Here is a 288,358-nt window from a genome sequence, read left to right as displayed (position 1 = left end):
AAATGATCATACCCATGTGTATGTGTATGAGTATGTGTATGTGTATGTGTATGTGTATGTGTATGTGTGAATGTGTGCATGTGCGTGTGTATATGCATCTGTGTGTGCATGTGTACATGTATGTATGTGTGTTTGCATGTGTGATTGCATGTGTGTGTTCATGTGTGCGTGTGTGAATTGTATGTGCACATATGTGTACATGTGTGCATGTTTGTGTGTTTGAGTGTGTGCACACATGGGTACATGTATGTATGTATGTGCGTGTGTACGTGTGTGTGTGTGTGTGTGTGTGTGTGTGTACACTGCTCATCTACTTTGTCCTATCCATGAGTCTGTGCCTTTATGCCAAATTGCATGACCTTTGTCACTACAGATGACAGTCATAAATCCAGTCACTCTCAACCTATGGCTTGTCACTCCTTTGGGGGTCGCATATCAGATATCCTGCATATCATATATTTACAAAATGATTCATAACAGTAGCAAAATTGCAGTTATGAAGTAGCAACAAAGCAACCAAGGCAATGCTACAGTTGGAGGTCACCACAACATGAGACGCTTTATTAAGTAAGGGCCACAGCTTTAGAAGACTGAGAAGCACTGTTTTACACTGACACGGCACAAGTCCCCTAACACAGAATCTGGGGAGGTGTCAGTAAAGTCCCTGTCTCACAAGTATGAGGACTTGAACTCAAATTCCCCAAAAGCCCACATAAAAGCCTGGCCTGGCCAATGATGTGTGTCTGTGACGGCCATGCTGCTGTGTGGTGGGGGCGTGGCAGGGGAGTGGACAGGCAGGCAACTTCCTGGAGCTCAGCATCCTCCAGGGTTGATGACCTCTGTGTTCAGTGAGAGAGTCTGTCTCGAAAATAAGACGAGCAATTGAAGAAGACACCATCAGACTCTGGCCTCCACACACAAGCATGCATATTTGCGCACGCGCGCGTGCACACACACACACACATACACACACACCATACACATACACGCTATACATATACACATTCACACATACAAATACACACACATATTCACACAGACATACACATACACGCTATACATATACACATTCACACATACACATACACACACATATTCACACAGACATACACACACACACACCATACACATACACACTATACATATACACATTCACACACATTCACACACACCATACACACACACATTCACACACACCATACACACACACATTCACACACACCATACACACACCACACACACACAATACATATACACATCCACACACACACATACACACACACATTCACACAGACACACACACCATACACACACACTATACATATACACATTCACACACATACCATACACAGACACACCATTCACACACACACACCACATACAAACACACACAAACACACACACACACACACACACACATACTACATACACAGAAAGTTAAGAATCACCCACATTCAATCCCCTTCAATCTATGGGTCAGCTTAGGACAAAGGATGCACTAATGATTTGAGTCTTTTGATCTGTGAGCTTGGTATAACTCAGTGTGTTTACAATTTTTATTTTGCTAAGTGATATTCTGTAATATTTGCTATACAAACCCACATGCTTTGCTTTATTCTATTAGGTTCACGAATTCCACATTGATGCTGTTGTAATGCTTTTAAGTTTCTCATTTCGTTGTTTCTTACTTCTGTCGAGAAGTACAACTGATTTTTGTATATTGGTGTCATACTCTGTTACCATCCTAAATGGTATGCTTAGCTTTTGAGGCTGCTTTGTAGACTCCTTTGGGTTTTTCCTTAGACTACCGTCCGTCATCTACAAATAAAGACAGTCTTCCTCTTTCCTTACAATGTCTAAGCCTTTTGTTTCCTTTTCCTGCCTTATTGCAATGGCAAGGATTTCCATTTGAGGTTACATGGAAAGCTTGTAGCCTCGCCCTGCTTCTTGATCTGTGCTCATCACAGGTTTTACATACAGGACTTTATCAGAATGAAGAAGTCTTCTTTTATCTCTTGCTTACTGACCCTGCTCTTGCTCATCAGAGTTTCAGTTTAAAACACGTGTGCAAAGTACATGTAATCCCAAGCTTGCACATAAAGGCACAGATAAGCAGAAAAAAAGCAAATGTATCAAGGTATTCACTTCGTAGTGTGCTTGACTACAATTAATAGAAACCAACATCATCACCATCGCCATCTTCACTGTCATCACTACCACCACTACCACCATCAGCAGCAGCAGCAGCACCCACTTCCTACCATCGCCACCATCATCACCACCATCCTCACCTCTCACCTCCATCATCATCAATACCACCATCACCATCAGCACCAGCACCACAGTCCCCATCACTGCCAACTGCCATCACCACAACTTAAGAGATTATGATGTTTTGTTTCTTCTCCTCTTTTTGGTAGTGTTTAATGGTTCCATATGAACACGTTGCGTTGATATCATATTAAACAGGCAGCGAGTGCCAGTTAGTGGCCAGCAGGAAGCAGCACTACACAGATACATAGATAAATGCCCTTCTCTCTTCGTGTCTACCGCAAACAGCAAGATGGCCCCAGTGCCCATGGTCTTTGCCTCGATAATGGGCAATTTGCAACTGGCCTTTCTAAAACAAAACCATGTTTTCAATTCTCAGGGCTGTGCACGTATCACAGGAGACTGGCATTTGAAGGAGGCCACCCTACGCTGTTAGTCTGCCCAGGGCCGCTTGGCGCGTCTTGGGTCTGCCTCACCCTTGTCCTTTCAGATGAAATGTGGACAAAAGGCGAATGTGTCTGTTGGCTGCTAGCTCCTCCCAGCAGGGCGGCAAGCTGGCATTGCCTTAAATTCTCTTGTCAGAAGAAATGGCTTTAGAAACAGAAGGAAAGTGGCCTCTGAAGATATCTTAATGCCTATTAACTGTTAAAAAGACAGCAAGATGAGCAGGGAGGTACGTGGGATTCTTTTCAGGTTACAGATGCCAGCTTCCAACAGCCTTTCATCGTGAGCACATCCTCCATTCACACGGTTCTCCAGGACTGAATGATGCTTCTGTTAGAACACAGGCTGCACCCTCCCGATCAGGAGGCATTTTGCCAGTTCTGTGTACAGGCTGACTGGCTTGTCTCCAACTGTTTGCTTACGGTTTACAACAGCGAGTAGACAGATACCTTCTTACCAGTGTTTCCTGTCCCTCTATTTGATTATCTGCACGACTCTGAAATGATCTAATTCAATTGCATGATGCGAAACCGTGCATTGGTCACTCTGACCCTTGGATAAGCATCTCACACCACACCCCAGGACCAGACAGCATTTTTCCATTTCCAAGGCTCAAGGTCAGTCCTGTGGAGGACAGAAATGACCTTAAGGCTGAGGAGCAGGAAATAGACTCTTTCCTTCGATAAGCCCAGGCCATGGCTGAACACTCACTATCCTGTCTCATGAGTAAACCACACTGGCTCTCTCGGCCTTATTCCCAAGAGTACATAGGAAGGGGCTCTACATCACTCTGCAGACTCCCAAGCTGCGGCTAGCCCTCCTGGGCTGCACACCATTAGCGTTCTGGACAATGCCTTCCTAAGACGGATGGGACAAGGCCTTTCATGACAACCGTCTTCTTCCAGCTCAGGCTGTCTCTCTCCCCAGTGTTCAGGAGCACACAGCCCATTCCGCTACCTTACAGATTCTTCAAGCTGTGATGTGTTTCCCAAACACAGTCACCCAGTGGGACCCCTGGCAGGGAGGGGACCCTGGCACTGGCAGAATGTGGAATGCTTGCTCAGCGGGCCCCAACTAGGACTTGTCAAACACAGATGACCAGAAAGGGAAGGAAAGAATAGGAGAATGGCTAGTATCTGTTAGGTGTCTACTGGGTTCTAGAAGGTTGCATCATGATTTCTGACTCATGGAAGGACAGCTATGAAGTGTGGAGTGTAGATGGGCTGTTCTTACACATTCAGCTACGCATGTTGACCCGTGACTTGGAAGTACTTCTCCCATTCTCTAGACTAGGAAACACTCACAGTCACCTAAAGGCCTAAGGGGCCTAGCACGCGTCTCAGGTGTAAGAAAGGGCCAAGCTGGGTCTCAAGCTTTAAGCATCCCCTGCTGCCTCTGCAGAAACGGGAGGTTACTTCTTCATGGTGGACTGAACCACACACCCATTTTACAGGTGAGGTCTACCTTGACGCCCAGGATGTGGTAGTTAGATGGTAACTGCCCACTGTGGCAGGAATGGAATTCGAAGACTTCAGGACTCCACTATTCCTATGCTGGGCATGTGAGTAAGTGTCTCAGAATTCACCCTAAGGACACAATTGGAGAGACTGGAAGGATCTCCTGGAAAGATGTTCACCCAAGCTCCATTTACAACAGCCTACAGCTGGAAGCAGCCCAGAGCCAGCACCAGACAGAGCCAGTTAACTCAGCTACAGTGAGAGTCTCAGATTCAGACATTTAAAATAACCTTTACTATAACACACTGTTACAACTGTCCCATCTTTGCAGTTGTCCTTCTGGAACCGTGCCCAGTCTGCGAACGAATGCTTGCCACAGGTATGCACACACAGTAACAATTGCAGCACACCCAGGCTTCTCTGTAACTGTGGTTTCCAGCATCCCGAGGGGAGGCTTGGAATGTTGGATGGGGGTGGGGTGCAGTGGCTGTACTTACAATGAATTCCCGATGACAGGCCAGAGGACTCTCATTCCTGAACAGATCACCGAAAGCCACTCCACAGAAAAGAGGCTACAGTGTCTGAGCAGAACAGACCCAGGGGCCTTCGCTGAACCCCGAGAGCCCGATCTCCAAGGATGCTCGATGAAGCTTGTGGGAACCTCATGAATGGATGAAGACCTGGCAGTCCTCAGATGCAGGCTGCCCTTCCACAACCTCACAGAGAAGGTGCGTCAATGAGCCAATTGCAGACTTATCCCGGGCTCGCTTTCCGAGCTCTTGTGTTCGGTTGGTTGGTTTGGTTTGGTTTTTGTTTTGCGAAACAGGGTTTCTCTGTGTAGCCCTGGCTGTCCTGGAACTCACTCTGTAGACCAGGCTGGTCTCCTTGAACTTGGAGATCTGCCTGCCTCTGCCTCTCAAGTACTGGAACTAACGGCTTGCATCACCACGGCCTGGCAGCTTCAGGAACAGTTAAAAGCCTACTTCTCATTGTGTGCATGGATGTGTGTGTGCCATGCATGCAGGTACCATAGAGCTCAGAAAGGGGCACTGGATTCCCCTGGAACTGGAGCTACAGGTGGTTGTAGCCTCATAACCTCAGTCCTGGGAACCAAACTCCAGTCCTCTGCAAAAACAGTTTATGCTCTAAACCACTGAGCCATCTCCCCAGCCCTTGCTTTATAAACTTCTAAGGCCGCAGACTGTGTTTACTGTTACTTCCTCCAAAAGGCACACAGCCCAGAGCAGCCGGTTCACACTTCACTGCCTCTGTTTTTCTGTAGCTGGAGATCTGCCTGCTTCCCAGCAGAACACCTCTGGGGTCCTGCACTCAGCTCTCAAAAGAAGTAGGGAAGAACTGTGGCCTGGGGACCTGCTACCTGCTCTGTGGGAAAACCCGAGTCCAGATATTTGAGCATCCTTTCCCCTGGTTGACACACGTGTAACCATGGATCTGGGTGTTTTCCCCGGAAGGGGAGGGCTCACAGTGGGAGGAGCCCTCTTCTTTGCTAGGCTTCATCTCAAGTTTCTTGAAGATGGGCACTGCTCAGTGAATTCTGAGCTCCTTCCTGTCCTGTGGGCATGCCATAACGTATTTAAATGCATCCCCCATGGCTAGGCATGGTGATGCATGCCTGTGATCCCAGCATGCACTGAGGCTAGCCTAGGCTACTTAAGGAGAGTCTATCTGGACAAATGACTCCTCTTGGTGAGCATGCAGGTGTTTTGAACACCTGCTCTTCCCAGAAGCACCTTGCACACACATGAATGAGAAATATAACGCACTCCAAGGGACAGAGCCTCTGGGTCAAAGGGCCCACGCATTTTAACATCGCAATAGCTACTGTTGGTTTACTGCTGTAGAGGGGCAAGATACAAGTGTCACTTCCTCAGCTGACAGTGCATGGTGTAGCCTTGGCTTCACCTTTGTGCTATCCTTATTAAAGTTTCAAATGTATAAAAATTGCAAAGGTTTTCCTTTCAGAGAACTGATTTGACCTTTGAACTTTTTATTGATTTGTGGGAACTCTTAGCATATGATACCGTATTGACCCCTTTCCTGGCATGTGGGTTTACACTTTTTTCTTGTATTGGTGACTGCCTTTACCTTCAGACAGACAGAAAAGCTCAAATAACAATTCTCTTTTACAGTTTCTGAGGTTTACGTCACACTAACAATGTCATTCCTGCCCGCCCCACCCCCACCGTGGCCTCATGATCATAAACATCTACTTCCCTTGCTTTCTTCTAGTGGTTTTGTGGTTTCATTTTTTAAGTTCACATCTTTGATCCATCAGGAATTAATCTAGTGAGAGAGGAGGGTAGACAGAAGCATCTTTGCCCCAGATGGCTTCTCCATTATCCCAGCCCAGTTCAGTGATTAATCCCTTCTCCCAAGGCCCTTGTGAAACTGCAGCCTTTATTAGGCCCTAAACTCTAACCCCTAAAGTCCCGACTTTTAAGGGGAAGGGTTATACGTCTTCCACCAACAGATGATTGGCTCACATGGAATGGGGGTACACTGCTCACCAGCCCCCCAACATGTTCTTCTCCCTAAATGCAGCCCAGGAAGGAGGACAGAGCCTTCTTTCCAGTCACCCCTGCAGCAGCTTTCTCTGCAGTAGGTAGCTTGGAATCTGAGGCATGAGGGTCACCCAAGTGTCCATCGTAAGAGAGGCACTGTAGCAAATCTAGTACTCACAGAGGTCGGGTAGGTGTGGTGACACCCACAGCACACACGGCACAAGGACACGAGTCCTCGATGCTGCCTGCAGGCCTCAGGGCTGTCATATTCAGGGAGGGCACCCAATGAGCACAGGGCCCTTGGTAGAGTGTCTGCAGGGACTGGAACAGCATCCAGGTGCTCCCTCAACAGCCACTGTGACAAATTCCTTCCTTTCTTTCTTCAGGCCATGAGCTCTGACTTTAAGAATTATAAGTGGTTTTAGCTACCTTTTCATTAATTTTCCTCTTTTCCAAGGCCATTGCAATGAGATGCATCTTTCACCACAAAGCATATATGTATATGTATTGTATATATATATATGTATTGTATGTGTATATGTATTATATATGCATATGTATTGTATATGTATATGTATTGTATGTGTATATGCATTGCATATGTATATGTACTATATATGTATATGCATTGTATGTGTATGTGTATATGTATATGCATGTGTATGTGTATATGTATTGTATGTGTATATATTGTATATGTATATGTATATGTATATGTATATGTATATGTATATGTATATGTATATGTATATGTATATGTATACGTATACGTATACGTATACGTATACGTATACGTATATGTATTATATGTGTATGTGTATATGCATTGTATATGTATATGTATATGTTTGTATGTGTATATGTATTGTATATGTATGTGTATTGTGTGTATATGTGTATATGTATATGTATGTATATGTATATGATGTATGTGTATATGTATATGTATGTATCTGATGTATATGTATATGTTTGTATGTGTATATGTATTGTATACGTATGTGTACTGTGTGTATATGTGTATATGTATGTGTATGTATATGATGTATGTGTATATGTATGTATATGATATATATGTATATGTATTGTGTATATATTATATATGTATTGTATATGTATATATCATCATTATTATTAAAGGAGGAGGAGGGAAACATATGGGGAGGCCACCCTCAGTGGGAACCTGCCTCTGCTGGCCCTATTCTCACCAGACTGACCTGGAGCCCCTGGAGACCCAACCCGAATGGGATCTACTCTTCCTCCCTCCTGGGCGGGCATGAGAACCAGAGCTGCATAGGTAGTTTAGACCTCATATGGGTAAAGCCACGGTGCTGCCGTCACCAGCTCCAGGATGCAGCTCAAATTTCAAATATCCCATGGCCCAGCCAGGACGTCACTCTTCTCCTTGGGACCGTGCCAGTCGTGTGCCGATTACAGGTGCATACAGCACACTGTGTCACACTGCAGGAAAGAGGTTCTCTTAACCACTCCTTGGCAAAGCCACACATGGTGCCTTGAACATTCCAGGTGCCCACAGAGGTGTTGCTGTGTTGAATTTCGGAGCTTAGCAGAACAGGCAGAACATTTAGTAGGTGCACAGCAGCCTCAGGAATGAAGCAGACAAGGTTCTCTTAGACTCCGGTTTGAACTTGTGGCAACAATATGGGAGCTCATCGGCAGGCTCCCACCTGAGTGGGCCCTTCCCTTGAAGAGCTGTCAGAACTGAGACCAGGAATGAGAGCAGAGACAAGGTAAAGCCACAGAGCTGTGAGGGTGAGAGTGGAGAGGCCCAGGCAGAATCCCTGCCAAAGAAGCTACTATGTCATCAACACCCATGTTTGTGTGTGACCCCTCCCCACCATAACCCCCAGGAATATAAGAGGAGCCCTACCAGTGAAGTTCCCCAGGGACGTAGGAGGGGCTCACCCATGAATCACTGAGGGATATAGGAGGGGGGTCCACAAATGGGGGCAGAGAACTCTGTGTTCCCAGCTAAGAGTCAGGAAAATTGACAGGGCAAACAGAAGCTAGCTCCTCTGATATCTACAGATGGAGGGTGTCCCTGGGCCAGTACGGAAAGGAAGGTGATGACTGGACAGGCAAGAACCAGACAGGTTAGGCTGTGAGAGCATCCGGGCACTCACTCAATCTGACACGGGCCAGGGGTAGAGCTGCTTGGAAGGGACAGTGGGATGCCAAGACTGAGTGGCTGTGGCTCTGCCCTGGCTGCAATGCCACTAGAGAAGCCAGGCCAGGAAACAACTTTATAAGTGACTGGAAAGAGATCAGACTGCCTCTGTGCCAAGGAATTTATCTGCTAGCCAAGGTATTGACCAGGCGTGAGCACTGAGGCAGAGAGAGCACCCGGCAGGGGCCTGGTGTCTTAGTCTTAGCCCCGGGAGGGAGGCTGGGAGCATGCCTGTGTCTAGAGTGCAGAGTCCTTTAACGAACTCACTTCCCACCCTCAAAGCGGTAGAGGCAGGGACTCACACAGAAAGAAGCAGCCAGAGAGAGTGAGTCACGGCAGGCAGTATTCAAATCATTGCAAAATGAGGCTAGAAGGTTTTCAGGGTGGAATGACTGATCCTGGAATCAGATGAGTTAGGTCTAAAAGCAGCATCTGGGGAAGGAACACTCTGAGAGATGGCAGGGTTAGCTGGTCAGCAGAGAACTGCAGAGAAGGGCAGAGGGCCCAGGTGAGTGTCAACCCAACCTCAGGCTGGCTCCTTGTGGGCACAGTCACCTAAAAAGTCCTTCCGGGGGCAGGATAGCGGCCACACTGTGTGAAGGGTACACAGAAATTAAGTCACAGCTTGGAGTGCTGTTCAGCTGGTGAGTGCTTGCCTAAAATGCACAAAGCCCCGAGTTCAATCCCTGGTACTGAATAAAATGGTGGCAGCATCCAGCTGTACTCGCAACACTTAGGAGGTGGAAGCAACAGGATTGGATGTTCAAGGTCACTTGAGGCTACATAGTAGTCTGAGGCTGGCCTAGGATTATAAAGAAAGCAGGTAAAAAGTACCTCGTCGCCAGGAGGAGACAAGACATGCTTAGCTATGTGCAGGGCCACAGGGCTTTCTGGAGACATCAGTCAGATTATGCCACAATGCAAATGCCCATCGCCATAGTCAGCTTCAAGTCTGCTACCTTCCTCGGCATCACTGAAAGGCCCAGGGTGGTTCAAATCACCACGGGAATTGTGATGGGAAACTCTAGGTCGGGATCTGTGTCTGAAGAGGGGACAGTACAGAAGGACCTCAAACCTTCTGACCCACCACAGATTGGTGAGGAGGTTCCTTGGCCAACCTCTAGTCCCTAGGTGTGCCTGGGCAAACACTGGGCAGCCCATCCCTGCAGATATCGGGACATCTAGCCTAATGGCCCAGCCCTACAGTGCTTAGGTTACCTTCCCAAGGCTCTTGTACCCTGCCCCAGAGTGGCATAGGCAGCGTGGGCCAGGGCTTCCCTAGGCTCCCAACACCAATTGCTACTCCAGCATGGCTATACTCTTGTTCAGCGGACACCTTGGACTTTGCAAGCTAATCCCAGGAAGGATTCACTAGGCATGCCCCATGCTGGTCCACTACGAGATACAGCAAATTCCAGACCTGTCTGGTTCTTGGTGGCCTCAACTCTGCCTCCTTAGATCCCCATCACAAGCCGATGAAGGACGGGGACATCATCCCTGGATGAGGACTCCACCCTGCACACATGAAGTAACTAAGGCACAGGCCTGAAGTCACACTGACTACCCAAGCCACACCCAATTTCAAATGGCAAGAAGCCCTGAGGTGTAATGCCACCCCGAGCCTCTAGGTGATGCCTTCTCCTCCCCCTACAGCCAGAGACCTGAGTTCCAAGTCTCACTGCCCCTCCACAGAGCTAGGCCATCTTCTGCTACTGTGTGCTGGGAACTCTGGCCCACTGGGTGACCAAAATATCTAAGATCAGAGGTATAAGCTGATCTTTCCTCAGACTCCCTTGTAGTGTCCAGGGTACACCATGGGCTCAGGTGAGTGGCCTAGACAACAAGCACCAATTACAGGACCAGAGCCCCATGGGGTACACTAGACAGCCAGGTCACCAGATGTTGTTCTCAGAGTTTTTAATTGTCTTTTCCAGAAGCTCATGGCTTAATGGTGGGCTACACCATGCTCAACTTCTCTGGCCACATTGAGCTTATCGTTAAGCTGTGCAGCTTAAGTCTTGGACCCTCTAACTGATGACTCAACCCCCACCCGGCCTATGGGGGGGGGGCAGGTCCAGCAACCCACCCACTCTTGCTATCAGCGTTTGGCTTTCCCAGAGCAGCCCCCACACTCATTTCATCAGCTGTAGACTGAGATAGAACAGGCAGTCCCTACCTGGCCATCATCCCCACTATCTGACCTTCTTTCCACTAAAATGGAAACCGTGACTCAGACTCCTAAACAAACAAACCCACAGAGCTCTTCACAGACAGATCAGACGGAGCAGAACCCGGGAACCCAGGGCTGTGTACTTCAGGAAGGCCTGGGGGCAGGAAGCTGAACCCCAGCCCCAGTGACCACACACACACACACACACACACGCACACACACACAGACATGCACACACATAAACACAGACATACACATACACATGCACATACATACACGTACACACACACTCACTCACACACACACAAGATCACTCATCCTGCCACCATCCCCTCACCCTCCCATTGGTTCCTACCACAGGGATAGAGACCCCCAACAAAAAGGGGGAAATGCCTTCTCCAGTGGAGACTAAACTGTCATCTGCCCTGAGCCTCAGCCTTCTCTACTGGCTCTGACGCCCAGCCTGAATGCCACCCCTCAGGCTGACAGTCATTCCCAGAATGCAGTTGGTGTCTTACGGGCTCAAGCTCTGCCCCTCACCAGTTGCAGGGCTTCTGTGGGTCTTGGTCTTCTCATCTGTGGAATGGGGACGTGATGGGGGTGGTGATGTCTGTAATGCCTCATGGGTCACAGGACAATATGGAGGAGTGCCATGAAATAGTTTGGCAACAGTACAGGTGTCTAAATGAACAATGATCAAAAATTAATTTCAAGTCAAATGCACCATGAATCCAAGGTTTCTCTAGCAAGTGCCCACCTATGGTGGATTGTAGACCTCACTACGACCTTGGATCCAGGCGTGGATGCGCACTACATATGCCTCAGCTCAGAGTCCAGACTTCAGCACCTTAGGGCCCCAATGCTTCGTCTGTGTGTAATGTTTCCTGCCCTTAAAGAGGCATAACGGCTTCATCACAAACAAATGACACAAGCTTTTCTTATTTCCCCACCATCATCCCTCAGGATATAGCAAATTAGCAATATCTTTGAGTTATATTACACTACAATGTCTGATTTTTCAAAAGTTGCCATTTGAGCTGCTGGTTTTGAGCATCAAAGCAAAATTATTTTGTTCACGAAAACAAAAAAAGTCATTAAGCGGATTTTGGCTTGAGATTACGGTGAAATTTCCAACAATTTATCAAATGGCCCCAAACACACCTCCGCCAACTTGTACTACACGCATTTGTGTGAAGCCGCATTCTCGGTATTGATGGTCATAAAATCAAGATATTGAGCACCTCTGGAAAACACTGAGGCCACTATACATCCGGCCGTGGCAATATTCAGCCAAGATTTAATCTTCATAGACATAAATAAATGTACCTATCTCGTTAGCATGCAAACTTGGCTCCATCTTTAGCATATGGTATAATAAGAATAGCAAAGAACTGCTTTAAAATAAACTTCCTCACACTTACCAGCAAATGTCTGGTTTGTGTGCCTGCTTTACGTATCTGTAGAGCCAGGATCACACGAAAAGAGGGCTAAAGCCCTGGTTTAGAAGACGCCATTAGGACAGTCTAGGTAGGAAAACACTTGGGTGAGTGGGAGAAGTGGGGGGAGGAGGGAGAAGGGAGGGGAGAGGAATGGGGAGGAGGAGTGGGGAGGCATGGGAAGAGGAGACTGAGAAGGAAAGAGAGGAGTAGGAAGTGGAGGGGAAGTAGGAAGAGGAAGAAGAGGGAAAGAAGAAAAAGGAGGGGTTGCAAGAAGGGGGAAGAGGGAAGCAGGAGGAGGCACCAACCTGGGGGAGTCCTTCTTGTCACTTACAGTGACCATTGGACAAACTCGCCTCTTCATGTGTGGAAGGTTCCTTCTACCTTAACCCACACAGGAGTTACCAGAGCTGGGGGAAGCTTTGGGGAATAGCAAGACCCCAGAGCCTGCTTGGAGCCCTCAGCTCCTCACGCTCCAGTCCTGAGGCTGACCCTCCTGTCCTGACCTGATTACAGGGGTCCTTCAGTCTTCCTAGGGTATAAAAAAGCAAGCAGAGAGAAGGCTTTCCCCTACGACATCCCATGTGGCCTTTCTGCCACACTGTCTGTGCCCTAGTACAGCAGCCCCTCCTGGAGCCTGAAAATCTGCCTCAGGGGCCAAGCAGCTGTTTGCAATTGGCCCAGCCCAAGCCCCAAGCAGAGGAGGTGGAGTAAGGGAGTCCACAGGCCAGACTCAATGAGTCTCAGGGCATATGAGGACAGGCAGTCCCAAAGCTAGGAGACCCAGGACTGCCCCTCCCCATGGACAAAGCCAGCAACAGTGACGAAACGGGGCGGGCCTAAAAGGGCAGGAAAGAGTTCTCTGCTTGTAGCCCATTTCCAGTCATTGCTGACGAACAGGGACCACCTCCTCAGCCCCAAGCCAGAGTTTAACAGGATGGCTTGGAGGCATTTTACAGCACCCGCCGGGTGTTGGGGTGGGCTCTTCTGTCTGCACACCACCCAAGCGAGGTGTTTGGGAATCCTGGTGGTCATCCAAGAGAGCCCTGGATGAGCCATCCCTCCATGGCCTTCCAGCCATCGGAGGCAAAGGAAGACCTTAGCGCCGGAATAGCGCCCCCGGCTGGCGGGATCAGGACTCTCTCGCTGGTTCCCTCTCCTCCTGACCTGTGATTTCAGAAATCCCCAAATCGACTGAGCGTAATTATCTGCAAGCGGCCTGAGGCTGGAGATCAGACCCCATATTCTATAAGCACTCCCTCAGCGTATCTGTCAGTTCCCTCCACAGCGGCCAGCCTGCTCTCCCACTCCTGGGCAGAAAAGCACTTTCTGTACTAACCTCTAGGTGTCAGGTGCAGGGGAAGATGGAATGGCCCCGATGTGACCCAGAGTTAGGGTTAAGGTTTGAGTTAGGGTGATGCCACCCTCATCACCACTGGGACCCCTCGGCCTAAGGAAGTGACTGTGACTGAGGCGGCACAGTACTAGACCCACACACAGCAGCTTACCCATCCCAGAAATTAAGGGGTGCTCCTTGATCCCAAACAGTAACAAAGACAAGCCCACTCACCACCGCGGGCTCGATGCCCACGGCAACCCCACTACCTCTGGTCCTACCTACTGTCAGCTCTGTTTCCAGTTAAACAATCCGGACTGCATTGATAAACTGATCAGCTCAGAGAGATTAACTGGTGTGCTCCAGGGTCCACACCAGGAGCCCAAACATGCCCTCCTGATCCATAGGACCCTCCAGGGTCCCCGAGTTCTCTTAGTGTCTGCTGAACTTTCTCCCCCAGTGACTGAAGTACACTGAGCTGGCAGTCAGGACAAGTCGGTGGGGACTGCCCGCTGTGCCCTCCACTGATCACTAGCACCAGATTTGGGGCAACTACCAGGGACTGGCTGTGAGGGAACCCACATCTACAAGGCAGGATCCCAGCCACTGAGGCTGTGGGTGCCTGGGCTCCACCTGCTGGTCTCATCCTAGGTCCCCTGCTGAGCCTCTCAGGCCCCTTTTGAAGGAAGGATCTCCTACTTTACTTTCCTCAAGCCCAGAGAACACCAGGCATATCTGGGCAGAGCCACCGGCTCTGTGCAAAGGACTAGCATTCAGCTATCTGGGGACCAGCTCTCTGGGCCAGGGCTGCCGCAGGGAGAGCCTGCTGCACTTGGACTGACAGTACAGAACATCTGGGATGCAGTTTTCCTGATACAGGGCACAGAACAGAGGGTACCCATTTTGTGTCACACGCTAGGCTGTCACTGGGATCCTTCAGCCCCAGGCTTGGCTGAGTGGAGCCTGTCCTGTGCCTACCACTCAGCTCGCCAGGCAGCAGCAGACAGAGGCTTCAGGGATACACAGTCGGACAAGCTCCAGGAAAGCACCTCAGGCCCTCGGTTTCAGTAATGTCTACTCAGGATAGAAGGGGCTGGAGGGTGCACCATCCGCCTGGGTATCTGGAAGTGGGATGGTCCCAGGCTTCCCTGCAGCTCCTTAATACGTTCCAGGCAGTGTAGTACCACGTGTGAACTCTGCAGGCTCCCTGTGTGCCCCGCGCAGGCACGTACTGATCTCATATGTATCACACAACGAGAAGAGCTACAGCAGGCTCTGCAGTCTTTGTTCAGCTTGCCTCGGTGATGAGGCAGTGTTTGTGTCCACTCTACAGATGGGAAAACCCAGGCACAGTAGGTGCCTCTGTTGTGCTAAGTCCCAGCATACAGGGAAGGGCAAAATGCTCCTAACCCCTGATTGGGAACTGGATGTCTGAGGGTGTGGGAAACAGCTGTCCTCTGCCCCTCTGGCCTGGGCCTCCAGGGCACTGACCCACTCTAAGCTCCATCCCTTCATCCTTCCCACGCAGATGTGTCACCAATAAGAAAGTTCAGTCTCAAGACCACACTAGCGTAGCCTAAGGGAGAGAGAGAGCCTGTGGGCAACAACAGGCAGAATCCAGAGAGGCAGAGGAGTTCAGCCAGAGGGCCGGCTTTTAGGGACATCTGCCCAAAGAGTCACTACAATCTCCTTAATCTAGGGTGTGGATGGAGAGGCAGAGGGTGAGGCAAGCTAGCAGCAGGCAGACCTGAGGCCTTTGCAGAATACAGGGCCTCTTTGGACCAAGTTTCTCCCACTACCCTCAGTGCTGACAGACTCCCCACCCATGCCATCTCCAGAACGTCGCAGCCGAGCCCTGATCCCTAAGACCCGCTGGGATGTATACAAGAGTCTTCCCTTTGGAGAAGACTGGATGGAGCCCGCAGACAGGAAGTGGGGAGTGTCCTGATCCTTCAGTGGAAGGAAGCATGTAAGGAAGGGGCTGGTGGGGCATCCCCAGACTTCATACTATTTCCCCAGCCAGGCCCTCCCATGCGGAAGCTCAAGCCCTGTTAGAGCTGAGAAAACACCTCCCCCAAGGCCCTTCCCACTTAGCATCCCAGGGCCAGACTAAATTCAAGGGGCTCTTCCTGTGCCCATTATGGCCGCTGTGCCACTATTGCAGGCTGTCCCATACTGGGGCAGCAGCCAGCTTTTCACACCCACACTGTCTGCCACTGCCCTCTACGAGCTCTGACAATGCAGGAAAATGAGCTGGGCTTAGCATGCATCTGGGCATAACCTGAACCACTGCCCCCAACCCAAAGGGGGATGCCTCAGGGGTCCCCAGGGTCCTGTATCAGAAAGGGAAAAGAATTGTTGTCAAGTTTCCTGAACCACCCACTTCTGTCTGAAAGGAAACAAGGGGCCAGGCCGATGCCACCTACGCTGGCTTGTAGCATGGCCATATATCAATATATGACTTAGTGAGGACCACAGAAGCAGAGAGAGACTTGCATGGTTTCCTGTGACCTAGCCTGGCAGAGCCTCCATGTCCTACCCAAAGATGTCTGAGGAGCATAAGCAATGTCCAGGCCATGCCTGGGGTGCAGGATTAAAATGAGGATGAACAGGAGCGAAAAGGAATGATGGGAAAGTGCCCTCTGCATTCACCCAGAGGTACCTACCTTCAACTGTGCAAGGGGTGGACTCTAGGCTGCTTAGCACAGGGCTTTGGAGACAGCCTGGACTCTGATTGGCCAGTCCTCCACAGGGACTGCCAAGTGCCTTCTTTTGATTCTCCAAGGCCTCTTTGGGGTTGGTAGAAACTGTTTTAGGTTGACAGATTCCCCCAGTGACTGACACAAACCCCAAAGGCTGCTGAGTATTTTCTTGCTTCCCACTTTAACTGCACATCACTTGACAGAACCATCCATATAGGCATCTGTCCCCTCATGCACCCTACTCCAGAAGGTCCTGTCAGCCAGGGAGAGCTTACCAGTCGCTCACCTATGCCCTGGAACACACATAGACAATGAGATGTAAATTCCAATTTCCTCACTGTAACACAAGGCTCCCGCCTTTCTGACTCTCACCACATAGGCTAAGATGCTCACCAATCATGTTGGGAGGTCAATGCTTTCCTAAGCTATCCCCAGCACCACACACACATAGGCACACACATATAGACATACACATGCACACACATGCACACACACACAGAAGCACACACATGTACACATGGACACACACATACATGCAGACATACACACAGGCGCACACACATTTTCATGTCATGTCTGTGCCACTCACTTCTTTCCTTTTTTCTTTTTTAAGGATGCTATTAAAATCCCTATTGCCAAGGCACTGGTAGGAAAGAAAAAGATGAGAAACCAAGTTAGCCCGCAAGAAGCCAGCACTGGATTCAGAAAGACAGGAAGACACTTACTTCCTGTCAAACCTGGCAACCTAGACTCAATCCCTGGAACCCAGATGATAAGATGAGAACCAACTCCAGCAAGTTGTCCTATGAACACACACACACACACATACACACACACATGTACACACACATGTACACATACATATACACACACACACACACACACATACACACACACACGTACACACACATGTACACATACATATATACACACACATGCACACAAACACACATACGCACATGCATACACCCATGCATATACATGCACACACACATATACACATACACACACATACATACACTTACACACAAATAGATAAATGCAATACAAAAAATGTTAAGAAACAGGTCTATAGTCAGGAAGTAACAGTATCCATGTCATGACCAGAAGCACCTCTCCCCGGCAACTCCAAGTTATTACATTTTAAGGAAAGTGGGTCAGTCTGTGGTTCATGTCTTAGGTCTGAGTCACTAAACTGGTAACATTTACCACCAATGTGGGGTCATCACTGAAGTTGGAAATATCCCAGAAAAATGACTATGTTCACAGGAGCTCAGACTACTTGACATGGTGACAGAAAGTGAGCTGGAAATGTGTCACCACCTGTTCTTTCGTCCCCTCACTCCCTCCCCAGACCCAGGAGAGGTGGCCAGGAACCATGAATGCTCTATTTGCCCCTCCTGACCCCAGATCCTTCTCGTCTGGTGGGGCAGATGCAGTGGGAGAGGCATGGAGGGCTCCGGTCCACACTGGGACAGACTTCCAAGGCAGGCAGAGCTCCGGCCTCCACACAGGGTGAACAGTCACAAATGGGCGCTGCTTCCTGTGTCTGTCCCATCTTGAAGACCCAGTGTGGCCCTCTGTGACTCCCACAGCTGACGATGTCAACTGCTAGCCTATCAAGAGCCCCAGTGATCATAACAGTGATCATTCAGCTTGTCTGTGCTTCATAGGACTGCGTATTGATCTCAACGCGATCTAGTGTCCTCATAAGCATATCCATCTGCTTAGGAGGGGGAAACTGAGGCCCAGGCCACTGAGTACCTCTCTGGGAAGAATCGAGGCCAGGATGAACATACAGGCTGCTTCAGCCAAGCCACTTTTTACCCCTCCACCAACACCAGGTCTGCAGTCAGACCATGTCCTCCAGTGACTGCAAGACGGTCTGTGAGAAGGGCCCAGGCAGGCTCTATCTGTGGCATCCTGGCACATCCAAGAGCTGGGCCAGAACTGCTACAGGCATCTGGCAAAGTGCTGACCATGTGTGCACTGATTACATAGGAGAATACAACTAAATGAGGAGCCCAGGTGTCCCACGACATGGCTTTCATCAGTAGACCAGCCCACTCTATGGCAGGACCCAGGCTCTGTGTACCACTGGGAGCTCCAGGAGTTCCAGGGCCATGAGCGTCTCTCCACTTCCCACCCTGCACAGCGTAAAGAAGCTTTTCAGGACAGCTGTGGAAACCACACATGCATCATGTGTGTGCTTTCATACTCCCACACATATGTGCACTTACACATGCAGGCATGAGCACAGACATGGGTCCCACATGGGCATGCACATTACACATGCACAGCCTGACATGCTCATACACACATGAGAACAACCCTGAAATTGACCTGTCCAGTGCCTTCTCACACACACACTCCTCAGGTGACTACAATTGGAACTGGCCAGGGTGCCACATGCATAAGAGTCAGGGCAGAAAGACAGGAGCTGCATGGCACCTCCTTGCACACATGTTCCTCTGCCCAAGCTTCTAGAATCATGACATTTGGAGAGGATTTAGGGAACACTGAAAACACAGACCACAGCTTGTGAGATGGCCCTTTGGCCCAGTGCCTATGTCACTGCCTAAGAGGCATTGACAGGGCTACCCAGTCAGTCTCAGACCCCCCTCAAAGTGGCACGTGCTAGTGTTCCCATTTTTTAGGAATGAAAACTGAGGCTCAGAGATTCATCCTAGCTAAGCTTCAACCTCAGAGGCAGAGACAGTACATGCTGCTTCTCAGCCATGCACATCCCTTGAAGGTGCAGCACCACCAAGGACTGTCCCCCACAACCATCAGAGAGTTCCCGTGGGCAAAGTTGAAGCCTGTCTGGTCTGTACTGTGTCCTGCTAACATGGTGCCTGGACATGCTCACTCCCACCCTGACCAGAAAGAGGACAGCTGAGAGTTAGCAAAGCCCTGGGAACCACTACTTCTTTGTTGGTAGCATTTTTGCTCTGCTGGTGTAAGGTTGACAAGACAGGCAAGAGTTGGGACCTGCCTACCCACTGATGAGGGCATTTCCATCAGGGGTGAACCTCCTGGGATACGTTTAGAATATTCAACAAGAGCAAGATTAAACCAGAAGGAGAGGCACAGTGAGGGATGGTGATGAAAAGCAAAAGGGTCAGACCCTCAGGGACCCCCTTGGAGATATCCTCCAAAGCTGCTTCACAGGGCCCAGCATGTCTGAGGTGGCCTAAGAACAAGAAGAAAGAGGTCTGATGCAGAGAAGGAGTGAGGAACCCCTTCACCACCACCCCCAGCACCTCCAGACCAAGTGCAAGTTAAAAGTCAGTGGTACTTGAAAGTTCTGATGACTGGGAAGAGACTAGGCGGTCCAAAAGGAGATGGGGAGTCCCTGCAGAAGGAAAGAGAAATGGAGGGAGGGAGGGGGAGGAAAGAGGAAAGAGGGGAAAGGAAGGGCACAGAGGAGGGAGGAGGGATGGCAGATGCAGGAGGAGCAGCAGAAGGAGTGTAAACATTGCACTGGTGGAACGGAATATCCCATCTGTCTGTCTCCCAGGTCCCTGCCTGGACTGTGCCCCCAAGCTGGGATTGTAGCCCAGGGTACTGTGTTTCCCAGGGGAAGGTAGGAAATGGACGTGAGATCAAAGCATAGAACGAGTGGGCCAGGGCTGGGCAGGAGGGGAGCCCGTCACTCCGTCACTTGGGGCTTTGGCCAGGTTGGTCATCTCTGCTGCTCTACTGCCCAGCTTCTGTCCAGACAGGTACCAGCACACTAGCCACCAGTATTAACTGTTTCCTGAGCACTCGATAGGCAGGCTGGACAGCCCCAGACTACAACAGTGTCCTGGGGTAGGGGAGATAACGTTTCCCTGACCCACTGTGCGACACTCACCATCCCTGCTGTGCGGTGTGGGGACCAGGTGAGATCTTTACAGTCCGGATTCCCACTCAACAACTGTAACCCTACAAGAGGGTACAGCTTGATTTTTAAAGATGGAGAAAGAGGCTTCCAGCCAGAGGCAGGGGCAGGCAGAGGGCATCAACTGCCGTCGGCTAAGGGTGTGGCTCTGAGGAGCATCCAGAAATATCTACGGGGTGGGGTGCAGAGCAGTCTCTGGCCAGCACCGCAGGGCCAGCCCCCAAGACAACATCATCAGAGAAGAGGCTGTGAGCTAGCCCCAGGAGGGCACTCATCTACCACACAGCTGGAGAGGGCCCACAGCTCCAACCCTGTGGCCAGAGTAATACGCCCTGACAGACACAGGGGACTTCTACAGACTGGACTTTGTGGGGAAAGTGAAGGAGGTATGTAGGGAAGAGAGAAGAGGGAGGAGAGGGGAGGGAGGAAGGGGGAGGGAAGGCCCAAGGATGTCCCTGTAGCCAACTCATTGAGTCACAGGAAATTTAACCATTCAGTATCTGTCAAGTCTCCCAAAACTTGGCTGGCTTTCTCTGCAAATTATTGCAAAAAAAGCAGTCATGTGACTCAAGCCCACCAATAGCACATGGAGGAGATGACCTCAATTTCCAAATATTGGGGTCACATTTCATTTCTCATCCTCCCCCCCCTTTAAGGCTTTTAGCCGCTCCCAGAGCAATCGGACTTCTCACTCCTTCACACACTTGGCCAAGACAGAGACAGAAGAGCTGTGCTCACAGAAACCTCAGAAAACATCTGGCAGATCCTGAGAGGGAGAGCAGAATAGGGCAGAGCAGGGTCTGTTTGCACTTTCTCCTGACCTGCCAACATCAAAAGTGGACTGCTGCCCCTCTGGCCACGCACTGAGGGTGACTTCAAAGTGGGTCGCACCACAGGAGCAGAGGGGAAAGCCTCCCAGAGCCCTCAATGTCTGTACGTGCTTCTAAAAGTTGATTTTGTCCAAAGCAAAACATCTAACAGCACAGCCAGGACCCAGACAGCCCCTTCCAAGTGGCCGCACCCTCAACAGCAAGGGGGGGGGGCACAAGGCACAGTGAGAGAGTGAAACAGAGAGGTGGGTGGCCACAGGACAAGGCAGGACTGGAGCCAGGAACACCCTAACTATGATAGTGGTAACCCCAGCTTCCCACGTGAGGGCTCCACTGAAGGCTTCCTTCCTGAGGTTCTGGGGGTGCCCATGGGGAGGAGCTGGGCAGGACTAAGTACCAGGGGAGCACTGCGGGGTGGAGGGCAGAGAGGCTTGCCCCATCTTGTCTCTCCGCCACACTTTCCTGAGGGACTTCATCACTCCAGGTCAGTTAGTCCAAGTTCCAGTAGAGTGGGGATCATCAGCCTAAGCTCCCCCTCTGTCCCCAAAGGCCCTGGGGCCCTTCTCATCCCCACTCTTGCTCATCCTGTACCCACTGGACACTCCTGGTGCCAGGAAGCAAAAGAAGAATATTGTAATTGGCCATGGGATGTGGAAATTGATTCTCCCGCTAGTCTCGGAAGCACCAGCTAAGCTAAGAAGAGCCCTGTCACTGGGCAAGGGCTGACCACTGTTCGCTGCAGCCAACCGGCTGTTCCGCTGCCTGAACTCCTTTCTAACCACCTTCACCTTCCCATATCAGCACATGCCTGGCGCTGTGCCACCCTGAGTTATGGTGTTTAAGGGGTCTGGGAAGATTATCCCCCAACTAACAATGATGCTGAAAGTAACATGCCTGCCCAGACCTGAGCCTGGAAGCGCTGAAATACGGACAGGGACAATCAGTACCTCCCAAGTCTTCCTTTGGAGCAGGGCTCCTTCAGAGGGCCCACGCTGGCAGGAGGAGTCTCACATGTGCAGATCATCTAAGAAGCTCCCAGCCCAGACTCCAAGGCCCTCTCCTGGCCAGGCTTCCTGTTCATCCCATCTTTGGGCAGTAAGCCCAAGAAAACTACCTCTGAGGTGTTAGGAGGTTTGAGGTCAGGCTAGGAGTAGGGCTGGCCTATCGCACAGGGCTCCCCAGTGCCCTCTGAAGACTTAGCGGGGACTACAGGGAACTCTGTCCCCTGGGAAAGCAGAAAGTTAGCTCAGACAAGCAAGAGGGTGTGTGCTGAGGGAAGTCCAAAGCTGGGATTCAAACTTCTGGGATCCCCCTCCACCCCTAGGAGTCCCCAAGGAACTGAACGGCCTTGACTCTAGGGGGCGGCCCTTCCCAGCTTTCAAAAGGAAAGTTTCTGCTGGAGGGTTGCGTGGGATGCAGCGGGTCGCCTGTGATGTGGGACAGGGAATGAGAGATTTGGGGACAAAAGTGTGACCACCTCTGCTCGGATCTAACACGAGGCAGATTTTTCCTTGACTCGACCAACAGCCCCACCCAGCTGGCCCGTTTGAGGAGGGGGCGGTACACCGCCGGGATAGAGTTGGCCCGGCTCCCTCTCCTGGGCCCCCAACGAATGGTATTCGTTGTCTTGCCCGGTGCATTCCACAGGCCAAGGGGGAAAGTTCTGCAGGCTCGGAGGAGGCCGGCAGCGAAGGCGCCCGAGATGACAGCGGCGCTACGGCTTCGCGCACCTCCTGCAGTCCCCGAGGTCCGGTCCCCGGCGCCCGGAGCGCTCTTACCTGCGCGGCTCGGAGGCGGCGCCCACAGCAGCAGCAGGAGCAGGAGCAGCGGCGAGGACAGCAGCGGGGCGCCCGGGCGCGGAGCTTTCCAGCGGGTGTGTACGTCCATGCCGGCAGGGTGCGCGGGCCGGGGAGTGGGGGACGCACACGATGCAAGAGGACCAGAGATACGGCCCGGGAGGCGGATGCTAGGGGAGCGCAACAACTTCAGGGAGTCATAGGAAGCTCTGCACCCGCCCGATCTCCCCCGCGGCGGTGGGTGTTCTGGAAGAGGCGGCAGGCGCGCTCGCCCACGGCGCGGGGATCGACTATGGCCCGGGACGGCCAGGACCCCCTCGCTGGCTGCTCGCGCGCTCCCTGTCCTCCTCCTTCTAGTCTCGTGGCCTCCTCACCGCTGCCGCCCCGCGACCCGCTCCCCGTGGGCGCTCCGCTGGAATGAGGTCCTGCGCCAGCCGCGGGGACGAGGAGTGCGGACCTCGCCTTCGGCGCCCAACACTTTTTCCCCCTTTCCCTCCCTCCCTCGATGCTGGCAGACACCGCGGAGGCTGTCGATCCCCCACCCCCACCCCCCGCCCCACACGCCCGCAGCAAATCAGAGCCCTGCGCCCGGCTCAGCAAGGCCAGCCCCCGCCTCCCACTGGGCGCCGCGGGCGAGGGGGTGGGGATAGCGGGCGAGTCGCGGCTAGGAAGGGGCTGGCCCGGGGCGGGAGCGGACGTGGGACGGGGGCGGCGCCCCCGTCCTTTCTCCCAGCTCTGGGCGGCGGCCTCTGGACCCCGATGGCCCACACGGGTCTTAGATTCTTCCCGCCTCAGGTACACCGACCTGGCCAGACTCCAAAATCAGCGTTGATGGACCCCCTAAGTTAGATCGCTCGAATTCAAAAGAGAGATTGCACTACCACGCGGAACTTTCTCTTTAAGGAGGAGTTCCGAGAGCTCCTCTTCTGGGCGGAGACTCAACTTGCAATTCAGCTAGAAGGGGCTCCCTAGACTATGATTGACAGGCCGACCCAGCGCTGGGGACCCGCCTTCCACCCCTCCACCTACCAGACTGTCAAGGATGCCCAGAGGGGCCTTACGTGAACATGGGATAACCAAGTTATTGATCAGGTCAAAGTCAGTCTCAAATCCCAGCCCACCGTCTTTCTGCTGTCCCTGGTGGCCCAACCTCTTCTAAGGAAAAGAAGGAGCCCCCTTCCAGACCTGACAGCTAGAGAAAGGAGAGGGGATCCCAGCTCCCCGTCTACAGCAGACCAGAGTTCTCCCAGACTTCTCCAAGCCCAGGAGGCCCTGCAAACGCCTGACTCACCGCCCTGCCCTTCTCCAAAGCCTTCAGGGTTTGTTTAGAAAGAATCAGAGTGAATTAAGAAGGCTTTCAGATTCAAAGTCATTACTGCCTTTGAACGCTTTGCAGCCTGTAAGGATTTTGGAGTGATGGAGGTCTGCCTGGGACTCCTCTCTCTGGTCACATCCTCAGCCCCCCTTATTTCTCATCCTTCTCTAAGCAGGAGGAGAGTGGCAGTCGGGGGTTGGGGGGACAGAGGCAGTCAGGGAGTAGAGGCAGTCAGAGGATACAGGCAGTCAGAGAACAGAGGCAGTCAGGGAATAGAGGCAGTCAGAGGAGTTGCTGGGATGGCCATGCTCTGGTTCTTGAATCTGGATAAAGGTGACTAGTACTGACTTAATTCTATCTTTGCCTAAGCGTGGGATGTGCCGTATAGGGAACATCACACCGCACACAGAAGAGAGGACAAGAGCTGGGGATACAGCTCAGAGGCTGGCCAAGAAGGTCCTAAATCCATCCATGGTACATAGGGGCGGAGGGAAACAAGCTTGAACATACAAGCAGACAGACAGACTCAGGCACAGTACAGTAAAGTTAGAAGTCAACCTGTATATTTGGTTATGGAATAATGATGTATGTGTGTAAGTTGTATGAATGATAATGAGATGTGTACATGTGTGCGTGTGTGCATGTGTGTGTGCATATGTGTGTGTAGCATGTGCTTGTGTACGTGTTGTATGTCCTACATCAAGAGTAAGAGAGTGCGATCCCATTCTGTTGGTGAGTTTCATGGGGGACGAAAACCTCAGCCACCGTGGGACTTTCACCAAGTTTGGCTGACACCTCCCCCATCCCCAACCTGCATCAGGTCCACACATCATGAGAGATCATTCTTCCCATCTGCAGATGGGGACCCTGCAAGTCAGAGAGGATAAGGGGCTTCCCCAGAGCCATCAACTCAACAACTCATGGTGGCAGTTGTGCCTGCAGCTGCTCACCTTTTCATGCTGGTCAGATTCAGAATGTCTGCCTCCCAGCCGGTACATCCTAGCCATCCTGCTCAGACTGAGCCAGCCCCATACCCAGAATCCTCCTGTGCCCATTGGCATCTCATGGCAATGGCGAGTCCTTAGAAATCTACTTATTGGTCATAGTCTGTTTGCCAGCATGACTAGGTTCTAGGGAGTCTTGAGGAAGCAAGCTGCCTGTGGGCCCCATCTACACCAGCCTGCACTGTTGCACCAGGACTCCGTGATCATGGGGGAGGTCTTGCTTGTGCATCCATGTTGTTTTTCCATCTTGCCTGTCTCTGTGCATCTGCTGGTGGCATGCCAGAGGGAAGGGTTGACCTCCATCCAGTATCCCCTGCATGGCCCCACCAACTATACATGACATTACCCTCTGTGGTAGAACACAGCCTTCCAAGCACAGCAATCGTCGTTATCATCAGGTCAGCTGTGCCTGCTTGAGGAGTCCATCCAGATTAGGGTTGTGGACCGTTACTGTTCCCTCATAGAAGTGGACAATGGGGGAGGACCTTTACCTGAGACTCCCGGAAAAGAAGAAGCAAAGAGGAAGTGCTCAGGGGTGGGAGATGCTTCTCAGACCATACGAGTATCTCGGGCAGCTGTCTCCAGGCGCATTACAGACTGGCCCTCCGACAGGTCCCGGGCCTCAGCGGCTGTGTAGTAGGTGCAGAAGGTCATGGATGAGCTGTGTCTCTGCCCTATGGCTAGAGGAATTCACACCAGCAGGGATGCCTTTGCGTTGTGCCCAGGGAAGAGCTCCATCCATGAATCCTTCAGCTGGCATTCAGAGGCCAGACCAGTGTCCCAACTTGTACATGCCACTAACTGCAAAACTTGGCGGATGCTTTCCCTCTCTGAGATGCTTGTCACCTAGGGAGTGAGATAATGAAGCTGACTCTGGGATTCCCAAAGAGTCGGATGAGAAGGAAGGTGGCCTGTTTGGGACAGAGGAGCAAGGCAGCTCTGGATTTTCCCTCTGTATGCCCAGCCACTCCCTGCACCAAGCTGTTTCCATGTCCTGTTCACTGAGACTGGCTTCTTTAACCTAAGTTGGCCAGCCTTTCCCCGCTGGTGCCAAACGAGCCTCTAAAAATGATGGGATTTCCAGGCAGAACAGCCCAGGAGACACTAGACTGACTTTTGGCACGAAAAGCAGGTTTGCAGGGAATCAGACGACAGCGTCCTGAGATTCGTTTTCCAGACGGTGGCAGCTGGTGCACGATCGGCTCCTGTAGACAGCTTCACAGAGCGGGCCTGAGACTGCAGGCCAAGGAGAGTGTCCATGGGAGAAATTCCTGTTTTGTCTCTTCAAGAACTGCCTGCAGGAGTGGAGATGGTGTTCCTACTGCAGATGACTGTTCTCAGGATGAGCGAAGTCACCAAATCACCTAAATTCCTGCTTGTCTGAGATGACAGTCCCACACAAGACTCTGATCTCATGTGTTGTGCATGTCGGCCAAGATCGTAGCAGCTCATGCAGAGCCAGCCAGCCCAGTCCTGTGGGAAGGGCTCAGCCCACTGTGGGTGGGGCCATCCCCGAGCAGGTAGTCCTCGGAGAAATAAAAAGGATAGCTGACTATGAGACTAGAAACAAGCCAATTGGTAGTGTTCCTCCATGGCCTCCGCTTCAGTCTGTCTTCAGGTTCCTGTTTGGGTCCCTTGGTGACAGACTGTGGTTAGGGCTTGTAAGTCTTAATAAACCCTTTCATCCATCCCTAAGTTGCTTTTGGTCGTGGTGTTTATCACAGCAACGGAGAAGCCAAGTAGAGCAAAAACGGATGAGACCTGAACTAGGGGGTGGAAAGGCAGAGTCACAGTGGGCAATGGGGTCCTGGAACTCCAGGGAGCAAGGGCTGCAGGACCCCACAGATAATGCACACATGGCTCCCCAGACACTGCCTGTCACAGCACGCCATCAGCCAAGTACCGTGTAGTCCTTCACTCCTGTGCCCCTCCACCATGCATAGACCACAGATGTAGGAACCAGGGTCCAAGATGACCAACATGGGAGAAAAATGGGGTCCAGTCATCTCTGCCTACAGGCACCTCCACACACACCTTCCTCTACACAGCTACCGATGAAGCACTCGAGCTCGAGCGAGCGCTCGCACGCGCGCGCGCACAGACACACACACACACACACACACACACACACACACACACGTGCAGTTACTGGTCTGGTCCTAGTAATTGAGCACTCCCTGTGAGGGACTCAAACACAGCTACTCCAATTTCAAAAATGGGCCCTTGAGGTTGATCTTGAGCAGCAGACCTGGATACCATTGCAGGTCTGTGAGAACACCTATCCTTGCTAATGGCCAGGCTCTGTGTCCTTCCTTCCCAGCATCCTCCACTACTATGTCCGCACATCCTAAGGATGCCTCAAAGCTCAGCTCTAATAAGCCTCTCAAAAATGCCTCGTCTTCAAGCCCTGGGACTCTTCTGAGCAGGGTACCACAGGGTTTTCATGGATTTCTGGTACCACCCATCTGCCCACCATCTGATCTACACAGGGACCTGAGGACCTTAGGTCGTTTGCTGATCTCACCTCATAAGGGTCTGGTAATGCTGGGATTTGGGTCTTCACAGTACAGTGAGTTCACTGTGAGCTCTACCAGAGCTGGGCAGCATCTTATGTGTGTCTTGGTTCAGAAGTCAACTAAAGAATAAGCAGGTGACTGACGCTAAGTACGAAAGTCTATGGTGATCTCATTTGATCCCAGTGCGTCCTTCACTGTGGGCATTGGGACAACCTTGCCAGGCAAGCATCCAGAGAAGGTAGATGCATCCCGACTGACTGACAGAGGCCGCTATCTTTACTCTCAGAAGTGCTGGTTCAGTGGCAACATTGAAACATCTTGGGCTGCTGCCCAGACAGACTTGCAACTAAAAGCAACAAAACCCACCCTCTCCCGCCAGGAGACTGCAAGTCAAGGTTGATATGTATCAGGACGACCTGCCTCCCAGACACGCTTGCAAGATCTGTCATACCTCCTTTGCTCCTGCTGGTGACAGGTTTCTCTGACAGGGTGCCAAAGTCCATTTGGTCTCCACACTATCTTGTCTGCTTTTGTAACTACCCTAGGTCTCTCGAGCAAGGATGTTTATGACAGATAGGTCCAGTCCAAGATGCCCTTCCTACCACCTTCACTGAATTGTAACTGATAACCCACGTGCAAATTAAGTCCCATTCACAGCTTCAGGGCTTAAGTTGCAAACAAAATTCAGTGTCACTTGTTAACCCGTTACAGCCCCAGACATGGTAAGACCAGCATCTGTGTCCTGAGATCTCTAGTCCCTCCAATCCCCTTGAGTCAAGTAGCTGCTGGACTGGGCAGGCACAGCCTGGAACGAAGGGCAAATAGGGGGCTGCGGTGCACCTGGCTGCCAGGGCAGACACCACCCAGCTTCCTGTGCCCTGAGAGCCCGTTCCAGCAGGAGGGCTCATCTGGCAAAGGGATTGGCCACTGGGCTGAAAGCAGTGTGTGATGGTGGTGCCTGCCAAACTCCAACTGGGACTGTTGGTTTTTCCAGAAGACTCTAGCTCTATTTGTTTTCATTTTGAGTATTAAACCAATGTTTTTAATGGAAATATCTGCCCTCTTAGACTTTCTTCCATAAGAGGAAATTTAAAAGGGGGATCTAGCCTTTAAAACCAGACTCTTAAAAACTGGAGTGTCACCTAGGAGCTGAATTCACTTGTTCCTCAAAGTCATTGAGCTTGGTTCATAGGGAGAGCTTGAACCGGGAGGATGATGAATAAAATTAGAGGAGGGTGGGAGGGAGTCAGGGAGAGTCAGGACAAAGAAGAGGGGGTTAATGATTTTGTGACAATCCAGTACAAGTCACTTGACCCCTTAATATAGTATGTGTATGTTTGTGTGTGTGTGTGTGTGTGTGTGTGTGTGTGTGTGTGTGTGTATGTGTGCATGTGTGTATATTGTGCTCATGTGCAAGTACTTGTGTCCAGGCACACATGTTTGTGAATGTGGGTGTATATGGGGAATTCACAGTCAGCCTTAGTATCATTCTTAGGGAAACAATCTTCCTGGGTTTGGGGGGTTGTTTGTTTGTTTGTTTGTTTGTTTGTTTGTTTTTGATGCAGGGTCTCTGGCTGAGACCTAGTACTCACCTGGGTCTTCTAGCCTGGCTGGCCACTGAGCCCCATGGATCCTTCTGCTCCCACCTCCCCAGTACTGATGAGACAAGCTCACACCACCATATTCATGTCTCTCCCTCTTCTGTTTTATAAAGGCTTAGTATTTCTATGCTGGTGTTTGAGTATGTGTCTGAGTGTTTGCATATACACAATGCAGGTGTCCTGTGCCATCAGGTCCCCTAGAGCTGAAGACACAGGGCCCTGTGAACCATCCGATGTGAGCGCTGGAAACCGCACTCAAGGATATTATGTGTCTTTAACCACTGAGCAGTCCCTCTAGCTCCATGCACAGCTATTTTTGGTATGTTCTAGAGATAAAACTCATAGCCTCATAGGCAAGTGCTTTGCTAATTGGAATATTTCCTCAGGTCCAGGTTCCCTCCTTGATCCTCTCTTGTGCCATAGCAAAAGAGCAGTCAAGACCTTCAAGTGACTTAGAGAACAGGATTTCTAGGTAGGGACTCGGGATCCCGCTGCTAACATGTTCTCTAGGACACATGCTCTTGCAGTCCACCTCTCGGTAGACCAGATGTCCGTGATACTCAGCTTGACGCACAGTGGCACAGGTTTGAAGTGAATGAAGTGTTGACAATGTGTGAACTACCTTAGGTGACTGACAATGGAGAGGGCCACAGCCACATCTAAAACCCATGACAGCAATCTTGCCTAGGAGAAATTCTGAAAAGGTGTAGCTGAGTTAGCTGGTGGGGTCCACATGCCTTCAAGAATATCCTCATAAGAGGATGATCGGCCCACTTGTGATAATGGTAGAGCCCACTGGAGTGGTGCTCACCTAAGCCACAGGATACCTGAAGACACCAGGAACTAGACATGTGGGAAGGATCTGCCATTGGAGCCTCTAGAGGGAACATGGCCCTACAGGTCTACACCTGATATTAGACTGGAAGCCTTCAGACCTGGTAGAGAATGATCTTGCTTTTTGAGCTACCCAGTCCATAGTATTTTATAACTGGAGTCCCAGAAGCCTTGGACACAATCCTTCTGGGGCCTCCTGGCCAAGAGAACAACCTAGAGTACAGGATAGCTCAGAGAAACTGAGATGCTATCAGTCAGGAGGGACTGGGTATGTAGGAAGAACCAGTGTTGGGTCTGGGCTCAGGGGCTGATGACCCACATCCTTCAGGCATTGCTCCTATCAGGAGATGGAACAAGGAAGAGGTACACAGCCTAGGCCATTCCTAAACAGGTAGAAACTGGAGGTTTGAATAGGTTTGGCCCCCATAGACTCATGGACTTGACTGCTTGGCCATAGGGACTGGCATTATTAGGAGGTGTAGCCTTGTTGAAATAGGCCTGGCATTGGAGGAAGTGTGTCACTGGCATGGGCAGTGGGGCTGTGAGATCTCCTGTACTCAAGCTATGCCCAGTGTGACACACAGTTTCCTGCTGCCTGCAAATCAAGATTTCAAGGAGCAAATCTCAGCTCCTTCTCCAGCACCATGTCTGCCCCCATGCTGCCATGCCTCCTGCCGTGGTGACAATGAACTAGACTCTGAAACTGAAAGTCATCCCCAGTGAAGCGTTTTCTTCTTTAAGAGTTTCTGTGATCATGGTGTCTCTTCATGACAGTAAAACTCAAACTAAGACAGAGACACAGCCAGGAAAGCCTGTATGCCTGCTGCCACCAGCCCAGCTGGACACAGGGAGAAGAGGGCAGGTTCAGGGGGCACAGTCTCCTCCCATTGGTGCCCAACAAGGCCATCCTCTGCTACATATCCAGCTGGAGCTGTGGGTATGTCCATGTGTACTCTTTGGATGGTGGTTTAGCCCCTGGGAGCTCTGGTTGGTTGGTATTGTTGTTCTTATGGGGTTGCAATCCCTTCAGCTCCTTCAATCCTTTCTCTAACTCCTTCAATGGGGTCCCCGTTCTCAGTTCAATGGTTGGCTGCGAGCATTCACCTCTGTTTGTGTCAGGCTCTGGCAGAGCCTCTCAGGAGACAGCTGTATCAGGCTCCTGTCAGCATGCACTTCTTGGCGTCAGCAATATTGTCTGGGTTTGGTGACTGTATATATATGGACTGGATCCCTAGGTGGGGCAGTCTCTGAATGGCCCATTCCTTCAGTCTCTGCTCCAAACTTTGTCTCTGAATTTCCTCCTATGAATATTTTTGTTTCCCCTTCTAAGAAGGTCTGAAGCATCCCACACTTTAGTCTTCCTTCTTCTTGAGCTTCATGTGATCTGTGGATTGTACCTTAGGTAATCTGAGCTTTTGGGCTAATATCCACATATCAGTAAGTGTTCTTTTGAGATTGGGTTACCTCACTTGGGATGATATTTTCTAGTTCCATCCATTTGCCTATGAATTTCATGAAGTCATTGTTTTGATTGTACTCCATTGTATAAATGTACCACATTTTGTGTATCAATTTCTCTGTTGAGGGACATCTGGGTTCTTTCCAGCTTCTGGCTATTATAAATAAGGCTGCTATGAACATAGTGGGGCATGTGTCTTTGTTATTTGTTGGAACATCTTTTGGGTATATGCCCAGAAGAGGTATAGCTGGGTCCTCAGGTAGTGGAATGTCCAATTTTCTGAGGAACCTCCAGACTGATTTCCAGAGTGGTTGTACCAGTTTGCAATGGAAGAGTGTTCCTCTTTCTCCACATCCTCGCCAGCATCCGTTGTCACCTGAGTTTTTGATCTTAGCCATTCTGACTGGTGTGAGGTGGAATCTCAGGGTTGTTTTGATTTTCATTTCCCTGATGATTAAAGATGTTGGACATTTCTTTAGGTACTTCATTCAGTATTCCTCAGCTGAGAATTCTTTGTTTAGCTCTGTACCCCATTTTTAAGAGTATTATTTGATTCTCTGGAGTCTAACTTCTTGAGTTCTTTGTATATACAGGATATTAGCCCTCTATCAGATGTAGGATTGGTAAAGATCTTTTCCCAATCTGTTGATTGCCATTTTGTCCCAATGACAGGGTCCTTTGCCTTATGGAAGCTTTGCAATTTTACGAAGTCCCATTTGTCAATTCTTGATCTTAGAGCATAAGCCATTGGTGTTCTGTTCAGGAAATTTTCTCCAGTGCCCATGTGTTCAAGACTCTTGCCCACTTTTTCTTCTATTAGTTTGAGTGTATCTGATTTTATGTGGAGGTCCTTGATTCATTGAGCTTTGTACAGGGCAATAAGAATGGATTGATCTGCATTCTTCTACATGCTGACCAACAGTTGAACCAACACCATTTGTTGAAAATGCTATCTTTTTTCCACTGGATGGTTTTAGCTCCTTTGTCAAAGATCAAGTTACCATAGGTATGTGGGTTCATTTTTGGGTCTTCAATTCTATTCCATTGATCTACTTGCCTGTCTTTATACCAATACCATACAATTTTTATCATTATTGCTCTGTAATACAGCTTGAAGTCAGGGATGGTGATTCCCCAGAAGTTCTTTTATTGTTGAGTATCATTTTCACTATCCTGGGTTTTTTGTTATTCCAAATGAATTTTCAAATTGCTCTTTCTAACTCTGTGAAGAATTGAGTTAGAATTTTAATAGGGATTGCGTTGAATCTGTAGATTGCTTTTGGCAAAATGGCCATTTTTACAATATTAATCCTGCCAGTCCATGAGCATGGGAGACCTTTCCATCTTCTGAGATCTTTGATTTCTTTCTTCAGAGACTTGAATTTCTTGTCATACAGATCTTTCAATTGCTTGGCTAGAGTCACACTGAGGTATTTTATATTATTTGTGACTATTGTGAAGGGTGTTGTTTCAATTTCTTTCTCAACCTGTTTATCCTTTGAGTAGAGGAAGGCTACTGATTTGTTTGAGTTAATTTTATATTTAGCCACTTTGCTGAAGTTGTTTATCAGGCTTAGTAGTTCTCTGGTGGAATTTTGGGGGTCAGTCAAGTATATCTACTTGGACTTCTTCCTTTCCAGTTTGCATCCCTTTGACCTCCTTTTGTTGTCTGATTGCTCTGGCTAGGACTTTGAGAACTATATTGAATAGGTAGGGAGAGAGTGGGCAGCCTTGTCTAGTCCCTGATTTTAGTGGGATTGCTTCAAGTTTCTCTCCATTTGGTTTGATGTTGGCTACTGGTTTACTGTATATGGCTTTTACTATGTTTAGGTATGGGCCTTGAATTCCTGTTCTTTCCAGGACTTTTATCATGAAGGGGTGATGAATTTTGTCAAACGCTTTCTCAGCATCTAATGAGGTGATCATGTGGTTTTTTTCTTTGAGTTTGATTGTATAGTGGATTATATTGATGGATTTCCACATATTGAACCATCCCTGCATCCCTGGGATGAAGCCTACTTGATCATGATGAGTGATTGTTTTGATGTGTTCTTGGATTTGGTTTGTGAGAATTTTCTTGAGTATTTTTGCATCAATATTCATAAGGGAAATTTGTCTGAAGTTCTCTTTCTTTGTTGGGTCTTTGTGTGGTTTAGGCATAAGTGTAATTCCTTCATAGAATCTGTTTCTATTTTGTGGAATAGTTTGGACAGTATTGGTATGAGGTCTTCTATGAAGGTCTGATAGAATTCTGTACTAAACCCATCTGGTCCTGGGCATTTTTTGGTTGGGAGAATTTTAATAACTGCTTCTATTTCTCTAGGAGTTATGGGACTGTTTAGATGGTTTATCTGATCCTGATTTAACTTTGGTACCTGGTATCTGTCTAGAAAATTGTCCATTTCATCCAGATTTTCTAGTTTTGTTAAATAAAGGTTTTTGTAGTAAGATCTGATTTTTTTTAATTTCCTCAGTTCCTGTTGTTATGTCTCCATTTTTCATTTCTGATTTTGTTAATTTGAACACACTCTCTGTGTCCTCTGGTTAGTCTGGCTAAGGGTTTATCTATCTTGTTGATTTTCTCAAAGAACCAGCTCATGCTTTTGTTGATTCTTTGTATAGTTCTTGTTTCTATTTGTTCGATTTCAGCCCTGAGTTTGATTATTTCCTGCCTTCTACTCCTCTTGGGTTTATTATCTCTTTTTGTTCTACAGCTTTTAGGTGTGCTGTCAAGCTGCATTTAATGTATGTTCTCTCCAGTTTCTTTTTGGAGGCACTCAGAGCTATGAGTTTTCCTCTTAGCACTGCTTTCATTGTGACCCATGAGTTTGGGTATGTTATGCCTTCATTTTTATTAAATTTTAAAAAGTCTTTAATTTCTTTCTTTATTTCTTCCTTGACCAAGTTATCATTGGGTAGAATATTGTTCAGCTCCCATTGTAAGTGGGTTTTCTGTCATCTTTGCTGTTATTGAAGTTAGTCTTAGTCTGTGGTGATCTGATAGGATGCATGAAATTATTTCAATCTCCTTGTATCTGTTGGGGCCTGTTTTGTGACTGATTATATGGTCAATTTTGGTACTATGAGGTGCTGAGAAGAGGGTATATTCTTTTGTTTTAGGATAAAATGTCTATAGATATTTGTTAAATCCATTGGTTTGTAACTTCTGTTAGTTTCTCCGTGTCTCTGTTAGTTTCTGTTTCCAAGATCTGTCCATTGCTGTTTCTATGATAAAACACCATAACCAAAAGCACTTAGGAGGAAAGGGTTTATGTAAGATTACAGCTTGGATTCCAGCGTGAAGGGAAGTCAGGGCAGGAATTCAAGTAGGAACCTGAAGTTAAGACAGAAGAATGCTGCTGGCTGGCTTGCTCTCTGTGGCTTGCTTGGCCTGCCTTCTTATAGAAACCAGGATGTACCACCCACAGTGATCTGGGCCCCCATATCAATCATCAATCAAGAAAATGTACCACAGGCTTGCCCACAGGCCAATCTGGTAAGAACATTTTCTCAGTTGGGGTTTCTTCTTCCAAAATGACTCTTGATTGTGTCCAGTTGACATGAAATTAGCCAGCACACGGATGCCGGAGACGCTGTCACCAGAACTTCATCCACAGAGTGAAAACACACAGCTGAGGGTGCCGGCTGCAGGACAACTTCCACCTGGGCAAGAACCAGAAGTGCAGGATGCTCCAGGTAGCATGAATACAGGGGAAGAAGTGGGAAGAAGAAGTGGGCCTCCGGGAGACCTGCCCAGCTCTAGTTCCCTTCCCAGCATCATGTGAGACCTGTCGCCCACCCACGTTCACATTAGAGAACTTGGTCCACGTTAGGCTTGGTCCAGTGTTCAGTAAGCTTCTAGGAGACACTGAACATGGCAAGTTACTAGAAGAGGTGGGCAGGGGTTGGACAAAAAGAAACCAGGACACAGTCCCCAGGGAAGCTGGGAAGGGAGCAAGCAAGGAAGAGTGTCTTGATTATCTATCATAAAGAGCTTGGGTGGGCACAAACATACAGTTGTAGCCCTGACCTTATTTGGAAGAAGGGTCATTACAGACACAGTGAAGACTCACCTGATGGTACTGGCACATATAGCTAAGGCATTAAACCCACTGATAGGTGTCCATATAGGAAGGGCACAGAGGGGAGGGGGAGAAAAGAGGGGGAGAAGGAAGGGAGAGGAGAGGAGGGGGAGGAGAAAGAAGGGGAGGGGAAGGGAGGGAAGGAAGAGAGGGAAGGGGAAGAAAGGAGAGGAGGGGGAGGGGAGAGAAGGAGGAGAGGAGGGGAGAAGAAGCCACGTAAAGATGGGATAGGCAAGAGACCCTGAGATCAGGAACTTCCAGGCAGACAGAGCTAGCCCTTCCATGCCTGCAGTTCTGACCTTCGGCCTCCAGGACCATGGGACAACACACTGGCGCTGTCTCAGTCCCCAGGTGGTGCTATTTTGTCACAACAGTTTCAAGACACAGACTCTCTGATCCAGTTGGCTCTGAAGAGTCACGACTCAGAACTGGGAGAGGCCAGCTGGATCCAACTTGGTAGATGGCGTGACGTGTATCCACTTTATGCACTGCCCACCCACGTTCTGCCAGCTTGGACTGTTCGCCTCCCTGGTACTGTCCTCTCAGACACCTGGCACCATGAGCTGACCACCCATTGGTGGCCTCTTAGGCTCAAAACTGCTGGCTCTGCAGCCCAAGCTCACCATGACATCCATTCCGCATTCCTGTCTCACCTCTGGGTTAGGAAAATTCAAGCCGTTCGCCAAGGAAAACGTACCAGAGTGTTGGATAGCGAGTGTTAATGAGACCCTGGGCTTGGGCATCTCTGGCTGCTGGCCCCTAAGGAGGCTTCTCATTTGCTAGGGCACCCAGCCAAAGCCCCTTCCCATTTAGGAACACCACCCTCTCCATACTCTTTGGTCCAGTTTGGGCTCTAGCTCTTTGCAGGAAAATGAAGGCAGCCCGCAGATGGTGCGTGCTGGCATTGATTTGGTTCTTTGTCAACAAGGAGGTTGGTTTTAATGAGACACAGCAGATCCAGGCTGCAGACTTTCCACTCCCGCAGGTCTCAACAGCAGCAGCCTGACTTCCCACCCCAGGTAGAGAGCTGCAGAGTTTGTGGCCCTTGGAAACTGAAGGAAGGAACAGAAGGGGACACTCAGCACTTGGCCCCCGGCTTCTCCCATGACTGGCCTGCTCAGTCCTCTATTGACATGTCTGTCCCCCTGTGGCTCTGCTCCCTGCAAACCTGAGATACAGCGCTGCCTTCTTCCTTCCCGTGCCTTGCTCAAGAGGGAGGAAAACAGAACACTTCCTGAGAGCCTGGCACTCCCTGGGCCAGTTTCCTAGTCTATAACATGAGAACCAATAGGATCGTCACAGGTAGGTTCCTGGGTCCGAACTGCCCAGGGTGAAGACCTAGGCAGTCTGAGGAACCCAGACACGGAGAAACCACCATCACTCTGGTGAAAGTTCCTATTCCACTCTACAAACACCAGGACCCCTGGACTGACCCTCTTCTGACCTGCTCCTGAAGATCCTGACTGACCTAATCTAACCGAAACTTAGTCAAATTCTTCCTGCTTTCATTTGTAGGGAAGCGGTGGTATTGGCTGTGGATTGCCAACGCTCTGTCACCAGCTGTGTCCCATGGTATCATTTGATGGCTTAAAATCAGGTACGGCAGGACTGTGTACAGCGGCTGGCTGTGAGCAAATGAGACAGCCAAGGCCTTTGTCCTGAATCATTAAATCTTCCAAAATTAAAAATTTTAAAAATAAAAAAAAAAATCTTCCCCAGTATGCTCCGGGTTTCTGACCTTGCTCCCCTCCCCCAGGCTGGGGAGGGACAACTCCTGGCAGGGAAAGTTTCCCCTATCTTCTTCAAAGCTGGGATTTCCTGAGAGGCAGCCATCTGTTTTCCTTAGACACTGTCTTCCTCACCAGCTGCCTGCAGATAGATATCTGGAGGGTTGACACATGGAAAAAAAGATTGCTGTGTATGGGCCAGGAGGAGACAGTGGAACGGTGAGACAGGAGATTGTTCCCCTCCACATGTGTCTGGCCCTGCAAGCCAGCCCCAGGCCCACCCCCCCCAAAAGAAAAAAAACCCAACACTCCTTATCTCAGAAATAAGGAGTTACCTTTACCTTGAATAAAGCCCGTGTTGGCCTGGCCACACATGACCTTCCCATCCAGGCCTCCCAGATGCCCTTTTGGGAACCAAAAACAGGTTCTTAGCATAGGCCCAGGGAGACTTCACAGCATGACCACATTTGTGTCAAATCAGGGATGGTAAGGCTGGCTCTGGAGGGTGAGTGGTTCAAAGCCAGTGCCTCAGGCCAGCTTTCAGACAGGTCAAAGAGGCTGCTGCTGACATCATAGCCTCTAACTCAGTCTCCCTAGGCTCGGCACCCTCTCTCCTGACCCCAGCAGAGACTGGAGCTGTATTCCCAAAGGACTATACTGTTGGCCGTCAGACCAAGGCACCAGGCATCCTAGATACAAAACACACTATTTTGTTTACTTTTTGAGCAAATTAAAGCAATCGGTAAGGCGGGGTTACAAGTCCGGTGGGCTGGAGATGTTTGGAGAGAGCAGGGATCCTGTTTGTCTGAAGATGAATACTGAATATCCCTGACAAAGGCTGAGGAGTCTTTCACCTCCGTGTTTACAGTTTATATAATACTTTCAGACACACTCTGTCTTCTATACCTCAGAATAAACATGCAAGGAGAACTCGGAAAGCTTACAGAAGTCAAGAGTCGCCCACATCATGGCTGTGTGTGTGGCTAAGGTGAGAGACCAGGTCCTGTGAATGGAGTGTGTGGCCTGTGTTGGGCCCTTGCTACGAAACACCACACTTAATTCCTAAAACAGGCCTGCATCCCTGGAGCTGTGAATGTCCTCCCTTTTGTGTGGTTCTGAGGTAGGGACCAGAGCTGGGGGAGGATAGGGAGTGTCAGGCTGGATTTGGACTTGGTCTCCACAGCTGGGCTTTGGTATGTCCCTTACCCTAACTTAGATGACTCACTGTCTCTTCCCTCACCAGACCACTGGTGGCTGCAGTCAGGATTCCATTGCTAGATTCAGGATTCGTCTGTCGCCCTACTGCTTCCTGTAAATGGAAGCATAGGGTCCTTTTCAGGGAGGACGGTGGGTATGAATTTGGGAGAATGCCTTCTCTGGGAGACAGGCTGTCCTTAGGGAGGCTGGGAGTGAGGAGGGTGAGTGATTGCCTAATCTGGATAGCTGGCCTACTTCCTCCTCCTAAGCTGAGCTTACTGTTCCATAGAGCTCATGTTCCCCTCCCTGCCAGGCTGAGGGAGTCCATCCACAGGAAAGTCTCCATCACCTCAGTGGCCATGAGCAATTGCCGGCCAGAGGGGGTCAGGAAGGATGAAGACAGCGTCTCCCTGTGCAGAGGGTGAGTCCCCAGACAGGGACTCAGAAGGAGCCAGAGGTGACTAAAGGGTGGGGAGGCACAAAGATTCTGAGGTAGGTGGAAAGGCTGGTTCAGAATGGCACAGGACACAGGCATGTGGGGTCAAACTGGGCAATGGCTGACCCCAGTGCCAGCATAAAGCAACAGTGTCCAACATGCCATGTTTTGTGGTAGCCACAGCAACAGAACCTCTGAGAGGAAACCGTTTAGCCAATAGGGTTTCTGGACCAATTCTTTCTATGGGGTTTGAAGACATTTCCCACCTCCAGTTCTGACAAAAGAAACTCAAAGAGTTAAATGTTCAAACATATAACACATCTCTCCGTTCCTGACTAGGGAGGAGGCACCTTGCACCTTCTGAGAGAGAGTGAACCAGTTCCTACAGGACCATGGGACCTGTCAGGTGACCTTGGGCAATCTCTTTTCCCCCTCTAACCTCAGCTTCTGCTCTACTGGATTCCGGCCAAGCAAGGAAGAAACATGTGCTGTGAAACTCTCCCAGCTGGGCACACACTGTGCATTCTGCAACCTCAGCTAGAAAGGGTGAGCAGGCCCTTTACTGCTACCTGAGACTGCAGGCTGAACCCACTTGTTGGCTCTGTGACCGTGCTGTGAGATGAGGTGGTGACTGAAAAATACTCTCAGCGCACAGACAGTTCTAATTCGGAGAGGAGGGGAGTCAGAGAGACAGAGAGAAGCAGAGACATAGAGACAGAGGCACAGAGACAGAAAAAAAGAAAAGAAAGTAAGGAGCCAGATCCTTGGAAATGAATCCCACAGGTAGGTAGTAGGCAGGGTGGGCTTTAGTTTGTACATGACTTTTGTCTGCTCTGGTTCATTCGAGCTCTGGAAAACTCATCAGTTAACACAGAGGAGAGCTGAGAAGGCCTATCTGTCAAACTCCAGTTCCTCCAACTGCTCGTGATTGGAGACCCTGGTCCCCCAGTCTTGTGCTCCCATCTTTGAATCCTCCCAGTTAACTCTAGAGTTTCCAGTGGACTCTAGTCTGAGGCCAGCCTTTTCCAAGTTACCATATATGGATGGCAGATGATGATGGATTAGTTGAGTCGCTGTGAAGTCACCAGCTCTCTAAAATGCACCAGCCATGGACCGTCTTGGGCACCATTGTGGCCACAACATGGCACCTGCCTCTGAGAAGTTTGAGTTTGGTGACGATGACCCTCTTTTCTGCCATGGGAAAGCAGAGAAAGGGAAGGCTATGAAGCTGTAGAGGGACCAGGTAAGGAGAAAGAGAGAAGAGAAAGAAAAAGGAGGGAGGGGGAAAAAAGGAAAGGCAGTGGCTCAGGGAGAGGCCACTGAGCTAAGTTGATGCTTGGACACAGGGATTGCAAAAAAGTTCAAATTGTGAGCAAGGTGAAGAGGGGCCTCCCCAGAGTTGCGTGGGGACCATCAGAAGACAGGAGCTTGTCTCTCAGTCACAGGGTCCTGTCTGTCATGCACCAGACAATGTGAGTTCTGTCCTTAGCTGTCTCTAAGATGCATTAACAGCAGGAGTCAGCCTCTTGGTAGCCCCCTGGCTCCTGAGGGCTGAGCGCAGGGCCTGACTGATGGGAGTTCTGAGAGAGGAAGTACAAAGGTTTGGCTCACAGGCTTGGGCAGAATCATGTGTAAGTGCAGGCAGCATATTCCAGCCTGTGCTTCTGAGACTGCAGCATGCGTGCCTGCCTCAGACCTACCCCGGTCTTCAGCCCTGTCCTGATGCACCTTCCCTATCCGATGAAGTCTGACCTAATGGATACCTGCACTTCTTTATAGTGGGGTTCCTGGCCTCAGCACTGTGAACATTTAGGGCTATCTGGCTCAGCCTGAGACATCCTGGGCTACACAGGAGGAATGGTAACTTCTCTGGCCTCTGCCCAGCCAATACTGGCACACCCCTTTCCACCTGCCAGAAGGCAGTACCTCAAGATGTTTCCATACACATCCTTGAGCAAAACTATCCCCTGTTGAGGACAACTCTACATAGAGTATCTACATAGAGTATGGACTTCAGGCCACACAATAACACGGTACGCCTTGGTCTTTGGGGGGCAGTGAGTATCACAGTCAGCATGCTTCTGGGGCCCACACCCTTAAAGGGTCTAAACCTTGTCTGGAGATTTCAGAAGTTTTAAAGGACCCAGAGACACATAGTTTTGGCTTCACGGCTGCCAGAGCTCTCTGTGGCCACTACCTGGCTTTGTGGTGTGGGGTGTGAAAAGTCAAAGTAGCAGAACTCAGCAGATAAGGGCCCTTTCAGCCAAGCCTGTGAGTCTGAGTTTGATCCCACAAGGTGGAAGGAGAGAACCAATTCCCATAAGTTGTCCTCTGACCTCTACTTGCTTGCTATGGTGTGCATGTGTATATGCCAACACAGACAGTAAATAAATGAGGGAGAAGGAAGGAAGGAAAGAAGGAAGGAAGGAAGGAAGGAAGGAAGGAAGGAAGGAAGGAAGGAAGGAAGGCAGGCAGCAGCAGTAATGAGTACCAGGCAGGATGGGTGCAGTCTTTGGACTTCATGTTCTTTCTCTGTCACATTCTTTGGTCCCCCACCCCCCCACCCCGATCATTTGAAGATAGAAACCCACTGTAAGCTCAGAAGCACCGCCAACTCAGGCCTCGGGGACTGCAGTTTGTTACCCCCAGTTTTAACCCACACTCTCTCTTTTATAGCCAAGCCAAGCAGGTGGTGAGAGGTAGCAGCCACATGTGGCCTCCTTGGGAGCTGCTTCAGAACTAGCCTTACAGCTGCGGCCTGCAGCCCTCACCCACAGGCAGGGCTGTGCACTGTGACCCTGGGGTCACCCACGTTTCAATACAGTTGAAGCTCCAGCTGTCTCCTGACCAGGGCAGCAATGTGTGGGAAGGAGGGACTGCCCTGACAGGAAGTGGCTGGGTTAATTAGTGACCGAGGTTAATCCCGCTCTGTGAGAAACACCATCCCTTTCCACAGCAGGCCCACCTCTGAGCCTGGCTTATCACTGTCTGGCCACTCCACATATCAGGCAGCAGGGAAGATAATCCCACTGCAGGCTTGGGTGGGTGACAGGGGTGGGAAGTAGGAGTTCCAGATTCATCTCCACAGCTACACCATTCTCCCCTATCACACAAACCCTTCTCAGATGCCTCACCCCAACAAGTCTGCCTTCTGGAGAACAGGCGTCCTATTTATAGCACAGCCAATCCACTCATCTCTCCTTCCAAATGGTACTTACAGTTGGAAGAGAGAGGGCCACAACCAAAATTGCTGGACTCCATCTGGGGAGATGAGGCCGAGGCACAATTAGGGTCCCCTGTCTAAAGGCGTGACACATTGGTTACACATGGGTGGAGCCTATGAAGCCATTTGTGCAAGTCGTGCACAGGCCTATGAAGGTGGCCTTCAGAGAGCTCAGCTGGTAAACAGCCATGCTGTCCCATACCAGACACCAGTCCCACGACCAAATATTCTGACCAAACCTGACTGTGGCCTTGCTAGGGAAGGCACAGCTCTTTCCCAAGATGTCAGGCTTATAGGATGCAAACTGTAGATGCACGTCCCCACCAGAGCCCTGCTCTAGATTTTCCCACTTGCTATGGTCATGCAGATGAGGAGACAGGTCTCCTTGCCAAGGGTCCCCGAGGCAAGCTGGATGTACTATGAGACATCACAGCCCCTCCTATGCGTGCAATAGAGAAAGCCTTGGTTGGGGGGTGGGGGTATAGGAAAGCCCCACAGACGCCAGGCATCAGCTCACCAGGAACCTTCCAGCAAATACCAACTGAGGGACCTGGAAGTCATCAAACAATGCTCTAGGCTCGCTTCCCTCTGCCATAAAGGAGAATTGTATCGGATGGTTCTGGTTGTAAATGTAATATGCCCAATCCTTCTCAAATCTACTCCTAGAGCTGGAAGAGTCAACTCTCAGGGTTTTCCCACCCAAAGAGACCAGAAGAGAGGCTCTGGCCTCCATTAGCTCCTGCTGTGTGGTGTGATCCTCTGAACAACGTAGCCACCACTTTCCCCCAGATTAGTGTACCTGCTTGCAAGGGCCCATCACTATTGGACCTACGGACTCCTCAGGACAAGAGAAGATGGATCATTTGATCCTCACCCGGGATTCCTGGGGCTGTTCTCTGACTTTTGTACGCAGTTCTGCCCTAGATGCACGTGGACTTAGTTGGATGTGATATGCTGGAGTGTGTATAGGTTAACTGAGGTAGACCACCATCTGTGAGGCAAGGAGGAATCCATGATCCATGTTGGGTGAAGACTTCCCAGGACAGCTGTTGAGGGGTTTTCCATGCTCTGGCCACCTGTATTCTATAAATAAGCCAACAAACTCATCATTTCCCTCAACGTGGATTTTAATGGAATTATTCTTTGCCTTATTATTGGGGCCTAAGGAGAAAGGAGTGGGCACTGTTTACATCTCTCCAGGGAGAAAATTTTCACAGTGGCTCAGGTCTAGTCCTGTCTCCTAACATTCTCTTCTATGTCTGTCAAGAGGAGACTGGTTCTCAGAAGGGGCAGTCCAGGCCCTAGTGGGCAGTGCTTGGATAGGCTTACCAAACGAGCACGCAGTAGGACCACTTTAACCCCAGCTAAGTTGGCATGGACATCTGCTGGGCTGAGGCAGACTGCTCTGGACCTTCTGTCTAGCCCTAGCCACGACCAGATCCATATCTATTCATGGAGTAGCTTCTCCTAATTCTGCCAAGCTCAGAGGTAGAAAGCCAGATTGGATAGCCTATCTCTCCCATTGATACGTTGCCCTTATAACACCTTGCCCCAACCCCTGGCCACCCTATGTAGGGTGATGTCATACAAGTGAAGGCAGGTACAATATAGAACAAGGCCTGTCATTGGACAAGAAGGAAGAATGGGTGGCAGGGGGAAAGTTTTAGAGAGAGGAGGAGATTGGAGTGAGAGAGAAGCAGTGGAGAGAATATGGAAGCCGATGTTCAGATTCCTCTCTGCACCTTTACAGGTTGTTATCAATATCCTTAAGGGGTGGATTGTACAGGACTTCGTATGTCTAGGTGGGTAATTATATCTTATCAATTGGATCAGAGGCCATTGTGTTTGTGTGTTCTTTCATGTGGCGGTTTCAATTCAAGAGAGTGTATAGTGGCTAGAGGCACTAGGCTGCCACAGAATTGGGGCGTGTATGTCTGGCATGGTGGCAACCTGCCTTGGGAACTACATGGGTAGAGAGATTGTGGCCGGGCTCAGAGAAGCCGTCAGCGGTGCGATATGGGATGGAGCAGAGCGGTGAGACGCTTTGCTGACTGAGACGCCGGATCTAACGCAGCGTAAAAGAAAGCCTTGTTTATAATTTACAGCAACAGCCCTACACACCAGAATTGCTGCAAGAGGCATCTGGGTGTGCCCTCCTCTGAGAGATACCCAAGGGAAATGGCAAACTGCAGGCAAGACAAGTGGAAAGTCGGGTGCTAGGTAGATGGCTCTGACACTAACAGAAAGCATCACCACAGGGATGTAGGGCTCGGTACAAGCCAACCTCCCACACCCCTCCATGTCTCCCCGGTCTTTCTTTGACTTCTACACCCCTGCTAGTCCTATCCTCACAGCTCTCTTTCTTCTTGGCCCTAATGCAGCCTGTGGCTGACCTTCCCTTGGTCTTCTTGACATTTATTGAGCTCTTGAAGGTTTGCAGCTCTCCCCAGGCACACCTAGGATGACGCTGCACAGCTCTCTCCCATGACGAACCTATGTGTGGCCTGGGAAGTCATAGAGAGAGACCCATAGGGACGGGGGCTTTGATTGCAGGCAGAATTGGTCTGAATCCCACGTGCCCGACAACACAGAGTAGGGAGTATGAGAATACACTGCTGTGGGTTGGGGATTTAGCTCAGTGGTAGAGCGCTTGCCTAGGAAGCACGAGGCCCTGGGTTCGGTCCCCAGCTCCGAAAAAAAAAAAAAAAAAGAACCAGAATACACTGCTGTCCATGTGAGAGCTAAATCACTGTTGGAGGGAGAGATATTGAAGCTAGCCAGTGGGAGGGCAAAGTATGGTAGTTTGTGGCTTTTAATCTCTGAGCTCTCTATGAGTTTGGGGTCAGCTTGGTCTATATAGTCCTAGGCCAGTCAGGGTTATATAGTGAGGCCCTGTCTCAGGAAATGACAACAACAACAGCAACAACACAAAAACCCTAGGTAGAGACCATTGGAGTGGGCAGCAGCCTGAAGCCCAGTTATCTGAATCACTGTTCTACACATAGTCTGTGAGTACTTCTCCTTGCCCTCAGCTTCTCCAAGAAGCTCTACTCTTAGACCCCATACCTGCCACGGACCCGGGACACCCTGCTGAACTGTCCAACCCATCCTTTTGAAGAAGGTGGGTCTTGCTCACTGGGCCTGTCATCCACCTGGACACCAGGGACAGGCTGGCAGGCTGGGAGCGTCTGAGAGTCTAGAGAAGGATGAGGAAGAGGCCTAAGAACAAAGAAATACAGATGGACTGCAGGAAGTGGGCAAACAGCAAATCCTCTCATTGGCAAGAAGAGCTAAGGCAAAGGCAGCCAAGGAGGGTTCCGGTGCTGGCCCACCATGCTCCGGAGCAAACGGCTGGTGTGTCAGGCAGAGGAACCAGCACCTGGCATGTGCCTGTGTGAGAATCCACATGTGCAGGCCCACATGAAACTCATGAAGACCAAGACAGAGCAAGAGAGTAGAGCAAGAGGCGGCCCCAGCTGTGTGGACAAATGGAGAAGGCCCCTGGAGTCTTTCACGAACACCCTCTCTGGGCTTCTGGAGCCAAGGACCAGGCACCATAGAGGAGTTCCACAGGGGAGAGCAGAGTGACCAAGACTGCCTGGAGTACAGGCCTGGGACTTCATCCTCCAGGCAAAGAAAGCTGAGGCCCTACTGGTGATATCAGCCTAGGCCTGTCTACAGCTTCAGGAGGCTGGCTGAGCTGGGGTCTCAGAGAGCTGGGTGTTCAGGGAGCTATCTATGGGACCAGCTCAGACTTATCAGCACCAGGAGGGCCAGTCCGGCAGGCTGCAGCTCCTGCATTTCTGTGCAAGAGGGAGTTGTGGCCTTCAGCCTCTGTCCTGAGGCAGAGAGCTGTAGTCTTTCTTGCCTTCTTTGAAAAACCAATTTACTCCCTCCGGCTTAGCAGAATCTGGTCCTGGGCTTCCCACGGGAATAACAGCTGCTGAGATTGCCCTGAAGAGAATCAAGAACTCTCACGGGGCTGGGTATGGATAAGGTTGCTGTGTGATGCCCAGGCCCTCTCACTTGCCGGGAGACAAATGAACCGTGGTCAGCTTCACTAGGCCTGCTTGACTTTGCCCTGCCCTGTGCACAGGTCACTTGCCTCCTGACTCCCATCGCATCCCCTGGATAAGCCAAGGCTCAGACACTCTAGAGGCAGAGGACAAGTTAAAGAGGTTAGCACCTCATGCTGACACTTGGGCTAGCAGGACTGGGAGAGTCTCCCCAATACTTAATACATCCAGCACGACTGGTCCAGAACTAGGAAGGAGTCCCCCAAGTCTGTCTCCTAGACACTTCCTGGACTCCTGAGCCTCAGGCCTGCACCATGAATTGCATCCCAAAATAAAGTACAACATACAGGCCTTCTTAGGTTGGGACACTCAATCCCTGAGCCCACAGCAGTCAATGAGAAAAAGAGGCTTGGTCGGATGAGTGGGCGTGTCTCTCATTTTAATGAACTGGAGAGTCAAGACATAGAAAGAATGGGCAGCCAATTGTCCCCCAATACTTGAGGTGTGGAAGCACAAACACCTGGGGTCACACAGCGGAAAGAGCGAGAGCCGACTCCTCAAGACAAGTTGTCTTCTGTTCTCCTCAGGTGTTCACCCAGGACCTGAGGTCAATTCCTAGCACCCCCATTAGCTTGCAACTCTAGCTCCAGGAGAGCCAACACCTTCTCCCAGCCTCTGAAGGCACTGTACGCATGTATGTATACACACATGGGCAGAGGCAGACATATACATTAATAAAAAGTAACTCTTAAGAAAGTAACAAGGAGTGTGGGCCCTCGTGGGGACTGGGGGTGATGGCGGATAATGGGGTTAGCCCTTGTAGTGAAGCCTTCCCATGGCAGGGGTGTGTGCATGCTGGGATACAGATGGTCCACGGGAAATAGCTTTATAGACGGTTCAGTGTTGCTCTTACCCAAAAATGAGATTATGTATTTATTTTGTGTATGTGTGCAGGGCATGTGCATGGGCATACTGGAAGTCAGAGGCAACTGTGGGGACTTGTTCTCTCCTTCTACCGTGTGGGTCCTAGGGAACCGAACTTTTGTTATCAGGCTTAGCAGCAAGCACCCTTAACCTGTTGAGCACTATTGCTGGCCCGTAACATTTATTGGTTGAAATAAAGTCAGTTGTAGTCTGGATGGCTCTGCTTCTCTCATGCTCCTATTCCCAGAAGGATGGTAGGGGACATGGGGCTGGTGGGGACTGAGTATGTTTCAAGGACAAAACTCTACCTACAGAGCTGCCTGGCGCTTCCTGGGAGCTAGGACACAGAGCGAAGCCATTCTCACTGAGCAAGGGACCAGCCCTCCCAGATGCTAGACCCACTGGTATCGGAACTGCACTGCGGGCTTCAGTCTCCCAGGGCAGCAAAAGGTGGGTTCCCATTGCTTAGGAGCTGTTCAGTACCTGGTGTTTTGTTAAGGCACTGCAAACAGAGGAAGACAAAACTATGGCAAGCTGTGGGGGAAACACTAAAACTAACACCTGCCGAGTGGGCAGGGCAGCTAAAGGAATGGACACCATACATGGTCTCCAAGGGCTTCAGGAAATGACCAGAGAAAGCCTGCCTTCTGTGAGTGGGTGTGGGGCAAGAGGGTGGGGCCTGGGGTGGGGGATGGGGTAGGCAGTGGGTTAGGGCAACTGCTGACAGGCAGGTGAGGAGATAGCCACATTCAGAAGAGAATATCCGGAGGAAAAGCCATGAGCTTCAAGGGGAAACCCAGAGCACATTACTGGAAGGCGGCAGGGAATCATGGCTGTGCTGTGCTGGCATTTTGGGGCTGAGGGTGTGGAAGGCAGAACTGGGGAGATGAAAGGATCTTGGGAGAGTTTCTCGGCCATGTTTTGTAGGTGCAGCTTGGTGCCTCTCAAATGCTCCTAGTGAAAATCTTATAAGGAGTGAATGACTCAAAGGCAGAGGATTTTTAATCAAAATGGAAGCAAAATTTAAAAATATGGGAAATTGGACCTAGTGTGGGGCCAGTACCTATAATTCCAACACTCAGAGATTAAGACAGCATGATTCTGGCATACACACACAGGCACACACACACGGGCACACACACACACACACAGGCACACACACACGGGCACACACACACACACAAGGGCACACACACACGGGCAGGCACACACATGGGCGGGCACACACACACGGGCAGGCACACACATGGGCGGGCACACACACACGGGCACACACACACACACACGGGCACACACACATACACACGGACACATACACACACACACGGGCACACACACAGACACGGGCACACACACAGGCACACACACATGCACACACACACAGGCACACACACATCCACACACACGGGCACACACACACACACACACACACACGGGCACACACACATACACACGGACACATACACACACACACGGGCACACACACAGACACGGGCACACACACAGGCACACACACATGCACACACACACAGGCACACACACATCCACACACACGGGCACACACACACACACACACACACGGGCACACACACATGCACATCTGAAGGGTCATCCAAAGCAAGAACTGTCTTGAAGAAGACAGTGGTGACCTCAAAGGCTTGTCAGAGATTATTCCTTACCCCTCCCAACACAGACCCATAGAGCCCGGGAGAGGGATTGACAAGAGCACAGGAATATAGTCTGCTCACACATCATGCCCACTGCCACCCCAAGCTCTGCTCCCCATCTCCGGAGCTCCCCTTCCATAACAGCACATAAGGATCCAGTGAGCCAAGCTGAGTTAGTCATGCTGGCCACCCCTCCAGAGGGCATTGACCTGGTTATTTTGAATGCTGGACCAGCTCTCACTTCTTACGCTAAGGTGTGTGTGTGTGTGGGCGTGGCGGGGGGGGGGGACTGCCTCCACATGGAATTCCAAGCTGGCAAACACCTGGAGTTTCAGGTGACTGGCTGAGGTGCAGGATTACAAGGACAGACTCATCAATGAGTCCCCACTAGAGTGAGGCCTAGGAGAGCTATGTCACACGGCTGACAGCTCCATCCTAGAGCAGCAGAGCCATAGTCTGTGACCTCCAGGCTGCTTTGTCTTCAAAGCTGGAAGTTGGTGACTCTGTCCTCTCATCTCTCACCTCAAGGCATTCGGAAGTCAGCTTGAGAATGCTTTCCCAAGAACTGGGAGATGAAATGTTGCTTTGCCCTGCCAGGTTTTAGGTTTGCCGGGGGACCAGCGACTCCTCCTGCCTCTCTTCCCGCCCCCTCTCTGGTTGGCAATTGAAGCCCAGAGCATGTTTGATCTCCCAGGTTTACAGCTGGAGGGAAAGTTGCCTAGGGATGAATCATGCCTGCAGTTGCAGCCACAACTGATTTCATAAAAGGACAGACAAATACGACGGGCTTTGAGAGCCATGCCGCTACATCCAGGGAAGGTGCCATCTGTGGTGACAGTGGGATTCACTATACAGCACCGCTGTGTGTCCGAACTCCTTCAAGAGCCAGACTTTACATAGGGGAGAGGAAGGGGGAAGGGAGGCAAGAGGAGGAGAGGAAGGGAGGAAGGGAGGAAGGGAGGAAGGGAGGAAGGGAGGAAGGGAGGAAGGGAGGAAGGGAGGAAGGGAGGAAGGGAGGAAGGGAGGAAGGGAGGAAGGGGGAAAGGAGGGAGGGAGGAAGGGAAGAAGGGGGAAGGGAGGAAGGGAGGAAGGGAGGAAGGGAGGAAGGGAGGAAGGGAGGAAGGGAGGAAGGCTATGCTCCAGAGGAAAGCTCAGTCTGAGCTGAACTGGCATGAATGGAATCTCAGCTTGGGCACACCTCAGCCTGAATTACGGCTCCTGGAGACATCCTGACCTGTGCACTAGACCCATCTTCCTCCAGAACATGGAGGCTCCTGAGCGGGGAGCAGGAAAACCCCAGATATCTGGGATGTTCCCCAAGCCTTTGGGTGTCACGGTGTTTCCGGTCCTCCCTTGTCTTCCCTAACATCTTGAAGTTTCCGCCAGCCTTGGGATGTTATTGTGTTTTCCACCCTCCCCCCATTGTCTTCTTTCTCCTTCCAGCCATCTTCAGTATATCCTAATTTCTATGTCACTATTTGGCTTCTCAAAAATGAATGAGCCGGAGAAATGAGTCGGTGGTCAAGAGCACTGGTGACTCTTCCAGAGGACCCGGGTTTGATCGCTAGCACCTGTGTGTTGCCTGGCAAGCATCCGTAACTCCAGCCCTAGGAGTCACAGATCCAATGCAGATCAAGCATGTTCTAAGCTTCCAAAGCACAAGCATTGGATAGGCCTCCATGGTCAACAGGAAAGAGGGATGAGAAGGGAGGTAGGAGGAGTGGCTGGTCCCTGACAAGCCTAAAACCTGGCAGGGCAAAGCAACATTTCATCTCCCAGCTCTGGGGAAAGCATTCTCAACACCAAAAGCTGATGTCTGGCATGCTCTGGTGCCCAGCAGTTCCTCTGGACCCTGCACTCCCGTGGTGAGCAGCATGCAAGCAAAATCACGATGTGCAAAAAAAAAATTATAATTAAAAATAAATAAAAATGAACGTGAGAGCAAAGCAGATGGCTCAATAGCTAAAGGCACTTACTGCTAAGTCTGAGGACCTGAGTTCAAATCCCAGAGCCTGTATGGTGGAAAAAGAAAACCGACACTGCAAAGTTGTCTTCAGATTCCCAGGTGCACACTAAGGCACACACACACACACACACACACACACACACACACACACACATACACTCACTCACTCACTCATGCAGAGTTAACTAAATTTTAAAAAAAATAATTATAGAGGGGGCCACAAGAGAAGAAGACACCTTGCATTGACCTGTGGCCTCTACATATATGTGCATACCCATGGGCATGTGTGCACATACAGATACACACAGTGCTCACATATTTTCTCATGCACAAAGAACATGGCTCAGTATCTAACCTCAGCACCCAGGCCGTCCATTCACTTGCACTTGGCTGACTCACTGGCCCTCTGTACATACAGAAGACTCCAGCCTCGCTCCTGTTCCCATGGGGACCTCTCTCCCCATCATATCCTATTGGGTGATGGTGCCCATTGGGCCCTCCATGTTTAGAAAAGAAAGCTGGCCCATTGTGGCCTTCACAATGGTGGCCTTGTTGCTTTCTGGTCACTTGGAGGCCAAGGGAGCTACCGACTTCCTTTGGCCCTTATCTCCCATCGAACTATGCTCAGCCAGGGTCATGGCCACTCCTGCCTCATCCAGGACCATATTGTACTCTAGATGAAAGGTCCCGGGAGACGCTATTGTCACTGTAAGAACCCAGACAATAATTAAGCAGACCAGAGATACTGATCTCTTTACTACCCCCACAGGAGCATATGGTGCTAGCATGTTCACAAGGGGCTGCCTTGCTCAGGAGACTTGGCAGTATGTATGCTTGGACTGCTCTAGGCCAGCAGCAGAGGGGTGGCAGGGACAAGGAGAGAGCCCATTGTCCCTAAGTTAGTGCTGGGTGGCAGTGCAGTCTGGAGCTGTCCTAAGGCCCAGACAGTCACAGGGTTGTCAAGCTAAGTAAATCTGAGTTGTTTAATGAGAGTGGCCGTGACGCCTGGCATCCCTTGCTGTCATCGCTGCCACCTCCAGATGAGGACAATGCTTCATGTGGGGAAAATGTGTGCGGGTTCACTCATTTCTGCTCAAGTCACACGCAAGGTAGGGGTAGGTCCTCTCGGAAGTGCAGACAGTACCTCAGCTCTCCGGTTTCAGAAATTCCACTAGCTGGGCTGGGATCTGGGCTGTGAATCATGCCCTGGGTTTGGAAAAAGTTGCAGAATTAAAGCCAAGGGAAGCTTGGGGCCCACCCAGCAGGGACACGGGCTCTCGCTCAGGATGGTGAGTTCCAGAAGCCGCTTCCCTGCCCCTGCTCCGCTGTCAGGGTGGTGCCAGGAGACTGGAGATTAGACTAGTCAGAGCTTCATGAGTCCCGGGAACCTGAGACATGTATGCAGCATGTATGTAACCTCTTGCCAGGAATGCAGCTCCCCAAGGACCCCAGACAGCTTTCCTAGTGTGCCCTATACCCACAGGATACAACTGCACACGAGAACCCTGCAGGTTATTGTACAAGACACCAAGAAAGTCCAGAAACAGAACAACAGAGGAGGCCCTTACACAGCTCCTGTCATTTAGCAGCAGGTTGAGGGGACCTTGCAGACAAAAGTCCACTCTGAAACCGGGAAACTGAGGCACAAACAGAAAAAGCAAGTTTCTCTCTTGTCCTGTAGGATTTAGTGAGGCACAAAGCACTCACTGTGAATCTATTCAAAGCTCACTTCTGAAGCCTCATTTGTAAGACCTCACAGCGACTGACTAGTGGCTATTCCTCTCATCCAGAGGCCTCCAGATCTGGCCTCCTTGCACAAGAGTACACCTTTCAGAGATGTGCTTCCAGAAGGCAGCTGCCCACGGGCATTGAAATCATGTCAGAGCCCACTGTCCTGAGAATTTGATAGAAAACAGCCTGCTTTTCTGTCCCTCCACCAATGGTCTTGATCCTCCATCCCATGAGGTTGGAAGGAAAAGGTTTTTATGTGTCTCTTAAAGGAGGACAGCCACTCCACCACGTTCTTCCAAACTCCCCAGTCCTATGAGGTCGGAAGTTTTACACTCAGACTTGGTCATGTCCTGACTTTGAGCTGCTACATTCCCTCCTCGAGAAGCTCATGTCCTTGCCGAATCCATTAGCCACAGGGAGGCCATGCTGGGTACCAAGCATTCACTGTTTCAGTGTGCCTAATGGCTGGGGATGCTGGTCCTTCTCACTACCGCACACTCCTCTGCGGGAGCCTCTGTCCCCAGGGTGTGGGTGGCCATTGCCGTGGCACAGAGGTAGGAACCGCACCTGCAAGCCCTATCTCAAGGCCATGGGGACTTTGAAGACAGTCGGATCTATACCCTCAACAGAAAAGTCGTGACCATCCACAATATTCCTCGCAGAGAGTGGCAGAGGGGACGCACTATGCAGGCCTTACAGCCAGGGGAGACTGGGCTGCCCTTCCATGGCGACCCATTCATCCTTGTCAGGGAACTTAAATGGAAAGCTAGACAGGTCCAATGGATGGGTGACACGTCATAGTCTACTTTGGGACCCCGTGACATGATGGTCCCCCATTGGCAGTTCAGGGACAGTGTTTACAGCTGAGGAGAAGCTGGCTGGGTCCACAGACTCTGCGGGATGGAGAAGAGCAAGAACCCTCCTCCGGCCTGGTCCTCCATGGTCTGTGGCCCTGTCCTTCCTGCCTCTCCATAGGTGTTAGCTGAAATCTATCTGACAGGTTGGGGACAACTGATAGACAAACTTCACAAAGAAAGAAGGCGGTGAGGCTGTCACACGGCGAAGGCAGAGTTTTCTCATTTCCAAACACCCCTGCCTCTGTCCCCAACGTATTTATGGAAAGACAGGACTGAGGGCGGCAGAGAATGTTATCTTCAGTGCTGAGTCCCTGGTATGGACATGGCGTCCTCAACCACCATCCCTGTGTCTCTGTGTGTGTCTCCTTTCTGCCTCTCCCCAACCCAGACAACAGCACAGTAGGGTGTCAGGTCCTGGAGAAGCCTGTGTTTGGGGTAGAACAAACCCTGCCTTTGACACCTACCTGGGACTCGGTCTAGGTCAGATCCTATCACCCAGACCCAGGCAGACACCCCTCGGAAGCCAGAGACCCCCTTCCTATGGAAAATGTGTGTCATGGAGGCTTCAGTCTGCTCCATCCAGAAAGCCAGTAAACAAGCTGGCATTGTCCCTTGGTTGGAAACCAGCAGGCTAATGACAATCCCAGACTCTCTGAAGTCACCGGGCTAGGAGCCACGGACAGAGTAGCCTCAGCTCTTCCAGGGCCCCATGTTCTCTGCACTTTCCCTCAGAGCCCATCCTGCGAGGACCTGCCAGAGCCGAGTCCACTGAGCCAGCATGCTGCCCTTCCAATCCTGCGAGCAGGAAGGCACCGAGTACACACATGGTCGTGGTGTAGCATGAGGGCTGACGACTGTCTGTGCATCAAGCACAGTCTCTTCCAGCTGCAGACCCCACCGGCACGGCAGCCCTTCACCCCCAGGCCGGGACAGGACTGCCCTGCTTGCACACAGGAGTATGAGAGGCTGGAGCCACAGGCAAGGAACTAGAACATTTGTTTCTGTGACTTCGTTTGGTAAGAGCAGGTTTGGGGACAGAAGAGTTTAAGTTCCTTCCCCTGCACTGGGACAGAGGAGAGACCTGGAAGGCACCTGCAGGGCAGGCCTCTCAGGGAGAAGACATCACTAGGCCTAGCCCCCAGGCTCACCCTCTGGAATCAGAGAAGCTGCTCCCTTCCTGGGAAGGGAAGGTTGGCTAAAATCTTGGCCTCCTCAGGACTTCAGCAGGGGCTCAGTACCAGCACAGACACTCCCCAAGTGAGGGTCTAGCCCACCCCTGCCTGCAGATGGAGAAACTGAGGCATGCACACGGGCTCCACTTCTGTCCAGTCAGAGCTCAGACTGATGTCAGCTGAGCACCGGGGTGACTACAGATTCTCTGCAGGGTTAAGAATGAACTCGGAGAGGAAGAGGGATGGCCTCTGAAGGACAGGTAGATTGTGGCGTGCCATAAGGCTGCAGGGAGCAGTTGCAATGGGCTTTCTCTGCCCTCCTCCTTCTCTGTCCCTCCTATGGGAGATTTCTGTCCCACCATCTGGGTGCCTATTACCCTGTCTTGGGAGAACAGGAGGGGGGCTAAAAACGGCTTCCTCACACCATCCCCACCAGCCAAGCCTCTCTCCCGACCCTGAGGGCAGTTAGTTACAGAGTATCCACTGATTTCAGACAGAACTTTGGTGCAGCTGGCTGCAATGGCGACCCAAGGTACGTTTCAGGAGGACTCGCAGGGACCCTCTGGTCAGCTGCCTCACTGTAGCTCCTCTAGGTCCCAGCATCGTCTGCTTGGGATGTCTGGCCCCACACCAGAGCCCTGAGCACAGACCCAGGCATTGCACAAGCAAGGCCTGAGCCTGGGAAACTGGGGCCTGGCAGGGAGGGGTAGAAGCTTCCCCAGAGAATGTTTTCAGGCTGAGTCAGAGCAGGTGGGGGGCTGTCATTGCACACATGGCCGCAGCAGCAGCAGCAGCAGCAGCAGCAGCAGCAGCAGCAGCAGCAGCAGCAGCAGCAGAGGAGGAGGAAGCTCAGGTCCCTCCCCACCAGAAGAGAGGCCAGGGAGGGCAGGCAGAGCCTGTCACAAAGGCAACGGCCTATTTGACTCAGAGAACATAGGAGATGAAGAAAGTCCCGTCTTGTTCTAGGAGCCCAGCTCCATTGGAGCAATCGGGACAGTTGAGCAGCAGCGGCTTCCTGCCAGCGAGGCATCTTGCTGGGTCTGCCCCGAGGAGCAGATAAAAATAGCCCATTTCAGACTGCGGATTGTTCACAGGAGAGGGCAGCCTGCGATCAAGGGGTCACGGCACGGCACTGCCTTGCAGATTGCTCAGCCAGTGACGGCCCAGGGCTGTCCTACCATTGCTCCGCTCCGCTGGGGGTGGGTGTGGGTGATGGAGGTTCTTGGACTCCAGAAAACTCACAAATGCCTCTTCCAGTTTGGTACTCAAGTGGCCATACTGATATTCTGGCAAGAATGACTGGTTCGTACCAGAAGACACCAGGTTGGACACTGTCCAGGGTCCTTTATCCCTTGTCCCAAAAAATTCCAAAAAGGAGTCTTGTGGTGCTAACCTGCGGTCCTTCTGCATAGTATTGACGGGTCCTAGCAGGTTGCTCACAATGGATGTGACAGTTCCCAGAGGAGGGGCTGCACAGAACCACACAATCCAGAAGGTGCTGGGACCTGCAGGAAGCAGCAGGGGATGGGAGGCAGCTCAGGGCCTTCGCTGTGGAAGGGCCAAGGGGGGCAGTTAAGGAGAGCATGACCAAGCTTCCCTGTGGCTGACTCTAGGGGTTGCCGCACTGTAGGACCAGTGCCCCAGACAATACCAGCCTGGAGTGTGGTTGTTCTCTGGGGAAGGTAGGTGGGGCTATAGAGCCTTGGTAGTTGGCGCAAGTCTTAGAAGGTGTGTTCCCAGGGCTGAGGATTTAGCTCATTGGTAGAGCGCTTACCTAGGAAGCGCAAGGCCCTGGGTTCGGTCCCCAGCTCCGGAAAAAAAAGAACCAAAAAAAAAAAAAAAAAAAAAAAAAAAAAAAGAAGGTGTGTTCCCCGGACAAGCCACTGGCTGTCTTCAGGGATCAGCCTCTTGGTTTATCAGAATCCTTGAAACATCAAAGCATCAGAGAACAAAATGTGGCAAATGTGACTGCCAGCAGGTGAGCTTTGCCCTGCACAGCTCTGGTCCCCTCAGACTGGTCCCCTCAGACTTGTCACACAGTTAGTTCTTTGGGTCCCTACTAGGTGCCGAGAGCTCCGCCCCTTCTGGAGACCCTCTCCAGAAGGCTCAGCAATGCCCCTCCTCCAATCCTCCCTAGTAATCTTCTGGTGACACATACAGGTAATGGGTTCCCATCTCCTTCAGACTCATTCCTCAGTAGTTCCCAGGGACACATCTCTCCCTGGTCCAAGATGTCTATCTCCTGTATCCTTCCTCTGCACTCTCGGTCGGTGTGGAAGGACTCCCTATCCACTTCCCTCCCAAGCTCTCAAGGAGCCAAGTTGCAACATCACAGAGTTTGTGTACTTTCGGCTTTGAGTCAAAGGGGTGGCAGACCTCCTCTCCCTGCCATCCCCACCGGGAGGGAGTTCAGCTACTCACATTCCCTCTGACTTCTGGTTTGTCGGTTGTTTTCAATTTGAGCCATGTTGGTGCATTGTGTCCTGTGGCTTATTTCATTTGGTTTAAAATGTTTATTGAGGTGAAGTTCGATCTCATAAATGATCCGTTGTAAGCGAACAATCCCACAGTCATCACTGCATTCACGATCTGCACAGCCACCGCTTGTTAAGTCACTTTTCTGGTGCTCTGATGAAACGCCTGGACAAAGCAGATGAAAAGGACGGTGGTCCAGAGGGACAGAGCCCATCGGGGCAGCGGGTGCAGGAGACCGGATGCTCACATTTCATCCGCATACAGGAAGCAGCGAGATGAGAGATTCCTTTCTCCTTGAGTGCAGGGTCCGGCTTGTAGAACGATGGGGCCACACTCATCAATTCACTTCATTTACTCCAAAGAGTACGTCCCCAATATGACGCAGGCCTTTCTTCTCCATGATACTGGATCCTGTCGAGTTGGCATTCAGTATTAAACGTTACGTCCAAATGGCGTTTCCTCAGGGTCCGACTCCAATGCCACGCTCCAGTTGCAGTGTGAGTGAATTGCGGTTTTGTCAGAAGTCCGATTGCAGTGTTCCGGGCTCAGGTCCTGTTGGGCCCACCAGTCACTAATGTTCTCGTCCACTTGGGAGTCTCTGGGTTGTTCTTGGTGAGACTTTTGAGGAACTGTATTCTCCAATGCTGTTGAAGTGTGGTTTATCCGTCTTTTGCTTTCTGACAGCATGTTCTGTGTTCTGGTGAGGACATACGTCCCCCTCCAACTTCATCAACGTGGTCACACTGCCTAGTGTGCACATCTTTGTCCTGCACCTAGTCATCCTTGAGAATGATGTTAGTGTCAGGATGTCTGTCTTACCATCTCTTCTCATGTGAACACCAAACCCCATTTACACATTGAAGTCCGAAGAACCAGGCCCGGGCCACACATGCACATGGCTATTGTGTTCTAGCCCCCTGGCCTGATGGTCGGCTCTGGGAAAACACTTCACTCTCTTGCTGGTCTCCAGTGTTTAGTAGACAGCAGAGCAAGTCTCACGGTTTGTTTCTTCTTTAACATTCTCTAGATTCTTCTTGCCCCGCTGCACATCCATATAAACTGTGTAGTCAGCTTATCCTTTCTGCTGGGATTTGGCTTCAGTTCTCTGAGAAGATAAAAACAGGCAACAAAAAGTCACGGCTTTCTATATCCTTCATCAGATACACGATGTATCCAGGTGTCCTTCCATCACCGCAGCTTTCCCTTCCCTCCTTCTTCCCGTCCTTCCTCCCTTCCTTCCTTTCCTCCATTCCTCCCTTTCTTCCTCCCTTTCTTCCTCCCTTCCTTCCTCCCTTCCTTCCTCCCTTCCTTCCTCTCTTCCTTCCTCCCATCCTTCCTCCCTTCCTTCCTTTCTTCCTCCCATCCTTCCTCCCATCCTTCCTCCCATCCTTCCTCCCTTCCTTCCTTTCTTCCTCCCATCCATCCTTCCTCCCTTCCTTCCTCCCTTCCTTCCTCCCTTCCTTCCTCCCATCCTTCCTCCCATCCTTCTTCCCTTCCTTCCTTCCTTCCTCCCATCCTTCCTCCCATCCTTCTTCCCTTCCTTCCTTCCTTTCTTCCTCCCATCCTTCTTCCCTTCCTTCCTTCCTTTCTTCCTCCCATCCTTCCTCCCTTCCTTCATTCCTTTCTTCCTCCCATCCTTCCTCTTTCCTCTCATTTTCTTCTTTATAGATTTCTTTATTTTGATTTATGCATATGTATGTTTTGCCTGGATGTATGCACATGCACCATGTGTGTGCAGGGTCCATGGAGGCAGGAAGGCAGCATCAGATCCCCCTGGAACTGGAGTTATAGACCATTGTGAGGTGCCATAGGTACTGAGAACAAACAGGGGTGATCTGGCAGAGCAGCCAGTAACCCCTGAACCACCTCTCCAGCCCCACGCAGTTAATCGCTTTACCTTGACCTTATAGTCATACTCTAGACAGGTTCAATTAAAAAAATAGATTTATTTCATTGCATGTGTTATTTGCCTACGTGTGTGTATATACACCACAAGAGTGCAGTATCTCAGAGTCCAGAAGAGGGCATTGGATCCCCTCAAACTGCAGTTATAGATGGTCTTGAGTCCCCATGTGGGATCTGGAAACAGAACCCAGGTCCTCCACAGGAACAACAAGCGCTCTTAACTGCTGAGCTATCATCTCTCCTAGCCTCTCAAATGTGTAGCTCGGGCCAGCCTTGAACCTTTGAATCTCGTGTCTCCACCTCTCTAACGCATCTTACTGACGCACAGCTCCACAGCTGGCAGATTCACTTCTAATTCTGATACTTTCACAAGGCCATCTTTCAGCTTCTGGCTGCACACTGTACTGTGGGTGCTGATGGGAGACGCCTTTTTTTCTGCAGATGCTGGCACCTGCTTGTCCCCTCCAGAAGCCGCAGGACTGTTGCTGCGGTAGCATTCTTGCTCTCCTCTCTGAAGGCGATTCCTGTATTGCGCAATGGTGACGGATATTTGCTGCCACTAGTATTTTTCATTGTTTGTTTTGTAACTTCCCTTCCTAGATAGATGAGGCTCCCTTTGATTCCTTTGGTCTGCTCATTCCTGGTAACGGGGTGTATGCCATTGCTTGGCCATTTTAAACACTAAAATATGCCTGTGTAGCAGGCCTTGTATTATTTCACCAAATTAAATCTGTCAATATTTTGCTTGGGATCTTTATATCTCTGTCCGTGGGGCATATCAGCTTTCGCTTTTCCTTTTGTGTAACATTCTTGTCAGATTGTAAACAGACTTAGGAACATTCTCTCTATTCCGTCAAAGAATTCGTGTGTGATCAGCACTAGTCCTTAATGAATATTTAGAAGAATTGTATCATCAAGCCAGCAGACCCAAAGATTTTTAAATTAAAAATTCAATTTCTTGACATGTTCTATTAAATTTTTTTGTTGTTTCTTGCACCTCTTTTTATAAGTTATAGCTTTTTTCACAACCATCATCCCTGCTGGGTGAAGACTTCCCACTGTTGCTCTGGGATCACCTGTCCTCCTGTCAGGAATTCTTACCCATGCTCTAGAAGGAAGGCCTATAAACTCACCCACTCCCTGGAGGAACGCAAGTGGGATCCTGCTTTGCTTTTCCTGGGAGGAGCGGGTAGGAACTGTTCCCATGTCCCCTGGGGAAGATGTTTTCACAGCCATGTATTTTATTTAGTGTTAATCAGATTATAATTCTCTTCAGCTTCGTGGCCTTAAAACATTCTTGTTTCCTGTTCATTGCCAGGGAATATCTAAACAGTGTTTACACTTCTCTCCGGCCCGTGCAGCCCTCCCTCCACTGTGTCTGGTTTCTACCATCTCTGGTGAGAACTTTGGCTACCTCCGTAAGGTTAACTGTCTTCCTGTGGCTGATCATAAATAATAGATTTTTCTTTGTTTTTGGATTTCAGTAGATTTACCACGCTCTTCTAAAACATAGTTTCCTTTGGATTCATTTTGCTTCAGACTATGTTGCTTCTTAAATATGTGGTTTCTTGCCTTTGAAGTCAGGGAAATTCTTATCCAATACCAGTTGCAGCTCTTTCTGTCCCTTCACACATCTCAGGAGTGCAGTCCCAAGTGTTGCTATATTTCAATGTAGACTACATGCCCCTGGTGTTGGTGGGTGTTTGGTTGTGTGTGTGTGTGTGTGTGTGTGTGTGTGTGTGTGTGTGTGTGTGTGTGTGTGAAAGAGAGACAGACAGATAGACACAGAGAGACAGACAGACAGATAAAAAGGCATGTGTGTGTGTGTGCATGTGAGGTCAGAGGAAGATGTCTGGTATCCTCCTCTATCTCTCTCCATCATGTTCCCTTGGTGGGGTCTCTCACTAAACCAGGAGCTCAGCAGGCAGTCAGCAAGCCCCAGCTGCAGTCTCCACCCACCATAGTTCCAGCACTACAGATGTCCAGCTTCCGTCATGGGTGCTCGGGATTTGAACTCAAGTCTTTGTGCTTTCACAGCAAGCGCTCTGACCCTCAGAGCCATCTCCTGATCCCTTCTTGGTATTTTTATATTTTCTCTCCCTTTGCCTACCATGGAGCCTGCATGTCTTCTAGCACACTGCCACTGTGGTTCTCATCTAGGAAGGATTGGGGGCACGCATTTCATTTCAACTCGCTTTTATTTTAGTAGCTCCTGGAATTTACCCCAAAATTCTCGGTCACGTATATTTAATGTTGTGTTCAATAAGGACCCTGTCTGATTCCACCATGGATTCTCTTTGGGATTTCATCTTTTTCAGTTATCAGCCCCCACTGCTTCTCAGAGACAGAAGCCAAATCACATCTTAGGCTAAGTGGTGCGAGGTCCGTCTGTAAGCTAGCACATTAGCATGTCCTGGGGCATAGCGAAGTCACTGGTCTGCACACAACTCGCCCCTGCTAAACCTCAGCTCCATGCCTCCTCCTGAGCTGGCCCCAGCAGTGCATGCATGGGGATGTTGCTCCTGCTCTTAAGAGTCTACAGCATCTCAGGAGGAAGCCATCAGGGGCCACAGCAATTACAGTGGAAGGAGAAAGACTAGGGCTGAACTCATCCTAGAGCCATGAGAGCATGAGCTAGGTGTTCTCATACTCAGGGAAGCCCTGGGTCTGAGGGAGAAAGGTGTTTAAGGCAGGAGGACCAAAGGAAAGCTAGCCTGTCCCGGAACTGTGATCTTGTTCCCCAAGAATGGAAAGGAAAGGAGGCTCTGACTTGAGAGGGCCAGGCCAAGGGCCTTCTAATAATGTCATCAAGATCATGACGCCATGGAAGCCTGTGTGTGTGTGTGTGTGTGTGTGTGTGTGTGTGTGTGTGTGTGTGTGTGTGTGTGTGTGAAAAGACTTGGACCACAATGGTGGCAAGTTTGGGTCTCTCTTCCTAGCACATGTGTATAATGTACATGTGTATACATGTGTATAAGATAACATAGTTTCTGAATGCAGGCTGGAGGCCTATGGATTCATAGTAAATGTCCAATAGTTGGAACTACTCCATAGAAATGTCCACTGAGAGCAAGCTGGAATCTATGTAAGTGCAGCTCAGAATTTTTGCATCAGTCACAAGGAGAGATGGACAAGGAATTAGGCCTTCCTCCTCTTTTCTGACAACACCCATGTGCCTACCCTTAACCCCCAATGCGCGTGTTTGCACACGTGCGCGCACACACACACACACACACACACACACACACACACACACCTGTGCAGTGCAGTCCCTGATAGGCCTCCTCTCTCTCCACACACGACTAGCTGCCCTCACTCTGGTTGCCTGGCTTATGCCATCAAATGATTTTGTGGTGATCTCTGAATTTGTCTTCCTGCCCAAAGATCCCTTCAAAAACCACAGTGCTGGTGTTGGCCTCACCTTGTGGTTCTCTGACACAGATACACTGTGCTACCCAAGTTGATTTGGTGATTAGAGTTCATTTGTATGACTGTGGTAGGCGTCCCACAGGGACTCCCTGCAGATTGCACTCATCAACTATAGAGGGCAGGTGAGAGGATCGGTGTGGATCATTCTTGGTCAGGTTTCTGAAGGGTACAACGTCCCCCTGGATGAGTGAGCCTGCAGGCTGCCAGTGGAATTGCTGAGGCCGGGGAATATTGCATTGGCAAAGGTGCCAACAGTACCTACGGCTGAAGGTTTTCAACAGGACGGGGAGCTTTCCCCACACATCTGCCTTGCATGGCCCCAGACACTCTTCGAAGGCCTTCTGTGTGGAAACCACCAGGGTTTGAGCAGAAATACAAAGGGAGTCCCACCAGAGAGTTAGAAGTGCTCTTGGACTGTCTGAGAAAGCAGGAGCTCAGGTAGAGGCCTCGGAGCCTCCAAGAATGCCTTGCCCAATCCAGTATCACAAGAGCAAGCATTAGGTGTCTACTGTCGGGAGGAAACCGAGGCTGGGAGGGACCAGCTCATGTATCATACAGGCCTTCTCTAGGACACACTGATGGAGTCATCACATGCCAACAGTGTCACTCACCATCACACCTCCCCTGGCCTGCCCATGCCACATGCACTCCCCTATCTGTGAGGAACAGACACAGCAGGCCCCATCTTTCAGCGCTAATGCCCTGTGACTCCATGGTGATCTTCAATATCTTGTTAAAGGTCTGCACACAGTAGGTACCCAAAGGTGCCTCTGATCTTCCACTTGGACCCAAACACCATGAGCACATAACATGCTGACTGAACTGACGGCATCGCCTCAGTGAAGGCTGCTGAGCCAGGAGACAAAGGAAGAGGCTTCTCTCCTAGCTCAGATGTGAGGATGCAGGGCACCACTCTGTGTGTGCACCGGATGATGGGGTCGGGGCTTCGATAGCCCCTGTCTGTCTGCAGGTACAGGGCAGAATCAGGGGGAAGCTTACTCACCCTCTGGTTTCCCTGATCCCATCACCCGTGAGAGTGTCAGTCCTGAAGGAGATGGCTAAGTCAGTAAAGTGCTTGCCATTCAAGCATGAGAACCCGAGTGTAACCCCCAGCACCCACATTGAAGGCAGGCCTGGTGACATGCACCTGTAATCCCAGTGCCTGGAGCAGGGAGGATGGTTGGAGAGAGGAGGATCCCACACGAGCCAGGCTGACTGATGAGAGAGATCCAGGTCAATAAGAGGTCCTGTGTCATTCAACAAATAATAAATAGGAGAATTGGATGAGAAGTGACATTGACTATTGTCCTCTAGCCTCCATATACATCTACAAATACATATACATCTACAAATGTACATGTGTGCACACATGTCCACACATACATATAAAGAATGCACAGATTGTTCTAGAGCACTATCCATGGATCCAACTCTTACCTCTAAAGACACAACCAGGCCAGTAAGATAGCCTGAAAGACTGATGTCAATATCCAGGACCCACAGAATAGAGGGGAAACTTACTTCTGCATGCTGTTCTGTGACTTCTGTGCGCATGCTTGCAAGCACACACACACACACACACACACACACACACACACACACACACACACACACTGACCAGGCAGTCCAGCATAGCCTTTGAGCCCTGGCCTGATACAGCTGCTAAGGTAATTGCCTCCTTCTCTTCCTTTGAGTCGCTCTGTCTAATTACACAGCCCTAACCACACAGTTGGGTTTTGTCTGCATTTGAACCATGTATACATGAACTCACGAAGTCAGGCTTCTTTGATCCTTTTTCTCGTCCTCAAAGTTACGTGTTTGGGTTTGTTACGTGTCATCTCCTCAGTCTGGCTTACTCCTGTTTAGATGCATGTGGCTTTGTGGGTTTTGTTCTGTTGTAGCTGTTTTGTTTCGTAGCATGGCGTTTCACCTCATGAACATGCCATCCTCTGACAGGCGTTGGGCACTAGACAAGCTGCTTGGAGTAACAGTCCTTACTGCCTAGTGCTCGTGAGACTTCTTTCCAGAGGAACAAAATACCAACTCCAGGGTGGGTGAGCGAGGCCCATCCTATTTATTCCTCTTCATGGGGAAGGCCATTTCCCCAGACACTGCTTCCTGCCCGGTGTGTTCACTCTCACCAGCCCAGTGGTATTCGTGTGGTTTCAATGTGATTTTAACCTTCCTCACAGTTCCAGGCCAATTTCAAGGGCAGTCCTAAACAGGAGTCCTCTCAGACTCAAGAAGCATGTTAGGGTCATAAGGCTTCTCCTCCTTACTGCTCTGATCCCCTTCCTCCTCCTCCCTCCTCCTCCTCCTTCCTCTTCCTTTCCTGCTCCTCTGTCTTTCATTTGTTTATTTATTATTTTTGTGACAAGATCCCACATAGCTGTGGCTGGCTTTGAACTTGCTATATAAGCAAGGATAACTGAATTTCCCGATCTTCTGCCTCCACCTGCTAAGTGCTGAGATTACAGGTGTGGGACACCACACCCAGACTATTTCTGTTACTTCCAATGGTCCCAGGGTGGTGGTAACAGGAGTGTCTCCCAGAGGCTGGGAATGAGGAGGCAAGGGAGAGATGATGGCTCAGCTTCCAGATGGCAGGAGAAATAGCTGCCAGTGTCCTGGCAGAGTAGCCATCCCTGCCCTCAACCATCTGCACATGTTGGGATAGATCCTGGAAGTTTTGAATAACCCAGAACAATGAAACTCACTCTTTATACACTGCATACGATATCAAAATGATGTATACTGTACCTTACTACGTTGTATTCTGCAGTAGCTGGGGAGATGGTTCAGCCATAAGGAACGTGCTCACTGCTTTTTTAAAGACCTGAATTTCACTCCCGGCCCCCGCAGTGGGCAGCTCACAATCACCTGTAACTCTGCCTCCTGAGGACTCCAATGAGCCGGAGAGATGGCTCAGCGGTTAAGAGCAGTGACTGCTCGTCCAGAGGTCCTGAGTTCAATTCCCAGCAACCACATCGGTAATGGGATTCAATGCCCTCTTCTGGTGTGTCTGCAGATGGCTATATAAAAGTAATAAATAAATCTTTAAAAATGAAAACAGAGGGCTCCAATCCAATGTCTCTGGCCTCCTCACTCAGGTACCTGTGGCCACACAGAGACAATGCTGAACTCCAGCTTCTTTCCATGGCCCCTTCAATCCTGTTGTCTCCACTTCAACTTGAACTTCACCTTCACCAATTTCCTCTCTGCAGGGAGACCTTGACATGGGAGCCCACGCCCTAATGTCTCCATGAAATGACCCCTTTATACCTTTAAAACCAACACTGTGTTATTCTCTTCAAGCTACCAACTTGATGTGCATCTTGACCCCCACCCTCCCAGACCACAGCTTCTGAGCACTGACCCTGAGGAAATACTTCCCAGAAGATTTTGCCCCATGCTGGTTAATCGCAACTGATTTTACATGTCCAGCTGACTTGCATCGATTGTCCCAATAAAGCAAGGATTTCACCTCAGTAGTCCTGCTTTCCTGTTAGCCCCAGCCGATGGTTCAGTCCCACCTGACACACAACGGCAGATCCTTCATTCTAAAATATCACAGGGATGGCGCAGAGAATCTTTGAGGAAGTCTCAAACCTCCTTTTAGAAACTTTATAAGCGAAGCTTCCACCATCTGTATTTTTTTTTCTGCATTATCTTCCAGACTCCCACAGAATTGAGCGCACTAAGCTCAATTTCCCAGCTCAAATTTCCAATGCTTCCACAATTCTGAAACACACACACACACACACACACACACACACCACCACCACCACCAACAACAACAACAACAACGACGACGACAACCACAAACCCGATGTTATAGCAACACTACTTCTAGCTCCAATTTCTGTTCTAGTTAGGTCTCTCTTGGTCAATAAACACCATGACTAAATCTACACAGGGAGGAAAGGGTTTATTTAAATTTGTGTTCCCATGTTACAGTCTATTGCTGTAGGAAGTCAACTAAAACTCAAGGCAGGAACTTAACCAGAAACCAACCAAGGGATGCTACTCTCTGGCCTGCTCCTTCTAGCTTGCTTAGTTATCTTTGTTAAGCTGCCCGGGTCCTCCTGCCTAGAGCAGGCATGGTGGGTACACATGTAATTCCACCACTTCGGAAGCAGAGGCAAGATGATCATTGTAAGGACAGTTCAGTCTACAGATTGAGACCCTGCTCTTCCCAACAGTCACACCATATCCCATAAATATCTACAAATAAAAAAGCAGAGAGACTCAGTGAGTAAAGATGCTTTGCTACCAAAACTGATGGCCCAAGTTCAATCCCTGGAACCCATGTAGTGGGAAGAACTGACTCCACATGTTAGATGTGGCATACGGATAAATAAATATAATAGTTTTTATTTACAAAGCAGGCTAAAGAGATGGCTCAGTGTGTGAAGTGCTTACTTGTGCAAGCGAGTCTGGATCCCCAGCACCAACCTAAAATCAAAGGTGGCCTCGGCAGGGAAGGGCGGTAGAGACGAGTGTATTTCTGGTCATCCACTGGAGTTAAGATGGTATGCAGGTACAGTGAGAGACCTTGTCTCAAAAACTAAGGGGAGGTTGATGGAACTCGCTGGCGAATTCTGACAAAATCACAGGTCTCACGTGGGAGATTTATCCGAAAAGGCAGGGGTACAGAGCCTGCCTCTGGATGGAGGAAGGAAAGAAGGGGTACAGGGGGAGGAAAAACTTGGCTTTTTATCAGGCCACGGACCATGAACGGGAGAACATGCAACATGGGTAACAATGGGAATGAGTCACCTCTGGCAGCTAGTGATGATGCGTCTTGTCACCTGGCCCCTTGGGACTGACTATGAAGGTACCTGATTGCTCACATTGCCTTGAAGTTCCTTTGGGCTGACCGTGAAGATGCCTGATTGCTAACAGGGGTGCCATAGAGAAATGCCCTGATATCAATCTCTAGCCTGCACATGTGCACACAGAGGCCAGTACACCACACGTGCATGTGCATCCATACATGCATACATACAAATACATACCCACATTCACGTAAAGCATGTGTGCACATTCGTATGCACACAGACAAAACACACAAATATGTACAACGAGACACAAAACCTTCCTATGATAAAATGTTTAAGTTAATAAACAAAGGTAAAGTCTATGAGCAAATAAATAAGTAGCCAGGCACGGTGGTGCACACTTGTGATCCCAGCCCTCATGGAAGGAGAACCAGTTAAAGGTTATCAATCTACCATCCCAAGCTTCAAGAAACCCTGTCTCAAAACAAGAGCCTACGAAAAAAGCCACACTACCCTCGTCCAACAAATTGCTCTGTTTATAGGAAGAAATTAAATCCCAGGAAAGACAGAAAACAGACAACAGACTCAATTGCATATGGCGGCCGGAGGCAGAGTACTTTCAGTGTAACAGCCCAGGCTTAGCTAAGCTTGTGGACAGAAAGAATACGAGAGCCTCCTTTGACACACTTACAGTTACACAGTCCCTCTCAGGCCCCAGTACACATCTGTCAGCCAAGCGGCTCTTCCACCCATCCATTGGCAGGGCGGGGACCTCCTAATCTTGGTGTGGTGCCTGAGGAACGCGGCCCAGCCCCCACTTACTTCCTGTTCTGCTAGAACATTCCACCCCCAGGGGGATCTCAGAGCCCAGCATTCTTGTATAAATCTGTTTTCTTGCAGAAACATATCTTCACAGACGGATAACATATAGAAGTGGCCAGGCCATCTGGGCCGGAGTCCACAGCCTGGGCTGACGTGGTCTGAAAGTTGGACAGGCTATTGGCTCCACACCCAATCGTGCTGGCAAACTTCCCCTGGCTGTTCGCAGTCCGACAACATCTGTGAGAGCCCCCTCCCCAGCTCTACCTCTGATCTTCTCTGTAGAATGCCTAACCCAGGGATTCAGAGATGAACACTGCAAGCTAGTTGGGAATCCTGGGGTCTCCCCAGCTATTTAAAAGGGTGATTGCAGCTGCCTGAGGTTGTACTCTGGGATAGTCCTGGTTTCTCTTGTCTACCTAGTCCCCTGTAGGTTCTGGAACTGGCACCCCAGGCCTACCCAGTGCTGACAAGCAGAAGTCACCAACTTCCAGATGGGTGGGCACTACCCAGGTGGGTTCAGCCACTTTTTCCTAAAATGGAGCAGAAAGTCCCTACAAAGGTTCCCAGTGGTCCCCAATCGTGCTCACATGACTTGGACTTGACCCATGAAACTGGAAACTCCTTGAGAGAGGTTCACACCCCAGGGAGGTTACTGAGAGGAGAGAGAAGGTTCCATGAGAACTACTTAGAACAAAAGTTCTCAACTGGCCAGCCTTGATCCCTTTAGGATTCAAACGATCCTTTCCCAGGGGTCACCTAAGACTGTCAGAAAACAGATATTTACATCAGCATTTATAACAGAAGCAAAATCACAGTTATGAAGTTGCGGCAAGAATAATTTTATGGTTGGGGTCACCACACCATGAGGAACTGTATTAAAGGGCCACAGTATTAGGAAGGTTGAGAACCACTGGCTTAGAATCACAGCCTCCAGCAGAGTGAACTCTGGGACACTAACAGGGGCACTTTTGTCAGAAGTTAAGGGGCCTTCCTTCCTGGCCATGGTAGTTTACTACAGGGTGCACAAGGTTCTGAGATTAAGTGAGAAATTCCCATGATCCTTCTTCTGTTTCTTTTCGTACCTTTCCATGCATGTTCACGCCACTGTGTCACATTCCCCTGGCTAACCCTCCCTCTGTGCAGTTTTCACTGGTGGTCTTTTGAAAATCAGAATCTCCCAGTATAGAGATGTCCAGAAATTCCTAATCCTCTTGTGCTCAGAGTGCCCAAGAACCTAGGACCAGGCACAGCCAGGGCAAGAGGAAATTCAGCCCAGTAAGGCATAACATCTGTGGACCACTGATCCTCTAGGCGTCTCCGGACAGTTCAGACTTCAGCCTGACCTTCCACCAGCCCCCAAGCTGGCTCCAGCACCCTAGGGGAGAGCTTGGCCCTGCCCCTGGATGAGCTAAACCTCTCACGTCTGGTGTCCAGATGCCCAGCCAGGACCTCCTCTCCTTCACAGGCGATCCTCTGGCCCCTGCCCAGGGCTCACATTCCACAGCTTGTCCTCAGGAGACAAAGGCCAGTTCACACGGCTCTGCCGCCTTCTCTGCTCCTCACGCACAGTCAGGAATGTGGAGACCCTCAGCCAGGACAGTCAAGAGAATCTGTCTCACCTGGGATGTAGACACGGCCGACTCCAGAGCTGAACGTGAAGACTTAGGGTCAAGAGAACTCAAAACCACTTCCATTCAGTGGGGACCAAGCTCAGCAATGGATTGGTGATACCTGCCAATGGATAGAGCCCACCTACCAATATTGGACTTCCACTTGGAGGGGCTGCTTATTGGTCTAGACAGAGCTGGGGAGTCCAGAGCTCTGCCAGGCAGTGTCCCATGCATGTAGGTAACCGAGGAAGGCTAGCAATCCAGCCAGCAGCACATCCTCAGCCTTGTAAGGGCAGCCTATGGTTCAGGGGTCCCTGTGAAGCTCAAGCCATTGGAACAATAATAAAGAGACGGTCCTTTCAGAGGTGTTAGTCATAAGAGACCTTCTGGATTAGCATTGCTACTTAAGGACTGGCTCAAGTGGAAAGGTCGGTCATATCCTTCTGTAGAATTCCCTAGGGAGATGCTAAACCAAAGTTTTCCCTGGGGAACCAGTGAGTTTATTGGGCTCACAGAACGTGGTAAAGGTTTGTGGGCTGGAGCATAGGTGATTCTCAAAGCAGTTACAATGGAAGGTCTCACCCTGCATGGATGATGGCATGTCTTGGTTAGGGTTTTACTGCTGTGAACAGACACCATGACCAAGGCAATTCTTATAAGGGCAACATTTAATTGGGTGGGGCTGACAGGTTCAGAGGTTCAGTCCATTATCATCGAGGTGGGAACATGGCAGCATCCAAGCAGGCATGGTGCAGGAGGAGCTGAGAGTTCTACATCTTCATCTGAAGGCTGCTAGCAGAATACTGACTTCCAGACAGCTAGGATGAGTGTCTTAAAGCCCACACCTGCAGTGACACACCCACTCCAGCAAAGCCACACCTACTCCAAGAAGACTACACCTGCTCCAAAAGGGCCGCACTTTCTAATAGTGCCACTCCCTGGCCCGAGCATATATAAACCACACCTAGATAGAAGCCCTTCAGTTAAGCCTCCCCAGTCTAAAAACTATCCCCTCCTAAGACCTCCCAGGTCACATGCAATTAGTGACACAAATGGTGGAAAGAGTGGCTTGATACTAAGGAAAGAGTCCTATGACCCTGCACACACTTCCTTCCACAAGGGAATGTCAACAGTCCACAGATCCCACAGTGATAGACAGTCATTGGCAGACACAGCTGGTCTAATGAAGTTGGCAGCCATTTTGCTCAGAGGACCATGTTCTACAGCATTCCAAATGCCTTAGTTAGGGTTTTATTGCTGTGAGGGGACACCATAACCGAGGCAACTTGTACAGATGCAAACATTCAATTGGGGTTGGCTTAGAGTTTCAGAGGTTCAGTCCATTATCATCAAGGTGGGAAGCAGGACATTGTGCAGGCAGACTTGGTGCTGGAGAGCCAAGAGTTCAACATTTTGTCTGAAGGCAACCAGGGGAGACTGGGTTTCCACAGGCAGCCGGAAGGAAGATCTCTTCCTCACTGTGTGGAGCTTGAGCGTAGGACCTCAAAGCCCACACCACAGTGATGCACTTCCTCCAACAAGGCCACATCTCCTAAAAGTAGCACTTCACCTGGGTCAAGCATATTCAAACCACCACACTATATTTTACTTTTCTTCCTGGTGTGATAGAATAACAGACACAAGGAAAGGTGTGTTTGAGACTCATTAGGCTTCTTTTGCTGTGAGAAACACCATGACCACAAGCAACTTGGGGAGGGAAGGGTTTATCTGGCTTATAATTCATAGTCCATCGTGGAGGTTAGGGAAGGAGCTGGAGCAGAAACTGAAGCAGAAGCCATAGAGGGATGCCGTTAACTGGCTTGCTCAACCTGCTTTCTTCTAGCACCCAGGACCACCTGCCCGAGAATGTCACTGCCACTGTGTGCTGGGCCTTCCCACAGCAATCATCAATCAAGAAAGTGTCCCATTGAACTGTCTATAGGCTGGTCTGACAGAGGCATTCCCAAAGAACCCTAGATTGTGCTGAGGAAAAAACTAACACCAAAGCGTTTATTTTGGTTCAGAGTTCACAGGTACAGCCCATCATGATGAGTATGAAGCCGGAGAATGGGGCAGGCTGCTCACATGGCACCCACAGTCAGGAGGCAGAGGGAGACGAGTAATGGTGTGCACAGCACACTTTCTTCTTTTTATCCAGTCCAGGACTGCATCCCCCATGACGGCAACACTCATATTGGGTCTTTAGTTAACACAGCTTACAAATCCTCTTTCCAGACATGCCCAGAGCTTTGTCTCCTGGGTGATTCTGCATCCTGCCACATGGACAGTCAATACTGGACTAGCCATCACATTGAGATCCCCACTAAGCCCCTGAGATCACCAAGGGCGGAGGTGCCCTGTTTCTCCATCCTAGGTGTCACAAGGCATCAAGCATCCATGGGAGAACAGAAAAGGTACAGAATGGCTCCCCAGTCCAAGAGGCTGGTCCATGTTCAGATTCCTTCTGCCCAGCAGGCACCAGACTGACACACAATGGCACTCAAGTGGGGCCTTCTGCATGCATCTGGGGACAAGTGTCACTATTGAGCCCTCTGTCACCCCCACTGCTTGAGTCACTGAGCTATGGAAAAGCTGGGTAAGATCCAGTAGGGGGTGCTGGTAGAAATGCATCCACCGCCCCATAGCTGTCCAGTCTCCTGACACCACTGGCCCACAACTGAGCTGGGAGGCCCACAACAACCACTAGGTACCACATTATGAACCGCAGCTTGGTTTGGCCCTGGCTACTCTTTCTTTCTATCACCTGGCCTAGCCCTACCTATTTTCCTCCACTCAACAGAAAGGGCAAAGTCTCTATCTTGCTGCTGCCTGGGGGAAGTGTCTTTGGCTCGGTGCTTCAGATGAATGCTTCTTGCACCCAGAACCTCAGCTTCTAGACATGGCCATGACCTTCATGTGTGACCAACAGCTCTGAGCCAGCCACAGGGACACTGGAGCAAAGGGCCAGGCCTGCCCTCAGGCAAGTGCTTAAAGGGTCAATAGCACCTAGTGACCCAAAGGACTGTTAAAGAATGCTATAAGGTACCCAAGGATGCCTACTGAGGTAAGCTGGGGGCCAGTCCGGGCAACTTAGCCATGCAGGTTACATGAAAGACCCAGGAAGATTCACTCTGGCCTTCCCTGCTATGGTTTGGGGACCCAGAACATCTCTGGAGTAACAATCCAGACCTGCCTAGACTCCTGATGCCTAAAGAGGCAGAAGAAGGAGAGACACTTCCCCCCTGTTGTCAGGTTGGGCAAGACCCCAGCATCGGCAGAGCAGGGCCCCAGCCTGCTCCCTCCAGTCCCCCTCTGTTGAACTTGGCCATGCAAGCCTCCCTCCCTTTTGCTGTCTCGACCATCCGAACGCAATTTCCTTTCTCGTCTGAACACTGATTCCCCTCCAGATGGCTTTCTCCCTCTGTCCCCCTCTACCAGGTCTTGAGCCAAAGCCTATGGCTAAAGACTGAGCTGGAACATGAGGGTCCCATTAGGAAGGTCGCTGTGCAGCTGGCAGGAAGGTGCGGATGGTGGCACGTGCGTGGAAAGGGAGCCCTCCCACCGAAGTCCGCTGAGGCTCGCTGGCCACAACTGGGCCCTGAGCACATTTTCAGACTGTGAGTCAACAGTTAACTGAGTGAGCAAAGCCTGACCAATAGCTCTTCCCTTAAGGGTGAATGGAGGGAGATTACTCTGGAGAGGGCTGGTTGGTAACCCAGAGAGGAGTGGGACACCCCCCACCTCCAGACTAGCCAGCAGAGTGTGGTGAGTTAGGTCAGAGGAGGGCTATACATCTTAATCCATTTTCCATAAGGATTTCTAAGATGAAGCCAGATGGAACTGGCTATCTCAGATCCTCTGTCAGCTCGATGGTGCGTACTATGTAACTATCACTTCAGCTCCTAGCATACGACAAAGTCCATTAGTCACTAAACCTTTCTGGACTCTACTCTATATCTATCCATGGGAGGATTAAGGATGAATTGGACAAGCATCTGTGAAGGAAGGACAGTGTGTGTGAAAAGGAAAGTTTTGGACTATGGAGATGGCCCGTGCATCAGCTATCCCCACAGAACAGGATCTTGGTGGACAGTGTCCCATCTGACCACACTGTGTATAGGTTTAGGCTTCTAGAGCAAGCACACACCACACAGGATACTCCTTCAGCTGTAGAGCAGCCAGCCAGGGAGGGGCTGCCCACTGAGCTGCAGGGAGGCGAGGTAGTCTGAACCCTTCACACCTCCATTCATGCAAGAGACAGGCCCACAAGTGAAGAAGACATTATCTATGGCCACAGTCGTTTCTGCAGGTCAGTTCTAGCACCATCGCGTTCTCCACTTGAAGGTGGGGGTCCAGATACCCAGGACCCCAAAACTCAGTGAGTCACTCAGACTTTCCATTCCTCCAAGATGAAGAAGGCTTTTCCCACAAGGAGACACGGGCTCTGCTGCCAACACCAGCCTGGCTACCTGTCCAGTGGGAAACCCAGCTTCTCTAGATTCAGCCTCCTTGGCTCTAATCAAGCACATAGTGTGTCTTCATCTTTGAGGAACCAGCGTGAGGTAGGTGTGGAAGTGATGAGGGAGGCTGGAGATGAAATGTAGTTCAGCGGAAAGCCGGTAACAGGCACCTACTCACCCTGCTTCCCTCGCCTTTCCAGTGCCAGTATCTATCCGTCATAGTTCTCCTTCCGGTAGATCCAGGCCATGGCCTAGGCTGCCTCTTGCAACTGATGAAGACAATGTAACAAGTTCTCTTTGCTGTTTTTCCACATATTCTATAAAACCAAAGCTCAGAGAGAGACAAGGTCTCTCCTGAGGCCATTCAGGTAAGGTGGGGAGTCGCATATGTGTGTGTGTGTGTGTGTGTGTGTGTGTGTGTGTGTGTGTGTGTGTGTGTGTGTGTGTGTGTGAGTCTGGTTCTAGGAGCAGGGTTGGAGACACCTGAGGGTTAGATAGTAAGGGAGCTCACACTGAAATGGATGACCACGCCCTGAGGCGGGCTTCATGGGTGAGCCACAAGCACGGAGACCAACACAGTGCTAGAACTGGGGTGGGACCTGAGGCTCCATTAGGGTCTTGGAACAAACCAGAGGTGAAGGCCATTGGCTAAACAAAAGTTCCTGATTTCTCCTCCCCCCTCCTCCTCCCCCTCCTCCCTCTCCCCCTTCTCTCCTCTCTCCTCCTCCTCCTCTTCCTCCTCCATTTCTTTTCTCAATAGTGAGGAGGTATATACATATATCTGTCTCGGTTCCTTTAAATGAATGTTCCAAACATCCATAGAGCAACGAAGAGACTCAGCCAGAAACCCTTCAGAGTTGCTCCTGGGAAGGCAGCTCAGGCAGTTCTCCATGAGGCTCCCAGGACAGCCTAGGTCGTAAGCACAGCCAAGCCATCCGGGAAAGTCCTTCTGAGGCCCAAGTGCCGAGAGCAGGTGCCTCTTCCAGCACTCAGCAGGCAGTTCAGGATAGAGCATGCTTGTGTGCCAGAAGGTTTGGAAGGGAACCCAGTAAAACTCTGCTTTCCCCTGGACAGGGGTGTCCCTCGGCGGCGGTGGGTGGATTACTTGACGAGCGTGGGCAAGAAGAGGTGGTTCCATCCCCAGATTGTATGAACTGTCTGAGTCTCACCTATCCTTTAAACCTGTCTTGCTGTCACTCTCTCTGAGGGGGCACAGCGTGTCCCTGGGTAGCACAAGCCAGCGGCCAGCGAGAAAATTCCTACTTAATGTGGAGATGGGAAGTGACAGGCACAATGGGTTCCCATAAGAAGCACACAGCTGCTGGTCAGGCAGGGCCAGGGAGGGCCTTCCAGCCTTGCAGCTGGGGTAGCCATTGGAGGCATGCCTTGTAAAGACCAGGGCTGGGCTTTGAATGTGTGCCTGCTCAATTCTTTTTTGTTCTGTCTCTGTCTCTGTGTCTCTGTCTCTATCTCTGTCTCTCTGTCTCTCTGTCTCTGTCTCTCTGTCTCTATCTCTGTCTCTCTCTGTCTCTCTCTTTGTCTCTCTCTCTCTCTCTGTGTATGTGTGTGTGATGTTCATGCCTTTGTATATCCATGTTTGCATGCATGTGGGTGTGTGCACATGTATGCAGATACCCAAAGTTGAGGCAGGTCATCTCAATCACGTGCTGCTGTACTTAGTGAGGTGAGGTCTCTTACTGAACCTGGAGCTCACCATTGCCCCCCAGTCTAGCTAGCCATCTTGCCCCAGGGATCCCCCATTTTGCCTCCAGGGCACTGAGATTACAGAGAATGCCTACATGGCTTTAACACAACTCTGAAGATCCAGTCTCCGGCCCTCATGCTTGAGGGGAGAAGATTTCACTGAGCCATCTTCCCAGCCACCAAATGCTTATGCTGAGCCTAAGGCAGATGTAACAAGAATGAAGGTGGCCCTGTGGACTGTGATTAAGTCAGGATAATACCACTCTTATGAATGGGATCAGCGGCCTTATAAAGGACCTTCTGCTTTCCAAAGTGAGGACACCATTCTTGTTCCCCCAAGAGACACAGAGCTCAAGGCACCACACTGTGGACCGAGACTGAACCCTCTGCGTATACCAAACCTGCAAACGCATGGGCCTTGAACTTTCCAGTATCTGGTTTTGTTAGCCATAAATATATATTGTTATTCAGCTAGTTAATCTCAGACATTTTGTTATAGTCGCAGAAGCAGACTAAGACAAGGAGGAAGAGACAGCACATCCTGAGACAGTGACTATCAGATGGTACTGTGTTCCCTGGGGGAACAATTCATGGGTCTAAGAAACAAGATGGCTGAAGGGGAACACACACACACACACACACACACACACAGAGAGAGAGAGAGAGAGACAGACAGACAGACAGACAGACAGACAGACAGACACACAGAGAGACACACACACACATATGTATATACACTACCTACCATTCCCTGCAGTCAGCTTCCCACCCCTGTCTTCTTCATTCCATAGCTCTGTGCCTACAAATCTAGGTTCTCACACAGAAGTGCTTTGGTGAGAGACAGGAGGCACCCTCCAAGCCCCCATGATGGCTGCCTTCTGGCAACATGGGGCTCCTTCCCTTGAAATCCATATGTGTCACTGTAGGATGATGTCATTATGCAGCAAGGCAGGTCCAGGATAAGGCGAAGCCTGTCACTGGATGAAAAGAAAGGGTAGGCATGGAAAAAGTCTAGAAGACAGGGGAAGAGGAAAAGCAGGGGATCAAAATGGAGTCTAAGGAGGAGGATGGTTCAGATTTAGGTGAACTAAATCAAACGTGAGAACATGCAGGGACTGCAGAATGAGATGTGTGTGTGTGTGTGTGTGTGTGTGTGTGTGTGTGTGCGCGCACGCGCGCGCCAGGGGACTGTGCAGAAATGGCGGCTAAGAGAGAGACAACCAGGAGCCAGGAGAGGCGGCTTGTGGATGGCATGGCAGAGTACCCGGAGCGAGTGGATCTGGCTTGCGGGAACTGACAGCAAACAATCTTTTAATTTTTACTGCAACATCTCACTAGTGGGAAATTGTCCTATAGACTTCAAACAGTTGGCCTCACCAGGGGACAGAGAGAAGGTAGTTGTCAGCTCCATCCGTTCCTGACCACAGCACATGGGCAGCCTGGCAACCTGGACACCAACCTGAGGAGATGGCAGTGAGGGTCATCTGCACAGGGAAGGCTAGACCTGTGAAAGCTGCGGCCCAGGATGTCCTCTCTGAAGCCAACTGCAGTGGGGCAAGGGTGGGGCGGGCCATGGGGAAAGAGGTCACCCCTAACCCTGCTCTTCCAAATGGCCCTCTGCACCATGCTGAGTGAGTGGTGCGAGCTGAACTAGGGCAGCCACGGTGACGCTGCTGTTACCCAATGTGCCCTTCAAAGCTGAGGCTCTCCCTCAGTACCTGCCTGGACCTTGGCAGCCAATGACGCCCAGTTGGGACCCCTGACCATGTCTTTCCCAGGGATAGGCAACTGATTACTGGTGACAGAGGTCCAACCCCTTACCTGACACAGAACTGCTCCAAGGGACCCCCGAATTCAGGAGCCGACCACGGAGCTGCGTCACAACTTAGCTTCCCTCCTTTCCAGGCCTGAGTGCCTTGCTGCCTTTTTGACCCTGTTACCAGGATCGCAGCCCCAAACGGCATAGTTTACCAACTCCAAGACTTCCAGGAAACCCATCTGCATAGACCTCTGTAGCAAGACCTCACTACATAGAGCAGAAAGTAATTACGACACCCTGCCTCAACACTGGATATCTACACACATGTGCACATGCACACATACACATGCATGCATATAGCTACACCCTCACACATGCAAACACAGGCATGAGCATCACACGTGCACGCATGTGTGTGCATGCACACATACAGAGATGCACACACAGCAAGACCAGAAACCAACACCAGAAAGCTCCAACAGGCTGTGAAGCAGAAGCAGGTCCGGAAGATTGTATGAGGAGGGGGCCGTGTTGCAAAGGCCTCTGGCAGGCCCTTGTCACCATGCAGCATCTGAAGCAGCCTCTTTCTCAGCGCCTTCCCCTAGCCACGGGCAGTGACTCCACCACTGTGCCTACCACCAGGCCTGCTGCTTCTCTGAGTGCCTCAGCCACCATAAGTCCCAGCAGTAGAGGGCTTGTCTAGATGGCTCCAAGTTGATGAATGGCAAGTGTGCTTTTAATTATTTGGGATTACGTGGGACTGACTGCTCACTGTTCAGAGACTGCATCTCAACGGGTGGTTGAAGGAACCGGCTGCGTGGAAACTGGCCGTGCAGAGAGGCAAAACCAATCCTCAGAGTGCGGATGGAATTCTTGCCTGGGATTTTCAGTACAGCCCAGAGCCAGGCTTTTATTTCAAAAACATGTGGGTTCCTGCTGAAATCTAGTGAAGAATGGATTCCGTGTTCACAAGCCGGTGTTCTACTCGGGCATGTGTCCCATGGACCTGTGTGTGTTGGGACAGCCAGAGGTAAAGTTTCTTCTCTAAACCTATGTCTTTATTTGGCTTACAGTGACTACTGAAGGTGGGGACCCGGGTCACAGATGCCTCTTCTTGCAGAAGATGGGAGTTAGCACAGAGACCCACAGCTGGACATGTGCAGAGGGGGAGACTGGGGAACATTTAGTTCTAAATCCGACGACTTCATTGTCCCCTTGTCCCAAGGTTCAGGGTCCGCGTGGAAAATGAGACAGGGATTGTGAGAGTGGTGGATGACTCCAAGGAAACTGTCTTCCACACACAACAGGCTCACATAGACTGTGGCAGCATGCATGGGCCTGCACAGGTTCAAGCCAGATGGAGGCCCTGAGATGAGGAAGTGGACACAAAGTCCTGTCCTTAACCAAGAAGATATTTGCAATGATACCCGCTGGGAAAAGACGGGAAATCTTTTTCCTCCAATGGAGTCTTCCTGGGGATATCAACTACACTTCAGGGCAGGCCCCAAGCCCAGGGGTAGTTAACCAACACAAAATGGATTTGGAGGTGGTGGTGGTGGTGATGGTGGTGGTGGTGATGGTGGTGGTAGTGGTGGTGGTGGTGATGGTGGTGGTGGTGGTGGTGGTGATGGTGGTGGTGGTGGTGGTGGTGGTGGTGGTGGTGGTGGTGGTGGTGATGGTGGTGGTGGTGATGGTGGTGGTGGTGGTGATGGTGGTGGTGGTGGTGGTGGTGGTGGTGGTGGTGGTGGTGGTGATGGTGGTGATGATGGTGGTGGTGGTGGTGGTGGTGGTGGTGGTGGTGGTGGTGGTGATGGTGGTAGTGGTGGTGATGGTAGTGGTGGTGATGGTGGTGGTCGTGATGATGATGGTAGTGGTGGTGATGGTGGTGGTAGTGGTGGTGATGGTGGTGGTAGTGGTGGTGGTGGTGGATTTTAGGGCTTTTGCTTCACTTTGTTTTGTTTTGGTATTCTTGTCTTATTGTTTTGACTTTGGGTTTGGTTTTGGTTTTGGTTATGCTTGAGAGAGACAAAGAACGTGAAGCTAGGGGTTCAGGGAGGTGTGGAGGACCTAGGGCGAGTTGTAGAGGGAAAGGAATTTGAATAAAATATGTTGTATGAAAAAAAACTTAGACCAGGCATGGAGGCACATGCCTTTCATTGCCAATCGTGAGAGGCAAGGCAGGAGGATCTCTGTGAGGTTAAAGCCAGCCTGGTTTACACAGAGAGTTCCAGGACAGGCTGCGTAGAGGGACCTTATATCAAAACAGTAAATAAAACAAAAGAAAGAGAAAAATTTAAATGCAAAGAAAAATAGCATGATGTGCGTGTACATGCTCATATGTGTACATGAGAGGGTGTGTGTGTGTGTGTGTGTGTGTGTGTGTGTGTGTGTGTGTGTGTGTGTCTTTCTTTCTTGATAGCTCTCCACTTTACACACGGAGACAGAGTCTCTCACTTGAACTCAGAAACCGGCTAGTCTGCTCTGTGGAATCCCTGTTGGTGTCAGCTCTGCAGAGGATGAGTTGAATACAGAAGACCCTAGGAAGCGGAGGCCACACTGGAAGAAGAGGAGGACGCACTGGAAGGGGCTCCTAAAGCCCCCTTGTTGCCCTGTAGCACCTAATGCAAACTCTTAGTCAGCTCCTGCCTCTGCTGTGGGCGTGTGAACTCCAGTCCGTTGGCTTGGGTGGCAAGTGTTTTCCCCACTGAGCTGCTTCCTGGGCCTTGGGGTGAGGTCTCAGATGCAGATATGAGTGAGAAGCCAGCCCTCCAGTGGATGCAGACGGGTTTAATCACTTTCCCATTATTTCCTAGGGGCAAATGAGTCCACTGAGCCCTCTCAGGGAAGCTCTAGGGGAGGGAGCACACAGGGGTAAGAAGCATGCTCTCCCAGTGTCTGCCCAGGCCTCCTCATCTCAGTCTACTTCAAACCCTGGATCCCATGCGTGACTTTTTGTGACTACAGGACCTTGTAGCTGAGGAAGGCCAGGGCAGAATTTCCCACTGATGACAGCTTTGCTCTCGACGGGTACCGGAGCATCGAAGAAGCCATCCAGTGCCTCCTCTGCCACATTTCCTTCGGGGAACCGCCCAGCTCCACGTCCACAGTGCGCTGGGACCACATGGCTGGGGGAGGGTAACCATGGCAACCCTCCAGGCATCGCTAAGTGACTCTTTCACAATGTACAATCGCTCTGTTTATAGGAAGAATGCTGACCGTATACTCTGGTTTTCCAGCACGTTACTTTACTAGGAAAGAATGCAGAGCCCACCAGGAGGAGCAGACACTGCAGTTTCCCCGACCGACTGTCAGCCGAGTCTTCTCCTGGCTGCTGTGGAGCAGAATGGCTGGGGTCTCCTGCCCACCGTGCACTACGGGAGGCATGGCCATTCCAGAAGGGTTCGAGAGAGGCCACCAGGCGTCTCCTGAGTCCCAAAGACCACACAACTGTGCCTCATTGTGGGTCTGGTATCCATAATCAGGCCAAACCACCATGGCGCTCCGCTCATTCGTCAGAGTGAAATTTCAGCCCAGACTGGATGGTGAAGGGTGTCTATCTCCTCCCTGGAGAGGCCACAGGCATTTGGTTGGTACTCTGGGGGAAGGCACACACATTTGCTTCCTTGAAGTTTAAGTTTAGGAAGGGGGAAGATGAACTTCAGATGCTAAAAATAATCCATGGGGGCTCTTCAAATGAAAAGAAATGACTTTCTGTGGGGCCAGGCTCTGAGGCGGTGTTTCCATCCCTGAGCCCCTTTGATGGCAGCAACCGTCATGTCATTGATATTCCAAATGCGGCCTGTAATTTCCTGAGACCTGGAGAGGCAGCTGCTTCCGGTTTGAACGGCACAGTTTAGAAAGATGAGTCTCAGCAGAAAGCAGTCTATAACTATATTTTAAAAAGATTTTCTCATTTTTATTTATATTCGTGCACATGTGTGTGTGTGCATGCGTGCGTGTGTGTGCGTGTGTGTGCGTGTGTGTGTGTGTGTATGTGTGTGTATGTGTGTGCGTGTGCGTGTGTGTGTGTGTGTGTGTGTGCCTGCACGACTCTTCAGGTACAGACAGATGCCAAAAGAACTGGAATCTCAGGCAGTTGTACGTTGCCTGAAGTGGGTAATGGGAGCCAAACTGAGGACCTCTGGAAGAGCAGAAAGTGCTTTTAACCATTGGTCTACCTCTCCAGCTCTATGCTAGCACTTTAAGAATCCTTTCTTCCATAAAGCATGTTAAAAACAAAACAAACAAACAAACCACTATCCAATTAAACAAATTGCCAGTGTGCAGAAGCTCATGAATGAGGGCAGGTCAAGTACTGAAGTAGGGCCTCTCTCCAGGCCCCTGAACGGGTTCCCATCAGGATCTCCATCCCCTCCCTTTAGGAACTGATGCCCTGTCTTGGTGCTGCACCCTGTCAGAACCCTGCACCCAGTGAGCTTGGTGTCTGTTTGCCCTTGTGAACAGATTTTCCCATGTGCTTGGGTGTGACTCTTGGGGCTCCTTAACCCTTTGCTCCCTGATCCTTTCAATGCCTACGGCAATAGAAAAGATTAGCAAGTCTGCCCACCTTGAGCAGCCGAGCTCACGGGCTGGGCGAGTCTCGGGGAGACAGCTCTGAGAGAATGCTGTGGGAAACAGGCTGGGGTGTCTCTCAGGAAGGGAGAACTGGGATTGAGTCAGACAAGAGTTTATACCGAGGGCCAGGAGACACGTAGACTCGGAGGGATCTGGTCACTGCAACCGTGGACTCCATCAAGTCAGAGGTCTCTGAGGAACTATGGCGCCCCCCCTTCAACAAAGCTATACAGGAACTGCATTCTATGTAGAAGGATGCAGACCCCAGGGTGGCTCTTGGGATGTGACAAAAGGGTGCCTTTTGTTGCCTTCCAGAGATGAAGGACCCCTTGTATGACTCAGCCCTTGGTAATTTTAGGCTGACTCCAATGGAGGTGGGAGTATAGAAGCCACGGTTTCTACAAACTGTGCTAATTACCCTGTGGCCAAGGTGGGGCCACAGGGCCCTTTGTCCAGCCCTCCTCCTTCTTAATGGCATCCAGGCTAGTATCTAAAGGTGGCTGTCCCACCTGCTCTCCTTCATTCCCTGTCACCTTCAGCACAGCTTTGTAAACTGCTGGTCACAACCTCAAAGGAGGTCACAAAAAACCTGGAAACAGGAGAAGGGTTCTGAATACATAAAAATTCATTCAAAGTTGTTCTGATCAGTGCATGTTGGGGTTTCATGCAGGACAGCACAGCACCCCTGACTGCACACGCACCATGCAAGCATTTCGCACTGTGCGTGGTCTCAGGCCACACCACAGCAGCGAGCACTTCCTCAAACACCTCAGCTCGGATCACCTCTATGCTCCATAAGAAAACCGTACGGATTCCAGTGAAGTTTTTAAAGTAGTTACTTGTGCGTGCAAGTGAGTGTGTATACACTTGAGGTCAGAGAACAATCTTGGCACATTAGCTGTCTCCTTCCACCACGTGGGACCCAGGGAGAGAACCCAGGCTGGCAGGCATGGAGGCTTTTGCAGGCTGAGCCCTCTCCCTAACCGAACTGCAGTGTTTATCACTAGCAATGTGCGACGATGTCTGTTCTTATGGAAGTGTGATGGCTTCGTTATGGAAAACAAAGACTTATCGAATTTCCTGTCCCTCACTGTAAGTACCAATTCAGCGTATCTGTGGATTGTAATGTGTTAGAATGTTTGATTCCAAAAGTTGCTGTTTGAACTGCTGACTTGAGTTTCAATTTTTTTTTTAGACCGTTAAATGAATTTTGGCATGGGACAAGGATGGAATTGCCAACAATCTTCTAAATGGCTGTAAACACACTCCTGCTTTCTCTTAAACTATAATGTTATATGAAACAGCACTTCTCAGCCTTGATGCTTGTAAAATCAAAATGCCAGTCAACTCTGCAAAGCCCAGAAGATACCGTGTCTTATCAACTAGTCAGCCACGATTTAATCTTTACACAAAAAAATACAAGCATATTCATCTCACTCACATGCAAACTTGCTTTTGCCTTTAATAAATGGTAAAAATATATTAAAGTATTGTTTGAAAATAAATTTATTTATGACATTATTAGTAAACACTTTATCTTTATACTTTTGAGATAGAGTGGGAGAAGAGTGGACGGAAGTGGAAAATGTTGAAGAAACTTCCTAACAGCATGGCTCCTCTCAGACAAGCCCCACTGGCCACAGAGAGAGGAATTTGAAAGTCATATGCCCGCCCATAAGCTTATGTATTTGAACACTTGGTCCCAGTTGGTGTCACTGTTTAGGGGGATTATGGAGTCTTTCAATGTGGAGCCTTGCTGAAGGAAGTCTCCTCATTGGCTGTGAAGGCATTAAGAGCTTCTAACCTTGCTCCATCTCCAGTTTACTCTGTTTTCTGCCTGAGGTTAGACATGTGATCTCTCAGTTCCTGCTCTGGCCACCTATTGCCATACTTTCTGGCCATTATGGACTCCCCTTCTGGGACGGTAAACCAAAATTAAGTCTTCCTAATGTAAGTTGCTTTTGGTTGTGGTGTTTTATCACAACAAAGTAGCTAGCAACACATCTTTATGCACGAAAGAATTAGCATGGGGCAGAGCCCGAGGGCTGGCCATGTGCGCCCATACCCAGAGAACCCACCCCAAACCAATCAGCCACTTCATAAATATGCAGTGAGCCAGCATAAACCAGTGAAAGGCAGTGAAAGGCTAAGTATATAGACAAGAAATGTGTATGTGTGGAGCAGATACTAAGACTTTACTAAGTCATGCCAAACAAAAGCAAAAAGGGTATATCCTCACGGAAATGTTAAATATAAACGTGTCCTTTCCTTATCTAGATTCAACCCTGCTGACTAAAATTCCACTAACATTCTTCATAGTGGTGGATATAGGCAGAGCAGACTGCATGTGTGTGCGTGTGTGTGCGTGTGTGTGCGTGTGTGTGTCTGTGTGTGTATGTCTGTGTGTTTGTGTGCATGTGTGCATGTGTGTATACATGCGTGTGTGCATACATGTGTGTATATGTGTGTGTCTCTGTGTGTATGTATGTGTGTGCATACATGCATGTGTGCGCATGTGTGTGTGCATGTGTGTCTGTGTGTATGTCTGTGTGTTTGTGTGCATGTGTGCATGTGTGTATACATGTGCGTGTGCATACATGTGTGTATATGTGTGTGTCTGTGTGTATGTATGTGTGTGCATACATGCATGTGTGCGCATGTGTGTGTGCATGTGTGTGTGCATGTGTGTGTGCATACATGCGTGTGTGCATACATGCGTGTGTGCATACATGTGTGTGTGTGTGTGTGTGTGTGTGTGTGTGTGTGTGTGTGTGTGTTTGGAGGCCAGGGTTGTTGGGTTCCTTGGAGCTGGACTTATAGGCAATTATGAGCCATCAAACTCAACTGCTGGCGACTGAACCACCCAGCCATCTCTCCAGTCCTTTTGAGATGATTCTTGGTGAAAACGAAGTCATTATTTGTGAGAAGAAATAACATTACTTAATCATATCTCTCCCTCTCTCTCTTCTCCCCTTGTCTTTTCCCCATGGAGCCCAGACTAGCACTGGACCCATTGTTTATTCAAGAATGACCTTAAAGTCTTGATCCTCCTGCCCCAGCCTCCCCAGAGCTGGGATTAGAGGTGTGCGCTACCATGCCCAGTTTAAGGGGTATGGGAATCAGACCCAGGACTTCATGAGTGCTAGGCAAGCACTCTACCACCTGAACCACATCCTCAGACTGAACAGTGTTCTCTGCTACTTAACACAGCTGGACACCTGCACCCTCCATGGAACTGAGCAGAGCCCACAAATATGACCCAAGGGACTGTAGGGTCTTCCCTGTTGATGAACTGGAAGAGGATGTTGTGTTTTGTAAATCTTATGAAGCAAATGACTTGTGATTTGGAGGGAGAAAGTTCTAGGAAGAACTGGATTTTGCCTTCTTCCTCACACCAGTACATTAGAAGATCAGACCTTCACACAAGAAACCTCAGAAATGTAGGACAGAACCACATGTGGATTCATAATGCAGTCTCAGAATGAAACAGAACATTCTACATACCCCACACCATCATGTCAGAAAAGATTTAATGCCCGACCTTACACAACTATGTGTGTTTATGTATGTACATGTATATGTGTACATGTGTGTGCGTAAAAGTCAGAAAGATGGGTGTCTTTCTTTTTTTTTTCTTTTTTCTTTTTTTCGGAGCTGGGGACCGAACCCAGGGCCTTGTGCTTGCTAGGCAAGCGCTCTACCACTGAGCTAAATCCCCAGCCCGGGTATCTTTCTTAATCTCTTTACATCTTACTATCTGAGATGGGGTCTTTTACTGAATAGTGAACTCACCACTTGTCTTAGTTAGGGTTTTACCGCTGTGAACAGACACCATGACCAAGGCAACTCTTATAAGGACAACATTTAATTGGGGCTGGCTTACGGATTCAGAGGTTCAGTCCATTATCATCATGGTGGGAAGCATGGCATGGCACAAGGGAGCTGAGAGTTTCACGTTTTCATCTGACTGCAAACAGAAGACTGGCTTCCAGGCAACTAGGACCCACAGTGACACACTTCCTCCAAATAGTGCCACTCCCTGAGCCAAGCCCATTCAAACTATCACATCAATTCAGCCAGACTGGCTGGTCACAGACTCCTAGGGATTGCCTAGCTCTGTCCCACCTCCAGTGATGGGGTGGGTTACAAGTGTAAGTTCCATGACCTGCTTTTTCTATGAGTACTGGGAATCAAACTCAGGTCTTCATGCTGTGTGGCAAACTCTTTACACAGTGAGCTATCTCCCCAGTCCTCTTAATAAATGACACTTGAAGGTTCCACACAACTTGTATCTACAAAAGCTGCAAAAGATGTGCGTGTGTCTATTATGGTTATTTTTAATTATCAACCAACGATCTATAGAATAACCTAGGAATAGATTCTTGATAACGAGTTGTCTGGGTTACGTTGACTTGTGGGCATATCTGTAGGGAACTGTCTTGATTGCATTGACGTGGGAAGATCCCAGCCCACTATGGGCGGCACTATTCCCTGGGTTTAGATCCTAGATTATGTAAGAAAATAAAAGGTGTGAAGTAAGCACACAAGCAGTCATCCTTTCTGCTCTTGACTGTGGATGTGATGCAGCTAGCCACCTTGTCTTCCTTGCTATGATGGACAGAACCAGGAATTGTGAACTAAAATAAACCCTTTCAATTAAGACAGTTTCAGTGTGGTGCACCCTGTGTTACATGCATGCATGAATATATGTTGACATACATACATACAAACATACAGAGAGAGAGAGAGAGAGAGAGATCCCAACAATCAAGCCAGGTGGCTCACAAGTACCTATAACTCCAACTCCAGAGGATCCATTACCTATGGGTCCTGATGAGGAAGTAGGTCAGCATCCAGAGAAACCAAGGCAGGAACCTGAAGGCAGGCACTGATACAGAGGCCCTGGAGGGATGCTGCTTACTTTCCTTGCTCCTTGTGGCATGCTCAGCCTGCTTTCTTATACCACTCAGGAGTGGAACTACCTATAGTGAGCTAGGCCCTCCCACATCAATCAAGAAAATGCCCCAAAGACAAGTTTACATGTCAATCTGGGGGAGGCCTCTTCCCAACTGAGGTTTCCTCTTCCAAACTAGTTTGTTTCCAGTTGACATAAAACCAGCCAGCTGAGAAAGGAACAAAAACTACAACTATATGAAAGAAGTGTGGAGCCAAGTAATCATTTCTGCTATATTCTAGTGTCGGAATATTAACAAATCTGGGAATGTTGGTGGAAAGGTTGGAAGAGGTAGGGTGAATATGATCAAAACATGTATAAAATTCTCTAAGGACACACACACACACACACACATACACACATACACACACACACACTTATGGTCGATGAGGTGGCTCAATACCAATTCTGATCACCTGAGTTCAGTCCCTTGGATCACATGGTGGAAGGGGAACACACACACACACACACACACACACACACACACACACACACACACACACTACAGAGAATAAGTACATGTAATAATTTTTCATAAAGAGCATTTTATGTCTGGTGTTGGCAATAGTGCAACAGACATCACCAATACCATGGCAGGCCTGGTGTTCTCCTTGGAGGGCAGATCTGAGCAGATGATGGGCATTTAAGGCACACTGATGCCCCACCTCACACCAAGGATCCATACGGCGAATAGACTTCTCTCCACTGTATCCTTGGGAGGACATCTGCGCACCATTGCTTGTGAAGCAGAAGGCACACAAAGGCCTGCTGCCCGGGTGCTCACAGTGCTGACAAAGGCTTTGTCTGCCCCACGTGCTCTGAGGGGCATCAGTTCACACCCTCACAGCGCCCAGAGAGGCACCGAGAGGTGAGGCAACTGCCGGAGGGTACACAGCGGGAAGTAGCAGAGTACCCCCTCCAGGGTGAGCAGGGACACCCGATACAGAGTTGGCAGATGGGGTACCACTGCCACTGGATGGGGCTCAAGCAGCCAGCACCAAGCCCAGAGCCAGCTATGGGCTGGATTTCCATGTGTGCCCATCCTCTGCCAGAATGAGTATAGCTTTTCAACAAGACTGTTCCTAGGCTGTGGCTTGAAACAGGCTACCAGTAGGCAGCACCACATCCTCCAGCTCCAGTCCCCATTGGTGTCTTTCCAGAAGAACTCAGCAGATGTGGGGAGAGTCAGGCTCTTTCCCTCTAGCTAAAACCAGACCATCAATGCAGACTTCATCCAGCCATGAGGTGCTGGGTCCTGGCCCCAGGACAGTGGCTGTGCCTCCTCCTCTCTAGCAGAACAGGAGTCACATGAGGTCATGGCCTGTAAAGTCACAATCCCAGCCTGACAACTGCAAACAAGACATTAGAGATTCTTCATTCATACGCCCAAGAAGACTCCAGGTTCCTATCTGAGAATCTCAGGTATCCTCGGAGCCATGAGGAATGTAGAGGGTCTCCAGGGCCCTTTTTGGAGGCCCAGGTGACTATGGTCTGACCTAGAGGCCTCACTCAGCAGACCCCCCAGGCCCTCCACACTGTGAGACCAGAGACTCTCTGCAGGAATCTCCTTCTGAGGATGTAGAGACAGAGAGACACAGAACAGAGACAACGTGAGAGCACATGAGTATGTGTGTGCGTGTGTATGTATGTGCATGTGCATGCATGTGTGTGCATGTGTGTTTGCGCTTGCTTGTGCACATGCATTTGTGCATTTGTATATGTGTGTGCACTCATGTATGTTCATGTGCATGCACGTGAGTGTGTGTGTTGTGTGTGTTGTATATTTGTATGTGAGTATATGTGTGGTGTATGAATATACGTGTGTGCACTGTGTGGTGTGTGTGTGTGATGTATGTATCTAGAAAACAGAAGCAGCCTGACATCTACCTTTCTACCAATAAGAAGATAAGAGTCTACAGTCACACTGGTGTAGTCAAGAGCTTCACATCGACAGGAAATTTCTCTGGTCCTTTCTGGGTAGGAATCCAGGAAGACAAGCTAGCCAAGAGTCTCACCTCACTGAATGCTGGTAAGCCGAAGACCTGTTTCCTGCTTCTGCTCCTAGCAGCCCTTCTCTGAGGGCGGTGGGGAGCAACAATGTCAGTCCATAAGGAAGCAGCAGTCTACAGAAGGCCTTTTTGCAACCCAGTCTGTCCCTACCCTGGCACACTCCTTTGAGGCTCCTGTACCACTGTGTTCAGTTGACAGCGCCCCTGGGCCACCTTCAGAGCTTCTTGACCTCTCTGAGCCTTGGTTTCCCTTTCTATAAACATGAGAAGCATTCCACAAATTATTGCAAGTTCTGAAGCAAACAAGACCAAGATCGCATGTTCAGCCCACTGCTGAGGCTGATCCAGGAGATGCTCTTACAAAAGGAGCCTTACTCATTCGCCCTCTGCAGCTGGCACGTCAGGGTGGTTCCCAGGCCTGTGGTCCCCATGTCTGTCAAAAGCAGCCAGGTTTTTAGAGGTCATCTCCTACATGGAAGTCATGTGACTTGGGCCTGCCCTTCTGCCTGTTTGAACCAAGGCCTGCAGGACTCATTTGGCCTGCAGACTCCACAGCAGGGGCTGGTCCAACTTTTCTCTGGACCCTCTGGCTTCTTTAAAAGTTTACACCCAAGAACAGCTGCCTCGTAAAGGAGTTTTTCATTAGTTTTCTGGAAGACGGTATTCTAATTTCCACACGTTTGGGCCTCAGGAGCACCAGCACCCTTATACTGATGGTTTCCCACACTCTCCGATTAATCATCTTCAGCCTGACACTGTAGCACAAGAAGGCAGGGAGCATGCAGGTGGAAATGTTGCTTTCTCCGTTGGAGTGCCCATCCAAATTCTGACAGCCCCAAGTTTCGGGGGATTGCTGCCCTACAAAGAAAGGACAGCAAGGAAGGGTGGAAGTTTCTTTCTAGGAGTATGTCTTCAGATATGACTGAGATACCCATGGCAGGGGAGGATGCTGCAGCTCCGTGAACCTGAGGAGGGAGAATCTTGAATGCACTGTTTGTGTAATTCCTTGTGTTGATAGCTCTGTGCTTTCCCGAGTTCCTTGAGACCTCTTCTAAATGCTGGGATAGTCAGGTCACTCTCAGGGTGTGGACAGGGCGTGAGGAGGATGAAGTCATAGGGCCTGGGCTGCTGGGCTGCTGGACACAAAGCTGGCTGCCCTGGGCAGCCCCCACCTGATCAGATCATGGTCACTGAGCCTGGTGCTGGGGAAAGGGAGGGCTATAGGCTGGCCCTTCACCTTAAGACGTCTGCTCAAAGACAGGTGTCCACACGTGACAGCAATGTGGGAACCAGACTGTGGCTTTACGGGTCATGAACCTAGCAGTAAGACTTATGGGCCCTGAGACAGCCCTCCCACTACCCATCACATGGCCTCAGGAATGTCCTTTCTCCTTTCTGCCTTAACGTCCTCATCTGTGAAATGGATTTCATAAAAGTGTTTATTGTAGAGTTGTCATGTGGCCACAAAGAGCTAAAACTTGGCACACGAGTGTTAAAGCAGCAGCAGGACACAGGTCCTCCAGAAGCAAGGGTGGGTTAAGAAAGTACTCAAGGAGAGAGACAGGGTAGGGGTGGGGTTGGCCCTGCAGGCGCCAGAAGAACCCACTGACTTCATATACAAGGAATTCCAGACCCTGAGGTCTCTGCAGCCTGCTGGGTTGCCTGCCTAGACCATATTCCTGCAGAAGGGGTACAAGGCAACCCCCAGCCCAGGCACAAAAGTCCGTCTTATAAGCAGGAAGAAGGAATGACTCCCACATCGGGTCTGCACTGCCTCCTGGCACTACTGGCTTCTGCCCAGAGTGGGCCAACTTCTGTGCAGCTCTCAGGATGGCCTTTGGACTTGGTTCCAAGAAAGCTCAGAGCAGTGTGTATGCTAGCCCCACCCAGGCCAGCCTCAGCCACATCCCTCGACTGCCCAGATGAGGGGCTGAGCCCTAATTTTGGATCTCGGAACCTGTTCCTCGGGCCAGTTCTCCTAGCATCCAGCCAGCTGGCCTTGCCTGGCCTTGCCTGGCCTTGCCTGTTGCGTTCAGAGATTCCGGACTTGTATGATTCATCTGTCATTTGTTTTGGGTTCTTTGAGATATTTCTTTTAGCAGATAGTGTTCCTATTACAGAACATAAATAGTGACTATCAGGAACGGGAGAGATGGCTCAGAGATTAAGAGCACTCGCTACTTGTGATGAAGACCTGGGTTCGATTCCCAGAATCCCCAGGAGAACCACAATCACTATTATTCCAGTACCAGGGAGTACAATACCCTCTTCTAGCCTCTGTGGATACTGCACACACTTGGTGAGCATACATACATGCCACCAAACACCCTTATCCATAAAATAAAAATTAATAAATCTTTAAAACAATAGAGAGAAGCATCACTGTCTTCTGGAACTTTCTCAAGATGTTTGATGTCCTCTATGTCCAGTTGCACAGAGATGGGCCATGTGAGGTTATGCACCGTGTGCCTAAGGACCAGCTTGTGAGGCTCAGCCCGACTCAGTGCCTGTCTCCATGATAGGTGGTGCAGACAAGGTGCCTCTGTGCTGTACAGCACCAGGTCAGAGAGCTGCTCAGACTCAGCATCCCTCAGGCTTCTTCTGCTGGTGAGTGGAGAGGACGGTGGCAGGGGAGAGAGCAGCTTAGCAATGTGTGTGCAGGGCTGAGAAGCAGCCTGTGTGGAAAGCCTGCCTGCCGTGCATCAGGCCTTGGGTTCCTTCCTCAGCACCAAAATGAGGAGAGGGTTGGAGAGATGCCCAGAGGCCAAGAGTGTGCACTAGTCTTTTAAAGGACTGGAATTCAATCCCCAGCACCACCCTAGCTCTGCTCCGGGGGATCCAATGCCTCTGCCCTTTTCAGGTTCCCATGCATACATACATGACTCCACAGAAATGCATGCATGCATACATATATACACATGTACACATATACACACACATATATACATACACACATACAAGCATACATACATATATTCATGCACACATACATATATACATATACACACATATATACATATATGCACACACATACATACACACATGCATACATATATTCATGCATACATATATACATGCATGCACACACATACATACACACATACATACATATATTCATTCATGCATGCATACATACATATACACACACATATATATACATGCACACACATACATATATACATACACACATACATACATATATTCATGCATGCATGCATATATACATATACACATATATACATACATGCACACACATACATACACACATACATACATATATTCATGCATGCATACATACACACATACATACACACACATGCATACATGCATACAATTTTTTAAAGGGGACGGGAGGTAAAGAGCACACAATTCTTCACCTGGTGCACCTGCAGAGTACTAAGGACAGGACTAAACAACTCACGTGACCAATCTCCACAGAGCACAGCTCTCAGCAGCCAAAAGGGGAAACCATCCTCAGTGTCCACCCCAGTGAGCAGCTTAGTAGGTGAGGTGCTTGCTCTTGGGAATATAGCTCAGCCAAAAAGGAAGAGAGTCCAACTGGGAGTGTCACACTCGGACCTCAAGAACAGAAGGCAGACACAAAAGGCCACTACTGTTTGATGCCATTTTCATGAAAAGTTCAAAGCAGGAAATTGGAGAGCCAGTGAACAGATCGGTGGCTGCGAAGGACTGGACTGACCCTGGAACTCTGCTCACCTAACTAAGGTCAAAGTCTGCCACTGGCCAGATAATCTTCTGGGCCAGGCGCATAACGGGACTCCCTTTACCAGCAAGGGTTCTTCTTCTCTGACTTGTCTTGGGAGTTCAAAACCCCCATCACCTCCATCTTCGAAATGTCGCTAACCTTCAGTAGATTACAGCTTCAGTTCCCTTTCTCCCAATAACAACCAGACAGCAAGCACCTGAGACTCCTGGAAGCCCTCCCCATGCTAACGAGGCATCCCGGGTAACAGGTCATCATTGCCTTGACTTCTCCTAAGCTCTACTCGTTTTAAAACATTGTTTTAGAAGTTTTGTTTTTGATTGCGTGTATATGTGGTGATGGAGGTTGAACATGTGAGTGGCCCTCAGAGGCCAGAAAAGAGCATCAGATCTCCTGGAACTAGAGTTACAGGTGGTTGTTGGCACCTGATCTGGGCTTCTGGGAATCAAACTCAGGTCCTCTGCAAATGGTACGAGTTCCTAGTCACCGAGCCACTCTCCAATCCCATCACTTACTCCACTCTTATTCAGTCCATGATCTACTGCCTAGATATCGGTGACCCCACAATGGCCTGGGTCTTTTCAGATCAACTAACACAGTCAAGACAACCCCTACCCCTTCCCCCACTGCCACCTCCAGGCCAACCTAGACAATCTTTCCCCAAGTGATTGTACCATGCTGACAATTAGAATTAACTGGCTGGAGGGTGGGGGGTGGGGACAGGTTTACTTGGCTGATGTAAATGTCTGGGAATCAGAGTGGCAGGAACTTCAGAGAGCTGGGAATATCCCCCCACCTCCCATCCTGGGAATCCTCCCCATCCTGGGAATGTCTCCTTTGTTTGTTTGAACCGGTTTCTCTGTGGATCCCAGGCTAGCTTGGAATTCTCTAGGTAGCTGGGGCTGGCTTCAAACTGGTAGCCCTTCTGCCTCAGCCATCCAGTGCTGGGATTGCAAGTCTCTCTCTCTCTCTCTCTCTCTCTCTCTCTCTCTCTCTCTCTCTCTCACACACACACACACACACACACACACACACACACGCCAGCTTCCAGGATTGTTTGCTTTAAAATGATTAACTGTGCTGCTATGTGAGGAGTACCTCAAGTTAGAGAGGTGGGGGAGAGAGGAAGAAAGAGGAGAGGGAAAGAGAAGACAGGAGAGAGATGAGGAAGAGAAGGAGGGAGGGAGGAAAGAGGAAATATGAGGGGAGGGCGGAAGGGAGGCGGGGGCGGAGGAAGTAAGGAGAGGGTGAGGAAGAGGGAGAGGGAGGGATGGGGGAGACAGAGAGACTGCGCAGAGGACCCTTGGGCTTTAAAGGTACTTCAACACAGTTGTGATCACCAGGGTTAAGAGAAAGAGAAACACTCAAAAGAAAGACATACCCAAATGCACGGGTGAGGGTCCTCAGAGAAGAGGCAGAGTAAGACAGAACCAAGTATGGGTGAGTGCTCCCCAAGTGAGAGTCCAGATCCACTGGCTTAGCCTTAGCCATAAATAGTGTCTGGTGGCTCTCAAGGCTTCATCTCAAAGGATAGCTTTGAAACTCCTTCTTCTTACCTGTCTCTCTTGATAGAGGACATTATAGGGGCTTTGGGGATACCGTAGACGGAAGTACAATCCTATAAGGTAAAACCAGAAGCCAGTAGTGATTTGGAATGTGTCCTTGGCCTATAAATGGATTGTCTCGTGAGATTCCTAGAAATTGCGGAGGTTTGTGGCTAGAAAGGGAGAAATGTTCTGAGCAGTTGTTTTCTGTTCTGGAATTTTCCTGTCTCTGCTGGTACGAGGTTTCATCCAGATCAGGTGAGGGGGCTCCACTGCCATTCTTACATCCTGCAAGTTTTCCCTATCTTTCTGTCTCTCTTCAGAGAGGGACCCTGAGGGTGCTGGGGACAGAGGCTGCTGCCCTTGTCTTTTGAAAGAACAGTAAGAATGAAGCAGCCCAACCAGCTACCCCTTTATGTGCCCACCTCTAATCCAATTCCCTCAGCCCTGTTCTCCTGAAGACCACACTTATGCATCCACATGACAGGCATCACGATGGCCCCCAGAGATGGTCTGATTCTAGAAGCCCATTAACCTGTCACATTTTGCAGCAAAGGAAATCCTGAGGATGTGTGTTTGTGAGCTCCAAATTAGCCTGTTACATTTGTTCATTCATTCGTTGTTTGTTTGTTTGTTTGTTTGTTTTGAGACAGGGTTTCATTACATATCTCTGGCTGCCCTCGAAGTATGTAGACCAGGCTGGCCTCAAACTCACAGAACTCTGCCTGCCTCTGCCCCCGAGTGCTGGGACTAAAGAGAATCACCACTAAGCTGGATTTAACCTCTTACTTTTTAATTCAGCCTAGTCCAAGTTCTTAGGACATGAGCAGAATGTAGTCAAACTCTTTGCCAGAAAGTATCAAACAGTCCAGTCATCAATTCCTGGTAGACTCCTTGTTCACCCCTGAAACCTCACAGGCAGGACCTCCACAGTTCTCATTTCTCCTGGCATCCTGCTCTTCCAAGACCCCACCCCAATGGCCCATTGCCTCTGCTTGTAGCAGCCTGCAGCTTCAAACTTTTCCACATTGCTCCCATAAACCAGTTCCAACAACCTAAGAACAACATGGTCAGGTTTGTCAGAGCCATGACCCCACTCCTGGGTAACAGTTTTCTGTATACGTTACTTTTCCTGTTGCTGTAATAGACACAAAGAGTCAAGGCTCATAACATGCTCATGGGGTTGGGCAAGGCCCGGCCCAGGGTCTCGAGGATTGCATCCACAGCCAGGAAACAGAAAGAGATGAACGACGGTGCTCAGCTCACTTTCTGCTTTGTATGCACTCAGGGTCCCAGCACAGCAGACAAGCTGTTCACAGTTGGGGATTCTTCTCTCCTCACTCACCCTCATGTAGAGGCTCTCCCTGAAACATGCCCACACGGATGACCAGTACCACCCCCCACTGAAACAGAAACTTCTGATTTTTTTTGGAAATTCAGTTGTGCTGGACAATGTTTTGCTGGGGCAAACACGTGAAGGTACATTTTGCTGAAGCAGACACACGTAAAAGGATGTGAGATGAACTTCGCTAACGACACACACACAGGTATCGGTTCCTCTTACATTGTATAGCTGAGCTCCGTTTGTCATGACTCCACAGAGAGAAATGCACCAAAAAAACTTCTGGTGGTGTTCTGGCAGCTTCTTGCTGTTTCTGCAGACTCCGGTCGGTTGGCAGTGATGTCAGCTGATATAGACTCACATGGAGTTTTGCTAAGGCAGACCCACACGCGGCACGTGGTGAGGCAAGATCCGTGGAGGACACGTGATGTTTAGAAGGGGTATAACTAGGACTCAGTGGACAGTGACAGAGGCTTGCATAGGTAGCTTTGTGACGCTTCTTGGTCTCGAGTCTGCACTGATCTTCACTGAGAGAGGCACAGCAAAGAACCGCTCCTGGCGCCCCTGATGGTCCTCTTCCCTCCTGCTGACTTGTGCCGATTCCGCTGAGGACTGGCTATTTCTGGTAGGTAGTGCCACCTTGCTGATTCATGCTTGTTATCCCAAACATTACCATATTCGTGAAGCAGTTGTGAGCGGATTGAGCTGCTGCCGCTGATCTGTGGACTAAACTGTTGATTTCCTGACAACACAGATGGGATTTTCTCCAAAAGAACAATTTCTAAACAGGCCCACTTCCCCTGTATCCTAATAACCTTTATTTCCACTACCTCTGAAGGGAGGTTAGAGCATTTAAGAACCCTTATTGAAAATAGGGCCTGAAAAAAAATCTAAGCTTATACTCCACAACACTGCATGGCTACAGTGTGAATGTGTGTGGGGCTGGCATAGTGAGACTCCGTCCACATTGTCAGCTGAGGCCGCTAAGATTTCCTCTCCCTTTAGATGCTGCAGTGGGCTCAAGCAAACCTCTGGTCTTTGTACCATCGAGGGGCCTCAGACTCTGCCCATCTCTCCTGTTTGCTGTGCCAGGGACTGAACCCAGAGTCTCACGTGAGCTGAGCAAGCGTTCTTCCACTGGGATAGGCCACCAGCACTCCTCTTGCCTTTTATTTGGAGACAGGGTCTCCCTAAATTCCCAGCTGCACCCTTCAACTCACTGTGAACCCCAAGTTAGCCTTGAACTTGGGATTCTCCTGCCCCAGTTTCCCCAGTGCTGGGATGACAAGTCTGGAATCCCGGGCCTAGTTTCTCTCCTCTCTTTATTCTCTACTCCAGCTTCTAGTTTCCTTGACTCGGGGGTGGTTATTCTGCTGTCTTTTTTTCATTAAAAAAAAAGACAAAACAAAAAACTTTTTATTACTGTGATAAAAAAAAAATCCACACAACAAAATTTGCCCTCCTAACCACTTCAGAGTGTGTGACTCTGGGGCGTTTAACATACTGGGCGTGTGTGTGACAATCAACACAATCTACCCCACTTCCCTGGTCGGCTGAACTTACTTCCTGCGAGCTACCCTGTTCCCCAGGGGGTGACACAGATGGATACCTGAGTTTAAATGATCCGATCTAAATTCAGACGATTTGAATCTGAGCTGTTTCAGACATTTAGCACTCCTGGAGCACGGAGGCCCCTTGGCAGGATGAGCACATCCCTCTCGCTCAATCTTGGCAGTCAAGCACCTCTTTCCATAGATGCTTCGAATCTTCTAGGCTCCTATTCTCAGGGTCCCCTGTGTCAGCCACAAGTATGGATCCTTGTTTCCCTGGGTTACCCATAAATGTGTTGTTCCCCTGGCTATATGGACTAGCTCTATGCAACATGAATAATGAGTTTCAGAAGAGACAGCCAGGACTGTGTGCCAGGACCGTGGAAGGGCTCCCAGGACACGGTGACCCACAGGATATTGTAGACCTGGAGTAGCCAGGGGCGGGGGCGGGGGGCTTTGTGGAGCTCTCTTGAGGGCAGCAGCTCTACCCTTTGCCCTCTGCCCTCTGCTCTCAGGCAGCCTCCTGTCTCCTCCACTCTTACCTTCCTGGTGCTGCCTCTGCCAGACGCTGAGTGGAAACATCTGAACAGCTCTGGCTGACTCTTCAGGCTGAGATTCAAACACGACAATTTCATCCTTGACCCAGATCCAGGGTGCCGTTTGTCTGTGTGCCTTGAGCTGCTGTTCCCAGCAGCTCTGTGGAAAGAGGCCCTGGATAAAAGGCAGATCGTCCTGGCCCATTCCAGCAGCCCACAGGAACTCAGGGTAGCTCCTGAGGAGGAGGGGAGGAAGGAACAGGGGGAAACAGACCAGACCTCACCTCCCACCACCCCCGGACCCTGCCATCCCTAAACCCCCTATTGATGCTTTTAGTTGTGACATCACCTACCGTCACCTTCACCAGAGCAGGCCACTCAGAGTTTGGAGCATGCATGGAGGAGGGAGGCCTCTCGCAGACCAGTGCTGAGGTACAGAGCAATGAAGCAGGGCTGGGCTGCACTGGTCCCCAGATCTCAGCAAAACTGCAGCAATGAGGCTCCAGGCTTTAGTCCTCTGCTGGTCCCAGACTCAGTGTCAGGAGTGCCCTGGCTCCTCTCTGGGATCATATGAGGAAGACATACCTGCCTGGTAGTTTAGGGACTTAACCCAACAACCTGAAAAAATCCCTCTGTCAGTTGATGTCCTTGTGGCTCCATGACAGTTATCCATACCCAGGCCTGGCTCCACAGCCTACACCATCTGTCTGCCCTGCTTGGAAGCAGGTTAGATTTGAACCGGGGACAGCCTTGGAGCTGACAAGCAGGGGACAGAGGAACAGAGAACAGACACTAGGATACCATCCATTCTTCTCACTTGGTGATCCTCAGGAAAGCCACAGCTGTGGGGAAAAGGAGAGAGAGTGGCTGCCACAGGCAGCGACACGGAGCTCAGCCAGCAAACACAAATCACATCCTTCCCCTCCAGAAACCATGTTGAGGCAACTGAGGACATTCAAATGGTGGCTGCCCATCACCAGTGGGAGGAGATGGGAAGGGGGAGCTGAGAACGCAGTTACAAAGGGGATTGGAACCGTCTTAGAGGAGGCGGAAGAAACAGAATGGGGAAAGAAACAAGGGAAAGGAGTGGGGAGGAGGGAGGAGCACACAGAATGTCAAAGAGAGGGCTGGGTGAGAGATGGACAGGAAGTGAGGGCACACAGACATCATAAGCCTCCAGGGAGAGGCCCAGATAAAGTCTTCAAGAGAACAGTCATGTGCACTCAGAATAGACAGGTGAGGAAGGCCTATAGGAAGGCGTTGGCATCATCAAATTGTGATGATCTGAATATGCTTGGTCCAAGGAGTGGCACTATTAGGAGGTGTGGCCTTGTTAGGGCAGGGATGGCCTTGTTAGAGGAAGTGTGTCATTGTGTGAATGGGCTTTAAGACCCTCATCCTAGCTCCCTAGAAGCCAGTCTACTCCTGTTTCCTTTGCAACAAGATGTAGAACTCTCAGCTCCTCCTGCACCATGCCTGCCTGGACGCTGCCATGCTCCTGCCTTGATGATAATGGAGTGACGCTCTGAACCTGTAAGCCAGACCCAATTATATGTTGTCCTTATAAGAGTTGCCTTGCTCATGGTGTCTGTTCCCAGCAGTAGAACCCTAAGACAGTCCTCCAGGCTCTGATCTGAAGGGGAGGAGGAGTCCACCTCTAGATGCTGAGCACAGCTATATGCAAAAGGTCCGTTGCTAGGAGCTGAACCTCCTCTGCCCAGATGCCACCTTCCTGAGCAGCTAGCCACTGCGTGAAGGGACCCCTAATAAACTCTCGAGTCCTCTGTTGAATCTTAGCCACTGCCACATAGGAGAGCTAGGCACTGGGATTTTGATTTTGATCTTGGGTGTTTGGTATTTGAAAGCTTTCTTCATTTAAAAAAAAAATGGGACTCGGAGCTGGTAGCTCAGGACTGCCACCTCAGCTACTTAGGTAGCTGAGACAGAGGATTGCGAGCTCAAGGGGATCCTGGGCTACAGAGTCAGCTCAGCCTGGCTAGCCTGGACAAGGCTTATCTCAAAGAGGACTGGAGGCACACCGTTCAGTGGTAGAGTGCATTTTTAACATGGGCAAGAACCCAGTTCAGTCCCAGTACCTCAAATAAATAAAAAATAAAAATAAACAAATAAAAGAAGGAAGGAAAGAAGAAAAAGCTTAGGAAGGGAGAAGGAAGGGGAAGGAGACCCAGTTTGGAAAAAAATGGACAGGCCTGGCTGCTTGAGCCCCAGGGATCTGCAGCTTCAGCTGGGTCTGGCCAAGTATTCAGCTCCCAGAGGCAGATCCAGAACTTGGGAGCCCTCCACAGGCAGGGCCAGCAGAAGGAAAATGCTAATAAAAGAAGTTTTTGAGAAAAAAGAAAAAAACAAAGAAAACATTTGGGGGAGATACCAAGCTATATTAACCATGTTGCCACTTGTTTTATGGTTTAGCTTTGTTTTTATTTGAAATTACATAAGTGTGGGGACTCTTGTTCTGGGCTCCCTGCAATATCTGTCAGGCCTGTGGTCCAAAGGCACCAAGCAGAGCAGAGTCAATGCATCCTGAACACATTCTATGCACACACACAGTGCCGTGCCCTGTCATCCAAATAAAAAAACAGATGCAACCTGGGCCTGGATTTGGGCAAAGACCCCACCCTCCACACACCCTAATACAGGCCTGGGCATGCCTCAGATGCCAACCCACAGACCAGTGTCGTCCCATGCCACAGATGCTGAGGCCCAGGCCCAGGTCACCCCATGCTGCAGATGCTCAGGCACAATTTTGAGAGCCAGGTACTTCTCAGCCCAGTCTTGTCCTCATTGTATCAGCATGGCCTCAGACCTGGAGAAAACAGAATTAAGAGGAAAGGACAAGGTACTGAAGGGACCTCAAAAACCACCAAATGCCATGCCTTTCCTATGCACCTGTGTCTCTCATTCCTGTTAAAAGAAGCATGAAGGGGTAAGTGTTCCTGTGGAGACCCCCTGGGGTATGGGCATCTTTGGATATGTCCCCAGACAGTGTATTAATCACCTATCACAGACGCTATGATAAAACACCATGATCTGGGCAACTTAAAGAAGGAAGGGTTTATTTGGGCTTATGGTACTTGAGAGAGTCCATCATGGTAGGGAGCACAGCAGCAGGCAGCTGGAACAGAAAGCTCAGAAATCACATCTTCAACCACAAACACAAAGCAGAGAGAACAATCTATGAGTGGGGGGATTATGAAATCTCAAACGCTATCCACATGACTCACTTCCGCTAACAAGGCTGTATCTCCTAAACCTCCTCAACAGCGCCACCATCTGGAGACTAAATGCACGAGCCTATGGGGAACACTTCTCATTCAAACCATCACACCTAAGCTTCCAGAGGCCTGGAAAATTCACCTGGGATCACAGTCGGAGCTCCATCAAGCAGAGCACCTCACACCGGGCAGCAGGTGTAAGACTCCATGGACCAGGAGAAAGGTCACCCAAATCAAAAGACTAGAACAGTGAAAGGTACATTCTATCCATTTCAGAGGAAAGAAAGCCAAACTATTTTCTTATCAGTAAGTAAAACACAAAGGAGACACTTTGAACACACCCAGACAGATCAGGGAGCTAGGACACATTGATGGTGTAGAACATGGGGGCAACATTCAGAGCTCATGTCAAGTGCCAGGCAGCTAAGCTAAGCCACAATTGTAGTGAACCTACACTGCTGTCAGCCAGAGTCCCTTAATGACACCCTGAAGGGAATATAGGAGTGGGTGCCCCTCAAACTCTGCTAAGGAAAGAATCATATCTTGAATGATGAGGTCAGGAAACCTATCATACAAAGATGTGATTTACTGTGTTATTTAGAGAGAAAAAACCCAAGTACACAAACACTTAACAGGAGAGAATGGCTGGCTAGTCTATGAGCCATCTTCCATAGACCGGAAGAATGGGATGGGAGCTGTCGGCATCACCTGGGGTTGGGGGCTTCCTGATGAGGTAATATAAACTGAATGACGGGTAGTGGTGTGCCCAGCAGCTTTAATAACCAAGCTGTGACGCCCACAGAAACAAGCCAGACACTTGGAAAGTGGCATGTCCCCACCAGAGCTATCTAGTCCACACTGAGGTACATTCTTCTGAATACCCTGTCCAGACACACCAGAGAGAGACCACCTAGGTGTTTTTTACCAACCGAGGAAGAGGCAGCTGGTGTTGTGTAACTATTTAGAGGAGGGTAGAAGATTCTGGAGACACACGACTGACCTCAGCTTTTATGTTCCTCCTGATTCCTTCTGCCACACCGAACAGTGACTCCAGCAAGATTCCCAGATGCCTCCCAGGACCTAATGCTCACTAAAGAAACAGTGTGACCCAAAGGAGATTTCATTTTACGCCCTCACATCCTCCCGGCATCTCTTTACAGGAAGAGAATGACTTGAACAATATTTAATCCTCAGAGCTACACAGTAGAGAAGAGATGAGGGCCCGGGATCCCTGACTCAGCTTCTCATCCTGAGCCGTTGGGCAAAGTCAAGTGTCAGAAAGCTCAAACCTGGTCCCAGTGGCAGCTAACCATGCGTTTCAGGTTTCTGTGCCTCAATTTCCTCATCTCTAAAGTGGATCCTTTCATTATGGGGCTACTACGTCGATGAATACAATAACATCGTATGTGTGAGCTTCCTAAGGTCTAACGTAGGCCATCTCATAGCCCACCCGATGGGGTTTGACACATGCACACACACACACACACACACACACACACACACACATACATGTATTCTCTTCTTCCTGAGGCCTCACACTCTACATCCTGGCTTTTGCTATTTGTTCTTTCTGGTGCTCTGCCTTTGTGCAGGACATAGCCAGCCACAGCCTGAAACTTCTGCCAGTTGTATGCACCTAGCGCTAGATGAATGGCTTCATCCACTCCCAGCAGGCAACAGGAAGATGGCTCCATGGTGTGGAAGGAGCTTTTCTTTTGTGGCTCCCAGCAATGCATTCTCAATGCAGCCAGAGCCCCTAGCATAACCATGCACCAAAGTGGCCACTCATTCCAGCCCCATTTTTACCTAAGACAGCAGCCTACTCTACCCTTCCACTGATCTTGCTCTCCCTCTCCCTGCACATCAGCCCCAGATCCCACAACTGAGGCCCCATTCTGGGCTTAGAGACAACATTTCCATGCAGGCCAGAGCAGCCAGGGCCCCCTCCTCATTAGCTGAGGGCTCCCAGTTGAGCTGTCACTGGTGGCCAGATGCCAACTCCCCCAGGCCTGAGCTGTGATGACATCATCCTGGCCTGTGAGGCCGTTAAGTAGAAGCAGATGTCAGCCTCTGTCCTGGGCCAGGGCACCCTAGGAAACTTCTGGAAACAGTCAGTCCATCATGATCACCCACTATCCACAGAGTGGACCCAAGGTAATCCAAGGTATCAGGACGGCAGTCCCTTACATGGAGCTTAGGTCCTAGGAAATGCCTAATGAAAGGCTGTCCCGGAGGATGTTCACCCACAACTTCAACCCCACTTAGAACTCATAATGGGGCTCTGTTTAGAAAGAGGCTTTGCAGTTGTGACAGTGAAGGGCTGGACCTGATAAGCCCTGGACCCAAGGACAAATCTCACAAGGAGGAGGGGAAGACCAGAACCTTGGATGCCATGAGAAGATTGAGTCTGGAGTGATGATCTACAAGCCAGGCATGCCTAGGAACCCCAAAAGTGGGAGGGCATGACAGGAGTCTCCTCCCCATTTTTGAAGAGTTAGGGAGGTGAGAATGGGAGTGTGGGGGTGGGGAGGCACTTAATGTTAGATCTCCCTTGACATTAGAGCTCTCCAAAGCTTGAAGAAAACACTCTCTGTGTTAAGCTGCCTGATTCACCATCTTCTGTCACAGAAACCCTGAGCAGCTCACACAGTAAGCTGAAGGTGCATGTCATGAGGCCTCAATGGATCCTCAAAGTCCTAGGAATGGATGCTGGTGGGATGGCTCAGTGGGTAAAGGTGTCTGCTGCCAAGCACGAAGCCCTGAATTTAATCCCTGGCACCCACACAGGGGAAGGAGATGACCAGCTTCAGCAAGGTAATCCTGACTTCTATAGTCATGCAGCACATGCACAGGTACATACAAACAGAAGATATAGATAGATAGATAGATAGATAGATAGATAGATAGATAGATAGATAGATAGATAGATAAATAGATAGGCTGATAGATAAATGTTTAAAACTAAAATGGCTAGCACCAGGTCAACTAAGCATAATCTAATGAGACAGAAAATTTTACAAAACATAAAAATATATAAGTACTGAAGAAAAAAGAAACATAGACCTGCTAAGTAACAAACTGTGGTAGATATGCACCATGACGTCTAAGTGGTCGTAGTAAATTTAAAGAGCAAACACAGTCTGGCAGACTTGGGGTAGGAGAGACTGAAACATCAGATTGTACAGGAAGCACCCAAAACAAAAGGGTCTGCAGACAGGAAGTAGAATACAGAGAAAATTCTAAATGCAAAAAGAGAGGGAACTCTGGGTGCTGTGTGTCAGACGCTGGGCCACATGCCTGGAGTTCCAGCACTTAGGAAGCTGCCTTGATTACTTTATTGTTGCTTTCATAAAATATTCTGACAGGGGCAACTTAGGGGAGAAATGCTTTACTTCAGCTCACAGTCCACCACTGAGGGAAGGCAGCCTCGGGAACCGGTCATGTTGCGTTACAGTGAACAGACAGTGATGAGTGCCGGCACTCAGCTCACTTTCTTTCTTCATACAGTCTAGGATCCCAGCAGAGGGAATGGAGCTACCCACAGTGGGCTGGGCGGGTCTTCCCTCCTCAGTTCACCTAAACAAGATCATCCCCTCCGAGGTGGTCCACTACCCGGGTGATTCTAGACATCACATTGACATTGAGATTGCCCATCCTAGAGGCAGAGGCAAGAGGATGATAGGTTCCAGGGCAGCCTGGGATGTGTAGCTTTAAAACAAACCAACAAAAAAGGGATCCCAAGCGTGAAAACAAAATGCACACATGCTTTGTCCTCCATGCTAAGACCAATTCACCCAACAAAAGCAAACAAAAGCACTCTGCAATCTGTGTAAACTCCAGGCATCCTCAAAATCAGATGCAAAATCCCAAACCCTTTACGTCTTTACTCCCAGGAGAGTTCATGGAGCAGACTACCAGACAAGAAGTCTGCAGGAAATCAGGAACAGCCAGACTCAGGGGCTCTGCATCTGTAGCCCCGTTAGTCTGACTTCCAGTGCCTGTGGTCCTCAGTGGCCATCCCCAGTAGCTGTGGTTCCCTAGAGCTGTGTTCCCCATAGCTTTGCCCCTTCCCCAGTAGTTGTGGCCTCCAGTAGTTGTGTCCCCAGTGGGTAGGCCCTTGGTGGCTGCAGGCTGCCTGGTTCTCTGAAGCTCATGTGGAGGCTTTGGTGAAACTGGCTCTGCCCCAGGAAAAAAGCAAACATCTCGAACATCCCAAGGACCTGACATAGCCAGGGAGTGCTAGAGGGGGCCCCTATGGCTGGAGTTCACATGCACTGTGACACAGCTTGCTTTCAAGAAAACCACAAATGAAAATTCAAGTACAGTCTTACCAAAGACTATGCCCAGGAATATTCCATATGTAAAACACTTTACATCAACCCCCACGCAAGGCAGTCTGCTGAGTTCTACCAGGGAATGTAACAGTAAGAGAGGTTGGCTGTGACCAAGGCTGAGTCCAGATCTGAAGAAGTGAGAGAGGCCAGGCCTGGAGTGTAGTCCTGCGTCCCCAATGCTCAGGAGCCTGAGGCAGGATCTTCTCAGCTTTAGACCCCGTCTCAAAAAGGGGGTGGGCAGGGGCTAAAGAGATGGCTCAGCAGTTAAGAGCATGTACTGCTCTAGCAGAGGATCAAAGTTCATTTATAGTACCCACATCAGGTGGCTCACACTCGCCTGCAATCCAAGGCCATCCAATGCCTCTGGCCTCCAAGGTCACCTGTACTCAGGTGACATGAACACATACACACACACACACACACACTCATACTCACATACACACACACAAACACACATACCACATGCACACATACACTCATACTCACACACATGTTTGTACACACACCACATACACACATACATACACACCACATATATACGTACACACATACACACATACACACATGTACACACACATTCACATATACACATACATACCCTCATACACACACACACATTCTTTTTCCCTCACACACACTCTCACATATACCACACACATACATTCATCCTAATACACATACATATTCACATACACACACACACAAAGTATATTTTAAAAGAGAATAAAAATCAAAGTGAGAAGACATAAGTAACAAAATTATACACTTCTGACAAGACTAATAAGAAAAATAATGGTGGCTATGAATCACTTAACCATGAATAAGGAAACAGAAATATCACTATGCATATTATAATAAGGAGATATATATAAATGAGGTGACATCATGGAATGAGTGCTAATAAATTTAAATTTTCAACAAATGGACTCATTCCTAGACTGACTCAAGAAGGAAAGATCTAAATGGTTCCATAATCGCCCAAGAAACTGAATCATCAGCCAAGAATCCTTCCACAATTGAAGCCTCAAGGATGAGAAGAATCAGAGTCCAGTCATCTCTCATAAATAATCAGAAAAGAGGGAGTGCTACTCACCATGTAACAGGCAAGACAAGAGCAACACGTCCATGGCTATTACATGCCAGATTTACCAAGGAACACAAGTACACACAGAGTTTAATCAGCTAAGACCAACCACGTATAGAGGTCAACACACCATGACCACGATGGGATTAACTAAGGAATGCAAAGCTGGCTGGATTAACGTTCAGAAGACAGCCTGCTATCTGCTATGTTGACAGCTATAGATAAAAAACGCAGGCCCAGTCCTGGGCTTGGGGGAGGGGGTTCAGAGGGGAAAGGATTTGCTGTACAAACATGAGAACCCAAGTTCAGGTCCCCAACAATCTATGTAGAAGCCAGGAATGACAGTACCTGTAACCCAAACTTCAGAGAAACCTCCTGCCAGCTGGATACCAGGTGTCTCCATAGATAGATAGATAGATAGATAGATAGATAGATAGATAGATAGCAGATAGATAGATAGATAGCAGATAGATAGATAGATAGATAGATAGCAGATAGATAGATAGATAGATAGATAGATAGATAGATACATATATACACACATATATACATGAACATAGAGACAGAGATAGCTAAATCGATACATTGATAAATTGATAGATAGATAGGTAGATACATACATACATGTAGTTATATAGGTAAATAGATACATAGATAGGTACATAGATACATAACTAGATGTATAGATACACAGATAAATACATTGATAGATAGATGATAATTGATAGATAAATAAAGGTAGGAAGTGATAAAGATTTGATGCTGAACTCTGTCCCCCTAATGTGCATGTATAGCATGTATTATCTCACATGTGCATAACCCCCTCATACACACAGACAGGGTGGCTTTTCTCCGTGTGTGAAAAGAATTCTCTGGAATTAGCATATATTTAGTGTGATTTATTTTTTAGAGTCAGTGAGACGAGTTACTTGAGTTCAATCTCTAGGACCCATGATAAGGTGGGAGGAAAAACCTTCCCAATCTTGTTCTCTGACTGTCATGTGCACACCATGGCACTTGAGTGTCCCCCACACTTAAAATAGAAATTATATTTTTAATTGAAAGGTCTCTTTAATAAAACACACAGAGAGAACAGAGGGAAAGCCCTTTAACCCAACACAGTGTTGATCAAACCTCTTCTGCAAGAGCCTGCTTACTAATGAGACTTTGAAACAATCGCTGAAAAGATACAGTCACCACGTGTTGATACTGCGACACGTAGATTTTATGGTGTTTGAGGAGAACGGGAAGTAAGTTTAGCGGAGTAGTAGGACACTGACAGATTTAATGCGCATGACTTAGCTGAAATTTCCGTATAATAGCAACATACTTATGAACAAAGAAAGACAAAAGGTGCTACTCAAGGAGCATCAAAAAACAAAGCACAGGAGAATGCACTGGCCAAAGACATGTTTAAGAAGAAACTTGGAAAATATGATAAGCCTCTTAACTGTATATGCAGAACGTGTAAATATATCATACTATGTGCTAATGGTTTGGAGGACTCCATATTATAAATATGTGAATTGTCCCCTAAAAAGTGGATAGATTGAGACTGGTCACCTGTGGAATTGGAAGATGCCCTAGTTTCATTTCTGTTGCTGTGACAGAACACCCTGACAGAGAGCAACTTAGAGGAGAAAGGGTCGATTTCAGCTGCTGGTTCTAGACTGTAGATAGTCCATTAGTGTGTGGAAGTCAAGGCAGGAACTTAGTCACTTTGTCTCATCACACCCACAGCTAAGAGCAGAGATAAGTGAATGTGTATATGCTCCCTCTTGTGTATGCTCACTCCTGTGTGTGCTCACTCTTGTGTATGCTCACTCCTGTGTGTGCTCACTCTTGTGTATGCTCACTCCTGTGTATGCTCACTCCTGTGTATGCTCACTCCTGTGTGTGCTCACTCCTGTGTGTGCTCACTCCTGTGTGTGCTCACTCTTGTGTGTGCTCACTCCTGTGTGTGCTCACTCTTGTGTGTGCTCACTCCTGTGTGTGCTCACTCCTGTGTGCTCACTCCTGTGTGTGCTCACTCCTGTGTGTGCTCACTCCTGTGTATGCTCACTCTTGTGTATGCTCACTCTTGTGTGTGCTCATTCCTGTGTATGCTCACTCTTGTGTATGCTCACTCCTGTGTATGCTCATTCCTGTGTATGCTCACTCTTGTGTATGCTCACTCCTGTGTATGCTCACTCCTGTGTGTGCTCACTCTTCAGTATGCTCACTCCTGTATATGCTCACTCTTGTGTATGCTCACTCTTGTGTATGCTCATTCCTGTGTATGCTCGCTCTTGTGTATGCTCACTCCTGTGTATGCTTACTCCTGTGTATGCTCACTCTTGTGTATGCTCACTCCTGTGTATGCTCACTCCTGTGTATGCTCACTCTTGTGTATGCTCACTCTTGTGTATGCTCACTCCTGTGTATGCTCACTCCTGTGTGTGCTCACTCTTGTGTATGCTCACTCTTGTGTATGCTCACTCCTGTGTATGCTCACTCCTGTGTGTGCTCACTCTTGTGTATGCTCACTCCTGTGTATGCTCACTCCTGTGTATGCTCACTCCTGTGTGTGCTCACTCTTCAGTATGCTCACTCCTGTATATGCTCACTCCTGTGTATGCTCACTCCTGTGTATGCTCACTCTTGTGTATGCTCACTCCTGTGTATGCTCACTCTTGTGTATGCTTACTCTTTTGTGTGTTTGTGCTCAGCTTGATTTTTTCCACTTTTATGTAGCTCAGGAAATTCTGCCTAGGGAATGGTGCCACCCATAGTCTACCTACATCAATTAAGACATACAAGACTCCTTTACAGACCTTTCTGGAGGCCAACCTGATGTAGACAATCCCTTACTATGCCTTTCTTCCCAACTGATTTTAGGCCTTGTCAATATGCAATCACAACAGGCGATTATAAGATCAGACATCAAACTAACTTCTATTTGAAGACATGCAAGATAAAAAGAGTATATGTTTCCTTCTAGGCACTAAAATGAGGCTCTAAACTTTAATAACCATGGAGGTGTGAAACCAGAGCAAGAACAGATGAAACTCTAAAACAAAATAGAAAACTCAAGAAGAGAAGCAATATTCCCCATGCCACCACTGGGCTCAACAGGAAAGAGACATCATGAATAAGCCTGCCAATAACTGACAGCTCACCAATGCATGTACCCTATCTGTCACAGGATATGAAAATCCACTCCAGGCGGCCCTGAAATGTTAAGATGGTGAGTTAGAAAATCACCTGCTCTTCTCAAGCAAGAAACCATGAGACAGCAATATTAAAAAACCATGAGGAAAATTAAGGCCAAGGCCAGGGACGGAGAAGGGACTATAGACGTAACCAGCTCAGGCCACAGCTCCAGACTCAGCAAAGAGTCAGCATTTTTCTTCATTTTGTTACTGCATTAGTTTATTCTGTATTTTTAAAGATTTGTCTTGTTCTTATGCATGCATATGTCTGGAGCTTGGGGGATGCCCAAAGAGGCCCGAAGAGGAGATTTCGTCCCTGGAGGAAGAATCATAGGAGTTGTGAGCTGCCAATGTGGGTGACCTGCCTAGAGCTCCAAGCTCAGGTCCAGAGATGAGCAGCTCTTAACTGCTGAGCCATCTGTCTGGCCCCCTCTAGTTATATATTTTTTGAAACAGGGTCTCTCATGTCTCCCCGGCTACCTTCACACTCACTGTGAAGCTGAAGCTGGCCTTGAACTCCTGTTCCTCCTACCTTTGCCTCCCAAGTTGCTAGGGTTACAGACATGTGACCCCATACATGACTTAGGTGGTGCTTGGGATGGAACTCGGGCTTTGTGTAGTGAGCCAAGGGGTCTACCAACTTAGTTATATCTGTAGCCCAAGCCAAGACTTTTGGAAGGAAAAGGTAGCAATGTAAAAGTGAGTAATAATTGAACAACGACCTTGTCAAACAAACTCTCTAACGACTTAAAAAACACCTCAGATAGGACTATCACACTGAGCAAAGAAACTTAATGTTCAAACTACAGAATTCTAATACCCACCGCTAGGTTGACAAAAATAAATAAATATCGATTCAGTAAGATTTCATAGCCCCGGGAGATCTCACTGATGATTCGAGCACCAGTGTGTTTATACATGCATACTGGAGTGACTGGATGGGTCCTCTCCTGTTGGAGTCTCTCAAATCCTGGACACCCCCTACATCTGCAACTGCAGTCTGTATAGCACTCTCTAGGCTATTTCGTTGTGTCCCACAATGAAAATAAACCAGGTGAAGCCAAGGACAGTCATAGCATGAAACACTACCCAGCAAAGAAAAGTAGTGTGCCAGAAAGCACGAGACTGCATGGCTGAATCACACTAAAACGTGTCAGACAATCCTACCCAGAACGAGGCCTCGGGTGAGATGCCTCAGTGGATCAGGGAGCTTGCTGCCAAGCTTGTTGACTGGAATTTGATCCCAGGACCTACAATCATGGAAGAAGAAACCTAGCTCTTGAATGTTATCTTCTGACCTCCCTCCACACAGTCTCTGGCATACAAGCACAGATAGACATACATGCTCAATACATAAATAAAATATACATATGTGTATCATATATACATACATGCATGCATGCATTCTTGCAAAGCAAGTGAATGAATAAAAAGGTCAAGCAAAGGAAGCAGTAAGGGGCCAGGAAGGTGGCTCGTTTGGTAAAGTTCGTGCCCATACAAGCATGAAGACTTGAGTTCGAATCCCACGAACCCATGTGTAAGCCAGGTCCAATTGTATGTGTCTATAACCCTAGCACTCAGATAAGGAGACAGGGGGACCCCAGGGGTTTGCTGGCCAGCCATCCTAGACAAACAGTGAGCTCCCAGTTCAGTGAAAAGCCTTGCCTCAAAGAATAAAATGGGAAATGGCTGAGGAGGCCACCTAATGCCAGCCTGTGGCTCTACACTCACTTAAGTGTGCATACTCACCTGCCACCCACGCACACACATATGCATATTGTGTGTCCATGTATGCTATACATTTTCTAAAGAAGCAACAATATGCCAAGAGTCTTTAGAGCCCTATTATTATATAATATTAACTGGACATTGGTCATGTAAAAATTGCCTATGAATAAAAGGTAAAAGAAAAACAAAATACAGTCATCACTCAAGACAAGAGGTCAGCTGCTCTGGGCAGTGACAGGACTGTGTGTTGGGAGGGGAGGCTTGCCTCTGAGATAAGCAGAGTGTTCTCACAGTAGCTTTCTTGAGCTACTGGCTGCTGGGATTTTTCACTTTGCCAGTCCAAATAGTCCTCAGTTTACAACGGAGTTTCTAGTGAGCCAGGAGTTACTAATGTATTTATTATTCCCAATCTAGCACACTCCGTAGATTAGGAACAGTGTGCTGAAGATTATAGGTCATTACTCTGGCAATGGTGGGGTGTCCTGGAGCTGCGGCTAGATACACCTTGCACCCTGAGTGGTTGCAAAGCGAACCACTTCACAGGAGGGGTCCTATGGAATGAAAGAGGGCTTGAGCCATGGTCTAGTTGAAAGGCTACAAATCAAGTCATGAGTTTGAGGTCATCTGAGCTTTAAATTCCATGTATTTATACACTCTATCCTAAGCGTGACATGCATTGAAATCAGAATGCATTAGTCACTGCCCAACTCTTTTCTAAAAGATGGGCGCTGGGTCTGGAGTGATGGCTGAGGGGGTGAAGCATGATAACTGAGTCTGGATCTTCTGAACCACAGAAAAGCCAGAGGTGGTGGCGTGTATCCGTAACTGAGCTCTGGGGTGGAGGTGGGGGGAGATGAGCAGGTCCTTAGAGCTTGAAGAATTGATGAGCTCCAGATCCAGTAAGAGACCCTGCCTCAGAAAGTAAGGTGGACAGGGCTAGAGCTGACGCATGCCTACTGCCCTTGCAAAGTAAAGCACGTGGGTTCAGTTCCCACCCCCTCATCCAGCAGCTTGCAATGGCCTGCAACTTTAGTCCCAGGGGATCTCGTGGGCACATAACACACATGTGATACACAGACTCACACAAGGACACACGCGCGCGCGCGTAAATAATCAGAAATAAATCTAAAGATGCAAAGGTGAAGAGCAATAGAGAAAAACCCAGCATCAGCCTACACCCTCCACATACTTGTTCACACATGGACAAGCAACCACAAACACAGATGTACACACACATGAACATATAACACACACACACATACACATACACACACACACACACACACACACACACACACACACACACACACACACACACACCGTGGCCCTCCATGATACAAAGAGAAAATATCCAAGGTTCCAGATTATTCTATCCCGGCCCAGGCATGGTAACACACACCAATCCTGGTACTCGGGAGGCAGAGGCAGAGGCAGAGGCAGGAGGATCTCTCTGAGTCTGAGTCCAGTCTGGTCTACACAGCAAGCTCTCGGACAGTCAAGACTTCATGGAGAGACCCTGTCCAAACAACACACACACACACACACACACACACGCACGCACGCACGCACGCACGCACGCACGCATGCACACACCAGATTCTACTGCCCCATCAGCCATTCAAGATGCCAGAAAATATAGAGTCCATCTCTACATCCCTGGCTCTCAGCTCGCCTGGCCCTCAGGATGGTAGCTCCCCACCGATGCAGGAAATGAGTAAGAAATCAAGTAACATCTAGTCGCCCACAAGCCCAGGAAGGGTAAAAAGTGACTCAGGCCTTTGGCTGCTACTTAGCTGCTTGGTAACTTTGTCCATTGGGAATGGGACAGACACAGAGTTTAAGAGGGACGTGCCCTTGGGGGTCTGTTCAGCACCTACATGGAAAGGTCACTCTGGATTCACAGGTCAGGGGTTCAGGGAGATTTAAATTGAGAAGTGGCTAAATTAGGGTCTGGCAGGAAAACATTCTCCCCCAAGGTTCAAATCCCAGACTTTCACTACCAGACTGTGCTTAAAGGAGAAAAATAATACTACTTAAGAAAATAGGGAAACATGAGCTGGAACTTCAGAGACCACAATGGTCACCACTGTCTCCAGCCTACAGTCAACAACTCCTCTCCTACAGAAGCTGGCCCAAAGCAGATGTGGGGTGAAAACTGGGTCTCCAGGCTGAGAAACATGACGTCCCACATAATAGAGAGGCTACTGAGAAAGCCCTGCAGCCAGCCTCACAGGTGTTGAAACACTGCAAGGAGTCTGGTGGGGAATACGTATGCGCCTGTAGATTACTTCTGGAAACAAGAGTTTGCCCTGAGATTGACCAGGGAGATGTCTCTCCTCCCATTTCTGGTCCTCAGTTTCCTGGCTTGGAAATGGAAAGACAGATAATTTGCTTCTGTAAGGTTGTCTGAAGGTGATGCAGTAAAGACGAGGCATGCCTGGTGTCTCACGGGACAGTGAACAGAACAACAGGGGCCACCTGCGACCTTGCTATTTGATGTGGAAGTAGCAGGGCAAGAGTTTAGACCTGAGACCATCTGATTTTGCAGTCCTTGCTCCTGACAGGAGGAACTGCAGAGCAGTCCGAAGGGAAAGCAGAGACAGTGCTGACTGCCTGGGACAGAGGGTGAGGCCTGTCAAGATGGGACCATGGCTGGAAGTCCATGATAGAGTGGGTGTGGGAGGGAACCCACCTACCCCCCACCTCTGAGGCGGACGGGGAAACATGGTCACAGTACCTGGGGTGACTGGTATCTGTTTGCTGCTTACAGGGATGAAGAAACCAAGGCAGGGAAGACCGTGGAAGGAAGAAGATACCTTAGCATGAATTGGCCAGATAACTGCCTGTCTGAAGGAAGAGTGAGATCTGAGGGAAGAGACTTGTGTAAGTAGATTGGACTTAGTAACAGACTCCCAGAATGTGAGGCTGAGAGGGTGCCCTTCCAATGAAGGCAGGGCCTGGAACCCCTGAGGTGGAAGTATGCTGTATGCCCTCAACACTGTCATGTCCTCCAGTCCTGTCACGTAGAAGTGACTGTCAGGACACAACCAGAACATTCCAGAGGTGGTTCCATCTTGCTGGTGAGAATAAAAACCTAGGGGGCGCCCCCAATGTTCCTGTGAGCCTCAGTTTCCCCACTCCAGGCTGCTGCATCTGGCAAGGTAGGGACTGCCCCCCACTGGGAGACAGCTGTTATGGCTTGCCCAGGACTTCTTTTTGTATTAAAAAGCCCCTGACTTGCGAGGCCCCTCAGTCCCAGGCTAGGGAGGGCAATGGCCACTCTAGCACAGTTAGTGCAGCTGGACAGACACTGCCAGACTGGGGGTTGCTGTGAGCCGTGGCCCTTTGTCTCCTTCCCCACCCCACTGCAGTAACACACCAGCTCCCTGAAGCTCTGCAGACAGCTGCGCCCTTTTGCTCTGAGCTCTGATGAGTCAGCCAGCCGGGCCTCCCACAGGCGAGGCTGGCCAGCGAGAGTACACATGCCACGTCCTCATCCCCAGCCTGCGACTGCCTGAGGACCACCCCACCATCCAAAGATGGCGTCTGTCCGCAGCGGGGCCCAGTACCCAGCAACAGCAGGAGCAAAGGAGCCCCTGAAAGGTCAACCCAGGGCCTGAGAGGCAGGAGAGAGGCAGGCTGAGTCCCAGAGGCATGCAGCCACGTCTGTCCATGACACTTTGTCCATCCCCTCTAAGGCTTATCCACAGACATGCCCACATGGAATAGCTGACAGTTGCCTGCATAGGTGAGCCAGTCTTACTCTGAGGCAGCCCATGAATAACCTCAGGGCTGCGGCTACTCAAACCTCCAGAGAAAAGTCTGCCCTAGAGTGAATGGACATGTGCTCATGGTGGGACACAAAGCTCTCCCAGAGGGACTGAGCTCACCACCCCTTTGTCTACCACAGCCCAAGGCTCAGCCTTCCACAGTTCCTCAAGGGCCTGGGTACAGAGAAGAGCCATGGCTTCTCCTGGTGAGGTGAAGGAGCATGCGGAGTAGAAACTGGGTCGTACCAGACAGAAGAGGCCCAGGTGGTGTCCTGTGTAGGGGGAATGGAGGCCACACTGCTAAGGGCACATTTGTGTGTACTGGCTCCGTGGTGGCTTTTATTTATTTATTTTTAAACACGGGATTGAACGTTTTACATTTTTATTGACTTTCTTTAGTTGGAGGAAGAGGGTGTGTGCACGGTGCACATGTGGAGACCAGATAGCAACTAACTAGAGTCTGTTGTCTTTCCATTCCTCAGACTTGCGTGTGACAGTTTGTATATGCTCGGCCCAGGGTGTGGCACTCTTAGAAGTGGCCCTGTCGGAGTGGGTGTGGCTTTGTTGGAGTAGGTGTGTCACCGTGGGTTTTAAGACCCTCATCCTAGTTACCCGGAAGTCAGTATTTCTGCTGGCAGCCGTCAGATGAAGATGTAGAACTCAAGTCCTCCTGCACCATGCCTGCCTGGATGCTGCCATGTTCCCACCTTGATGATCTGGACTGAACCGCTGATCCTGTAAGCCAGCCTCAATTAAATGTCGTCCTGTAAGAGTTGCCTTGGTCACGGTGTCTGCTCACAGCAGCAAAACCTTAAGTAAAACACTGCGTATTAAACTCAAGCTGTCAGCCCAACAGCAAGAGCCTTTACCTACTGAATCACCTCTCCAACACCCATAGCAGCTTAAAAACCTTGACAGAACCTTCCTTGAGTTCCCAGGGTCTTCCTCGGTAATGCTCACAGGACAATAGGATGTACTATGAGAACTCAGGGTGTGTAACAGTCTTAACCTCCATACTGCCCCCATCACAGAGCACCAACTGGTGAGATGAGAAGCAGGCCTCCCATCCAAGGAGCCCTGGGGCTCTTTCCCTAGACCTCTTCTTGCGCACTTGGGGAAAACAGAGGTAGGAGGGTGGGGGTACAGAGACAGCCTTCTTCATTCATCTAGCTCAAATGCTTGCCCTACCCTGCCAGCCCTTGTGTGTGGATGAAAATGAAGACATGATGGCTCTGAGGTCGGATTGGGAAGAAGGTTTTATTGCAGATATGAGGGAGAGCACAGCCAGAGGTAGCTGTAAGGGTCCAGACTGAACATGGCCCAGTAGACGGTTAAGGGGGCGGGGCAAGAGGGAAAGAGAAACGAGGGGGAGTAAAAATAGATGTTATATAGGAATGAAAAGCTGGAGGAAAGGAAACTGGGGGGGGGGGAGCTGGAAAGGTTTAGGGGTAGGAGTGTGGAGTGCTGGAGGAGCCAGGACTCTAGCTGTGTGGTACTTGAGATGCTGGAAGAGACGTGCAGCCAGAGCCTGCTTTGATATGGTAATAGGTACCTCAGCCATTTGCCCTAGCTGTCTCTGGGACCTAACAGTAGGGAATGTGAGAACAAAGATGGACGCGGCAGACTGAATGTTTGATTTCTGTTAGATCAGTCCTTTAAATGCCTTCAGCAAGCCTTGTCTAACACCCCAGCAGAATTCCTAGAATCCACAGGCCAAGTTGCCCCTCAGGAGCAGGTGACAGGGTAAGCAGAGTGGAGCTGGGGACACAAGCTGTCTCCACATATCCATTTGAAGAGCGGTCTCAATTCCGTTCCAGTCAGTTTCTGACTGTAAATGCGTCTGCAGTATATCCAAACATTCACAGAGGAGCTGGGGTGATGGCGCAGACAGTGAGGCGCTTGCCACACAGGAATCAGGAGGCTCGAGGTCTCCAGCACCCACACTGAAGGAAAGACACAGCAGTGTGCTTCTGTAACCCCAGCATTGGGGAGGCAGAGACGGGAGGGCCCCTGGGGTGTGATGATCAGCCAGCCAACCTAGCCAGAACAGCCAACTCCACACCAGGTGAGGGACAGTCTCTCTCAAAGAAAATAAGGTAGCAGGCTGAAGAGATGTTCAGTTAAGGGCACGCGCTTTCCTTGAAGAGGACCAGAGTTCAGATCCCAGAAGCCACATCAGGTAGCTCACAACTGCTCTAACTCCAGGTCCAGGGACTCTGGTGCCCTCTTCTGGCTTCCGCGGGCATCGGCAGGCACATACACATACAAGCACACAAACCTACACATAAATAAAAATACATGTTGATAAAGCAGAGAAGGATAAAGATCGACTGCTGGCTGACCTACGCACACACACCATGCACACGTAAGCACACCTGTGCACGCACAGTGTACACACATGCACACGACTCACGCAGAGAAAAACAGGAACTCTACATTACCTTTAAGCATGACATGCTCTGCTGCCTGCTACTGAATGGTGGGCTTCTTGCAAAATTAAAGACGCATTACTAAAGGAAAGTATATTTATGAGTTTAGAGCAGCCAATAAGTGAAAAGCCCACAGAAAAAGCTGAGATTGCCCTACCTTAAATCTCCTCACCTTAAGTCCATAAGCATTCTGTGTCTTCCTACTACATAAATCCACAGGCCCTGCCCACCAGTTTCCGATGAGTGACATGTGCCCCAAAGGCCACAGCACCAACTGCATTTCAGCTGCACTTCCCAGAGGTGGCCCTGGAACTGGACTTGAAAGGACATGTGCCAAGGTCTGAGGGGAAAGGAGAAGTAGTCACGGATATTTGGATCTGCAAGGACCCTGGATACGGACAAGAGGCTGAGAAGGGAGGTCGGCAGTCTGGTCAGAAAGACTGGGAAGCTGGCTATGGAAGGCTTAGGGAGAGATGCTAATGACCTGAGAGGGTGGGTCCAGGGTGCTGGCCTTCGCCCAGGATTTGGGCTGGGTACTGCTATGAACACAGCCAAGGGACAGGGTGCTCAGCAAGTAAGGGGCAACTACTCCCTCCCACAACAGAGAGGGGGTCCTGGGCTCCTCCCACTCAGTGTCAGTCACTGTGGTAGAGCCACCTGCAGCCTCCCAGGGAGTCCTGGGTCCCTGGGCTACCAGGAGTCTACCCTTTCACTTGGATTTTGTTTGATTTTTTTGTTTGTTTGTCTGTTTGGTCTCACCTGTTTGCTTGCAGTGCACACTCGCCCAGAAGGAAGTGAGAAGGGAACCCTAAAGGCCCCGGGGCACAAATGAAGGCAGAAATAGAATCCTCTGCTGGTCTGGTTCTCCCAACAGCTTCCTGCCCAAGTATGGTGTGCAGCAGGCCGGAGTGCGAAGCGTGACTGCGCTCTGGCACGCGCCTCTGGGAAACCACGTTGACTCGGGAATTCTGCTCCAGATCCCAGGTGCTTTGCTTATCTGAAGAGACTGTGCAGGCCCCTGGGAAGTGCCTTCATCCTGACTCAGAACCCTCGCACCCTGGGGATGCTGGACAGCTGTAGTTGACTCTGCTCCAACAGCAAATGCCTGGCAGGGCATCAGCCAACAGCAAGTTAAAGCTACGGGAAATTCCCCAAAGGCAACTCTGGGCTCGGCTGCTCAGGCCTCAGCTGGGAGCCTTCTCCTCTCATTGAGCCAGGGGTTCCCTTGGAGTCCTTCCTCCTTATGTACCAGCTCTCACAGTAGGGACAGCAGGAAGTGGCTCAGATGTGACCCAGAACCTTCTATGACACCCTTAGCCCTGGCCCTTTCTCCCAACTCAGAACTCACAGTAGTTCATACAAATTGGTCATGAGTTATTCTCAACAAAAACCTTCCACAAACTTTCTGTGCTTATTTTTGCCACAGTGGGAGAGACTGGAGGGCCAACTCAGTGGAAGAAGTGACTTTATTGTCACAGAGGAGGTGTTTGGGGGTGTGTGTGTGTGTGTGTGTGTGTGTCTGTCTGTCTGTCTGTCTGTCTGTCATCTGTCTGTCTCACTGTGACCAAATGACCAAATTCTATCACAATTAAGGGAGGAAAAATTGATTTTGGCTCCTGGTTTCAAAGAGTTTGGTCCATGAGTGCTTGGCCCCATGGCTTAGAGAGAGCATCGCGGTGGTGGGATCATGAAGTCGAAGAAGATGTTCACTCCTTGGCAGACAGGAACCCACAAGAAGATAAAAGGGTGAGACACGGCCCAGGTGGGTAAAGCAGTTTCTGCATAAACTTGCAAACTTGGATTCAGATCCCCAAAAACCTCTGCCACCACACCACCCTGAACATACCTGATCACGTCAGACCCCAGAACCTGTGGAAAAGCCATACAGGAACGGCAGTCGACCTGAAATCTCAGGGTGCAGGAAACAGAGACAAGGAGTCCCAGGACAAGTGGGCTAGCCAGACTGGCCTAGTGTGTGAGCTCAAGTTCAATGAGAAAAGCCTGCCTAGATGAATAAACTAAAGCACAATCAAGGGAGATACCTGATATCAAACTCAGGCCTCCACATGAATAGACTGACACAGACTGACCACACACACACACACACACACACACACACACGCACATACACATACACACATGCACACACACGCATACATGCACACATGCACACACACGCGCACACATGCACATACAGACATGCACATACACACATGCACACACACATGCACACACACACGCGCACACATGCACACATGCACACACATGAACACACATGCACATACAGACATGCACATACACACATGCACACACACATGCACACACACACATGCACATACACACATGCACACACACACATGCACACACAGCACACACGCACGCACACACATGCACATACACACATGCACATACACACATGCACACACATGCACACACACATGCACACACACGCACACATGCACGCACACACGCACACATGCACACACATGCACACACATGCACACACACACGCACACACATGCACATATACACACACAAGCATACACACACGTGCACACACAAATACATGTACACGCACACACACACTTAAGGTATAGCCCCAAGGCACACCCTCCAGTGACCCAGTTAGTTGGGATGATCTTTTCCAGGAGGACACAGCTGAATACTCAAAGATAGCGGTCGTTTGGCTCCGTCCTGTACAATATCTAAAGAGGGGAGGTAGAATGTTCACTAACTCACAGCATCAAGGCAAGAAGACAGGCCAGTTCTCTGGAGTTTCCCATACCCCTTTCAGCCTGCACTGGGATGAGAGGAAAGAGGTGGATGTCTCAGAATTCAAACCGTCTGACTATGAGGCCAACGCAAAGGAGACAGGTGACTCACACCTCCAGGAAGAAACGCTACCAGGCTGGGATTCCAAGAGCTGGATCTGTGGCAGTGGTGTTCAGTTCACGGTGTAGGACCTAACGGGGAGCTTCCCAAGACCAAAGGGCAGAAGACAGAGGAAGTGTTATGGAGCATCTCCAGGTCAAAGTGCTTCTGGGAGGCATGGGTGCCTTTTCCTCTCCTCAGAAAGAACTTGGGGAAGCCCTGGACATAGCGAGCTGGGATCAGAGTAGTAGGTGGAAGGTGAACGTCTGCAAAGGGCATCGGTCGGGTTCTGCGTGGGGCTGGGATCGTTTTAGAAGAGGGAACCTCAATTGGGAAAACACCTCCACTAGGCTGTTCTGTAGGCAAGTCTGTGGGCATGTTCTTGGTTAATGACTATTTGGGAGGGCCCAGGCCACTTTGGGTGGTACCACTACTGGGCGGGTAATTCCAGGTACATAAAAAAGCAAAAGCAGCAATCCATGGGGAGCATCTTCCACGGCCATGGCCTCCATTCCTATCTCGATGGTCAACTGTGATGGGAAAGTATGAGGCAAAAAACTTCCTGACTAGTTGTGATCATGGCGTTTCTCACAGCAACGGAAAGCAAACTGATACACGGGAGAATAGACACATCCAAGTCCAGTCCAGTGTCTCACCCCACCTCCCAGAAGGAGAGGACCCTAAGGTGCAAAGCTGGTGAGGTTCCGTGTGCCTGTTTCTAGTCTGGCTTTGGTTCTGAGGCAGATGACACAGACCCACATCATCCTGGAGCACTGGGAAGACGATAAACACTATTCAACAACACTGAACTGCTGTATACCTCAACGCTGTGTTCTTTAGATTCTTACTATAATTCCTTTCCTGTGTATTTTTTTCCTGAAATAAGCAGCAGTTTGGGGGCTATGGCCACCAGACTCCACAGTCGCAATTCTTTGACACCTTTATTTCACCAGCTGACTTGAACAGGAATTACCAGGTGTCTTGAGGAAGCCCACAGTTGCAGCTCCCCACCCCAATTCCTGGAGTGCAACCTCAGTCAAGGCTTTTCCAAGCAGTTCTTCCAAGACCTTTTTGCTAGCACAAGCCTCCACAAACTCTACCTGACCCATGTGTTAGTTACTTTCCCTTTTCTGTGGTAAAACACCTTGACCAAAGACAGCTTAGGGAAGAGAGAATTTCTTGTAGTTTGTGGGTGCAGAGGGATAAGTTCACTGTGGTACACAGGCACAGCCAAAAGCAGTTTGCATGGTGGCAAGAGTTAGAGGCTGAGAACTTGGGTCCCCGATGAGTGGGAAGCTGAAAGAGCGAGCTGGAGGCAGGGTGAGGCTGTGCCCTCTCGAAGTCCACTCGGTGAGCCACGCCAGACCCTAAGCAGCACCTCCAACAGGAACCACCTGGTCAGATAAACTGAGCCTGTAGGGGACATTCTCTTTCAAAGTCCTATGCTCTGAAACCATTTTCACCTAAGCCAGAGGGGGAGCCCTTCCTGATGGCAAAACAAATAACTGTTAGGATTGGTCCAAACACAAATTTACATGTTGTGATCGATCAGGCAGGTTGTTTAGGTTCAATGAATGAGTCTGGTGTGTGAGAATTTTTTCTATCAAAGGTGGTTAACCGGACAAGGGCCAAGATCTGTAAAACACACACACACACACACACACACACACACACACACACACACACACACCACACACACACACACCCCTCGTGATACCTGTTTACCCAATCCCTAGACATTCCCAAGATCTACCCCACCCTTCCCTTGAACAATCATTAGCTGATTGCATCAGAGTATAAAGACAAACACTGCCACCAACGGGATGAGACCCAGCTTCCCACCTGTATCAGGTATACTAGACAGAGGCCACTTTAGCCAAGAGTGCTGTTTGTGAGCCCCGTTTGGGCTCTAGTACAGCCCTCTAAGGGGAAAAATGCCTTGCCACGCTATTCTCCCTCTGTGTGTGTTCCTTTGTAGGACACTGAGCTTATTAATACGTGGAAGACACTGTGGCACTAGCTCTCCTTTTGTTGCAACATCAGATGCTACAAATGGCTTCTCTTGCCTACCTTCAGCAGTGTAGGCTAAGCCGGTGATATGAAGAAAGTAGCAGTACTAATGAGGCTGCGTTGTCAACAGGCCTAGCCACAAAGGGCAGGGCAAGTGGCTATGTGAGAGCCAAAGAAATAGCTGAACAGTGTGAGAGGCGGGGCAGGAAGGAGAAAGAAGCAGAGGTGGAGGACTTGGCTGTAAGAGAGGCAGAGAAAAACTGTGAAGACCCAGAGAAAAGTGACCCTGGTCACTGGAAAAGTGCCCGGTCTTCCAAAGATCCTCCAGAGACCTGTCAAGTCTTTAGGACCAAATATTTCAGCCACCCAGGCCAGGAACTACAACGCTGATTGGTGTTGGGTCTGAGGAACCCCTCTTTCCCAGACTTACGTTAATGCTCGCAAAGCTAAGAGTTTGGATATCCACGACCTGCATGGCAGCTGCCATACACTACAAGGGCACCGCCTGCACCTGCTCCCGCCTGCCTACTGCCGCCCTTCACCGCTGTCAAACAGAGAGATGCAGAAGCTCCCAAGGACCAACATTCAAAGAGCTTCTCCTTGCCTACCCACAGCATCTACGGGGTGGAACAAGAGGACCCCAGATGGCGGACTAGTAACAGTTTCATCCATCCAATGGAAGAAGTAATAGCATACCAAAATGGAGCCACCATCCCAGGCTCCTAGCCTTGGAGATGGTCCACCATCCAGAGGCTCCTGGAACTTGAAGCAGAGGCCTGGTTGGCGTGCTTGAACACAAGGCAGAAAACACAGGGAGATGGCCAAGTCCAGAAAGGCCGTCAGGTTCAGCTTCCCACTCTCTCTATAAAGTAGGAGAGAACACCAGAGACCTCACTCCTACCCACCCCACCCCCCAAATACCACTCACTGTGACTCCAACGAGCTGGAAAGGGGACCTAGGAATGGGGTAGAGATGTGCCTACCTTAGATAGCAGATATGGCTACCGAACTCATGCACACAAACAGGTCATGATTGGGGGCCACACTTTATCCTTTGAAAACCTGTTCCAGATGTATGGATTGTCTATGATGAGGACATCTGCTTCTATAGACAAGCTGACCGTGATGAGCATGGAAGGAGTCTTCAACAAGATGCTAGAGGCAACATGCCATAGGCACCGGTAGCCTGGTCTTACTCCAGAGGGGAATCTCCAAGGGGAAGGGATCTGGCTGTGGTGAGTGAGTCTCAGTTCCACCTGAAAGGGACTGGAGGATGCGGGTGTCTGGTGTGCCATTCCCTTCCCATGGCTCTCTCCCTATCTGTCCAATAAGAAGATAGAGAGCTCTCTGAGGTCCTGCCCAGCCCCAGAAACCTTATGATTTCATGTACAATGGTCATTATCCCTGGATAAACTCTGTGGCTCCCAACACAGTGGACCAAGAAGTGAGTTCCAAAACCAAGAAGCCCCGTGGAGACGTGATGCACACACCCACAGCGCCAGCCAGCCAGGCCTGGCACGATGCTGTGAGTGCCCGACCTTACATGGAAAATCCACGTCTGAAGGCCTCTTCTGATCATCTGGGATGCATTAGGCTCTGGCCCTGGGTCTGGGTAGAGTATAATGAAGTCCAAGGCCAGGGAGTTTACCCTGAACTAATGATAAGTCTCTCAGCTTTGAGGAGCAAAGCCCTGGCTGGCTACAAGAGATCTCTATCGCTGAGAGACCAGACTCTCCCATGACTGCCCCACCCTGGGACCAGCAGGACTTCAGCAAGGCCACGGAGTGTGAGGACTGGGCACCATGAACCTGCAGCTGAACAGGGCTGTATTCTGTATCTTCCTCTCGCCTCTGTAGCCCCTGCTCGCTCCTAACACCCAGAAGTTCAAAACTGTCTTTTCCTTTATTGCTCTCCGTCCCCAAAGCCTAGGATGGACTTTTTTCCTGGACTTGACTCAGCCCCTGCCACAGAACCAGGTCAGAAGAACAGGGCAGTCAGTACTTCAGAATCATCCTTGGACCATCACGGGAAACTTAGAGGGTAAATATCACAGCTTCCTCTGTCCTTGGATAGGACCCCAGGGGGCATTTGAATCCCCATTCTAATGTCCCCGTGACTGGACTCAGACATGCCCATGGTGCCTCTCGCCCTCCTTCCATATCTTCTCAAACTATACGTGCTTGTCTTCACCTCCTAAGAGCCTTCTGGGTGGGAACTCCGCCTAAATTAGTCACACCACTGCTGCCGGCTTCTCCCTGCCCAGACAGAGAAGCATGGGGAGCTGCATGCCCAGAGCTGCTGGAAATGCACTCCTTGGAAGCCATGAAAAACAGCTGTGTCTGGTGGCACAGACCTGTGACCTAGCTACTGGAGAGACTGAAGCAGGATGATCTCAAGTTCCAGACCTTGACTGCCTGCTGCAGAGTAACTTTAAGGCCATTGACTTGATGAGACATCATCTCAAGATAAAAAGTAAAAGAGGGGCTAATGATGTTGCTTATTGGTGATGCGCTTGTCTGCCATGTGCAAGACCCTGGGTTTGAGCTGGAGAGATGTCTCAGCAATTGAGAGCAATGGATGCTCCTCCAGAGGTCCTGAGTTCAATTCCCAGCAACCACATGGTGGCTCACAACCATCTGTAATGGGATCCGATGCCTTCTTCTGTGTGTCTGAAGACAGCTACGTTACATTCAAATATATAAAAATAAATAAATCTTACATCTTTAAAAAAATAAAGACCCTGGGTTTGACTCCTATGATCGGGGTGGGAGAGGGGGAGGAATGAGAATAGCGAGGAGAAGGGAAAGGGGGAAGAGAATGGCAGAGACAAAGAGAGAGAATGAATATGAAAGAGATTTTGAGTTTACTTCACACAGCACACAGAAACTGACCAGATATGGTTCTCCTACAGTTTTTTTGGCCCCTCCTACTCTATACAACCCAAAGTCTTGGTGACAAAGCCAGGGAACCTGGAGGTGTGGCACGGGACTCCAGGACAAGCTGAAGGCCTTGCTGTCACCCTAAGCATCCCCATCCACTCAGCAAGCAGTGGGGGAGGAGGGAGGGAAAGTATGGTAGTGGGCATTTAAGAGTGGGGAGTACTGTATCATGTGCACTTCTGAGTGTTCCACACGGTGGCTGTGGTCTCCATTTAGCACAAAGAGCTTTGAGGAAGGCTGTCCGTACTGCTTCCCTGCAATGGTTTGATGAACAGGCACTCCTGTCCTCTGTAAGTATTTTGCTGAGTTACTCTGGCAGCCCTGATAAGCCAGACTCAACCACCTATGCTTAATAAACCACTTAAAGCAGTGAAAAGCAGAAAAAGGAGATGTATTTGATGTAGCCACACTGGGAAAGGGGACAAAGTAATTCAGCGAACACACTCACACAGACCAAGTCCGTCTTTAGGGTCCTGGCATGTGGTTTAGGTTTCAATAGGATCACGCATAGCTAGACAGTGCCAGTCAAAGTGTGGCCCAGCTCTTCATGGACTGCCTTGTCACAGTCTCAGCTCCAGCCTCTCCAGCAAGGTGGCCTGATTCAAACTTCCACCAAGGACGTGTCAATTCCTTATTGGCGATTGTGATGACTATTCCTGGTGGTCAACTTGACTACATCTGGAATGAACTACAACCCAGAAATGGAGGGCATACCTGTGATCCAGATCCTGAGGCTGGAAGACACAAGCTTCTGGTCTGGAGCTGGACATGGAGATCTTGAGGCACAGAGGCCATGAAAACCTTAGGCCTAGGCAAGGAAGTACACACCTTTAATCCCAGGTGACTGAGAAAAGCAGATCTCTGAGTTCAAGGCCAGCCTGTGACAAAGCAAGTTCCAGATTCAGGCGTGGTGGTGCACACCTTTAATCTGGGCCACACCCTCTGCTGGAGGCCTCCGTAAGGACACTGGAAGAAGGAAGACTCACCCTTTTTCACCTGTTTGCACTTACTTCCTGCCAGAGCATCTGTTGGAACCTACTTCTTCAGGATTCCAGCTTATACAGAAGATCAGGTAAAACAACTACTTCGTGGGACTGAGCAACTACCATATTTTTGGAAACATTCACAGCTGCCCATTGTTGGGTTAGTCAGACTACAGACTGTAAGCCATTACTATAAATTCCCTCAATATATGGAAACGTTCCATAAGTTCTGTGACTCTAGAGAACCCTGACTAATACAACCATATTCCAATAGTCTGATAGGCAAAGGGAGAGCCGTGTGTCTCTTTGGAACACCCTCATTCTTACCAGGATGGCCACAAGGCAGTGCAGATTAGAGCTTCTCACCAAAGACCAGACTCCGTGGTGTCCTATGAGCTTCCTTTAGCTTTCCCCGCAGTGTTCTCCCCCGAGAGCCCAGGACTTACAGTGGGCAATTTGAAGCTCATGTGACTGGCAGAACCTTTCCGTGTTCCTCCATGATTCTGCATATGAGCTAAAGTCTCACGTGTCTGTCCATATGTAAAGAACTCCTCTTCATGCTGTTTGACCTCTGTGAACCCATCTACCTTCCTGTGGGTGCAGAGCTGGGTTCTAGGTGTGAGCTATCCAGAATATCATCGTGCGGACACATACGTGCACAGCCTGTGGGCATGAGTGGCTTCCCTGGGAGAAAATGCCAGGCGGCAGCAGGCAGCACATTCAGTCTCAATAGCCGCCACTGAGTGATGTCTCCTACATCTCACAGAGTGCGCAACGTACAGGGCTGGCCCATCCTGCGGTATTCGTACTCCTCACCTCATCAGCCCTGGACCCCACTCATATTAGTTTCCTTCCCAGGAGCTGGGATGAAATACCTGTCCTAGTTTGCTGTCCGTTGTAGTGAGCAAAACCAACTTGGGGAGAGAAACCAAGGCAGGAACTAAAGAAAAGACCGCACGGCACAGTGCTGCTTTCTGGCTCTTAGCACCAGGAACCACTTGCCCAGGGATGGCGCCACCCACAGAGGGCTGGGCTCTCCCACATTATTGACCCACTACTATTAATCAAGAAAATGTCTCATAAGCTTGCCTACAGGCCAGACTATCAGGAGCATTTTTCAAGTGAATTTTCCTCTTCCCAGATGACTCTAACTTGTGTCAAATCAGGAGGGGGACTGTGGGGCATGGGGAGGGCAGTAAAGCAGCACGATACCTAACAGAAGCAGCTTAAGGAAGGATGGGTTGGTTTTGGCTCACTGTTGGAGGGTACAGTCTATCATGGCGGGGAAGACATGACAATCGGAGCCTGAAACTGCCAATCCCATCCCACCATTGTTGAAATAATTATAAATTAATAAATTCTGGCAGCAGGTTCACTACCCATTGGCTCACAGTCCCAAATGAAACACACACACACACACACACACACACACACACAACCTTTATATTTTACTATGCCTGAAACAGCACAGTAGCTGGGCCACTGCCTAACCTCCATGCGGTTAATCCCAAGTTATTACTAATTTTCTGTTCTATCCTGGCTTCTGTGGACCCAGTTGGGCATCCCTCTGGGCTGTGCTCTCCCGATTCCTTCACATGGCGCCTGTGCCCCCCTTTCCTGGTGTAAGACATTAAAAAAAGAGAGAGAGAGGGGATGGAAAGATGGCTCAGTGGTTAAGAGCATCTTGTTCTTCCACAGGAAGAACCCATTTGGTTCCCAGCACCTGCACCGGGCAGCTCACAGCTGCCTTTGAGTTCAGTTCCACAGAATTTGCCATCTTATTCTGACCTCCACAGGCAACTACACACATCACACACACACACACACACACACACACACACACACACATCTCACACACAGACACACACACACATCTCACATACACACACACATACACACACACGCGTCACACTCACACACACACACACACAAATGCACTGAAAACACTACAAATGAACAGAAAACCCTAGCCCACTGCTGATGCCTGCTACATGAACCACAACCCCACCCAAGCACTGCTGTCTAACCCCACACACACCCAAAGTAAGAGTTCAAAGGTGAAATGACTAAGGACCTGCAGACGTGACGAGGTCACATGCCTGACAAGCTTTAAAATGAAGAGAATATAAGATGTAGGTGCAGAGGAACCCACACATAGTCTTAGGTTTTGGGTTTTGGTCTGTTTAATGTTTTCATTTTAATTTATTTTATGCGATTTGCCTGCATGTATGTCTGTGCACCACCTGCATGCCCCAGTGTCCAAAAGGCCGGAAGAAGATGTTGGCCCCCCTACAGCTGAAGTTACAGAGGCGTGTGAGAGCACGTGTGGTGCTGGGAATTGAACCTGGGTCCTCTCACAGAGCAACCAAAGCTCTTAACTGCTGAGCCATCTCTCCAGCCCGTGAACAGGGTCTTCTTTAGGAAACAGACAGACATGAGCAGCATAGGGGAAGAAGAAGCCCAGGACATGTGAGGTCAGACTGTCCTGATTACTCGGCTAATGAGGAAGAGGAGGAAGGACCGGCATTCAGGTTACAAAACCGTTGTCTGTGCTTGGTCAGCACCTGCCATTCTGGAGCCACACCGGGCTTTGCAAAGTCATCAAAAAACAAAAGGCTGCCTCGCTCTCACCATCCTGCCTCCAAGGCCCCTGTGATAGGCAGAAAGGGGGTCTTTGTTTCTCACAGGCAAGAAGCAGGAGACAGAGGCTGGTGCTCAGTTCACCAAGTCCAGGACCCCAGGAGTGAATGGTGCCATCCACAGTTAGGATGTGTTTTCCCATCTCCCCTCACCCAGTCTAGATGATCCCTCATAGACATGCCTGGAGGCTCATCTTCTAGCTGATTCTAAGTCAGGTGGACAGTCAATATGAACCCTCGCACCACCTAGAAATGAAGAAATAAGCAGTCTGTCCAGCCTGTTAGCAGTTAGTCCACAGTCTAGTCGTGCTGGACCAGACCAAGCTGGGTGAGCCAGAGCAGTCCTGTGCATGACTAGGGAATGTGGCAGGATCCTGCAAGATTTCCCTACAGCTCCCAACACCCAGAGTCTAACTTTCCACTCAACCTCATACAGGAACTGCACCCAGAGCAACAGGAAGTGGGAGTCCTGGTTCTACCTCGCTTGCCGGCAGTGGTCACAGGACCATGGTCCTTGTCCCTTCCCTTCTGGGTCAACCGCAGGCTCGTCACACCTCCATCAGTGACGGGCATCCTGAGGTCTGCAAGCCAAGTGACCTTTGCTGCAAAGGGTCCAGCCCTCTCTCTGGGCCTCAGTACCTCCTCAATGGGAGGGGAAATGGGTCTCTGAAATGTCAAAATGTCTCATTTGGTCCTCATGCGTCGATTTGAGGTGCGTATACCAGAGAACTTGCAGGTAGGGGCTCCCGAAAGCAAACCCAACACTCAGAGGTGACGCTGTCTAGACCCAGGAACAGCCGAGGACCCAGAGCCAGCTCTGGTCAGGAGCCCCTGGACCCTCATACGAAGGGGATTGTTCCTCAGGGCTCTCAGTGATGTGACTACCCATGCTTAACTCAGATACAGATCACCACTTCTCAGGAGAATCCCTTTGCTAAGAGACACCACTGCCACCTCTTGCCTATGACTAAGGCTACCTCACACTGTAGCTGGCAATAAAGAGGTAGCTGATCCCCAAAGCAATGGAGTGACCTACACAACAGGAAGAGGGGGCACAGGAGCCCACCTGGGTTGGTGCTGGCCCCAGGGAGCTGGTGTTAACACAGGCTGAGCATGACTTAGGTCCACTTTCCTAAGCCACAGAATTTGTGCCTTTCCACAGAAGAATCCAAGTCCCTTGGCAGACCACCTAAGGCCTCCTGGCCTTGCAGGAGTGCCTCCTGCAGAATTGGTTATACAGCTGAGCAATGCAACTCTGCAGAAGAGGGCCTGGCTTGGAGACTCCAGGCACCAGAGTCACACACCTCTTGCCACAATCCCTCATAGTATATAGTTGTACCCCTTAGTTCCTGCATGGAGATGGGGTGAACAGGACACAAGACAAGGGGGCTGCATGAACAGATGGTCATCCCTCTGCCCTACTGACGCCCATTCCTGGGTCCAAAGGTCCCTCCAAGCTGGGGTACTCTGTGGCTGGGCTTGTCGACAGGGGGAATTGAAAGCAGGCAACACGGAGTTCTCATGGTGCGCCTAGATGAAGCTTGACTGACATTGCAGGAAAGTGTCCACCAAAAAGCCTTAGAGGGGGAGGGTCTGGGTCCCCTCTGCTCCCCCAGTTTCTTCCAGTAAAGCACAGGGAAGAGCCCAGACTTTGTCCTCCTCCCCCAGCCCCCACCTCCTGCCTTCAACTTTCCTCAAGTTCTGTCTCCAAGGACCGTGTTTCGCCTCCCTAGAAAGGAGTGCTCAGAACCGCATTCAAAGCATTTTTCAAATGCACAGAGCAAGCATCATAAAAAAGCTACACGCAGCTAATTTTGTCCTCCTGGTTCATGTATTTCCTAAATAAATCTTCCCAGAGACCTAGAATTTTGTCCCATTCCTAAGTGAGCTACAGAGCACATTTACCAGGGCGGGGTGAGTTGGACAGTGCCAGAGGGTGGAGGGGACAAGAGAGACACAGAACAAGAACATGTCTCTGCCTCCAAGAGGAGGGACCAGCCTGAAGCTCAGGCTGGTTCGTCAGCTGTTCCTACCCCACATTCTGGATTCCGGGACATCCAGACCATGCCAGGAGTGGGCGCGGTGGTTCCTCAGGCCCCAGCAGAGAAAGCTGCCCAGCCACCTTCCCCCAGCTGAGTCAGAGACATCCAGGCCACACTAGCCCCTTGGTGGCCAGGCTGGCAAGCACAGCCTATCTCAGGGTGATACTGGAGAAGGGAATGCGGGTAGCAGCGGGATGTGGGGAAGCATCATTATCCTTTCCTCCCCCTTCCAGAAGTCCGTGAGCACGGGTCCTCTGCCTCTGCCTTCCAAACAGAGTAGACAGGACAGCAGCCACCACCAGTTGAACATGTAACATAAGGAAGTTATGAGATCCCCGCTGTGCATGCAGGGAGACTGAAGCACCAAGAGAAGAGGGCCGTTTTCCCGAGGCTGGGAGCCAGGACCTTGTGTGCCATCCACCAAGGCCTGTGCCCTGCCTTCACCCCCAATCAGCCAGGACCATCTTGCTCACCACAGACAGACATGCAGGCCTTCGGAGCGCCACCTATCCGGCCCTGCTCTTATGCAGGATGTTCAAAGTACCCTGACCACAGTCGCTCCCCAAAGTCACCCCAGCTCCAACCCATAGCAAACCCACGCACGGGCTAGTTTGGGGACTAGCAGAGCAGGCCAACTACCACGGGAAAATATGGGACAGGGCAGAGCCTCCACCAACCAACTTCCCACCAGTGCTGGCTGCTCATGCAGTCACAGCCTCCCCAGGAGCTGTCCAGAAAGAGGGGAAGTAGCCCAGGAAGAGGGGCAAAGGTCCTTGTAGACATGTGACAGTTTGCAGACAGCCCTTTGCCTAAAAGGATGGGTAAGGTCCCCTTTGTGTAACCTATCACTTGGCTTTCCTTCCTGTCACTCTAGAACCTCCCCATACTCCTGAAATAAAAATAGATGTGCTCTCGGGGACAAAAGGGTCCCTGATCCACAAAAACCTGTTCTCAAACAGCCGAGTTTTTCTCCCCCTGTTAACAATGACAGATAGGTCTGGTTCTATCCTCCTCGCCTGACCACAAGGGACAAGCCTGCTGGGCCCAGGATGTAGCCAGGATGTCTCCTGGGACAAGCTGGTCCACCACAGGGTGTGGCACTAGTCTGTCCCTATCTTGTTTGAACCGTAAAGAAAAGGTTTCTAAATATAGCCCGGCTCCTGGTAGCACCCTTGCCACTCAATAAATGCTTCCTTCTCTCTGTCAGTAGTGGCCTAACTCCCCTGATTCGGGTCCCCTTTCCCTACCCACCCCACCTCCTTTTCCTCAGATAAAAGGCCCTAAGGTCAGCCTTGCAGCTCATCCAAAAGGCTAAGGTAGGAGGACCAGGGACGGGAAGCCAGCCTGGAATTCAGAGTGGGTTCCTTCTTCTGCCGAGGCCACACTTGGGCTTTACAACCAGGATGAGTTCTGTGTCTTCCCATATGATGGTGCTGAGAGGGAATTTGGGAGCTGTGGCCTGGGAGCAAAGGGTATTGGTGGGTTACCATCAGAGAAGGACCCACCCGAAGTGAACCTGAGGGCGAAGGTGAACCTATGCACCCCAGTGGAGGGTCTCCCTGAGGCCAGCACAAGAGGCCAGGCCAAAGGTATATAGGCTCCATCCAGGGCCATGACCCCTTGGATCTTCCTCCTGCCTCTTGTCCCGTGAGGCATGTATGTCTACAGCCAAGACAGCAGCCTACAGCTCATACATGGCTTCCAAGCGTCAGGGTAGACTCTCCTTCTGGCTGTGTGCCTCCTCGGTACACCAGTTGGAAGGACGGATTCTTCGTCAGGCCCAAGGTCTTGGTGTGGACAACTGAACCTGCCGTAGGGGGATCCTAGCAGGGAGGAGAGTGAGAGATCTCCAAACTCCAGCAAAACCTCAAGGGCAGACTCAGGCACCCTCCCCAGTGAGGTCCCATCTTCAGTCTCCCAGCCTCAATGCCAGGGATGTAACAGATCCCAAACATAGGGCTTCATCATCGTCTTCAATGGATTTAGAATCACACTGGAAATACGTCTCCAGGTGTGCCGAAGAGGTGTCCCCAGTTTAGCTGAAGAGAGAGGAGACGCACTGAGTGTGGCCAGTGTCATCCTGTAACTTTAACTTTTTTTTCAAAACCTATTTCAATGATTGTTCTTAAATACTCTAACCTCCCTTGTAGCCCACCACCCACCAGAGGTATCGTAAAAGAAAGGATGGGGGGGGGGGCAGTGGAGTGTAGAAAGGTTGTTTGGAGCAACTCCCACTGTCAGGGAATCGGCAGTTCAGTTCACAGGCCCGCAGCAGCAGCTCTATCCACTCACAAACACTTCCCGGATGCACCAGCAGTTCAGTTCGCTAGAGTCGGGGTAGCAAACACGAATCAGCAGCAGTGGCGCTACCTAGCAGAGGCAGCCAGGCTCAGCCTGTGCTCAAGTGAGCAGGAGGAACCAACAGGAGCACCAGGAGAAGTCCTCAGCTGTGCCTCTCTCCGGGAAACAAAGGTCATCGAAGACCTAAGCCCCAGGAGTCACGCTCAGCCTCGGTCACTGTCCATTAGTTCTACTTATACCCTCCAAATATCACGTGTCCTCCATGGGTCTCACCTCAGCACGTGCGTCTGTCTCAGCTGACATCACTCTGCCAATCAGCCTGAGTCCGATGAAGTCGCACACCACCACATGTTTTTTGGTGTGTTTCCTTCTATGAAGTCCCGACAAGTGGAGCTCAGCTACACGATGTAAAGTGGACCAATACATGCCTGTTGTTAGTAAAGAATCCTTCATCACGTGTCCTTTCACATGCTTGTCTTAGCAGAACACCCTCTCTTCTGTGTCTGTTTCAGCTAAACCGTTTCTTCGCGAGTCTGCCTTAGTCTTTCACCTGTATCCACTTCAGGAAAACACTCCTTCGCATGTGTGGCCCAGAAAAACACCATCCAACACAACTGACTTTTCAAAGAACCCTTAAGTGCCTACCTCACCATCCCATGGACTTAATACAAAGTCCACCCCCCTCTACTTCATGACTGCTGGTGCCTTCTGACAAACCCATTTCCTGCCATGAAGACCTCTCTGTCATGACAGATCATGCTAATCACAGTAAGCCCTTCCTTCCTCAAATTGCTTTTGTTGAGTTTTTTTTTTTTCTCATCAATGAGGCAGTGTGGCCTTCGATAAATATCTCTGCATATCACAGAACGTGTCTCTGACCTGTCTGGCTTCCCTGTGGCAGATGACACGCTTACACCTTGGAGTAAGGTATGCTCTAGGAAGCCAAATGATAGAGACCAGAAGGCATCCCTCACAGGACCCTAGAGCATCTGCCTGGGATCCTCCCATCCCATGGCATCTGTAAGTCACCTGCATACATGGCAGGTGGGTAGAGGCTGGAGGTGCAGAACACTGTGGTTTGAATGTTCAATGTTCCCTGTAGGTTGATGTGTTTCAATCCATGGCCCTCAGCTGTGGAACTTCTAGGAGAGGGAGCCCTCCTGCAGGAAGTAGGTCACTGAAGGTGGGCTTTCGGTATTCATAAGCTGGCTGCACCTCCTGTCTCTTCTCTGCTTTCCGACTGCAGATGCAGTATGACCAGCTGCCTCATGCTCCCACCGCCGTGTCTTCCACACTGTGATGGGCTGTATCATCCCAAACCAGGAGCCAAACTCGATCCTTCCTCGTGTAAACTGCTTTGGTTATGTATTTTGTTACAGCAACAAGGAAAGTAACTAAGACACAGGGCCAATGGCGGTCCATGGAGTCAATAGCTGCAAAGGTGTCCTCTGCAGCCCCGAGGATAGGGAGGACCTCCAGTGGCATCTCAAAGAAAACGGCAGATCTCACTTGGCCTCCGATTCTCCTTCCCTAGGCTCAATTGTCACCCTGGCCTGCTTGCTCATTGTCCCAAATAAATACAAAGACAATGTCAGCATTCAAGGGAGTGGCTTAGACACCCAGCATCCTCCGGTGGACTCACACCTCCGGAACCCTGCCTGCACCTCCCATCCAGGTGTGAGCATGGCTGACCTCACACCTCCATATGCTCTACACTAAGAGTGAGCCATGTGGGTCCCTGTAGCTCCAAGAGGAAGACCACAGCGGGCCTATCCCGGTGCTCCACTCCACAGCCTCCAGCTCCATATCCCACAGCTCCCACAAGACAGAGTGTACAGGCAGAGGCCAGGACACCAGTGTGGCCACTGTCCAGGTAGGCATATTGGATCAGGTGCACATGCACCTCGGGCTGAAACAGGAGAAAGGGTTTATGAAGAGACACCAACTCCCTGTGTCTGTCACATCACCCAGCATGCTTGGCCTCCCAACTTCCCTGCAAGCTTGCTTGCGCTGTCCACTCAGTGGCTTTCCTGGAAAGGACAATGGAGAGGGCTGTCCAGGGACCCACAGACCCCACCAAACAGCACCAAGATGAGATGATTGTGAAACCAGAGCCCTCAGGACTCAGGGCACGCGGCAGCAGGTAAAAATATCACTCAGTTCTAGATCAAACTGCCATGAAGCCGGACCTCCTAACCAGGGAGATTGGTCAGCAGCAGCCCTTGAGACTGCATCAGCCAATAGGAGCTCATTTGACTGGGCAGACCGGGGCATGTAGGAAGCCACAACCCTGAGGCCATGAGGGCCTCCTCTATGTCCATTTAGAACCTCCATGACCTGTTTCCTGCCTGGCTGGGGTGGTTTGCTTGTTCCCACACACATTGTCTCAAGAGGAACATGGAAGCCAAAGTCCATACCCAAGTGGCTCTCCGTCCTATGACATGACTTCAGAGAGGTCAGCGTACCTCAGCCAAGGGAAATAAACAAAGAGCACAGGGTAAACATGAGACTCGGGGCCTATATGTACACGACAATCATCGGTCACTGTTGAAATGGACCTGAAAAATCCCAGCCATGCCCTAACTCAGTCCACACACTTAACTAGGGACGCCCAGCTCTCGGGCCACCCGTGTTATGAGAAAGGCCAAAAAGAGAGAAGAACCAGGTCTCCTCAATGAGATTCCGGCTGCAAGTGCTGAATGTGTTGACTTTATTCTGTTGTCCCTGAGCTATATTTGCATGACCTCGGTAGGTTGTAGATGACTGTTCCAGTAGCAGCGGATAGTGGAGGGTTTACAGGAACACTGGAAGCCATGTAGAATTGACTTGTCCTAGACTGCCCACTCCAAACAAGTTCCATGCTGGACCCCACGGACTCAGGGGACTCACCATGGCTCAGATGTAGCCTCGCCCACTCCATAAGAACAGCCATGGAGAAGAGATCCCAGGATAACACACACACACACACACACACACACACACACACACACACACACACACACAGGCTGAGAGCTGAGCATGAGTACAACACTGGGGCTCACTGCCAGCCCCACAGCATCCGAGGCCATGCACAGGAGAGCAGCATGTAAGTCCGGGGGCAGACGAACCCCCATCCTCTGAGCCTCACTGGCCCCTGCATGCTGCTTAGAAAGTCTGTGTCAAGAGACCCAAGAGAAGGAGGCCCTGTCCAGTCTTCATGCTCAGAACTGCCTTCTTGGTGTTCTTGGTGGTGCTCCCTTGGATTCAGGGCCTCATCTTAACATATTGCTGGGTTCCCCAAACTCCTCAGTGGGTCCAGACCCAGTTACTTCCTGTCTCTGTCCTTAGCTGCTTACCAGGGAAGTACAGTAGGGCCCTGTTCCCAGGATGCTGGGGGTGGGGTCAGAAAGAGACAAAAGTAGGGCTCCCAAGTCCTAGGAAGATGATAGGACCCCAATAAAGAGGAGAAGAAGACAGGGAAGGTTCACAATGGACCCAAGGCCTCTTTGTTTTCCTCCCACTCCCCTTTCTCCTAGACCCTCACCTCCCCCCACAAACAAGCCAGTGCTGGGCCTGAATCCCCATGGAAAACAGTCCCACACATATTTTTCTGAGATTTTTAAACCTTCTTTTGGCAACGCTGCCTCTGTTCTATGACCCAAGCCATCCTGACATAGGACGAGCCTGACCCAGAGTCTTGGTCCAGGTCTGTGGGCTGCAGTAGCCAGGGCCACACCCCACCTACTAGCCAGCCAGTTTCCCCAACTGTCACCCACCCGCTGCCTCCCAGAGCCACTCTCCTGCAGATGCTGGACACAGGAGCAGACAGGAGAGAACAGTCAACCCTGGCAGTGGCTTGAGGAGTTTCCAGGGCTGCTTGGCATAGCATAGCATCCTGAATGTGACAAGATGCCCAGGTGGATGACTTCATTCTCTGCTGCCACCATGAGTCAAGAGAGGGCCCAGTCCAGTTGGTAGATAGTATGAATGGTGCTGGTGAGAATTGAGTCCAGAGAGAACTCACCAGGGCCAAGAATGGCCAGCAGGAGCTGGCCTGACCATGCCCCCAGCAAGTCAGACTTGGTTGGGGCGGTACTAGCCAGGCACCCAGAACTTGTGTCACCTTTGCTCTTGTGCCTTTGTGTTAACCCCATGCTGAAAAGGCAATGTCACCCCATTTCATGGATTAGAAACTGAAGCTTGGGGAGGGGTCCTAGGTAGAGCTGAGATTTCATGGCATTGGTGTGAGGGCCAAGGCCAATCAGGCTGGACCTTGTAGTCAATCTCGGCATCTAATAAACAAGCAGGCAATGGCAGGTGGCCACAGCCTCAGCCTTCGGGTTTGAAACATGGTAAGGATGTGCAGTCTGGCCCCAAATCCTGATGGGAAACTTGTTTAATTCCCTGGAGCCTTACCTGACCCATCCATAAATAAAAATATCAAATGTTAACTTCACTTTCTGAGCCAGGACCCGGAAATATGGCCCCAAACAGCAGCATGTTCTAAAAGTGACTGTGAAGAGGTTGGCGAGTAGGGATATGTCAATATGTCCAACCAGAGGTGTGTACAGGGAATGAGGCCCCATCTGAGCTGGAAATGACAGCCTGAGGACAAGCTGTGGCCACTCCGGTCTTCAAGGGCCCTAAGCAGTGGCCTGTCCCTGCAGCCTGGCCTGGGAAGGGGAGTATCGTGGCCAGAGGGAAACAAGGACACTGCTGCCACCATTGCTACTCACAATGACTTCTGGGAAAGTGATCAGACAGACAGAAATAAGAAGTCTCAGTGCTACACATGCCACCTCCTCACTGATAGAAGAAGATCCTGTCAGAGATCACAGGGTTTCTGCCTTGAAAATGCAAGCTGAGCCTTCCTGCCTTTCTTTACCTTTTGTTTTTTTTTTGTTTTTTGTTTTGCTTTGCTTTGCTCTTTATCTTAATGAGAAGAAGCCTTGAGTGGCGGGCGTGGGAGTCTCTGCTGTGGAAAGGTCAGGAGCAGGGGCTTGTGTCCTGCACTGACACAGACCCTTCTGGAGGGCGTGGTCTGTTACTAGGTGTCCCTAGGTGACAGAGCCTGCCTTGTCTCCCGTGCTGTCTCCGAGGCCTCCTGCCAATGGACGCCCTGTTGGCCCGTGTAGTTGTGGTTGTTACTACAGGGGTTTATTTTTATCTTGCACCAGCAAAACTGATGCCCCAGCTCTGTCAAGCCACCCTCTACCTTCAGGCACAGCGTCATCGTGACTGTATGAGGGGACAGGAGTAATGAGACAGAAGTGGCAGTCATAGGCTCTGCTGGTGGACTGTCAGGGAATAACCCAGTCCTGCTCCCACCCCCATGGCACTCCCCAATACAAGGGCACAGTTCTCCGAAGGCTAAGCCAGGGCACAGGCATGCCACAGCCCAGCTACTGGGAGTGTAAGGGTCACAGTGTGCATGTACTTGGCCGGGCGTCTTTCTGATACCACGTGGCTTCTAGCACCCATGGCAACTTCCGTCACTCTGCTCCGCTTACCTATGAGGAGGCTGAGGACACTCAAGTCGCCCGTCCCTCTTGTTGAGTATTCCTCCCAAGCCACACGTCCTGCAAAGGTCCTTCAGGCCTGTCTAGCTATTGCCCCGGATGGAAAGCCAATGGGGAAGCCTGGGCTTCAAGCCAACTCAAACACACCTGGCTCTCCCTGCCAAAGAGGGGATCCAGGCACTCACACAAAGGCCACCTAGAGAATGGCACTATTGGGGCCTGGCTGAGCTTAAGACAATTCGTGGGGTCAGGTGACCAGAACCCTTTGGGGTGACAGTGTTTGACATCTGAGGCTGACTTCTCAACATCAGGCAGATCTGCCTTGGCCAGATGGAGGTCCTAAGCCAGGAATGAAAGTACCGTGTTGTGGGTACATGTAAACTGCTGTATGCAGCTGTGGGGGGAGGCCCAGCGCCGTGATCACTTGGAAGTACCCTGGTTCACCTTCAGATGTCGCAGGCCTGGTGGCATCTGGCTGCAGCCAACCACACACTGCTCCTGGGCATGGAGGAGACCACTGTAAAAGGACACAGTGAATGGGCAGAACCCTTTGGGACACTGACTGAGTGGCTATCATGTATAGGATAAGTGCTGGAACATTCTGGAAGGATTAAACACAAAGCTACAGAAAGCTGCCTTTTAAGGACTCAGCTCCAGAAAGCCTACACACACACACACACACACACTCTCTCTCTCTCTCAAACACACACACACTCAAACACACACACACACACTCAAACACACATATTCACAAATCAACATTTACATTTAAACACACATACACTCAGACATGCACACTCACATATACACTCACACTCAACATTCAAATACACACTCGCACCTATGCACATTCACACACCAACACTCAAACACACATACACTCACTCACACTGTCAACATTCATACTTAAACACACATACACACATATTCACACTCAAATGCACATGCACACACGTGCGTGCACACACACACGCACGCACACGCACATACACACACACACTCAAACACACATATACATTCACAAATCAACATTTACACTTTAAACACACATACACTCAGATATGCACACTCACAAATACACTCACTCACACTCAACATTCAAATACACACTCACACCTACGCACATTCACACACCAACACTCAAACACACACATACACTCGCTCACACTGTCAACATTCATACTTAAACACACATACGCACACTCATACACACATATTCACACTCAAATGCACATGCACTCGCACGCGTGTGCACACACACACGTACACACACACACACACACACACACACACACGCACGCACACACACTCCAACATGGCTTGTGCTAATTTCACCAGGCTAAGAAGCCAATGGAAGTCAGTCTGAGTTGAGTCAAGACTTGGCCGCTAGCCAGCTATGTGACCGTCAGCCGGCCTCGGCGTCTCATTCATGTGTCATTCAGCAGATCTCTCAGATGGAGGCCAGGGAAGTTCAGAACCCGTGACCTTCATGAAGAGTCAATAGAACCATCAAGACCTACGGACAGGCTTCCGACGCCCTTGCTCCTAAGTCGAAGATTAGGCCCCAGGTCTGGGTTCAGACTTCATTCTGATCCATGCCCTACTTTCTATAGGATGTCCTCAAAAGTGAGGTGGGCAGTGAGCCCCACCACCAGAGACCCAAAGTCATTGTCATAACTGTGAGGTCCACAGTGCACAGAGGGCAGAACCAACCACACCCAGTGTGTGGTGTGGCGTACGGCTTTGAAAAGAGGCGAGCCTGCGTTAACAGGACAGCTGTCGGTCCCTGTGGTCCACGTGCTGAATTCAGCAGAATCCCGCAAAGGAGGAAGTCAGGCTGGACTGGGTCAGCCTGGGTGGGCTCTCTGGAGAAGGGTTCTCCTTGGTGGTAGCTGCAGAAGCCAATTCCCTTTAAAGTTTTCCTGTCCTGTGGTCATGGCTTCCGTGGGCACCTGAAGCCCGGGGCAGCCTCTTAGTCCATCATCCCCTGCAAGCCTTAAGAGTCGCAAGCGGGGCGGGTGGGAGTGCGTCTCAGCCCTCATGCTGATTCCCGGCCTTCCCAAGCCCCTGCTACAACTTCAGCATCAGGGGCTAGTGCATCTCAGTTCGCTCTGGCAGACACAAAGGTCTTCCTGCATACTGTGGAGGCTCTTACTGACCACTCGGGGTCCCCAGCATAGATCTAATGGGGACACAAGACAGATAGGTGCCTCCCACAGCAATGGGCAAGACTTCCTTGGGAACTTTTTCAGAGCGGTTGCTCCAGCAGTAGCATCACTCAGCAGACATCACTTCCCAGCCTCAGGAGAACAAACACAACTCCCTAAGGCCTACCAGCCCTCCCCTCTCCTTGAGCAGGTCACAGGAGATAACTTCAATCAGGTTAATCCTCTTGTAGGCCTGTCTAAGATGGCCGCCATGCTGCCTACCCAGGAGGCTCTGTCAGACAGGGGCCAGAACAGAGGCTCCAAGGACAAGCCTTTGCTGGCACGACTAGACCCAAATCCAGATGTCTGCCACTAAGTGGTGCTCAGGATTCAACACAGGCTGACTGAAAGTCCCACAAAGGTGGTCAGCCCCACTAGTGGAGAACAACAGCATAGGTCAACCTCAGGGCCCCCAAAGGCAGTGGGAAGGGTCAAAAGCTCAGCAGCTATTTCCACAGGGGAAAAAATGCCTTCAGGCCTCCCAGGGGCTGTGACTCAAGGGTCCCTGCTGCCAGATGGCTTCTTGTCAGATTGCTTGGGCCCTGGCTCCTGTCACAGTGAGGGCTGCTCCAAGCAGGGCCCTAAGGTCAGCTACGTAGCCAATAGGACCTAGGCCTCTCATCCTGGCAGAGACAGAAGTCAGTAGGGCCCAGCCAACTTAAGTCCAGTGACAAACGGTATGACCTGAGCTTTCCCACCTACAAAGTGCACCATCAAGCTGTGGAATGGCTCACAGGACCTAAAATTCCACAGGTTTGTTCAACCCTGCTATAGGAGCTATAGGGCCTGAACCCTGCAGGGCTGTGTCCCCAAGCATAGCCCTCCACAGACGCTCACACTGTTGCCCTGTGCAGTGGGCATCTTCATCAACAATGCTATGTCACATTCTTAAAACCAGTATGAAGCTGTTTGTCAGACCTATGTCTGTAACCATGCACAAAGATGACAGGACCTGTGTCCCACACATCCTCACAAGCAGCCTTTCCACCCGGCGGAGCCTGACTGCAATGGCAGAAAGTGAGCAGGCCTACGGGGGAGGCTGGGGACCCCTCCTGGAGGGCTGAGCCTATGATTGATTGCATGTGCCAGTGTCCTTGTGGTACCTCCTCATACACAAAGACCAAACGGGTACGGCACCTAGCTCAGAATTGTTCTGGGTCAGGAGGGACAGAAGGACAGCGTCGTGTGAACAGCATTCCTCCTCCCCACGGTACACGGCAGCCAAGATCTGAGGACACCATGAGAGGCATGACACACAGCCCTATAAAACCACAGGAAGCACCGAAGAGTTGCTGGAACCGGAGGACACGAAAAGAAGAACACCCTGAAGGCCATAGCCCTTGTCAGGCCGTGGGGGCGAAGGAGGGATGACAGGGCTTGCTGGAGAAAAGTCCAGGGTGCTTCGGTCCATGGAACTAGCGATGTAAGAATGGGGTGAAGCTCTTGCCCAGCCTCCGTCACATGGAAAGCCTGGATAAGAGAACCCAGGACAGCCCTAGAGAGAGACCCTGGACTCTGCACTTCCGGGGAAACCCATCAGCCATCCCACTCCAAGCAGGGCTAGGAGAGAGCTCGGGAGGTATTTCATGTTCTGTGTCACCAAACCATGGCGCGTTGCGAGCTTCATATTTTCCCACTGACGTCAGCGGCGTGGTCTGAAGCGGCTGCAAAAGCCTCGGCAGCATAATTGCAGCTGTCTCCGCAAAGCGAAGTCAGATGGTTTTTCCGACCTCCAGCCCCCGCTCCTCCCCCAGGCCTCTCTCCTTTTTATTATGTTCCTTGGGCCCCATCCAGATGTTCCCTGCAACAACAACCCTCCAAAAATTTACAAAAAGGGAGCGAGAGCGAACAGCTTCCTGCCGGCTAGGGTGGAAGTGGCGACGTGGCAGTGTGGGGGCAGCCACGTCTGCAGGCCTGGCGGGCGGGGGAGTGGCCACATTCAAAGAATCAGGCACATCAGACACCCTTTAAAGTCCATGTCTTCTCCACCCCATGTCCTGGGTCCTGGGGACATGGCTGAGGGGCCAGGGGATTCACACTGCCTCTGGCTCACATGGGGAAGGCTGTGGCTGAGCAGAGACCAAGGCACTGTGGTCAAGACCAGGCCGGTGTTTAGACTGACTTAGCATCATGCCAACTACACGTGTAGCTAGGGTCTCCATGCTATGGAGGTGGTGCCTAGAGCTTCCATTAAGATTGGTCTTCATCTGAGCTGGCAGCTGGGATCACCTCACCCGGATGAGAGCACCAGCTGACAAGCGCAGCCCCTGACCAGGTAGAGCAGAAGAGATGGGGTGGACTCCTCAGTTTTGGGGAACAATCATCGGAGCCTCCAAGCCAAGGAAGGGTCACACAGGAGCATGCTGGGTTAGGCCTTCCTTACAGAAGAACTATCTCCCAGACTCAGGAATGGGCCTCGAACTACTAGGCCACAGGCACTCTGGGAGAGCAGTCCACAGTGACACACAGTATGTCCTGCCATTCCTGGATACCAATGAAGCCTTTGTGGGAGCAATGGCCAGCCTCTAACTGACCCACAAAACAATAATCCCCAATGCTATCTTAAAAGATGTTGGCCCTACCCAGTCCATCGTGCTCTGGAGTGCTGACCCAAGTAGGCAGAGTAGAGAGACAGAGTTGAGGCCAGCAAGGGATCAGCAAGCTATGAAAGGGGTCAGTAAGCTATAATGCAAGGCCGATGAACCCCAGGCTATGAAAAGAATGACCCGTGACACCTCCCTGTCTCCTGCCCTCCCAACCCATCACTGAAATGCTAGCCCTAAAGCTTCGGAGATCACCTCAGACCCAGGGATATGCTGAGGGCCTTGGAGCACCTGGCAGTTCCCATAATGCTTGGGGCTTTCTTAGGGACAGGATGCATGCAAGCACTAGCAGAGAGGACAGAGCCCAGGAGAGACCAAGCCTACACTGGCACAGGTTCCCATCCAGAGGAGACATGCTCCCCCCCCCCCCCCCGCACTGTCTCCTGAATGTGTGTGAGCGAGCCAGGTCAGCCTATACAGCCGCCATGCTGAGGAGGGGGTTCTTATTGGGCGTGGGCTACGCTAACTGTGCCTGAACACTGTATAGAAAACTGCGGTCTCAGCTCTGCTGAGATCAAGTGACCTAGCATGGCTCAAGGCCCCACCATAAATCACACTGTCAGCAAAGAACACTGAGGTGACCCGAGACCGCCAGGCAAACTCAGACACTGTCAGGCCAGACTCTCCAAGTGGGTTGAGGTCAGAGGTCACCTACCAAAAGCTGGGTCGGAGCCATGCCTTTGGGAACTGTGCAGGGTGTGGCCAAACCAAGCCTGCCAAGTTAACCCTTGACTAGATAGTGTCCCCAGGGTGAGGTGGGCCGGGAGGCCATCACCTCATCTCCCATGAACCCCTGTAGGGGCAGCAGGAGAGACAGATGGTTAAATCCTGGAGGAAATTTACGGTGCTATAGGAGGAATGGGGGTTGTCATGACAGAGGCCATGACATATCCAGGGCCCAAGACCACCTGTGACAGAACCTAGATCCAACTGGCCTCCCTCTGCACATTCCTCCTACCTACCCCCAAGCTTCTGGAGCAGGAAGCAGCTTGCAGGATCCAAGGCTGGCATGGCTGTAAGAGGTGTGGTCCCTCTTGAGAAGGACCGCAATTTCTTTGCTTCACTTAAGAAGGACTTTGGACTTGAATATTAGTGTTGGTTACCATATCTGTGGGGCCCCACTTGTTCCCTCCTGGGACCCCAAGGCAGTTGACGGTGGGGCATCTCAGCCCTGCAAGGAGTCAGGCAGTGTTCCTTCCAGCTGAGGGAGCCCTACTATGGAGGAGGCCTGTGTTAGCTACAGACATCATTCTGCTTCCTACTAAGGAGCCAGACCCACAAGAAGAGTGCATTGAGTCAGCAGCAAGAGGTATTTCAGTTAGACCTGAGGAAGATTGTCAGAGCAGAAGCTTGCTTACAGATGGGTTCCAGGAATTCCCTCTGTGTCTGAACCACAGGGGAGAAGCTTCTGGAAGCTTCCCAAGCATAACATGGTGGTTGGGAACAGCCTGGACAACCTCAGAAATTCTTAGGAAACAGTAGTTAGAGGAGCCACAGCTCCCTCCAAAGTGCAGAAAGGGAGGGTTGGACCTGCTCCAACCACAGTGGACAACTGGCTCTGCAGGGCACCACCTGCAGGAGAAAGAGTGAGTTTCTGCTCTACCCAGATGGCGGGCACCGGCAGAGGCAGCCAAAGACAGGCCATGGGGTCTCCCAGCAGTAGCCAGGAGAGGTGCTTAAACAGGGTCTCCTGGTTCCACATCACACAGTAGGGGCTGTGTGATTCTTGGCTGTGGCGGCACCTGGTGGGAAGGCCGCTGAACCCTGAACACACCTGACTCCTTCCGGCTGTCGGTGATGAGCTGTAACCAGGAAAGACACTGAAGGTTCTCTTTGCCCTGTGTTGTCCTTGAGGAACTCCTATTCATCCTGCAGTGCCAAGCTTGATTGTCAGCTGGGAAGACTTACCCGTCCCCTTGCCCGCTGGTATGGTCACTTCACTATAGTGGCCCACTCAGCCTTACCTGCCACCAGGATGCAGCCTGGAAGAACTCCAGACCCTAATCAGACGACAGAGTGGGTCTGGAGAGTTTGAGCTGTGGCAGGACTCAATGGAGATGTGCGGCGGTAAAGTATACACCGGGGCTTGAGGACTGGGTACTGAAATTCAAGTAAAAAAATGTCTTATTTATGGCTCATACTGAATTCATGTGGAAATGGAAACTGTTTCACATACTGACTTAAATAAAACATGAAATCCATTTCACCTGGTTTTAATGTGGCTAGCAGGAAGTTTTCAATTTTCAGTTGCATATTTAGTTTATGTGAGTTTTCGGCTGAACAAAAACCCTGCATTTGCCTACAATCACGCACATGACCCGGCCACATGCCTCCAGTGGCATTTTCTGAGTGGATAAACAGATGGGTGGATAAGCAGATGGAGGATGGGTCAGTGGATGGCTAGGTAGATAGGTAGATGGGTGGAGGACAGGTGGGTATATGAATGGGTGGTGGGTTAATGGAATATGGTTAGGTGTATCACTAGATGGACAGACGTGCAGGTTGGTGAGACAGCTGATGGGCGGGTAGACAGAGGGACTGGGTGACAGGGGGATAGAGGATAAGAGGAGGGACCAATATATGGGTGGTAGATGGATAGATACAGATGCATGGATAGATGGATGGATGGTTGAGTAGATGAGTTGATGGGCAGATGGATGGACAGACGGACAGACAGACGGATGGATGGACAGATGGATGGTCGAATAAATGCGCAAATGAACAGATGGATGGATGGACAGACAGATGAATGGATGGATGGGTGGACAGATGGATGGACAAATGGATGGGTGGGTGGGCAGACAGACAGGCAGATGGATAGATAGAGGGATGGATGGATAGATGAATGGATGGGCAGGCAGGTGGACGGACAGATGGATGGAGGATAAACGACTGACAGACAGATGGATGGACATATGGACAGATGGTTGAATAGATGAGTGGATGGGCAGATGGATGGATGGATGGATGGATGGATGGATGGATGGATAGATGGATGAATGGGCAGGCAGACAAATGGATGGACAGACAGACAGATGGGATGGATGAAGGGATGGACAGACGAACGGTTGAGTAGATGAGTGGATGGGCAGATGAGTAGTGGATGCACGAGTGGGTGGGTAGGCAGACGGAGGTATGCATGGATACGTAGCTGGGTAAACATGAATATATGGAGAAGCAGTACTTGAAGAAAAAATGTCTCCCATTGTTTGAGGCCCTGGCTAACTGCTGCACAGTTCTACCCTGGCCCAGCACAGACACCTAGTCAAGCCACAGACCCATAAGTCCCCTTCTCTGGGTCTACACTTAACCTAGTCATCTGATTGTCCCCCCTGGGGGCCTGGGACAGCAAGGGGCTATCAATGTTTTCGAGCACATGTCCAACCAAGCTGGAGGACTAGTGCTCTAGGACACAGGGATAGGAGGTCTGCTGAAGCCATCCTGCTCAGCGCCCTGCCTCTCCCACCCTTCAGCCCTGCACACCACTAAGGAGCAAGCAGGGCCTCTGCTATCCTCTAAGGCCACTCCCAGGCAGGACCCTGGCCTCCTGAGTCTGGGGCAGCATAGGTGAACTCAGCTGGGCCTTGAAAGCAGGAGGATCTAGGAAATGGTTACTAGGAGACCTGGAAGGGTGTGTGTGTGTGTGTGTGTGTGTGTGTGTGTGTGTGTGTGTGTGTGTGTGTGTGTGTGTGAATGACCTGCACTTAGTGAGGTGATGCTTCCCTCTGGTGGTGGGTATGGGTGCTGCAGATACGTGAGTGTCCTCTTCTTGGTTCACAAGTGTGCGACAGATACTCAATTCACAAGAGACTCTTCCTGGGGCAGAAACTGAACAAAATAGGGTTGTGGTGAGTCTAGGGAGCATTCTGCCTCTAGTGACATCAAGGGAAAACAATCTGGCCTCGGGATATAAAGAGTTTGTGAAGCCCCTCTTCCATTTAAAGCAGTCTTCATTCCAGCTTGAAGTGAAAGACAGCTTGCACCTCAGCTTGACAGACCGTTAAACTTCTGCAGGCGGAAGAGCCAGTCTGTGCCAGTGAAAAGGGCAGATAAGGAGTAGTGGCGTTTCTAGAGCTCTCCAGCGGGGCTGATACCTGATCCAATCAACAGGAAGTGACCACCAGAGCCAGGGAGGTGGCAGAGTCAGACCTGAAGCCTGGAATGCTTAGTTAGGCACTGGTGACAGCTATGCTCCTGCCTGCACTCAGTCCTTCACAGACAGCTGGTGGTCGTTCTTCTGTAGCAGAAGTCATCTGGCATTCTTCCTCTGTGCCTAGGCAGGGTCTCAGATCTTCCTTCCGAACATGGTGGCCGCTGCCCCACAGTGCATTTTCCCATGCTTATTGTTCAGCGTCTTTCTTTACTGTTCAGAATGTCATATGAGTGGAATTCAAAGCTCACCTGAGGGGTTGGGGATTTAGCTCAGTGGTAGAGCGCTTGCCCAGCAAGCGCAAGGCCCTGGGTTCGGTCCTCAGTTCCAGGAAAAAAAAAAAAAAAAAGTCAAAGCTCACCTGATTTGCATTTACCATCAGATTCCTGGACTTTCCCGCTGCCCCTCCCGCCTGGCCCTCACCCCCGGGGTCCTGGCAAGTCAGTTCTCCATGACAGCGTGATCCCTAAGCCTCTGAGAAGTGGCCACCTGCTCGTCCCAGGACCCCTTAGCCCCAGAGAGCCACCTTGCTCTCCACCTCCTTCTTGTGCTGCTCTGCTCTGAAGTCCAGCGAGTCTCACACTGTGGACGCCTCTAGCCCCATGCCACAGCACTTTGATTCTGGACATCCTTAGGTTTGTGATAGGCTCTGAGTATGCTAATCATGCACACAGAAAGCACTGAGTTGTCAGGTGATGGGACGCCTGGTGGTCACCTGCAAGCAAGCAGTCACTTAATAAAGCAGCTGGTGTCCCGGCACACCTGAGCAAGGGGGTCGTTTAGAAGTGGGGAGCAGAGATGAAGAGGACGAGCTAACCCAGAAAATGCTCTCCGCTCTCACCACACCATTAGTCATGTCCTCCCTGTCTTCTCCTTGGATAGGGACAAAGCCACAGGCGTTTTTAGAAAGGCCACGTCCTTATTTATTATAGCTAGGGTATCTCACAGGCCTTCTGTCGACAGACTGTTTCTAAAGAAACACACAGGCAGCAATTTCTCTAGACCTCACCATGTAGACAGGCTGGCTTCAGGCCCACAGAGACCTGCCTGCCTCTGCCTCCCGAGTGCTAGGATTAAAAGTGTGTGCCATGGGCTGGAGCGATGGCTCAGTGGTTAGGAGCACTGACTGCTCTTCCAGAGGTCCTGAGTTCAATTCCCAGCAACCACATGGTGGCTCACGACCATCTGTAATGGGATCCAGTGCCCTCTTCTGGTGTGTCTGAAGACAGCGACAGTGTACTCATACACATAAAATAAATAAATCTTTTTTAAAAAGTGTGTACCATCACACTTGGCTGTAAGCCATTATTATATAGAATTAATATATGCTAATAAAAAACATTTTAAAAAATGCCCAGCCTAGCATATCCTCTAGCTCCTGGTGGTTCCAACAGGGTCTGCAGTAGGTGTTATATAATGATCCCATCCCATAATACATGTTTAAACCTCAGAATGGTTTTAGGTTTGCCTAATACTTGCTGTCAACAGAAATTCTACACATTTATAGTGTGTCTTCCTCACTCCGTCCAGCCCCATCCTTTCTCTCCTCTCTCTCTCTCTCTCCCTCCCTCCCTCCCTCCCTCCCTTCCTCCCTTCATCCTCCCACCCCTCCTCCTCCCGCCTCAGTCTCTCCTATCTTTATCACATCCCTTAATTGAGGCAGTACTGATAGTTTGATCATGTGAGTGTCTCATGAGTAAATACGCACCGTGTCTCCTTGGGTTTCTTAGGACACCTCTTTTGATGGCCTCAAGGTGTCTGGAGTGCCCCATGTGGGGTTTTCTGATGCATTCCTTGTGGTCCATTCCTGCTATGCCTCTGTGTGCTGGAAGTATATTTCATCCTTCCTGGTTCTACCGGGGCTACGCTGAGGGAGACTTGGGCTGATTTTTTTTTTTTCTTTAAGAAAGGGTCTTGGTACGTCTAGCTCAGCCAGGCCTCGAGATTGTGCTGTGATGCTATCGCTTGCTTTGGCCTCCTGAGTAAAGGAGTTACAGTTTGCCACCGCGTCCAGCTTGTACTTGGACCTCTTCAGACTTCTCAGCCTCTTAGTGATGGGCTTTGGACTTACATGAGCCTTTGGGTGGAATGTTTGGCTTTTCTACAGCGAGCATATCCCCCAAAGGCTCCCGTGTTAAAGGTGTGGTCCTCCTCCACTAGTGACATACGAACGGGTGAGTGGAGACTGAGCCCTATAACTGTGATTGGATTAGCCCACTAGATGGGCAGGGAGCTGATGGCTGGCTGTGGTTCTCAGGAGACCTGGATTGAAGGACATGGCTTGCCCTGGACCCTCCCTCTCTCCCTCTCTGCTCCCTGTGCCGTGAGATATGGCTCTGCTACCTGGCATGTTCTGCCTCACCTGCCCCTCCCCCAGTGATGAGCCCAGAAACAGCACAAAACCTGGACCGTGATCACAAATGTCGAAGAGTGATTGGTAATTAATCTTTCCTGCTTGTTTCCCCAGTACTGATCAAGTGAGAAGGGCTAACTTCCATCCGGGTGATGGTGGTGGATGTGCTATCGCAGTGTGGTCCCGGGTAACAGTGTCACTTCTCTTCCTTACACACCAGGCTCCTCTGGGGAAGTCACCACGCAGGCCCCACACTCAGGCGCAAACGGAAGCTTCCACTCCATATCTGCTGAGGGCGGCGAAGTTTGTTTGGAATTTCCCTTCCTCTTCCCAGATCTTTGTTTATTTATTCAATCATTTGTTTACATGAGCACAGCCTCACGGATTTCAAACATCTAGCTACAATCCAATTACTGCGTTATTCTGGCACCGCCCCCTTGACCTCGCTGGTTCATCGACCCCTGCTGCCAAGCCCCAGGCAGCGGTCTTGCCTTTCAGAAAGGCTCTGTTCCTACGACACAGGCTAGCCATGTTGTCCCTCCACCTGCACCCTGGGAGCCACTGACCTCCTGTGTGCAGTATGTTGTCTCATGATGCTGGAAGGCTCTGAGGTGCCAACAAGTGCCCATGGACCCTGGATAGCCCAGAGTAACTTTGCTGGCTTTCACCAACTCTGCCCTCCTCTCAACAGAGCCCCAAGCACACTCAAAGAAGGGGGTCTCCTTGATCTTCCCATCCTGTGAAGCACTTAGGATGTTTGCATGTGTGCCCAGAGTGCCCCCTAACCCCACACATTTATTGCTAAGCAGCATGGCATGGTACAGGGACACAGGGATGGTCATCAAAGCGGGGGCATCTTGGGTCACTTCTAGCTTGGAGTTATTGGGGGAAAGGTGTTATCAGTGTCCTCTGGCAAGGTTTGGGGTAGATGTAAGTTTTCAAACTGTAGGGTGCATCCCATGGATGGTGACTGGTGGGCCATCTTCAGCCTTTCGAAACCTGTTTGCCAACGGCTGCCCTCAGGCCTGCATCTAGTGGGACTATTGGAAGCCTCTGTCGGCAGCAGCCTCTCCTCTCTCTGAATCCTCAAGTGCATCTTGGGAATCTAGAGTATCACGCGCGCACGCGCGCATGCGCACACACACACACACACACACACACACACACACACACACACACACACACACACACACACACACACCAGGCTGCAGCAACAGGAAGGTGGCTCCTGCAGCTGTGTTCCTTGCCCAACCCGAGGCCTCCCACCCATCTCCCTCCATCTCCCTTTGACTCTAAGCAGACCCAGCCTAGGGCTGCAGGCCCTCAGTGTGTAGCTCCGTCCCCACAGCTCTGAGGTCCTTGCAGCAGGCCTGGGCCTGCTCTCATCCAGAGCATTGGCCTGGGAGCAGAGGCCTACCAGCTGACCCAGAGTAGTGACCCTTTCCCCTGGACAATCTCTAGCTCGAGCTCTTGGCTAACTCCCCTTGGGAGGTCGTTGCCCTACTCTTCGGCAAGGGATCTTTGTGTGTTGCCCTCCTGAGCCCACAGGACACAGTAACTGTGGCAGCTCTGACAGCACCCACAGGTGGGAGTCCGAAGCTGGGAAATAACATTGTCTGTTCCATGAGCTGGACTTGAGCCCCAGGCCTAGCTTCCTGACCCTCACACCAGGGCATGGGGTACCACTGCCCCTAGACAAGCTGGCCCACACACTGACAGCTGCTGACGGCAGGAAGATAGACGGAAGGTGATGCCCAGCAGCTGCTGCAGAGGACAGAGCTCCCTCATCTTTCAGGACCTAGGACGTTGGAGCTGGTTTCTCAGTGTGGGTCTCACAGCGTCAGTCACACCACTTGATGGTGACAGGGCCAGGAGGAAAGCAACCTAGAGTCTTAGGGATTCTGGCCTATGACGCCTTCCCATCCTGGAAGGACAGGTAAGGCCCCCTCAGGATGAGAACTACGCCTAGGAAACGTCCGGAAGGCCAATAGATGGGTAGATGGAAAGACGGATGGACAGATGTGCGGATGGTTGAGTGAACATTTGGAAGAGTAGAAGAATGATGGGTGAGCGGTTAGATAAACAGAAAGGTGGGTGGGGTGGCAGGAAGACTGCATAAAGTAGATGAAAGAAGGAAGAGGAAAGGAGACCGAAAGGGAAGGGGGAATGAAAGATAAAAGGAGGGACAGAAGGGAGGGAGAGGGGAGGCCAACAAGGGGAGGGAGAGGGGAGGGGAACAAGGGGAGAGATAGAAATAGAGGAAGAAGGGATGGAGGGAGGGAAGGAAGGAAAAGGGGAATGGAAGATAATAGGAGAGAAGGGAAGGAGAGGGAAGGAGAGGGAAGGAGAGGGAAGGAGAGGGAAGGAGAGGGAAGGAGAGGGAAGGGGGAGGAAGAGGAGGGAGGAGAAGAGAGGGAGGGGAAGAGAGGGAGGAGGAGCTATCGAGTTTCCTCACAGTCCCAAGCTTTTCCCTACTTGACCTTAGGCAGCTCTGACCTGTCCTTGGATCTCCAAGACTCACTGTTCCCTTTGAGGGTGCCATGGTGCCTGTCATCCTGACCCTTCTTCAGTAGGCAAGGGAAGTGGTGCCTTTTCCTGGGACCTGGGACCTGGGCCCTCAAGCCCCAGTCTTCTCCAAAGTGGCTCTCAAGGCTGCTATCTGAATTCAAGCTGCCCTACCTCAGGACCTGCGTTAGAGCCTCTCCACAGCAGTGGAAGAACAAGTGGCCCCTGAAGACCATCTCCCAAGTGATTAGGACTCTGGTTACCAGGGCCCTGGGTGTGGGGATCCTGTCCTTATCAGAGATGGGGAAACAGACCCGAGGTTTGCCCCTGCTGCCAATCAAGCACTGGTGCTATGAGTCTAGCCTTGCACATCCTCCAGGTTCCTAGATGTTACAACCCTGCATTTGTCAGCATGGTGATCTGTGCCTTAGGACTGGCCAGCACCCAGAGTATTTTAATCATGGGGTTAATACAGTTTAATACAGTACATTGCAGGGCACAGGTCTTAGAAGGGACCAGAAGGTTCTGGAGGGAATCGGCCTTGTCCAAGTATCTCCAGCAGGGGGCAGTGCCGCCTCACATTTGGGAACGATTATGCTGAGGTCAATCCTGGGCCACACAGGAGATCCTCTACAGCCTTCTAATCCATACTGGCACAGTCCTCCAGGCAGCTTCTTTGCCCCCAGGGCTCTGGAAGGACTAGTAAGCTGGGCCTTCATTTTGGACCCCCTCAGAACTTCTCCTGGCATTTCTCTGGACCTCTGCATCAGCTGACCATCCGCTTCTTGGAGTCAGCCAGAATGCACTCCCTTCTGTGAACCCCTTCCCTCCCTTGATGCTCTGACCCCTACCTGCCCACGATCCTGACACACATTATTAGCACTTGCATGGGACTGCTGCCCTCAGACCTGGAGACAGGGCTAGGCCCCATTTGCTCCAAAATGCGCCCACTACCACCACCACCACACAGTCCTTTTACCACTACTGCTTGCTGATGGGCAGGCCCCTTGGCTCCTGGTACTGGGCATAAGACCAGAGAAAGAAAATGGGGGCTTGGTGATATTCCAGGCAACACCAAGTGTCCCCAGACCTGAAGCCCTACCCCCACACTGGCCTCTCAGGTTACACAGGCCTAGAGGCTGCCTCAGCCTGCTGCTGCCTGATTCTGCTGCTGATAAACTTATCAAGCCCAGCATCTCTGGTCCAGAGGGACTGCCCTGAGCAGGCATTGCCATGACAACCAGAGGCAGCAAGGAGGCCTTAGACCAGGTTGCCAAGTGATGCCGGCAGGCAGCCTGGGTCTGCTCAGTTGGTGAAGAATTCTGTAGTACTGTGTCCCTGGAGGTGGTTGGTCCCGTGCACCACCCCAGGGAGACGTGAGCCAGGGCCAGCCTTGCCCCACCCGGATTTGCCTGCCTCAGTCCCTTCTTATCCCATTACCTGTGGGCCACTTAAAGCCAGCACCAAGGACCCTGAGAACTGTCCTTCGTGCGGTTGTTTTCCAGCTGGACGTCACCTTGCTCTCTGCCCTGACCTGAATCCTCTCATGGGCTCTCTTGTCCTTTCAGACTTCTGTAGAAAGGCTGGGGCCAACAGAGGATCAACCTAACTTCTAATGTACAGAGGGGATACAGAAGCCTAGACAAGTCACCACTCCTCAGAGGTGACCCTCGGGCACAAAAACCGTAATCACAGAGGACCAGAGTGGACTGGTAGAAGGGCTGGACCCACCCAGAGGCACCAGGTACGCAGCTGAGCGATTCAGACCCTCCAGGTTCCCTACCTCTGAACGGCCAAAGGCCTATTTTGAATCTGGGGGATGGCACTGGCCCTAGCTGGCTCAGGAGAAACTCCTCTTAGTGAAGCAGACACTGCATCTTGGAAAGTCTCAATAACGAAGGGCCTGGGGAAGGCTATTTCAGGAACACCAGTTTTTCGTTTTAGGGTGTGTGTGTGTGTGTGTGTGTGTGTGTGTGTGTGTGTGTGTGTGTGTGTGTGTGTGTGTGTGTGTCAGTATTAAGGTTCTATGTCCCAACGGGCGCCTCTGAAGCCAAGAGGGGAATGCACTGGGTCTTGCAGTTACATGTATGGAAGTGCACATTAGGGCGCTCCTAGGCAGGGATCTCCAGAAGCCTGGCTCTGCAGGCTGCTGGCCACAGCTACAAACAGTTGTTCAACATCACAAGGCCTCTCAGGTCCCGCTGCTCCCAGCCTCAGACTGGTACCCAGTGTCTCCCAGGAGTGAACCCATCAGCGGAGAGGGGCAGGAGATGACAGGGCAGTGTCACCCAACTTGAGGTTAGATGCAGCCCAATCTGCAGACAGCACGGAGACAAAGGGCATTTATCATGGGAGATGGCACAGATGGGGCATTGTTAACCTGTAATTAATCGGGTGGTTAAATGACATCACGTAGCTGGGCCCCTCCGTGTGAACCTCCTGCCCATTCTAGCAAGCAGAGAAGTAGAAGGTGGGTGCGGGAAAGCCGGGGCCGGGCAGGTAGCAACACATGGATTGGGGAATGGCTTTGTACGCGTCTCAAAGAGGCCCCAGGGGAGAGCATCATAGCAGAGCAGGCATGGAAAAGACCCTCCCCGGAGGAAGCAGGGGACGGACCGGAGCTGACCACAGGACCTCCCACTCCCACTGCCCCATAAGTCTGCAACTCCCCCAAACAGGACTCCCCAACACAGGACAGATGAGAACCGAATGGAGATATATTTTGAAACGCTCATATTTCTCTCTCCTCTCACGTCTTTGTTTCTTTTCTACAATCCTGAGACTGCTGTTCATCAACCCCCGGCGTCTGCACCACAATGTCCCAGAGAGCAGTTACGCGGGGAAGTCAGTTCACAGTCAGACGAGCTGCAGCAAGGCCGGCAGGCAGGCACCGAGGGCAGAGCGAGGTTGTTCAAATCACCAAGAAGGGGAAGGAAACCCTGCCCGGTGGCCCTCCCTCCCACCAAAGGAAGTGTCTGTCTGTGCTGTTCTCAGGAGCCTTCAGCCTCCTGGTGAGGGCCTCCTCTGCCGCCTGGGCGTCAGGGTGTCCCAACGCTTCTTGACACTCAAAGCAGAAACAAAACAGGTCCCCCGCCACGCTATCCAGTTTACATGAGGGATAAAATTACATTTGTACAAAAATAGATTCATTTACCCTTCCCGGTGCGTTAAACATCCTCTATCTTTCCTCCCTGCGGACGCCGCATCCTCCCCACGGTGGCCGCACAGCCCAGCTAAGGCATGGCTAGACATCAGGGCACTCCAGCCCGAAGCATCTGAAAATAGATGCAGCCCCTGCCTCCAGAGTCACCAGAGCCCGACTCCCGACAGAGGGGGACCTCGGGTCCTTGCTCACAAGAAGCAAATGTACAGGAAAAAGGGAAAGTCTTGATTAAAAGGAACACAAACATCAGTAACTGGGCCGAATCTCCCGTCGCCTCTGCAGTCTCCACAGCCCGTGCTCACGCCACACACCTGTGTGCACGGGGACCAGGTCACATGCCCCAGTTCTACGATGGGGATGGCAATGACTAGCCATTGGCTGCCTGCTTTGGCCAGGTATCCTGGGATGCCAGGGGAGGGGACTTGGGTGTCTCTTGGCGCTGTCACCAAGTCGCCCAGTATCCCTGGGGATGCTGCAGTTTGGAAAACTGAGGGTGTGGGGCCAAATTCCCCCAGTGACTGTGGTATCGGGGGTGACAATGGGCCAGCAGCTGCCACAGGCCCTGCCGGCCATCTTCGCTTCTCAGCCACGGGAGCCCCAACTGAACCTCCGAGCAGGGTGGTCACCCAGATGAGGGATATGGCCCAGGAGCTGCAGGGTGAAGTCACGTGACCATCGGTGGCAGCTGTCATCCAACCAGGCTGAGGTGGGGATGGGCGCAGGGTGGCTAATGAGCTGATGCTAGTGCTATCTTTAGAAAATTAAAGATTGCTCCACCATAATAACAACAATAATAATGACAATCACCTTAATTGAGCCAGATTGGTAACAGGACTGAAGGTCTGGTTAAACGAAGCCCCAATTTTCTCCTTAGTGACACCATGCCCACACCACCACTGCAAACAAACAGCACTGCACCTGATGACAGTGGCAATGAGGCTAAAGGAGCAGGAAGCTCACCAGGGAATCTATAGTGACGAGCAGTGGTGGGTAAGGCTATGTGGGCTAGTGGGGCTTGCGGCCAAGGCCCCAGTGCCTGACAGCCAGCCAAGCCCAGACGTGGCTCAGCCCCAGAACTTTCTCTGCTGGAGCCAGAGGATGCTCAGTGGCTCAGAAACAGGGCACAGTGTAGAACAGGGCTGACACGAACAGTGGGAGAGGAGGTCTGCAGAAGGCACGGTCCTGGGTGTGGACTGGGGAATCGGCTCCTCTGCCTAGTGCTACCAGCCCCAAAGGCTACAGATTTTCTAGGAAAGCCTAGGAGAGGAGCAGCTGGCTGACTCCGGGAACTGTGATGTCTCTCACAGACATCTCCCATGCCACTACGTGGAGAGAAGGGTGCAGGGAAGGTGTTTCTGGAAACTTTTATAGGTGCCTCTGCTGGCTATGGTTTTGGGATTTTAAAAAGGCGAGAAATCAATGTGTTCTTCCCCACCAGGAAGCTGGATCCTCCCACCCACCACCTCGAGGTCCAATCCCCTACATGGCCTGTTTCATGAGGGCCTTCCTCCCACCCCACACACCAATGGGAGACCAGCTGTGGGGACGCAGTATGGCCATAATCACTAAGGCACCTGTGCCTGACAAACCCGGGCCCTGCAGTCTGAGACTAGATCATGAAGACTGGTACCCAAGGAGGCCCCACAGTGCAAACCCGGCCGGTCAACGGGAGAGGCACACTCAGAGCCACACGAGACAGGGCTGAAGTCTAAGCAGGTCTGACACATAGAGCCCCTGGGTAAGGTTCTGGACAATGTCCACAGGCACCACCATACCGCGGCAGTCCCGGGAAGTCCCTGTCGGGATTCTAACAGAAGCGGCCAGTCCAAGGAAGGGCCCATGCTAGAGTCCCACACAGAGCCTGCTGAGTCAGCCGCACCCGACAGACCTGCCATGTCTGCCCGGTTCACCTCCAAGCCCCTCAGGCCCCCCTCTCCAAAAACCAGACAACAGCCCTCCTCTCCTCCCTGAGCCTCAGGATGTCCAGTGTCCCACAGGACCACTGAGGTGGAAACCCCATTCTACGTAAGCCAGGGCAGCCCTCCAGGAGGACCCATGGTGCCACCTTGCAGACCAGAAAGGAAGATCTGTGATAGGGAAAAGGCAGGCTACTCAGTTGGCTAACCCCGGTTGGTGAGACAGGACGGGAGAACGATGACATAAGAAGGAACTGGGGAACATGACAGCGGACCTCCAGCCCACGCGGCCTTGAGGTGGTCCCAGAATCCTGCTCGGGGTGATAGCCCAGGGTATCTTTGGAAACAGGCTTAAAGGTTAGCTATGACCCAGGAGGATATGACCTGCCCCACCTGCTCCCTTTCCCACCCTTAGCTGGGTACCAGGACTCTGCACGGGCAAAGATGGGGTACTCCAAACAGAGGTGCCACGCGGGCATGTCGAGAACCAGCGACAGCAACCAGCAACCAGAACAAGCCCCTCTCCCAGCTCCTGCAGCTCCAGGTGCTGAAGACCCCACGAAGTACCCCAAGACCCTCAGGGTGACCAGCCTTAGAGCCTGGTGTAGGGCAGGGGGCTGGGTAGGTGTCACGCCAGCTCTGCCACGGCCCTGGGCCAAAGGCAAGCATTAATGATGATGGCGAGGATGGTGATGCATCTTTTGGGACCATGGGGACGCTGCACCCCAAAGATCCACACAGGCCATCAGAAAGGGCAGGGACAGGGCTGGAGCTGAGCAGCTGTGTCCAGGCGGGGCAAGGGACCGGCACATGGGTGACGGGGCCTAGGTGGTTTGATGTGGGGCCTCCAGCATCTCCATGAGGAAAGTGTCGATGGGTGTATCCCCGATGAGCTTGAAGAAGAACAGGTGCTCCAGGCACTTGAGCCCAATGGATCGCAGTGCAGGCAGCCGGAGCAGCAGCTTGGCAAACCTGCAGGATGGTAGAGAGTGAGGACAGGTCAGGAGGCGGGGAGTGCTCCCTGCTCTACTCGGTGACTCGTAGCTTCCCTGGAGACCAGCCGAGCCCAGTGCCTGGGACCTGAGTCTGGTCTGCAGAGGAAGCTGCCTACGTTGATCCTTCTGGAAGAAGTGGGGAACTAGAAAAAGGAGGCTCCTTGGAGACAAAAGAGTTGTCGACAAGGGGCAGGGGTGTGGCAGGGATGTAGCAGGGGTGCAGCAGGGGTGAGGTAGGGGTGCGGTAAGGTGAGGTAGGTACATAAGGCCCTGAAATGAAAGGAAGAGCCAATGGTAAGACTACTGTTGGCCAGGACAGGCCCAACAGGGTTTAGGAGAGCAGTTACAAGTGTGGGCTTGCTCCATGGGCAAGGAGAGCCTCAACAGAGATGTCAGCAGGCAAGGGCATGAGTGTCTCTCTGTGCATTGGAGAGGCCTCTGCAAGAGCAGCTGTGCCTATAGGGGCAGTGGGGCGTGTCCTGGAAGATGCATCAGAAAGATCTGTGGGCAGCCTTAGTAATACGCATGGGGTGACTGACAAGCCACAGGGTGGAGACCCCTGCTGAAGGGAGAGCCAGCAGTGACTGGGGAATTCCGTGCTCCAGCAGGAGCACCTCCCTGGGGAGGACTGGAGAGGCCTTGGGGTTCCTCTACCCCTGGAGCGTTTCCTGGGCAAAAGACAGACAGGCATGGGGAAGGAGTCTAGGAACTCACGGGAGATGGACAGACAAGAGAGGACAGTGTGGTGCGGGGACAGGACCTGGGGTCCCACATGTGACCTCTGCTCGGGGCCTCCCTATATAGTGGAGGGGGCTCTGGGCCTCATTAATTATTAACAATGTCTTTCATTTCCAGAGAGGAAGCCTTGTGGCTGGCTGCCCCGCAGTCCTCAGTTTAAAGGCACAGGCGAAGCTTGGCGGCTGGAGAGGCGCCAGAGAACAGGCTGTTTTCTGCTGAGCTGGCGAGATGGGCTAAGGCAGGAAGCCAGGAAAAACAAGCTGCTGCCACCCTCCTGTCCTCCTCCGGGAAGTTTCACTTTAAACCAAACCAGATGAGGGCTAAACAGCAGTGTGGACAGTTAACCATGTGTGTGCCAGGCAACGGACGGGTTAGTGTGCCCGACCGCCCGTCTCACACTACCCCTCTCACACATAGTCTGCACACTGAGAGCCTGCAAGGGGAGAGGCAGAACTGAATCCTTGGAATGCACCATTCCTCCTGAACACCTACTATGTGCCTAACACTAGACTGTGCACCCAGCACCCTGGACCTGGACATGACTAGATGACAGTCTTAGGCCAGCAGACACGATGCTTTCTCCAGCTTCAGACACCTACTCTGAACAACTGAAAAGCACCTGCACTGTGCTGGCATTTCCGGGTCACTGAACAAGTGAAGAAGAGAAGTCATGAATAGCAAGGACCTACTGTGCGCTAGGAAATGGATCGATTCTCTCAACGGGCTACAGGGGAAAGTGAGTTGTCCTCAGAGCTCATGAGTCCAAGGGCTGCCTCGCTCCTGCTCAAAGCCTAAAAAGCATCCCAGGGTGGTCTTGAGGAGGACAGCATAGTTCTGTGGCATACGAAGGGCTTTGGAGAGGTGTGGCTGAGCCCAAGTGTAGAGGCAGGGGGCTGTCGGGGACGGAGTGGAGCTCACCTGCCCGGCTGCTCAGGGTACTTGTGTTTGCAGTACGCTTCTAGTGATGCATACACCTTCTCCCTCAGCGCCTCCACCTCAGCAGGGTTTGAGAGCCCCTTAGAGTCTGCAGAGGAAAACAGCCTCAGGTCAGAGCCCCCAGACCGCCTCCCACAAACATGCAAGCCCAGCAGAGAGGGCATATGCTACACAAGTAGATATGGCTGCCCTGCAGACCCAGAGCTCCGAAACCAGGAGGACGGGTGCTCCACTCGGCCACTTGAAAGTCAAGTGACCTTGTCATTAGAGGACTTAGTTTCCCCACCTTTCTCTAGGTGGCCATGACCAACGCTTTTACTGCCCTTGGGCCCTGGCCCCAGTGACAGGAAGCCCTTCCCTGAGGATCTCCCCACACCATGAGTCGGGGAGGCTCCTCCATAGAACCTAGACACTGGCCACAATACAGGCTGCAGGAAAGCCACAACCACAGTCATCAACACCATCAGGGCCCACTGTGCCAGTAAGAATGCTGGGGGTAGCTTAGACTACATAAGACACCTTCAACTGACCCAGTCCTGACAGGACTACCCCTCCCTACCCCTTGAGGCCCCAGGCCCAAGCGTCCCTGGTTCGCCATACCTCCTACTCAGACCTAACCTGGGAAACTATGAGGTTGGCTCAGGAATTACAGCCTGGTGAGCTATCTGGGGTGGAAGCCTATGTCCCTGTCCCCCCATATCTTCTACTCACTATGGGCAGGGCTGGTGAGCCCCATCAGCCAAGCTCCCAACCCACATTCAACCCCTTCCTAGGCAGACAGGGATGAACTTTCAAATACGGAAGCCCATGAATGCCTGCTGCAGCAAGTGCCCAGCGCTTCCTAGAGCCTGGCCAGAGCATCCACAAGTCCATGGGCCACCCCTTGAATCCCTGAGCTTCTTCTCAGCAAGAATCCCACACTCTCTGCTAATGCGTTCCCATCCCCATGTGAACTGGCCACCAGTGGCATCTGCCACCCACCCAGTGCTGTGAGCACGGGCCTGGGCCACTGCTCACACTCCAGCCTCGCATGCAGCGTCCCACACAGAAGACACTGCCTCAGCCTTGTGGCAGCAGCAGCTTGGAGGCCCCGCACACTGAAGCTCCAGAGCCAACCAAGGGGCTTGCTGTCCTCAAGAGGCTACTCCACCCTGACTCCCCCAAACGCCCTTGAAACCAAGGCTTGAGACATGTCAGCCACCCTCGGGACACCTAACAAGATGGACTGACCACCAACCCCATCCTGGGAGCTCACTCTAACGGAAGACCACTGTGGACAGCAGAGCCCGCGAGGCTCAGCCGGAGAGCACTGATGTCAAGTGCACACTCCAGTCTCATAGAGTGCCACTTGAGCCTCTCCATTAAGTCTCCAGACAAGTGGAGGCAGGAGATTGGTGTCTTCTGTGATGGGGACGCTGGGCCCCGAAGGCCCACAGAGGAGATGGCAGGGCCGTACCAGGGTTGAAGAGGACAATGGCACGCAAGCAGCCCAGCTCCGTCTTGTCCATCTGCATGTCACGCATCTTCGACACCAGCTCCGTTAGCACCCTGCGGGGAAAGCAAGTGCCAGTTAGACACGTCCTTACCAGGGCCCCACCAAGGAGGATCCACTGGATTCATGAAGCCCAGGGTAGACCGGGAATAGCTGGATGTACTGGGCCTGGCCACGTCCACAGGAAGGAAGCATCGCCATGAGCTCAGTTCTGTGGAGGATGGTGTCCTCCACTACCCCAGCGCTGTTTGGGAATCTGAGCCCAGAGGAGGAACCCTAAGGAGAGCTGAGACAAGATCTCCTGCTGTGTGGCCAGCCCAGGTTGCCCTGCACTCATAGCTGTTCCCTTTAGCTCCAGGTTAGACTTTTCCCTGGGACAAAGCCTCTTGGTAGAAGTCATTTTCCATAAGCGGATATCACCTTTCCTCAGCAAGATGCCTCCAAAGGGCCTTCACATGTCCTTAGCCCACTCGACATGTGCGGAGTCTGGAAGAATCCTAGGCTCCACTCCGGTGTCAGCCACTTGAACCAGAGTCTCTCTGACCTCAGCAGCAAGGAGGAGCCCTGACACCAAGGGTCAGACTTCACCCTTTGACAATGAGGGTAAGCTAGAACCTTTCCAACCAGCGTCCCCAGAAGACAGAAGTATAACGCCCCCAGTACATCACTTCACTGCAAGCTGGCATCTGGCTCTACCTCCCAAAATTGGACCCCGGAAGGCTAAGCCCTAATGCCTTCCCCTGTGGAGCGGCCCCATATGTTAGCTTGTCAGAGGCTTGTAGCAGAGAGCTTGGCAGTGAGCTGAGGTTAGCCTTTGTCTCCCACGCAGCAACAAACCTTTCTGTACTTAGACGGCCTGCCTGTGTGCTCCACTTGGCCTTTACCTGGGAAGAGCTCAGTCTGTGTATTGTCCTCACTGTCCCAGAGTACTGGTGGGTGGCTCTGCTCACCTCTGACTTCAGGAGCTCAGGGACTCACCCTCTCCCCACTTCCTCCTATAGGCCTGCTCATTCCCATTCACTGCCCTACGGCCCTGCACCATCCCTAAACCCCCAACCTCAGCTGGCAGCAACTGACATCCAGGTCCCCAGGACACTGAGGTTTGGCATGGGCCCTTAGCTTGTACACCAAGGCTGGGCATCCAGACAGAGGACAGGCAGTCGCAGTCCCTCAGCTGGTGGGCATAAGTAAGGCAAGCATGGCAGAAGCGTAACTGGCTGGGGCCGGGCGGCCTTTGCATGTGTCTGCACTCCAGGCAGCCTGCTCCTTTGAGCATGTGTGTTAAAAGCAGCTCAGGCATGTGCAGAGGTGCCTTCCAGACCCAGGTCCACTGGGGGCGTGAGTAGCAGCAGATCAGAAACACCAGTTATTCAGTGATACATCAGGGCACAGGTCTGGGATGACGACGGTGCTTATGGCTGAGGTGTGCCCAATGTTCACACTATAGAACCATACCAGTGCCGTAACCTGTCTTTGTTATACTTGGGGATACTCAGCTCACAAAGGAAGAGGGCTGCCTGTGGCCTCAACCCCCCTGACACCGGACTGCACAGACAGCCATCTCCATATGTCGGGCCTGCCTTTTTCACATTAATGTTTTTCCTACACACAGGCTATGTCCAACAGAGCAGGAAGAGACTAAGGGGCCTGTCCCCAACTGTCTAAGATAGTCCCTGCCCTATATACCCATCCGAGATGGCCCGAATATTGAAAAGAACACCCACCTCACCTACCTGCTGACCACAATCCATACTTAGCCTACCAACCCACAGACCATCAAAGACGATGCTACACCACTCACGTGTTGGAAATGACACCCGCTCTTCCCACCCACTGAAAATGGCATCCGTTCCACCTACCTACCAAAGATGGTACCTACCCTGCCCACCTATCAAAGAAGGCGCCTCCCAGCCCACCTGTCAAAGATGGCGCCCACCCCAGCACTGTGAGCGCTGTTCCTGTGTACGTGCAGGCCGGTGGCCAGGAGGATGCCGTCTTTCACAGCTATGGAGCGGTGGGAGAAGGAGGCAATCAGCAGCTCGTTCCAGCCTGGGGAGGGGAGGCACATGGTCACTCTGCTGTTTCTATGACCCCCATCACTGTCCCTTCCCCTCACCCACACCAGAGCTCCGGAAGCAGCGTGTTCCAGACTCATCTCGGGTTCCTAAGTGGGAGCCCAGCAAGTGGACCTAGAGAAAGGTTCCTGGGCACCTGAGCGTGAACTCCACCTCTTCCTTCTGTCAAGTACACAGTTTACCAGTATTCCTGCCTGGAAAGTTCCACCCCAAGGACTCTCTCGTACAAATGCAGGGCACCGAAGCTTCTTTCGTGTGCCTCAGAGTGGCTGAGAGACCTCCCAAGGACTTCCCCTGTGACAGCTAGGGAGGGCTGCTGCCAGTCTGGACCATGCACAATGCCCTGGAGTCACGGGCGCCATGCCACATATCCCAGGCTCGAGCTATTACGGAAGCACTAAAAGGGGGCCCTGAAGAGGAAGAGAAGAGGACTCTGCACAAACAGCCAGGGGCTCCTTGACGAGGTAGCACATGGAGTCCAGAAACTCCATGTTCCGAAATCCCAGGCCTTGCTGGTCCCATACCATGACTGCAAGCACGCTGACACATTTTACAAGAGTAAACGGAAGCAGTCAGCACTCGAGAGGTGGGGCAGGACATGCTTCTTGCCACGGGGGAGATCACCCCCAGGAATGTGACCTTGGGGACCCCGCAAGGGTACGAGTGGCCAATTCTGCCTCGCCTCATATCTAGGCACCTGAACCCTACGCTGAGCAGGTCGTCTGAGGCCACATCCCAGGGCCGGCCGTTCCTTCCACGTGGGTTGGCCTGCTTCGGTGGCAAGGACTTCTAAAACGCCCAAACAGTTGGTCCAAGGCTAGAAGGCTAGGGGACTTTGCTGTGCCCACAGTCCCTGCGGTAAAGACCCAGACAGTGGTGTTTCTCCCGGACAGAATGCGTCCCACAGCCTCAGAGAAGCCCTGTGTTCACAAAGTGGGTCACATGCCGTATCCCAATGGGGCACAAGCCCACCTAGGCAGAGGCCAACATGGCAGAATCCATCTTGTTCATCTCGGCAACCCATGCCCACCGAGAGATCCTTTCAAGGGGAAAGCAGGAAGGCCACGCCCCAACTAAGTACACTCCATGATACACAGGGTTCCATCTCTGCTCAGTTTATCTTCCAGGGGTGGACTGAGGCTGAGAGCCCCTTGGTGCAAGCAGAAAACCAAAGCAAGTCAGGGCGCTCAGGCCCCTCAAGACAGCATGGGCACCAGAGCGAGGCAGTGTCCACCGTCACCACAGCTCTGCAGTGAGCAAGAGCTGCAGGTGCCTCTCTCTCCACAGGTGGAGAAGTAAGGCTCCCAGTCTTAGCACCCCTACTGGTGACTTGGTGCAATCTGGGCAACAGTCAGCGTGCCCCAGTGCCCAGTTAATAAATAAGGATCAGGGTGGCCTGCAGACCTAGCCCCACCCCACATTCCAAGGCTACACTCCTCCCCAATGGTCCCCTCGGCTGAGTATGACAGAGACATACTCTTATGGTCCAGACACTTGTATCAAGACCTCTGCTCCGAAAAAGACCTGAAGCTAGAAGGTGACACGGCTGCAGAGGTCGCACAGACCCGGCGGGCAGCCTGAGGAGAGCCTCTACTGACTTTCTTAGCTGGAAGGGAAAAGTCGCTCTAGACAACAGGAGTGGGCCGGAGCTCACCACACCACCGGCGGCCTCCCGCTCTAGCCTCACTTGCCCGGGCTACTCACCTGCCCGGAGGAGGATGACCTGGTCGTCCAGGGGCAGCTCAGAAAAGTGTGGGATCCTCTTGGCCCACTCCACAAGAGTGAAGAGCTGCTTGTCTGCTGCTTGACAGATGTTGGTAACAGGGTCATTTGGCTAGAGTGGAGGAAGGACATCGATCAAGCCTCACACCTCTGATAACCCCGGCAGAACAACCTCAGCCCACGCAAAAAAAAAAAAAAAAAAAAAAAAAAACCATGGAGTTGAGTTCCAGAATCTGCATCCCAAACTCTGGCATCTGGGACCTGGCACAGTGAAAGACTCTGAAGAAGAGATCCACCCATAGTACCAGGGATGGGGGAATGACCCTGGCTGACTGGAGCTGGACTAGTATCACGGCGGGGGTCATCAGAAGAAGCAAGAGCCTCGAAGTCAGAGGGATGTATCAAAAAAAGCAGATTAGAAGACACGGCTGACCTGAAGCTGGCAGGAGTCCCAAGTTAGGGGACTGGGGAACCTCCAAATGCGGGAAAGGCAGGAAGGGGAGAGTCAGCACTGCCAACGGCCTGACTGGGTCCCACCCACACAGATTATGGTCACACAGCTCAATGGCTGAAGAAAACAGAATCTGTACCATGGAGGCCACTGGCAATGTGCACCACCGCCCATCAGGTCTTCCCCGCCCTGAGAGGAAGACCCTGAGGGAAGATGATAGAGGGCATTTAACAGGCAGGTGAGGGGGCTGAGGTAGGGCCAGACCCCATCTCTGAAGGTAACAGTAGCCCACCGAAGAGAGAAGTCCTATCAAACATGCAAGTACAAGCTTAGGGCTGGTCCTTGCTCGGTCCAGATTCCAAGTCGTAGGTAGAGGTGATGTCACTAGAAGCCTTCCAGAAAGTTCTGCCCAGAAGAGGAGCAACCAGTCCTTGCCATAGGTGAGGTGCTCAGGTGGGCCTCACAGTAGGCTGAAAAGCCCATCCCAGAGCCTGGCAGGGGAGCCAGGGCCCTCTGATTTCAGGGTGTGATGGGTTAAGAGTACCCGAGAACAGGATACAGGACTCTTGGGCTTTACAAACAGAAGTGGCTGAGCATCGGATAAGGAGAGAATGGCCGGCTTTAACGGGCTTCAGCTGACAGAAACCATCTGCTCAGCGGTGACGTTCAGTCTAAACACCCAGCCCCGTGTGAAGGGCCCGTGAAGCGCTCGGTGAAAAGGCACTGACAAGTCAGCTTCGCACCACTGGCCTGGCAGGACTGGCTGCAGGGGAAGCCCGGGGCAGCAAGGACAGGTGATGTCAGCACATGGTCCTCAGGACAGAGTCCAAGGGAATGGGTGCCATACCCCAGCCACAGAGGCCAGCAGAGCCCCAGCACAGCAGGTACTAGGGACTGACTCTGTTTAGCATGAAGGCTGTCTGCAGCCTGGCTCTGTCTCTCAGCCACAGGGGGTTGTTCCATGGATGTCTTCCTCACTTGCCATCTATCAAGGAGCAGCCCAAAGAGAGGAGACAGTGAGGGCCCCAGGCCGGCTGTGAGAACGCACGGACAACAAGCCTCATGCCCAAGCCCTGTGATCTCTGCCTTGCCTGAAACAGCTTTCTCCCTGGCCACCCTCTGAATCCACTGCCACAATGCTACTATGGTTGAGCAAAAGAGCTCAAAAATTATTCCACGGCTGACTGTGGCCTCTGCGGCCACGTGCACACATGCCATCTGCCAGGACTGGGCACCAGGCTAGAGCAGAAGGAAGGAGGCGGGGGCTATACAGGTATGAGGCCCGAGGCCTGCAGGCTCTCACTGGAGGGCCGTCTGGAAGGGAGGACTGAGCATGCCCTGGCTCTGCCCTGTTCTATCCCACTGTGAGCTTCACTCCTCTCAGCAGACTCCACTGCAGACGTTTAATGAGCTACCGCTTCCCAGCGAGGCATGGTCACAAGCCCACCCAGGCAGGGCCCGAGGAGCCAGCGGCCCATCTGTGTGGCTAGGTGCTGCCTGTCCAGCCTCTTTAGCTTGCCTGAGAGGGAAGACCACCAGGTCCATGTATGGAGCAGTCAAGGCCAGTCACAGGACACTGACCTCCCACTGCGTATCTCTGAAGACCTGAACCCTCATGGAAAAGCGGCAAAGGCCACAACTGAGGCCATTCCCAACAATAGCCTTACTTGATAGAGGAAGACCCTAGTCCCCCCCTTCACACCCCAGCCAACCACCCTCAGGTCCTATTCCAAAGTCCTGATGCTGCTCTCCTCTCCCTTGCAGGACTGATAAGAGGGCTTAGGGAACAGACTCCAACCAGAGCGCTGGGGAGGTTCGAGTGGGCAAGGCTTTTTGTGGTCTCCGTTGGCAGGTGTGGTAACAGAGCCAGGATTGGGTCCGCCAAGGAAGGCTACCAGCATTGCCCCTAGTACAGCAGCTCTGGGATTAGACACAAGAATTCTGGGTCACAGGTCCTCACAAGTATACAAGGGGAGAGACTACAGAGAGGAAGAGACATGCCTGGGCCCCTAGGACAGGCCAAAAGTGCTGACCCCACATAGCTCAGACACCCCACTGACTCCTGGGATAGCTCACTATCCCCCTGCCCTACACCTGGAGTTGAAGGAAAACAACCAGGGCCACAGGCTGAGACGAGGGCACTAAGACTCAAGAAGACCAGCATAAGTCTGCTTCAGAGGGAGAAACGGACCGGGCCTTCCTTGAGGTCTATCTGGACTGGGTGTCCAACGGTTAATGGCAAGACTCTAGTCACAGATCTGAGGCCCACACGGAAATCCAGATGAGGTCAGGATATCAAGAAAAAGCATATACAGGGCAGACATAGCTGGGCCATGTGCTTAAGACAACATGAGGCTTGTGGGTTTGTGCAAGGCCCTGTTCTTTTTTTTTTTTTTTTTTTTTTTCAGAGCTGGGGACCAAACCCAGGGCCTTGCGCTTCCTAGGCAAGCGCTCTACCACTGAGCTAAATCCCCAACCCCGCAAGGCCCTGTTCTTGAATTTGCACAAGAAACATCATAATCTGGGACACAGCCACAGCCTTGTGACTGGGGCCTCGGGCAAATGGGGTATCCCACCCAAACAAGCCCACACTGGCCAATGTCACAATGAAGTGACAGCAGAGGCAGGGGAGGGAGGGCTCGGGGAAGAGTTCAGATGAAAGTCCAGGAACAGGCATGGAAGCCAGAAAGATCTGAAACTAAGACCCTGCAGTCAGGAAAAGGGCCAGCAGTGGACACTGTGGCCCTTCCGGTTTTGTCTGGAGGCCACAGCAGCTATAGGTAGCAGGTGGTACAGGAAGATGGGAAAGTGGTTGCCTAGGCCATTCCTATAGGTGGCCAGTTTGAGGATGACTAGCTGAAGGGCCAAGAGACACTTCTGCTTCAGCACCTCCCTGTTGGCTTCTCCACCTCCTCATAGCAGTGGGTAGGAGAGGGAGGTCCAGAACGTCTGTCTCCCTGTGACCGTACTCTGGTGAGAGCCAGCCTGGAGCCCAGCGACTGCTGCTCTGCCCGGGTTCAGCTGCTCATAGCTTCTCTGCAGGATTCCCCTGCACTGAGCTCAAGCCCCACTGTGCGTGTAAGCCAAGACCCACAATGGCAGTTGGTCCTGGGCTGGACCCTGCTGAGTATCTGGATGAGGCAGACAGGCAAGGCCAGCAGGAAGGTTGGTATATTCCCCCCAGTCACAGGGTCACCAGCTGGACAGAGGTCCCACTGGTGGGGACAAACGCCACAGCAGCCAAAGGGCTCGGGTTCGCTGGCTGTTCAAGCAGGAGGGTAAGCACAAGGGGAAACTGAGGCAGGTGAGCATCTTGACACTCACTGAGCTGGGGTTCAGCCCCATGTTTGCCTCCACGTATGTCTCAGTCTTGGGCTCAACAGCGAGCTCAGCTTCCAGAATCTTCTCTACAGGCATGTCCTCGTTGGCACTGCTGGTGGACTCCACCTCATTCTCGTTCCGGTCCTTGCCTCGCTGCCGCTCCTCCTGCACGGCTGTAAACAGGAGACAGTCACCCGGGCTGGCCAGTCCCCACAGTTCCTAGGACATCCACAACATGCTCAGGGACAGGCAGGGCTAGCTCCAAGGCAGTGTCCTGGAGTCCCCTCCAAGGCCAGCTGAGGGAGACACAGGCTGAGCCCAGCCTAAGACCTGCCTGTACCTTGCCACTGGGTGGCTGTATGCCCTGAACACACCCAGCTAATAATGGAAACACACCAGAGCCCATTTGAGCTCAAGGCAGATGGCCTTTCCTGGAGCTGATGGGTCACAGGAATTCTAACATGGGTTTTCAAGACATTGGTGGTCTGAGGATGTGGGGAAATCCAAGAAGACTTCCTGGAAGAAGCAGGAATGGATCTAACGGAGGGAGTAAAGTTCAATGGAAGAAACGACTTACAAAAATGTCTAGAAGAGTACAGGGCATGTTCTGATCAGGAGCAGGGGTGGTGACTGTGATACACAGGTGACCACTGAGGTGATAAGGCAGAGCTAGGGACAGTCACAGTCAGAGATGCACGGCCCAGGCTCTCTGTGCTTGCCTCGGCCAAGAAGCACCCCACCCTCACACGGCCCATAGCTTGGCCCCACTCCTCCAGGATGCCACGGGCCTTGGGACTGCCCACCCTGATTCACACCCCAGACAACAGTCCCCAGATAGCTGTGAGCAGCCTGGCCCTCGAGGATGGTAAGGGGCAGCATGGAAGGGAAAGGCCGGTGGGCTGGGCAGGCTGGCTCCTCCCACAGCTGTCCAGCCTGCAGGTCCAGTGAGGAGCCTCAGGCTAGAGCAGCAGAGCATGCTCTATCCTCCTGCCTCCCTCTAACAGCTCCTGTGGACCTGTTCTCCTCTGTCCTGCCCACACTCTGACACCAACAGGCCCCTCCCTCCATTCTGGGTTCCTGCAGCAGGCTAGGTGGAGCCCTGGGTGGTCTCCTCTCCAGACCAGTGTCCAGAAGGGCGCCTTTCCAAAGAGTGTGGCCCAAGGGATCTGCCTGGTGCTGCTCTCTCAGGACCTTGGTCAGAGCTCTCCTAACCCTTGAGTTCCGTAGGTGGCAGGACACAGTTCAGCAGCCTCAGGGTCTCAAGAGCAGGGCAGCACCAGCCTCCTCTTCTACAGCCAGACCTACCTCCTGGCCCACGAATGGCTTACAGAGTAAAACACAAGGCCCACAGGAGGGCTGAGGAGGAAGGGGTTCGCACGCTGCAACCGGCCTCCTCAACCACCTGGAGCTGCTGGCGGCCACCTCCCAGGGAGCAGCCTTCTCTCTGTGCCCATCTCCCCTCACTCCTCCCAGGCTCCCACTGCAATGCTCAGCCCAGTGGTTCCCTTTCTTCCGAAGCTCTGTGACGGTTCTCAGTGCCCCTGGCTATTGATCCTTGCTGGGCCCACCAACGCCATCCAGTTGAGGCTCTCCCATGCTGGGGCTAAGCTCCCCCAAATCTCAATGGCCTGGTTGTAGCAGAGACTTTCTACCTGTGAACACGCCACGGATGGAAGGCTGGTCCGATGCCTGCACAACATCAGCTGGGCTGAGGAACTGGGCAGAGGCTGGTGTTTTGCAAGCTTGGCTCTTTTGGAAAATCTGACAGCAGGTTGGGGCTGGTGCAGAGTTGAATGCCATGGGCAGATGGTGCCCAGTCTACGGGGGAAGGGCTGCAAAAATCTGCCCGGTTCTATCCCTCCCCAGCTGGGCTCCTATGGGCCCTTCATGTGGCTGCCAGCGCATCTGGGTTAGGGTCACTCCACAAGTCACTGAGGGGTCTAGCACAGGGCCTAGAGACTCCTCAGTCCGCTAATGCTAAGCAGCCCCACTGAGCGGCATCTGAAGAGACCAATTGTAGCCAGAGCCAGGCAACCGTCCACCCCCACCCCATCTCAAAGCCAGGTGACAAAACTCTTCAGTCTTGGGCTAGGACACTGTCAATTCAACGGCCTCACCTTCCCAGACGGGAAAATCAGACTCAGAGAGACAAGTGCCAAGGCAAACTGCAGGCTCTGGAGTGAGAGGTCCGCCTCGAGCAGCTGTGGCACTTTGGGCAACTCCTCTAGCATCTCTGTACCCCACTTCCTGTAAAATGTCAGTGTGGAGCCTGCCCTCCAGGGAACCCTGAAGGAAGCACCTGAGCAGGCTGGGCCCCACCCTGCTGGCCCAGTTTCACTCTCCAGTGAGGGACTTCCTTACTCTCAGAGACAGCCCTGGGATGTGAGAAGCCCAGAAGGAGGCAGCCCAGAGTGCAGGCCCTCACAGCAGCCAGTTATCCCTGAGAGCTTGGCCACGGGCGGGCGGGTGAGGGGCTCCTCACACCTGCCTCCCGTGCGGGGGCAGCTGAGAATTAATTAGCAAATGTTTTGTGAAGCACTTTGAAGCCTCCGAAGGCCCCAGCAGCTCAGGGCGGCATCGTTATAAATATTATCGTTTTATTTATAGGCAGTGGAGGGGGCAGAGGGAGTGGGGGATTTATGTTTTGCCAGCTCAATCACCTTTTAGACACACTCATGTTTGACTTATGCTCCACTGGCGCCGGGAAGCCTCGGGCGGGAGGCGTCTGTAAATACAGAGCCTCGTTATCCTTCCAAGCCCGCACAGGCCTTGCGGGGGAGGCGGCTGCCTCAGACACTGAGGTTCCCTCAGCCTGTGGTGGTGCCTGAAGCCGTGGCTCAGCCCTCCCAAGATCCAATGCAGGCTGAGCAGGAGATGAGCCTCCTCCGACACACCGGGATCCCCAGTTAGGACACAGTCAAAAGTGGAGTGTGTGGGGATTGCTCAGCCACTGGGCCCAAGCACAACTGAGGGACCTGAACAGGATGTTGAGGTAAATGGGTATCCCAGATCCTAGTGCTTCCCATGTTTGGGACTCTGCCAGAAACTGTAGCTTTCCTCTGCTCCTTAAAAGCCCAGAGCTGGTCTGTAAAATAGGCAGGACCAGGTTCAACTAACATACACTAGCCTCTTCCCCTTCTTCATACTCAGGCAGGGTTGGGCCAGAGCGAGTGGCTTCTTCCCAAGGTCCCATGCTGAGGGTATGATATTCCCTCTCTCAAGGACAAGTCTGGGGCAAGTCGCAAGAAGAGTTAAGACACGGACAGACATGCACGCATGGACAAACACAGATACAGCACAAAAATACACTGTGGCCGCCACGCTCCAATCCTACTACCAGCTTGAGCTCTTCTGCTCTGTCCCACCAACAAGCCTTCAGGGACCTTACTGGAGCCCCATGTTCAGATGGAGACACTAGGCTCAGAGAGGTAAAGTCATAGACCTAGAGAAACAACTAAGCCAGGGCCATTTCCCCACAGCAGAAACGGTGGGCTCACCCTTGTCTGTGTGCACAAGCACATGCACACACACATGCGCACACACACACACACCACACCACACACACACCACAAACACACACACCACACCATGCATGCGCACACATACACACACACACACACACACACACACACACACACACACACACACACACAAGAAACTGCCATTTCCGCACCCAAGTGCTCCACAGCCAGAGGACAGGGTGCAGGAAGCTAAGAGAGTCAGGAAGGAAATGCTAAGAGGTCTCGGGGGAAGGGAGCTGAGGATGGGGTGTGCAGTGTGCAGTGTACAGCCTCTCCAGCCTGCAGAGCATCACACCTGCAGGCCCCCCAGCCCTACCACCACCTGCCCCAGCCAACAGGCCCAGGCCCAGGCCCAGCCTGAGAAGGGCACTGCCTACCCCCAGCTGGGGAATGCTGCCAAACAAGTCCCCGTGGCTGCTTGCACATGCAGGCCCCTGCTATTGCCCAACATAGATGCTATCAGCCCGCAGTATCCTTCATCAGCCTGAAGACAGGGTGCCTTTCCCAGGCCAGGGCCACCCCACAGGGAGACATAGCCTTCTTGTGGTCAGCTCCCTCCTCACAGCACCTCTACACCAGCCTCAGTTTCCAGGGTTATGTGTGACCAAGCCTGGAAGACAGAGATCACTAGATTCAGGCTCCACAACTTAATGACTGCTACCCGCCGGGGCTGGGCACTTGGGGGCTGAGCTAGCATGGGAGCCGATGGTGCACGTCCTGAATTCTCTGGGCCAAAGGCCCTGGGTTGGCAATTGGCCCCACAGCTTCTCCAAAGGCTGTCAGACCATCCAACTCATACAGCCAACAGCCCCACCCACTGCTCACAGAACTCTCCTCCCAGTGGTTAGCCCAGGAGAGCAGAAGGAAACGAATACGAATTCATTCTGGGGACTGGTCCAGATCCCAGGGTGGGACGGGGACAGTGTCCAATACCTAAATGCAGGCAGAAGTGGGGACCAGCCCTTGGGAATCCTCTCAAGAGATCCCCGCATGGTAGGTTCCCAGGATGCTCTAAGGCCAACCATCTCAAGAGTGGGGCCGTGGACTATGGCTACAGACACTGGGAAATATGACAGATCTCAGGTAGGTAAGAAAAAGTCCCTTCCCCCAGTGCCCAGTGCCTCAGCTGTAAGTGTCTGAGGGCCTCCAGACATCTTATACCTGCCACACAGATGCTGTGCAGCCCAAGGGGCCAAGGTGCATGGCCTCTGTGTCTAGGGCAAGACAAGGCTTCACAGGGCTTAAACTAAACACTCATAAATCCAGCTGGAACAAAGAGGCATGGGGTGGGATTCGGTGCATCTCTCCAGAGGAATGGGTAAAGCGTCTCTCAGGTGTCACAAACACAGGGTGGCCCAAGGAACAGAGCAGGCTGCAGTGGAGTCCTCTTCTCTGCACCCCACTTCTACTTCTGTGCAGGACATTAGCATTAGGCACAGGCATGGGGGACAAGCATTTTATGTGCAAGGACTGGACAGGGGCTGCTCCGTGCCCCACCCAAAGGAAGTACACAGTGGGACCTAGGCAGCTCCAGCCTCCCTTCCTGTGACACTGGGACTAGGGGACATCACATACAATGACCATACCTCTCGAAATCCAGGCAGCTGGGGTCTGAACACCAGCACCCAAGGGCAACCATGGGAGCAATGGAAGAAGGGGTCATGTGAGCTAGAGAGTCCCTCTCTGGGGCCGGAACTCCAGTGCCCACCACATGCCAGGTCTGCTGGTAGCCTTGGCTCTCACGGACATGACTCCTTTCCGCTGCCACACAGTACCTAATCGGTCCATGCTCAGGTGTCAGCCTGGACATATCTGGACATATCTGGACAGAGCATGTCCACCACCCAAGTCTGGGTCAGGTACAGGCTCCCAAGCTCATGTGACCAAAGCCAGGGACCTACCTGTTTATCTAGTGGTCACTTTCGGGTCCACGGCCCACCCCAGGTCTGCCCACTCAAGCACCTGTCCTCCAGAGGATGCGATATACTGACTACTCCCAGTTAGTGCTCCCTCGAGGGCATGACCCCCAGGACAGACAGCGTACTCCTTCTAATGGCAGAGCACTCCCCACCTCTACCTTCTAACTACAGAGAAAGTAGGGGGGAAGCCAGAAGCTGGGGTCTAGCTCAGATAGGCAACGGTGTTAAGACTTGGGCCCTAAAGGCCGCGGAAACCTCTTAGCAAAGTCAAGGTCAGATGTAAAAGAACTCTACACTCTGATCGTGCGCCCAGTCAGGATGCCCTGACTGGGACATTCGCAACACTTCCAGCTCCACAGTATACAATTCTTTATGAACTGCCCTACCACCGGCACTGGGAATGAGGACCAGACTGCTGGCACCCCTGCACCCCTGACCTCACAGCATGGAAGAATCCCACAGGAGCACAGGGTTCCTCATGAACAAGAGGGTCAGAATGTACCAAAAGAAGGGGTCACTGTGAAGAGAAAAGCAGACCTCAGCACTGGTCCTACTCAGCTCAGTCCTGGACAGGGGCCTTTGAAGAGCTGGTAGGAAGGGGTAGGACATACAGTAGGAATTGGTCCCTGTGCACAACCCAGACAGAGGAAGCTGGAGGGACAGTGCTGGAGACAGAGTAGACCCTGCCTCAGAGAATGCCCAGCCTTGTGAGGCCTGAGCCTAAAACTGATGAAGAAACCTCACCCAGGCACCCAGACAGACAGACAGACGGCAGGCAGGAGGCAGGCAGGCAGACAGACATATACACACCCAGACAGACAGACAGCAGGCAGGAGGCAGACAGACATATACACACCCATGCAGACAGACAGACAGACCAAACCAGAGAATTACTGTCCGACATGTAGGGTCAGGAGGGCACAGTGTAGCTTGGGAGGTCTAGCTATGCAGCTTGACATCTGGGACCTCTGGGGGAGTCGTCTGAACTGTCATGGCACCTAGCCTCTCTACCTTGTGCATATACATCTTGCTGATAAAACAGACTCAGAATCCTGCTCCTCAGAGGACCTGAAGGCTGACAGGTAACCCTGCCAGGGATGAGACCGGAAGTGGCCTTGAGAAGGGAAGACGACCCTCACATTCGACAGGCTCTGGGAGATACTTTGGTGGTCTCGAGGGGCCCTTTCCCCCACTCCAACCCAAATGGGCCTCATCTCACGGGCCTCTCTTCCCCCCTTCCTCGCCCCTACTTCTGCCTCCAGCCTCTTCTGCTCGCTTCGGGCTCAGTGCTTGGTCTCCGAGCCTCATCTCTCCCTGACACATGCTGGAGTGGAGTATTTGCTCAGTCCTTGTCCTGCTGGCCACGCCGCCAGTGGGGCAGACCTGGTCTATCTTGTCTATTCTCAACTCCCAAGACCTAGCCACACAGCAAGCATTCGGTGAAAGTCTGGTTGGGGGAAGGGTTAGCAGGAAGGCAAGCTATCCAGACAGCAGGCCAGGGGCTCTGCTGAGCAGGAGGCTCACAAAGAAACCGGCCAGGCTATACCAGAATCTGGCAAACTGCAAAACGCAGGACTGGACTCTGTAGTCAAATCCCTCCACAAGAAGAATGCCGAGGGAGAGGACAACAGAGGCCCTGGGTCTGAGGCTGGGCAGGAGGGTGTTGAAAGCCTACCTTCCCGCTTCATGCCCATGGCCAGGCACTTCTGGTATCGGCAGTACTGACACCGGTTCCGCTGTCTCTTGTCGATCAGGCAGTCCTTGTTGTCACGGCAGGTGTAGGTCAGGTCTTTGCGTACTGTCCTCTTGAAGAAGCCCTTGCAGCCCTCACAGCTGTAGACCCCATAGTGTTTGCCTGCAGGGTTGGGGTAGAGGACGGGTGAACTTAATGACAAGGCCCTTGCCCGTGTGTCATGCCGCAGGCCAGGGCTCTGCGTCCAGATTTTAGAATCCCTGTCTGGGTTCAGGCTGGACTCTGCCTGGCCCTCCCTGCTCATCGGAGAACCAACAGGTTCGCCTCTCTCTATAGACTAGGGCTAAGCTCACCAGCCTTGAGGACCAGCGTCACCAACAGGGCTTGTGCTCTCTGTGCCTGAGCTATCATGCCCTGGAAGGGGATGGGTACTGTTCTCAGCTCTCAGGCTTGGCCCAGAGAGGAGGCCAGCTGACACTGCACCACAGCCATCCATCCATGCATGCGCCTTCTCTTGGCATGCCTCTAGACCACCCTCCCCCTCCTGGTATCCACCTCACTTGAAGACAAAGCGAGACTCCCTAGAGCTCCCAACCCATCCCTTATTCTGTCAGGCACAGGGGGCTACCCTGGGCTCTCGCTTCCCTGCGCCTAGCCCAGTGAGCTCTGCCCAGGTTATCATGCCCCTGCCCACCAGGCTGTCCTACCTGAGGAGCGGTCCCCACAGATAGCGCAGATGTGCTTGGTGAAGGATGACATATTTCCTGAGGGGTGGGCAGGAACCTTGAGGACGCCATTGAGGCCTAGAGGGGGTTTGATATCCTCACTGCTGCTCACGGGGTTCATGGGTGAGTTGAGCTGCAAGAGAATCATTGGGGAAGGTTAGCCCTGGCAGGCTGGTGATGAGCGCTAAGGAGAGCTGGGTACGAGAGACCTCACATCTCGGGGATCTCAAGCCTCTTAGCAGCATACAAGAGGCTCACTTACTCTCCACCACCCACCATGTTAAGCTGTCACTTAACACTTGCCATGGGCCCTGGACACCTGAGAGCCCAGGCACTCTGCACTCCACCACCACCCAGGTGAGAACAAGAGGCCCAGGCTGCAATGGGGCTGGGCTCCTCCAGAGTCACACATATCCCCACCACCCTGCACGACAGTGGTATCCGGGGGCAGGACATGAGAGGAAAGCGGGTGGACACCCGGGACCTCAAGCCGTAGGGCCCATGTGGCTATCATGGCCTCGGCACACCCCTTGCCTCTCCCTGCCCGCTGGCCGCCAGGGGCAATCGTGGGAAACTCACCCCGTCACCCAGGCAACAGCTGCAGCGTCGCAATGACACAGCAGTTTTGGTTCCGCAGCCTCCAGCCTAGCTCTGCAGTAAGCACAGGGCCCAGAGGCGCTTCCCTCTGCCTGCCTATCTGCCAGGGCGTCAGAGCCCAGCTGGGTAGTCCCCCCACTTCTGAAAACCCCTGACCAAGGCAGAAAGCCAGCTGTGCAGTCTGCACTGCCCTTGTGTAGCCCCTGCTGCCCCTGCAAGGGGAACCTCGCCTCCTTCCTCCTGCCCCATCCCCCCACCCCTTTCTCACGGGACAGCGAAAGAACGGAGGGGGCCTGGAATCCAGAATGATTTCGCAGCCCCAGCCGGCCAGGCGGTGAGGTTTGGTGAGGTTTGGTGAGGTTTGGCGAGGTTAGGCAAGAATGCCTCACTCTGGCTAGCTTTGGGTGGGCTGCCTGGGAAGCCTGAAGGCCCAAATAGAGAACCCTGAGTGTGTGAGAGGGAGTTGTCAGGACATGAAAGGCTTTGGTGGCAGGCAGGACATCTCATGGCAGAAGAGAACAGTCCATGTGTTCATTGGTTGAAGGCCCTATGTGGGAATCCTGGGGCAGCAGGGAGACATAGCCAGCTTTTGCTGGCAAGACTGCATACACACACACACACACACACACACACACACACACACACACACACACACCCCACTCCAGTCACTGTGTGGGAAGCCTAACCCTGCAGGTTTCTGGAGGTCTTGGCTCTGGGAAACCCTGCTGTCAGAGCAGAGCAAAGGTTGGGTGGTAGCACCGAACCCCACTACTGGCCCTGAGACACGCATGAGGCTCCCCGGAGCTCCACTAGTGGGCAATTGGGAATCCCATGGCTTGGGGGACGCTTGTTTTTGCCCTTCCCGGGTCTGAGCTGATGGGTCAGGACAGTTTCTATTCTCCCCTTCCTCAACATTCCCATCCTACTGGGGCTCCTGTGCTCCCGACACGTGTTTCAAGAGGCCCAGGACTGGGCAGCCCTGTGCTGAAGCTCGAAGCCTCCCTGGGTGGAGCCATCCCATTTCCCCTTTCATATCTTTGGCATTTATTTCAGTTCTGCCTTAGCAGTACCGCACCTGGGCCCCCACCTACTTCTCAGGCATCCCCTCTTCCCCTCCTACCTCATCCTGTCCCCCTAAGCCAAGGCCAGCCCTTACCTAGGTCCACTCGGATGAGGTATCCAGAGCAGACCTGCTCGCTCACTCCTCCCTCTCTCTCTCCCTCTCTCCCTCTCTCTCTCTCTCTCTCTCTCTCTCTCTCTCTCTCTCTCTTTCTCTCTCCCTCCCTCCCTCTCTCTCTTCTTCCCTCCCTCTCTCTCTTCCTCCCTCCCTCTCTCTCTCTCCCTCCCTCTCTCCCTCCCTCCCTCTCTCTCTTTCTCTCTGCCTCTGCATGCTCGCCAAGCTTTCAAAGTCACTGTGGCACCCACAGTGCAAGAGCCTCAGAGGCCCCCATGCCTTGCTCACTCGCTCCTCATCTGGGCGGTCAGAAACGCTTCCCAGTTGTAAATTACCCAGAGAGCCCAGCATGGCCATTCAGTCAGGTTTGGGACATGGTGGGGAACACCCCCCAGGGCCCTGTCCTAGTAGAGCCCCCAAAACAAATGAGACACACGGGTGGCTTGGGCACTGGGTGGCCATGGCCTGGTAGAGATATATCCAGACCTGGCGAGGAGCCTCACGGAGCTGAGAGCCAAGAGGGGCCAACTCTGAGGCCAGGGAACTTCGGAGATCAGTTCTTCATCTACCCTCCCCACTCATGGCTTCCTAGCAAAGGTATAGAGAAGGTATGACAAAAATAACGTGGCCAAGGCAGGGGAGGTGGTCAGGCCTGCTTCATGCCTGCACACAGGTGGTCACAGACAGCAGCACCTCAGGCCTTCTGTCTGCTTCTGAGAAGCAAGGTGAGGAGCCGCCAGGGACAGTGTAACAGACTGCTCATAAACAGGAGCCTAGCTCTTCTATGTGTGCAGGGGCTTGTCACACACACACACACACACACACACACACACACAGAGAGGGAGAGGGGGAGGGGGAGGGGGAGGGAGAGGGGGAGGGAGAGGGAGAGGGAGAGACTGACTAGGGCAAAGAGGCTTAGATGGAATCAACCTAGAAAAAGCAGCCAGGTTGTCTGGGGGAGAAGCTTAAGAAGCTCAGACCAGTCTCAACAGGCTACCTGGTGAGGTGTGAGTGGCCGGCCTCTCCACATACTCCAACACAGGAGACAGCGTGGCTCAGGGCAAAAGGCTTTGGAAATCTAAGGGACACATAGGGGCTGTTGGCCCTTTAGTTCTAGTGAGGGGTCCCAGACATGCCAATGGGAGGTGGAACAGCAAAGCTATTGGGGGAGGAGAGAACGAACCCAACCTAAGAAGCTCAGAGCCAAAAGGGGATCCCTGACTTGTTTCAGAAAGGGAGAGAGGAACCCCAAGGAGCTGGATCTCCAGATACAGAGCTTCATGTACACTAAGGACAAAAAATCCAGGTAGAAACTCACCAAGACCCTCAAGTAAATAGAAGCAGGGAGAGGCACTATAACAGGTATTCAGGGCCTTGGGAGGAAGAGGCTGAGTGAGACCCCTAGAGTGCCCAGAGCAGGACCAGGGCCACAGGAAAGGAAGTCATATCTTGCAGATAGCCACCATGCGCAGAGCCACAGAGAGCCAGAGCCCACACATCGGCTGCAACCAGGGCCTCTATGGAACCCAGGGACGGGCATCCAGGGCCAGGATGTGCTTTCCCTGAAGGCTTAGGGATACTGAGTCCAGCGTCCGGGGACAAGGAACCTATGAGCCCCAGGGGACCCTGAAAGATGTCCCCAAGCCTGAGGAAGCAGATGCCCCCGAGTTCCACAGCCATGGGGGCAGGCTCCAGGCTGAGTTGAAGACCAGCTACAGGAAATTTCAACTGGCAGAGCTATAGGAGCCAGAGCGAGGCTCATCCCTAACTCTACCAGCATGAGGCCTTTGCTCTGTAGCCCACTCCCGTGAAGAAAAAGACATCTCAGTTCTGACCTACTGCTTCAAAGTCTACACTTTCTGCCCCACTTTCTGTCCCATGTCCCCAAAGTTCAGCTCAGCACTCACCTGGGGGCTGCCAGTCCCGAAGCCCAGTGTGGGTGTGGTGGGTACCGACATGGAGTGCGGGCCCATCGGGGAGCTGATGACCGAGAAGGGTGGGCCCATGCCATTGATGGGAGAACTCAGGGTGCTGATAGGCGAGTGCAGCTGCCCAGGGGAGCCCAGAGGAGAGCCGAGTCCTGGACCCAGGGAAGGGTGCAGCGAGGGGGCAGCCATGGAGCCTCGACCCGTTGGAGAGCTCAGGGATGAAGAGTTCACCTGGGTAGAGAAGTCTGCAAGACAAGAATGAGCAGAAAGGAAGGTCAGAGCACCCTCTAGGACCTGGGAATTGCCCACTCTCCTACTCACTCAAGACACGGGCAAATCTAGGGTGCCAAGACACCTCTACCATTCTCTAAAAGCCAGACCATCTTTGAGGGCCCTAGAAGGGCCGGTGCTATCCATCTTCACCTCTCTGGGGTTCTCACAGCTGCCTGTGCAGAGTCAGGGCGAGCACAGCAAGCTGGGCTCAAATGTCTGTGAGCCTTCCCTGTGGACCCCATGACCTGGACTTCTGGGTACCACAGCAGGGCAGCCCAGACTGCAGGCCCTTGGCTCTTCTCCCTCCATGCACTGGAGCCCATCTGACTCTTGTGGGACCTGAAAGAAGGAAGGGGCCAGCAGAAAGGAAGGTACTGGCACTTCCTACGTGGGTGGGGAGCTTCCAGGTGGCCTTGTGGAGGGGCTGGGAGTGCGACGAGCAGGAGACCTGCAATCCACGGAGCAGGGCTGGGGCTGGGGCCTCCCGCACACCTTTCATGCAGGGTTTCAAACGTATGAAAATTTTCAATCAGGTCTCCCCAACTCCAGTGGCTGGGGAGGTCCCTAGATATCCAATCTAGTGTCCGCAGGCCTGGCAGACCACGGAGAAGACAGTGAGGAGCCTGCACAGGGCAGAGACGCACACCAAGTTGGGAGTTACAGGTCCCTCCAAGGCTGGTGCTCTGAGAATCCCCGCTTCCCCTGCCTCCCTCCTTCTCCTCTCATCTCTCATGGCCTTGGCCTCTCCTGCCACCAGGCTCCTGGTAAGTCAAGAAAAACGCCAGGCACATGAAATGAGTGACTAACCCACCCTGGGTGTGGGCACCCTGGGAAGACTTCGCCACTCTGAGCCTAACTCATCCTGCAATGTGATCGGAGCAGGACGAAGCCCACAACGAATGCTGGAGGACACCACAGGAGCCTTAAGACAACACAGGCGCTGCGGCTATGGCTCAGAGCAGACTCGACTCTGGCCAAAGCTTGTAAGCCCATTCTGAACCTGGTGGCCAGCACAGTACAGGGTGATCCCAGTAGCTGCCCCGTGCCAATTCCAAACCAGTAAGGACACAGAGGCCCTGCCACCAGGACCAGTCCTTCAAGAGAAACCTAACCAATTCCAATCCCCAAGTTCTACAAGTTCTCCCCTTTTCCTCTAAAGAGGAGGACGTAATAAGGAGGTCCCACTGTGACCAGGTCTACTATAGTGAGGCCAACCTGTCTTCTACGACTTCCCTGACGGACAGAAGGGATCAAGTCCATCAGCAAATGAGCTTCACCTCACCTGCCAGAAACCCTTGCCATTCACAACACTGGGAACAAACCAGCTTGTTGAACATACATTCATTCATACATACATACATACATACATACATACATACATACATACATACATACATAAAAATAAATAAGAAAGAAAAGAAAGCCAATTTAAGAAATCCATAACTAGCTGGGTGACGTAGTACACACCTTTAATCCAGGACTAGAGAGGCAGAGGCAGGGAGATCTCTGTGAGTTCAAAACCAGCCGGATTTACAACCCTGTCTCAAAAGCGAAGGGCAGGAGAGACGGCCCTGTGGTTAAGAGCACTGCTGCCTTTCCACGGGATCAGGGTCTGGTTCCCAGCACCCACGTGGGGGCTAGCATTTGTCCACAACTCCAGTTCCAGGGGATCTGATACCTCCTTCTGGCCTCCTTAGGGACTCTATGCACAGAGTACACTCACATACATGCAGCTAAACCACCCAATACATGAGAAAAAAATTTAACACCAGAACCAAGCGGTGGTGAGCACCTACAGGCCAGGGTGTGAACCACAAACCAGCTCCATTAAACTCCACGTGGATCTGAGAAGGTCCACGGGGAATGGAGGGTGTGTCTAAAAGGAAGAAGCACAAAATCCAATTGCTTATATGAGCCTGGAATGTCTTTGTGCCTTTGACGTCAACTGAGTTCTTGTGACGCCGTCAGAAAAGTCTCTGCCTCCTACCTGTGACAGAGGAAGGATCTGTGAAGGTTCACGGATAAGAACTGCCTGACGGCAAACTTACTACATCTGCAGTTGCCCCAGGCCAGGCAACAACAGCCGGTTCCACACCACTGGGATACCTGGAGGCCACTGGGCTGACCCATCACAGTCTCGCCTCCCCTGAGCCCTGCCATCTGAGGTATACCACTGTGAGACCCCTGCGTAGCACCAGTCTAAGCCCTCACTGATCCTGCAGGCCCGGCTGAGAGTATTTCGCTGACCTTTATCACCTTCTGCAGGCGTTCCAGAAGAAAGCAGGGTAATGCTGCAGTACCCAGGAAGGAGCTGGGCTGGGACCGGAGAGGGTCTACTCTTCCTGGTCTTTGAGAACCAGATGAAGCACGACCAAAAGAGAAACCCCTCAGATTCCTCAGGCTCTTTGCACCCCCTGTTCATAGGAGGACTTGGACAACAGGAGCGACACAGGGACAAGGGCAGCTTGTCACACTAAGGGTGGCACTCATTAGCTAGCTGTCCCCAAACACCAGGGAAAACTGGCCATGTCCACTGAGTGAAGAGTGCTCCTGCCCAGGGAGCCAAGGAGGAATTCTTGCAGACACAGGGGACAACTGGGATGGGATGTTCAAGCACAACTGGGTCTGTGTAAAAAGCCACAAGCCGGAGCTGCTCCTCTGGAGAAAACTTCGGCAGGAGAGAATGGAGGGAGGCAGACTGTAAGGCTGCCAGCTACCTACCGGCTGTACCCCAAAGCTCCCCTGGCCCTTCACCGCCCGTACCTGGCTCGAGTTGGAAACTGCTAAGGAGGGGAGCCAAACCAATGGAGGGGGAAAGAGGCCAAGGTGGCACAGGCAGAGACTTCAGGAAGAAAGGGAGACAGCAGGACCAAGAGCCAAGCCTCCAGTCTGGGAATGTGGCCGTCCCTGTGGGAAGGTTCCCTAGGCACCCCTCCCCCAGCCCTCCACCCTGCCTGCAGCCTGGTGGTACACAGCCAAGCATCCTACTGTTGTTCCAAGCAGACTGTACGTCCCGGGGCTCCAGTGGGGGTGGGGGGTGGGGAGTGGGGGTTGGGGAGAAGGAGGGGTCGCAAAGGCTGCCACCAGAGCAATGCCTACCTTAGTAGGTCCCCACAGCCCCAGGCCTCCACCCCAGGCTTTCCTGTTTACAAAGAATGTCCACTGTAGACACCTTCCCAGAGCCTGGGTGACAATGGACTGGGTGTGTTTTCTGGAACCTTCTGGAGGGAGAAACTTTCTAATCAGGAAGGGAATGAGCAAGAAATGCCTTTGCATCCTTGCAAGGAAAGCCTCCTGGCTCATCTTGTATGCACGCGAGCCCTGTGCACGTATGCCACGTGTGTGTATGCACATGTGTACTGTGTGCATGCCTGCTTTGTCTGGCTGCCAACACCCTGATAAGCCATGGTCCCTGTGGAGCACAGTTTTCTATGGCCTCACTTTGGACCTGCAGGGGTGTTAGCACCAGCCACCTCCACTGCTTAAGGAAAACCTGCACACCCCTCTGGCATCGGGGCTTGGTGGGTGGGGCCTGCGGCTGCACAGTGCCAGCTTCAGACCTGGGAATCACAGGACTCGAATATTCCCTGCCCAAGAAGTGGCAGAAAGGCCATGACTGGGGGCAACTGAGTCACATAACCCCAGACCTCAGATTATGAGGCAGAAGGATCCCACACATAACCCTACAATCCGAGATACCTCTGCAGGACTACCACCAACACAGTCAGGGACCCAGGCGGGGGGAGTGTAGCCAGGGGTTTACATGTGCCTCAAGGACAAAGAGTAGAAAGTCCTTCTTCACAAGAAAGATACCCATCATCATGGGCAGCTGGCACTGCAGTCCAGGTAGGGTGCGCAGAGAAGGGGGTGGAGAGTATTTCTTCCGTATAAAACTGACCACGCTGTGACTGCTTGGAGGTTTAAACAGCAAGCCAACACAGAGCAGAGATGGACTGTCCCCAGCCCAGCACCCAGGGCCATCCCCAGACCTCAGAGGGTAGGTGACACTAATACGACTGACATACTGAATGCTGAAATACTGGCGACATCTCTGGTGACTCCAAGATACCAGGCACCTGTGAGGTCACGGCCAAGTGAGGAGCATCACCCCCACCATGCCACGGTGTCTGCAGAACGCCTGCCAGCAGCAGGACCCACAGGAAGAGGCCCAGGGAACTCCCACAAACCCCCTTCCAGCCTCTGCGCGGCAGGAAGGGTGCCAGAAATGGCAGCCTACTGCAGCTGGGGTGGGGATAGCCTTACAGCCCTCCAAGGTAGCCAGGGAACCCCAGCTCCTGCAGAGGGGCTCAATCATGCACAGCCCTTTGGCACGGCAGAATCTGTCTGTGTGCCCCGGTGAACAGAAGTGGACCGTGTGGCTGTTCCATCTAGAGTCTGACAGGAAGGACAGATGGGTCCAAAGGAGAGCACAAGGGAGGGACCTGAGGAGGGTGCCCAGCATACAGACAAGGCCCATATAGTGAGCCAGCACCAGGATGGCTGTCATGTTAAGCACAGTGCCCTGATCCTCGCCTGGGGACACCCCCCGGAACTGAAACTTTGCAGTGGGTAGCTCACGGGTCCTCAGAGCTTCCTGGGCTGCCCACCTCCGGCCTCCACCTTCCGGAAGTACTGCTTCCCCTGAAGCCCTGGGAGGGAGAAGTGGTAGCCCTGGAGAGTAGCAATGGGACTATGGCAGGGACCATGGCGCCAGGACTTGAGGGAGGCTAAGGGTGGTCAGAGCAGGAGGGAAGAGGAAGGCAGGCTACAGGGACCCCTCAATGTTGCTTAATCTCAGTTTCCTTCTCTGTAAAATGGGATGAGGCATTTGTGTCAGCCCAGAGAACAGTCCTCAGTAGCCCTGTGTGCCCAACTCTACTACAAGCCTGACTCCTACTCTCTGAGGAGGGACTCCCCAGTGGTCACCTCCAGCTGTGAGCCTAGCTCCTCTCCCAGTGTCAGCTAACCACTCCAGGGGCCTGCTCTGGGATCACCCAGTCCTTCCCTCAAAAGCCCCAGCCAATATCTCAGCCTCCTATCAGGAAGCCTCAGGCCAGCTCCAACCTCCTTGGTGGTCAGAGAAAGTGAGACTGATTCCAGCCCAATTAGTACTGCTGGGAGGCAGCCCACCGCAGGGACCCCTCAAGCAGAGAGAACTGAACTGGTCAGAAGTGAGCCCGTAAGTAATCTCACAGACCCAGACCCAGAAAGTCTGCCAGCACACAGGGGCCAGAATGCAATAGACCCTGTTTCTGAGCCTGCGATGGCCCCAGCCCACAAAACCCTGAGAGAAGCAGCAGGGAGAGGAAGACAAAGGTACAGTGAACAGAAGTGTATTTTCTTCACCCCCACCACCCATGGGTAACCACAGGAAATGAACTACGGCACCAATCCCAGGCACCCATCTGGGCTTTATCCCTACAGACCTCACAGCGAAGGGCTGACCGGTCCAAAGCTAACTTCTGGCCCTGCCCCATCCAACCAACCTTCTTTAGCATGGCAGAGGCCCAGTGGGAGGGTCTGCCATGGTCATCCCAAGAGATCAACATGTGCCCCTGCAGCTGAGCGCCAGGCCACTAAGCAAAGAGGTAAGGATGGTGGGTGGGGTGGGGTGGGGTGGGGCACACAGGAGGCTGAGCTCAGAAAGAGACGGACGATCCCCTGACAGTAAGGTCCAGGGAGCTAGACCAGTTTGTAGAGTTGACTATACAGCTCCTACAGGCCGCACCCCAACCCCTGAGTTCATTTGACCCAGGCAGCCTCACAGACTCTGCATGCCAAACCCACCTTTACGGTCACTAGCCATAAAGGCACCCTGTTTTAGGAGCTGTCACACTCCTTGACCTCACCTACCACCACCACCTACCTTCCTAGACCAGGAGGCCTTGATGGTGGAGACTGCAGTTTCCCTAGTGAACTGGCTCCAAATTGGAGCCTGGGAAACACAGGGTGATGAGGGGGTCTGAGGTGAAGGTGAGGGGCTCAGGGGTATCATTGATAGTCTTCTGATCCCTGAGGGAGGATTATAGCAAGTGCAGAGGACTGGCTGTGTAGCCAGTCAGCAGGGACAGACACAAAGGCAAAGGGTCTACAAGCCAGACCTGCAGGGGACCCAGCAAGAGCCTCTATAAGGAGCCTCTATAAGGAGACCTTCTCTGAACCTCAATCAGGGTGTACGAACCCAAAGCCCCACTGTCCTGGCCAAACTCTTAACTCCTAGTGTACCACTGCCATGGTACCACAGCGATGGGATCACCAAGGGTGTAAGCATGGGGAACAATATCCACTATAAATCTCAAGACAGGAGGATGGCTGTGAAGGCCTCAAGAAGCACCAACGGTAGACCTCGGTGCCATCAAAATCACCATCCCCATCATTATCACCATTAATATAATCAACACTATCACCATCAGCATCAATATTGCAATCATCATAATCCACGCTGGCATCACCACCATCATCTTCAACATCATCAACACAGTCACCACCATCACCACCATCAGCATCACCACCCCTACCACAACACCCTCACCATCAACAGCGTCATCACCATCAATATCACAACCACCACCACTATCATTAGCAGCATCACTGTCATCACCATAACTATCAATACCGCCATCATCATCACCATTACCACCACCACCATCATCAGTATCATCACCACTACACTGCCGCCACTCTCTGCAGCAGCAGCAGCAGCAGCAGCAGCAGCAGCAGCAGCAGCAGCAGCAGCAGCAGCAGCGACGTCACCACCATCACCTGAAGAACACTTTGCTCTACTCCACTGTGCAAATGGAGGCTGGAGCCCAAAGAGGCTGATGAGTTCTGCAGGTGGCGAAGAGACGGTACTTTGTGTCCTCTTGATCATACTCAGTGAGTTTGGGGCTGTCCAGGGAGGGGCACCAGGAGAAACAGGAAATAGTACCTAGTCTAGCAGCTACCTCCCACACAGCCGTGACTGGTACTACGTTTGGGCCTGGTGGTGACAGGTATGGCTAGAAGCGACCCACAATAAAAGAAGTGGGAGGCATAGCCAGGACAACGGAGGTAAGGAGGAGGTCCCCATGCCCAGCCTATGGCATTGCCAGGCAGCATTCAGTTAAGAGTTGAGAAGTAAAGATACCAGTATATTCAGGCGTGAGGGCCACGGTGCTGACAGGTGGCTACCCACCATGTCAACTCTTCCTGAAGCTTGCAGTTCACACAGGCTGTTGCACAAGGCCTCCACCTCATCCCTTACCCTCTGGACCAACCATGGTGGTCACTATCTGGGACATCTGATTGCTGAGGTGCTCATGACCCAGGGCAGTCCTGCCCAAATCACCAGGCCATCCCCATTCCCAAACTCTTCAATGGTTAGAGATGCGCCTGCATGCCGTCCATAGAGGGCATCTACATAGAGAGCACACTCTGGCCGGGAGCTGGGTGGTTCCAGCAGGACTCCCTGTAGGGCACCTTTCCTTTGCCTCCTTACAACTAGGGGGCAGCAGAGAGAAGTCTCCCAGCTGCTCACAGCCTCAGACTCATCAGGTGCCAGCGGCTGCAGACAGCCCCTGCCTGGCTCTCACCTGAGCATGCCATACAGATATGCCTAATTTCAGGCGCCTTTGCTCTTACTGCCTCCTGTGAGTTCAAGGTGTCTCTGTCTGTCGGGAGCAAGGTTCTTTCTTTGGCAAAGGTAAATGAGCACCTGTGGAGGTGGACTCTAGTAAAGTCCTTTAGGCAGGCTTGTCCTTGGAGGCCTGCAGTGGGGTGCTACAGGGCTTGCGGCAAGCTATGGGGGGAGAATATCATTCCAGAGTGCTCTGTCTGGAACCAGGCTCCCTACCCAGGGGAGGAGAAGGCTTAATGGATGCTTGTCCCCACAGGCCACATAGCCATCCCTGCAGAAGAGAAAGACGGGTGCTTTTCAGTACAACTAAGTGCTTCAGAGCTATCTGAGAGGACCCAAGTTCGGGTCTGGGGTCCTCTCAGATAGCTCTGAAGCATCTAACTGTACTGAAAAGCACTTTGTCTACTGCAGGGATGGCTACGAGGCAACAGTCATCACCCAGCCATTGCTCAAAGTCAGGAGAGCAGGGGAACAGGTAACACTCAACTCCAGGACCACAGAAAGCCCTGTGAACCGGCTTCCAACCCCAAGCAAGAGACCCACACATGGCCAGTCATTCTCTGAGCACGGAAGGCAGTCTACCCCCAGCTTGCTGCCCAACGTCCACACCAAGCCTCCTGCCCTATAGCCTGCGAGGTACTGCCAGAGGTAGGAGCAGGCAAAGGGTAGGAGTCACACCCACTCGTCCTCAGGCTGCCTGAATGGGAAAAAAGCCACAGAGGGCGTGACCAGAGGGACAGGGCCACTGAGGAGCAGCTGTGTACCAGCCCTCCCCACTCTGTACCAGGCGAGACACTGATAACAGGAATCACTTCACACTCACACAGAGCAGGTGACAGAGACACATTTGGCGACAGTGGCTGCAGCTCAGGTCCCCGTCCTGCGTCCTCTCTAAGCTGGCATGGTGCCAACAAGGGCTAGCGGAAACACCACAGGAAGAACCTGCCTATCTGTCCTGCAGCAAGGCCTCAACTCGGGGAGAGCAGGGGCCTCCTGAACCCAGAGGAACTGCCAGCCAGCCTATGCTCAGCTTTCTGCAAACCCTGTCCCTACCACAGCTCAGCCCTACAGAAACAAACCTAAGCTTGGGCCCTGAAAATCCCAGTCATGATGTCCCAGGCTTGGGGACAGGGGTGACAACATTCCATCCTGGAAACCTGGAAGGATGCTTACCTCTCTAAGGCCAGGCGGGGCTTCTTTCTGGACACTTGAAGCCTCCCTTCCAGGCTGTCCCCTTGAGCTGTCTGTCTGTCCCCAACACTCTACGGTGCCTGCCCAGACTTTGGAGGAGAGTAAGTAGGCAGGAGAGGAGGAGGGGAGACTTCAAGAAAAACCCCAATGGTGGGACGAGGGGGCCCTGAGGCGATAGACTCTCGAAGGCAGTTTCTATCTAACAGGAAGAGAAATGATTGTTTCAATTTGAGCCACATCGCTCTTGGTGGCTCAGAGGTCCCACCACCCACCTGCCCGCAGCTCTGTCGTGGAACCCCGGCTGAGCTTCCTGTCCTCCCTCACAGTCCTCACCTTCATTTTGCATTCCTGACTGGTCTCAAATCACACCTGGAGGGGATCTGGGCCACAGCCACCCAGGTCCCACCCACCTACCACGGAGTGAAGTGGCTTCATGGGACACAGATGCTGGGGACTCTGGAACAGTCAGGACAGTGGGATACTCCCAGGCAAAGAGTGTCCCTGTGGGGACATCCCCGAATCCTCCCACGCCCACAGAGCACTGATATTTTCCATACATAAGCGTGATATAGTATAGTGGGTAGCATCCAGAGCCTCATGACACAGAAACAGGGCTGAGTCTGGAAGGCGGAGCATCTGATGGGCGCAAGGCTCAGAAACCAAGCTCTCCCCAACCCCCACAGTCTCTCCAGAAGCCCCAGACCCAGTGCACGCACCCTCCCCTCAGCAGGGGCTCACCCATGGCCTTGTGACTCCTCATCATACCAGGACAGCGCATGTATCTTCCCCTTGACAGGGGCTTGCCCATGACCTCATGACTGCAGGAGCATACAACACAAACACCCAACAAATACAAGGGCCTGGCTGTCAGAGCCTCTTGCCAGTGGGACAGGATTTCATCTGTGAGGGTGGGAATGACTTCCCAATCACGACCCACAGCCCAGGTACCATCACCATCCCTAACTCCGCATGGACAGAGTCGGCACTGCAGATCGTGGAAACCGCCGGCCCCCACTCACCGTGGTCATCCACAGGATGACAGGGCTGTCTCCACGGCACTCAACCTTCCATCCCTCTCACTGCCCACTACCACGTGAGGAATGTGAAGAGGTTTATGCCACTCATAGCCTGAGTCCCAGGCTAAGCCCCAGACAGCTCCTTAGCCTCCGAGAACCCTTGTCTGGCTTGGCCATGGTCTATAATGCCCATAAGGCTGAACCCCCATCAAGAATGTCACCCCAGCGATCTCTGCACCCAGGCTGTATGGTCAGGCTCTCTACACTTCCCCCTCAACCCCCAGCAAGTGGGAGAGACTGCTGCCTAGGTGACAACAGCAAGCAGGGGACAGGATGTCCCACTGGTCATCACCTTCGCAGCCTCCCACTCCAACCCTGCCCACTGCAACTCAGGGCTGCAGCAGCCCAGGATGGACAGGAGACGGGCAGCAATGTGTGCTGCAGTCCATGCACCAAAACCTGAGAAAGGTGTGCAGTCAGCCACCAGCAGAGAAGGGCCTCGGGGACAGGGGACAGAATAAAGGACAAGCTGCAGGACAGCCTCTCCGCACACTCTAGGCACCAAAACCTCCATCCAGATGGCGCTTGGATAAGCTTTCTATCCCTCTGTACAGGCGAGAGGCAGCAACGGCCAGAGATTCAGCCCTAGCCAGGTTAAGCACACCTTCTCCACTGCCATCTCCACCACTGGTTACTAGGCAGGAGGTGACAGTCTACTCTGCTGCCACCAGAGCCAACCATGATGCTCCACAAACCCTTAGCACCAAAGCCTTGGCCTCTCTGAGAAAGGGGTCCTGAGCTTGCCTCATCTTCTATGATAGCCTTGCCTAACCTCCTTCCTAGTGTGCTACCCAAGCAACCCTCACAGTGACTGAGGCCAAAGCCAGTGACAGGGGAGGGCTACCAGAAGAAAAGGCATTTCCTCTGTGAAGCATGGGTACCATGCAGTGCGAGTACCCAGAGGGAAAGGGAGGGGAACAGGCTGAACCATCCTCAATGGAGCCAGCCAGGGTACTGGCACGACACGCTCAAGGATGGGGCCACGCAAAAGACAAATGGATGAGCAAGTGTCCCTGGGGGCTGAGCTCAATAAGGAAATCCTAGTTTGTGGGATGGGAAGGGAGGTCAAGTCATGGCCCAGGAGCCAGAAGGCCAGGCAGGCGGCACCACCAAGGCCCTACCTTGGGCAGAATAGGGAATCCTACTTTGGCGCTTAGCAGGGAGGAAAAGGGGTCCTGGAAACTGCCTTCCAAGGCTTCAAGCCCATTCATCCCTCAAATCCACATGGTCCGGAGCTCCACTCTGTCTGAGATCACAGTCCACCCGCCCCTCATAAGCCCTCAGCATCCTCTGGTGAATGTGACAAAGAACAGTGTTAGAGGGGAAAAGCTGGACCCTCTCACCTACCCAGAAGCACGAGAACAACACAAATGAGTGAGAAATGCTCGACTCTGAGTGACTGCACACACTAGGCCTAGTTAAGATACTTGGGGCTCAGAGCCTATCGACTTCCCTGCATACAGGATGTTAATGTGCCACAGGGGTCTCCTTCCTAGAAAACAAACTACTGGGAAGAGGGAAGAACATGCCAGAAAGACTCACAAGGGCTGAGACAGCTCAGCAGTTCACATGCGTACTGCTCTGTAGAGGACCAGGGTTCGGTTCCCAGCACTCACACCAGGTGGTTCACGCACGCCACGAACTTTCAGCTTCAGGGGACCCCATGCCTTCTTCTTGCCTCTGTGGGTACTCCCGTACACACAGTAACCCAGGTTTGGTTCCCAGCACCCACATGGTGACATAACCATCTACAAATCCAGTTCTAGAAGAACTGGCCTCTTCTGGCCCCTGCAGGCCCTGGGAATGCACGTGGGATAGTTAATCTACACTCAGGCAAAAACGTGCATACACATAAAATCAAAGAAGTCTTTTAAAAGCAGGAAGTAGGAAAAGAGTTGACTGGAACTCAGACTTCCAGCAGGCGGCTGACAGAGGAGTCCAAGCGCTCTGGGCTCATCCCTGCGTGTGGCCTGCAGCATGTTGCTGAGCTGTCTCGGCCACACATAACCACAAAGGAGACTCTGCAAAGGCCCAGAAACACAACATGGTTCAGCGTGAACTCTAGGGCCCACATCTGAGTCTCCGAGTGGCTTTGGGAAGGTGAATTCCCCTCTCTGAGTCTCAGTTTCCCCTCAAATGTGGGCAGAAGAGTGTCCCCAGGATACCTATAAAGACATGTAAACACAAAGCACGGTCCAGGGCACACTACACGAAGGATGTCATTGCTACTGGAAAGAGGAAAGAGCCAAAGCCAGCCGACCCACTGCCAAGACAGTAGCTGTGGAGACTTATGGCAGCCACTCTGCCCCTCGGAGCACCAAAAGACTCCCATTCCCATCACCTCAAGTGGCCACAGGTAGCCATGTCTCACAGCAGCAGGCAGGGCAGCGCTCCAGTGCCCCCTCAAAGGTATATTAATGCCAGGCCCAAGAAGAGAGGCCCCGTCCTCCACATCCACACTGTTCACCTGTAAGAATGAGAATAAGCCGGACCCGAGAGAGAGAGAGAGAGAGAGAGAGAGAGAGAGAGAGAGAGAGAGAGAGAGAGAGAGAGATCCTGCCTGGAGCCTTAAGATAAAAGCAATCCCCCTGACTTAGCAACAGCCTAAAGCCTGGACCTTTTCCCTAAAACCTTCCTGGCCCCGATACCCAGGTGAGGCACAGATATGTGGGCACTCTCTTGGGGCAGGCCTCAGTCTGTTCATCACAGGCTGAGCTGTGCAGCCTGGATTGGCCCAGCCACGACAGGCTGCACATATATGCCATAAAAATGTCTGTACCCAGACTCTCTTTCCTGTGATCCCCAGGCCTTCTCTCTCCCCAAAACTCTTACACCATGCAGCGAGATCCCCTGAACTGCAGCAAACCCTACCCTCACCTGCCAGCCACCTGTGGTCCCCTGCCCGCCAGGCCAGGCCCCCTCCTGAGAGAGAGGCAAGAAGGCGCAGCCTCATGGTGAGGGCAGGCGAGAGGTCCCACCACGTTGGGGGCCCCATCAGTCCCTGGCCTGCCGGCTCGGGGTCCCACAGCCTCAGGCGATGCAGCTTGGTCAGTGAGCAGGAGCCTAGGAGGGAAAGGCAGCAAGCCCGGTGAGCCTCTGGAGGCAGCTGGGCTCTCAGGAACAAGTGGCATTGGCACTGGCCCTATAGCCCAGTTCCCCTTTCCCAGGACCCGCCCGGCCCTCCACCCTCAGCCAGACACCTGTGACCACAGGCAGCTCCCGATGGCCGAAACCACGGGCTTCTTGGAAGAAGACTGGGAACCAGTCTCATTTCCTCAAACCAAAACAGACAGTGCTCGGTGCAAACAGACCCCCACCTGACCAGGACCCAGATGGGCTGATCCAGGTTCAAATCTACTGCCACCTCCAGCCAGATACCCGACTAGAAGCAGATCAGGTTATCTGGCTGGGCCTGCTCCCCATCTGCACGCTGGTGGGACAGCAGAGCCCAGTGCCAGCTGGCACTCAGGTATGCTTCATGGTCTGACAATGTGCCCATCCTCGTCCCGGCCTGGGCCCTGCAGGAGACCTGCTCCTTGCTATACCCTCACACTGCACTATGCCTCCCCTCCCCAGCAAATAGCATCCTCGAGAGCAAGCCAGGCATTCAAGTCCTAGGAAAGTCCTACAGAGCAGAGGCAAGGCTAGGCCTGGAGGCCTGCGAATGCCAGTGCTGGGAACTGGCCTGAGATGCAGCATGGCCAACCGCTGGAAAGACTAGGTCTGAACAGCCGCATCTGTGGAAGTAGCATGAGGGTGCTTCAAGAACATGGCAGGAAAAAGGCTTTTGTACCCCCCAAGTACCTTCTATCTACTCAGGGCTCGTTCTTCAGGGTATAGGGCACTTTCTATGGCCTTCCAGTCAAGGGCCAAACCCAGGCCCAGTGATGAGGGCTGAGCATGGGGACACAGCACAATCTTCCACCCGACCCCTCAACAAGTCTAAGACTCCATAGGCTCTGTCACACTGGGCTTGTCCTGCTCAAGTGAAGGGGCCCGCAGTACAGTCCCGCTGTCAGGGGCAGCTCTGAGTAGCAAGGACTCGTGGGTGGCACATACACTTGTCCCCACCACAGCAACACTGGGAACAGGGACTACCAAGAGATTGTCAAGGCTGGAGGGATGCCAGAAGTCTTTCACAGGACACTCAGGTACACACACCCATCTGAAAACTCTTCCGATGGGATCTGGGGCTGGAGGAGGGGCTGGCCAGGGACAGAAAGTGAGAACTGGCCACTGAGCATGTGAGAACCCCACTAAGATATCCCTTTGCCCTGTTCCCAGACCCAGCTACCTGGATCAGGAGCCCCATGCACACCACCTCAGGATGAGGCGGGAAACCACGAGAGACATCCCCAGGGTTTGCCCTTTTCAATAGAGGGTTCCTGGGATCCTGGCTCTAAGTCAGAGAGAACACAGCATATTTCTGTGCTTTTATTCGGCTTGGGTTTTGTGTTATTTTCATAATGACACAACACCCAGACAGACAATCCCAGGCTACTGCCTCCTGTACGGTAGCCAGGACCGCTTATTCTATCTGCTTTGGAGGCTCCAGACTCCAGAGCAGCCCACAGCCCACAGCCCAGGCAGTCCTGACTGGAGGGACCACCATAGCCACTGTCTGATCCCTATCCTGCCCTGACCAAGGCTTTATCACAAGAGGTGAGCCATGCCACCATGGCTGTGTCTGGCAAACAGTTACGAACCCTGGCGAGGGCCTGTACCCCAGGCAAGGGTAGGATGAGGGGGGTAGGCCCTTCACAGGATCATCTGGCGGCCCTCTGTACCCACCAAACCTCAGAAAGCTGAATCTTGCCATCTTAGCAGCCATGATGGCTGTGCTCAGTGTCACCTCTTCTACCTGTCCAGGGCTCAACCTTGGCCCCACAGCAGGGGACTCTAGAACTGCAGGGCCACCTCTCAAAGCCTCAGTGTGGGTCCACGCTAAGCTCTGAAGACATCTCAACCACACACAACCCCATCTACTGTCTTCTGGGCTGATGGAGCGCATTGAGAATGCGGAGTCCACAGGCCACTGCTCGCTCACTGAGGGCCCTCTTGTGAGACACAGGCCTTACCACAGCCCACCTGAGTGTGTCAAGTGGTCAGGTGTGCCCAGGCTGAGCCCAGCCATAGGTCCTCTGACGCTTAGCAGTGCAGTACTGAAGAAGACCTGTGGATACTGTGGCCGCTCTGAGGAGGCACAACAGCAGGACCAGTTCTTCTGCGGTCAGTTCTTTTTAACACAGTGACATAACATCTCATAGGTGGCTTCGGGTCAGCCATGGCGGTATTCACACCAAGAGAACTAAATGGCTGAAATGAACACCCATTGCCACCCAGGTAGGCTGCTACACATCGACTGGCATAACAGATCCCTCGTAAGGGGGGTAAACGTGTGACCTAAAGATCCCACCTCTTACCCCTCAGCAGACCCATTGCCCAGGGAAGCAGGGGCCGACTTATGGCTTCACTCCTCTTAGTCTGGACAAAGGCAGCCAGAGCCTCTGTGCCTAGTTAGAGCAAACACCGCCACCCAGACCTCAACTTCCGCCTTACCACAGGCAGCCAGGCTGGGCACAAAGGGCTGGCAGAGCGGTAAGAGGGACAGACCTAGCTCCTCCAGGCTAAATTTAGCCATGACAATGTAGTCACTGTCCCTCTCCCTCCACCTAAGGTACTGACGGCCGGGCCTTCAGCAGTGACTAAAGGCCATCATAAGGCCTAGTCTGAGCCACAGGGCAGAAAGGAGAGGAGGACCTTCAGAGCACCCACCAAGTACAACATCTGATATCAGACCCTTTTTCCCTGGCTCCCTAGTAGACTTACCTCTACCTGGAAAGCAACTACCTAAGGAAGGAATAGAGTCAATGTCTCTGTGAGCCCCATATACAGAAGGCCACATGACTGCTAGCCATCGGGGCCCATCTGGTCCCGCCTAGTTGATCCTGCATGGTCATTTTCTCTGGGTTTTCCCACCAATGATACCTCGTCCAAGAAGCCCTCCCTGCTCCTCTTAGAAGACCCAGCTAGCCTTGAGATTGAAAACCATTTGGCAAACTGGGCCCAGTCATCAGTGGCCACTAAGGTCTGGCTTCATGGACACTGCCCCAAAGGAGGCTCCTTACTTCCTGTGACCACACAACCCTATCCAACAACGTCTCAAGCAGGCCCCTACCTGGCTCCATCAAGTAGCTACAGGCAAGCCTTGGCCTGTCAGCCTGAGCCGCTCAGCTGCAGCCAACCCTGCCACCCCCACTCTGGGATCCAAGTGACTCACAGGGCCAGCATACCACCTCCAGCCCACACCGGAGGTATTCATGGAGCACTCACCTGCCCAGGCTTGCTGCCGGTAGGCAGCAGCAGTGCCAAAGCCAAGCTTGGTCCACTGAGAGGCAAGATAGGAGATGGGAACCAGGCTGTCCTGAACTCCAGCAGGCCATCCCCTCACACAGACAGAGAGCGGCTTCAGAAAAGGATTCCTGAAGGTCATGCTCCGGTAGGCTGGGGGCGAGGGGGACAACACAACAGACGACCACACAACACGACACTACACACCCGTGGACAGACCAGCAGAGGTGTAGTCCTGACTCTGAGGCTGAACAGCCTATGAGAACCGCCTACCTTCTTATCCCCAGAGGACTTGGCCCTGAGGTCAGACAGCGTCTGCTCTGCATGCCTCTGAGCCTAAGGAAACCTCCAACCTAGATCAAGGGGGATGCCGGCCCTCCCCCTGTGAGAGTCTGCAAGTTTTAAGCCTGAGGAAGCTCATATTGATTTCCACACTAGGTCAAGGCTGGCCTGAAGTCTAGCATAGGCCACAGGGAAGGAGGGCTGGGCCAGAGTTCCACTTTTGCCCAGCCAGGGCCTGGTGTCCTTCCATTGAGAAACCAAGATGTCCTGTGTGTCTCCAGGAATAAGGGAGTCTAGGGACACAGTGAGCCCTAGAACTGCCAGGAGCCATGCAAGCATCATCTGAAACTCAGAACCAGACACTGGCTCAGACCAACTCACTGCTCCCAACCCAGGGCCCAGACACAGACCCACAGACGGCAGAGTGAAACACGCCCTCTCACAAGGTCCCACAGTACCTCAGCCCTGGCCTGAGCACCCCCTGAGCAGCCTGCCTCCTCTCACACTGGGCACTGCTCACAGTCTCATCCAGTACCACGCAAGGCAACTGTACCTCTCTGCCCAGAGCCGAGGTACAATTACAGGGGTGGGCTCAGGTTTCGGCAGCTCTAGGGATCTCCAGGACATGGGACACACTCCTGAGGTGAGAGACGAACTCTCATCCAATGTCTGTGAATGAACTTAGGGTGGGAAATCAAAGGGAAGGAGTCAGACGGGACACAACCAAGCAAAGACAAGCAGGCCCAACCAGGGACAGCATGACATCAGTCCTGTTGTGCAGAGGCGTGGCCAAGGTGGAAGGGCCCCCGGGCTGGGCTGAGGAATCTGGATGGAAGCCACAGAACTAAGCCAGCAGGCAGGTGACCTGGCCAAGTTGCATCTGCTAAGCAGTGGACAGATGCAGAGAAGAAAAATGAGGGCAAACGAGACACTGTCCTCACCTGGACACAAAGCAGGGCCTCTCTCTGGCCAGGACGTGGGTAGAGCAGGACAATCTAACTTGAGGAAACAAAACAAAGTCACAGCCAGGATCCCTCCAGGCAGAAGGCCACAGCCAGGCTGGGAGGACTCTGGAAGCAGGGTTATCAAATGCTGCTCAGAGCCAACGCCCCCTCTCTGTGCCCAGCCATCCTGGACATGGCGACCGACTAGAATGCTAAGAGCTGCTCCAGTGGTTCTTGTCACAAGACTGATCCACAGGAACAGTGAACCCATTCCCTGGAAATGGGGGACAAGGCCTGTGCTCTGGGCACATTGGAGTTTAGCTCTTAATAAAGCTAGCAAGCATTCACGTCCCTAAAACCCACAGGGCCACAGGGCCACAGGGCCCCAAGGGCCAGGCCACTTCTCCCTGTTCCACTTCTGAACACAGGAAGTGTGGGTGGAGAATCCTGGAGCAGGGTCCTGCACATATCACACCACAGCTGTCTGGACTTCCAGATGCTGGTCTCATGGGAAAGGATGTGCCACTCACCCTGAGATGACAGGTCCTCAAGTGCTCCCTGGGACAGCCAAACACCCCAGGAGCTCAGGGCCTCACAGCTCTCCTCCCTGGCCTGGCCCTGAACCAGGCTTCATGCTGGGCTTGCTTCTAATCCCATCAAAGTCATTGAAAGCCTGCTTCCCGCCCTCAGCCCCGCCCTGGCCCGTGCTGCCACCTCTCCGGAGGGTAGCAGCTTACACAGGCCTAGCCTGCACCAATGCCAAGCTGTACACCAGAGCTTCAGCCTACCTGGGTGGCCACCTCCAGCTCAACTCAAACCAGCACCAGACCTTCCTCCCGTATGAGAAGGCTCTCTGCTGGGGAATCTGACCAAGTGAAGCGCATCTGTGAAACACCCTGACACTTCACTGATAGCTGTGCCATCTGGGAGGGCAGGACAGGCTCCTGGGTAGAAGGACAGTCCAGCCAATGGCAACACAGAGGGCAAAGGTGGAGAGTCAGACGTGGATAGAGTTTCTGGATCCCCTCACTCTCTAAAATCCAACAGTGTGTTGCCTAGGTCACAAAGATTTGCTGTTCAGCAGCTAAGATCCTGGTCCCAGCTCTAAAATTGGTGGGACCCGCTGTCTAGCATTTCATCAATGGACATAGGAACATCACGCCCAAGGGGTCACCTCCAGGGAACACTGTTAGCAGCAAACACATTGGGAGCAAACATAACCCAGAAGTCACGTATTCAGAGAGCAGTCATCATGGCATTGGTCCTGACAGCCCATGGCCAACCGCAGCTGCCAGGACCAGAAACACATTCACACGAGAAACAAGAAACGAGTTCCATCTTGAACTTCAGCAGTTTCCCTTCCAGTCACAACGGGACTAAAATCCCACTGCAAGCAACGATCCTAACATCAGTGTGGGGAAGGGGCTCCTGAGGGGGTTGATGAAGGACTTAGAGGAGCCTCTGGTAGCCTCACTGGTGAAAACCTCAAGCTGTGTGGGAAAGGTGTGCACGTCTCACGGGAATCAGGTGGTTCCTCCCGCCAGGCTCCTGAGCACGGATCAGCCCCAGGCTTGCTCAACACCTTGCAGCCCATGCGCACTCACTTAACCTAGCACACATTAAGGACTCAGACCCAGTCAGGACACCCCTCAGGTTCCACCTCTTGCTGTAACCGTGCACTAGACACGTGCTGCCCTAGTACTGCCTACTCTGATAAGTACCACTTATCAGGAGGGATGACAGGACTATCGTCACCTCCACCTGCGGGACAGTATGGTGAGATGTGGGGAAGGCATCCAGCCTAGCCTGTTCAACACAGTCACCCCTGATACTGCCCAGAGTTCTCTGAAGCAGAAGGTAAGGACTAATGAAGTCAAGGCTCACCCTGGTTACCTATCTCTGAAACAAGGAAGCTGGAGCTCTGTCCCCATGAAGGTCCCAACATCTGAGCCTCCTCCAGAGGCTGAGCAACCATTTGGAGTCTCTGTACCCCTGTGGCAGCCTTGAGGCCAGCCTAGGTAGGAGTCAGTCATAGGAGCAGAGAGAATGCCTGCACAGAGGGGGCATGGGGCCAGGACAAAGGAAGGTTTGATGACATACTGCCCAGCCCTCCTCCTGGTCTACCCACTTGGCCAGCTGCCCAGAGAAGTAAATGATGCTTCCTTCCCCAGACCCTGTGTTCACCTGAGCCGCACCAGACTAGTTTTTCAGAGCCTAGACTCCTCACTAGACTCAGTTACAAGGAGCCAGGAAGAGCCCCCAACTCCTGGTATCCACGGGTGGACATGCCCAACACCCACCTTCTACCTGCAGATAGTAACCGGAAAAGACTGTTACCCATACTTCCTGATTTTCCAGTATGCTCCATGCACAGCAGCTGACAACCTGGGCCTCTCCGATTCTCTCAAACTTCCATCGAGCCTGACTTCTTTTTGCAGGAGGGATGAAGAGACTGCCCAAGGCCAGTCTGCTGGCCAGAGGCTAGCTGGTCAGGAGCCCAAGGCCACCTGAGCACAAAAGGCAAGGGGATCGGAGTGGGTGTGAAGAGGGGAGGGGGGGAGGGAGTAGAGGATTCAGGAAAGGGGAGAGGTACTATTGGGGGTGGAAGAGCGACAAAGGGAGAGACAGGTAGCTGTGGAAGGGACCCAGGCAGAGTAAGGCCTCTGGACAGGAGGAACACAGCAGAGCTAAGCCAGGGGCACTGGCAGGCACTGGTCCCAGGGCGATGAACGAAGAGGATACAAATCACACTGACCTCCTAGGAATCCAGAGCTCCTAGAAGTCCACACAAGGGGACACCCACATTGGGTAGCTATGTAGATAAGGACCCCTCCCAAATCAGAGGGCACCCATTTGGGACTTGGGACCCCTTCTTACTCCTCAGCCAATACTGGTAGGGGCTGCCTCCCACTGAAGCACCCAGCACTGCTAGAAGCCATGCTGAGCTCCTCTAGCGTTTTAGCCCTGAACATACCAGGCAAGCCACTGCTCACAGGCAGAGCCAAAGCCACTAAGTAGCTCTGCCCTGGGGCTGGGGGAAGAGGGCACATGGCGGGTCTGTTTGCCCTCTGGCTTCTATGACAGTCTCAGGGTAGCTGGACGTGTTTTATTTTGCTGAACACAGATATCTAACACATACTCTTATACCACGGGGACCCTAGCTGTCCTTAGCCACTCTAAAGCTCCCCGGTCCCACAGACCCAGGATGGCGTCCCATCTGCAGGACTTACCCTGGGCATCTGAGCACCACCTGCCCCAAGTCTGTTTCAACCCTAGCTTTAAACTGGGCCCATCACTGAGATGACCCTGGGATGTACCGTCTTCTCATCTTCTGGGCCAACATCTGCCTAGAGCCAGCCTTCTTGGTCCACGGTGTGTGTGTGTGTGTGTGTGTGTGTGTTGGAGGGATGCCAAGCAAGCTCCAAGAAAGAGCTCAGCACACAGTGCCCTCTCCAAGATTCATGATCTCCGACTGTGGGTTTGGAACAAGGTTTCCCCAGGAGCCACTCAACAGTGACCACCACACAGGAGGGCAGATCCACCTCTGTATGTTCACACACACACCCTACACACAATCAATCAATCAATCAATCAACACCAAATCTACACAGCCCAGGGACATCCTAGTACCACTGGACTCCTACTCTAGCCTTGAATATGTTGTTCCTTGGGCCTGAAACTGGCCCTGGATGGCTTTCTTCTAACAGCACAGCGCCCCCTACAAGAAGCCCTTCCCTGCCCCACCCCTCAAAAACATTTGCTGGAGGAGCAGTGGTCAGCCAGCTCACCCACAGCTCTGGTCAGGTCATCAGGCCTGGCCCAGAGAAGCTGCCAAACAGACATTTGCTGAAGGATGGGATAAGGGAGCCAGGCACACTGGTCAGTGCCAGCTTCAGACCCGTCAGAAGCTTAGGAACCAGGCGAGCAGACTCTTAAGTTCCAAACAAGGCCCAGACTGACACAGGCTGACCAAACAACCCCTCCGGAACTTATTTCCTCTTCTGCAAAGAGCTGCAGGCTAAGGAAGTGGCCTGACTATCATGTCTCTCTCCTATACCCCCATCTGCAGAGCTTCAGAGGCAGCTGCTGTCCCCTCTGGACCTGCTCCTAAGGCTAAATGTGTGAGGCCAAAGGAAGCAAAGCACACTCCGTCACCACACACAGGACTTTCCTCAAGCTCATCCTCAGGAGGACAGAAACGCTAGGGCCTGCCCGCCCACAGGAGGGTAGCCTGCCAGTCATGTGCTCTCTGGCCCGCTGGGGGCCAGAGCCACTCTCTAGCAGACAGCCTGGAGCCACGGGAGGGAAGTGGACTTGTGGCCACTGCAAAACTGACTTTGCTGAGTCTACCACACAAGTGCTGAGAACCAACTGGTGGCCACTGTCAGGGCCCCTAGCATCAGCAAGTCTGACTGGGACCCACACAGCTAACTAGAGTTCTCACTCAACTCTGTGTGTCTGTGTGTCATCGGGTCCTGATCCTCAGGAACGGTACCGCCAGGAACATGCGCCCCATACGCAGATGGACACCAGAGAAGACTTGGTAAGAGGACATCTTCATCCCCAACTGCCCATGCCAGGAAGAAACAGAATGGCAAGACCGGCCCTGTTAGTGACTTCCATCCAGTTAGAGAGACAACCTTGTCTAGAGTCCCAACCCATCTAGTAGGGTGGCGGCCGGAAGCAGACAGCAGAGAGGGCTTCCTGACAGAAGCACGGCTCTTCTCCCTCTAGCTACAGTTCAGCAGGCTCCCACATTCCCAAGGCTGCCCTAGGGTGATCAGGACAAACCTGTACGCATGTCACTATGAAAAGTCACCCCAACACAGTCCTAGGGCCAGCAGACAGATCTTAGGAGTCCCAGCAACAGGACACAGAAGGCCTCAGTCCAAGGGCCAGAAAGTGATGTCACCTCTCTGGACTGTCATATTCTCACTGGAAGGGTGACCAGAAAAGTCTGGTATTTACAGCTACAGGACATGAGGAGATGTGCTGAGCTGAAATACTATAGCACAAGGCACAGATTCCCATACACAATATCTCGTAACCTGTAACTAAGGAGACCTCTGTGGTCACTGCTCTGCCCAGCTCTCACGTCTGCCAACTGAACACATCTTCCCAGTCTTGAGCATCGAAAATTCCACTTTCCAGGAAGCAAGCTTCAGACTTGCCTCTACTCTGCCCCTGGTGATACAACTGCCATGCCTAGGCCCCTTGCCCTCTCAGAGCATCTGCTTCCTCATCTGCGGGGCCCCTCCCTCCTGATGAACACAGGGCAGGCACCACAGCCTGGAAAGGTTCAACCATGAGATTCTTAGAACCAAGGTTACACACACACACACACACACACACACACACACACACCCCTGATGGCGTCACTGGGTCACACTATGCCAGCTGGGAGGATGGTCTCAAGCCTTCCTGTACCCTACCCCTTCATTCACAGAGCCAGAGTACAGTCAGTCTTCAACCCTGGCCAGATCCAACAAAAGCCATAGGTCTGGGGCCAGACCACCAGGGCAGAGCTAGTATCTGCCCCAAGGGTGTGTGAGCCATCCCCAAATTAATGACCACATCTTCATGCCCCAGCCCCTGGACATCTGGTCATCTGGTCATCTGGTCACAGGGCTGTGAGTACACCAGGATGGCCACAGGGCCTCCCTGAGCTATTTTCTCTCTAAACATAGCACAGGAACCTCCTGTGAGGTGAGAAGACTTTCCAGGTCAAGGGCCTGCAACCTAGTGGTGATCGATGGGTTTTCTGGCCTGCCTGGCCCTGGCCACAGGGACGGAGGGACACCACTGGGTGCTGCCATAGGCTCCTACATCCCACAACATCCATTAACACAGAAGGGAGTCCACAGAGCCCGTCCAGGCTTCCCTCGGGAGCACACACTGTGCTCAGTCTCTTGTCCTCTTGCCCTCACCTCTCTAGCCAGCACACAGGAGCACCCCACCTCATTCTGCCATCCACTCACTCATACAGGCTGCTCTGTTCTGGCACAGGCTCAAAGGCCTGGCATCAAATCCCACAGTTCTGCTTTTCCTCAGTTTCCCCCTCCATAAAACTGAGCTGTTATTAGGACTTCTTGAGTCTGGAGTATTGTCACCCTGCCCTGATATCACGACCTTGACTGGTGCTCTCTGCAGTGGTGGGGGGAGTGTGGCCTTTCCTCTCAGGAGGAAAATGAGGCCTGGGCACCCCATGAGGGAGATGCAGGCCAGGCCTGGCACCAGGCACCTGACACCCAGTCCTGTGACAGGCTGGCAGGATATTGGGAAACTCACAAGAACTTATTTCAACATCTTGACCACGTCAGAGATGGGTTTCAACATGCACAGCACCCAGGAAGGACGGTGGCCATCTCGGCCTGTTTGCCTGCTCAACATACAGGGAAGACTGTGCTCCCCAGGACAGCCCAACAGAGGGGCAGGCAAAGACATGAGAAGGCCATCCCCAAGGAGCAAGGCTGCACCCCCCCCCACAGCCCATACCCCAGCACCCAGCTACAGGCCCCAGGCTCTCTGTCCTACCCTATGCCTCAGATGTCCTGTCCAGAAATGGGAACCAGACCCTGCAATCTGCCAAGGGCGAAGCTTCAAAAGATCACAATCTAGAAAGAACAACCCTCGTGGCCCCCAGCTTGAATACCCAGAGCATCCAGTACCAAAGCCGGAGAGACCTTTCCCTGTACGTGCAGTGACTCTGGGCAGCCTGGAGGCCTTAGCTGAATTTTAAACAAAGTCACAGACCCCTGAAGACAGCAGGAGCCATTCAAGGTCACCACTTGAGTCCAAACTAATACCCCATCAGACAACAAGGGAAACTGAGGTCCAGTGAATTGGATGAACTTTCCCCAGGTCGCAAACCTGAGAGGAGCTGAGCCTGACACCCAAAAGGAGGGAAGACTTTTAATGGGGTGGGAGTTAGATGACTGACATTGGACCGAAGTCTCTTGCTAGAGAATTCAACAGTCTTGAGGCCCCAAGAACAACTGAAACGCTATGGTAGCCAACCTCACCCGTGTTCCATTTTCAACTCCAGGACTGGCATCCCAGTCTGAAAGTCTGACGGGTTTCCAGACTAGCCACCTTCTAGCCTGAGCTAGAGGTGGTGTCTCTCCTACTGCCAAACCCCCGACCCAGGTGGCAGCAGCACTCTGTAATGGGGCACCTAGAGACACCATGTCCACAGTGCCACCCGCCCAGCCTCTGAGGCCCAAATGCAGCTATGTCTATGGCCCAGTGACAGCATGCTACAGTCTCTGCTTGGCCCAGGCCCTGCACCACAATAGGTTCCACATGCACGCACTTCTGTCCAGGTGTCTCTCATTCCAGCATCCAACAAACACAGGGATAAATCTTGGAGGTAATGAGGTAATCAACTCCTCTCAGCTCCCTGAGGGTCTCTGCACAGCCAGGCTGTAAATACCAAGAGATACAGAATCTCACACAAGGACATGACCAGCCCCTGTCACATGTGGACCTGCAGGCACGGTGGAGATCTGAGAAGCCTCATTCATATCTTGCCCTGTGGAAGTGAAGTGCCACCAGGAAAGAAAGAGAGCAGTGAGGGGCCAGCATGTAAGAGGAGAGCTGGGGATATGAGGATCAGAAAAGGAGGTTCGATCTGGACCCTGAGGCCAGAAAAGACCTGGCTGGGACCTACAGAGTAAGAACTGCCAGTTTTCTCCCAGCTGCATGAAGTTCTCTGCAGGTACAGAGTCTGCCCAACCTCATGATGCTTTCCTCGACCGACGTGGCCCCACAGCAGCTGGAGGTGGAGCAGAACTCATCTCAAGAAGATATCAAAGCATAAGCTACCCCAGAAGATTGTGGCTGCTACCCTACAGACCCGTCTGGGTTCCCCCAGAACCTCTTTCCATGGAGACCGTACCCTGCTGTGTCCCAAGAAATGCAACCAGGTACTCTCTCCAAACCCTGGCCTTGCTCAGGCACCCTAGGAATCCCCACAATGGGGAAAAATACAGCCTTATGTTTGCCTGGTATATAGAGCGCTGGGATCTCACCAAGTTCACACAGGTAAGTACACATCCCCTCATCAAGACAAGTAAAGGACATCCTTAAAGCTTTAGGCTAAGTCAGGCCTTGAACCAGCAGAGCCATGTCCCTACCCAGCCATTCCTCTTACACCTCCAAAAAATGGCACAGAAATTAGGGGAACCAAAAAGCTTTGGGGCAGATGTCCTGAGGAAGGTAGGAACTATGTCTCCTGGTCACCTGTCTAGAGGAGAACCAGCTGCCCCAGCACTAGCCTGGAACCCAGGGAGACCTTGATAATGGAGGAGACAGAAGGTGCAGGGTTCTAGGGAACTGAACAGGATGCTAGGCACAAGAGGCTCTCCCAAGCAGAGAGACCAATGTGCAACATAGTTACATGCTCATATACATAGTTACATACGCATATACATAGTTACATGCTTGTATACATAGTTACATACTCATATACATAGTTACGTGTTCATATACACAGTTATATGCTCATATACATTACGTTTCAACATATATATATTGCATGTATATACCCGCACATACACACACACACACACACACACACACACACACACACACATATACCACTCTCACAAGCACACACATAATCTTGTAGGCACACTCACACAAAACCACATGCCTGGTTTCTCACGAAGAGCAGGGCAGAAGCTCTCCAGGCTCACCACCTTCACCTTAGTCCTAAAAGGAGATAGCAGGTCCAGATAGCTGGCACTCACTCCTCAAGGGGACCTGGTGGTAGCCACCAAGGAATCATTCATAGGGGCACAGGCAGACCTAACTTTCCTCACTGCAAAACCACTTCACAGGGAGCAGGAACGGGACACCATAGAGAATGCATGGCTAATGGGTCACTGGGGAAACCTTATCCCATTAGAGTTCATCCTCGGGTAGCTAAGGAGAGTCCAGGCCCCACTCACAGTGGATGGGATCTATGGCTCTGGAACCTGGTGCCCTTTCCAGGCAGGCCAAGCCAGCGGGCTTGGCCGTGCAGGCAGACTCCTCCAGGCACCAGCACAGCAGCCACCACAGGCACCCCTAGAGCTCTGGGAGTTGGTTCGGTGAGCAGGATCTACAAGGTCAGCAAACAGTCAGGACAGGTTTGAGTACCAGAGGACCCCCTGAGGGACTCCCAAAGCTCCTCCCTCCAAGGGAAAACCAAAAATCTAAAGGTCTTGGCTGGTGGCCTCTGAATTACCATTGACATAGCCTATGTCCCAGCATCTGCCATGTGGGGCTCTGGAGGTTCCTTTCAACCACCTCAGCAGATGGGAAAGGAAAGGAGTCTGTGGGCAGCCTGTGAAGCCCTTCCTACACCATACCACCTTTACATCCTAGCTCTGGAAGCAGGCAGCCCCATCCTGAGGAGCCCCAGAGCTTCCTCTACCCCACCCCTCCGTACCCTGCCATGCTAGCTCTGCTAGCTGCTCACCTGGAGCACAGCCCAGGGCATGGCTTCTAGTGGTGCTGAGCAAGGATGGGGGGCTTGGGGGAGTCTGCTCATGCCATGACAGGACCACTCTACAGCTAACACCCTATGTTACTCATTCCAGATGGGTTGGGGCAGGAGCAACAAGGACCATTTGGAGGAAACTTGGAACAGCCAATCACATGCCATTCCTGGACCCACGCCAAGGTCTGATAGATTGGGGGGGAGGGGAAGCAGCAGCAAGCAGCAGCAAAGGAAAAGGTGCCCCTCCCCCTCTTCTCCTCAGCAATACTATGTCTGGACACTACCTTTGGGCCCACGGCAAACAAGCCTGGAGGGGCCCTGAAGCCTGTCTCCAGGAACTCTCCATGGACTCCCTGGGTCCATGCTGAGGCACTGGGCTGGCCTCAGAGATGCTAATCAAATGCTGACCCTGACTCCCAAGAAGAGAGGGATGGGAGCAGTTGGCAGATTAACACCTACCCTCCCTGCACAGTTCTGAAAGACAAGCATGGAGGGTCATGCCCTCTGAACCCTGACCCCTGACAGAACACCCAGTGGGCTGCCTTGCCTCTTGATCCACACTTCGGTCTGCTCCTGCGGGCCTGCTCCCTTCTCACCAGGCTACCTTGGACGGTGTATAGTAATCTCCTCCAGCTGAAGGGTCTGGTGACCCTGTATAGTGACCCCTGAGCCAAGGCCACAGTCAGAGTAGAGGCCAGCCTGAGCAGCGAGACTCTCCTCCTCCACCGCCAATTCTAGGGGTCTGTGCTACCTGCTTCAACCTATAGCTGCCATCATACAGAGGCCCTGCCCTGGGTGTGAGCGGGCAGGCTAGGTCTGTTCCAAACCTCCAACAGGAAGGGATCCAGAGACTCTGCAGGAAATACGGCCAGGCAGGCAAAGCAGAGCTCCAGGGAGGCCTCAGCCTGCCCGGTCTGGGCCTCTGTTTCTGTAGCTGCAAAGGCACTGAAGCTGTGCTTCAAGGAGCTGCTCCTACTTGCAGTAAGGTAGTTGACCCAGAAGGGGCTACTGACATTACCTCACCAGAGACACGGGCCCTGCCCGGCGTCTTCTCTCTCCTATGGTCACCTGGCCCATCTAGCAACAGAGCTCCCTTCAGGTGCCAGTATCCACTTTCCACAAAGCCCACTGCACACGCGCCTGCCACTCACCAGCGTACACCAGCCACGTTCTTAGCCTTTTCCCATATAGCCCATACTCAGCGTCAAAACACTGAGGCCTCCACTACTTGGCTGAACAGTGAGCTACTTCAACTGCCCTAGATAAATATGTACAAGAAAGATCAGCATCACTACCACTATAGAAAAATCTAGAAAAAAATACACAGAACAGAAAACCACACAAGGATGCCCAAGGTAAGCTCGTAGACCCTGTGCCTTCAACACTCTTTGTCTTTCTTTCTCCCTCTGACAGTTGTGAGGATCTAAAAACCCCACAAATAAAGAGTAGGAGCCCCAGGTTTTCATGAGTAGGTCATAGGGCATTGGCCAACCTAAGTGGTCTTCAGGGCTCCAAGTCTCAGGGCTGTGCAGGGGTCTTCTGACCAGTGCAACCCGAAGACGCTAGCCCTGGGGGCTTAGAGCAAAGGCTGGGGGGGGTGGGGCGGGGATGGGGCACCTGCTGAAATTGGACCAGTCACAGCAAAAGCTGCACCTGGTCCCCTAGCACAGCACAGGGATGAGGGTACATGGTCATCCTTACACCACCATGATCCCAGACTTCACCACAGGCACCAGTGGGGAACCCACTGAAGGACAGTACTGGATAGGCATCCCAGACACTAGCTGGCCCACAGGGGGAGTTCAGGGTCCTGTAAGGCCAAGGAGGGCCCATACTCAGGGAAGAACCAGGCAGGGGTGATGATTACCTAAATGGACACCTCTCCTGCACAGGGGAGTCAACAGGTGGGTAGCTCCTTCAGTAGGGAGTGCACCTCAGAAGCCCCAAGCAGCCCTGTGGCCCACCAGGCCAGGAGGACACAGAGTGGCCTTTCCTGCCACCCACTGTCCTATGACCATCAGTCAGGTCACACCCATTTCTAGGGTCACAGTGTCCCCAGCAAGGTCCCCATCCTGCAGGGAAAACAGTGAAGGACAGGATGCTCACCTCCCTGCGTCCAACCCCCTGTAGGTTGAGCCTACAGCTCTAGACTTGCCCCTAAGCCTGGAGAGCAAGAAGGGAGACAACAGCTTTGCAGACCCTTCACGTCCTCTAATGGACGGAGAGTGTAAAGCATGGGATGGAGCCAGGGGGACTCCTCTCAGAGGCCACTGCCACAAGCTCAGACATGAGGCCTCTGCCTAAAACCCTGCCCTGCACTCACAGCAGCCAGGAGCCAGCCAGGAGCCAGCCATGGCAGTGGGAATGGGAGGTGGGGATAACGAAAGGGGCTCTGCTACACCGGCAGGCAGCCCAGACCGAGCCAGGTGGCAGTGCCAAGCCAGAGGATGAGCTCAGAACAGAGAGCCAAGGCTCTGAAGGGGACAAAGTGCCCCTGTCCTTGTTCTACAGATAGGACACTGGGGACAGGTGGGAGGGACCCTTACCAAGTAAGGAGGGAAAACCAAAACACTCACTCTAGGCTACTATTCTGGAAACTTCTACCTGTGCCTGGTCACTTGGGCAGGCAGTAAGCAGCCTTAGAATCCACATCCTGCTCCCAAATAAGGAATCCCTCTGATTTTAATCAGAGCCATTAGGCACTTGTTCGGTAATTAGGAGACACAAATTACAGTGTAAAAAAGCTCATTACCAACAAATGATGGGCGACAGCCACAGAGGAGGACGTTCAGGCCCTGACAAATCCCCAAGACTGGAAGCATCTGGTCTCCAGAACTACACTTGGGCGACTGCCCACTGCCTCCTGTGTCACCTGTATCTCCTGCCACTGCTCTGGCTGTCCTGTCCCTGCTAGTCAGGATGCTGGCCAGGCCACTGAAGAAAGAGGGTCTGAACTCAGTGGGGGATGGTCAGGTCCTCAGCAGACCTCACAAGGGAGGATATGGTGGATGGGGGCACACAGCAGGTCGGCAAACTACAGAGGGGATGGAGATGGGAGTCAGAAGGAGAACATCTCCAGGGTCCAGAGAGAGATGACGCAGCAGTTAAGAGCACTGGCTGCTCTTCTAGACAACCCAGGTTCAATTCCCAGCACCCACGTAACAGCTCACAACCATCTGTAACTCCATTCCCAGGTACCAGACGCCCCATTCTGGCCCCCATGAGCATAAAATTTTGACACATAAAGGTTATTTTTTTTTTTTTGGTTCTTTTTTTTTTTTCGGAGCTGGGGACCGAACCCAGGGCCTTGCGCTTCCTAGGTAAGCGCTCTACCACTGAGCTAAATCCCCAGCCCCGGTTATTTTTTTTAATATAAAAATATCCAATCCAAGCATGAGGGTGCACACTTGTAATCTCAGTATTCCAGAGGCTAAGGCAGAAAGATTATTTTTAGTTCCAAGGCCAATACAGGCTAAGGTGAGACCCTGTTTCAGAAAGCAAAACAAGAATAATAAAATATCTCCTAGCGCTTGGAGTATGGGCCCAGAGGTAGATCATTTGCTGAGTATGCCGGTCCTGTGTGTGTTCCATCCCCATTTTCGGAGTGGGGGGATTGGAAATTTCCTTCTGGGTCTTCAGCCCAGAATGGGGCCCAGAGAAAGTTCTAAAACCAATTAGTAATTAGCAATATAGCCACCAGTTTAACTGAGTCAAATGGCAGCACAAAAAAGGTCCAATCTAATGGTAAGGCAGGGCTGATGAGACAGCCAATCCCAGGGTGCTGCCCCTTGTAGGCTTCCTGATTACCCCAGGATTCCCAGACCCAAGCTACAGGGGAAAACAGGAGCCCATCCAGGGACTGGGGCTCACCGGGACTCCCACCTTCATTAGGCTAGCCAACCCTTCTGGCAAGCCGTAAGGGCTCTGTCTGCTCACAGCCCAGATCCTGTAGGCTCAGCCCGAACATCCTATAGCCACCCTCCAGGCACTGCAAACTCAAGTCTTAGCTACTTGGGACAACCCCACTCACAAGGAGCCCAGACTCGGGTGAGCCGTACCATTCCCCAGGTTCCAGTCAGGACTCCTTCCCCTGGCCTCAGATCCTAGCACCTGCCAGCCAAGAAATATTCATGAACCATGCGCCCCATGGCAGGCTTGCATCAAGGGCCTCAAAGTCTGCCTTCACAAAAACACCCTGAACCGACCCTAGCTATGACCACAGCCGGGACAGCGATGGGACCGGCACCAGATGAACAGCACCCCATGGCCAGCACTAGCGCCCCACTATTCTCCCAACACCAGCCTCTCAGAAAAGAAAGCTGGAACTCAGAGACGGGGCAGGTCTTGAACCTAGGGCTCCATTGTCCGTAGGGCTCTGGCAACCCAAGCCAATGCTTTGGAGAACTGGGGTACAGAAGTTGTTGGGGCTGATAGCTGAATAGGGCAGTCATATCCTGCCTCTATGGATCAGTCTCCCGGCAAACAGTAGTGTGCCTACTGTCACCTGCTCACGCCAGTGCCCTAAGATCCGCACACACGCAGAGCACCAAAGCAACAGACAGCTCTAATGTCCCTCCAAGGAACTCCAGGCCTCCCAAGGCAAGGCAGCATGAAAGCACAGGCTCAGATAGTGTTTAGGGACTCTCGGGACAATGTGCCCATGCCAAAGCTACCACCCAGCTCCAGAACCCCCCAATGACTCCTACTGCAGTTGTAGTGGCCACCCCTACCATGCCCAGCATGGCTGCACAAGACAAGGGAGGTAAAGAGCCAGGGCCCAGTCCAGAGGAAGGTAGACTGGGGCCTGAGCTTTCGGGGCCAGCCCAGCCCTTAAACACCCTCCCTTGCCCTGGCCAGGGTGCACACACACCATTTCACTCTAGCCTCCAGGATCACACACCCTTGATCTCAACTGCAAGGCCTCTGTGATGCCAGGGCTTGCTTTATTTATAGAGTAAAGTGAAAGTACTCCAGACCCACTAATGGAGGTAGATAGCCAGTCAGTCACCTTCTTGGGGTCTCGGTAGCCAGCCTGGAGAGAAAAATCCAAAAAAAAAAAAAAAAAAAAAAAAAAATCCCTTGAGATGCCAGGAGCCTGGAGATCAGTTAAGTGGATAATTTGTGGGCTCTATTTCCCCCTGAGGTTTATCGACGCAGGACTACATGGACCTGCTGGGGGACAAAGACTGAAGAACCAGGCATGGCGGTACATCCCTGAAATCCCACGCTTGGGAGACGTAGGCAGAAGGATCAGGAGTTTAAAACCATCCTGTATAACATCCAACAGCAGTCTAGGCTACATGAGGCCCCGTCAAAGAAAGAAAAAAATAGTAGGTGAGGTGAGAGGAGAGGAGAGGGGAGAGGAGGGGAGGGGAGGAGGAAGAAGGGCAGGCCAATACAGGAGGAGGAGGAGACTCGGGCCCTCACACCTGCAACAATTAATTAGCTACTTATTGCTGTGTTTTATTAAAAATGAGCCAAGGATATGTTTGTAGATCAAGGTATGGTGAGGTGGGAGGGATACCTTGGTGGGTCCATGCTGAGGCATCCTTCCCTCCTGAGGTATTAGAAAGGAGAGGAGAGGAGAGGAGAGGCTGACCAGAAACACATGGAGAGAGAGAGGGAGGGGGGAAGGGAGAGGAAAAAGGGGGTAGGGAGAGAAGAGAGTTGGAGTGAGAAGGGGCAAACAGTCCCTTTTATAGTAAGCCAAGCCTACCTGGCTATTGTCAGGTAACTGTGGGGCAGAGGCTAGAAGGAAGGCTAACACTTAATAACAGACACTTAACAAAGAGTGAACTCCGTGTTGTCACACATACACGCATATGTACGTGTACATATGCACAAGGAAGCATACACATGCATACACACACACACACACACACACACACACACACACACACACACACACACCAAGCTCAGGCCCGAAATCCCAACAGGACCCAAGACTACAAAAATCCCTGTTTGTCTTGGGCGGAGTCCTGCCCAGATTGCTGACATCTGAAGTGGAGGATGCTGTCAGAACAGCATCCAAACAGCAGTCTGGGAAGCAGGTCACCCAAAGGCCTGGAGACCCAGACTGGATCCTGTTACCCCCATGGATAGATAGCACTCCCACAGCTCCGAAATCCCACAAAGTCAAGGTCACGCCCTATGTAAGACCCCTGGGAACTCCCTAGCCTCTGGGCTACACCTTTCTGATGCTTCTCTTACACCCCTGGGCCTAACCACAAACTGACCCATCTGTTGTCTGAACCTGTGCGGTGCCATTCCCTCTAAGAAGCCTTCCTCCGGCTCCATTCCATCTCAGCCTAAGGGAGGTCCTGTGCCCTGGACGGCAGCTACCACAGCCATATCAGGTCCCCACCCACCTACTGTTTCAAGGGCTGGTGACAACCCAACCAGTCCAGCACCCAGCTCACACACACCAGCCCGGCAGCCACTCTGCAGGTGAGGATGCTGTGACCTGAGCAGGCAGTTGCTCCTGGCCATTCCCCAGCTGGTGACATGCCCACTGGCAGCCCTCTACCTCTGAAGGAACTAGTGTCAAGTTGGAAAGCCATTAGGGCCTGTGACCTGGGCTGCCACACCCCAGAACTATCTCCACCCACAACTCAATCCCTGCCACTTCCCAGTGTTCTTGGGGACATGAGAGGTACACAGCTGTGTGCCCTCAGTCCTGCACCCCAGACCTCAGACAGAACTCTGCACCTCCTTCACCCTGACTTCTCCCTCTGCACTCTCAGTCTACTCGGAGACAAGACAGGTTAGGTCACTATGGGCAAAGGGATAAAGAGGCCCTTGAGGAAGCCATGGTGCACACAATTTTCTTAGAACACAGGCTCTGCCCTAAGGGGCCCTTTCTGCCCTAAAGGGCCCACTTCTGCTGTACACTATTGTTCTGGAAGATTCTGGCTAACAGAATCTGACTTCTGCTTAGGAAGGACACACATTCCCTACTTCAGAGCTGGCCTTCCTGGTCAGAAGCAGCACGAGCAGTCTACAGCCTAGGAGTCCACCTGACACAGCCTCACAGGTCACTTCTTTGGGGACACCACATTAGGGAGAGCCCTTGTGAACACACAAAGATCTGTTAACACAGTGTACACTTCTGATGTCCATGTGGAGCAGATGAGAAAACTGGAGCCCGGGAAGGGCCTGACGACCCGGCCTGATACTCCCAGCCCTAGACCCCAAAGCTCCCTTTCCCAGGATCCAGGGCCTGGGCAACAGGCAGAGGCTGTGGTTGCCTGAGGCTGCAGCTGCCTGCACATTGCGCGGTGAACTCTGGCCAGGTTTCTCCCTGGCTCTGGAATGGCTCTCACCACAGGCAGGTACCAAACCTGTCCAACCGCCCCGACACCCAGTGGCTATCTGCTCATCGCATTTCTCAACCACACAGAGCAGGCGATTGCCACAGGTCTGCAGACAGCAGATAAGGAGCAGCAGGGGCTGGTGTGGGCTGGGGGTTGGGGGTGTGCTTGGGTGTGGCTGGCTCAGCTTTGGTTTGTTTCTACTCTGGCTGTGCCTTCATACTTCTCTGCCCACTCGGGGCCTCAAGCTTCCTGGGGGTGCTACACTCAGGGTAGACGGGTAGGGTGAGAAGGCCCTGAAGAGATAGCCTATCAGAGCCATCAAGGGTGGTGGCTAAGTAGGACCCCAAGCAGAGTGAGACTGGGTAGGGCTGCCCCTACCTGGGAAAACCACCCTTTCCCAACCTCGAGGCCCACGAGGGCCATTGATGAGGCCAGTTAGATTCCCACCCTCCCCTGTACAACACGGTAAGCTCACCATCAGAGCCCATTAAGCAAGACCATCGCTGAGGAAGGCACGGCTCTGGCAAGTCATGGGTTCTCTCATCCTCCAGCCTTGGGATGCAGTGATTGATGGCTCTAAGTATGGTGGCCCAGAAGCCCACACAAATGCAGCCCCACTGCGGAACCTGGCTAGCAAGTCAAATGACTCCCACCCAAGCCACAGCCACAGTCCCATGGGTCTAAGATGTGAGCTAGTTGCCTTCCTTACAAAACCCAACTGGGTGGCAACTCCCCGCTTACTATCTCACTATTGAGAGATGGCTCAAGCAGTGAAGACATCTGTCCAAGACCCCAGAGCTCCCTCTACCACCTAAGAGTATGACTGTCTCCTCCTATGCAGGTGCCGGGGCTAGAATACCAAGGAGGCAGGGCTGGAAGAAGTAGGGCTCAGGATTCCTGCTTTCCCAGGTCACCAGGGCAAGGAGGCTGGACTGATCCAGGTTCCCATAAGGACAGCCCTACAGGACAGTCTTGGATTCTACAGAAAGGGTTGGGGCTCTGCCACTGTCTAAGAGCAAGAGCTACCCCACCCCTGCCTGGGAGCAGCCCCCAGCCTCCCCTAAGCCTCTGCTCCACTGGAAGGTGGTGCCAGGATGGTTTCCAAAGAACGCAGACTCCAGGGCAGGGTGAGCCTAGCCTGGGAGGGGCTCCTTGGCCAGCTGCAGGTTGCACAATGAGGGGGGCAGGCTGCCTGACTCTAAAGACCTGCTAGATAGACTAGGGAATGCTTAGGGAATACCTCCCCACCCTCAGCAGGGTCCCACAGTTCCACAGCGCCACAACCTCTAGGCCTCAGAAATCTTTGGGCAATCACAGTGTCCTCTTTGGTCTCTGCTGCCCCTGTATTCTGGGTGTAGACAAGCTTTCCCCTCCCACCTCAGTCATTCAAAGTGGAGCCCAAGGGAGAAAAGGCTGAACAAAAGCACAGCAGCAAGGTCAGGCTGGGCAGTCTCCGAGTGAGCACCATGTGGCCGTAACTCATCCACAGTGCACAGGGCACAGTGGGCCAGGCACCCAAGGCTGGGAGTGGCCAGGGAGCTGCCCCGCACATCCCTAGCCTGCTATGAGTGACGAGGAGGTAGCTGGAACTCAGGTCTACTGTGGGAGGCCAGCCAGTGGGTGAGTTCAAATACAAACAATTCTCCAAGAAAGCCGTGGCCCATGGGGCAACACTGGCAGACCCAGGGCCCATAACACAGACTCTCTTGGGCCTGCATCTCTCTTGGTGGCTAGGGACCTGTGGGAGAGAAAGAGACAGAGGCAAACTCTCACAGCACAGGCCTTCTCCCCTCTTGTCTTCCAGCATACCCTGCTCTGTGTACCCAGACGGTGCCCATGAGATGCAGAGGGACGTTGGCTGCCTGCAGGGATATGGTGGCTCACCTCTGCTCTAAATCTTAAAATCTGTCTATAATCTCGGCCCTGGGAACTAGAACAGAGCTCTTTGAATTCCAGAATTCTAAGGCAGGACCCTTAACGCCCACAGAGGTTTCTGGCAGCCTCTCAGCTCCTCTGTTCCCCACATCCACCTTGAGCTGGAAGCCAATGGGATCTCTGTCCAGGAAAAGGCTATGCACGCATGCCTGATGACAGCTGTGGTCTGAGACTGTGAGGGAAAATCTGACCCAGACTTGGGCCCCTGAGCAGCAATGGAGTAAGGTGAGCTCGTGGCTGAGCTCAGCACGGGGATGCCCCTGACTGCACAGCAGGGGTACCAGTAAAGGAGACTGGCCCCGCCCCAATACTACTGCCCATATAGACTGGACAATGGCCTGGGTTCCAGAAGCCTGAAGCACCTCACATGAATGCTGAAGACAGAGAGGGCAGGAAGAGCTACTTAGCCAGACAAGCCATGCCACAGCCCTTGAGGCACGGTCACTCAATACCGCTTAACTGCTCAATAGCATGATGGCCTGTGAACAGGCATGAACAAGGACTACAAACATAATGAAGAAAGAGGGCTGCCGTCCTTCAAGTGGGAGGCCTCAGGAGATCGGCCAAAAAGGGACTGCAGCCTGGGCCCCTGCCTGCACAGCTCTTCTAAGGCAAGCATCGCCGATGTAGCCCGGTCACAGCTGAGCCCCGGTCCACAGCTCTCCACAGCAGCACCTCTCATGTGCCCCAGCCCCAATCCACAGCATCTCCAGAACACTCCCCATAATTCTTCCCAGGGAGACCTGTATAGGTGTTCTGAGCTGTCTCAAGTCTCCTGAATCCCACAGAGGTGTAACCTCAGACCCCAACAATGAATCACATCTCAAAGGCACCACTGGACCCCCACCCCCACCCCACATACCCTACGCTGAAACATGTTGGTCCTCCTGTCCTGGAGAAAAGTAAACGGTGCAGACAAGTCTCAATATCACGTTCCCTACCTCAAGACCCCCACGTTCCGAATGTTCTAAGTGGTCCTGTTGAACACACGGACACAGGGGTACAAGCACCTCTTAGAAGCAGCTAAAGGTCTGGAGTGAGGAGCACTAGTGACCGGGCCACACAAGGCAGAGAGCTTGCCACACATAGTGGTACATGCAGCCCACACAGCCAAGCCACCAGGTCTCCTCTCTCCGCCTCATTTGCCCAAGGGGCTCCCGCAATCAAGAGCCATCTGAAATTCAAATTCTACTTTGGGAAGAATCCTGAGCAGGACCCGGCAGCCCTTCACATCTATTTAAGAAGATAAACACACATCCCCCCTCCCCTCAGCCATGCTGTTCAATGCTGTGTCTGTTCTCATACAGCTTCAGGCCAGAGACTCCAACCACCGCTCCCAGTCACATGAGTACCCTGTGCCCCAACTCTCTAGACACAGATCTAAGCTGCTTGCCCTCCACCTGTGCTCCAGGAGCCAGACCGATGAAGAACTAAACAGACATCAATGGCACGCCATTCTGAGCAGGCATCAGAAGGACTGAGTGTTCTCAAGGGGGAAAGTATGACTGAGGGTCAAACAAGGTGGGAGGAAGAGCCAAGGTCTGCAAAGCCCAGAGAGGGGATGAGAGTCCTTCAAGTCCCCAAAGGGAGCCAGGCTTCTGAGTTCCCCGTTGACCACACAGGAGTATGGGTACAAACAGGGCCAGCCAGCAGCCTTGGGGCCTGGCCCTCACACCCTCCCTCTCTGTCAGTCCTGGCAGCTGCTGACTGTATCACCAGGGAAGCTGACTCCAGAGTCAAGCCCACGTCCTGGGAGCTGCAGGATGCAGCCAGGGTGAGCCTGGCCCCACCAAAGCTAAACAAGCATCCGCCAGCTCTGAGCACAGAGCAGCAGGAGGCCGGGAGGCCCAGACGCTTCCCCTTGCACAGCCTGCTGCCTTGGCAAGTGGCCACCCTGCCTGCTGCTGGACAGGAGCTAGGCAAGGAAGACAGCAATCCAGTCAGGTCCTGTGCCGCCATCTGGGGGCATGGAGAGGAGACCCTGCTCACAAGAGTTAAAGCATGGGACCCTTCCCATGGCAGCGCCTCGCAGGCATCCAGGGCCCCCAATGCAGCCCTTTCCCATTCTTACCCTTCAGACTCTGAAAAGCTACCTAGGGGCCAACACCTCCCCCGCCCTCTGTCACCTCCTACACACCTTCCAGGGTTTTCCCAGCACCTAGCAAATTTAAGCTCCTAAGAGCCAGAGTCCACTTACTAGTATCAGTCTCAACAGCACTCTTCCTGACCAACAGACTGACAGACAAACACAGACGCGCGCACACGCACACACACACACACACACACACACGCACACGCACACACACACGCACACGCACACGCACACGCACACACACACACACACACACACTAGTGCACCAGGCCACGGCTTCCATCCATCACCGAGGGCTCTGTGCCCACTCTGTGACAAAGCCCGCTCCACGTCATCACCTCTCATTCTGATATTTAAAATTTCATTCACGGCAGCAGATTGGTTATTCCATCTCGGCCTTAATTAAAGAGGGCCCCAGAATGACATTTTAAACAGCAATGTCATTTTCTAATTGACGTGGTTCCATTACCAAGAAAAATACGCAAACCCGCCTGAGACACCGTGCGAGCCCCTTCCCCCACAGCGTCAATTTTTAATCTGCTGATAAAATATTCAGGGGCCACAAAAGGATTGCATTTCCCTGAGGCATGGGATCACTGCCCTCTCCAGACTCCCCATATTGGTAAGATACCGAGTTAGGATGATGGGGTCAGGCAGTCTGGAAGATGGGGAGCCCACATGGGTAGCAACTGAAAATTGGCCTCCTCAGCAACCACGACACTCTTGTCCCCCAGCCCACGCTACTGTCCCACTGTTAGCTCAGGTCTTTCTGTGCTCCCCAACAATATCTGTGCAAGCAGAAGACTTCAGCCCAGAGGGACTACACGCCCAGTGATACCCACCAGGTCTCCTGGACCATCTTGACACGTGTCTGAGCTTCTTACCTTAAGTCCTACCGATAGCAATCAGGGCCCTAGCGTGTTCACTTCCCAGACAAAGTGCTGAGAGCTCAGGGCCTGGCCACTAGTGCCAACACCTCTCCAGAGCTGGTCATTCACACCTCAAGGCCACCCATGTCTGCACACAGCCCAGCAAGGCGGGCTTTACAGGCAAGGGCCCTGAGACGGTGAAGAAAAAACGCTACCTATACTGCCGGGCTCAAGGGCCTGGTCAGACACATAGATAACATGCCAGCCCTGGCAGTGCCAGCCAGGCCAAGTCCATCCAAAACCACTCTCAGCCTGGTTGGATGCTGGCTTTGATAGCTACCAGAGCCAAAGTGCAGAGAGGGCCACCAAGACCGGGGCAGGCCCCAGCTCAACCCCTCAGCCTCTCCACTGCATCTCTCCATGCCTGGCATGGCCAGGAAACCAGAGCCTACCTCCCATCCATTCCCACTTCCCTCTCAACCAAGAAAATGTCCTGATGGGATGGCTCTAGACGCACAGCCAGACTGCTCCCAGAAAAGGTGGTTTCCTGGTCAGGGGGCCCCACTCAGCAGGTGCCTTCACCCCCATACTGGTTCGTTAGTGAACTCAGGTGGAGCACACAGGCTGCACAACATCCTTCATATGGCACTGGCTGGACCACTAGGTCCACTCAGGGGAAAATATACCAGAAACCATAGGAAGAACTCTGGCAGTCCCCAGAACATAGCCAGGGTTGCTATTGTCTGATGGGCCAGACTCTAGGCTACCACCTCCAAATAAAGAGTCCTTCTCCCCTTACAAAAGGGGAAACTGAGGCTGAAAGTGGTCAAGGGGTTGCCAAAAGACATGGCTGAGGAGTTGGGGACTGGGGAGTGAAGCCAATGTTGTACAAGATGCATGCATCATTGTGTAGCACCAGCCCAAAAGCTCCCTGGGGCCGGATCTTCCGTCCTCTGTGGTTTCCACACCCAGTGTAGAGTGGGGGCTGATGCTGCCCAGCTGCCCAGCCAGCTCCAGACAGGCCAGTTAATCAAACACTCTCTAGATGATACAGCCTAATGCTGCTGGCCCAATGTGCCTGCCCAGCCATCTGGTAGACCAGCTTTCCCTGACCCTGGAGCTGATCAAGCTCTGAGCAGAAGCAATGAGTAAAGGATCCTGGGAAGGGAGATCCAGACAGGATGAGGACAGGAGTCAGCAGGCCAAAAGGAGAGGGAAGTACTGACGGCACAATGAGTAGCGCTCACTATCCACACCACTTCTACCCTAGAGTGGCTTGCACCTACCTCCCCAGTCAGCCAGGCTCTGCCCCTCCTCTGTTAGGCCTCCCAGAGGGACATCGCATTGCAGACTCAGCACCACGGGATTGAGACATAGAGCTACACTTCTAAGGGAAGGGAGCATGGACATCTTGAGGCAAGTGGACAGGTGCCCATAGGACCCAGCCCCAAACTGGACATCACCTGTACAAGGGAACCACTGTCGAGAAATCACAATGCCAAGGCAGCCCTGCCCCCACCCCCGGGATGATGGGCCCAAATTCACACAAAATTCTGTACTAGCACTAACAAGCATCTGGAGCCATCAACCTTCCCTGTCACCACTGCAGCCACGAAGGTCTGCGCCCAAAGGCACAAGCCACTCTATTCCAAAGAAAGGGGCTATCAGCCTTGCCAAAGAGGATCACCAGGTGGGTCCTCTTCTTCCCAACTCCAGCCAGGCTTCCCAACACCCAGTATCTCCTTGTCAATATTCCCTCCAGGTCCCCGCAGATGCCCGTTTTTCTTCTACCAACCCCAGCCAAACCTTCCACCCAGATTGAATTGTCCCTTCCCAAAGCTATCCAAGGCTAGCCCATTGGCAACACGGCAAGTGTCATGCATGGTAAAGGCAGTAGGAGGCAGTGGTTCTAGGTCAGCAGGGGAACTGGTGTCTGCATGGCCAGCCAGATGTTCCCCAGGGAAGGCTCCAGTGAGCTCGGAGGAACAGGGTGGCCCACGTCCCTTCCTGGGAACATGTAAGGATGCCCTACTGGCCAGTATCCTCAGCAAGAACCAGACTTTTCCACAACTAAGTGGCCTCTGCTCCTGCCAGGGCTTCTACTGTAGCCTCTACTCACACAATGTGCAGCTAGTTCCCCTGGAAGCCTTCTGACTGCAGGCCGGGAAAGATGCCAGGGCTGGGGAGGCTGAGGAGGCTTGAGGGACTGGTGGTTTGAACTAGGCACTGAAACTGAGCTCTCCTTGGGACTACGACCTGGCCCAAGCCCCCGTCTCAGCACTTCAAGGAACCCAGTGGCATCCAACACAAAGGTAAGCAGATGTAGTCATATAAATCAGGCAGGAGCCACAGGACCACTTCAGCGGACAGTGACATGGCCACTTGGGTTTAGGTGAACACAGCTAAAACCTTACCTGTGTGTCGATCACTCATCTCAGAGATCAAACAGACCTAAGAATGATGGTCCTCAAATTGGCAGCTGACACAAGTGGCCAATGTCAGTCTCCAAGGACCTTTCTAGGCAACTGCCTTGTGTTTACTGAGAGCCAGCAGCTGGCCACTTACCCAAGACTTACACTACAACAGCAGTCATCAAAATGTCCCTCCTGACCACAGACACCCAAAGTTCCACCTGCTAAGGGGGCCTCCAAGTCTCCCTAAAGCCTGTCAAAAAGAATTACTCTCCTACCCAGAACAGCCATCCTCCAGCCCATACCTTTGACAATCTCACAAATTCACAAATGCACTACCAGCAAGCCCCAACTGTGTGGCCATGCCAAGTCTACACCCCAAGCTTACAAGCCTACATCACTGCAATTCACCAGACCCCAAAGACACAGCTGCCCCAGCCTCTGGATTCACTCCTGCCACTAGCCTTTTTCTCAGTAGCATGTACCAGACTCTACAAACAGAACCCCTCGGTACCCTGTGACACCACCGAACCTGCTCTACTGCCTACAAGCCCCTCATTGTCTGTTTTCCCCCAGAACCAGTGAGCCCCATCTCAGGGCCTTTGCATACACTACTTCCCAACCTGGAAGGCACTTCCTCTCCATCCCCACAAGTCTATTCCTTCTCATTCTATACCCTCTGCTCAAATGTCACCCTGAGCAAGGTCTTCCCCAGTACCAGTGGCCAGTAACCCCTCTACATACCAGGACTTTACCATGCTCAGTGCAGGTTCCAAGCCAACCTAGATTATACACTGAAACTTCGAGAGGTGAGGGGTAGGTGACAAAGGGTGGTTTGTCCAGCCAGGCCACCCAGAGCTCCTCTGCAGCACTCCTTGACAGATGCCAGGTGTTCCAGCTGCCCATCCAGCCAGGGAGGGGGAAGGAGGAATGCGTCTCTCCCTCAGTGTCCAGCCTCCTGGGCAGCAGGAAGCACCAATCTGCTGGGAGCGCAGAGACAAAGGCAGGCTGACCACTGAGCGCCCGCAATTCATCTCGGTCAACACTGTGGCGGTGCGGCCGTCCACCCAGCAATTTACATTTTTATTAAATCACACGGGGAAATTAGAGACATTATTACTTGCCTAGGCTCCTTAACCCTTCCTCTGCCCATTCCCCCACACTACTGCTGCATGCTGTTGAGGACGCAAACTATGTGTCTCCAAGCATCCACCTGGCAGCTCTAGAATGGCTGAGTGTGCCCTCACAGGAAGCTATGAGCATAGCAGAGGTCACATACCTCCCCCAGCTGCCCTTCTGCCCGATAGGCCAACCAGGCAATCAGGAAGGGTGAGGCAGAAGGGTCTTACCTAGGCCCAGCTACCCCCTTTGCTGGCCTATGCTGTCCAGATCCAGCTTCCTCAGACTCCTGAGGCCTCAGGAGAACCCTCCTCAGGCAGGTTCCCTAGGCACCTGAGGATGAACACTGCCCACTACTGAGCCAACACTAGGGAAAGAGGCCAAGCAGCTGCCAAGTCAGTGAACCCAACCCACCAAACCCTATGGTCTTGTGCAGTTCCAGGCAGGCTCAGAGCTAGACCCAAAGTGCAGGCAGCCAGTCAGATACATCACTGTCAGACACCAGGGGACATAAACCCTGTACAGCTGGGGCTTTCAGTTACTGGCCTCATCCCAGCATCGCTCACAACCACTGAGGAACTGTCCTCCTAAGCCACTGAAATATTTCTGGAGACCCATCTCCTGGAGCTGTCAGACTATGCCAGCATCTGCCAGCTGAGGACACTAAGGCCTCAGGAAAGTAACAGCCACTGGACACACCCACTCCTTCTGCCTTCTCAACCACCACTGGTCTAGAGCTCACCAGGAAGCAGTTCCGGAACAAGCCATCCCGGCAGTTACCCAGGCAAGGCCTCAGGGCTCCAACCCCACTCTCTCTAGACACCTCCGTCCTGCTGAAATGTAGCCACAAGGCTGACTCCCAGGTGGCAAAGACCACAGTGGGAGTGTCATTTCCCCTGCCACCAACCTGACTGTCTCTTACAGTCAGGGCCCATACCAGGCCTTGACTAGGCCCTAAAAACACAGGAGTCATGGGGAGGGTGGGAGAAACCTAACCCAGCAGGGCTGTGTGGTGGAGGCAGTGTACAAGTAATGCCTATGTCTTGTGCATTCCCACACAAGTAGACACCTGTCAGAAACAGAGGGGCTGGAGGGCACCAAAGACTGTAACAGAGTCTCTCAGGCATCCACAGAGACCCAGGATTTAGCCCTGCTCTGTTCTTCTAGGAACTAAGGACTCCACACCCACCTTCATAAGAGGAATCTCAGTTGTGAGAGGGTGCCTGGGTTGGGGTTAGACAAGAAACCTCCGGTTTCCCCCACCCTGTGGCTGCTGAGTCAGGCACATGGGGCGGACCCCAATCACAGCCCCTTCCGGTGGGTGGCGAATATTGAGGCAGGAAACTGAACCCCAAGAGAAAGCATGAGGCCTAACTGGTACCAGTCCACACAGGCTGTAGAAACTAGCTACCCTCCCCCTATAAGCCCAGGATAGACACCCTCACACAGATAGGAAAACTGAGGTCTGGAGAGGGGTGTGGGAGTGGGCCTGTCCTTATTTATGCTGCAGACTCCAGACAGGCTAGGCCCCCACTAACCCACAGCTGATGAAATCCTGAGGGCAGAGATGGGGCTCAGGCTACTCTATTCCCAAAGATATTAGTCTAAATCCCCAGGGATGAGAGCAAACAACACAAGGGTCAGGGAGGCCACCAACCAGGAGGAGGACTCGGGCAAAGGCCCAGAGGTGGGAACACACAGGACACAGGCATTAGGGTCTCGGCAGCTAGACCCAGCACAAAGTCTATATCCTGCATGTCAAACACTGGTAGGAAATGAAGGCCAGAGAGCTTGAGGTACCAGGCCCATCTCATCTGCTGAACACTCTCCTGACTGCTGTCTGGGGAAGGAAGCGATCTTTCCCACAGTTGCAAGGAGGAAGAAACTCAGCATCAAACGCTCTGGCTCAAGCCTTGCTCAGTGCAGTACTAGTGAGGATAAGTCCCAAGGTATGGGGACTCTGCTGGATAAGGGTCTGTCCCAATGAGGCTGGGTCACTAGAAAGACCAGCAGGGCTTGGACAATGACTTTAATCTCAAGTCCCTGCTGGGGCTACAACCGGCATGAGTCTCCCCTCCTACCCCTGGGAACCCCTGCACTCCAGGAGGGTTTTAGAAGCAGCCATTCCAGATGCCCCCTCCAGAGAAACACTTCTCCCCGAGACCTGCACAGCTCATCGCCCTCCCTGCCCTCTCGTGACTGCTCCTATCCCAGGCTACTGACCCGTGGGCACCTCCTCTCCTGCCCCCGGGACTAGGACTCTGCAGTTCTGAGAGGCCCTCAGCCATCACTTCCTATTTCAGGCCGAGAACCAAGAGATAAGCCCTACTTCAACAACTCTCAAAACCACTCTAGAAATGAGAGCCCTGGCCCCACACAGAGAGATGAGAAAGCAAAGACTCAGAGGGGGAGATATCCTAGTCAGGTGCACACGCTGTTCCAAGACGTACAGGCTGCCCAGGGTGTCCATGCTGCTGATGCCTCCCACGATCCCCAGGGTTGACATACCGTCTAGGACATACACACTGCCTAGGGGTAAATGGTGCCCAGCCCCTGGGCCCACTGTTGGCTTACCCAGCTCAGGGCACCCATGGGCAGCCGCATGGAAATCTGTAAGCTGATAGGCCTCTCCAACACACACACACACACACACACATACACACACACACACACACACACACACACACACACACACTGTGAGCTTCTGTTTCCTGGCCTCTAATCAAAGGATCACCTGAAAACCCCAGCACCTACACATGCAGGCCCTGCCAATGCCACCACAGCCAAATGCCCATGTGGCTCACACTAAAGGGAAGCCACTACCTCCTGAACCAGCACCAAGCCAGCCAGAGCAGGAACAGCTAGGAGGGAAGCTAGAGAACCTCTGTCCCTACTGGCCAAAGGCCCCAAACTTGACGGGTAGTCAAGCACCCAGAGATAGCAGGTCCAGCTATCACTACCCTGGCTACAACAAACTAAGCAGCCTCCAGGCTCGGTGACACTTCTGTGAGCCTTCCCCTCCACCCCCAACCCCCCACCCTCCAGTGAACGGGGCGACTCTCCAGGCTAAATCGGGAGAACTTAAGTGAACCCAGGTGTGTATGAAGACAGCCTTCCCCGGAGCCTGGGAGTCAGCGGCCTGGCTGGCCCTAGCTTAAGCAGAGTGCAGGATACCGTGTCTGCTAGTCACCTCCTGGTTATGCTGAAATGGCAGCTGACAGTTGAGAACACCCATCCCACAATGAGCTGTTCAAAAGGTCCCTAACACAGCATACACCACTGTGCACCGGGGCCGGGCCAGGGCTAGGGAGACAAAATCCACACAAGCCAGAGTGCCGCGGGATACCACCCTCGCTGCACCCTGCCTAGCCAGGTCTCAGATCCCAAAGACTACGCCCCACCTGGCCAAGGCGCACATCTCCAGCAAGAGTCAGAGAAGTGAGCAGGGAAACAGAGTCAGCCACTAAGGCCCAAGCCTGCCTCCTGCTCAGACCATGAGAAGGGCAGGAAGTCCGCCTCGCCCATCCCAGCACCAGGTGTGCTGTCCTCACACCACACGGACATGCACATGAGCTCCTGTCGAGAGTTTGAGGCTTGGGCCAGGAAGCCGGGTGGAGATTTGGAGGGTGGAGCCCATCTAACCCAGAGTTTCTGAAAAGAGCCCACAAGGAAGTAAAAATAGGAAATAAAAATAAAATGGCTCTGACCAGCCCCAGTTGTTTGTGAAGGAAACAGGGTATCTCCTTGCCTAGCAAGGCAGCCTGGCTCCAGTACCCTCCCAGATACAAAGCGTCCCCACCCCTGCTGACACCATAAGACTAACAGGGTGCCTGGAACCCAGCAGGAAGTGTTGAAAGGGGGAGTCCTGGGGTCTTGGATTCGAATCCTAGCTCAGCAGCTAACCAGCGGTAACTTCCCTGTACCTCTGTGTGGCTTCAGGCAAGGGAGGGCAGAGTTGTAAGCACTGTGCCCCACTGTGCTGGAGCCTCCTACAGCAGCCCTGCTCTGCTCCCTGTCTGCAAATATGCCTGCTCTCCCTAAAGTGGATGGCTGAGAGAACGGAACCAGAGAGCAGTCTTCCACGGGCAGTCTCCCCCACCCGAACGGCCTGCCTGCCTACAGCTCTCAGACCTAATTTCCTCATCACACAATGAGAGGAAGCCTTCCTTCCTACCCTTCCCTGCTGAGCCTTTGCCAGCATTCACGCCAGGCTGCTTTACCCTAAGTGTGCGCAACTGACCCTAGCTCTAGGCCCTGCTAACTGCTTTCCCCCAGGACACAGACCTCCTTTGGAGCTAGATATAGGGAAGGGCCACTGGGCCTTAGCTGGCACATTTCCCTCTCCCCTATAGTGGCAGGCACCTTCTGGGTCAATACTCAGAGACTGGCAGGGAATACCTAAGGTGCCTCAGAAAGGGCGTGTAGGTACTGAGGATGACTGTGGTGACTGTTATGGTCTAGGCCTGGCGACAGTAGAATATAAAACATGACAAGTTCCCATGCATGGACACAGGTGTGCATACAGACACACAAGGACAATATATGAACCTCATGAATGAACACAGTTACACATAGATATACAGAGTCCTGGCCACACTCACATGTGGGCACTACACAGTCTCACACATGGACATGGGTATGCACACAGACACACTTATATAGGGTTATATACACGGGCAATACAGGAACTTTATGCATGAAAATGCAGGTATGTACAACATACACATAGCCATGCATGCTCATACATGGCCAACAGACTGAACTTCATGTATGATGCAGGTATGCACATAGACAAGCTTACATATAGCCATGTACACTCAATATATAGGCAATACACAGAACCTCCCACATGAACATGAGTGTGCATACTCACAGATATATAATACACAGAAGCTCATGCACAGATACATGTATGCAGACATATGTACACATGCCATGAACTCTCACAGGTAAATAATACACAGAACTTCATGCGCAGACACAGAGTGTACACAGACACAAGCTCACACATAGATGTGCAGAGTTATATGTGGACAATACGCAGACCCACATGCACGGACACACATATGAAGACATACATACATGTGTCTTCACGCTTACATGTGGTTAATACACAGAACTCTATACATGAACACAAGAGTATATATAGACACATATACATAGCCATGTACACTCATGTATGGCTAATATATACATTCAGACACATTCCCTCACACATGCACAGAGCTCATTAATAGACACATATAGACACAGACACACATGCATGGCCATGTATACTCAATGTAGACAGAGCCTACATGTGAACACAAGCATACACACACATATGTGGCTGAGACGCAGAACCTCAAATATGAACATGAGTCACTCAGACACATGTGGATAACACATAGAACCTCACACACAGACATGATACACACAAAGGCACTCAGATCAGGACTCAGATGCACACACAGAGGGTTGGGCACAGACACAAATGCCATCCACATGGCACACTGCTCCACATTCACACTTTGCCTAGCACCCAGTTGCACAAACAGCAGGAGGGCCCTGTACTCACAGTGGTTTGGGCTCTAAAAGTCCAGGGGAAAGTCAGAGGTGGCCAGCACGGCCTAGATTCAGGCAGAAAGACTGGAGGAGAGGACCACACACTACAAACCAGGTCCAGGCCTTCTGCCAAGTGGGCTGCTGTCTGTAGACCCTACAAGCTGGCCAGGAGGCTAGCAAGGCTCAGGTCCCTGTGAACGAGATAACAAATGGGGGCTGAGGACAAAGGGATGAAAGGACCTTTGCCCTTCTTGTTCCCCATGTCTCAAGGGTCAACCCAAAGTGACAACTGCCAGTCTTGCTTGATCCCACAGCTGACAACCCAGGTCCCTCAGTCCCCAGGTTCCCACACCAAGTGAGGAGGCTGCAGCAGGAGGAGGATGGTGACAACAGACACAGTGTTGTTCTCAGAAAGGCAGCCAGGGAAACCTGAAGGGGGCGTGGGGGACAGCCAGCAGGCCAGTAGCCAGGAGGAGCAGAGGGGTCTGAGAGGAGAGGCCATTTCAAGAGTCCTGATGGAACCTGAGTTCTGGGAACAGAGAGGGGCCACAAAGATCAGCTCCCACACCACTTCACCCACAAGTTCCAGCAGGTGCAGAGTCCCCTAGGATCTCCACCATGCCAGGCTGGAATCATGGCCAAGGGTAAGGACTGCACAGCCCCCTCTGATAATGACTTCACAGCTTATTGGGCATGTCCAGGGCCACGTGGGCCCAGCAGCCATCCTCTCCTCTGTCCCATAAGTGACCATGGGTTCTGCTATTCAGCACAGGAGACACAATAACTATCCACAAGCAGATAATTCACAAGCCCACTGTGGGCAAGGAGGCCATGACACCAGCAAACCAGCTTAGAGCCACAGCTTCGAGAGCCAGCTGCCCAAAGGGGACACACAGCCCACCAGAGAGCTATCCAAGGGTGGCACCATGACCTGTCCCATGACCCTATGACCTGGGAGAAGGCGGCCTGGGTCAGAGGAATCAAAGGTATCAGCTGGACTGGAGTCTGATCCGTGAGACAGAAGTGGTGTTCACGTCCTGCAGCTAGGTGGGCAGAGACTGCATCTGACACAGAAGGTCTGGAGACACTACAAAATTCTCCCTTAGAGAAAACACCAGTCACACCAGTCACAGGGAATGAAAATGGGCCAACCAGGCCAGATGTCTGGCTGTAGCTGGACCCCCTAACATTTGCCCAGAGAAGTCTTACACGTTAATACCGGCCAGGGAACATGCCATTGCCGACGGCTCTGCCTCCCAGACCAGGATGGCATCGTGGATACTCATGAGGCACAGAGCAGGCCAGCCCTCCCCACATGGGCCATCAGAGGAAGGAAGAGCACACAGTTAAAGAGGACATCCTGAGTCACAAAGCTGTCTGTGGGCCATATCATCACGTGTGTGCCCCATCCGGGTCAGTCAAACTCCTCCTGCAGTCCAAAAACCACAGGCAGCATTGTCAGGGAGAAGAAGCCAGAACCACAGGGGTCCAGGCACCCCGCAACACCAAGACAAATCCAGAACCATGTCTCCTTTTACTCATGCCAGACCTGGGGGAGCCACCCTGCTAGAGATGGCCTGGCCTTGGAATGGCTAAGCCACCAAGACAAGAGTCCATGATGCCCAAAAGGCAGTCTAAGTCTAGGACACAGATGGGACAGAGTCCACCCAAAATCTGACTCTCAACAGGATCCTCTAGACTGCTGGGAGAGACCTCGGCCCTCCTCAGCCCCACCCCAGGCCTCCCCTACTTCTTACCTAGTAACCATCTCTCAATTGCCGTTACCTACTTTGACAGTCGTCCCTTGTACAGGAACAGTCTTTACCACATGTCACCTCCACAGGTTCTACCTCCGAAGAGATTCAAAGCATTCAGATCCCAGTGTCCTCTGACCTACCCTCCAGCCCTCTGTCCTCAGTCACTCAGACCCAACTCCACACTCTCCCTGGCCAACACCCCTAGACATGTCTGTAACCACACAGCTTACCACTGGGCTCTCCAAAGCTCCTCCCGAGCACATGTTCTCCCACTCCACATTCCTCTATCCTGCTGGAATCCCAGGCCGCCATGTGCCTGCTATGTATCTCCCCATCCCCTGGCAGCTAGAGGGAGGCCTTGCCTGTGCACCCCAGAGAGGTCCACTATGGCTGAGTACTAATGGCCCTGCCTCAGCTCCTGAGTCCCTTAAGAGTGCCCCTCAGCAGGCCGAGCTACAAGAAACCAGCCCATCTGACTTCTCTTTGGGATTGAAGTTCTGACACTGTGCCCACTGGTGCTGTGGTCAGAAACACAACTGCTGGAGGCCAGGGTCGAGGGACACCCAGAAGTCTTACAGCGGATCAGCACGGGGGAAAGCATGCTACTGTCAGACTCAAGAATGGCAACATCAAAACAGTCTGCCCCAGACTGTTCTGCAGAGGACATTCACTCATTCCATAAACACCCTGCAGTGTTTGTGGCACACAGCACTGGGGATTCTGCAGCAAAGAGCCCAGGAGCCACCTGCCCTGAAGGACAGGACATGCAGAGCCAGCCTACCCAGAAAGACTCGGGTACTGGGCTCTGAGAAAAGGGCTGAGCCCAGTTCTGCCATAAACTGCCAAGGATCCTGGAGGGCACCACAAGCAGGCACTCCCCAACTCTGCCAAAACTGGGTGCCCATCCTTCCTGCCTACCATCAAGGAAACCAGTGGAGGAAGAACGTTACACGCCGATTCGGAAAGTACACGCAGCAGAGAGCAAGGGATAGCAGCCGCTAAGAAACTGCAGGGCCTGGAGACCACCATCGCCCAGCCTTGCTAGGCCAGGTCCCCGGGGTCCCTTCTGGGCATGTCCAGAAACCATGCCCCGGAGCCCAAGAGGGAAGGAAGCTCTGCTCCGGGTACAAGGACTAAGTCCCCACTCCTCAACCTTCCTCAACCTTGATCCTGGGCAGAAAGCCCATAACAGGATGGGTTGGAGGGGCTCTGCCACCTCTCCTGAGTCCTGGTCCCAATCAGAGCTGTCCTCCAACCAGCAAGAAGGGACTGGGCCAATACTTCTCGTAGTCTCCTGGGCAGATGACACCAAAATTGACCATGGGAACAGAAATGGGGATGGACCATTGGCTGGCTGTAGGAGCAACCCTACTGTTCCTTCCAGAATGGGGCCTGAACCCCAAAATTAGCACCCCACAGAGAGTAATGACCAACAGTGGGCCAGCAGGGTCATATCCCATACTTAGGAAGTCTTGAGAACCAGGAGAGGGAGCGTCATCAGGGGAACAGCTCAGAGGGTCTTGCAGCCACCAAATCCCCACCAGGCTCCGCCTCAGTTCTACATAGTTAATCATTCCTTCATTTGAGACACACACACACACACACACACACACACACACACACACACACACACACACACAGGCACACACGAGGCAGGTCAGAGAGGCCTGGCTAGGCAGCTGGATCTTTCTGGAGCCCTTGAGGGGAAGACTTATGCTCATGCCTTACCTGGGCAACTCATCAGTAGACCCACAGCTAGAGGGCACGGAACTCTAGGAAAGGTCTGCTTTAATGGCACAGCTTGTCTAGCAAACTTGTGAACTGTGATTCAGAACCTAACTGCAACACCTCCATCAAGTACCCAGACTTCCCAGGCACCTTATAGGTGAAGCAACTGAAGGAGGCCAAGAAGATGACTTTGTCAATGATGGTCCACACTGTACTAGACCAAGAGATAGCCCTCCCTCACCACACAGGGCAGTCTAGTCAGCAGTACTAACCGTGAGGAACTTGGGTGGAAGAGAAAAGGGCGAAAGGTACCTGACAGTTCGGGAGAGGCTACAGAGACACCGGACCCCAAGTGTAGGCCTTACTGGGGTGAAGACAGAGCAATGGGGAGCCTTGAAAGGGTCTAGGTAGGGGAGGTCAGAGCCCAGGGACAGAAAGCTGATCCCAACTTAGACTGACAAAGGGTTGACCCACTCATCTCTAGGCCTCAGGCCCTGCCTTTCAGCACCCCTTTCTTGAGAGTAACAACATCTGCTATGCATGTTCCTTACCGTCAGTGTCTTCTCTAATGTCTCCGGTTCCAATCCAGAGCTATGCCCTGCCCTGTCACCAGTGGCTAGCTAAGTACCCATGGTTTCCTGGGTCTTGGAGACATGTCAATCCGATTCCACCAATCTAGAAGAAAAAAGTCAAGGTGCCAGGAGGGAAAGGCCTCCAGCAGCCAAGAGTCCTAGGAAGGTCCAGGCCCAGATGGAGAGAGAGAGAGAGAGAGAGAGAGAGAGAGAGAGAGAGAGAGAGAGAGAGAGAGAGACTGACTTAGGACCACACAGACAGCTGGGCAGAGAGTGCCTTGGCAAGGCAGAATCAGGAGCTCAGGGAGCGGCCTCCCAAAGCAAGAGCAGTTGCAAGATCTCTGAAAGGCCACTCTGTATAGCTACCTGACAAGATGGTATGAAACAGACACCAGGAATCAGAAGGAAGGATGCTCTACCAAGGTCCATGAAGGAGGCCTTCAGTGCAGGGCTCTACCTCTGTCTTCACCTCATGGCCCACCCATGGGGATACTGAGCTGATGGAATGGCTTTTGTTTTTGCTGACATATGCTGCATGGTGCCCAGTGCTGTCTGGGGAACACCTGTCTGGTGAAGCATCTGGACACCAGGCCTCGACTTTCCAAAGAATGGGGTTACATGGTCCTTGCCAGCCTCTCTCCAGAGCACTGGGCATCTTCCAGCCCCAGCAAAGCCAGAGGTCCATCCCATCGGCTCAAGCTGGGCAACTCGTGCTTGGCCCTGCCCTTGGGAAGTCTCGGAAAGAGATACAGGCTTGAAGCTGGCCACCCAGAAGCCACACTGGGTAGCATGCCACTCAGCCAAAGGCCTGGAATCCGATCCTACCGCCCCTGTAGGGGAGCAAGACAGCAGGCGGAGAAGCAACTGGTTTGAAGACAAAACTAAAACCCAGACAGCTTGATGCTACCCTTTCCATGACCTAAGGCAAAAACATAGAGGGCAGTCAGTAGCCAGTGTGGGAAGTCAGCTAGCCAGCAGACAATGGGAGGGGTGGCCATCATGCCGGAGGCCCAGGTAAGCCAGCTAGAGCGTCACTTCAGAGTGCCTGGGCAAACGAAGCACGTTCTGAGCCTGTAAGCAGCTATTCCAGCCACCTGGACTGTCACTGCCTGACCTCTGCCCGGGGCCAGCATGGACACTTAAGCTAAATTGGTCAATTATGGGATACTTAGATCCCTCACGGGGCTTCCCAACCTCCCTGCACTCTGGGCTGCAGCACCAGGAAGCCAGTTGAATCAGTAACCTCATTACAGCCAGCGTACACCCAGTGGCTTTGAACTCTGCAGGGCTTATCCACAGGCACTGCAGGAATTACACACACACACACACACACACACACACACACACACACACACACACACACACAGAGGGAGAAAGAGAAACAGACAGACAGACACAGATAGACAGACAGACAGAAACAAAGCCTAGCCTAGAAACAAAGCCTAGCCTAGAAATAAGGCCTAGCCTAGACCCTGCCTACCGTGTTCCCCTCCTCCTCCCCTCCCCCCCTTTTCCCTCCCACTCAGGATGCTATAGACTCTGCTGACAGCCATCAGCACCAGCCCTGGGCTCCAGGACGCTGTCTGGGAACGTTGGGTCTGGAGGTCCAGGGAATCTAGAGTATGGTCTGGTCTTCATGGAAGATAAGACATTGAGCCTACAGTTCCTACATCCCTAGCCCATCTGAGAGAACATGTCTCTGGAATAGGGCATCATGAAGGACACACTTGAACTTGGGCAAGGAAGACCCTTAGCTACACACACCTAGAGCCTCAATACTGGCCCCTCCTCCGAGAGACCCCAGTGTCCCAATGCCAAGCCCAGAAGTCTGCTCTTCATCCTCAGGGTCTCGACTCTGATCCCACAGAGGAGGTTCCCCCAGGGCCAACCAGGTCCCTAGCACCATCCAAATACACTGGGCCTGTCTGTCCTCCCAGACCAGGGCATAAATTTAGGATCACTAAACTGTTGCCTCTCCGTTCTGGGAGACCCTGACATCACAAGCCCCAGGCCTTGGGATCTATCAGCCAGGGTGTTAAGAGGCTTCCCCAAGATCAGGCCAAAGGCATGCGTGCAAAAGAAAGCAAACTGCAAGAAGGAAGAAAGCTATCCTCTCCTCCAAAGCAGTGCCACTAACCAGGAAAGGAGGAGACTCTACAGGCCAGTCCAGGTCAGCCTAGGCCCCAGGGTCTGTGGGAGCCCCCTCCCCAGCCTAAATACTGCGAGGATGGGCCCAATTGGGTCTCCATAGCCAGCAGGAGACACTCCCCCCTCAGCCCCTCAGCCCGCGCACTGTCTCTAACCCACCTCTGCCTACTCAGAGGGCCTCCACCTAGCAACTCTCATCCAGGCCCGTCCTATGGCCTCTGATCTGGCTACGCTTCTGATGCACCCCCTCCTCTGCCAACCTCACCATGGGCTGAAGGACAAGGAGGCTGTGCCAAGCAGGTGCACCCTAACTACGTGGAGATGGAGGCCACCAGCAGACCTGGAGTCCCCTTAGGAAGAACTCAGCACAATGCTGCTGGGTTTCCAGAGGCCGGGCCACAGTACACATCTGTGTGTGCATACACAGGTAACATGTTCTGGACAGGGATATAACCAAGTCTGTGCGCTGCCCTGGGGACTAGGTGGGGCTGTCTTCCTCTGGTCCCCTGCCACAGGCCCCTATGGGTCTTCCTGCCAGAGAACTTGGTCCTGGCAGGGTGAGGCAGAGCCAAGCCACTGGGTCTTCAAGTAGAAAGTACCACTTGCTGTCCCCCAACCCCAACCTTCCATAGCCTGGTGGAGCCTTGCAACTTGTCCCAGAATCCCAAAAAGCTCTCAGCTAGACAATCAAGGAGCCTCCACTCTCCAGTGACTCTTGAGAAAGGGCGAGCCTCCCAGGGTCAAGGGTCCAGAGCCTTCATATTGAGACCTCAGATCTTCCAGTCAAAAGGCAAAACAGCTACTCAGCCTAGGAGTGGAAGCAGCTCAGGGCTCCTGGAGACTGGACTGGACATGGACCCCACTCTTGTAGGCAGCTTCTTGAGGCGCTGACAGAACAAGACCTGAGCAAGTTCAAGTTTTGGCCCAGCTCAAGATCAGGGCTGGGCCTGTCTGGGAAATCAATTTGCAGAGCAGAGAATCACACAGAGACATGATACTGAAGTGCCAAGGCAAACAGACCCTACCACAGGGTTTCCCATCACTAATCAAGGCTGCCCCTGGGTCAGCCATGAGGTCCTGAATTAAGTGCCAGGTACACAGCAGGCACCCGGTGGATACATATCAGCACCCTCTCCAGGTGGGCAGGTCCTGAACCGGTCAGGAGAGGTAGAAAAGAACAGTGGTTGTGAGAAGCAGCCAGACTCACAGATCCACGTGGTTTAGGAGGCCCTGGGAAGCCCACAGAACTGGCCTGCTGCCTCATGGCGGGGTGGAAGGCAGCACCAGGAAAGTGTCAAGGGGGTGTGTATGTGTCTGTGCACACCCAGGCCGCTCCCCAAACATCCTGGGCCAATTTTATTTAGCTGCTTTCTGCTCCGTTTCACGCTCATTCAGCTGCTGAGCTAGACAATTGCTTTGTAACTCTAGGGTGCAATTTCCCTGTCTGTGAGGCGCTGGGGCACGACTGCTCAGAACATCTCGCACCAGGCTCGGGTGGGTGTGCTCACTCAAAGTCCCTCGCTCCACCAGACTCACTGAGCCTTGGGAAGAGTCATGAAGCAGTTGGGGTCTGTCCAGGGAGCCTAGCAGGGAAGAGGAAACTGAGGCAGGGACACCAGGGCGAGGGTTGCAGCTGTGTTGCCTTGATACCCAATTATCACCTCTATCCCCATACCCAATGGCATCGGGATTCTCAGGATGGTTCTGTCTCAACACTGGTGACCCGCCCCTATCCTGAGGCAGGGAACCAGAAAGGACCTGGATACAGGCCTCACCTTGGGAAAGAGGGACTCACACCCCACAAAAAGAGCTCAATGCACTCCCAACAGGCCTAAAACAAAACAGGCTACATGTCCAACAGCTTTTAAAAACAAGGAATGTGCCCATTTTACAGATGCAGATGGCTGAGAGGACCATCTGCACCTGTCCTTCGGGGTCCTCTGTGGCTATGAGGGAGAATATGGCCGTGGAAGAGAGTCTGAATAAAAAGAAGGAACAGAGAAGGGACCATTATACCTTATAACAAGGGCACACTGCAGGCCCATGCGCAGGAGGACCGTTCATCACCACCAACCCTTCCCCAACACTGAAGCAGCCTATTTTAAAAGCACTGGGGGCTGATGAGATGGCTTAGTGGGTAAGGTGCGTGCTATCAAGGACTGAGTTCAATCCCCAAAACATACGTGGTGGTGAAAGGAAAGAAGCAACTCCCAAAAGTTGTCCTCTAACCTCCATACAAATGCCAGGGCACATGTGTCTGCATGCACACACACACACACACACACACACACACACACACACACACACGCACGCACGCACGCACGCACGCACGCACGCACGCAGGCACGCACGCACGCACTCACGCACGCACGCACGCACAAATGTAATTTGTTTTTAAAACATTGGGACAAGGTCTGGAAGGTGATTCCCCAAACAGATACACTCCCAGCCACAATCCAGATACTTATACTCTTGAGAACCAGGGCTCCTGCCTTCATCCCTGGCCGAGCTGATAGTAGTTCCCATGAAAATCCAGCAGCCAATCTGATACCTCAAGGCCGTGCCCAGCCCACAAGCTTTAGGCCTAAGGAGAAGGGAAGGAAGGCAGGTCTTGGCTCGTCCTGGCCCTAGGCCATCTACAAGGTTCCAGGTCTACGTCTTAAGACAGCTGAGCCAGGTCTACCATTTTCCTCAGAGCCAGGGCTCACTCACCATGGAGCCCCTGGCCTGAACATGCACACAGTGAGACCCGATTCCACTAGAAATAGAAAGTTCCAGGTGGCCTCACTGACTGGTGGGCCCGAGGCTCTCTCATAACACCTTCTATGCAGTTTGATTCCGTCCACACACATGGATACCGTAGTTCCTATGGCCAGACACAGGCCTGAGAACCCCTATGGTGTCCGCAGAGTGACAACCCCTCTGGAATACTCCCTTTCCTATCCTAGAGGATGACGTAGAGGTCCCCACTCACACTCAACCTCCAGAACAGGTGCAGCATGGACAGTATGAGGAGACACTAGCAAGGAAATCAGAAGGGCCTCCCAGAGGAGGTGCACCCAGTCCCAGCCCTGAAGGACGTGCACAGCTGGAAGAGCTGCCTGGGCTCTAGCAGACTTAGGAGCCGGCCCACAGCAGCTGCCCCACGTGATCAAGCTGCAGGCTCGACTCTGCACCCCACACACCCCGCAGACTCGGAGCAGTGCAGACCTGGCTTGTGTGTAAAGCTCCCCACCCTCAGCGATTCCTTCCTGTGGGCCTAGCTCTCTGAGCCCACATCTGAGACAAACGCTTGTGCCCAGCACACCAGTCTGTGCCAGCCCAAAGAAGACTACAGCCAGGCAAGGCCGCTACCACAGTCAGACCACCATCAGGGGGACACTTCCTCGGTCAACAACAGAGTCTCCTCCAGAGTTTCCCAAAAGAAATGCCCAAATCAGTAGGCAGCCGGGGGCCTAAACATAAGTGCCTAGTCAGGCCCAAGCTGGACTCCAAGCCCAGCCTCCTGAGAGTCATGTGACCCTGTTATTTCGGGACTCCCGGAATGTGCTCTATTTTGGGTCACAAGGGTTCTGGTGTTACTAAAAGCCCCCTCAGGCAGGCCCCAAGCTCACCAGGTCCCCAAGTACCACACAAGAGGGTAGTTGGAGGTCTAGAGCCCTGCTTCTGGAAACCTGTTACCCTCACAAGCAAATGGGCCACTAACAGCTGAGAGGGTCAGTGCAGGCTTGAGACCTTTGGACTCTGCAGGCTCAGCCTTGCAGTCCCACCATTCAGGCTGAGGCCAGCCCTTACCCCTGCTCCCTGACTGGGGAGTAGGTCCAGGAAACAGGGGCTGCCTGGAGCAAATTCCTCAACCTCCCTTTCTTCCCAGATCTGTCCCATGCAGATCAGCTCAGTTGACAGAAGCTTGGAGGCTATCTGGACCACCAAACCCACATAGTGCATACTAGAAAGAGCCTTCCTCAGTCCTGGACCCCAAAAGTGGCAAGGTAGTGAAAAAGGAACGGTCAAACTTTCCTAGACACTTCGAATCAGACCCAAGCAGTCAGTGGGGACCCTGGATGAGCCAGATCCTCTGACACTCAGCCCCCAGGAGGGATTAGGCTGTGTTGACAAAAGGGCTTAGGCAAGTAGCCGCTTAAATGGACCTTCAACTGCACTGGACTTCAGAGCGAGTCACAAGCTTAGTAAAAAATAAAACGTAATCAGAGTCCAGGACTCAGCCCTCAGCCCTGGGGCATGGGCTGCCTGGGAGGCCACAAGCTGGTCCTGAGAGCCACCACTCTGTGAAGCCAAGACAGCAGCTCCGAAACACAACTCCTCTTCAAGGAGACTCCAGCCCAGCCACGCTGCAACCTCGTTCCCAGTTCTGTATGTGTCAATTTTGAGATTGGGCTCTGTCTCTCCTGGGGTGCTGTTCCCACCTCAAGACCTAGTCAAAGTATTGCCAGGTCCTAGTGAGTCCCAGGCCAGAGAGCAAAGCATTCCTGTACTGCAGAACCCAACTCTGTGCACATGAAGACTTGGGTGGAGGAGAGAGACATCTCAGGAGCCCCACCACACACACACACACACACACACACACACACACACACACACACACACACACCAGGCCCCACAGCAACAAAAGCTTTCTTGTCGGCTGACTTTGGCAGGGGGTTCCAATGCCAAATTCACCATTTGTACTCTCTAAGTGAGGCCTTTCCCAGTCAGTTTCTCAACTGCAGCATGGACAGGAGTTTACAGCCTGGGAGCTAAACCCCCACGCTCAGGTGTGCCGCCACCGCCACCGTCCCCATCACTACTTATGAGGATGAAGAGTCTGAAGCTTTGACAGGCTCCTGGCACTACCCGGGTCACTCTGCAGCAGACCTGTCTGTGCGACCTCCCCAAATCACCAAAAGTCCTGGCAGACTCGCTGGGTTCTGATCACCCGTCATCGTAAACAAAATGCACCCCCAAACCTCATAGGGGGTGGGCAGGCAGAGAGGCAATGATCATCATGGAGCTTCGTCCATAATCAGCTGTCCTGATTTCCATTCAGCACAAATTCTTCACTAGCCTGACAGCCTGGCTGCCGTCCTCACCACCAAATTAATATCTTTCCCGGAGCTCATTTATAAAGTCTCCCTACCCTGCTTCCCTCTGGCTCCCAAAACCCCAGGGAGAGCAATGACCCTGCTTGGTTCTACTCCTAGAGTTGGCAAGCTGTTTGGGGTTGGGTGCTGCTGGCGGGAGGGTTGCAGGACAAGAAAACGATCCTTCTGCCGATGGGCTGTCTTCCCCTAAATACTGAGAAGAACAACTAGGGGTGCCAGAGCGTGGGGCCCCAGTTCTGGGTTTAATGCTCCTGATCAGAGACCCCCTGAGTGACCCTGCCCACCTAGGTTTGGTCTGCTGTCGGAGAACGGCAAGATCGCAGACTCCGTCCTGGGCAACGAGACTGCCAGGGGCCAGCGGCCTTCTCCAAGCGGCAGCCCGACGAGCTGGGAAGAGCAGTGGCCTCCCGGAGCCCAGCGCGTCGTCCCCATCCCAATGCCAGGGAGGCCCAGAGCCCTCCAGCAAGCGCAGAAGTTGCTCCTCCGGCGTGGCCGGATTCCCGGGCAGCTGGGGCTGGGCGCCCCGGGGGTCCGCGGAAGCGCGAGGCTCAGCGTGAGGGACCCTCTCCACGTCCCGAGCGAACCTGCGCTCGCGCCAGCCCCGCCGCCCACTCCTGCTCCTCGGCAAGTCAGAGGCCCGGCGTCCTCGCCCTCTCCCGCCGCGCGCCCGGGCCCAGGAAAAGTTGCCCTGTGCCCACTCGCCTCCCCAAGCCCGGCGCGCTAACTCTCGGTACCGCCACGGCGCGGGGCCAATGGGCCCGGCCGGACCCCCCGCGCGCGTTGCGCACGCGCCCCCGCCCCGCCAGCCCCGGCCCCCTCCCTCGCCCGCGCCGCCGCGGCCGGCACTCACCGAGCGGCAGGAAATGTTTGGTGTCCATGTCTGCTACTAACTCATGCCCAGCCGGCGGCGGAGCAGCAGGGCGGCAGCGCGGCGGCCCCCGGCGCGGCCCGCCCGGGGCCCGGGCGGCGGGGAGCCGGCGGCGGCAGCGGCGGCGGCGGCGCGCGGAGGCCGCGGCGCGGCGAGTTGTTGCAAAAGTCGCCCAACAATGTAAACTACTTGTGCCTGCGCGCGCCCAGCGCGCGCACCCGCCGCCCGCGCCTCCGCCGCGCGCCCGCGACCCGCTCCGGCCCGGCCTGCAGCGGGGGGAGCGGCGGGGGGCCCGCGACGGGCGCGGACTCAGCGCAGCGCCGCCGCCGCCACTCGCCCCGCCCGCAACCGGTGCGCGCCCCGCCCGCCGCCGCCGCCGCCGCCACCCCGCGCTCGCAGCCCGGCCCCGAGTTGTGAGCGCCCTGCAAACTTGCAAGTTTGCGACTGCCAAGGGTTCCCGGGAGCCGTGGGGTGGCGGCGTGGGAGGTGGGCGGGGCGGCGGGGTGAAGCAGCCTTCCCTCTTCGGCTGCCCAAAAACCCGGCGGCCCGCGGTGGTGGAGAAGGAGGAGAGCCGGGCCCGGAGGAGAGCCCCGCGGCCGGGCCATTGTCTGCACGGACACACAAAGAGGCCGGCCGTAGCCGCGCGAGGACCCTGGTCCTTCAGAGCTCCCTGCAGGAGAGTCGAGGCCCTGAGCACCCCGGTGGACACATGGGGAAACTGAGGCCAGGGAGGGGCGGTGAGCCAGAGGCAAGAAGCTGAGCAGGGAGTTGCTGCCCTTTGGACACTCCAGTCCCCTCCCACCTAACACGCGAGAGGCCCAAAGAGGTCCCTGGTGTCTGACCGCAGGCCAGACAGGCGGGGGAGGGGAGGTGCGGGGGGGTCTTCTCGGGATACCCACGTTAACTCGACGGCTCCCACCCTCCTCCGATGCGCGGGGCTCGCTCCAAGGCGCAGCTACCCGCTTCGGACATCGCCCGTGACCCTAGGCTATTTTTATACCTTGGGCAGCTCTCTGCCCTGACTTAAATTCATGATTTGTTTGTTTAAAAACGAAAGGAAGCACTCCTACCCAGGGAGAGCCTGGGCCTCCTCCGCAACCCGCCCGCCGACTTGGGCAGCTGGAATTCGGATTTGGGTGTGAGCTACCTGAGTGGAGCCAAGCCAGCCTCCCTAAGCGCAATGTTCCCCCTGTGCCAAGCCAGGCAACCGGCAGTCCCGCCTCCCTCCACTCCCAGCTGGGGCTTGCCAGACCAAAATCCAGCGTGGAGGCCCTAGCAGAGGGGTTTACCAAAGTCTACAGGCTGCACAGAGTGGGGGGCTGCCCAAAGAGTCCCCTCAAGACAAAAAAGAAAGCCCTGCGTGGGTGCACTACCGCCACCCTCCAGGACTGCACGTTTTCTCGGTAAAGAGAAATCGTTGTGGGACTCTCTTAAAGATGCTCCCAGAAAAACCATAGACCTGTCTCAAAAGAAGGCCATCTCTGGGCCTCCTATGGGGTCTGGGAAACAAAACGGAGGGGGGAGACTAATGCCCTGGATTGTGCTACAAATCAGGCTCCTTTCCCAGGCCTGGCCCATCAACTGGGCGGTTCCTTAGTGTGGCGCGCAACTTGGGGTGCTTCTAGTAGCGCCTGCATCAGACAGCACAGCTCCATTGGACCCACTGACCATGGGGGGAAGTCCCCAAGATTCCTTCCTTGACAAGAAGAATCCTCTTGATAATCCCTGGCAGGCAGTGAGTGGGCAGAACTAACTCCCTGTGTCAACAGCAAGGCCAGAGAGCAGCTAGGATAGTAGAAGCCTTACCTGAGGAGGTGTAATCACAGTAGAGCTGAGACCTGTTCTTCAAACTCCGGGCCAGCCTCGCCAGGGCCACACGTGATGGCCAACAATAAAGGACCACCCTTCTACCCTGGCCAGTGAAATCTGGAGGCTGCGGACAGCCTGCCCACACTAAGTTTCAGAACAGAAAGGATGAGGAAAGGCCTCTGGGGGTGCATAGAGAAACTTCAATGATCCCTGTTCTCCAGTATTGTGGGCCATTCATTCTATCGATAAACATCAGCGGGGTCTACTGAAGGCTTGACCCTGGGTTCTCCTCGGAAGGGATGGGCAAGACGGGCAAGGCAAGAGCACAACCCAGCTCTGTCTCGCAACTCTTCAGTGGCCCGAGCCAGGCCACTCCGCTTTTGCCCTCACTTCCCTGACATGTAAAATGCAGACAGTTCCATCCTCCATCCTGGATCACTGAAACGACTAACCAGGCAATATAGAGACTGTTTGGCCAAGAGGAGGCTCACCAGGCAGTAGATACCTTGTCAAAGACAGGGAAGAGTCACAGACAAGAGTGGCTATGCTATGGCTGCCGAAGCCATAGTTCAGGACAAAGCAGTACAGGCCAAACCAAAGCACCATCAACAGGGACAGAAGGGGCAAGGCCCAGCCGGCCAGGGACTCCAGTGACTTCCTCATGGCTGGTCCTTTGAGCTGTGCCATGAAGAAAGGACGAGTCCATCCCTTCGGGTCAGGATGACACACCCAGGTGGAAGGGCTGGCTTGGCCATGGCCTAGAGGTGGGAAGGAGCAGTAAGCCGGCCTGGCCATCACCAAAACTGGCAACGACATCTGAGGTCACCCCAGAGGGTAGGCATCTTGATTTGCTGGTACTCAGCACCCTCCCCATCTGAACCCCACTCCTGCCCTCACCTCACCGTTTAGTAAGTGCTGGGAGACAGAGAGGCCTACCTAGGTTTCCACATGGGGACTTTAGTTGGGGACAAAGATGGTTTCCAGAGGTAGCACCTGCTCCTAAGAAGCCTGGCCTCTGTAGGATATAGGTGGACAGTGGCAAACACAATGGTCTAGGCCCTGCCAATCCAGATCAGTCTCACATCCAACAGCCTGAACATCTCTGAGCCTTGTCCCTAATACAGGACAGGGACACGGGTATCCAGGAAAGAACAGGTAGGGTGCTAGTGGAGGGCCTGGCCTCAAACCCCCAATTTGGGGATGGAAACACAACCAGGCTGCCTGTTATTTCTGCGCCACTATATTCAGACCCCCCCCCATCTTGAGCTCTTTGGTGTAACTGAACCCACACAAAACTGCCCAAGGCAGGGGTTGTCCCCGAGGGTCAAGCCCAGGCTGACCATAGGAAAGCCACCTGGCCTTTGTGCCATATGCTCAAGCAGCCAAAAACCTCTATGCTAACATCCACTGCTCATGCCTACAATCTGAGAGCCATCTGTTTTGGTTGGGTTTACTTTGTGTTTTGTTTTGTTACTCTCTGAAGGATGCTTTTTAAGGTATCTCAGCCCTTTTCTCATACTGCCTCCACTCAGCCTTGTAAACAGCCCAAGAATCACCTAGTGAATGGGGTTTTTAAAGGTTAGTGTTGCTAGGCACCCTGAGGCTACATCAGACAGATACCTGGGACCCAATTCACCCTGGGACTCAAAGGGAGTGGGCAGTCCCCATCCCACTCTCAGTGGAATATTCTTGATCAGTTGAGATCCTGAACTAGTGGTAGCTAGCAAGGGGGGCTGGAGTGCTGAGGCCTCCACAAGGTGAACTGGAGCTTAGGTTCTGCCAGGCCTACTTCCGAACTCCAGTACCCTAACCCTTGGTCACCTCCCCTGTGGCTCAGTTTGGAGTGACAGTGAGCCGAGCTAGGTGATGGTAGACAAAGGTCAGAGAGGCAAGGTGACATGGAGCTGTGACTAGCGCAAGGGTCCAGGCTCATCCCCATCTCCATACCTGTCTCTCTAGAGGATAAGGGAGAACACTGTGGCCCTTGTTGGACTCCCAACTATCCTGATTGGTGGCCACGAAGGACAGTGGTACCTCTGGATCAGGGCCTTGGGGAGGGGGGATATCTTCAGTCCTAGAGAAATCCTTATGTCTGTTGTCAGTGGTAGAGAAGCACAGAGAGAAACAGATAGGGAATGCTTACAATCAGGACCTCTGTGGAGAGGGATCAGGATTAGCAGGGTCAATACCCTGTGAGCTGCAGGAGCCTCCAGAGAATCCAAATCCAAAGCCAAGTTAAGCAGTTCCAGGGGCGCTGTGGAAAAATGGAGGGACAAGAGCAAATTGGAGTCCCGAGAAGAAGATACTTGTGTTTCCACATGCCAGGTCTGTAGCCCATATCTCCTCTAGTGCGTTCTCAGCAGAGTAAGACCCTCCTCCCTATCCCATTGGTAGAACGAACATTGATTGAGGCTGGGGTCCAGCACCATGGGTACCAGCCAGTCGTCAGATTTCCCACAAAGCCCCCAGAAGACTACCAGCCTCACACACCTACAGCCAGGGAGCCACCGCACAGGGCGGGGGTCCGAAAGACAGGGCAGAAGATGGCAGGTTAAACTGGAGACCAGAGAGAAAGGACAGCTGACAGAGTTAGAAAACGGGGAAGTACCAGGAGCAGGAGGAGGCCCAAACCACTAACCCTACTGTAGCCCTTTGATGAACAGCCTCTGTGAACCTCATCCTCTTCCTCTGGAAGATAGGAGGACAGCATCGGTGGGTCACAGAGGACGTTTGGGCTGGCCATGAGATGATGACCAGTAAATGAACACATCCCAGAGCTGAGAACACCAAGGGAGACTCTCAGCGTGGGACAGGATCCCAATCTCACCTGCCCGTAGGCAGCACACTCTTCGCGCATCCAGCACCCTGCCCCTCTCCACACGTAGACCATCAAGCGAGGAGATAATGCGTTTTATCGGGGCATTTATCATCGACAATTGCTCCATAAATTTCCTGTTCACATACATATACATACCAACTGGATAAATATTCAGAGGAAGCCTCCCTACCCAATCCCCTGATGTCGCCAACTTGCCCCCATAAAGATAACGGGAAATGATTCATAATATTTATTTGACAGACATGATATGAACTGTAATAGTCTGTTGGGATTAAAAATATCCGTCTGTCTCTGTCACCCACCAATGTGGTTTAAATATTATGTATGTGGCCACTGCGGCAGCAGGAGAGGCAGGAGGTTATTGATAGCGCCGTAAAGAGGCGTCACTTTTGCATTGAAGGATGGGTAAAGTAACCCTAGGATTTGCTGGGTGCTCCTCCTCCTCTGGGCTTGCAGCAGGAGAAACTGTACTTAAAGTGCTGCTCTCTCTCGCCCGCCCAGCCCTCCAGCCAACGAGTGAGGCAAAGACACACCCCAGCACACATCATCCAGCCGGCACTGGCTCACATGGCCCAGGAGAGGAGTCCTGGCCAGGCTCCAGGCTGCAGCTCAGCCTGGGGAGGCTGCCATCCCCTCTGGAGGTCTGGGACCAACTGCAGGCCTTTGGGATAAAGACCCCCAAAGGCCCACGGTCTACCTCCTACTGGTCAGGTTGTTGCCAACCTCTGCCCAGCACAGAGCAGGCAGCACTCCTGCCCCCACCCGGCTCACCCAGCTTTATCCCTCTTTCTAGTTCCCTTTGCCCTGGGAATGAAGTCCAGTCTCCTAGCAAAACTTACCGGGCCTGCCCTCTCCCTCCCTCCTTCCCTCCCTCCCTCCCTGAGTCAGCTTCCTCCTGCACACCAGCCCTACCCACAGCCACCCCTCCTAGGACTAGCTGAGGAAGGATGGCTGCCCCACACCTCAGCTACACTGGCCACTCCACATTTTATCTGAAGGCCCAACTTCAATGTGGCACTGACAACAGTCTACGGGCCCCACACACTTGCCAGTATACCCACACCTGTGCACACACACACACACACACACACACACACACACACACACGTCTATCTTTTTAACTCACTGGGGGCAGGCTTCTATCCACAGCTCTCCATGTCCCTACCGGATAACATGCCAGCCCTCGGAAGGTTCCTGGAGGGACACAGGGTCATTGTTTTGAAGTGGCCTGAGGCAGGCATTTTCAATTCCTATTTATATCACAGTCCTCCTCCACTTAGACCCCACTCCCCCCTAAAAGAATTTCCACCCTAGAACCTCAGTTTATCAGTACGGTAGTGCGCCTCCCACCCCTACCCCCTCACGCATGCAACACGCACACAACCCCTTGCCTCAAGATCTAGGTCCCTCTGAGACAAAGACTCATTTACTCATGAAAACATTAGGGGTTTGCTTTGGAGAGCAGCCAATGGTCCGAAACTGAGACAATTTCTGTGAGGGGGTGGCTTTACCCTCATCCTACCTCACCCTGGGTACCCCCAGTCCAGCCCCCCACATCTTGAGTCCCAGAAGACAAGACAGCCACAATTCCTGGAGGAGCCCAGTTCCTAAGCTGATGAATTACTAGCTCATGGCGACAATTGGCCTTTGTTTGTCCCTCTAATAAGGGTCTGCTTCCCCCAAAAGAGCCTCTTCTGAACTGAGACACAGGGAGGGGCTGTCCTGGAAATGGGGTCACCCAGAGGAGCCTAAACAGATGCCTGCAGCCAGTGGGCCTGAGGCTTAGCTTCAGGCCTCAGAGCCACCCTGAAACAAGGGAAACCCTGGCACGTCTATACCCAAAGACAGGCCTATGCCACCCACAGCATCACCGGGAAGCTGAGAGTCAGCATTTGTCTTAAACCAAACATGTTGTCTTTTGTTGGGTCTGATCACCTAGGGCACCTCACTTCCTGCTTTGAAGCACTCACATGGGTGCAGGCCTCCCATGAAGTCCCTATACTCAATACATACTCAAGGCTTAAAGGTTCCCAGTGTCCTAAATTGGGTCTTCCCTTGGACAGGACGCCTCTAGGCTTCAGGAGCTCTTCTGCTTCCTCCACAGTCTGCTAGAACCATGCCCCCAGGGTAATGGAAGCCCAGAAAAGGAAAAGAGAGATATAGGAGGGAAACTGCCTTGGGTCTGTGGGCTGTGCAAGGGCTCAGAAACCAACCCTTTTTGTGAATGTCTTTAGTGTGGAAAACAGGAATTAGGTAGAAGGTTCACACTCTAGTTGAAGCTACCTGGGGAGCTCAGACATTGGCTCTGAGCCACCTGACAGATAGCCCGGTAGTAACAGATCTAGACAGAATCCTAAAATCCCAGCTTCTTGTCTCATGGCGTTAGCGACCGGCAGGCTATGGACATTCAAGAAGGGAAGTCATGGCTCCAGTTGCATCTTCCACAACAGGAGAAGGGAAAGAGACCAGCTTTGCCTGTTCTGCATATCCTGGCGGTCGGCTCTCCCCACCTGGCCGTGCACTATTGCTTGGAAGTTTGTAATCATTGTTTAGCTTTTGAGACAGTAGGGACGCTGAGTTTTGTTGTTGTTACTGCTGTTTTCCAAGTGTCTATGTCACTGTTCTTTTGTTGTGAAGAGACACCGTGACCAAAGAAAGCATTTGATTGGGGAGCTGCACATAGTTTCAGACGGTTAGTTCGTTATAATCACATAGGAGGCATGGCGGGAACATGGTGGACCTCATGGCACTGGAGCAGTAGCTGAGACTTCCATCCTGATATGGAGGGAGAGAGAGAGGGAGAGGGAGGAGGGGGAAGGGAAGGGGGAAAGGGAGAAGGAGAGGGGAAAGGGGAAGGGAAGGGGGAGGGAAGGGGAAGGGAAGGGGAGAGAGACCGAGACTGGGCTTGGCATTAACTTTTGCAACCTTAAAACCCACCCTTAACACACTTCCTCCAACAAGGCCACACCTATTCCAACAAGGCCACACTCCCTAATCCTTCTCAAATCATGCCACTCCCTAGTGACTAAGCATTTAAATATATGAACCTATAGGGGTCCACTCTTATTCAAAGCACCACACCAAGTAAATCACATGCCAAATCCAGTCGCAGTGGAGAAGTGTTGGGATCCTAGCTCTATGGGGCTCAGGGTCAGGCCTCTCCGAGCATGTACCCCTCTTCTCCTGCCCAGTCATGTTTCAGACATCAGTGCCCACCTCGAGTAGGACTGACCATGTAGCGCTCTTTCCATAAAATGATGTAATGTCTCAACCTGGCCTGAGCAATATGTTCTACACATGGTATGGTATGGGCGGCGGGATCCTGTTCAGGATGGGGAGTCTTTCTATGGTGGAAGGGCTGGCTGTTTCATGAAAGGAAAACTTTGCTGGCATTGGGCCACCTCTAGACCATGTGTCTGGAAGCTTCAAGATCACTCTAGTGATGGTACTCTTGCTCCAGACCTCAAGGCACCATGGTAGCCAGACAATGCAGGTCCATATGAGCTGAATCTGTCTACAGCCTTTCAGGGTTGTGCGAGGGGGGCCTCCCCACAGCTTGTTTGGCCTCTGGTCTCCACATTTAAGAAGCTCAGTGATGGGAAAGCCAAGGGGCCCAAGTGCCTCCTTGCAGGTCTGGGAAACCACTGAGAGATGCTGAATGGTTAGGAAAAGCACAGGCTCCTCCTGTCAGGTAGCTACAAAGAGAACCGCAGAGAGGTAAACTCTGCTTTACCACACAGAGTCACAGCTCATGTTAGATGCGTGGATGGTGGGATTCCCAACCCTCAGTGTACACTGCGAAGTCTGGAAAGAAATGCACCCACCCTGCTCACAGATGATGGTGGGACTATACAGAAAGCCTGAGTTTACACAGCCTCCTCTGCACTTTTTCTCATCTTCCTTCCCCAATGGATTTTATTACTTTCATAATCAGATATAGTCTCGACCACCACCCCCAAGTCTAGGATAAGATTCTGCAGGACAACACCCTACCGCACTTCAGCTACATTGTCCTAACCCCATGTCACCCATGTAACATCCAGAAGCAGTGTACAACCACACACACACACACACACACACACACACACACACACACACACACACGACATGTTCCTCTCTTGAAAAGCACCCCCAGCACCTCAGGCCTTCCTCAGGCCTGGTTAGTCCTCCCCAGGAGTCAGCTCCCCTCCATCAGGAGTCTGTAGAAACCAGTATCTTCCTTGTACCATAAGAAAGTGTTCCTCCTTCCCTCTCTCTGCAACGGGAGATTTATCTGATCTGCCCACCCTGTCACTGGGCCAGGCAAGATTAATAATGCACTTAATTTCACAAGCACAGAAGGTTGCATCTAAATGGCCAAAATATTTGGAGCACAGCATGACAAGTGAGCTCATTTCAGTGGTTTTAAAAGCTGACGCAGACATGGCTTGGCTTGGTTCACAGTTGTCTCGTGCCAGCACAAGTGAATAGCTGGCACCTCCAGGAGGCTCGGGACCCCAGAACTCCAGATTACAGCAGTGCAAACCAACACCTTTAATACTGGTGCACTGGACCCAAGGATGTCATACTCTAACACTTCAAATCTGAGTAACCCAGACTTTAATACCCCCAAACTAGCACTTTAACCCTAACGTGTTAGACCCAAGAACTCCAGTTGCCAGCACCTCTTAACACAGCACCTCAGACCTGAAAACTCTCAATCCCACAGTCCTAGACTCAGGCAGTATGAACCCCAGCACTTCAGATGTCTGCACCCTACACTCGGTACCCCCAAGCCCAGCACTCCACAAATGCTTCCCAAAAAAGTGTGGAGGGTCAAGGGTACGTGCAGCAAGGAATGGCCACTGTAGGACACACCCAGCTGACATACTGGTTTTGGACACATGTTCTGTGGACCAGGTCCTGTCCAGGACAGGTAAGAAGCCTAACACACAAGGGGATGAGGGGAAAATAACACCCAAGGGGGACTCCAGGTCCTCCTGCCCAAGAAAGACTTAAGACACCCCACAAGCTCCAGGGCCTTTTGAAGTCTGATCTTTCTCACCCTCCAATTTTACACATAGAAACTGAGGCCCAAAGGAGACGGGACCCTCCCAAGGCTGTCCAAGGAGTAGAGCCCTGCTCAGCCCTGGCAACCCCAGCTGTCACCCCTCCCTTGGGCTGCCCTCTCTTGTTGCTGCCCCCCAGGAAGTCTTGGAGCTGCTTTGTCTGGAGCTACTGGACGTGTGCCCTCTGGAGACAAAGCACTAACAGGATTTGTGGCTCTGCCATTTCTGTGATTATCCTTCTGAGGCTGAAGAGGAATTAGCACTGACCTCAGGCCCCTGCACCACTCTTGGGCATTTTTCCCTCTCAGTGAGCCTTCCTCAGGACTAAGCTGCACACCCAACATAAAGCGAGGGTTTGTCAAGTTTTCCTGAGAGCTCCCCAGCCTTCTGTCCCATTACCACCAAGTCCAATCTGACAAGGGCAGTGAGAGCCGGGCTTTCCTGATGCTCTGTGGTTAAATCCCAAACCCTGTGGCTACAAGACCAAGGTCAGCATCTTAGGGCTCAGACCCTTCCCTCCACCATACAGCAGATGGCGGAGGCTTTTGTGAAGGCTGTCATCCCCCTGGAGAGGCAGTCTCAGAGAGGCTTGTTGGTTCTGAAGAGTGTGGGGAGACCTTTGGGCACATTCCCAAGAATAACCGAGTCTAATATCTCATGTAAATGGACTTCTCATGGATGACATTGGCTTTTCTTGGTCTCCTTCTAAAAAGTACCCACAGTGCTATAACTGTCCCCAGGGCTTATCTGGGGACACTGAAAAGTCCTAGGCAGGTGTCTAGGTTGTCACTATTTCAGGGGCTTTCTGGTTGTCCCCTAACTGGTCCTTATGTCTGGATCCCCATTCCAGGTTAGATCGAGGTTTGAGGCTCAGACTGTAAGGACTGATGGGCCAGGATTCTACCACCTCTTGCCTGAATTCCTGCCTCAGTTTCCTCTCTGGTGCAGTAGCCTTTATAACAGACAAGAGACATAGCACAGTGTCTATTATAAGCAAATAAGATACAGTTTGGGGGGGTGGGCTGGAGAGATGGCTCAGCGGTTAAGAGCACCCGACTACTCTTCCAGAGGTCCTGAGTTCAATTCCCAGCAACCACGTGGTGGCTCACAACCATCTGTAAAGAGATTCGATGCCCTCTTCTGGTGTGTCTGAAGACAGCTACAGTGTACTTATATATAATAAATGAATAAATCTTTAAAAAAAAAAGATACAGTTTGGGTTGTATTTTATTTTGTTTCTGAAGTGCCGGGCACTGAACCTAGTCTTTCATGCTTGCTAGGCCTCTACTGCTGAGCCACATCCCCAAACAACGTTTTTACTTTAAAAGACAATATGGAGTCTGGCTGAGAGAAGGAAAGGAAACACTCCAAAGCTCAGGCAATTCCTTTTGCGTGACCAAGGAAGGCGGCAACGCATCCAGTCCTGATAGGTGGCCTCCTTGGCCCCCACCCTTTAGGGCCTCATGAGTAAGTGATGCCCCTTTGACAGAAAAAGAGACAGCTGTGTCCCCTCCCCAGGTGGTACCTCCAGCTAGAGCAAGAGAGACTCAGGCTGTATCCACATCCATATCAGTCAGAAGTCGATGATGCAGATAACCAACAGAAGTCACTGAGAAAGTCCACACTCTCACAGCAGTGAAGCCTGTGTTGTGTTGGCCTTTGAGCTCCAAGCCTGAGCAAGATTCATTGTGCCTGTCCATTACTTTCTGTCCTTTATCCCATTGGAGTAATAAAACCTACATAGAGGTTGGAGTGACAAGAGAACAACAGTGTGAGTAGCTTGTGCTTTATTACGGTCATCGGGCCTCAGCCCAGAGAAGAGGCGAGATAAAGGTTCAGCTGTGCATAGAACGAGATAGTGGCACCCAGACGGCAGCTTACATCTGAGGAAGCCAGCACCTGAAGAACACGGGCTGGCACATGATGGGTTGGACCAGAGGCCTGGACCAGTGACATAGGAGTTCAGCAGGACAGTGTTAGTGGCACTGAGAGAGGCTAGACATGATTTCAGGTTATAGTTCAGGGACATAGCTTCCTAAGAGGAGAAAGACATGAGGTCTGAGATGGAAGGGGTGCGTTGCAACAGTGTAAGAATCCTCATAATCCCCATTCTTTCCACAGCCACCAGCCCTACAAGAACCCATCCAACCAGAGGCCCATTTCTGACCTAGTGCTTGGAAATGAAATCACACACATGATCCTAAAATCCAGACTGCTCTCTCCAGTTCTAGGGATAAAGTTGTGGTACCAAGCTACAATGTGGAGGACACGGTCAAAGCTGATCTCAGAGGAAAACATAAAAATTTCAAAGCTCATAACGGAGAAGTCCCAAAGTCAATAATCCAAGGTTTGTTTATTTATTTTAGTAAAAGTTTATTTTTCATTCTTGCATGCATGTGTGTGTGTGCGTGCGTGCGTGTGCATTGTGCACAATGGACAAGAATGGAAGTGATGCCCTTAGAGATCCGAAGAAGGCATCAGATGCCTCTAAGGTGGAGTGACAGGCACCTTTGAGTCACACAGCAGTTATAAGATCCAAACTCTGGTCCTCCAGCAGAGTAACAAATGCTCTTAGCATATCTCTCCGGCCCCACCAAGGCTTATCTTGAGATAATCTTTTAAAAGGAAAAAATAAAATAAATCCAAAGTAAGAAGGAAGCTTTGAGGGTTGGGGATTTAGCTCAGTGGTAGAGCGCTTGCCTAGCAAGCGCAAGGCCCTGGGTTCGGTCCCCAGCTCCAAAAAAAAGAAAGAAAAAAAAAAGAAGGAAGCTTTGAAACAGTCAAGATTGGAGCAAAAGTCAAGTCAACAGGGTCAGGTCATAGGAAAATGGAGAGACAAACACATTCTTAGAAATGTTGACAGGACAGACAACCCTTAGACTAACCAACAGAAGAGGACTGAGCATTAGGGGTTGGGGATTTAGCTCAGTGGTAGAGCACTTGCCTAGGAAGCGCAAGGCCCTGGGTTCGGTCCTCAGCTCTGAAAAAAAAAAAAAAGAACCAAAAAAAAAAAAAAAAAAGAAGAGGACTGAGCACAAAATCGTTCAGAACCAAGGATGAGAACATCATTGTAGACTAGTTTGTTGCTCTTCCTGAGCCTGGAAATTTCATTTCCAACACCCATCTCAACCAGCTCAGAGACACTTGTAACTCCAGTTCTGGGATATCCCAAGTCTACTTCTGTGAGTACCTGCACACATGTAGCATGCACACGTGTACACACACAATTAAAAATAAAATAAGCCAGATGGTGGGGATGCACTCTTTAATTGAAATACTTGGGAGACAGGAAGGCAGATCTGTGAGTTCAAGGTCAGCCTGGTCTACAGAGTGAATTCCAGGATAGTCAAGACTACACAAAGAAACTCTGTCTCCAAAACCTAACAATAACAACAACAACAACAACAATTTATTAGATGTGGTGGCACAGGCCTATAATCCCAGCACTCAGGGGACACAGCAGGTGGAGTTTGAGCCTGGTCTACATAATAAGACCCTCTTTCAAAAAAAAGTTACAAAGTAATAGTAAAGGGCTGTGTAGTGGTTTTTGAGTATCCCGTAGCCCTCAGAGTAGCACTATTTGGAGGTATGGCCTTGTTCAAATACATGCGTAAAGCTCACTGTGGGTGTGGGCTTTAAGACCCTTATCCTAGCTGTCTGGGAGTGAGTCTCCTCATAGCAGCCTTCAGATAAAAATATAGAACTCTCAACCTCACCTCCACCATGCCTGCCTGAATGCTGCCCTGCTCCCACCTTAATGATAATGGACTGAACCTCTGAACCTGTAAGCCAGCCCCAGTTAAATGTTGTTCTTTTTAAGACTTGACTTGGTCACGGTATCTGTAAAACCCTGACAAATACAGAAGTCGGTGCCAGGGACTGGGGTATTGCTGTGATAGGCCTGACCATACTTTTGTTTGGAAGAATGTGCATGGATTTGGGAACTTTGGATTTGGAAAGCAGTGGAATGATTTAAATGAGGCTGAATGGGCTATCCTAGTAGGAATAAGGAGGACTTTGTTTTGAGGGTGATTTTTGAGGGCAGAAGCATGGTTCTAGAGGTTTCAGAGGAGAACTTTAGTAAGTGGCCGAGAGACTGTTTTTGTGATATTTTGGTGAAGAACGTAGCTGCTTTTTGCCATTGTCCAAAGAATCTGCCTGAGACTAAGGTGAAAAGACTCAGATTAATTGCATTGACAAAGGAAGTCTCAGAAATGCCAGCATAGACTTTGATCTCTGGTTAAGTCTCGTGAAGAGCATTTTGAACAAGTATAGCAAGCTTAGAAAGGAAGGATATGAAATATATGGTTCGAGCGCTAGAGGGGCACCAGGAAGTGACATGGAGCTGAATCCTGTGTTCAAGGACATTAAATTGAATTAAAGGAGTAGTGACCTTGGGGCAAGATCCCACCCAGCTAAATTTAGATCCAGGCCTTTAATCTCAGAAGGCAGAGACAAGCAGATCTCTGAGTTCAAGGCCAGCCTAGAACAGAGCAAGTTCTGTGAAGAAAAACTTAAATCCAGGCTTGGTGGACCACACCTTTAATCCCAGTGTTCAGGGAGCAGGACTGAAGATCTCTAAGTTCAAAGTCAGTCTACAGAGCAAGTTCCAGGACAGCCAAACTTAGGTAGTGAAGGAGTTGGAAAGCAGAAAGCTGGTGATCATGTAACAGAACAAGGGGGCCATGTTCCAGCCCCAGCAAGCAGAAGTACTCAGCAGCTTTGGTCACATGGCTCTGGCTTTAGACTCCAGAATAGAAGGGACTTCTGGGACAATTGATGCTGGTTAGCTAAGAAATTAGTGGTGATTAAGAAGAGACCAACATCACTGAGGCGAAATCTGGGAAATGTTTTCTGAGAGCACAAAGAAGCTCTGTTCCAGAAATAGCTGCTGTACATGGCAATGTAAGTACCAAGGTGGTACTGGTTTTGAAGGCATGAAGGGGCCGTGAAGAGCAGTTGAGGCTTGGCACTGTGAGAGGCCATGGAAGGCCATTGGTGAAGGTGCAGCCTTGGTTGTGGTTGATGGCCCAAGACTGAAGGGCTCATGTAAAGGAGTGAGGCTTGGCACCATGAAGAGAGCCTATGAGAGGTTATGGGTGAAGCCAACTTGCAGCAGAAGAGCCCAGTGTATGGAGATGCCAGGACCATGGGATGATCACCAAGAACAGCAGTGGCAATGGAGTGGATCACCCTGAGCTTAGAGCACTACAGAGGGCAGAGCTGGAGAAGTGACACCAGCCCTTTGGAGGAGCCCAGAAGATCATGTGTGAATCCCAGACATTGAAACAAGAAGCTGTAACATTGAAGTTACCTTGGAGACTCCAAGATGTTTGAGATGCCAGAGTTGTGGGCTATCTGCTAAGGAAAGCAGCTAACAGGAAGTGGAACCAGCCCAGGAGAAAAATGTTGGTTGCAGTCAACAAAGATGAAAAGCAAGTTAGAGATCTGAAGACCACAATGACATCAAACATGGAGATGCAGAGTTTGGAGTTTGCCCAGCTGGCATCCTGTGTTGTTTTAGGGATTACTGTTAAGTGATTCCATGAATCTCAGAAGAGACTTTAAACTTTGAACTTTTAACATTGTTGAGACTGCTAAAGATGCATGGGGCTTTGGAAGTTGGACAAAATATATTTTTTATTATTCTCTGGAGAGGTATGGCCCCCACAGACTCATGTGTGTGAATAAGACTATGGGGACCAGGGAGTGGAATGTGGAGATTTGAGTATGCCTAGCCCAGGGAGTGGCACTATTTGGAAGTGTAGCCTTGTTCAGGTAGGTGTGTCACTGTGGGTGTGGACTTTAAGACCCTCATCCTAGCTGCCCGGAAGTCTCCTTATAGAAGCCTTCAGATAAAGCTGTGGCTGCACCATGACGTCCTAGATGCTGCCACGCTCCCACTTTGATGATAGTGGACTGAATCCCTGAACCTGTAAACCAGCCCTAATTAAATGTTGTCCTGTATAAGACTTGACTTGGCCATGGTGTCTGTTCACAGCAGTAAAACCCTAACTAAGAGAGGCTGTAAATAAATGAAGAAGTACTATGTTCATGGATTAGAGGCCTTGATAATAGATTATGGCTTTCCTAAATTGAGTCCATACAATCCAATTGAAAATCCCTACATGATTTTTTGACAGAAGTTGACAATGTAGTTAAAAAAAAAAAACAAGTAAATTACCTAGAACAGTCAAAGCAATTTTCAAAAGAAAAATGAAACTAAAGGATTTACTCTGATTTTAAGTCTGTCTACAAAAATTAACATAAAGTAGTTTGGTAATGAATAGACAGGGGCTAGAGAGATGATTCAGTGGTTAATAGCACATTGCTCTTGGAGAGGACCTGGATTCAGTTCCCAACAGGCACACTGGTCAGCTCACAATCACCTATAACTCAGTCACTCTCTGGGTCCTGCGGGCACCTGCACGCACACACGCACACACACACAAACACGCACACACGCATACCGCACGCACATGTAGGTGCTCACACACATTTTTAAATGAAATCTTAAGCAAATGAAAGATATTATGTATATTTTAGAATCCTGAATAAGACCTCAGGAAAACTGACACAGAAGCAGGACAATCTGATAAAGAATTTGTTACAGGAAGCCTTTCAAAGGCAGTATCCACAATATACCATATAATCAATTAAGTATCAATCCCAACATCAGACACAAAGCTTAATTTGAATCAGATAACAGAGAACTAACTGGGTAATTAACATTAAGAGGCCTCTAAAAAGAAATAAATGAAGTCTTTGCAAACTTACAGTAGGAATAGAACACAAAATCCTGAACTCTTTTTAAAAGGTAAACTGGACTTCATCAAAAGTAAAGGCCTTTGATCCCAGCACTCAGGGACAGTGGCAGGCAGATCTTGGTGAGTTCCAGGACAGCCTGGTCTACAACGAAAGTTCTAGGACAGCCAGTGCTACACAAAAAACCTGTCTCAAAAAAACAAAAAACAGGGGTTGGGGATTTAGCTCAGTGGTAGTGCGCTTGCCTAGCAAGCGCAAGGCCCTGGGTTCAGTCCCCAGCTCCGAAAAAAAGAAAAAAAACAAAAAACAAAAAACAAACAAAAAAGTAGGAGCCTTTATTCTGCAAAGCACATCATTCAAAACAGAAAATCCAAGACATATTCATAGGAAAGATGTGCAAGGCAAAGATCACAAAGATATGTGTGCATGTGCACATATGTGTGCAGTGTGTGTGTGCGCGTATGTGTGCATGTGCACATGGGTGTGTGTGTATATGATCATGTGTGCTAGCGTGTGTGTGCATGTGCATATGTGTGCAATGTGTGCATGTGTACGTGTGTGTGTGTGCACGTGCACCTGGGTGTGCATGTGTGTATGCTCATGTGCACTAGTGTGTGTGCATGTGCATATGTGTGCAATGTGTGCATGTGTACGTGTGTGTGTGTGCACGTGCACCTGGGTGTGCATGTGTGTATGCTCATGTGCACTAGTGTGTGTGCATGTGCATATGTGTGAATTCAATAGTAGAAGAAAAACCAGTATATTAGTAATGTGTGTGAGGCCTGTGAGATGGCTCGGTGGCTCTGAGCTTAAGAGCACATACGGGGCTAGAGAGATGGCTCAGTGGTTAAGAGCACCGACTGCTCTTCCAGAGGTCCTGAGTTCAAATCCCAGCAACCACATGGTGGCTCACAACCATCTGTAATGAGATCCGATGCCCTCTTCTGGTGTGTCTGAAGACAGCTACAGTGTACTCATATACAAAAGAAAAAAAAAAAGAAAAAAAAAGAGCACATACGGCCCTAGAGAACTGGAATTTGGTCTCTGACACCCATCTCAGGCGGCTCCCAGTCACCTATACTCCAGCTTCAGGGATCTAACACTCTCTTCTGGCCTCCTCATGCACCTGTACTCATGGATACATGAACCCACAATCATGCCATGTGCATGCACACGCACGCACACATATTTGGAATAATCCTTTTAAAAGTGGGTAAGAGGGGGTTGGAGAAACAACTTAGTCATTAAGACCACCAGCTGCTCTCCCTGAGAGAACCTGGGTTTAATTCCACATGGAGACTCACAGCGTCTATAATTCCGGTTCCAGGAGATCCAACTCTCCTTTTGCCTCTCTGAGCACTTAGTGCACATGATGCACACAACAAACACATGCAGGCAAAGGCTCATATACATAAAATAAAAGTAAATAAACCTTTAAGATACTTAAAATTAAGCAATGGATTAAAAGAACCTTTCTAAAAAAAATGAGCAATATACTTAAAAATGCGTCCCACAAATAAGCCAAACTACAACGAAATTCCACCATGAGGCCTTGCAGCTAAAATTTCAAAGACTTTTCCTACTAGTGGCAAAGACCTAGAGCAAACAGAACTCTATGGCCTTTACAATGGGAACATAACACGGGACAAGTACATTGGGAAAGAAAATAGTATTCTTTTTCAGGCTTAAATGTAACCAAAATATAGAAATATGGCCCAGTCACTCACATATGCCCACAAAAGGGCACATATAGGAGTGGTCAGGCAGCTCCTGCAGCACACACGGGCTGTCCTACCTGTGTCATTCAAGCAAGCAGAGAAACTCCGAGGTAGTCAGTGAGGTAGGAGGCCCTGGAGATCCAACCCTGCTCCTGACACCCGTTAGCTGCATGACTTCACTCCAACAGCCCCATCTCCATGAGTGGCAGGCCAGATGTCTCAGCAGCTGCCAACAGTACAGGCCCCATGTCTACAGGGTACCTCCACGGCAAGTGTATGCCCTGTGTGTGCCCACAGTGAACATAACCCAGTGTCAGTATGTGCTCATGTGCCTGCCCTTAGTGTGGTGTCCGTTTTGGCAGTACCATTGGAATACATAGGGAGTGAAAACAGGGCCAGTGTTGAGCAGCCAGACAGAGGGACAGGATAACTCCAAATCACACCCAGAAGGGTAAAGACGTGTATCAGACCTCAAACCTCAGAGGATGTAGGAGCTGCAGAAAAAGCTGTCGGGTGGAACATCTGAGGCAGACACAGCAGATACCCAGAGCTTAGGAGGTTGGGGTAGGTGTCCCTTGGCAGTGAAGTTGCGTTGTGTCAGAGCCGCTCAGGGGCTGGGGTTATAGACGGGTCGATAAAGTGCTTGGCTAGCCTACATAAAATCTGAGCTCAGTTCCCAACACCACATAAACCTGATACGCTGTGGTGGTCTATGCCTGTGATCCCAGCAGCCTAGAGGTGGATGTGGGAGGATGTGGAGGATGTCAACACCATCCTCTGCTACGTAGTGAGTTCAAGGCTGACATCTATAAAGCCCTGTCTCAAAAACTAAAGATGTCCCCCAAGCACTGGCTCTGTATTGTATCACATAGTATCTGAAGCCCCCAATACAAGTGGCCCCCATAGGCATACAAGCGATGGCCCTAACCTTGCTAAATACAGTAATCAAAGAGCTTTCTCCTAGTCATCAAATCCACAGCTTAGCGTTTTACTGCATTCTCCTTCTAAGCCCCCGAATAAAATGTAAGGATCTATTGCACTGGGTGTGTCCAGTCAGAAAAGACTTTGAGCTTTGCCCTGTTGGGAGGTGGTGTCCTCTGTGGGGGGAGGAGCCTGTTTCAAGGAAACCGTGTTCCTCTAAGGAAGGAGAGCTTTTCAGAAAGGTGTCCCTCATCCTTAACTAAGGCTTACTAGATTTTTACACTGAAACCCCATGACATGGGGGTCGTACATACCTCGGATCAAATTCCAGCCCTAGCATTGTGACTTTGGGCCCCCGAAGCTTAAAGATCCTAAGTTCTCATTTGTGTCAAGGGAACAGGCCCCTTCCCCCAGGTAAGTTCTGAAGCTCTAAGAGCACAGGATGCCAAGGCGATGCTGGCACTCTTCCCCCTTGGCTGGTACAAAAGGAAGCAGCACTGTTCCTCTACCCACTATGGCAGTTTTGGGCAACAAGCCAGAAGCTCCAAGGACTCCTCACCCTCAAGGATCAGAAGAGCAAAACGGTTTGTCATCAGGACCCCAGAACTGTACAGTGGCCCCCTCACACCAGGCTCTTCCTTGGGATGCTCTGCCGCTGTGGTGGCCCTGGTGGTAGCTTTTGGCTCTCGCTGGCTTTTTCTATAGGAATGTTTTATACATGCCTCTCGCATGGACGAACCCATGCATCAAAGCACTCTTTACGGCAAAGGAGCCGCTGTGGTAAGTCGAGGGCAGGAGTGCTTAGGCCGAAGAAGCTGAGCTGTGATGCTACCTGAAGACGCCATGCTAACCCAGGACATGGCTGAGAACCTGAAGCAAGCACACCTCTCTGCTGCTACGTAACATGGGGCCCCTACGTTTAGGGACTCGCAAAGACATTCTACTTTATTCAAAGACTGTGAGGGTCAAGAGTCTACGAGGTCCCACTAGAGGGTCCTGAGGTGGTGTTCTGGATGCATGTTCACAGGTTTTCAGGCAGCAGCCAGTTGCTCTGAGGGACTGACTGTGGCTTTCCCTTACAGAACGATCAGATGGCTCAGCTCAGTGAGTACTGTCACCTGACACAGCCTTCTGGTATCTATCTTCTCAGGGAAAGTGGACTTCTGAGGTCTCTGCTCAGGACTCACAGAACGTCTTTAAAGCAGGGAGCTTCAGGCTTCCTCTTACCCAGCCTTGAAAGTCAGTAGATGTCATTTCCATCGTAGCTTATTGGCTCAGCAAGCTGCAGAACCCTCCAGAGTTAACGGGAAAGATGAGACCCCCAACTCTAACAGCAGAGGGATGACTGTGGAAGAGCTGTGTCCAAGGCTGTTTCCTTCGTTGGCTGTAGAGTGAACCAAGAGAAAGGCATTTTAGCTTATTGCCACCAAAACATCCCTTTCTTCTGCGTTATCCCTACCATCAGTAGCACCATGACGGCCATTATCGTATTACCATCCACACCTAAGCAGTATCTTCACCACCATCGACAATACAGCAGCAGCATCACCATCAACATCATCAGCACCAGCATTAACAATACCACCATCAAGATGATCATCACCACCAGCATCGACAATACAGCAGCAGCATCACCATCAACATCATCAGCACCAGCATTAACAATACCACCATCAACATGATCATCACCACCACCATCGACAATACAGCAGCAGCATCACCATCAACATCATCAGCACCAGCATTAACAATACCACCATCAAGATGATCATCACCACCAGCATCGTCAGCATCAGCACCAGCACCAGCACCATCGACACTGTCTGTATCAACACTATTAGCATCCTCACCACTACCGAAAGCTCTACGACGTTACCATCCACATCCCGTCAGCTCCAGCAATCAATGCTAACACTTTCAGCAGCGTCACGACTATCAACATCACTATCTACTCCTGAGCACCACCAACCATCACGATCAGTTCCAACAGCAGAAGGGTCACCACCATAACCATCATCATCATTATCATCATCACCATTAACACTACCATAATCATCAACACCATCACATCATCAATCACCAACAACAACACCATCATCATCAATAACAACAATACAACCACCACCACAAACGCAGCCATCGTCATTGCCATTCTTGCTACCATCGGCAGTAACGCCCCCATCACTGTTGTGGTGGTTATTCTCCTTGTACAATATCTGTCTGTCTTGTGTCATGATTCTGGAATCTTGAAAATGTAAACACAACATTGTTGTATTTCATACCACATGCAGGTATTTCCTCACCTACAAGAAGTTCCTGGCTGCAGGTTGGTCTCCCCTGCCCCACCTCGAGAGCTCTGTCTTCACGAACCTGCACCCCTGGTCTCCTCAGGGTCTCCCACTGTGATTAGCTTATCATGGGCCCAAGGTTTTTATCTCCAAACAATAGCTCGAGGAATGGGGCACAGAGAAGGGCAGGCTGGAGTCTCTGGAGGCCCAGCCTCTTGCTCTCAGTGTCCTTTCTGCCAAGCCGAGCCGCTGACAGAGTTCCTGAGGTGGAAGGCTGGGGGATACAGAGCAGACGTTGTTGGTGCACTCTACACTAATCATGTTAATTGGATAATTGCCACTTCATGGTGTCTGGTGTTAACACAACCTTGAACTTGGATTTCTTTCTGAGGCTTTTGTCTAAACCTCCAGAGGAGACAGCTCTGTCTAGTAAAGAGAGCCTCCTGCTCCCCCAAGCCAAGGACCCCATGGTCTCCTTTCTCAGCTGGGAGACACGTGGTAGAGGAGAAAGGCTAAATGGCCATCCAAGGTCACCAAGTGACCCGTGGATGAGGTGACACAAGGAGCCGGGTGAATACCCATTGCCTCAGGCTCTGACAAGTAAATCACCCCAAAGAGACTGGTGTGATTTCATTTCTATTCTATCTGCAGGAGGGGGAAAAAAATCAATGTTTGCTAAATGAAAAGGAAAAAGATCGGCAGGAGGAAAATACATGTCCAACTCTTAATAGGATATCATCAGCAGTGATGAGTCAGAAGCAGAGTGACAAGGCCTGATTGGCTGTGTGGGTGGGGGGGTGACAAGACTAAGGGGAGGAACATGATCCTATAGGCTGGAGTCAATAAGAAGAAAGCACAGGCTGAAGCCAGCAGACACCCCCTTCCTAACTGGAGTGGCCAACACCTCCAAGCAGGTACCAGATGGCTGTTCCCACTGGATAGAAGGGAGACCGGGGAGCATCCACCAAAGGTCAGAGGGAAAAGCAGTGAGAGCAGAGGCTCCCTGGAGGAGAGAGGGCACATGACCCCAGGCTGGGGACCCCTGTGGTGAGAAGCTCGCATTCCAAGGACGGTGCTGGGGGATGGTGTTCTCCCTTCCTTGGGTGACCAAAGCAGAACTCCTCCTAGCCTGGAGTAAAGGGTGAGTCAGGCTGATGGGTGTTTATTTCAACTTCTGATCCCTTTTTCCTTCCAGGAACAACCCTGACTTTAGGGGTCAGGAGTGTGGCCCGGGGGTTTGACAAGGAAAGGGGGTCAAATCTGGACTAGTCACCGAGAAGAGGCCTCCTGAGGAGGGAGGCATCGCGAGTCTCTGGTTGGCCAAGGGAATAGAAGGTGAGGTAGCCACTGTGGAGAGCCACACCTGAAGGCTGGGGCCCAAGAGAGCCTCAGAAAGTAGAGGATAAACGGAGCTTCAGGCTCCTTCTGAGGCGAGAGGGAAGCAGAGACTGACCGGTGCTGTGTGAACTTGACTGGGGTCATGATAGCTGGCCTTCTCAGCACATGGCAGCCCAACCCTTGAACACCTCCTCACCAAATCTCTCTAAAGCCCTTGTCCTCACCCACATGCTCTGGACCACAGTCATGGGACCATTATTGTCCCTGGCGTCTGAACACTCAGCCCCTCCTTGTTGACCTCATTGTGAGTATGAGTGTGTGTGTGTGTGTGTGTGTGTGTGTGTGTATGTGTGTGTGTGTGTGCACGCGCACACACACGTGCGCATATCTACATATGTGTACATGTAGATGTCAACCTCAGGTTTCAATCCTCAGTTACCATCTACTTTTTTTTTTTTTTGAGACAGGATCCCTAACTGGAACCTGGGATTTGTACACTGGGCCTGAATGGCTGGGCAACGAACCCGGGGATTTACTCATCTTCCTGATCCCAGTACGGGGAGCTACAGATACACATCGCATGCTGAGCTTGGGTCCTTGTGCTTACATGGGAAGCTCCTTTCCTACTGAGCCTTCCCTTCAACCTGATGACCTCACCTTCTCCATCTTGATTCAACTTCTTTTTCCTTCCAGGAAAGGTCCTGACTTCCGGTGCTCAGCAACCAGCATGTCTTGGGGACAGGAGAGAGTTCTACTGTCTCCCTAGCCAGCTGTCACTCTGCTCAAAAGAGTTCAGGCCCTTAGAGGTAACACACTCTCCTTGACCTGGAGAGTCTCTCTTGTCTGCAGAGACAGGACTCAAAAGAACAGTGGGCGGAGGATGAGCCTTGAGGAGGCATCTGACACAGTGTGAGGGGAAGACCTGAGTCAGGTGACATGAGGGGTTGTTGGCTCAGAGTAATCCTAAGGCAACAACAGATGCCCAAGTATCTCCAACCTGTTCCTGTCTTTCCCACCACAAGCTCTAAAGTCCATGGGCATGCTAGGGACTATCAGCATGTTATGACCTAAAAGGACAGCCGACCACAGTGCTTTCAGAGAGGAGCCCTTTGACCATGCTTTGCTGGCTTCTCCTGACACCGGAGGGTAGGAAGCTCCACCCTCAGGGCCAGCCTCTGAAGAGTCTGGGCCCTAAGAAGTCAGGAGAGAGATTCCCCAGGAGCCGGGGACATGCGTGGTGGTCAGCATTCTCTTTATAGCTGTGGCGCCACCCACCTTGGAGCACCTTTGCACAGTTCATTCTCAGTGCTGCTCTCCCAAGCGAGCCACGTGTGGGGACGTTCTGCCATCAGCACTCAGGCTTGTCAGCCTTCTGGCCTGCTAAGCAGACAGTATTAGGCAGCTTTAAAAACATTGCCTCTGGCGCGGGGACACTCCTGAGTTCAGCACAGCATGGGTAATCGTGGGGAATTACCGTGAATCTTACCCAAAGTTCTAGCATCTGCAGTGTTAAGGCCTTGAAGGGGCAGCACGCAGGAGCTCTGAAAGTCTGGCTTTCAGCGTCCACATCGACAGTTCCTGCCCATGGGACTGCACATGCCAGGTACTCCCTCTTATGTTTACATCTAGAATGTTCCCCCAAAGACTCAAGTGTTGAAAGTTTGGTCCTGAGTTCAGCAGTGTTCAGAGGTGACTGGATGCTCTGACTTCATCTGTAAATGGGTTCCTAACTGAAAGACCAATGGGAAACAGGAGGAGGAGGGGCCTACTTGAAAGAAGTGGGTCACTAGACATGTTCCTTTGAAGAATACAGCTTTCTCTTTGTCAGTGTTTGCTCCAGAGAACATGGAGAACACGGTATGCCATTATATGAGGACACTGGAGCCCCCATGGAGAGGTGACGGCATAGAGGAGCAGAGGCCCACAGCCCACTCCAGTCACCTAAGCCATGTGAGTGAGCCCTAGAAAGAGGGTCTTCCATCTGTCAAACCATGACATGTCAGTCACGCTGCCCCCAGACTCTTGACCCCCAGACTTGGCAATGCTGAGTAGGTACTGTTGGGAGTCACTCTGATGAAAGGAATCATTTCTACTACGCCAGCGAGCTGCGTAGAGAGCTGCTGTAAGACAGCATTGCACAGTATGAGAACAAGGGTCAAAGTCCAGACTCTGGGTATTAGGGTGAACCCATTAGAAACACCCAACTCAGTGCTGCCCGGGCAGCGTCTATGATACAACCCCTGAGAATAAAGTCAACTGAGGGCGAGACCTTTACAACTCTCTCTTTTTTTTTTCTTTTTTTTTTTTTTTTTCGGAGCTGGGGACCGAACCCAGGGCTTTGTGCATGCTAGGCAAGCACTCTACCACTGAGCCAAATCCCCAACCCCCCTTTACAACTCTCTACAGGAGCTAAGATGGTCAAACATCCTTTAGGAAGGTCCATTCTTGAGAGAATAAATTTAGTCCCAGGAGACCTGCCCCACCCCAGTAAGAAGTCATTAGTTCCTTCAAAGACTGGAACTCCAATGATTGCTTGAGCCCACTTCCTGATGGTCCCGAACCTCTCAAAAGCCTTACCGTAGTGACCACACCTCCAACATACAAGTCTTCGGGTGGTAAACACCCAAACAATGCCCCCTTCCTTCACTTTTTTTTTTTTTTGATATGTTCAGGCCCTGGGATTTTGTGATGTCACCCCGTGTGGGTGGTCACTGGTTTGTCCTGTCACCATCCAAATGCTAGTCTCAACTAGAAATGATGAGCCCTTGAGCCCCAGAGTCCCAGGCTCGCTGCTTCCCTGCTCCTTCTGGGTAAATGGACAACCTTCAGCCCAGCTGAACGGACACAGAAGAATGGCCGTGACATCCCACTTAGGGCAGTTTAAAGAAATGGAGATAAAGCATTGAAGTGGGGCAGAGGAGAGAAGGGGCAGGGTTGTTCAGAGTGTTCACAAAATTATACACCCATGCCCACTACCTAGTTCAAGAACTGTTTCACTGCCCTTAAAAGAAGTCCCCACATCTGGCCACCACACCCATTCTGCCCTCTCTCTGGTCTCTGAGAACTATTACTCTACATTCCGAATACTTCCTAAGAACAGAGTGGCATTGTGTGCAGGCTGAAGGTGTGTGTCCCTTTAATGGCTGAACATTACTCACTGGTTATTGTGTCTAGAGGTGTCCCGCCCACAGGGTTAGGGAAAATGCAGAACCACTGTCCAGTCAAGATATTATGGATCTAGATTTGTATTTTTGATCAAGTTTAATCTGAGAGCTGTGCCCAGGACGGGAGGGGAGCCCTTTGAATGTTTCAAAGCACCTGCTTTATTAAATAAAAGACAGGATGGGGGCTAAGAGGCCTGAGCCTGTTTCTTCATGGTAAATCCCCCTGTCAGCCAGGGATGGAGTGACACCAAGAGGTCAGGGGTCAGGAAGGGCCCCTTGTCAAGACAAAGCTTCTCTTGACCTCAGCACTTGACCCAGTCACTGAGCCCCTGCTCCCCACAGCCCCAGGGACCAGGCTGGGTGCTTCCTTGCTCCTCCCAGGCAGAAGAGGCTCAGGGCTGTGACTCAGGCTCCTCACTTTCCTCATGGGAGCAGTAGACATGGCTGCTTCACTTGAGGCTGCTGCTGAGGTGTGTGCAGTGACACTGGGGACCTTCACTTTTGTGTCCTCAACACAGATGCAAATAAAAGGCACACAAGGAATCTGGCGTAGACCAGCAAGTACGGGGTGCTGGGGTCTGCACTTAAGGACTCCTGCACGTGCTCAGTAAACTTTCTGCTTCTGAGCTGTGGTCTCAATCCTACGTAATATGATTGGGGAGGAAGACCAAAGCCTCCCTGAGTATGTTCTGCCCTGGTAGGAGTTGGGCAGGTGTCTTCTCTGTGCCCCCCGACACACACACACACACACACACACACACACACATATGTGCACACACAAGCTGGCCACAGGACTGGCTCCTCCAGCCACAAATGGCCTTCTTCTGCTAAAACAGGAGGAAGCAGGAAACAGAGGGTCTTACAACAACTGGGGAGCCACAGGCCAGGTTCTGTGCAAGAAGTCTCATGGAAACAAGCCAACAAGCACCCTGCTTTCAGTCCTGGGAACCCTCATCCACTAGACTCTGCAGAACCCAGTGGAGCTCCGAGGCTGGGCCGTGTAGAGGCAAGGCTTTTCCCATCCTAGCTCAGGCCATCTATCTTGGTCTGCTCCCATTAAAATACATAATAAAAGGAAGAAAAGGCTGGGCCAGAGGGTGAAGGGGAGAAAAATGATGTGGATGCTGGGCCTTTGTTTGTCCCTCCCCCCTACCCAAGACCTCTTGCAGGGAGGAAAGGAAGAGAGAAAGGGCCCTAGGCTGCTGAGATCTGGGCAGGGAGGTGGAGCTCTAGGCTGACCCTGTGGGGAGGAGAAGCTCCCAGGGCACACACTGCCTCTGCCTGGGCCTACCCCACCACCCGCAGCCTCAAACACACAGCTGCCTGGATCCCCAGATGAGGACTTGCTCCATCCCTCCACAGAGGCAGCTGCACAGCCTCGAGCCAGCTGCTCTGCAGACCTGGGGCAAAGCCGCAGGCTCTGATGGCCTCCGTAGGGCACGGAAACTACACACTGGTTTGATAAAAAATGGTCCTGTAAATGTCTCTGCCCCAGGGGTTACATTCCAGCTCCCACACTAGGTCCTGAAGAACTTACGAGTGACGTTCTCAAACCAGCATGTCCTGCCACAAGGTAGCTTTTTGGGGTAGGGGTCTAGTCAGTGGAAGTAGTTTACTAAGGGCAGGCCTCTGAAGGCTCGACATAGCTCACTTCCCATCTACTACGAAGTGAGCTTGCTACAAACCCCACCCACTAAACCGCCATATCACATCACACCTTCCATGTCTTGGTGGATGAGATCTCTGAAACCAAAACAAAGCATTTCTCCTTTCAGTTCTTCAGTCAGGGAGGACAAAAGTAACAAACATAGCCCCCAGAGAAGAGGTGGCACTGCCCACACTGCCCAGGAGATAACAGCACATGGCCTGCGGGAAAGTCAAGCCCTTTGACAGACCCAGCTCCCCCTCAGCTGACGCCTGTGATGAACGTCACCTCTGGGCCCCTCAAGACTATTGCTGCACCTTCAAGTGATCCGCCCACGTCCTCAGCCTAAGATCCCAGACTGGGATGTCATTTAGCAACAGGGTTATTATTGTAAGCTTAACTGGTTGAGATGAGATGGTATTGGTTAGGATGAATGGACTCAGACTGGAGAGACTGCTCAGTGGATAAAGTACTTGTCATATAGGCATGAACACTGGAGTTCAGAGTTCAAATACCCAGCACCCATTAAAAGCCAGGCAGATATGATATCTGCCTGTAATCCCAGCATTAACAGGAACAGACAAGGGATGCCTAGAGCAAGCTGGCAGGCTAGAGTAACCGGAATTGGTAAGCCCCAGGTTCAGCACCCGGTGTCAACTTCAGGCCTTTTCACACACATGTATATACACATGAACCCACACATATGCACCACACATACATTCACCTTAAAAAAGTGAGTGGGCTCCCAATCCAGACTGACCAGTGTCCTTATAAGAAGATAGAGTGTGAGGAGAGAGAGGGAGAAGGAGAACAAGCCCACATAGAATTAGAGACTGGAGTGAGGCAACCATAAACCAAGTGACTCCAAGGTTTGTCAGTCCTACCAGAAACTGGGAGAAGCAGGGGAAACTGGGTGCCTGGCTTCTTATCTTCTGTTTTCTAGAACTAACTGTTTTTGCTATTTTGTTTTTGGTTGTGTGTGTGTGTGTGTGTGTGTGTGTGTGTGTGTGTGTGTGTGTGATGCACAGTGCAGTGGTTTCAAGGAGAATGGTCCCTATAGGCTAATATAGTTAAGTGCTTGGTCACTAGGGAGTGAACTGTTTGAGAAGGATTAGGATTAGGAGACATGGAGTGTATGGCTGTGGGAGGGCTTCGAGCTTTAAAAAGCTGTGGTGGTGCATGCCTATGATTCCAGCACTCGAGAGGCAGAAATAGGTGGGACTCTGAGTTTGAGGCCAATCTGGTCTACAGAGTGAATTCCAGGACAACCAGGGCCACACAAAGAAATCCGATGTCCAAAAACAAGACAAAACATAAGAAGCCCACAGCAGGCCCAGTGTCTCTCAGCTTGCTGCCTGTGGGTCAGAATGTTAAGTCTCTTAGCTAGTGCTACCATACCATGCCTATGTGCTTCCCATTATGCTGATCATAGACTGACCCTCTGAAACCATAGACAAGCCCTAATTAAATGCTTTCCTCTGTAAGAGTCGCCTCGGCCATGGTGTCTCTTCACAGCATTAGCACAGTGACTCAGACATCCAGTGTAGGAGAATGCACAAGAAGGCCAGCTCTTCCTGTCTCTGCCTGCTGAGAGCTGGGATTATAAACATGTAGCCCCATGCTCAGGTCTCTTACACAGGCTCCAGGGTTTGAACTCTAGTCTTCACACCTACTCTGCAAGTACTCCCCTGGCTGACCCATCCCCTCGACCCTGTATCTGCTGTTTTAGGATGCTTGGCTTTTGGACTGCTGGCAACATGAGAAACTCATGCTCTAGAACCTGGGACACTGAGGATCCCTGGGCCTCCAGGCTGGCTCTGGCAGGGTCAAGGTTTGCCCACCTTGAGCTACTCTGCAGAGTCCAGAGGGGCCCAGGGCCACAGTCTGCAGAGCTGGCTCCTAGGTGCACAGACCACATTGGGATCCTCATTACAGAAGAGGAAAGGTACACCTGGCTCATCTCCATGCCCTAAGTACGTCAGTTTTGACAGGTTTTTCACACAGAAGGATAGGTTGAGACTCAGCGCATGAGTGAGCGCCTCTGAGATCCACTGGAGCTTGTAAAGAATATGCAAATTGGCTCTCCCACTTCTGGAGCTGGCCAGCGTTTGTATAGTCAGAGGGATCTGGGCTGGTGGCTAGGAAGGTACGTAAGGCCTTCCATCTGCCTCTTCTCCAGGAAAAGCCAGCATTCCACCTGCTGGTCCAAGACCACAGTCTGCAAACAGTCTTACCTCTGGGTAGGACCAACTGGGGAGCAGTGGGAGGAGACAAAGCCCAGGTACAAGACTTGCAATGACAGTCACCCCTTGAATAGCACAACCATCTAATTAGCACCTGTGTCCAGGTTGTTGGCCCTCCCTCTCTGAAGTTGCAATCCCATGATTTTGAGACCAAGGCTTGCTACAGCATAAAGGCCACAGTGACAAGCTACACTGTCTCATAAGGTACCAACAGGGCCCCTTCTGCACTCTGTTGGCTGCATCTCCAACCCGTTGTCTCTGACTTGGGGTTGACATGGTTTGCAGCTATGCACACCAAAGCTGCAAAGCTGACCATCTCACCCCTGGGTGACTGCACCCACCTGGGAAGGTCAGGTCCTCAGAGATCGGGTGTCTGTGAAAACTATCCTGGAGAATCATCTAGAAATTCCATGTTGAGCAGGGTAGGGTTCCTGAGGTTGACCGGAGTTTGTTATTAATACCACGTATCAGATAAAGCCCTGCCCCACACACCTCACCTCTTAGAGGTCAGGGCTCTTTGTGGGGCCTGCTTACCTACTGAGCTGATTCCTACCACCAGCTCGCAGGATGAGCTCAGGCTGTGGAGAGAGAGATAATGAGATAACATGACCACTTTTGCAGAGTCCACCAGAAGACAGCCTTGCCGGCCCATCGTGTTTGTGGTGGCATCACAGTCCTGGAACCAGGTTTAGGAAGAAGTTTCCAGGGTGGTTAGAATATCACTTCAGGGATGTAAGTGCCAGGTCTTACCTGTCACCTGTACCCATCAGCTCAGGAAAGACCTGAGGTATACTGCAGTCACCAAAGACCCCATAAGGCATAGGGCTGCATCAGCACACTTCCCCTGACTTCCAGAGGGGCCACTGGAAGGAGTTGCTCACCCACACCCATGTCCTTGGCACCAGCCAACCTGGGAGCAGGTTCGACAAGCAGGAAAAATCAACGAGGGAGCTGAGCTTCCACTGGATCCTGGAGCAGAGATGGCCTCAGCCCCTGTCAGAAGTAAGATGATGCTAACAAATCCAGGAGACTGGTGAGAACAGAGAAGGTTTTAATATACAATTCTGAAGAGAGGGCCACAGGCATGGAGAAGAGACAGCAATCTCAAGTGTTCTTAAGACATGCTTATTTTATATGTATATGTGTTTTACCTGTGCATAGGTATGTGTAGAACTCGTGTAGCAGGCATCTTTGGAGGTCTGTCCCCTGGAGTTGGAATTGTGGCAATTTCAAGCCACCACGTGGGTGGCTCTGAAAAAGCGGCAAGTGTTCTTAACCACTGAGCCATCACTCTAATCAAGACAGTGCTTTTTAAATTCCCTACATCTTGAGAAACCCCTGTTCTTTCTTCCTATAGGCCAGGACTTGTCACCTTCCCAAATTCCCTGTCCCTTCATCCTGGGACCCAGTCTTATCTAATGGATAAATTGGGCCTTACAGTTGCTGCCTTTTTCTGGTCGTGGGCTCAGTCACATGGCAGACTGCCTGTACCTTTCTAACTCTCAAGACTTAGGAGACAAACAGGGGCCGGCTGCCAGCTAGGGGAGAGGAGAAGCCTCTGGCTTCTCTGTAACTTGGGTGCACTCTAAGTGCACCTCACGTTGGAAAATGGACCCCCACAGTCTGCTTTTTATAGCTTCTGCCAGGAACCAATCCAGGCCCCAGGGCAGCATGCAGACACCATCAAGAAGAGACGTCGTTCCAGGGCTGGGGCAATGGCTTGGTTGGTAAAATGCTGCTCTTACAAGCATGAGAGAGTTTGGATTTAGATCCTCAGTGCCACACAGAAGCCAAGCATAGCAATGTGCCTATAAGCCAGAGCAGGGGGCCAAGACGAGCGGCCCTCTGGGGCTCACTGGCCAGCCTGTCTAGCCAACTAGTGAGCTCCAGGTCCAGTGAGAGACCCTGTCACAAAAACTAAGAGAGAGAGAGATTGAGGAAGGTAACCGATATCAGCCTCTGACCCACCCTACACATGTACTTGTATGTTGGTTTGTATGTTCCATATATGTACATACACATATGCCACACATGGATGTGAAAGAAAAAAAGCCCCTCCACTCCCCTGTATCATCACCAAGTTAAAAAGAAAGCTTCTATCCCCTCCCAGACTCCACTAAGGAACAGCCCTCCGTCCCCTCCCTGGCTTGCCTGCGTTCTACTGTCTCCCAGCTGCACAACTCCCCAGGGCTTGCTAGAGTGCCAACTCCTTTGCTCGTTTGAAATGGAAATTCCCCTCCTCTCATGCTTATTGTCACTCATATTTTTCTCTCTAGAAGCAGGATGTGGACTCGATGGCAGTTCACAGTGGCTGGGCTCAGAGGAACTCGCACAGCTGTTTCCACTTGGGATCGGGAGCGACACAGAGTACGGGCTTCGGCCTGAGCCTGTGGACCCTGAGTCTCCACTGGAGATGAGCCAGCTTGCAGAGCCCAGGCCAGGGCTCCCTGTCACACAACTGTGCAAAGTCTGGGTACAAGGGCCTCTGCCCCTTCCAGTGACCTCAGAGACCACTGGACTCTCTGTGCCTTTGTCCTGTGCACCCCATGCCCAGAAGCGAGCACCCTGTGTTCAGGGTCTACAGAACCCTGGCCCAGGAGTACCCCAGCCTTCCAAACCCAACTCCACTATGTCTGCTCCACCATCAGCACTGACCAGTGCTCACAGGGCTAATGGCAACAGGGTTTGGGTGCTCAGGACTGAGCAGGGCCTGGAGTCACACTGCTTTGAACTACTTCCCTAGCCTGCTCTCTATTGTGCTGTGCACCTCCTGGGCTAGATAAAATGGTCTTCCCCAGGAGCCTCTATCCTCCTGGAAGGACGAGGCTGCCTTATGTAGATGTGACAGAAATAAATAAATCAAGTAGGCATGGGCACCCAATTGGAGCCATAAGCACTGAGTTCCACTCCAGGATCTGTCTATACAGCATCACTTGGCCACAAAGAAGCTCAGGTCACCGGCAAAGCCTCTCAGGACAGAGCAGGTATCACTCCCAGTGACATCCAAAGGTCAGTAGAGACATGGTTTGTCTGCATTGGGGCCCACAAGTGGTCAAGCCTTGCACACAGAGCCCTGCTTACAGGCATGGGACAACGAGCACGATATGCAAACAGGCACTCCCAGCAGATCACAGATGCTCATGAGCATGCTCAAACATGTATGCATAAGCATGCGGACCATGTAGTGGCATGTGCATCCGTCTCCTAAAAACCTGAGGAGCTCACTCCAACCTGCAAAGAGCAAACTCACACAAGTAGATGCACATTTGCGCACAAGGCCTGGGGTGCCCAGACAGCAGGTCAAGCTGTCTTTCTTCACGAGTGAGGGTGGGTCCTGAGGAGACACAAGATGGCTCTGCAGACTACGTGAAATCTACAGTGGGAGTTGGCCTCCTGAATCTACAGAGGCTGGGAGATAGAGCAAAAGGTCAAAGAAAGTGGACCCCCTTCCTCAGCCTGCCTGCTGGAGCTGGGAGAGACTCCGCTCCTATCATCGGAACAAGGCTCACGGCATCAGCTCCCCTTGGTCTAGGGTCTCCAGCCTCACCTCAGCTGAACTTCAGACATAAATAAAATGCTATTGGCCCTGTCTCCCTGGAGAACCCTGGCCAAGATGCTACCCCAACAAACAGCTCACAAGCCATATAGCAACCACATAGGCTCAGAGCATGGGGGCTTTGCCCACGACTTTCCTCTGCAGGACTCGGTTCCATCTCGGCAAGTGTGTGCCTCCCTCAGCCTTCTTCCCGGTCTTCAGGTGAAAACACTGAAGCTCACTCTGCTAGCAGTAAAGGGTGGGCATGGGTTCCTGTCCAGTCCCTCTGAACCTGTTCCCATTCTCCCAATCTATGCCAACATGCAAATCTCCTGACGCAGGGAGGCCAGAATGTCCTAAGGCCTAAATATGCAGGCACAAGACTCAAAGTGTACCTCAAGACCTATGCCAAGTCACATCCATGGGGGCGAAGGCTGTAACACAGGTCAGTGTGCCCACAAACCCATGCATGAACCCCACATATGCTCACCTTGGGGCTGAATCCCAGTTTTACCCCAGCCTCACATAACTGTCTAACTTCTGCCTGGCATGGGTAGGAGAGAGGCCCATCTGTTCCTTCCTTGTCACCAAAGCAATGACATCTTTCTCTCTCCTTCCATTAGCTGAGGCTGATGGGTCACCTCAGCCCCCTGTGATGATTCAGCAGCCACTGGCCAGTCTATGAAATCACAGTCATCCTTCCAGGGGTGCAGGAAGTCCCCAACACAGCCCACTAAACACTAGCACCTGTGGCCACTCCCCAGCCTTTGACAGAAGGCGAAGAGGATGACCAGGCAGACCCCATTGTAGATTCTGAGTCTTCATCCAGGACCAGGCAGTCCCTGTGTCAAAAGCCCTGTAAGCACCACATTCTCTACCAGAGTGAAGGATCTAAGTAGAACAGACCCATGCCAAGAGAGGACCCAGCCGAAGTCAGGAGAGCCCTGGGCCTCACATAACCTGGAATCATGAGGGTCACATCACTCACCAAGGACCTGGGCCATACTCACTGAAGCATTCATGGTTCATACATGGGAGGATAGAAGCAACCACCCTCTTCCCCCATTGTAGAGACACACCAGAATGTTAGATAGGAGAAAGGGACCAAAGGAAGCCATTTTAAGCCAGGCAGTGGTGGTGCAGGCCTTTAATACCAGCACTCTTAGTTGGAGGTCAGCCTGGCCTATAGAGATAGTTCCAGGACAACCAGGGCTACACAGAGAAATCCCGTCTCTGAAACACACACACACACACACACACACACACACACACACACACACACACACACACACACACTGGCATGCATGCACGCACGCACGCACACACAGGCTAGAAATGAGTCAGTGGTTAAAAGCACTGGCTGCTCTTCCAGAGGACCAGGGTTCAATTCCCATCATCCATATGACAGCTTACAACTGTCTGTAACTACAGCTCCAGAGGGTCTGATGCCCTCTTTTGGTTTTCACATGGTTCACTGACAAAAATACCCACAGCTATAAAATAAAACAAATAAATCTTTTTTTTTTTCAAGAAGAAGAAGAGAAAGAGATGATTGTTAGACCTTTGTTCTCTTACAGGTCTGCTTTGCTGGGGTGGGGACGGTGCGCTGGGGCCGCTCACCCCACTTCCTGGTCTGCCCCACTCTACAGGCCAACACCAAAGGCCTTCTAGGTTCCAAACCCCTCTGAACCTGACACTGATGCCCCATGGCTGGCCATGCCAGGAGGTACACAGCTAGGGGGAAAGAAAGTTCTGTCCCTGGGAGTCCGGCCAAAGCAGGCTGCTGCTCTTGAGTTTCCTCCTGGGCCTGGACAGACCCATGTGACTGCTGTCCTGAGGAGTCCATCCTCCTGTGGAGGAGAGGCTGGCCCCTTTGTACCTCTACCTGGCAGAGGGGGAGGGGACAGCTTAGGTCTTGCTCTGGGCAGGGGCAGGAGAGGTCCCTGCTTTATAAATCCCCTGGGGTGAGCTCCCCCATCCCTTCTGCCTAAGCCCAGCCTATCTCTGGCAGCCAGGGCCTGGATCCCAGGTGTGAGACTGTCACCAAGATAAAAGAGACGTAATTAAATTCCAATCAGCTGAGTGATTTGTTATCATAATGTAATATTTCCCTCCAGCCCCTGACTCCCACAGATCAGTCTCTGTCAGGCCTTCCAGGTGGGGGGTCCCTGCCTGTTACCCTGGGCCCAGCTGCTGGAGGAAGCCCTGAAGGAGGTGTCCACCCGCTTGCTTCTCCCAGCCACACACACGTCCCCGTCCCTCCCCCAGTACCAGGCCTGAGGTGATAATGAAGTCATTTTTCTGAGGAATAGTCACCTGGAAGACAGCCTTATCTGGCTAATCGAGCTGGGAAGGCAGGCTGAAGGGAGGCTCAGACCTCGCCTTCCCAGGGGCATAGAGGGCAAGATAGGTGGGGTCAGAGGGTGTGATCTGCAAGTTTGCCCTGCGGCTGGCCAATATGGGGTGACTAAGCCTGATGTAGCTATCTATCTATGGTCAGCGACACTGCCCCCAAGAAAAGAACCCATAGAAACGGGAGGTGAAATGCTGTCTTTGGGACTGTGGTAACTTGCAGAACCACCATAGAAAGTCTCACTTGGGCCACATGTGGCTCCTGACAACATTCACTCATGGACCCCCAGAAGGACCCTGCCGGGCTCGGTTTGTAAGTGTCAAAACTGATCCAGACCACATTTTCTTTGTATTTGTGTCTCACATACACAGAACTCCGGTGCCACCAGAGACCCCAGGGTACAAACTCAAGGGACTCTGTAGTTCCTTAGCATGAGGAGCCCTGAACAGGGAGCTGGAGGCTGAGCTCCCCGTCACTCACACACTTTGGTTTCCTCATGCCTGGATAGTTGGGGTCAGAGGTCATGGTATGCTATCTACAACCCTAGGCCACTGGGTCACCTCCCTGGGTTCTCAGTTTCCTCCTTTATGGAACCACTGTCATCCTCGTAGGTTGCCTGAGGACAGAGGCCCTGGTATAAAGCTGGTTCGTCTCAGCACTCATTGATGGTGAGCAGCAGCACTGAGAAGGAATGATCTGGAAGCGGCAGGGGTGGGAACCGGCAGTTTGTTTACACCTTTCTGCTTCTGTGGCTTCCACATTTGCTAAAACGGGCCTGTTGACTTTCAGGGGTGGGAGGCACAGGCTGCGTGTGGCCAGCTTGGCAGGCAAGAGGGGTGAGTGGGCAGCCACGAGGCAGCCGGCCCAGGCTCCCCTGTAGGCAAGTCTACTCAGGGCCTCACGCTCACACGTGGAGGGAGGAGCTGATGGCAGGGGGCAGCAAACCCTGGGGTCCATCCCAGACTGAACTGTGCAGGGTGGCCAGATCCACGTCCAGCTTAACTCTCAGAGTCAAACTGTCTCTACACGGAGGGGGACACCGTTGAAGAGTCTACTCCCCCAAACTCCAGGAAGGAAGGAGGTCTCAAGAGGTATGGGGAAGTTTCTGAAATCACACGACTTCGAGGGCCGAGAACTGAGGCTCAGACACATTGTACCAGCCAGAGGGGTCTCTCAGAATTAGGGGGCTTCTGACTGGGCCAGGTCAAATCTCAGCACGAGTTCTCCGGTTGGTGCTGGTGACGGGTCGTGGATTCTGGGGGCCAAGTCACTTCTGAAGCAAAAGAGGGGAAGATCCGTATTTAGAGTCATGAGAGAGCACAGAAGGAACTTTCCTTCATCTTTTTTTTTTTTCTTTTTTTTTTTGAGGCAGGGTCTCACGTGCTCTGGGCTGGCTTCAAATTCACTATACAGCCAAGGGCAACTTTGAATTGGTCCTCCTGCCTCCATCTCCCTGGCGGGCAAGCGTACACTGCCATAGCTGGTTTATTTGGTGCTGGGAATAAACCCAGAGTTTCCTGCATGCTTCTCACTGAGTTACATTTCCATCAAGAAATGTGACATTATTTAAAACACACACACACACACACACACACACACACACACACACACACACAGGGAGAGAGAGAGAGAGAGAGAGAGAGAGAGAGAGAGAGAGCCCCAAACACGTGCACTGGAGACTGGAGAGGTGGAATCTCAGGATGGTAGGGCTTCCCCAAGGTATTACTGAGGCCCAACCACTGGACAGGCAACTGCCCAGAGGACTGGGCTGTGACATCAGATAGGGACATCCACTACAGGTAGGGAGGCTTCTGGATTGGTACTTCTGTGGCCAGATCACCTCTCCAGGAGCTGAGTGGCTATGAAGGACAGGAAACAACCACCCAGATAGCCATATAGATCAGAGCACCCAGAGCTGTGCCCCTAGACCCCATGCTGGTAAAAGGTCAGTTGCAGGCCTGTGTGAACCACTAGAAGAACCCAGGCATATTTGACTGCCTCTGCTGGTACTTATAACCCCAGTGTGAGGCCCAAGTGCAGATGGGTCTCTATACAAGTCTAGAGAAGCTTGGGTCTCCATTAATAACAACTAGTGCTGTAATGTGGCTCACATGTGCTACCTTCAATCTATTGCTCTCGGCTTACGGGGAGAGTTGGGAACCAGTCTCTGTGGGAGCATAGCCCTAGTTGATTAGTCATGCCTGCCACAGGTATAAGAAAGGGCTTGACAGCCAAAGAATTGTCTTATGACTTATTTCCTAACATTGCTTCTCCCTATCTGCTGGGCTATAGGCTTGAAGCATCTCTCCTCTCCCATTAGAAGTACCTATGTCTCTTTCTGTGGCTTCTGTGACACAGCCTGTCACCCCTAAGCCAGCCATATATGTGTTGGCCTGCTTCTGCGTCTGGCTACCCATCTGTCCCCTCATCTGATGGCTTGGTCATTCAACAAGCTCTAGGAATGGTCTATTGGGTAAGAGCTAGAAGGTGACCAGTGGCCTCCATGTGTAGCCTGACCTCGAGGAGATTAGGATTCTAGGCTTTAAACATGATCCTAGAGCTGGTAGGATAGATTGAATCCACAGAATGTCCCAGATAACCAGATGGCTAGGCTCTATGAGGACCCTGAGTCCTAGGTAGGAGCTTCATTGGGGAGGGGTCTCCTTCCTTCCAGGGAGGGGCAACAAAGAGACATAGTGTACCCAGGAGATACATAGGAACAATATATGCGCAGAAGGGCCAGGGAGATAGTCTGGGTATGGAACCCTAACCTCCAATCAGCTTGGCGGAAGTCAAATTCACCTCCTTTCTGCCACCCCAGGGCCATTGCTAAGCATCTCTAGGTTTGAACATCTTCCTCATCTAAGAAATGGGGGATCATCCTCACCTTGTAGAAGCAAGGAGTCACAGAGCAGGACACAGGCAGTGGGCAAGAAGGTTAGAGTCTCTGGCTTGAACATTCTCAGCAAAAGACTAAAGCTGGTACTGGGTTGCTGCCAGCACTTCCCAAGAGTCGTCCTGTTAGCTCCTGTCTACAAATGAACGACTCAGAAAGGGCTCAAAGCCTCACAAGAGGGAAGGGAGATGCCGGGGAGAGGGAAGAGGCAGCTCGCGCCAAGATGGTTATAACATCCTAGTTCATGCTGTGAAGAACTGGAAATCACCCAGCCTCCCAACAATTGTGCGTGGGATGTAGGGAGCCAGTGGTCACAGAGGCAGCTGCATGGCCCCCATGGGCACAAAGTGTTTGGCAGAATCTGCATCAGGGTGGGTGTTGGTAGGATGGATGGAGATGTGGGCACACTGTAGAGGGCTCTGGTGAGTATGCCCAGGATGATGATTTATAGTTCCCGTGCCCTTGGCTGCAGTTCTGCAGAAGACCCTAAGACTTGTCACCCTACTTAGAGTCTAGGGAAGAAACTCTGGTATCTGGTGGTTGAGGACCAACTCCAGCCTGTCATCACCAAAAGTGTCATCCCCCTGCCTTTCCCTTGCTTGACTCAGTTTTCTCCACTCCGGATTCAATGGCCATGATTTCTTGTAGCCTGAGAATAGGAGTATGACTCCTGAGTATCCTTAAAGGATCAGTCGCTGCTTCTTTGGATAGAACTTTTCAGAAGAGAGGGCTGCTGCGGACCAGGATAACTTCAGCACCGCCCTCCCCAACCACATCCCTACAGTGACATTCACTTGAGAATGAGCTCTGCAGACCTTCTAGCACATTCCCCAGATGGGACCTGAATCAGCTGAGGAACAGTGGATGAGAGGGAGGGGGTCCACGCTTCCCCAGCCTCAGTCATGGTCAGAGCCCAGACCTAGGCATCACAGGACCTGGCTAACTGTGTAGGGACTCTCGCAGCAGAGGCATGAATGAGTGAACAGAGACAGGAGCTAAAGGTGCAGACAGGGCTAGCACCACTGCACTCACGTGGCCAGGGTAGAGACTAGCAGGGATCTCTGCCCCAGCCTTGCCATTGGGGCTGCTATGGCAGTCTTAGCCCTGGAGGAGCAGGCATGTGGGGGATGGGGGGGACAGAAGGGAGCTTTGGGAAGCCAAAGGACCTAGGGAACCTAGGCATGAGCTATGCATTTGGAATGTAGACCTAGCTGGGACTCAGCTCTTCTGTGGATCTTTCCTGGATCCTTCAAGGAATACCCAGATATGGCCAAGACCCAACACTTTACAAAGGCGTTTCTTGTTATCATCTTATTTAGCTCATAGCTGTCACTATTATTTTGATTGTTATATATGATTTATTCAGTGTGTGTGCATGTGCACACATGTGCAAGTGTGTGTGCGAGCATGCCTGCATGCACATGCTATGGCATGCAAGGGGAGGTTAGAGAACAACTTCTGGGAGTCAGTTCTCTCTTCCCGCTGCGCAGATCCAGAAGACGGAACTCAGGTGGTTAGGCTTGGCAGCAGGTACCTGAGACATCTCTCCGAACCTCTCACCTACCATATTTACAAACTAAGAATGGAGCCTCGGAGAATTCTCATACAATGGCAGACAAAGAATTTAAACACAGTCCCAGGCTGACCTATATCCTCTTTCATTGAGCCACTTTGCTCCCGCCTTCCAATAGAGAAGGGTTGTTGCCCTCTCTGTGTCCCTGTGCCTTGCTGTCCTGCACAGGACAGGACAGGACATCATACCCACCTGTCCACGAGCTCTGTGTCCTGCTACGGGTTGGGGGCAGGGGAGAGAGGCACAGCTGCCGTGTCTCTCCCTCTCTCCTCTGGCCTGCTGGCTGGACCTGGGGCGGCTCCTCGGGAAGCCACAGGGGAGCTGAGCACGTACCAGCTATTTTCTCGGATGAGTTATAATTTTCCTTCATTTCCCCTTCAAAACACGCTAATTAAACGGACATTGTTGAAACAGCCGATTGAGATTCAAAAGCGCGTTCTTTTCTAAAGCACGTCCTTTTTCTAAAAAACATCCTCATTTCTGGGAGGCAATTGTATGCATTGTGTGAGCTGGGCAGGGACACACACGTGCACATACACGTGCACTTGTGTGCGCGCATACTCTCTCTCTTCTCTCTCTCTCTCTCTCTCTCTCTCTCTCTCTCTCACACACACACACACACACACACACACACACACACACACACACACACACACAGGAGCACATTCAAGCCTGATGCAGGTGCACTCAGGCTCACCCCCACATCCTGGGTCTTTTTTATATTTATTGATTTAGTGTTGCCAGAGTACATGTTCCCCTCCCCCTCTTTCAATACTTTGTAGTAGGATGGCCTCAAATTTGCAATCCTCCTGACTCATGGCCAGTGCTTCTAGAATGGTCTGCCTGCCTTTCTTTCTTTCCCACCTTCCTTCTTTCTTCCCCCTAGGGAACAGACAGGCCTGCCCTCCAGTGGTCTGTCCAGTCGCTCCAATTGTAGGCTTTCAACCCTCAAGTGCTGAAGACCTTCTTGGTGGCATCAGTCCTTCCTTGGGGCTGAGCTGGCAGATGACCCAGGAATAGCCAGGCTGACCTAGCCTTTAACTCATCAGCAGCATGAGCGAGAAGACTGGTAGAGTTGAGGTGACTACCCACGGGGCATCGGGGTCTCTGCAATCTGGATCAGCCTTGGTCAGAAGCCCCTCCTACCTCCAAGTCAAAAGTCATCCAGTTCCCACACCTCTGGAGATGGGCAGTGGGTGGTGGAACTCCTCACTTGACCTGAGCGGGACCTGGTGGTCCTACTTCTGCCTCCACAGGGCAGATCCTAAGCAAACCAGAGCACATGTCTTAAGTACCTGCTGGATTTGTGTGTGGCTGACAGCCCACCACGCCTCACAAATAACGCCCGGTTTCCCAACACTGATGTTCAGACTAGCCCAGGCTGAAGGGCAGGAGTTAAAGAGCTGCAACCCTGCCTTGGTGGTCCTGCCTGACCCACCTCCCTGCAGCTTAGTCAACAGCAGTGGGTGCTGCACGGGGCCACTCCCATAGCTCACTGTATCCCAGACCCTGAGCAGCCACCGGTCCTGCAGTCCGTTGGTCAGGTGGGGAGATGGAGAGGCACAGAAGGGAAAGGAGCTGAGAGCCGGACTGAGAGGGGCCGGGGGAAAGAGAGTCAGACATCGACCTCCTTAGCAGCACTTAGCCCAACTGTTTAGAGATCAGAGGTGGCCAGGCTCAGGGGAAGCCATAAATCTCAATTAGCCATCAGCCTCACTTGGCTGGCCTCCTTGAGTCAACACACAGAATTCCATTGGTTGGGCCCAGACTCCCAGAGGGCACACTGATAAAAAGCCACTTCTTCTAGTCTTGAAGCCCAGTTCCTCTGCCCCACTCCCCCACCCAGTACCTGGGGTCAGGTTTCTGAGAGAGGCAAGGCCTATGTAGGAGCAGCAAGGCACAACTGGGGAGAGCCTTCTGAGCCCAGGGGAAGGTCAACACCATGGCTGAGGACCAGAAAGTCACTCTGTGGCCCCTTTGCCCATGAACTGACACCTCTGAGGAAGCCTGTATAGGTTCCCACTGTTCTGAGAGCCCCCTCCTTCTCCAAGAGTGCTCTGGAGAGACCCATGAACCCTGTTCTGCTGCCCAGAAAAATACAGAGAAAATGTAGTCAAGGTAGACTGAGCACAGGGCTACCTGGACCATAGACCTGAATTAGAGGAACCACAGACCACCACAAAGACCTTCCTTGTAGAGGTAGACAATGCTCACCCATCGTCCCGTCCCCCAACCCCCATGCAGTAAGCAGAAGCCACACTGAACTTGGCCAAGTGTTCCTGCTTCTCCCTTGTTGACTCTGGGTCCAAGTAGCCTTCACCCTCAACTCTTCTGGTCTCCCCTGAAGTCCAACCAGCATAAAGGAGGCTCTTAGAAACTCCAGAGCTAAGGGTGGGAACTTCTATGCTCTCTCCAGCCTCTGTGCCCACTCAAGGATGACGCTCTCGGTAGCTCTACCCATTGGTTTCACCTCCCCCAGCAGTGGCTGGAAGTGCCTTCATATCCTCTGAGACCTCTCTTCCATAAGCTGAGACCTGGTACCTTCTCTTCCGAGGAGCCTTTCCTAGCTGCATTTCCCTTCAGCCACCTTATAGTCTGCTTCTTCTAAATCCCCTGGGGCCTGTTCTGTCCACTTCCTGCTGCCATGCAAGCTTCCAGGACTCACTAGCCCAAGGCTCATCCTTTTGGTCCAGCTGCTCACAGTGCCCAGCACAAACATCACTTAGTGGGGATTAGGCTGGCAAAGGTGGGCACTTTGTACTAAGGTTCCAGTGGGCAGCTGTCTGGGATGCATTGTGGAGCAGTATCTTGATATATACCCCAGTTCGGCCGGAAGTGCACAGAGCTGGAGAGCAGCAGTAAGCTATTTCCAACTGTGGCTCCCACTCTGAAGTCATCATATGCATAAAAACCGCTGTAGTGACAAATGTTGTAGAGTTGACACAGGTGGGCTCATTTATGCCTTTGCTCAAAGCTGTATGTGGCGGTATGCAATCCGGGGAGACACAGCCCTAAGGAGGTCTGCTTAGTACACAAGGCACAACAGTGTAAGTCCCACACTTGATTTTCCCTTCCTGCAGCCCAGGAGTCCAGGTATGGCTTGACTGGATCTTGGTTCTGTGTTCCCCATTACCCACGGCGTGGCTAAAGGCAGTGCAATTAGCTACATCTTCAGCAGGAGACTTCCAGAGAGAAAGAACCTTCCCACGCTCCCTCGGGACCTTCCCATGCTCCCTCAGGTGGGTAGAGAATCCACTTCCTTGTGACTATAAAACTGATGGACGCTTGCTCCTCCAAAGCTGATGGGAAAAAGAAGGAAGAAAAGGAGAGGAAGGGAAAGGAAGGATGGGGGCAGACAAGGAGGAAGTTGTGTGGAAGATGGGAGGAGAAAGAAGGGAAGGGTGGGGGGATCAGGAAGAGGAGGAAAAGCAGAAGGGTGGGGAGGAGATGAGGGAGTCTGCTACTGTTTCGAATCTCTGATTTCTAAACTCTTTCCAAACGCTTACCCAATTAGCAATGGCAGTGCACACTTTTAATCCCAACACTCAGGACACGGAGACAGGCAGATCTCCAAGTTCAAGACCGACCTGGTCTACAGAGGCAGGGTAGCCATGGCTACATAGAGAAACCCTGTCTCCAGTAAAGGGAAAATAACGCTTGCCTGATTACAGGCCCACCTGTAACCTCCTTTTTACTAATTTGAATTCAGTAGATTAGAAAGAAACTCTATCTGTCAATCACAGATAAATGACCCTAGAAGAGAGGTCCTGTCCTGGAAGTATTGCCTGCACATCCCCTGGTGTGGAGACACTGTCTATGAAATTTTTTTTCAATTCATTTCTTTTATGACAAAGGCAGGGGCCTGAGAGTCATGTGTGGCTGTCCCTGCTGACCCTCCAGCCTAGTCACCCTTCCCAACTCACTCTTCCCAGTCTCAGGGAGAGTCTTTGGATTCCTTCCATACCTGACACCCTTTTCCGCCCCAGGGCCTTTGCACAAATTGTTCTTGCCTTTTGGAACACACCCTCAGCCTCACCTTCTCTTCTCTCAGGACTCAGCTTGAATGCCACTCTCCTGGTGATGACAGGCCTGGCAGACCAGGTGAGGGCTGTCCCTACCTGCCTCCACGGCTGCAGGCACCCCACTCTTCCCTTATGTGCACCCATCCCTTTGTCCCTGAGAGCTTTCGCACCATGCCATACAGGCTATGTGGTCTGTCTAGAGGGAGGTTTCTATCCATCACCACTGTAAAGGTCTGCGGCTGCTACACAGAGGGCAGGGCTCTAAAGGCACACTCAACTCCATCCCCCAGATGTGTGGATCTGTGGGAGACCAGACGGGCCTCTCTAGACACAAAGGGGTGAGTGGATGGGACCCAGGGTCTCTAAACAGCTAGCGCTAAGCCAGCCTCTGATGAGAGCGCCGTGCAGTGTGATTTAGGGAGGCATGGGCAAAGCAAGGTTGCCTTGGCATGACAGCCACAGCCGTGGGCAGAAGGCCCACAAGGAGGGGCGGCTGAGTCACCCTGAAGCAAAGATATCATCTTGTCACCTTGTGCTGGGAAGCAGCTCCCTCCCAACCTGAGCATCCAGGTGAGAACCCAGCCCAGCCAACACCCCCGAGGCCACCTGGTGGGACACCTACCAGAACCAGAGACTTCCAGGACTGAAGCAGTATTGTTGTTTTGTTTATTTTTGTTCTCTTTATAGAGACAGGGTCTTAACTCTGTAGCCTTAACTGGCCCGGGACTATGTAACCCACCCAGACTGGCCTCCAATTCACAGCAATCTCCTGCCTCAGCTTTTCAAATGGTAGGATTACAGGTATGAACCACCACACCCAGTGATGTGTTCTTTTAAGCCTCTGAATGTGTGGGAACTTGCCACCCAGCCACACCCCCTCAACTCACCCTCACCCTGAGCTGGAATCCAATTCAGCTGAGTTAGGAATTTCTTCTTCACAAATAAGGAGATAAACTCAGAGACATTTGTTAGGCTGCCTGTGGTCACACAGCCCATAAGCACGCGTTCCACATCCTTAGCGACGACTGATCTACCCTGCATGTAATGCAACATAAGAACTAATTAACTAATAGATTAGGTCTATTTTTTTAAAAAGCTCGCCTTTAGTCCCTGCAGAGGCAGGCAGATCTCTATGACTTTGAGATTAGTCTGGCCTACATAACTAGCTCAAGGCCAGCCAAAGCTGCAGTGAGACCCCCTAACTCAAAACAAGCAACAAAGACGGAGGGTGCGACAGTTTGAATAGGTGTGGCCCCCATGGGAATGCTGGGCCATAGGGGGCGGCACTATTAGGAGGCGTGGTCTTATTGGAGGAGGCGTGGCCTTGTTGGAGGAAGTGCTGTAGGGCTTTGAGGTCCCCTGTGCTTAGGCTCCACCCAGTATAAAAGACTGCCTCCTTCTTGCTGCCTTTGGACCAAGATGTGGAACTCTCAGCCCCTTCTCCAGCACCATGTCTGCCTGCATGCTGCCATGCTGCCCACCATGACGATAAGGGACTGAACCTCTGAAACTGTAAACCAGCCCTGATTAAATGTTTGCCTTTGTAAGAGTTGCCTTGTCATGTCCCTTCACAGCCATGAGGATGCCCAGCGGGTACAGTCTTTTCACCTTGTGAGGTGACCTGAGTTCAGTCTCCAGGACGCCCATGGTGAAGGGGAGAACCAAGTACTCTTCTGATCTCCACACACTTACTGTACCACATTGCATATACACACAATAAATACTTGTATACGTAAAGGGAGGGGGTCTGTGGGACCTGAACTCTCAGGCTGGGTATAGTAGGGCTGGGGCTGGGGCTGTCCTAGCCCATGGGCCTCCTTCTGCCCCTCCAGACCTAAGCAAACTGTGTTCAGACCACTCCTGGAGCCCTGGATCCGAGACTGGGACAGGCTCAGGAGTCACACGGGATCACTAAGGTCTCAGCTCTGCACGGCCTCAGTACTAGAGGTGCTGTTCCCACCCGGCTGCACTGAATAGCCTCGTGCCCCACACCGTGGGGCCACCAACCTACTCTACTTCCTGACCTGCTACCCATAGCCTCATTAGACCCTGGCCCAAAACTCTGCCCCTATTGCTGTCTGAAGGGCAGAGTCACCAAGAGGCTGGCTGCCACCTCCGCCATTCTCCACTACCATTATTAGACCCAGACCAGCACCAGGGTGCCTCAAAGTTCCCTGAACCATTATTCACGTTGACTGAGGCTGGGTTGTATCAGGACATCGATGCTGACCTCTGGCTGTGCATCTGGTGCACTGTGAGAGACGGTATTAGGGAATCAAGGTGGCTCAGTGGAAACAAGTGTTTACTAGCAAGCCTGATCGCCTGAGCTAAACCATCCCGGAGACCCATG

General features: G+C 51.9%; 2 protein-coding genes and 1 long non-coding RNA gene across 11 annotated transcripts in view; all 3 read right to left on the bottom strand.

Annotated features, from left to right (window-relative positions):
* Positions 1-23,490, bottom strand: part of Col5a1 (collagen type V alpha 1 chain) — a 148,685-nt gene extending 125,195 nt beyond the window's left edge. For 2 of the 3 annotated variants that reach the window (NM_134452.3, NM_001429592.1), the window contains 1 exon segment: positions 23,018-23,490. In NM_134452.3, the coding sequence (NP_604447.2) occupies positions 23,018-23,126 (109 nt within the window). In that variant the 5' untranslated portion in view covers positions 23,127-23,490. 3 annotated transcript variants of the gene reach the window in all.
* A 92,105-nt stretch (positions 23,491-115,595) lies between these two features.
* LOC147995403 (uncharacterized) lies at positions 115,596-118,875 on the bottom strand. The gene is made up of 4 exons (XR_015684928.1): positions 118,470-118,875; positions 117,883-118,050; positions 117,723-117,791; positions 115,596-117,559 (listed from the first exon to the last, which is right to left on the bottom strand). It is a non-coding gene; the product is annotated as an uncharacterized LOC147995403 (long non-coding RNA).
* Positions 118,876-155,510: 36,635 nt separating this feature from the next.
* Rxra (retinoid X receptor alpha) lies at positions 155,511-242,923 on the bottom strand. 7 transcript variants are annotated; one of them, XM_087649106.1, is made up of 11 exons: positions 194,533-194,595; positions 194,210-194,395; positions 181,157-181,422; positions 177,461-177,611; positions 176,736-176,915; positions 169,624-169,793; positions 165,831-165,960; positions 163,968-164,100; positions 162,016-162,107; positions 160,542-160,647; positions 155,511-158,862 (listed from the first exon to the last, which is right to left on the bottom strand). In XM_087649106.1, exons 2-11 carry the CDS (start codon positions 194,325-194,327, stop codon positions 158,715-158,717), a joined length of 1,494 nt encoding a protein of 497 aa, XP_087505232.1. In that variant the 5' UTR covers positions 194,328-194,395; positions 194,533-194,595; the 3' UTR covers positions 155,511-158,714.
* Between the last annotated feature and the right edge of the window lie 45,435 nt (positions 242,924-288,358).

Source organism: Rattus norvegicus, chromosome 3, assembly GCF_021556685.1.
Source record: "Rattus norvegicus strain SHRSP/BbbUtx chromosome 3, alternate assembly SHRSP_T2T, whole genome shotgun sequence".
Classification (NCBI taxonomy): Eukaryota; Metazoa; Chordata; class Mammalia; order Rodentia; family Muridae; genus Rattus; species Rattus norvegicus.
Note: the sequence above shows the minus strand (reverse complement) of the source record. Positions and strands in the feature narration are given on the sequence as shown.

Coding starts and splice junctions, on each gene's coding strand:
- Rxra (XM_087649090.1), bottom strand. CDS start 197,825: ATGACCTTCAGGAATCCTTTTCTGAAGCCGCTCTCTGTCTGTGTGAGG. Junction 181,423..197,665: donor CCGGCAGCAAGCCTGGGCAG/GTGAGTGCTCCA, acceptor CTTGTCTTGCAG/ACTTCTCTACCCAGGTGAAC. Junction 165,961..169,623: donor TGGGGCTGAACCCCAGCTCA/GTGAGTGTCAAG, acceptor CCTCCACTCTAG/CCAAATGACCCTGTTACCAA.